The 288,358-nt window shown below is 37.9% G+C and overlaps 1 protein-coding gene, 1 long non-coding RNA gene, 2 other non-coding genes and 1 pseudogene across 7 annotated transcripts; 2 read left to right on the forward strand and 3 right to left on the reverse strand.

Moving 5' to 3' along the window:
- Positions 1–1,934: 1,934 nt before the first annotated feature.
- Positions 1,935–2,007, reverse strand: TRNAG-UCC (transfer RNA glycine (anticodon UCC)). The gene has a single exon. It is a non-coding gene; the product is annotated as a tRNA-Gly (tRNA).
- Positions 2,008–34,066: 32,059 nt separating this feature from the next.
- On the reverse strand, positions 34,067–238,815 carry CSRNP3 (cysteine and serine rich nuclear protein 3). 3 transcript variants are annotated; one of them, XM_005202483.5, is made up of 7 exons: positions 238,716–238,815; positions 224,324–224,494; positions 201,368–201,456; positions 121,421–121,591; positions 64,006–64,265; positions 46,784–47,080; positions 34,067–44,562 (listed from the first exon to the last, which is right to left on the reverse strand). In XM_005202483.5, exons 3-7 carry the CDS (start codon positions 201,378–201,380, stop codon positions 43,510–43,512), a joined length of 1,794 nt encoding a protein of 597 aa, XP_005202540.2. In that variant the 5' UTR covers positions 201,381–201,456; positions 224,324–224,494; positions 238,716–238,815; the 3' UTR covers positions 34,067–43,509. The 3 variants fall into 3 exon arrangements, with proteins under 3 accessions (XP_005202540.2, XP_005202541.2, XP_005202542.2); XM_005202484.5 differs by lacking the exons at positions 201,368–201,456; positions 224,324–224,494; positions 238,716–238,815 and adding an exon at positions 140,000–140,475; XM_005202485.5 differs by lacking the exons at positions 201,368–201,456; positions 224,324–224,494; positions 238,716–238,815 and adding an exon at positions 138,195–138,666.
- LOC132342961 (uncharacterized) lies at positions 44,374–54,120 on the forward strand. 2 transcript variants are annotated; one of them, XR_009491555.1, is made up of 3 exons: positions 44,374–44,466; positions 46,961–47,144; positions 53,945–54,120. It is a non-coding gene; the product is annotated as an uncharacterized lncRNA (long non-coding RNA). The 2 variants fall into 2 exon arrangements; XR_009491556.1 differs by having other exon boundaries at positions 46,961–47,116.
- LOC112443604 (U6 spliceosomal RNA) lies at positions 77,737–77,843 on the reverse strand. Its single transcript, XR_003031995.1, has one exon. It is a non-coding gene; the product is annotated as a U6 spliceosomal RNA (small nuclear RNA).
- On the forward strand, positions 147,878–148,638 carry LOC787863 (small ribosomal subunit protein eS4, X isoform-like; annotated as a pseudogene).
- Positions 238,816–288,358: the final 49,543 nt, after the last annotated feature.

A 288,358-nucleotide genomic window follows, 5' to 3' on the forward strand; every position in this document is an offset into this window, starting at 1 on the left:
TAGTTTATATATGTGGAGATTTTAGTAGATATAAAAAAAGTCAACAAAGCTGATGGTTGATAAATTCACAGTTGATAAGGAAAGGTAAGATGTTTGGGATGTTGCCAAGCTTCCAGAGCGACACGAATGATGGCAGCATCTCACTAAACTTATCCCTTAAGTGCATCAGTCACAGACACATACTTCTTTGAACATTAGCTATGAGAGTATTTTTTTCTGTTTAACAATTTCTTAATTTCAAGATATTCCTTTAGAATCTCAGCTATCCATTGTGTGCATTATTATGGGAGGTGTCTTGATTTTTTCCCAATGAAATTTTGAAAATGTCTTCCATTTTAAAACAACATTGTGAAAAACATTTTTCTTTGAAAGTGTGAAAGGAATCCAAGGTGTTTTTAAAAAGGTACTTTTAGTAAGTTTTTTTAAAGAAGAAGAAATAATTTCTACTTATTTGTAAAATTTTTATTATCTGGAAGGAGCATTATTCATTATTCTGTATTAGAGTGCTTTTATTATTTTATTTTTCCATTGAAGTTCTTAACTCTGGATGATTTTGGTAGAAAAGAAATTTGTTGAAAGGGTACTGAGTAGTTCATAGAATCATTTATAACACTGGAGAAAACTAGAAAAATGGGAACGATAAAGCAAAGCATATAGCTTCGAAGCTAACATGCTGTAGAAGGTTGCTGGTGAGAATAGTTTCCACTGTTACCAAACACCAAACGAATGGTTGCCCCTCTTAGTCACCTGGCATTGGCATTGCCCACTGCTGACATTGGCTACTAGACGACCCTCCTTCTACAGTTGTGAATGAATTCCCGGAGTTACTGCCAAAGCTGCCACTGGGGTAAATTCCCATTACCAGTATCCAGCAATGGAATTTATGAAAGTGGGATCTGGGTTTGGGGCTTCTGAAGAAGAAGGCTGACATTCACAGGAATAGGAAGGGAGTCCAGATGTCAAGGAGCTAAAAAAAATAATGACAAATCACTTTAGAACAAATCCTAGGATATGTAAACTATAACATGATTTATTTCCTTGCTATCTTTCGATTTAAAGAGTAAACAGCATATATTATGTATGAAAAGGTTTTCACTTAATCATATTGTGAGCATTTTCGCACTCCTCTTTTCCTTGCCTATAAATTAGGTCAAGGATATTATATATATATTTTTTATTTCTGTGTTATTAGAGTTAAGTAGGAGAAGGCAATGGCACCCAACTCCAGTACTCTTGCCTGGAAAATCCCATGGACGGAGGAGCCTGGTGGGCTGCAGTCCATGGGGTCGCTAGGAGTCAGACACGACTGAGCGACTTCACTTTAACTTTTCACTCTCCTGCATTGGAGAAGGAAATGGCAACCCACTCCAGTATTCTTGCCTGGAGAATCCCAGGGACGGGGAACCTGGTGGGCTGCCGTCTATGGGGTCGCACAGGGTCAGACACGACTGAAGCGACTTAGCAGCAGCAGCAGAGTTAAATAATTTGTTTTCTACCAGCAGTGTTTTTTAGTTTGTTTTATTAAGTTAATTTTTTATTGAGATACAATTTATATATAATAAAATTCAGGGAGCTTTTGTTGTTCATCATAACATTTTTGAGATTCATCCATGAAACTTTATGTATCTGTAGGTTTGCCTTTTAATTACCAAATAATATGCCATATATGAATACACCACACTTTGTTTATCCATCTTCCATTGATGGACATTTCAGTTGTTTTGACTTTTTGGCTGTTTTGAACAAGAGTACAATGGATATTCATGTACAAGTATTTCTATGAATGTGTGGTTTTACTTCTTTTAGATAGATACATAAGAATGGATTTATAGATTTGATGTACACTTAACTTTAAAAGATACTGTCAAGATACTGTTGTTTTTTATTTATTATTTTATTTATTTGGCCATGCTGTATGGCTTGCAGGATCTTAGTTCCCTGAGCAAGAATTGAACTCAGGCCCACTGCAGTGGAAGTGTAGAGTCCTAACCACTGGACCACCAGGGAAGTCCCCAAGTGGTTGTTTTTTAAATGGTTGTAATAGTTTTTATTCCCACAGGCAGTATATGAGAGCTCTTAGTGGCTCTGAGTCCTCACCAGCATTTAGTATTTGTAACCTTTATGATTGTAGGCATTCTAATGAATGTGGAAGGGTATCTTATGGTTTCAATTTTTATTTCTCTCATGAAGAGTTGTTTTGAACACCTTTTCATGTTCATGTTAGACAGTCATATATCTTTTTTGTAAAATGTTTGTCTTTTGAACATGTTTATTGGATAGATTTCTTTATTATTGATTTGTGGAAGATGTTCATGTATTATGAATAAAAATCCTTTGTTAGACATATGTATGGTAAATATTTTCCCCCAGTCTGAATTTGTTTTCTTAAAGATATGTTTTAATGTACAGAACTTCTTTTTATTGAAGTGTAATTTATCACACTTTATGTTTAGTGTTTTGTATGTTCTAAGAAATCTTTATCTGCTCCAAGGGTGTAAAATTGTATTTCCATTTCTTCTAGACACTTTATTGTCTTATCTTTAATTTTAGGTGAATAATTATCCTTGAAATACTTTTTATATATAGAGTGATGTACAAATTTGAGATTTATTTTTCATAAGGATATCTAGTTGTTCCAGTATCATCTATGAACTTTCTTTCCCCAAAGAATTGCACTGCTGTCCTTGTGTAGAAATCAGTGCCCTCTGTGTATGTATCTATTTCTGGGCTCTCTAGTCTGTTTTATCTAGATCTACATGCCTTTCCTTACGGCCATACTACACTATCTTGCCCCTTCATGGATCACAGGCTTGTCATGGCCAAGGGGCTTGTGTAACTCAATGAAGCTATGAGCCATGCCATGCAGGGCTACCCAAGACAGACAGATCATAGTGAAGAGTTCTGACAATATGTAGTCCGCTGGAGGAGGACATGGCCTTGAGAACCCCATGACAGTATGAAAAGGCAAAAAGATATGACAACAGAAGATGAGCCCCCCCAGATCAAAAGGTGTCTAACATGCTACTGGGAAAGAGCAGAGGGCAATTACTAATAGATCCAGGAAGAATGAAGCGGCTGGGCCAAAGTGGAAATGACGCTCGGTTGTGGATGTGTCTGATGGGAAAAGTAAATTCAGATGTTATAAAGAACAATATTGTAAGGCACCCTCGTGGCTCAGTGGTAAAGAATCCCCCTACCAATGCAGGGGACAAGGATTCGATCTCTGGTCCAGGAAGATCCTGGAAGCTGTGGAGCAATGAAGCTTATAGGCCAAAACTATTGCGCCTATGCTCTAGAGCTGCAACTACTGAGCCCCTGTGCCACAAACACTGAAGCCTGTGTGCCCTACAGCCCATGCTCTGCAGCAAGTGAAGCACAACAGAGAAGCCCTCACTCCTCACAATTAGAGAAAGCCCACACAGCAATGAAGACCCGGTATAGACAAACAAATTTTTCTTTCAAAGAACAATACTGCATAGGAACATGGAATGATAGGTCCATGAATCAAGGTAAATTGGACATGGTCAAGCAGATGATCAGATTGAACATCAACATCTGAGGGAACTAAAATGGACAGGAAAGGGTGAATTTAAATCAGATGACCATTATATTTACTACTGTGGACAAGAATCCCTTAGAAGAAATGGAGTAGCCTTCACAGTCAACAAGAGTCCGAAATACAGTACTTGGGTGCAACCTCAAAAGTGACAGAATGATCTTGGTTCGTTTACATGGCAAACCATTCAACGTCACAGTAATCCAACTCTATGCCCCAACCGCTGATGCTGAAGAAGCTGAAGTAGACTGGTTCAATAAAGACCTACAACACTTTATAGAAAGTGAAAGTCGCTTAGTCGTGTCCAACTCTTTGCAACCCCATGGACTATACAGTCCATGGAATTCTCTAGGCCAGAATACTGGAGTGGGTAGCTTTTCCCTTCTCCAGGGGATCTTCCCAACCCAGTGATCAAACCCAGACCTCCTGCATTGTAGGCAGATTCTTTACCAGCTGAGCCACAAGGGAAGCCCAGGAATACTGGAGTGGGTAGCCTATCCCTTCTCCAGAGGATCTTCCCGATCCAGGAATTGAACCAGGATCTCCTGCACTGCAGGCGGACTCTTTGCCAATTGAGCTATCAGGGAAGCACTACACTTTTTAGAACTAACACCCAGAAAAGATATCCTTTACATCATAGGCGACTGGAATGCAAAAGTAGGAAGTCAAGAGATGCCTGGAATAGTGGACAATTTGGCCTCGGAGTACGAAATGAACTAGTCAAGAGAACATGCTGGTTATAGCGAACACCCTTTTCCAACAACCCAAGGGACAGCTCTACACACAGACATCACTAGATGGTTGATACTGAAATGAGATTGCAGCCAAAGATGGAACACCTCTATTCAGTCAGCAGAAACAAGATCTGGAGTTCACTGTGGCTCAGATTATCAGCTTCTTATTGCACAATTCAGCCTCAAATTAAAGAAAATAGGCAAAACTGCTATGCCATTCAAAGTGAAAAAAGTGAAAGTGAGAATCACTCAGTGGTGTCTGACTCTTTCCCACCCCATGGACTGCAGCCCACCAGGCTCCTCTGTCCATGGAATTCTCCAGGCCAGAATACTGGAGTGGGTAACCTTTCCCTTCTCCAGGGGATCTTCCCAACGCAGGGATCAAACCTAGGCTTCCTGCATTGCAGGCAGATTATTTACCAACTGAGCCACAAGGGAAGCCCAGGAATACTGGAGTAGGTAGCCTAACCCTTCTCCAGCAGATCTTCCCAACCCAGCCATTCAGGTATGACCTAAATCAAATCCCTGATGATTATACAGTGGAGGAGACATATTAATAGATTCAAGGGATTAGATCTAGTAGACAGAGTGCCTAAAGAACTCTAGACAGAGGTTCATAACATTGTACAGGAGGCAGTGATCAAAATAATCCCCAAAATAAAGAAATGCAAGAGGGCAAAGTGGTTGTCTGAGGAGACTTTACAAGTAGCAGAGGAATGAAGAGAAGCAAAAGGCAAGGGAAAAAGGGAAAGACATACCCAACTGAATGCTGAGTTCCAGAAAATAGCAAGGAGAGATAAGAAGGCCTTCTTAAAGGCAAAGAAATAGAGGAAAACAATAGAATGGAAAGGACTAGAGATTTCTTCAAGAACATTGGAGATATCAAGGGAACATTTCATGCAAGGATGAGCACAATAAAGAAAAGAAATTGTAAGGACCTAACAGAAGCAGAAGAAATTAAGAAGTGGCAAGAAATCACAAAACTATACAAGAAAGATCTTAATGACATGGATAACCACAGTGGTATGGTTACTCACCTAAAACCAGCCGAGACTGTGAAGTCAAGTGGGCCTTAGGAAGCATTACTACGAACAAAACTAGTGGAGGTTACAGAATTGTGGCTGAACTATTTAAAATTCTAAAAAATGATGCAGTTAAAGTGTTGCACTCAATATGTCAGCAAATTTGGAAAACTGGAAAAAGTCAGTTTTCATTCCAGTGCCAAAGAAGGGCAATGCCAAGAAATGTTCAAACTATCATACAGTTGCACTCATTTCACATGCTAGCAAGGTTATGCTCAAAATCCTTCAAGCTAGGCTTTGGCAGTATATGAACTGAGGACTTCCAGATATACAAACTGAATTTGGAAAAGGCAGAGGAACCAGAGATCAAATTGCCAACATTCATTGGATAATAGAGAAAGCAAAGGAATTCCAGAAAAACATCTACTTCTGCTTCACTGACTACACTAAAGCCTTGGACTCTGGGAATCACAACAAACTATGGAAATTGCTTAGAGATGGGAATACCAGACCACCTTACCTGTCTCCTGAGAAACCTATGTGTGGGTCAAGAAACAACAGAACCAGACATGCAATATGGACTGGTTCAAAATTGGGAATGGAGTATGAAAAGGCTGTATGTTGTCACCCTGCTTATTTAAATTCTGTGCAGAGTTCATCATGCAAAATGCCAGGCTGGATTTCACTGGATTTCACTAACTGAAATCAAGATTCCTGGGAGAAATTTCAACCACCTCAGATACGCTGATGATACCACTCTAATGGCAGCAAGTGAAGAGGAACTAAAGAGCCTTTTGATGTAGGTAAAGAGGAGAGTAAAAAAGCTGACTTAACATTCAAAAAACGAAGATCATGGCATCTGGTCCCATCACTTCATGGCAAAATAGATGGGGAAACAATGGAAACAGTGACAAGAGTTTATTTTCTTGAGCTCCAAAATCACTGCAGACAGTGACTGCAGCCATGAAATTAAAAGACGCTTGCTCCTTGGAGGAAAAGCTGTAACAAACATAGACAGCATATTAAGAAGCAGAAACATCACTTTGCTGACAAAAGTCTGTATAGTCAAAGCTATTGTTTTTCCAGTAATCATGTGTGGATATAAGATTTGGACCATAAAGAAGGCTGAGCGCCAAAGAATTGGCGCTTTTGAATTGTGCTGGAGAAGACGGTTGAGAGTCCCTTGGACTGCAGGGAGATCAAACCAGTCAGTCCTAAATGAAATCAACCTTGAATATTCATTAGGAGGTCTGATGCTGAAACTCCAATACTTTGGCCACCTGATGTGAAGAGCCAACTCACTGGAAAAGACCCTGATGCTCGGAAAAATTGAGGGCAAGAAGAGAAGGGGACAACAGAGGATGAGATGATTGGATGGCATTACTGACTCGATGGACATGAGTCTGAGTAAACTCGGGGAGATTGTGAAGGACAGGGAAGCCTGGTGTGCTGCAATTCATGGAGCTGAAGAAACTAGTCTGTCACTGTTTCCAATTTTTCCCCATCTATTTGCCATGAAGTGATAGGACCAGATGCTGTGATCTTAGTTTTTTGAATGTTGAGTTTTCAGCCAGATTTTTCACTCTCCTCTTTTACCTTCATTAAGCTCTTTAGTTCCTCTTCCCTTCTGCCATTGTGTCATTTGCATACCTGAGGTTACTGATATTTCTCCCAACAATCTTGATTCCAGCTTGTGCTTCATTCAGCCTGGCGTTTTGCATGTACTCTGCATACAAATTAAATAAACAGGGTGACAGTACACAGCCTCGTTGTATTCCTTCCCCAATTTGGGACCAGTCTGTTGTTCCATGTCCAGTTCTAACTGTTTCTTCTTGAGCTGCATACAGTTTTCTCAGGAGCCAGGTAAGATGGTCTGGTATTCCCTTGTCTTTAAGTATTTCCCACAGTTTGCTATGATCCACACAATCAAGGGCTTTAGTGTAGTCAGTGAAGCAGAAGTCGATGTTTTTCTGGAATACTCTTGCTTTTCCTATGATCCAACGGATGTTGGCAATTTGGTCCCTGTTTCATCTGCCTTTTCTAAATCCAACTTGTACATCTGCAAGTTCTCGGTTCATGTTCTCTTGAAGTTATTCTCAGTGGTGGTGAGGGCTGAGAAAAAAGGACACTCATAAGTTGCTGGGAGTGACATAATCTTCCTGAATGGCATTTCAGCAGTGTGTTAATTGCCTTAAAATTGTGCAAACCCTTTGACTCAACAATTCTATTTCTAGAAATTTGTCCTGTAGTAAAAAAAAAAAAAAGTGTTTTTTAACTTTTACTTTAAGAATATTCATTAGGATTTTGTTTAGTGGAGGATTAGAAAATTATAAATGCTTATTTGAAGAAGATTGTTGTGAATAAATTTTTGTATATCTATACTATGAAATAGTATATTTATATATAAATTTATATATATCATGTAAAAAATAATGAAAAATATTTGCACTTTTAAAATCATGGCTAGACCCTTCACAAATCCAATCTCTACCCTGTTAAAAATGCCCACTTTTCTGAGTTTTGGGTTTATTTTCCTTTGTTTATTATAATTCTACTACATATGTTTATAATTTTAGTATACTATATATACAAATACAAACATTAAACATTACTGCTTTTGAAGTGAATTTATTTAGATGGGAAGTATATTTAGGATATACTGGATTTTTAAAAATCCAATTAGAAATCTGCATATTCAGAATAATCTCATTTTTTGTGGAAAAAAATCTGGGAGGATATACAACATTGTTACTAGGTTGTAACAATTCTGGGTGGTGGGGTAATATCTGATAATCTAGATATCTTACTTTTACTAACTTATTTTATGGATTAGTTAAATCAGTAAAGGTGCTTATTGCATAGAAAACTATGGTTAGAAAGGATTATTTAAAAGGTAGTGTCCATTGAGGAAACCAGAATTGAAAGAGACACATGTACCCCAGTGTTCATCGGAGCACTGTTTATAATAGCCAGGACATGGAAGCAACCTATATGTCCATCAGCAGACAAATGGATAAGAAAGCTATGGTACATATACACAATGGAATATTACTCAGCTATTAAAAAGAATGCATTTGAATCAGTTCTAATGAGGTGGATGAAACTGGAGCCTATTAAACACAGCGAAGTAAGTCAGAAAGAAAAACACCAATACAGTATATTAATGCATATATATGGAATTTAGAAAGATGGTAATGATGATCCCATATACAAGACAGCAAAAGAGACACAGCTGTAAAAAACAGACTGTTGGACTCTGTGGGAGAAGGCGAGAGTGGGATGATCTGAGAGAATAGCATTGAAACATGTATATTATTATATGTGAAATAGATCGCCAGTCCAGGTTTGATGCATGAGGTAGGGTGCTCAGAGCTGGTGCACTGGGATGACCCTGAGAGATGGGATGGGGAGGGAGGTGGGAGGGGGGTTCAGGATGGGGAACACATGTACACCCATGTCTGATTCATGTGAATGTATGGCAAAAACCCACAATATTGTAAAGTAATTAGCCTCCAATTAAAGAAATTAAAAAAAATAAATATATAAAAGTGTCATCCTTAGTGCATTTTTCACTTCTAATTATTAAAGTAAAAACAACTACTAGTTGTCTTAGGAAAAGTAGAAGATGATTAAATTATACTTTTATTTACTTAGTACAACACACTCATGTTCGGTTTAGGCACAAATGAAGGCAATAATATTTTTGTGACCTTTATTTCACTTGCATCACTGTGGAAAGGTTTCCTTACCCCTGTAAAAGACAGTAAGGAAATACCTGCATAAAATGTGAGAATGCAAAGAGAATTCACAGAAGCACTTTAACCAGAGAGACGCCCAATCCCCTATTCTTGATAAGGGCAGGGTAGTGAGACCATACATTCTGCCTTATATTTATCAAGTCTTGGTATCTGGTTTCAAAGAAATTTGTACACATCAGTAAGTTAGACATTAGGTGACTTATTAAAACGAGTAAGATATGATCTATTGCCTCAAGGAGTGTCCAGTTCAGCGAGGAAGTGGACCACTGATCAGCTGATTACAGTTAAGGTAGAAGTTGGGGATAGAGATGAGCACAGGGTGCAAAGAGAGGTAGAGGGGTGACCTTGTTCACAACAACGGGCATGTGGGTGTCAGGGAAGTTTTCTGGAAGATATTTCTGGGAGCTTTACTTTGAAGGGCCACCTAGATTTAGCCAGATTGACTGTCCTTCAGCTTCCTGCAGTAACCTGGCATTTACTCTTTGAATTAAGCATCTTTCACCCAGTCTTGAGAGCAGGAGGTGGGCCACAATGAACTTAGAAACAGAGAAGGCAGAGCTCATCCCCCTCCTGACTCTTTTTCTGCCAGACCTACTGGACTCACACCCCACATGCCCTAGCTTTGGCAGTCCCTCCCTCCCAGTCTATTTTGCTCTGCTTCCTGATTAGTGAGCTTTGTAAGTTCACAGGGAAACTGAAGGCATGCTATGACAGAGGTCCTCTTTAGCTCATTTTCTGCTGGCAGATATCCTGTATCAGAAGCAATATTGATCTTTTTCTTACACAGATAGGTTTGTGATTGTTACTGAGTTTTTAAAACCTAGAGTATGTGTTGTTAGAAATCACATTTAGTGAAAAATCTAAAGAATAGCAAGTCAATGACTGACATGAAAATCAGTCTTTACTGAGAATGTGGAAGTATGGGGCTGTGATTGGGAGGGAACACACAGGACTGTCTAAGGTCCATTCCATCAGTATTTCTTAAGGTGGGTGCTCAGGTGTTCATTCTTCTTGAAAATGAAGATTTATATTTCATACAGACTTCTGTATTTATGAAGCATTTTATAATTAAAAGAAAAAATAGTTAAGTAAAGAAGGAAGGAGGGTGAGTATGGTGAAGAGTTGGGGGTGGTGGTGGAGGTGAAATACACATCATGAGGAGGGTCCACTTTGTCCCTCAAATGGCCCTCTTGTCTCTCATCTGCCCTAAAGCATTAATGATAAATACTTATCTGTATAAGAGGCTTTGCTAAGCAAAATGCTCAGTGAATTGGATGTGGAACTTAGAATACTTCAGAAGGGCCTACCGGATATGAATGCTGTAGAGCCAAAGCATTGAACAAATGCAGCATAAAAGGATTTGCATTATGTTCCAACCACAGAGCAAGTGCATTTAATGGAGTTATAAGGGAACCATGGGAATTGTGTGTTTATATAAAGTAGAGTTCAAAGGGAGTTGCCAGGGTTTCAGTTGGGAAAGGGTTTGTGGAGGAGGCAGGATTGTTGGAGCCATTTAATAGAAGCAGGAGAGTTTGAACTGGAGGGAAGAAAATGTTTCAGGCTTTGAATTATTTGTGGTCCTGTTGCTGTTTTGACTATTAGGGGAGCAGGAACTGCCTGCATGGTGATCTCCCCAGGCCTGCAATGGATTGTCCAGGAATGCTCCACTGTGGCTTCCACTCCTCTCTGGCAGTCCTTTCCCCAAACCACAAAACCCAAATGAATGTGCTTTTCTTCTAAATAGGCATGACTTTGAATATGAAACCAAAATTTTTGGTTTGAGAAGAGTCAACATTTTGATGGCATTTATATTTCTGGTGTTTATTTTTCAAGTGCAGCAGTAAAGATAAACTATCCTCCTCCATCTGCGCTTACATCTTTCTATAGTTAGCCGAAAAGTGGTGCTCATCTTGTTTATCACCCATTTTTGTCTGCTTGGTGTTTACTTTTAGATCTCTTTCTCAACAATGGGAGCATGTCTGCTCCTTGGCATTCAGATTCATGTTGTGATGGGAGAAGAGAAAATGTTACCAAAGACCTTATGAGTCAGTGTTCCGGAACATGATTTCAGCATCCTCTAATCTAACTCTGTTTTCTGCTTCTTTCTTTATGCTCTTGTCCCTTTTCATCATCCTTCCTCCTCCCCCATGTCCCAAGGTCTTCTCGTTCTTCTACCCTCACTCTAGCAAAAGGCTTCATATTTAGGAAGACTGATCAAAGTTCCTCGAAGAGAAGGCTTGAGATAATATATCACTCCCACCCTGTTGTACATCACAGGAAATTTTGCCTATATTGACTAGAGGGTGAAGGACATACTTATATGTCCTTTGGAAGGAATGATGCTAAAGCTGAAACTCCAGTACTTTGGCCACCTCATGCGAAGAGTTGACTCATTGGAAAAGACTCTGATGCTGGGAGGGATTGGGGGCAAGAGGAGAAGGGGACGACAGAGGATGAGATGGCTGGATGGCATCACTGACTCAATGGACGTGAGTCTGAGTGAACTCCAGGAGTTGGTGATGGACAGGGAATCCTGGCGTGCTGCAATTCATGGGGTCGCAAAGAGTCGGACACGACTGAGCGACTGATCTGATCTGATAAAGAGTAGTTTAAATTACTGCTTCCCAGATGCTGCTAGTGGTAAAGAATCTGCCTGCCAATGAAGGAGACTCAAGAGATTATGGTTTGATCCTTGGGTTGGGAAGATCACCTGGAGGAGGCGATGGCAACCCACTTCAGTATTCTTGCCTGGAAAATTTCATGGATAGTGGAGCCTGGGAGTTTACAATCCATAGAGCCACAGAGTCAGACACGACTGAGCAGAGCACTGCTTACAGTTGGCCCTGATAAAGGAGTTAGTTTACTTGTTTTTGATAGAAATTTTATCCACTCATGGTAGAGGTATGATGGAATAATTTTTATATGCTCTATGTAGAAAATAACATTAAAATATCATCATAGGGCTATAGCATGCAGCTAAAACATGCAGGAAAATATAGAGGCATATTCACTAAAACTTATTTATTGATTTTATGACATGATATTGTCAGCTTTTAAAAATTGGTCTTATTTGTTGAGATTTAAATTCTCTCTATAGATATTTATCTTTGCACTCTATGTTCATAATTTTAAGTTTTATTTTCATAACAAGAAACCCCCAAATTGTAAAAGCTTCCGCCTTCACAATACTTGCATCTGCCCCTGATGCTCAGGGAAATGAACAATTGCAAATGTGAAAGCTGAACAGGTTAAGCTTTAATAAGGAAATTTATTTCCATATCCACATAGGAAGATGAAACATTGCTTCTCTTATGCTGTATTTATGATGTTTCTGATTCTGCTTTCTAACCCATCAAAAACATAAAAAATTGTTTCCTGCTATTGTGTACAACCATCTTTCCAAATAGTCAAATTCATGTTACACTTACTCTTTAGAGCACCAGCCACCCTAATTCTGAACTGTGCTTTTTGATTTACTGGAAACCAGCCCAGTGGGCATTGCCCTTGTGTACCCATTTTGATATAGTGCTTCCATGAACTGATATTTAATGAATATTTAATAGAGTGTGTTCAGCTAAATTAGGTCAGCAGCTAAGGTGGTAGGGGAGCGGTATTTTTTTTTTTTAAATGCTGGAGCAGCTTCAGATATCAAAGCACATTAGAAAACGGAGACCTTGACAGAGTAAACAATAGGGATTGCCCTCTTCCCTCCCCTCCCCTCCTCCCCACCTTTGCCAGAGGACTCAGGAGCTGCTTCAAATTCCTGAAACATCTAAGAGGTATTTCAGTCAGTAGAAGCTTGGGCCTAATGCTGATGTGAAAACACAGGGAGAGAGGAGTTATAACCCTTCAGCCTGAATGCTTTGGAGGGTGTGGGGACTCACCGAATTAGCAGAGTGGATACAAATTGTTGTAGAACATCGGAGGATTTAGTGGTGATTTGGCATTGGTTCTTCAACTTGCATTCAAACGGTTCAGGAGGAAAAATGAGAGATAAAGCAAAGATGATGAAAGTTCACACTGGGAAGACTAGATGAACGGTACATGGAAATTTTCTGTACCACTCTTGAAATTTTTTATATATCTGAAATTACGTAAAAATAAAAAGTTAAAAAATGACAGCTACAACAAACTAAAAACTGAAGAAGACAATAAAAAAGCACTATGGGTCACCATTTTCAGCCTACCTTTTTCCTTAGTATAATGAAAACACTGGCACAAACAATTTAAATAAAGGATTGGATCCATCTCTATGGCATACATTACAGAAAGCTGGGCACCACTGTTTTGGTAATAAATTATTTTAAATGCTACCACCCTGACAGAATTGGGACTCTGTGAATGAAAGGAATTTGAGTCTTTTAGGACTTGACAGAGGATTTCACATTTCAATCTACATAGATACTATAAGCCGTGTTACCCCTCAAGTTTTTTGAAAAGTGGGATAAAGTTAGAGGTCCTAAGCATTCCAGCCTGTTATCCTGATTTCATTGTTGTTATCATCATTTTTCACTGTTTTATATTCCCTAACTAGTTGTGTGTTATATATATATATATTATTTATATATATTATATATATATATATATATATATATATATATATATAAATAATATATATAATTTTATATAATATATATATATATATATAAATAATATATATAATTTTATATAAAATTATATTATACATATATAATATAAAACTGTTATGTAAAACAGGTGAATATTTTAACACTAGCCCCACCAAGGCTTCCCTGGTGGGGCTAGTGGTAAAGAATTCATCTGCCAATGCAGGAGACATAAGAGATATGGATTCGATCTCTGGGTGGGGAAGATACCCAGGAGTAGGAAATGGCAAACTGCTCCAGTACTCTTGCCAGGAGAATCTCATGGATAGATGAGCCTAGCGGGCTGCAGTTCATGGGGTCACAGAGTCAGACACGACTGAGTTTCTGAGGAGCATATATATATATGTGTAATTTGTCTTGGGTTATAGCCTTTATAAAACAAAGTAGGTGCCATTGATAAACTTAGCTGAAGGTTTTGCACTGTGCTAGAGGAACGAAAGTTCTGTTCACTAAGTGGAGGAGAGCTTTGACTGGGGTAAGGCCAGCCAGTCTGTTGTGTGGCTCTGAGGACAATACTGGCCAAAGAAGAGGGGTATAAAAAAGCAAAGAAAGATGCAAAACCACTTTCCTTATGGTGTCCCTGCATTCAGAAAAAGAAGAGGAAACACTTTCCCTTTGTTTCCTCTTTTTTCACCTCCTCTGCCTTCCTCCTTCCTTTTCTCCATGACCTTCTATTTCCAGAACTTCAGATAGGTCTCCTCTACTGTTCTTCTGCTGTGTTATTTTAAATAGACATTTAATATGCTACAAAATTTAAAAGTGTTAACAATTTTCACCATTTACTACATCTCCTAAAAGATATTTATGTGTTTCTAAGCAACTACTTTTGGAGAAGGAAATAGCAACCCACTCCAGTGTTCTTGCCTGGAGAATCCCAGGGACCGGGGAGCCTGGTGGGCTGCCGTCTATGGGGTCGCACGGAGTCGGACACGACTGAAGCAACTTAGCAGCAGCAGCAAGCAACTACTTTAGTGGTAACTTTAGGAACAAAGACTGTAAACTAAGAAATACATTGTGCAGTTTTACTTTTGAATTAAAACAACTTTTCAGTTTTGTACATACTCAGGTACAGCGATGAAGAGGAAACCTGACCTAGCTGGGATATTGGGACTCTTAAGTTTCATGTTCTAGTGAAACAGCTTTATCTATTCTTATTGAACTATAGTTGGTTTACAATATTATATTAGTTTCAAGTGTACAACATAGTGACTCAGTATTTTTATAGGTTACACTCCATTTATAAGTATTATAAAATATTGGCTGTATTCCCTGTGCTCTACAATGCACCCTTGTATCTTGTTTATTTTGTACCTCTTAATCCTCTAAGCCTATCTTGCCCCTCCCTCATCTCTCTTCTCACTGATAACTGCTAGTTTGTTCTCTATATCTGTAAATCTATTTTGTAATATTTATTCATTTGTTTTATTTTTTAAATTCTTCATATAAATGATATCATACAATATTTGTCTTTGGTAGTGCCTCAAAAAGATATATGTAGGTTATTAATGATCCAACAAGTCTACTCCTGGTTATATACCAAATAGAATTTAAAACATATTTTAACACACACACACACAAATTGGCTCACAAATGTTCATAGTAATATTTTTCTTATTAACTAAAAAATAGAAACAACCCAAATATCTATACACTGGTATGATATACCCATACAATGGAATGTTATTCAAACAAAAAGAAATGAGATCCTGATATATTCTACAACATGGATGAACCTTAAAACCATTAAACTTAGTGAGAGAAGCCAACCATAAAAGATCACTCATTGGATGCTCAATTTGCATGAAATAGACATATCCATAGAGAGAAAAAATTGATTAGTTGTTGCCAGGGGTTGGGGAAGTAGAGGGAGAATGGGGAGTGTCTATTAATGGTTAAAGGGTTTGTTTTGTGAGTAATGAAAATGTTCTGGAATTAAATAGTGGTGATTGTGGTACAGCTTTGTGAATATATTAAAAAAATAACTTTTAAATGGTACATTTTATGATATGTGAATTGTATCTCAAAATGAAACATGTTTTTAAAAGCTGTTACTCTACTGAGATGTAAACATTGAGGTTGCTATCTATTAATCAAGGAACTGAGAAGATTTTAATTATTGAACAAGGAAAATCCAGGGGCCTGACTTGGATTAAACATCTTTAGTTATATATTCCTGCCTCACTATTACTTTAGAGAGTATCCATCGCCCCAGAGCTAACTAGATCCTCATCTTGAGGAAGAAATAGACCAATGGCAGTCTTTATCATGATCCCTACAGAGCACCTGTATGGATTCCACAAGACTTAGAGGCCAACACTCATCTGATGCTGGACAGCTCAGGAAGGGGCAGGATTTGACCTTGATTGAGTCTTAACATTCAAGAATAAGGAAGAGGAAGTGAGAAATACAGGTGCCAAGACAGTGAAACAGCAAATACAGGGCTTCTTCGGGGGTGGGAAATGTGTCTTCTAGTTTGCTCGTCCATAGGAGTAAGGATATAGGAATACTGGTAAAATGCAGAAAAGGTTGTGTTAGATTGAGGAGTTACACCTTGAATGCCAGGTTTCAGAGACAGAATCAAGCTAAGAGAATTCCACTTGTGCCCTGGACTTTCTATAGGTCAATGAGTGAAGTTAGATAATTTACTTCACTCTTTGTGCTGAAGGTTATTTTTCTATAATGGGAGATACTGAAATTGATTTCTACAGTGTTTTATTTGGGTTAATTCTGTATTTGTTTCCTATTACTGCTATAACAAATTAGCACAAACTTAGTTGCTTAAAACAACATAAACTTGTTATTTTATAGTTCTAGAAGTCAGAAGTCTAAAATCAAGACATTACAGAGCAGCATTCCTTCTGGAGGTTTTAGGAGACAATTTGAGAAACTGTTTCCTTGCTTTTTCCAGCTTCTAGAGGTCATCTGCATTTCTTACCTCATGGTCATGCCTCTATTTTCAACGTGCCTCATTCCAACCCTTGGTCCCATTGCCACATCTCCTTTTTAAACTTTGACACTCTTACCTCTGTCTTATAGAGGTCCTTGTAGTTACATTAAACCCCCAAACCTGAGGCTTCTCTGGTGGCTCAGATGGTAAAGAATCTGCCTGAAATGCAGGAGACCTGGGTTTGATCCCTGGGTTGGTAAGATCCCCTGGAGAGGGCATGGCAACCCACTCCAGTATTCTTGCCTGGAGAATCTCCATGGACAGAGGAACCTGGTGGGCTCTCCATGGAGTCACAAAGAGTTGGACATGACTGAGCAACTTTCGCTTAAGATATACAGATTTCAAATGGGTTCCATTCTAGATCTTAAGGAGTGGGGTCCAGGAATATGCATTTTAAACAAACTTTTCCAAGTTTGAGAATCCCTACTACGAGAAAAGACATGTCACTCAAAATTTTTGTGGATAAGTACAGGAGTGAGATTTTAACATAAACTTGAGCTTTTTAAAATCATGTGAGAGTTAAGCTCTGTTAAGGGCTACTTAAGTATTGGTCTACATTTGCTCTTTTTTTTTTGTAACAGAAAATTCTGCAAATAATTTGGATCAAAAAATGGAAAACAAAAGCAAATAGTTCGGGTGTGAAAGTGAGGGAAACCTGTTTCTGTAATCTGTGAATCACCCTAATTACTAAACTCCTTTGCTCGTTGGGGGAATTCCGCTTTAACATACCTGCTTTTGATACTGAAAGCTCAGCTTCTCTGTGCACTGGTGCCGAGTCAGATCTTGGAATTTTGAGTGAACCAGAAAAGGATAGTCATATTGCTTTGCCAGCAAAGGCAACCACAATGGGCTAATGCCCTCAAGACTCTGTCCCCAACTTGGGGAAGATAGTGAGAAGTTTTCTAGTAATTGTTCAAAGACAACATGATCAGCTTGTTGACATTCTTCTGATGGGTTGGTAGTAAGTAGAAATCAATGTCATCAACCTTCACATCTAATTGGTCTGGAGTCTTTATACTTGTGGGCAGCATACCATCATTAATCATAAACTTCTCCCATCTGGCGGTGGTTTCAGTCTCTACAAAATAGCGCAAAGATTTGTTGTGTGTATCCACTGATGGGGAAACAGGACCTTGGCCCAAGGCTGCTCCTGACTGTTTCGCTCTGGTCTCACATCCTCTCCCTTCATTAGTTAACAACTGCTTGTATCTGCCCAGTGGAACTCAGAGAAGGCCATGGAGGCTGAATGAAGGTTGTTTCCTATAACCAAAGACATGGTGGACAAGAAAGGCCTTGTTCCAGGAGCCCCACTAGGCCCTGCATAGTACCACGTTCCCATGGCATAACCTGCCAGGAGAGAAGCCTTTTGAACCCTGATGCAAGGATTCAAAGTGACTGACTTAGGGCATCTTAGATGGGTCCAGCTCGGGAAGTATCTAATAGTTGCAGTCATTATAGTGGTGTTTATATACATATATATATATGTAAAAAATATTATCTATATAACATTTTATTTATTTATTTTTGCGTGTGCTGGGTCTTCATTGCTGTGCAGGCTTTTATCTAGTTGCCGTGAGTGGGGGCTATTCTCTAGTTGCAATGTGTGGGTTTCTTCATCGCTGTGGCTTTGGTTGTCGTGGAGCATGGGCTGTAAGGTGCACGGTTTTCAGTAGTTGTGGTTCCCGGGCTCTAGAGCACAGGCTCACACAGTTGCTTCAGGACACATGGGATCTTCCTGGACCAGGAATCAAATCCATGTTTCCTGCATTGGCAAACAAATTCTTTACCACTGAGTCACAAGGGAAGCCCCCATTCTAGTGTTTTTAAAACTGGAGTAGAGTTAAGAATTCTCTTTTTGCTTGTGTGCAAAGCTCATTCAATATGTTTAAACTTATGGCACTCACTTTAGTGATAATTAAGAGTTGGAAGAGAGTATAGAAACATTCTAATAATATTTAGTAGAAAGAGCTTGAGCTTTGGAGACAGACTTGGGTTGGAAGGACATTTGGTTTTTCCAATTACTTGCTGGGAAATCTTAACTACTTAACCCTTCTAAGCTTCAGTTTCCTCTTCTGTATATTATGCATAATAAATCTTGACTTGTGGACTTGTTAAAAGGAATAAACAAGACTTAAATAAAGTCTCTGTCATGTTAGTTCACACATAGTAAATATTATTATCTCCCTTTTTATACAGAGGAGAAATTCTTAGCAAAAACCCCTCTGTTGTGTGTCTTCCCTAAATAATACAGTTGACTAGCCTAAACTCTGAGGGTAGAACTGACGGCTTTTAGTTGGAACCTAGTTCTTTGCAGAATCACAGTAATGTGGCTAATATAGTAATTAGACACAGTAACAATTTTCCTGTTATAAAGGTGTGCTTCTAGCTGACTATTACCTGTAATGGCCCAAATCATCGTATTTCCTTTTACTCCTCTTTCTTTGGCTACATAATTAAATTTACAAGCAACGAGGAGGTCAGAACAGGGCAGGGCACAGCTTATGTGGCAGTAGCAATAAAATGCTTTAGAGCAGATAATTCGCTACTTCAAATGAGAAGGAGATGCTGAGGATGGTTTCTCTCTGGCCAGCTGTAGGTGGTACAACTCCATGGACTTAAATATGATTCTAGAACCACGCTGTTCAGTGTAATCGTACCTAGCGATATGGAGCTATTTAAAATAAAATTAAAATGAACTAAAATTAAGTAATTTTTAAAAACTTGGTGACTCAGTTGTACTGGTCACATTTCAAGTGCTGAGAAGTCACATGTGACCAGTGACCGCTGTATTGAATGGCATAGAGCATTTTCATCACCAGCATTGTGTTAGAGCACCTATATGTTAAGGTTGCTCAATTAAGAATTGTTAATTATTCAACTATATATTGGGGAAAAGGGTGGGTTGTGCTATGAGAATAAGCTGAGAGGAAGAGTACAGGAAGAAAGAGAAAATAGAGTTTGTCCTTCTGGATTGACATTTGGTAATTGACAGTTGAAGCGAGAATAAACCATCCCTTAGGACAGGAAGCAGAAACACCCTGGCTAAAGAGTTCATTATGCTTAAGTCTGAAAGGCTGGGGATGGTACGTCTGATACAAAGGTCTGGCAGTCAGTGCGCCTACTAGGCTCCCAGTGGGTTCCTGCTGGCAGCTGTCACCATGACAACGCTCAAGATGAAGGCTGGAGCCCTGAAAGTAGCTGCTCTCACTCGGTTGCCCCACACCTCACACTTACGCTGAGTGGCCTTAACCACAGTCTAATCAATCAATCACTGTGAAATCCCCAGAGAGCTCAATTTAAGTACAATTTATTGCAGTAAAAAGTAAGACTTGGAAAAAATTTCAGGCATTAAATCTAATCAGCAAATGTAATGTTCAGCCTCTTTCCGTTAAAAAATCAAAACATAAATTTCATGGTATGCTTGTTGCTGTATTTGATCCTTAGGTAAGAAGTGGTGTCCCTTTTCCTTGCATTAAGATGACATTTCTCATTCAGGCTAACTGTGGTAGTTATTGGTACTGTTCAGCGTTTGCTTTCTTTCCAAGCACCTAGTAGGATATCATAACCAAGCCCCTTTGTTTCTATGAAAGATTAAATTATCTTTGTTGGGAGTCAATTAAGATAATAGGAAGTAAAATGCAATTCTATTTCTGTCCATGTGATTTATTTTGGTCAATGCAATGGTCCTGGAACTGATATGTGACTTCCAGCCAGAAATCTTTAAGAATCAGTACATAATTAACCACCTTTTTCCTGCTGCCTGCAATGTTTCAGATGCTAGAAGGTTCCATGGCTCCATGGAACCTGCTGAGGGCAGCTTGGAGCAGAGTGCCCTCCCCCCCATTAAAGATGGACCTGAAGTGAGACCAGGTTTCAAACCAATGAGATTTAGAAGCTTGTTTGATGCTAAACATAAAATATTTTCAAATCTCTTGACTAAAACAGTGGATATGCAAAAATTTAAAAAAGAAGAGTGAAAAATCTAATAAGAATGAACAATTTCAATGTAAACTGTCCATCTCAAGAGTACCCAATCTATTACTGGTCAGTGTAAATGAAAAAAATCACTTTAATAGTGTGATTACTTCCATGCCAATATCATTTATCTTACCAGCAAAATTTATTAGTCTTGGTTTAAAGTAAAAAATTAGCCTTGCACTAGCAACTGAATTTCTCTATTCATACTCCTTGATGAAAAAATCCACACAAAGACATCTGATGATACCTATATATAGATGCTGCATGCTTAGTCGGTTCAGTCCTGTCCCACTCTTTGCGACCCCGTGGAGTGTAGACCACCAGGCTTCTCTGTCCATGGGATTCTCCAGGCAAGAATACTGGGGTGGGTTGCTATTTCCTCCTCCAGGATATATAGATACTGAATTAAAATTTTTAATTTAATATATAGATATTTAATTTTTAAAATAAAATACTCCAGTCCTTATGTTTAAATTAAAAAAAAAAAACACATACGCAGCCTATGGGAAAGGTAGGTGATATATAGTTAGTACATTATTTAACCTTTTGAAGATTATTTGGGGGGAAATCCTGGGGAATAATGTGGAAAACATATATTTTATTTTTACTATTTTAGACACAGTTGTTTAACTTTACCAGCTCATTCATGAACTAATGTAGTTGATTTTGAATGATTTATGGATGTTTCAAAATGCCAAATAGATTTTTAATGTGTTAATACTTGCCACAAAATTATAGTCCAAATAATAAAGCAAAAAAAAAAATTCAAGATTGTTTTGAACAATGACAGCCTCCTTATGGGGCTTCTCATGTGGTGCAGTGGTTAAGAATCCACCTGCAACGCAGGAGATGTGGGTTCCATTCTGGACTGGGAACATTCCCTGGAGGAAGAAATGGCAACTTACTTCCGCATGTTTGCCTGGAAAATCCCATGGACAGAGGAGCCTGGTGGGCTATAATCCATGGTATCGCAGAGGAGTCGGACATGACTTAGCGACTGAATAACAACAACAACCAAACCTCCTCATTTTAAGCATATAGTCTTCAAAAAATGCAACTCATTTATGTATATCAATTCTGTCGTGTGTGTGTACTTGTGTGTGCACCTCATCCATCACCTCAAATAGTTTTTAAAATTAGATGTAATTATCACTACAGATGGTGACTGCAGCCATGAAATTAAAAGACGCTTACTCCTTGGAAGGAAAGTTATGTCCAACCTAGATAGCATATTCAAAAGCAGACAAATATTACTTTGCCAACAAAGGTTCGTCTAGTGAAGGCTATGGTTTTTCCTGTGGTCAGGTATGGATGTGAGAGTTGGACTGTGAAGAAGGCTGAGCGCCGAAGAATTGATGCTTTTGAACTGTGGTGTTGGAGAAGACTCTTGAGAGTCCCTTGGACTGCAAGGAGATCCAACCAGTCCATTCTGAAGGAGATCAGCCCTGGGATTTCTTTGGAAGGAATGATGCTAAAGCTGAAACTCCAGTACTTTGGCCACCTCATGCGAAGGGTTGACTCATTGGAAAAGACTCTGATGCTGGGAGGGATTGGGGGCAGGAGGAGAAGGGGATGACAGAGGCTGGATGGCATCACCAATTCGATGGACGTGAGTCTGAGTGAACTCCGGGAGTTGGTGATGGACAGGGAGGCCTGGCATACTGCGATTCATGGGGTCGCAAAGAGTCGGACACGACTGAGTGACTGATCTGATCTGATCTGATAAAAGTTTAAAAATGAAAATCTTAAAAGCAATTGTATTCCTTTATAATCACAAATCCTAACATTGGACTCTAGATGTCCACTGGGGATCATTAATATAAAAAACAAAGAATGATCCTGATGTATTTTATAAATACCATGGCTGAAATTTCTCCTTTTATCTTGATCCTCAGAAAATAACTCTCCTTTATCAGAACTTTTTTTTTTTTAATGCAATTAACTTAGAAGTTAATGAGGATGCTTTGGCAGTGTGTGTGCTCCCTCTTCTCTTTAGAACAGGATCTAGGACGTTCTGCCTGTTGGCCAGTAAGGGGAGCCATCACAAAGTAATTACGAACACATTACATTTCCTCCTAGAATGAACGTTTGTGAGGATTTTTCTAATGTCCGTCTTGCTCTTCAGGGAATTTTCTAGGTCATCACTGACCACGCTTTGTGAGCTCCCAGGCTGTCATAGTGGGGGGCCATCAGATAGTAAATGCTGTAGAAATGCTCAGCTGCTGTGCTGTTTCTTTGGAATCCTTCTTTCCCCATGTCCCACGCTGTTAGAAAAAGCTTCTATTACCTAGGAACCAGGCCAAAGGCTCTGATCTGAGTCCTGCTGTTTTAATGCCTGCCCCTACTCAGGTCTCTTTATCAACTCCTCTCACTCTCCAATAATAAATGTAAATTGCATGTTTCTTTCAAGACCACCTACCCACGTCTTTCAGGAAAAGCCATTTGTCTCCATGCACCTGGAGCTAATTCTCACTTCTAGCATCTTATCCACTGAGCCAACCTCCTGCCCTGCTGCCTTCTCCCAGACTCCCCTCAATGTTATTTTACTTCTTCTGGAGGCCTGAGTGCATGTGTTTTCAGGTTGGCCCAGAATGAAAGAATTCAAGCACTGAATATTCCTGATATGGTATTTCTCCACATTTGTTTCTGATAACTCAAGAGACGAGGTACAGCGTTTGAGTGTGGCACCTAGCCAAACATAGATGTTTCAAGAAAAGTCAATAATGCATATTACAAACATGTTTTGGTGACCAAACACAGCCTCCCAGCTATAGGTCTCCCCTAGAAAAGTGAAGCAATTATCTCAATCAGTCAAGTGAAAAGGTCCATTTATGCTTCAATTCTCTGGCTAATTCAGGCAAAAGTAAAATTTTCATCTGAATGATCCCAGTAATTGGCTTGCTGCTCTGCTTTACTAGTGAAAGCTTGACAAAGAGGCAGAGGCTGTTCCATACTGACAGGGAGGTGCTGATCATAGGGAACTTGTGCAGAGAAAACGCTTATAAGAAAGCACATTAGCAGTGGAGACTTTGTCGAGAAATTTCAACAAAGGTAGCTCCTAATCATAGATTATTAGATGAACCTTAGAATTCAGTCTTTCTTTTCTTCCCTTGTCACCGGTTACCCCTCTTCCAGTGTTTCCTGACTAGAGCAAGCATACATCTAGACACAAATGAGGAAATCTATGTATTCTCCTTCCTCTCCCTTCTTCTTCACTCAGTCTTTGACATATATTTTGATGTAGTTGCCACCTGTCTGTTCTCATGGCCACTGTCTTAGTTCAGGTGAATGTTTGTACTTGGCTTGAGCATTTACTCATTTGATGGTGATTTTCTGAGGCTCTCCTCATATGCAACCATAATGCCAGTTACTGCAAATACCATGATGAGCAAGACCCGGGTCCATCGATCATGGCTACTCTTAATTGGTTTTCTGCTTCCTGTCTTGTACATCTCCCCTAATCCATTCTATTTTGCTGTCAGACTTACTTTTCTAAAACTCCAAGTGAAATAAAACTCACTACTGCTTTATAGCCAAAGTCCTAAGTATGACAAAGACCTTGATAAGCTGGTGTTGACTTTATGTTCATTCTCCCTTCTGCCACTCCCTTGTGGTCTTATGTTTGGTGAACTTGAACTTTGCACAGTTGCCTTGACTGGAAACACCCCTTCACTCCTTCATCTGGCTGACTTATACCTGCACTGCTTTATTACTTGGTTTTAATTATTACAATTACTTTCTGTATATTATGAAAACTTCTGCCTGGGTTTTAGGAAGCATAACTTCCCTGGTGGCTCAGATGGTAAAGCATCTGCCTACAACACGGGAGACCCGGGTTCGATCCCTGGGTTGGGAAGATCCCCTGGAGAAGGAAATGGCAACCCACTCCAGTGTTCTTGCCTGGAGAATCCCATGGATGGAGGAGCCTGATGGGCTACAGTCCATGGGGTCGAAAAGAGTCGGACACGACTGAGTGACTTCACTTTCACTTTCACTATGAACAAAGCTAGTGGAGGTGATGGTCCCATCACTCCATGGCAAATAGATAGGGAAACAATGGAAATAGTGACAGACTTTATTTTCTTGGGCTCCAAAATCACTGCAGATGGTGACTGCAGCCACGAAATGAAAAGACACTTGCTCCGTGGAAGAAAAGCTATGACCAACCTAGACAGCATATTAAAAAGTAGAGACGTTACTTTGCTGACAAAGGTCTGTCTAGTCAAAGCTGTGGTTTTTCCAGTAGTCATGTATGGATGTGAGAGTTGGACTGTAAAGAAAGTTGAGAGCCGAAGAATGGATGCTTTTGAACTGTGGTATTGGAGAAGACTCTCGAGAGTCCCTTGGACTGCAAGGAGATACAACCAGTCCATCCCAAAGGAAATCAGTCCTGAATATTCGTTGGAAGGACTGACGCTGAAGCTGACGCTCCAATACTTTTGTCACCTGATGCGAAGAACTGACTCATTGGGAAAGACCTTGATGCTGGGAAAGATTGAAAACAGGAGGAGAAGGGGATGACAGAGGATGAGATGTTTGGATGGCATCACCAACTTGATGGACATGAATTTGAGCAAGCTCCAGGAGTTGGTGATGGACAGGGAAGCCTGGTGTGCTGCAGTCCATGGGGTCACAAAGAGTCGGACACGACTGACAACTGAATTGAGACTTGGCAGTTAATTCCACAGGGGATGATTTCAAGAGTCCTTAGGTATCCGAAGAAAATTTCTATGTAGTGTAAACATCAGTTCTTTAAGCAGACTTCTTTCGTTATAGTTTTTTGTCTCTTTAGAATTCTGATCCTTCTTCTCTGAATACAGTTCAGGAAGTGGATGTTCTTAAACTGCAGTAACCAGAACTGAAGTCAGCACTTCACAGCGTGGGTGGGTATCAGGGTGGTGGTGTAGGGGGAGTGTTCATTTTTTAAATCTAAGTCCAACACTTTACGTTTAGCTCTTAATTGTTACACGTCTTCACTTCCTTCTTTTGAATCCTGAGTTTGTGATGGACACGGTAATGTCCCATTCCAATTCATGTCAGGCTGATGTTGTTTCTCTTTCAAGGAGGGCCTCCGTTACAGAGAGATGCCTTGCTTAAAAGCATGACCAATCCAGGGTACTCACATGCAATGATTGATCACGGTGGGCTTAAAGACCTGATGTCCTTGGTTCACTAGGGGACAATTCCCATGGGTCATATTGGCTCTGGGGCTCCCTGTGGGTTGTACGGAGTTCACATCACAGTTTCATTTATTCCTCTGTTTAATTCTTTCGGCCTCTTTGATTCTACAGGTATTAATACCTAATAAATATCTGCATGTCAACCCCCATTTTAGAGTCTGTTTCTCTAAAATCCAGTCTGATAAGAAATGGTTCAAAAAAAGTAGTCAATATGATGGGATTCTGGAGCTGCACTTGCCCTTCACTGATGGTATATGCACCACAGATGCCCAAGGTGGTAGTCCATTGGGGTTAGCGGAACTCAAACACAATGAAGGACAGGTAGTGGCACCTAACTGCTAAAAGCCAGAAGGTTGCACTTATCATAATGAATGTCAGAGTCAGAGTAGCAGGAAAGGGTCCTGACACAGAGAGCTATGGAAATGGCTCATAGATACTGGTGTATCTACTGACAAAATAGATGGGCAGCTTTTATACCATCACAAGAAATTAGGATAGATGACTAACAGCCTAAAGGCAATCACTCCGATAAAAAATCGTAATAGCTCTTGCCCATTTTCCAGACCTGAGTTAGTTTTCAGATTCAGGATGCACTGACCCAAGAAGGGGCTAAGTCCCTAGGAGGAGGAAGGACCCAACTGTATCATACAAGTCTATATGGTAATGGTCCCCCCAGTCCTCCTAAAATGGGACCTACAACCATTTACTTAGATGACTGTGCACCATGGAAAGAGGAATATCCCAACATTTAAGGACTGTTTGATGCTGCATTAGACTTGACTATATCTGGAGAGTTGAAGCCTCACCATGAGCCTCCTGTTTAAGAGGGGACCTGTAAGAACCAGAAAATAAACAGAGTCCTAGTCCAGGGCTGGCTTAAGTCCACTAGGTTTGTAGATCCACCAGTGGTCAGTTCCCCTGTCTCAGATCACATAATTGGGATTGGCATATTTGGTATACATGAAGTCCCTACACAGGACATTTGGCTATGGGATAAAGGCTATAATAGTGAGGAAGGCCAAGAGGAAATCTCTGAAACTGTTCCTTCCCCCTCCCTCTAATCAAAGTAAAATAAAATAAACAAGATTGCATTCTAGGGAGGATAGTGAAAATTAGTCTTATCCTTAATGTGTCCAGGGGTGGAGGTCCCATCACATCTTCACTTAAGTCACCTAAGTCCCCGTAGAATGCAGATAGATCTTGGAAAATGAGAATAGATCATTGCAGATTCAACCAAGCGGCTGCTGCAATTGCAGTTGCTATGTAAGATAGAAAGAACGTTTGCTAGAGAAGGCTAATGAACCTCAGGTATGTGAGTGAGGTCATTGATTTGGAAAATGTATTCCTTTCTCTTCCAACCAGAAAAGAGAAGTGAAATTGTTTGCATTCATGTGGATTGGGTGACAATATACATTTAGTTTTGTACTTTGTCATAATATAGTGCAAAGAGATATTGATTCTCTGGACATCTTGCAGTTAATACCACCCCATCTCTGATATTCTGCAAATCAGGCCAGGTGAGTAATAAATGGTCAGCATGCTGGAGACATTAGGTGCTCTAAAGGGCAGAGGATAAACCCTTTGAAGACTCAGGAGCCTGCCACATCAGCATAATCTTTGGGGATCCTGTGGTCTGGGGCATTCCAAGACATTTCCTTCACAGTAGAAATAAGTCATTGCTTCTCCTACCATGAGAAGGGAAGCATAGTACCCAGTAGGACTCTGGGTTCTGGAGGCAGCGTGTTGCACACCTGGGAATGCTGCTCTGACCATAAACTGGACAACGGGACAAACTGCCATCTCTGAGTGAACGCAGAGCACACAAGGTCTGTGTAGCAAGTCCGGGCTGCGGTGTCAAAGTGTGGCAGAAGCTATGACATCAGAGGTGATGGCAAAAGATGTGGTATGGAGGTTAGGGCAAGCACCTGTGGTATAATCACAAGCCAGGCCTGTGCATCAAGGCATGGCCATTTGTGGTGGTAATTTACATGCCTTTTGAAAAAAACTCAATATATTCCTGAGGCTTGGTAGAGACTAAATACCTGACTAGGGGATGCCAAGTGACCATGCCTTTGGAATCAGATCTCAGAAGTTGGGTTCCAACAAAGCCACTAAGTCTAAAGGTAAGGCAGGGCTACCAGTGATCCATGGTAAATTCGAAGCAGAAAGACTGGGGCTAAGCACAAACCAGACTGGAAGGTATAGGAAGCTGCATGAACAGGGAGCCCCATCTTCCATCTCTGTGCCAGCACCTCTCACTCAGCTCACCCTTCTACCATGTGGAGGATTCCTTATGTCCATTCCTTATGGAGGAGGAAAAAAACTTGAATTTTGTTTGGAAAGTAGATGCAATGTAAGTTCAAAACGCATGGCAGCTGTTCTTCAGCCTCACTCAAGGGTTCAGTTCATTTCAGTTCAATTGCTCAGTCGTGTCTGACTCTTTGTGACCCCGTGGACTGCAGCACACCAGGCATCCCTGTCCATCACCAACTCCCAGAGTTTACTCAAACTCATGCCCATTGAGTCGGTGATGCCATCCAACCATCTCATCCTCTATCATCCCCTTTTCCTCCCGCCTTCAATCTTTCCCAGCATCAGGGTCTTTTCAAATGAGTCAACACTTCGCATCAGGTAGCCAAAGTATTGGAGCTTCAGCTTCAACATCAGTCCTTCCAATAAATATTCAGGATTGATTTCCTTTAGGATGGACTAGTTGTATCTCCTTGCAGTCCAAGGGACTCTCAAGAGTCTTCTTCAACACCACAGTTCAAAAGCATCAATTCTTTGGCGCTCAGCTTTCTTTATAGTCCAACTCTCACATCCATGCATGACTACTGGAAAAACAATACCCTTGATTAGACAGACCTTTGTTGGCAAAGTAACGTCTCTGCTTTTTAACGTGCTGTCTAGGTTGGTCATAACTTTCCTTCCAAGGAGTGAGTGTCTTTTAATTTCATGGCTGCAGTCACCATCTGCTGTGATTTTGGAGACCAAAAAAAATAAAGTCTGCCACTGTTTCCACTGTTTCCCCATCTATTTGCCATGAAGTGATGGGACTGGATGACATGATCTTTGTTTTCTGAATGTTGAGCTTTAAGCCAACTTTTTCACTTTCCACTTTAACTTTCATCAGGAGGTTCCTTAGTTCTTCTTCACTTTCTGCCATAAGGGTGGTGTCACTTAAGGTTAGTTTTGAAAGATAGTGGCTGGGGAAGACATTTCATATGGGCAGAGCATCAGTGGTGTGCCTGGCTGTTCTGCTGTAGAAGGGAAAATGGCTCTGTTAAGATATATGGATCATGAACTGAAGTGCATGGCCTGGCTGATAAGTCAGGGCCCTGAGATGAGAGAGATCAGAAGATTAGGAAAAAGGAGGTCTGGGGTAGGATCATGCGGGTGGGCATATGAGAGTGGGCACACAGTGTGAGGATTATGGTGTTTCATGTTAACACTGACCAGACAGCATCCACGGCAGAAGGGCCATGAGACAGCACTATGGACCCATGCTGCCTATTACTTTGTCCACTGTGCACATGTGGCTTGTCCAAACTGAAACATGCTGTTGGTGAAAATACTGGACTTCAAAGATTTAGGAGTACAAAAAAGGAACGTAAAATGTTTTTTGTTGTTGTTGATTACATATTGAAATGTTTTTTAATATCAGGGTGAATAAAAGTATTTTGAAATATCTTTTTTTTTTTTTTTTACTATTTTCCATGCAGTTACTAGAAAACGTAAAGTTGTATGTGGAACTCACCCTTGTGGCTCACATTATGCTGATGTAGGCAGAAAAAGTTGGCCAGCTAACGGCAGTGAGCCTCAGCCATTGTCTACTTCAGTGCTGCCATGATAGGCCCGTGAATTGGGCAGCAGTGGGAGACAGGAAAGTTATGCTGGCCCCTTGAGCACAGCCTCCCATTTACCAAGGTAGATAAAGCCACCACTGCTGCCCAAACTGCAAAATGCCAGCAACAGAGACTCAATATGGTAAGCCCTCGATATGATGCTATTTTTCCAGAAGTCTAACCAGACACTTATTGGCAGATTAATTACATTGGACTTCCTACATCCTAGATGGATAAGAGGTTGTTTTTCATTGCTGCTATTGTTTGCTTCTAATTTAAATATATATATATATATATATTCCAAGTCTGATTTTGGTTTTCTTAGCTGCAAGGCTTACAGTATATTTAATCTGTTCATATGAGACCCCCTATCACACCATATCAGAACAGTGAGCTAACTTATAGAAAAGGAAGTGTGTAGTGGGGTTGTGATTATGAGCTTTCCCTGGCCATATTATGGACGCAGAAGCTGCCGACTGGACAGAGCGCTGACCAGCCTGCTAAAGGTGCAGCTGGAGAGCAAGTTTGGAGGTGAAATTCTGTAGGATGGGGTTACGTAGTCTATACACTGGATCTTTATATACTATTACATCTCCAGTAGAAAGAACACATGGGTCTAGGAACCTAGGCGTTTCTTCCATCGAGTGAAAGCAGAAGTGGCCCCACTTAATAGGACCCACTGGGGAAAACTCTGCATCTTGTTCCACAACTCTATAGGCTCTGCCAGGCTGGAGGTCCCAGTTCTCAAAGTGGGCACACTTTTATCAGGGGACTAAAGATTCCCATAGAATGTAAGCTGCTGCCTGGGCATTTGGGGCAGGGAGTTGCCATCTTAGTAGAAGTAATTGATCTTGATCATTAGGAAGAGATGGGTTTACTGTTATACAGTGGGAACAGGAAGAACTATCCATTAGGATGCCTCCTGGGCCTGGGTCTTACCACCAAGGAAGCCACTGAGATTAGCAGAAGTGGTTGCTGAAGCTGAGGAGAAAGTAGAACGTATAGAGAACGAGGGAGATGATGCGTATCAGGGTGGTTCTAAGACCATCCACAGTGGCAAAAGCTGTAGTTCATTCTACTAACCAAGCTCTTCTAAGTTTTCTTGAATCCCAGAGGGCCTGCTTCCTGAAACTTAAATGAAGAAGTGGGTCTGAGTTGTGGTCTGTGAAAGACACAGAGTTGTCACCTTTAAGAATTCCCCTCCAGGGTAGGGCTTCCCCAGCTTCTGAGAGTGCTCAGTAAACAGTTTCCAGCGTGCAGTTCTATTTTGGGGCATTTCTACTACAGAGGACCAACTTGCCCCAGAGCACTCCCTTCCCGGGAGACCACGTTCAGTGACTGATTGTGGGGTGGGTGTAAAGTTCCAACCATTTTCAGCCCCCAGGCTTGGAGAAGCCCTTTCTTGTCCAGAGCACCCAACTGGGGATGGCTGGCTGGGGCTTTGTTGGATCTGCTCTGTAGCTTGATCTCCTCCATACCTGTGTCCTCCTCAAGCTTCCACAAGCATTAGTTCCTAAGGAAAATCCTGGTTGCTAAACTGCATCTCAGCATTTCTGCTGGACAGCACAGCCTGCAACCCCAGGCTCTGCGAGGTTCAGTCCTCTTCCTTGTACCATTCTCATTCTCTCTCTTCAGTTACCTCTTTAAACACCCTTTCACTCTCAATCTCGCATCTTTATCTAAGTTCTAGATTTATATTTCCTTCTGTCCATTTGGTATTTTCACTGAGTATTCCAGCAACACTCCTTGTCCAAAATGAACACACCTCCTTGTAACACTAATTTCTGTTCATGAGGTATCTATTCACTTGAATTCTCCCCTGTTCACTTAAATTCTCCACCTGTAGTGTCTTGAGTTCATCATCTTTTTGCTGCTCTTAATCTCTCTCACCCAAGCAGGCTTTCAAATAACCAACCTTTTCTTTGCCATAATCGTCTGGATCCCTGTCCTTGCTTGTCTGGAGGGGACCTGTCTTGTTCATGCTGCCCCCTTGTAATCAAGCAAAATGTCCTAAACATAGTAGGCCCTTGACAATGATTTGATGAATGAGTAGTGACTTCAGTAGCTACAAGGAAGGTTTCTACTCTGGCATTCCCATCTTCCCAAACTGTCTGCATCCTGCAACCACTGTGTTCTCACACTGTTAAGCATCACTCTTACTTGGTTGAACCTCCTTTTCTAATACCTTCAAGATTTCCCTCCTTCCCTAAGGATAAAAGGAAGACTTTCCAGACTAGTCTTCAGAATTTTGCAATATCTGAATAGATTTTCCTCATCTGATTGCTCATTTGTTCCTCCAGGTATATCATTTGCTTTTAGCAGCGTCTTTCTACCCTGCACAGAAGGGGGTGACCTGGTCCTGACTCGGTCCCTCCTCAAGCCATCCCACATCTTGGAATCTGGATGTCCCCTACCTGTAAAATTTCTTCCTCCTGTTGAATCTGACACCATCTCCACCCTTTCAGACAGCCATCCTTCCTTCATCTGAACTCCTGCAAACGCACCACTCAAGATTTGTACTGAGCATATGTCAGTAAACATATTTTAAGCATCTACTATATTCTGGGTGTTAAGTTGGATGCCAAGGACATGGTGAGTAAAAAGACACGTTTTTGGTTCTCAGGGAGTCCTGTAGAGGGAGTAAATAGGTAATAAATTCAGTGAGACTTGAAGTGCTGTGCTGTTACTCAGTCATGTAGGCTGCCGACTCTTTGCAGCCCCAGGGACTGTAGCCTGCCAGGCTCTTCTGTCCATGGAATTTTCCAGGCAAAATACAGGAGTGGGTTTCCACTCCCTACTCCAGGGGATCTTTCCGACCCAGGGATGGAACCTGCATCTCCTGCGTCTCCTGCACTGGCAGGCAGATTCTTTACCACTAGCGCCCCCCGTAGCATCTGCATTTACCATGAAAGAGCAGGCCATCAAGGAGATTCAGAAAGGCAGCATGAAGTTTGAAGGGGCATTTGAGTTTTTGTTCAAAAAATAAGTACTCACTAGAATTGTGCTGTCAGGATGTAGTTGTGGGGTGTATATTCTGGGCAAAGGAGGAGGCAGAGAAAAAATAGTGTAGTAGAGTCAGACACACGGAGAAGGCAATGGCACCCTACTCCAGTACTCTTGCCTGGAAAATCCCATGGATGGAGGAGCCTGGTAGGCTGCAGTCCATGGGGTCGCAAAGAGTTGGACACGACTGAGAGACTTCACTTTCACTTTTCACTTTCATGCATTGGAGAAGGAAATGGCAACCCACTCCAGTGTTCTTGCCTGGAGAATCCCAGGGATGGGGGAGCCTGGTGGGCTGCCGTCTATGGGGTCACACAGAGTCGGACACAACTGAAGCGACTTAGCAGAGTCAGACACAATTGGGCAACTGAACAAAAACAGCAAAGGCAAAGTCTAAGCAGTCTGTCTGTGGGCAATGGAACAAACAGTCTGACAAGTAAAACAGCTAGAGAGATTTGCTGTACCCAGATCTTACATCACCTCGTGGGGACATTCCAAAAGTGAAAGTCGCTCAGTCATGTCCAACTCTGCGACCCCACGGACTATACAGTCCATGGAATTCTCCAGGTCAGAATACTGGAGTAGGTAGCTTTTTCCTTTCCCAGGGGATCTTCCCAACCAAGCGATCAAATCCAGGTCTCCTGCATTGCAGACAGATTTACCAGCTGAGCTATCAGGGAAACCCTGGGTACATTCCAAAGAGTTTGTGTTTTATCTTGTCAACAATGAGAAAGGAACTCCACAGATTTTTTAAGTAAGTGAGCAACATGATCAAATTTGTGTTCGGGGTGATCAATCACATATTATGATTTAACTTTCAAAAATATAGATCTAGTGTTCAAATGTAAGAAAAACAAGTTGTTTGAAGACAGTGACCTGTACATAATAGGAAATTAGGAAGGATCCATTTTCTTTTCTCTTCATTCTACTGCCAATGAAAAGAAGTTTGGTTACCTTGAGTCAGCATGATTAAACAGACAGGCATGTATGTGTACCTATGTGTACATATTCTAAATACCAAATCACACAGATTCTGCTTCCTGCAAAGCAAAACACAAATACTGCTAAACATGTGAATTGCAGGATACTACTTACAAAAGACTGCATTTGTCTTGGTAAAAGTATCCTCCCCAATTTCACTGGAATAGGAAGTTCCTTTCTGGCCCTCATATTTGTTTACATGTCATTACTTGATGAAAGGGTTGAATACAGCTGAGGAAGAAAAATGTTATTAAGCATCTCCACTTAGAGATCAATCACAGTAGAGTTAGCACATCTTTGAGTCATTTCACAGGAACTGGCTTCACACACAACTTTTCAGGAATGTATCTGTTATACCGAAGGAGGGAGGTATTCTTGTATGTGTGTGACCGCTTTGAAGGTAAGAACAAAAGATTTACACAAAATGCAACAGTAGATACAATTTAGAAACTGGTTTTACTCTGCTGCAAACAAATGGACAAGATATTTGTACAATATATAATAAAAAGTACAGCATAATACAAGTGCCACTAATAAAAGAAACTTAAGGATAAGACTTAAAAATGCTTATTTGTAATATATATATATATATATACACACTGCAATAAAAAGCCACAATAAATACACGAATTTCCATGTCATTCATAATAAATACTGAAAATATAAATACAGAAGACTACAGCTAATATGAATAAATTATTACAACATAAGGTCCAGGTTAAGTTCTGTTGACTATTACTGTAGCTTATTTCATATACCCTTTGGCATCTTTGATGTTATAACTTATACACAAGAGAAATCAATCTAGAAACTATGTGACATACAACATGATGTCTTAGTGTAAAGTGAAGGTATGTATGACTTGTAGTTTGATTTTCTTCCCGTCAACCTTTCTAAGTGATTATATTGAGCATAACAGTAATAAAGTATCTATTGAAATATTGTTGAAATTGAGTAAAGGTCATAATAAGAGTCAACAAAAAGATAAAACCAATCACAATATAGAAAATGTTATATGGTGAATTGATCCCACTGTGTTTAGATTACTTTTTTTTTTTTTGCCAGTGAAATCCAACAGATAAGAAACAAAAAAACCCCACAAATACTCTCAAAAGACTTCCCTTGTGTAAAGACTATTCCCAATGTCCGAATGGTTCAATGTAGACTGAAGGATAACACCCAAGTGCTTTGGATCATTTGATCTACCATTACATTCAGCTCACAAAGTTTCACCAGAATTTGCAAATGTACCAAATTTCTATGGCAGCTGGAAAGTGGACACACAGTTGATGTCTAAGACTATGATCAAGGTAAAGATACTGCAAAAGGTGACATTTGTCTATGCAACCAATTATACATACACATTTTAAATGGGGAGAATGCATTTTTGACTAATGTCAGATGACCTTTTCCTATCAAACTGTTATACCCTGTGACACTGAGGGAAACACATTGAAAGAACAAAGTGCCATTTTCTGCATTAACAGGCATTAACCAGTACATATGTATTAATAGTTCTATCTTAAGAGGCTATTACACCAGAAATGCAATAAACTAAAATGAAAGCAGATCAGCTTTACTAAGACACAATAAAGGCTGAGGTTCTTAGGAACAGAGTTGTAATCTACATTTTTTTTAAAAACTATTTCTGTACTGTAAATGTCTAGCATTTATTTTACATCAAACACTTTTGAAACATGTTTCACAAACTACGCCTCAGACTTATTTCCAAAGAGGTGTCTAGAATCAATTAAAACATGGGCCAAATGATTCAACATTCTTTACATAAGCAATATATAGGGTTTTTTTTTTTTTTTTTTAAAGCAAAAAAGGGTTATTTCCCCTAATGTTATTTATAGGGAGAAACCACATGGATGTGGCTGTCATTTCACAAGATCATCTGAGTTGGGGGAGTTAAGCAGCTGTACCTAGACTGGAAAAAATCCCGTACAGAGAGGAGAAATTGATTTCCAGGGTGCTCCTTATTTTCCTGCTAGTTCTAACTCCAAGCTGGAGGCAACTCTGAACAAACAGAAAAAGCTCTCTGCAGGCGGTGCTTGGATCAAGTGATGTAATCAGAAAAAAAATCACCACCCTCCTGGACTCCTCCTTCTGTTTTCAGGCCTTGTCAGGACAACACATTTTTAAATTATTGTGTGGAACCCTGAGAAGGCAAGCAGCCACTGTTTCCAGAACATGGGGACAAAGGCTGGGATCAAATGGTGGCTGAGTAATTTCTCTGGAGTCATTCTATCCCACACCAGACTCTCCATTGCCAGCCCATTCCCCAGAAAACGTGGGAAAAGTAGAGATTCTCCTTTGTCATTTTAGGGTATAGAAAGATGAATGCGAAAGTACCTATTTGGAAGCAAGAAGGGAGAAAATGCTCCCTTTTTGTAACTGTAACTTCTCAGAAAATTGAGCAGTTTAAAAGCGGAGTCACTTGATCCTAGTTCTGATATCTGTCACTGGGGATCTGAAACAGTCACTTTTCCTGATATAGCAGTGGCAAAACAAAAAAGAAGATAAAAACAAACCAAAAACTATAGCAATATTTGTCATGAGCAGGTCAAGTTACTGAACATTGTCCCAATATCCACATCTTTCTTTTTAAAACTCTGATTTCTTAGGAGTCTTAGGGAATCATCAAATGTAACAAACACCAAAGGTAAAGGAAACCCAACTTTCTGAGGCTCCCAGGACAATGGCCCAAATCACCACATCTGTTGCCAGGTGCCTAGTTCACAAAGACAGGCCAAGACATTTTCCTACTGTGAGAAAAGCCTAAGAGAACTGCATTGTGTTGCTAAGGAAACCATCTTCCCCAGAGATGTTAAGAATAGATGGGTATCTATCCTTTAGAGCATGCCTGAGTGACAGTCTTCCCTAGAGGTAGATGGATGAGTTAGATGACCTCTGGAGCCACAGGGCTATAAAATTTGAAGAATACAGAAGAATCTCAAACTTTCCATTATTCACACACAGCTGGCCATCTTAAGTATCTTTGAAAAGATGAAACTATGCTGAGATACCCGTTTGGCATGACTAGTGCCTAATGAATCAAGACAGACAGTAACCTGTGGCAGTGAACCTTATTTGGTTATGGTAAAGACGAAATGACTTTGCCAACTACTAAAATTTAACATCAATTATATTCAGAAATCATTTGGGTATCATTAAAACATTCAAGGATCAACACTAAATTAAAAATAAAACAACAGCTAACCTTGGGCAATTTATATTCTAGTTTTAGATATTTGGGTTTTTCCTCTTTAGAAGAATTCAGATAAGGATTTCATTTCATTTCTTCTTTCTCTTTCATGTTAAAGTATCTTTTCAAAATGGTATATAGATCTTTGGATTTTTTTTAAAGATAAGTGCTTTATTTATGGCTAAGGAGAAAAGCTTGGTGGCCAACATAAAAAGAAGGAACAAAACAAAATTGGATAAATTTTGCTACAAAGTTAGAAATTTCAATTTTATTTTGTATAGGTTCCCTACTTCGAGACAACAACAAACCATATTAGGAGTTCACACCCCTGACAAGGTCATTTCTGGTCCTACGCAACATGGCAGGAGATAAAGAGCTTAGGTGATAGAAGCTCCTAGACAATTTTTAAAGAGATATTTTCTAAGTCAATTTCCCTTCTAAAAATATTCATTAATAAATAACTTGCAATATCCTGCTACTCCAGATAAAAATATTGGGAGAAAGCCACAAGAGAAAGGAGAATATCTAACAAAGAAGTATTCCAAAATTACAACTGAAGTCATTCAAACAGGTCACATAAATTAATTTAGACAAAGGCTAGGCTAATTTCTATCATAAATTTGTCTTCTCCTAAACCCTTCTAATCAATATATATTAGCTTAAAAATATTTAAGCGGCCTCACACGGCACTAGAATGAGTCATTGAACTGAGCTGACTATCACCATGGTAATGAGTAATGCAAAGAAAGGAATGCCACCATTATGCTGAATACAAGCATTATCCAACATATCACCAGTATGCTGAATACAAGCATTATCCAACATAAATTCTACATTCTTGAAACTTCAGTTCTGCCAGAAGCTTCTATGAGATGAAATAAAATGACACACTAGAGTTGGCTTTTCTTGAATTATAAGCAAGTACAGAGTATCAAGTGGAAACAATTACCCTGTATAGTGATATATTTATCACAAGTGAAAGAAAGTAGTCAACAACCTGACTTAAATCTTTGAAATTCATTTTCCATGAATGTACTAAGTATCTGAATTTACTAAAATCACAGGCTATATGTTAGATTACAAAAACTGTATATAAAAATGAACTGGCTTAGGTTTTGAATCTGGTTGTAAAGACCTTCCTGCTTCCCATCATTCTGTCTGAATCACCACTGCCAGGATACAGAAATCAAGGCATTATTACACTTACTATCCAGACAGCGCAAAGTTAGACTAACCCCAGGGCTGCTTATCAAGTAAAACCCAGGTCACGTCAAGCTTTTCAATTTGAATTTCTGATAAGAAAGAAAAAACCCAAAATACTTGCATTGTTATAAAGGGAGGAATCTCCTGCTCCCTTTTGTAGGAGAGGGGTTGAAATAAAACCAGAAACAACTGTTTTAAATAATCACATTCAATATAAGATTTGGCAGGTGAAATATTAAAGAGCTCTTTCATTTCCATATTCATAACTTTTGACAAGAATCTATCAGTCTTTTTAATATAAAATGTGTTTACATCTTTAAAATAGTTTTTTTTTTATCATGCTGTAGCTCTGTATTTTTTTTTAAAAGCATCAAATTATTTTTAGATAGGAAGATGTAATTGATGGGAATAGTAGGTCACAGATGTGAACACCAACTGGGCTGTGAGGGTCCACATTGTAACTTCTAGGTTTTGGGTTGCCATTTATGAATCCAGTTTTTCTAGTAAAATAAAATTATAGTTTCTCAGCTCAGCTCAAACTTTGATTCTTAGGAGATACCATAACTTTTTAAGCTTATAGTCCATTCTCACCCCACCCAAAATTTCTATAATTCTAGTGAGTTTTCAAATTGCTGATATTCAGTTAAATTAAGTCAATTACATTCTTTAGTGCTACAGAAAACATCTGATGAGCTGTGCTACTTGCGCAGAGCTGTGGCAATCGGCTTAGGCATTTAAGTTACTCCAGCACAAGTTAGCAGATTTCAGAATGAATAATGTAATCAGTAGTTGCAAATTCAAGAGTGATTAAGGCTTTAGTTTTTGGTGTTGGTTATGGTAAGAATTCATAGCTTAGTTTTGAATTATAGTTGTCTTGCCTTTGAAAGCATGAAGCTAGTTCCCATTTAAGGTTGGTATTTTCTACATCGACTACAATAATAAACTCTGAACTATCTTGAGACAACAAGGAGCAGATGCCATTTGAAAGAAAGATTAAGTCTGTATTTGGAGAAATGGAAGTCTCGTGGCACCTTTTACAAGGTAGTGTCTTAACTTTGGAGGATGTCGATTTTCTACCTGCTAATTCAATGGTTTGTAATCCCTGGCTAGAAGTAAGGATGCCGAGTGACCTGTTTTCTACAAGCTGCAAGGCAATGCTGTTGGAACCAGGAACTCAAGCTTAGCTATTTTATAGGCTCTTTGTAAACAGAAATGAGTGATGGTGCTCTACATTGTGGCTTCAAAGGTTTCCTGAAAGGTTTCCTGGGTTATGTGTGAGTCAACCTGCCTTTGAAACTGTCTGGTAGGAGTGCTGGTATAACTTTAGTATAACTTACCTAGGTCTAACACCAAAGAAGCAATTATGTGAAAATCTCTTTTTCATTGGGTTAAGTTCTTCTAGTTGTGGCCAGATTTAATTCATAACTTTCAGATAGAGAGGGAAGTACGAGGATCCAGTGAGTTCTACTAATTTAGGCAAAGAAGTATCTTTTTTAGTTGCAGTTTTCATGTAATCAGACAAGAATTGATGTCATCTTTTCTAACATCACTTTATAAAGTCATAACTTAAAAGGACTGTAATGAGGTTTGATTATTTCATTCCACTTTTCATCATTATCATAATCCCTTAGAATTTGTAGTGTTTCCCCCTCTTTTTAACCACCTAGGACAGTTCCTCTAACATAGTAGATGTTCAATAAATATTTGTTAAAAGAAAGAATTGATAAACACATTGTAAATATGTTAAAACCAAAGGATTTTGACTTGTACAACAATCTCAGAAGTTTAACCAAAGAATCAGTGATATATCAGTTAATAAGAAATAAATCTTTCATTTCCTTGCTTAATGACAACCAAACCAGAATTCTGCCTAGAAATCATCTGTCAGAGGATACAATTTTAAAGAACATAATCATTTATAATCTCCTTTTTCCTTTGTTAATGTGTGACCAGTGTTTCTGTAATTTATTGTTTTTATTGGGGGAGGTATCGCTGGGCTATATATGATTATGAAGATTTTAATAATAAAATTAATTAGTAAATATTAGCTTCAAATTTTATATGTGATTGGCACTCTGGGAAAAATGCTGTTTCACCACAAAGAAAACACTGGCTTTCAGAAAGTAACCATATTCTTCAATTAACCAAAAGACAGAAGACAAATGGATTTTACTGATGTCTTAAATAATCAATGATCAAGAGAAGGGAAAAAAGTAAATCTCTTTGATTGATTTCTTTCTCCCAGAGGAAGCCTAGAATGACAAAGGAAATGCAAGCTACTCCAGCCACTTGACTTGCAAATCAATTTGGCCTGGATTATAACTGGGAATTAAACCCTAATAAAAGGTAGAGGGCTGGTGCTAAAACAACAGTGACTAAAGCACGAAGCTTTGCCATTGACAGTGAATGACTAAAAAGCCGTGTGTCAAAACAAGACTATAATTTGGCTAGCTAGACTACGGGGGTAATACAACAGCTGCAGGTCAGGTTACTGTGTCTCCGTGTAAAGATCTGAAGAATCCACTGGCTGCGTCCAGCTCTTGGTCCCCATTTAAAAATGCTTAGAAAAACTGTAGCCCTTCCTGGCATGTGGGCATTTTTTTGTTGAATAGATGATCTATTAATGGAAAGAAAAAAAAAGTCAAATGGCACACTGTGCTCTCTCAGCTTTTCTGGGAAAAAGTAACAATGAAATGATTCTACCATTAGTATCATTTACAACTTGAACCAGTATATTTAAACTATAGCTTTAAAAATCATCTTCATTTCCAGACCACATTTGTAGATCATAAAACCCAACCAAATGCTAGGGTAGGGAAAATTCAGTACTCCTTATTGGCCTAAAATCTGTCATTCTCTGATGTGTGGTATTACACCTACTGTGTGTGTTGAGGGAGGCATGTGCGCGAGTGTTTTCATAGGTAATCTGTGTATGTAGGCAATATTTAGGGGTTAGGTTATAAATATATATGAATGTTTGGCTGGAAGGTTAATCCTGTGTAGCAGTGACTTTTGACCCCAATTAGACAGATAGGGGAAAAGCTCTGTTTTTTGTTTGTTTTCCTGTTTCTAGATTAAGCATCTTTTTGGAAATGAAGCTACTAAACAGAGTCCCCGTCCAACATAAACAAGTAGGTGTCAACCTTCTTGTGAAAATAAAGCTGAACTGAATTAAATATCCATCCTTTCAGAATCTAGACTGGCATTCTACCCTTCAATTCTGCACAGAGACACCTCTGCCCCACTCTGCCGCACTGTGTTCCAAGCATACGCTGAGTGCTTCACATGTAAGTAACTATTTCAAAGGCTTGCAATGGTCTAATCAATATGGCACACAGGATTTTTCATGTGCTCAAATGAAGGAACAATAGTGTCTTGTCATTTTCTCTTTGGGCCTGTGCTCTTTAGATTGTATTGATAGGGGGAAAAATTTGGAGATCAAGCACTAAAAACTGTAATTTTACAGACAACATGAGATATGCTATCAAGATTTGAGCAAAACCCCAATCTGAATAGCCCAAAGGGCCTGTCATTCAAAAGGAGCATCCCTGCCCCCATTACTTCTACCTCCATAAAGACCAGCCCAAAGCTGCTTTAATATGAATACTAATGGTTCTAAGGTTGGGTTGGCTCATTGTGGGGGTAGAGTAGGGGCTGTAACCAACTGCACAGTGGAAGAGCTGCCAAGTAAACATGTTTTCCCCAAGTCAAGTCTTAGTAGAAACTCTTCCATTGGAGGACTTTCTCTAGACCAAACATTTTTAAATTCAGTGAAATAAAATAGTATTTTCTAAGGACTTGAGATCTACAATGTATTTATATCCATATTTCTAAACACCCAAGTCTAAGAGACAAAAAATAAGTAGTGATGCAGTCACTGAATAGCAAGGCATGTCCACATTTCAAAGAGGCATAAAATGTGAAATGACATAACAATAGAAGGTCAAAAATATGAAACAGATTTAGCATAGTCATATTGCATTGGAACTAAAAAGTTAGAACACACTATTTAGTTACCTAAACTAATTTACAGGAAAACAGGATCTTAGAAGTCCTCCGACGAACCAAGTGCAGATAATCTAAAGGTGGGGAGTGCATGTTTTATTTCTATCTGTCCCCTTTTATAAGAGAACATGAGGTAATTAGAAAGTATTCAATGCATTCTGGACTGTTCTGCTAATTGTCCCAGGCAAGAGAAATCAAAATGCTTCAGAAAAGTAAGGCCTAGTTGAGTATTTGGGTAGAGGCCCCCACTTCAGTCAGCTAGTCACTAAGTGTAAATTTCATTAAACACTCATTTTTGTAGAGACGGATTGATCACGCTGTAGAAAAAGGCTGGTTGCTGAGGCTGTGTCTCTTCCGTGTTTTCTCAGCCTCCTCTGCTTTGACCGAGTTAGGTCTTGAGAGTGGTGAAGGAAAACAGGTCATTTTTCCTTCATAAAGTATCATTGGATTGATTCCTCTATTTAATTCTATGAACCTTATAATAGTTACAGATTTTAAAAATGTTTTTTGTTTTTAATTTTTCATCTCAAAGAGTTCTTAGTCCCCACCCCTCACAAGGTACCATGAAGGGGCACTAAAGTGCATTTTGATGCAGGGGAGTAGAGTTTGAAGGTGCTGTCCAAGCTAAGAACCAAGATGATGCTGTGTTTAAAAAAGAAAGGCAATAATACCTTCTACCTCCATCTCTGGAGTCAGCTGAGGGAGGGCAATGAACTAGGCCCTCACCAGAGGATTGTCCTAACTCTTGACTTTAGAGAAAACTGTGTAAGGACCTGCACATACAGACTCATTTGTTTGTCCAAAATAGCAAAAATAGGCCTATTTCACCCTTAAGAAAGTATTTGCAAATCTGATCAGACATGATCATAAAAACGTGAATGGATTCCAGAGGCAATCCATGTGGGCATGCTCGGTGGTACTAACTATGCATCTTCAGCTGAAAAGAACATGCTGCAGTTCGTTTTCATCAGAACATGACTTCTAGCTACCATAAATAAAATACACGTGGGGCAATTAAATCTTTTTCTTACAATAATAACTTTTACATTAAAAAGTCACCGTCATCTTCAGATATATTGAAAATTAGGACTCTAAATCTCATTTCCCAGTCTCAGTTAACAATCTTGCACAGGCCCGATAATCCAAAACTTGGAGCTCTGATCTACACAGCTTGGCAGGTTTCACACAGTTTGACAGGTAGGCAACTGTGAGATATGCTTTTTTTTAAAATTAGCATTTTCTATCAAAACAGTCTGAAATCATTTAAAATCCTCATAGAGATTGCGTTTGTGCAATGGCACAGTCGCATAGCTAGAAAGGAGAAAACAAAATACAGTCTGGAAGCTTCACCACGGGCCAAGTTTTCTTGGTCCTCAGTTGAAACCACAACGAGCCCAGGAAATCCAATTAAATACAGTGCTTTAAATAGGAGAAGAGTTGGTCCTAGAATAACTTAAACTACTAAACAGGGACAGTCTCGACCACAGGCGATTTGATGCACTCTTCGTGCAATCTACTCTTTTCTGCAAGGCTCAAAGGATCTTCAGCAGGATGCTCTGAAATGTGACTGTCACCATTCATCGCAGAGACAAACCCTTCCTGGGAGGGGCCTTTCAAGTATGAGTGAAATTCCACTTGAGGATGACTGGACCTGTGTTCGGGATATAAGCTATTGCAGGGCACGCCGCCGTCATTTTCCGAAGAGGAGCAGCAAACGATGACGGAGGGGTTGGCCGCTGGATAGTGGGAGGCGCCGTACGCCTCCTCGGTTTGCCGGGCGTAGTCCACGAACTGCTCCGGGGTCATGGTGTAAGGCACCAGCGAGAGGGTACCGCTCTTGACAGTCTCTCTTTCCGGATAGTTCTCAGACATCTGGCTGGGAGTTCCTGGAATGTGGCTATCTATTTGGTAATAGAGGGTCGAAGAGTTGGCATAAAAAGGAGCGTTCTTCGCGTGGCTCTCGTGGACGGCGGTGCCATCGGAATAACAAAGGACGGAAGGAAGAGGAACCACCTCGGCCTGGGGACCCAGACCTTCCACGAAACTGTCTCCTTTCTCGTCGTCGTCCTCTTCCTCCTCCTCCTCCTCCTCTTCCTCCTCCTCTTCCTCGGACTCGCTGGGGGCCAGGCTCTGCGTGCTGGAGTCCGTGACTCCGCTGCAGAAACTGCTGCCATCCTCTTCCTCCTCCTCCTCTTCCTCCCCCTGGCAGTCTAACTCCTCGGCCGACTGCAGGTGCAGCACGGCAGCCTGCGGTTCCGTTTCAATCTCGAAATTGTCTGCGAGAGCATATTCGACGGAGTGAGCCACCGGGCCCATGGAACTACCGTGCGCACTTATCTCCCCGTGGCAGCCGTTCAGCGCGGGGATTTGCTGCTCTCGGTTTTTCTCCAGTTCGAGTTTCATTATTGTGTGCAAAAAGTGAGTCCGGACACGGATAGGATTAAATTCAATTCTACCTGCTGTGTTACTACATCCTTCTTTAGTGCAGCCACAGGGGAAAGACATTCGATCCACCTTGGGAGGAAGAACACAGATTAGGCCCCCTGGAACTCTTAACAAATCAAATCAAAATCCGGTACCTCACGGCAAACCTTTGGAATCTGGGATGACAAACCCACTTAGGCCAGAATAAATGACAATCAAACAGCAAACAGAAACAAAAGGGGAAGTGAAGGCTTAGGACAGAAGAGTTAAAACTGATTTTAAACCTATGCTCCATATAAAAATGAGTTGATGGTATGGTTTTAATCCGTTTATCCCTCCTGCGCTTTCTTTACTTCTGTTTCCATCCTCCCTTACCCCTTCTCTCCTGCCCATTAATTTCGGCCCCATTTTTTCCCCCCAGTGCTTCTGTCTTTTTCCTGAGCTCTTTTTTCAGCAGCAAGCCAGCTCACACGCCCAATTTTAAACAAATTTACTGCCCTCATACCCATCTGCTATTTTTAGTCTAAATAACATGACATTCCTCACACTAGCCATGAGTTTTTTCTTTTCTTATTATAAAATGAACTTCTCTGCCTGAGACACCATTTAGTCTCACGGAGCCTGATAATTCACTCGCATTGGTTCACTGTCTTTTTCTTTTGGGTCCTTGGTACTTGATGCACTGTGGGGGCTGCGAAAGGTACGCACATTCATGACTGTGACTGGTGGACTCTGGTTTAATTGCTGGCTCCCCCTCCCCTGCTCTCCCTTAGACTACAGGCTTCTCTAGAGAAGCTGCTTATTTAATCAATACCCCCGAACAATAATTGGAGTGATCGAGTGATTGGGTTCAGCAAAGGGTGTAAGCCCGAGGTCCTTACTCAGGTGATGAGTGGAATTCTGGGCATCCCAAGGAACGCCTAAGATACGCTTACTGTCTTAGACCCCATCTGTATGCAGACCAGAGTACAGGCAACCAGGAAGAACTTGCCTTTCTTGCTACCTTATGCAAGCTCAGGAATTTCCCATGTTACAGAGAAGAAAGCAGATTCGATCCCAGTCATCCTGGCCCCAACAAAAAGCAGTAGCAGATGTCAGAGCCAGAATCTAGAGCCACTTTGGAAGCAGTGATTTCCTTTTCTGTGAATCCACCTCAAGCAACTGCTCAACTGATGAGAACTGCCTTCTCCTTTTGTCTGCCTGAGGGCTTTAACTGAAAAAGTTGAATTTCTGCATAAAATACCACCCCCTATTTAATCACATAGCACCAATGCTGCAGATGGACAGGAACCTGAGAATCATCTAGTTCAGGGGTTGGTAAGCTTTTTTTTTGTACAAGGCCAGAGAATAATTTTAAGCTTTGTGAGTCATATAGTCTCTCCAGCAACTACTCAATTCTGCTGTAGAAATATGAAAGCAGTTATAGGAAATATGTAAACAAAAAAAGAAGAACATGGCTGTGTCTCCATAAGATTTTATTTACAAAAATCAGGTGGCAGGCCAGATTTGACCTGTGAATAATCATTCCCCAACCCCTGATCTAGTCTAGCCCATTCAGGTCAGAGGTGCAAAAACTGAACCCAGTAAGCTTACCTGACTTGCCAGTTTCACATAGTGGCAGAAAACAGAGCCAGAACTCAGTTTTCTGAAGTTCCAGTCTAATCATTATTCCACTAGTCTGCACCACTTTTAACCAATCATCATATTATAGCCCATGGATGGATTAGAGAATGCAAACTCAAATGGTGGGGATGACATGATCTCCTTGGCTGCTTGTTAGAAGCCAAAGTGAGCTCGTATAATAAATGAATCCAAGGGGAAACAATTTCAACTGATAATTGCAGTTTGGATTGCCTTTCACACATATATGTCATATATTGTGTATATATATATATATTAATGTGTATACATACACATTAATATATATATACACATACACATTTATATATTATGTATACTATGTATGTAATACATATAAATATTATATATACAAATAATATTATATAATATATAAATAGATATATGTGTGTATAGGTAATACACATACATAATATATAAAATATTATGTACACATATATTTACATAGATATGTACATATGCATGTTTATATAATATATATTATGTATAAGTATATATATTACATATACTCATGTCATTGAATTAGTATTTCTCTCTTCTTGAATCATGTGTCTTGCCTTGCTTCAGAGTTTTTTCCACGTGTGGGAAACTTCATTATATGTAACACAACTGCCTCTTTAGTGGGTAGTGTATAATGTCTTGCCTTTGGGTTCCCTGAAATCCCAATCCTTACCTGACACTTAATGCCTGCCAGGCTGCAGGTACATGTTTCTGGATCACAGAACACCCGGCAGTCACAACCACAGTCCTCTCGAGACAGGCGGATGGCCCTCAGCTCATGCTTTTCCTCCACATCAATCTTTTTAACTCCAGAGGCCCGCAGCAGTGCTCTTCGTTTTTTTGTTGGCAGGGGTTGAAGAAAGAAGTACTCATCCACCTCGGTATTGTCTAAATCAATATCATCATCAGAAATGTCATCCACTGTAAGAGTGCTCGCTTCTTCAGATTCCACGGTGCCATTCTTTGTCATCTAGAAATACAAAGCAGCAAATAAGAGACTTAGCAGGTTTGAAAATTCCCCACTTTTGTACTTGGTAAGAATGAAGTTATTATATAACACTATGTCCCTATAATCCATAAGTGTTTGTGGATAAGTGTGGGAGATTAAGAGGTCTACACTTCCACTTACAAATGATTCATATGGGATGAAAAAAAAACAAAACAAAACTGTGAGTCAAATCATTTCCTCTTACTTTTCTCTTTAGAGAAGTTACAGGAAGGTACATGAACATATCAAAATGATAGGCTTTTATATGGACACAAGACCTGTTAATTGGAACTCTTAACCTCCTAATCTAGGAGCTACAGTTGTTGGAGCTTTCAGCCAGCATGATGTGAAACAGGCCAAAGGTTACAGATGCCCATCAGTGAAAGCTATCTTTAGACTCAGTTCGTGATGGACACATTTGATGTTGGGATAAATGTGTCCTTGTTCAGAGGTGATAGCATCTTAGTGGAAGCTGCTGCCACCTAAATCAGCAAAACATGTCCTTGAAACAACAACTCTGCCTTTTGGGCTCCAGAGAAGCCATGTACTAGGAAATAAAGTTTTGCTGCCCTGTGCTGTTGGGATTACAAACATGGTTTCTGTACAGAATGTTCCATGAACAAGGCCTTGATACGAAGCAGTCAGTCAGGTCAGTGTGCTCTCAGTAAGACAAGAGCAGATGGCAGTGAGGCAGGCTCTTGCACACAGGTACCCAAACAAACTCCGCCCCCAAAGGAGTTCATAGGAGACAACCCACAGCAGTACCTTCCGCAATACAGCCCCTGGGCGGCTGGGTCTCATACTGTAACTGTTCTCTTCCGTGTATATTTCTTTCCTAAATTAATTTCATTCATCAGGAAACCCAGTCAGTATTTCACTTCTTACTGCTATATCACCACAGAACATGTTTTCTTCATAAAAAAGCATTTAGAAAGAGACACTTTCTCTGAATATGAGCAAAACATATATTCTGAGAAGCAGCACAGGAATAAATGCAGAAACTCAGTAAGGGACTATTCAAAGAAGTTCTAAATAGAACTTTTTTGATTCTTTAGCTTTTCAATGTATTACTTTATGGATTTCATTAACTGTAATCATTACTATGCCTTTTGATCTTAACAACAATTCAGTTATTACACAGTAAAAATACCCTGGTGACACCAGACATCATTTTGTCATCTTCATAGGAAAAAGTCTGACACTTAGAGAAGAATATTTATTACTGACCAAAAATCCCAAACTTGACAACTCTGAATGTATTGAAAAACAAATAAAAGGTTGATCTTTGCCCTCAGGTGGAGGAAACTACACAGTAGCAAGTATGTGTGTGTCTGTGTGTGTGTTGCAGAGTCCCTGAAATACATTCTCAAAAGCTGTTGATTTATTATATATATATTTATATATATTTATTTATTTTACTTCAGAGCTTAAATCTATGTTCTAACAAAGTTAGGCATTTCCTTTTATTGGGTTTTGTTTCTTGCTGTGATCTGTAATTTATTACCTTCCTTGAAATTTCTTTATAAATGCATTGGTTAAGCTGTTTTCACTTTTCTTTGATGTCCACTAATAGGATATTACTTTGTTTGGCTGCTATTAGCACTTTTGTTAATTCTTATTTGCCCACAGAAGCATCTTTCTATCTGTAAAGATTTGATTTTTGAAGGAATTCAAGTGTATAACTGCCTAACATATACTCAGTCCTCTGAGATAGGTAAATCTGCATTAACCAACAGGAGGGTTACCTTTCCTATTTTGTCATCTCTGTGGCATTTAAATTATGTTTTCATTAATTCTTGGCTTGTCTATGTGAACTTCATCGAAATTCTGACTCCGTAGCACATGCAGGGCACCCAGGATTCATTTCAGTACCTTCTTCCTACTTAATCTCCATGTTCTATAATATTTTTGCTCCCTTGTGAAGCTGGTAATATAACAAAAACAACAAAGAACTTCATTTCATATTAATAGAGCTTGATTTTTTAAAAAATAATGGTGGCTGTCATATAACACATGGAATCTAAAAATCAATAAAAATAAGTAAACATTTTAAAGACATGAAAATTTTTAGGACAACATGAATAACCCAACTGGCATCTAAGAATGAAAAAGAAACAACTGTATCTCAAATAAACTACAGATGATTCTTAATCCAATACCACATGATCCACTGATTCCATTCCTGAGCATTTCATTCCTGAGCATTTATCTGGAGAAAACTATAATTTGAAAACATACATGCATTCTTGTATACACTGCGTGATGCTGGTGTTCATTCACAGCAGCACTGTTTACAGTAGCAAAGACATGGAAGCAGCCTGAACGTCCATTGACAGAAAACGGATAAAGAAGATATGGTGTGTGTATATATACGTATGTATATATGTCTGTGTGATGAAATATTAAAACAAATGAAATGATCCCATTTGCAGCAACGTGAGTGGACCTAGAGATTATCATAACAAGGGAAGTAAGTCAGGCAGACAAAGATAAATATCTTATGGTATTGCTTACATGTGGAATCTAAAAAAAATGATAAAATGAACTTATCTACAAAACAGAAATAGACTCACAGACAGAAAAGAAATTTATGATTACCAAAGGGAAAGGAGAAAAGAAGGATAAGTTAGGAGTTTGGGAATAAAATATACACACTACTATACATTGTATAAAATAGATAACCAACAAGGTCGGTTGTTGGTTCCCTGTATAGCACAGGGAACTCAATATCTTGTAATAACCTATAATGGAAAAGATTCTGAGAAAGATATATATATATATATATATATACAAACACACACACACACACAAAACTGAATCACTTTGCTGTGTACCTGTCACTTAAATTACAATAAGTAGTTTCATTTTAAAATAAAAATTCAATTAAGAATCTAAAAATCCTTGATACAGAGTGCAAATTATTTTTACTCTTGTTCAAGAACATACAAGGGCTCTAATCAAGATTTTCAAAATCTCATATTATCACTGAAGTGGTCTGGCAAGGTTTTCTCCTCACCTATCCAATATCATCTCTGCCATTTCTAGTGAAGACTGGAACTATTCCAGTTCATCCTAGTTAACTGGCTTGTCTCCCCTCCTCACAGTATCTGGTTTGGTGTGTAACCACTGACAGGTACTATTTTCTCCGCTGTCCCCTCGGAAGTCTTTCTCCAACTCTCTCCTCCAGGATATGCCCAATTGCACCTTTAAAACTCAGGCCAAACCTACTGAGCTTAAATGCTCTTTTAAATTAGAGTATTGCATACATTATTTTCAAATGCATTTTCTACATTAGAGCAATGGAGAAATAAGTCAATGAGCATTTTATTTCTGTTCACTAACTCATGTTCATTTCACTTTCAAGATCTGGTACAACAAACTCTGGGGAGTCTTCCAAGATTTCCTCATCTGTTTCTGCTGACTCCTTTACCCCATGACCCATCTTCACAGGAATATTTATTCTGTAAAATTTTTTTCTCTTTGACATGAATGATACCTTTAAATGTCCTTTTCCTATCTTAAAACAGAATCCTTGAGTTTTCAGACATTAGTTCATCAAATGCAGCCTCCTTATTCTATGCATTCCTGAAGCTCAGATTATTAACAATTACATCTTCTCTAAGACATGCTTATAGAATCTAATCCCCTAACTTCTATTTTAGTATGCTTTTCCCTGTATAAAACAGATGGATTCCAAGTTTCCAGTGGTACCTAATGCAGTATGGGGACTATTAATATAATGTGGAATTAAACCACAATGTGTCTAAAAAGTTCCTTTGTTTATAAAATAAATGCATACAGAGTAACGAGCACATTCAAAAAAATGCTCTCTTTTGAAGTTGATTCCTTAAAAGACAATCTGTATCTTGGACCATTTCTGGCTCAGTGCTGTTTTCCCAAAGAATGCTGCCTTTTCAAGAGCTCAAAGAAGGCTTGCCAAAAAAATGTGATTTAAGGAGACCATCAAATGATACTGACCTTCAAACCTGTTTGTGTGTGTGTGTGTGCGTGTGTGTATGACAGAGAATGAGAGAGAGAGAGATTGGAGGTGGGGGTGAAAGAGAGGTGAGAGAATCAGATATGAGATAATAATAGCAATATGAATAACAATAGTTTTGAATCTGCATGTCACTGCTTCAAGCACTTTACCTGCATAAGCTCACTGAGCATCACAAAATATCTCATAAAGTAGGTATTAGCATTAGATTGTTTAACTGATGGGGAAACTGAGGCACAGGAATGCTAAATAACCTGTCCAAAATCATAGGCAGTGAGGTATGTACTATGTCAGAATCCTAAATATTTAACTCTGCAGCTTGTGTTCTTAACTGCTTTGGTAATTACTTAGATACACTCTTTTTATATATATATATATATTTTTTTTTTTTTTACAGAATAGTATAAATGTTTATTTTCTGTATGATTTACTTTGCTGTTCCTGTTTTTACAATATAGAAAAGTGTATTCTTTGAATAGCTCTAGTAAATATAAATTTTATCTTTCTACTTTGGGATGTAAATAGAGCTAAAAAATTATATACCCAACCCTCCCCAAATAGTCTTTTAAAATTGTTGAACTAATGTGGATATTAATCTTGTTCAGCAATTTGATGCAAATGCCTAAATACAAAAAGTTGTTTAGTAAGTACTACACAGGAAGGAAAAGGCTTAATACTTTAGATAGCTTCTTGAAAATCAGAAAAACTAGTAGCATTTGATTGCACCTTCAAATTTTTACAAGCAAAACATTCTCAAGCAATGCCATCATACATAATCTACAACTGTAATCCAAATTTCACAACCATATTATGCACACTGTATATAAATACACATCACAAAGGTGCAATTAGAATTAAACACAGAATATGTACAAAATGAACACAGTTTAGGTGTGGACCAAAAAGGTATTGTTATCTTTTGAAAAAATAACTTGATTAGATATTACTTTATCCTCTTACACTAATTTACATTTATACAAATTTTAATTAAACATACTAGAGTGAGGTGCTAAGGATGTCGGCACTATCTACATTTAAAGTTACTGCACTATGACTTTATAAATCCAGATTTCAAAAGGAAGATACTTAATAACGGAATCTTCTTTTGGATTACTTAATTTCTATTGCCTATATCTTGCATGTTCATATGAACATATATACACACTTAATACATACAACTATAGATTCCTTGTAGGAAATGTAATAATCATATACTACTAATTACTGAGCATTAAGGTACCTAATAAAATGTCTGAATTCCAACATGGTTTTTTCTCATCATAAAATCCAGAGTCCTATTATAATGGGCTGTTAAATTCATAAAGCTTTTGAATTCTGAATTATTGAAAATGATTTATGTTATTTTAGTAATTATATGAAAACACTCATACTGTAGGCTTACCAAATCACTGGCTAAAAATAACGCCATATTAAGCTTCCCTTATAAAAAGAAACCCCACTATAATTCTTTTTATATATTTAATATATATCCAGTAATCTTTTGTGCTTATTTTGCATTAGGCTCTAGGTGTGTTGGTGCACAAGATATGGGTCTTGAAATCAATGGATTAAAGAGAAGAGGAATCTAGTAATTTTTGAAGGTGGGAGGAGAAGGGGACAACACAGGATGAGATGGTTGGATGGCATCACCGACTCAATGGACATGAGTTTGAGTAAACTCCAAGAGTTGGTGATGGACAGGGAGGCCTGGCGTGCTGCAGTCCATGGGGTCACAAAGAGTCAGACACAACTGAGAGACTGAACTGAACTGAACCGATAACGATTTCCTAACTGAACTTGGACACAGGGCGTTGAGACTATGTAGAAGGGGCAACTGGTGGCTCAGATAGTAAAGAATCCACCTGCAATACAGGAGACTGGGGTTTGATCTCTGGGTTAGGAAGATTCCCTGGAGAAGGAAATGGCAACCCTCTTCAGTATTCTTGCCTGGGAAATCCCATGGACAGAGGATCCTTGTGGGCTACAGTCCCTGAGGTCACAAGAGTGATACAACTTAGTGACGAAACCAGCAGAAGCTGCATCTGGTGGTGGGGCCAGTGGTGGAGTGAGGAGGGTAGACGTCACATCTAAGCTTGAATCTGAAGACGGAGTAGCAGTTAGCTGAACAGGTGGAGGCAGAATGTCCCTGCTGAGCAACAATAGCTTTACAGGCCTGAGATGGGACAGAGCTTTCACTGGCCTACAAAATATCCAGACTGGATGAACTTGTGTGGCATCCCTTCCTGTCTTGGCCCATAAGCAAAAAACAAAAAGTAACTAAAGAGAACGTTTTCAGAAAGTAGCATCTCCCTTCCTCTGCCTTCGCCATCTTCAGGTGATAAGTAATGTCTTAACTCATAATTTGATTTAATGATCCTTATATTTATCTCATTTATGTGAATGTGTGCTTATCCTGTATTGGAAATATCTTGAGGAATGCTGTGTGTTTGTGTGTGTGTGTATTTGCTTTGTTCTAATGATGCTACTTAAGATAGGGCTTAGTTCTTGAGCCACTGTGTAAACTTGTCCAGACTCACTCTACAATTTAAAGGATTATAGCTTTTCTTAAACAGAATTGAAACTCCTTACTTTTGCAAATCTATCTGATATGTACTGATAAGTATGAATAAACTGTTTCCAAAGCCCAATAGAGTAAAAGTTTTGCCCATCTAAATATGTTTGAGGGATGGGACATGTTACACATTACTTCCAGAATCAGCAGAGTGATTCTTAGACTATCCTGAATCAAGGACCAGATGGGATGGGGGAGTGAGTGGGGTGGTGGATTGGTTGAGTGGGAGATTGTCAACTCAGTAGTCAATCTTTTTTTTTTTTTCTGTACCATGTAGTGAATATATTCCACTGTAAATTCCAACAAGATGAACTTTTTGATGAATCGAAGGCTTGAAGAAACTAACTTAATGTAAAATAATTATAGCGAGGGAAACTACTGAAAACGTGGATCGACCATAATGCTAAAAACAAAGCAAAATCCCACAAAAATAAAAACACTTCCTTTCAGTGGTTTAATGTGTTCTTAATAATAAAAACTCCTGGTTATTACAAAGTCATTAACACATGTATCAATGATAGTGGCAATAGAAATGTGAAAAAATGATTCAGTTCCACATACACTGATTGCTGCCTACAATAATGAGGATGATGTGGAGAATGACCCAAGCCATCATAGCTTGAAAACCAGGTGCTGAATTCTCTACTTTATATAAATTATCTCACCTGATTCGGAAACAATCTTAGGAAGTATTTTAACAGTTGAGAAAATTTGAGCATGAAGATAATTTGCCAAAGTCTAGCTACTTAGATAATTGGTGATTGCACTGAGAATCAAACTCAGGTTTGGTTTGACTCCAAAGCTTGAGCCAGGCTCACAAGACCAGTCTGGACTGAAAATTCTTAGAATAATATTAATAGAAAACCTGTATAGAAGAAAACAGAAGGATATGGTTACAGTTACACTCCAAGAGCTGATCTTAGTGCTGTGGGGCAGGAGGTAAGAGAACAGAAAAGCTTCCTTATAATTAGCTCATTCAGAAATTTAAAAAAAAATATATGATTCATACACAGAGAACAAGAGCTCAAAAAAGAATACAGGAAGCCAGCTGAAGATATGACATTCTCACCAGTTAGCATTTCCTTTGAGTAATCTATTTTGTGAGCTTGTGGAGGTGTTCTTTCTAATAGACATGCCAGCAAAAGAAGCTAGTCCAAGTGATAGCTACCACTGTTGAACTCATGTGTTACTTTTGATTTTCTCAGCTGACTTGTAACTCATTTACCCTGTACTATATGCTTAGTCACTCAGTTATGTCTGACTCCTGGGACCCCATGGACTGTTGCCCACCAGGCTCCTCTGTCCATGGGGATTCTCCAGGCAAGAATACTGGAGTTGGCATTCCCTTCTCTAGGGGATCTTCCCAACCCAGGGATCAAACCCAGGTCTCCCGCATTGCAGGCTGATTCTTTACCGTCTGAGCCATCATTGCTTACCCTGGGGGCATTTAATCAGCATAGTATGCTGCCTAATTTTGTAGTAATATTTTAGTTTTGGTGATTGGTTTTATGTATATCTCCCTCATTATAATAGGAATATGTTGAGAATAAGGACCACCAGTTACTAGTCTGCTGGGGAGATGACCCTGTAATAAATATGATAGAGTGTGGTAAGTGCAACAAAATGTATGAGCAAGTTATAGAAGCAGTGGAGAGGAGGAAATGACAAATAAAATGGGAGGCAGATACAAAGACACAAAGCAGAATCATTTACTTCCTATTCTGATTCCACAGTCTGTATCAAGAAGAAAAACCTTTAAACAAGAAATGGAAGAACAGATACATTAGGAAGAATTTCATGTAAAAAAAGAAGGTGGGAGATAGTGAAAGAGTGCTCAGCAGTTTTATGTAAGAATCCTTAGGCCTGGGCTATTCATGTTTTAAATCAATGAAAAATTTGAAAGTTACGACTGCTCTGCCTAGTATCTGCAAAGAGTCATGGGGAAAGGAATTAAAAGGTAATCAAAATGCAAGTGAATTATTATTTTTAAAAGTGCAAATTCTAGATAAAATTCCAAAAAAAGATGATTTAAAAAGATGGTCTCTATACAGGTGGGAACAGGGAACAGTAACTATAAGACTATTGCCTGGGCTCACTAGGGAGAGAATGTCCATGTGTCAAATTAAAGTCCATGCAGAATCTTAACCTATTAAACAAACAAAAGTGAGAAAGGTATCAACAGCCCTGACCCCATGAAACATAACTGGAAAACCAGTGATCTAGTCTTGAGATTCTCTGACAAAGTTTCTTACGTTCTGTACATGGAAGGATGGAATACCAGTTGATTAATAAGGATATGGTTGAATGCATGGATTTCAGTTAGTTGAAATGTTGAAAATATTTCAAAGAACAGAGATACTCAGCCTCTTTGCACCACCAATAAGGCGTGTGCTGCTTAGAGATCCTATTGGCAGTAGAGACTAGCCCAGGAAAGGAATCTCCATGAAGGTCACCTGGGGTGGTGACAAGGACCCTCTGACAGGGTATCATGAACTTGGCCCTGTCTTGTTAAATGTAGTTTTTAAATAATATCTTGGATGGACTAAAAGGCAGGTTAGCACATTTGTCAGATGACAAGATCAAGTTCATTCAAATAAAAAAACCCCAAATTTTATTGACTGCTCTGTGTACACCATATATAGTACTAAAAAAGATTCTTACCCAGGAGATGTTAAAAAGTTTTAATTTGCATGATGATGCAGACCTGATTTACCAGGCCTGATATGCATGTTTGCTTCCTTGTCTTTTTGTTGTTGTTGATTTACTTACCACCAGCATAATATGAACAAACAAACTGATTAAGATCCAAAAAGCTCCTGTACCTTTAGCATATAACTGTGGATAGAGTATCTACAGCTCAGTTAGCAGGTAATATAACATATCCTTATGTACTGCAACAATCCCATCTTGAATGCAATGTCCAGATCAAGTTCCATAGTTTTTAACTGGAGTATAATTGCTTTATAATGTGTTTGTTTCTGCTGTACAAAACATGAATCAGCTTTATGTATACACGTATCGCTTCTCTCATGAGCCTCACTCCCACCCCACCGCCAGGTTCCATATTTTGAGGTGGACATTAATAAACAGCACTATATTCAGAAGAAGTAACCAAGGCTATAAGGTGTCTGGAAAACAGAAGCATTAGAGAAAAGAACTAAGGATGTTTAAATCTATAGAACAGAGACACATGGAGCCCATATAACCTATTGTCAAATATTTGCATGTCCATCAAGACTGCTTTCCGGCGAAGGCAATGGCACCCCACTCCAGTGCTCTTGCCTGGAACATCACATGGATGGAGGAGCCTGGTAGGCGGCAGTCCATGGGGTCGCTAAGAGTCGGACATGACTGAGCGACTTCACTTTCACTTTTCACTTTCATGCATTGGAGAAGGCAATGGCAACCCACTCCAGTGTTCTTGCCTGGAGAATCCCAGGGACGGGGGAGCCTGGTGGGCTGCCGTCTATGGGGTTGCACAGAGTCGGACACGACTGAAGTGACTTAGCAGCAGCAGCAAGACTGCTTTCAAACACTTGGAGTTTGGAGAACAGGAACAAGATCTATTCTGTGTCTCTGGAGGCCAGAATTAGGGTCAGAAGGTAATATTAGATGATAGCAGGTTGATCAATATGAAGAGCTTTCTAACAATTATCACTACAAAATGGAATGGGCTTTCTTAAAAAGCAGTGTGTGTTTATATTATAGGACACGACTAAGCGACTGATCTGATCTGATCTGTATACATATATATATATTAATCTATATATATATATATATATGTTAATCCCAACCTCCTAATTTATCCCTCCCTTTCTTTCATCTTTTGTAACCAACTATACTTCGGTAAAGCATCTGCCTGCAATGCGGGAGACCTGGGTTTGATCCTGGGGTCAGGAAAATCGCCTGTAGAAGGAAATGGCAACCCACTCCAGTATTCTTGCCTGGGAAATCCCATGGACAGAGGAACCTGGTGGGCTACAGTCCATGGGATCACAAAGAGTCAGGCACGACTGAGCGACTTCACTTTCACTTTCACTATACTTCAATACATGTTTTTAAAAAAGCAATGTGTTGGGTTGCCAGAGATGTGTAATGAGAGGCTGGATATACATATCTGCATTTGTATACCCAAATACACATAGGATATATATTTGATGAAAGGAATTCCTGGTTACACGTTATGTGTTGAATAAATAGCCTGGGTGCTAATGTCTCTGGCAAACCAAACTAAAACATTCATATCACTTTGATGTTCAGTCAAATCTTACAGTGTAAGTCTTTGGTTCATTAGTTGTTAATTGTAGGTGGCAATTTGGAACCAGATTCATTATGTTCGGCTGTTTTGTCAGCTAATAAGAATTTCAACAACCTGAATTTACAATGAGTCCTTGGTTTACATATTACCCCAAAAGTCACCAGAAAAGAGGATAATATCAACAAATAGACATAAATTTTCCATACATTCCTTTATTCTTCCTTCTGGTTTAGACAGGCATTGTCTCTTTTAGCAGAGGCTAATAAGTGAAATGAATCCAAGAGTGTCCTGGTAAATATTTAATAACTATGTCTCTGAAAAAAAAGGGAGGGGTGTTTCTAATTTGTTGTCAAGTTTGCTGTGTTTGTCTAATGTTGTGTTTGTTTTGTGCTTGTCAAATCCCACAATATGACTATCCCCATCACTGGTGATTTCAAGATACAATGGGGGAAGAGATGAGTCCAATCCACTTTAGTGATGAATTTTTATAAGCTGACTCCAGAACACCACTGTGTGAACCCCACATATTAATGAGAAGAATCAGCTGAATGGATGTCTCCTGAACTAGAAGATCACTGTTTATTGCATAGGAAAACTGTAGAGATTGATTACATATGTTTAATTTTTCCACTTAAATAAAAATGCCAGCAGTTTTGAAGGAACCTATTCTTAAATGTATTGCATTTGCTCAGGGCTGAAGCCTAGCCTCTCAGGATGCACCACTTTGGTTAGCTGTATTTTCTCTGATCCTCTCAAAATATGCTGCACATATGACATGACAAGTATTTGGGAAGTCCATGTTTTCCATTTGGTGTTGGAGCAATGCATTCTGAAGTACTGGTCCTATATAAGCTTTTGCGTAATCTCTACAGAGGCTGACAAAGAAATTCTGTACGGAGTTTAAAAATACTAAGTGGAGTTTAAAAATACCAAGACCGGCACACTCTTGTCAGTAATGCCTAACGCAGCCCCCTCTCCTCATTCCGCAGGCACGGATCCCGGGATGAAGGAGTCACTCTGATCCATCTAGTAAGAACTGTCGTATGAGGAAATAGTTAAAAACCTATCCCTAAATTTGGAAACTATAGGTTAGAGATACTTGGCGTCAGCCATCTCTCACAAACCTCTAATGGCTTCTATCTCCTAGAGCATTTAGGAATTTTACTTGAAGGTTAGTTAAATTATAAGACTGTTAAGAGGAAACAAGAGGGCAGGGCTGGAAGACTGGGCATGCAGGTGGAGAATTATAATACTATACAGGTAATTACTAACTGAATAAAGCACAGTCATAAATCTAAGACTGGGTGAAGGAAATTTAGACAGAGACATTTTAAAGTTTGCTCATTAAAGGAAGAGTTACCATCTGGCAACTCTTTTTTTATGACGAAAGAGAGCAAACAACCAAGCATTCCTCAAGGAACACATGGTAACCCCACAATGTAGAAACAGCTTTGACCTTAGAAAGGAGAGGAAGAACGATCAGGGTTGGGAAAACATTGAGAAAAAGAATCCAGTGAAAGTTGTGAAAACTAAGTTACATTTCCTATACCATGGTAACAGAATCCAGAAAAATATAATCCAGGCGAATTCAATGCCAAGGTTCCTTTGAAACATAGAAGCAGCCGCCTAATGGATTTTACAGATACACGTGAAATGGGAATAAAGGCTAATGTAATTGTTCAACAGTGTGGTGCAGATGATGAAATCTAAGTACTTAATTTGGAAAAATGTGTAGTATTAAGATGACTGCAATGATTACTGTGAAGAGCATGACATGTCTGAATGGGCTTGACAGGGAAAAAGAGCTGTACTCTGTAATTTAGAAATCTAAAGCTAGTTATTTCTTCTAGAAACACGTACTTTATTCAATAAGCTTTCTCTATTAATTGTTTCTAGACAATGTTTGGAACAAACACCACCACCACCAATAAAGGCACAGTTGAACACCACCCCCCAAATAAAATTGGATTCGTTCTATAAATCTAACTATACATATTACTTCTCAATATATCAAACTCATAATTAGATTGAGAAGAATCACTAAGACATTTTATAATGAAAAACTAAATTTCTATCCTTATTTTGTTTCTGAAGTATTTTATTATAAAGAAACACAGAAACACATGTCTGTGTTCTTTTTACTAGTCTTAAGACTATCATATGGGCTTCCCTGGTAGTTCAGCTGGTAAAGAATCCACCTGCAATGCAAGAGATCCTGGTTTGATTCCTGGGTCGGGAAGTTCCCCTGGAGAAGGGATAGGCTACCCACTCCAGTATTCTTAGGCTTCCCTGGTGGCTCAGATGGTAAAGAATCTGCTTGCAATGTGGGATACCTGGGTTCAATCAGTTGGGAAGATCCCCTGGAAGAGGGCATGGCCACCACTCCAGTATTCTTGCCTAGAGAATCCCCATGGACAGAGGAGCCTGGCAGGCTACAGTCCATGGGGTTGCAAATAGTCTGACATGACTGAGCGACTAAGCACACAACGCAAGACCATCATACAGAGTAAAGTAAGTCAGAAAGAGAAAAACAAATACTGTATATTATCGCATATATGTGGAATCTAGAAAAATGGTATAGATGATCTTATTTGCAAGTAGAAATAGAGACACAGACTTAGAGAACAAATGTATGGAAACCAAGAGAGGAAGTGGGGATGGGATGAACTGGGAGATTGGGATTGACATATATACACTATTGATACTAAGTACAAAATATATAACTAATGACAACCTGTAGTATAGCTCAGGGAACTCTACTCACAGTGCTCTGTGGTGACCTAAATGGGAATGAAATCCAAAAAAGAGGAGACATGTGTATACACATAGCTGGTTCACTTTGCTGCACAGTTGAAATTAACACAACATTGTAAAGCAACTATACGCCAATAAAAATGAATTTTAAAAAAAGGCCGCATTGGAGGAGATGTCATTGTATAAACTGATTCACTGTTTACAACCTGAGACACCTTGGAAAGACACACAGGTAGAGTGGAAAGAAAAACATCTCCTTTATGTCCTGGAGCTTTTGTTTCTGAGGTAAGTACGAAGGAAATGACCCAGTACCAAGTCCACTGAGTTTCCTGGTATGTTTTATCTGGTTGCCATAGTGAAGGCTTTGGAAGAAGTTTGACACTGAAAGCTTTGCAAAGTGGTTTTTTTTTTTGTTTTTGGTCAGATGTTCCTTCTATCTCCTCCCTTAATGGGCAGTTCACTGTCACCCACAGAGGACCATCTCCAGGAAAAACCAAAGTGGCAAAGTTTGTCCTTAATAATCCTCCCTTTCTTCTTTCAGTCCCTCTCTCTGCTACTGACCCTCTCTAGCTGCTTTAGCCAAAAAATGGAATTAATTCAGTCACATTCTGTTGCTTATCCCAGACGTATATTTCAAAGAAAATGTCATATTGAAAGTGAAATCTCAAGTACCTGATTGAAATTGTTGGATCCGTAATGTTTTTGGATGGCTAATTTTAGATTTTGGATAGCTAAACCTTAGACAAACATAGTCAATGATATTTAAAAACTCATTAAAGTTAATATACATTTTCTTCCATTAATACCCCTCAGATTTTTTAGTCAATGAGTCCACATTGCTTTGATCTTTTATTAGTTTTCTGTGAAATGTGTTTCCCAGTTTCTGAATACTTTCAATAGGCTTAGATCAGATCACCTTAGAATCCCATTCATTATCTTTTTCGCTTGGCATTCATTTGAAAGGAGTGATGATATCCAAATGCCTTTTGTTTGTATCTTCACCAAAATGGAAAGTTGCATGTTTTCAGACAAACCAAGGCATGACACCCACTCGGAAGACTGCCTCTTCAACTTGTAACAGTAAGCAGAATGACAAAAGTAAATCAATAACAGAAGCCTGTTTTTGCTTCTTCTTCAGCTTGCTAAAAATAAAAGGGTAGAAGTAACTGAATACGAATTATAGTATCAGAATACATCACTGCCTGGTAAGGAGGAATGTTCCTGAAGGCATGTAGCTCCCCCAATAGTCATTGTGTGTGTGTGCTACAAAGGTCACCACAATAAATCTTCTGGTTCTCAGATAGAATTACAGTTCCCCACCTGTTAAAAACCACTACACACAGTACCAAACCCCAGACAGGGATGACTCCCAATAGGTACAGAGATTGTCTTTCCCAACACCTATGGGGGATAATCAATTAATTTTAGAATAGTAAGTAACAAGATAATAGTTTTCTATTGAGTGAGCCAGTTAACATCTTTGTGCTTCTTTATCTTCAGTTGTACACATGGTCTCATAATTTACCTATTCCAGTGGGTTTTTGTCAGGATTAAATTAAATAATGTTTATAAAATGCCTGGCAAGTAAAAAATCATTTAATGAATGGCAGCCATCACTATTGTTCCACCAATATTTTGAGCTTGGAGAATGACTTCATCTTTTGAGTAAGGGTTACCATTGGTTTGTAGTGAGTTAGAAAAGCAGAGAGTGTATTTCAGAAGCAAATCTGAGAATTATTATTAAATTAGGCTACATTCAAAGCTATCATGAAGAACAGCAACAATAGTGACTTGTTACCAAAAAAAATCTTAAGGGCCTTTCAATGAACTGTGTCAAAAATACCTCCAAAGGAGTTATGAGACTTGCTCTAGGCTAGGTTGTAACTAGCTTCGTTTAAGCAACTGTCTTCTTGCGCAGTTGGGAACAAAGCACATACACGAGGTGCAAAATACCTAAAAACAGGGGTTTTGAAACACACATCACACCTCTGCTATCTGACTTCATACTGGCAACTAAAGGTACAGGTAACACAGGTGTGCTTATGGTGTTTCTGCTACTTAGCCAGTGATCCTTTATGTTAAGCATCCTGGATTATGTAAGAAAAATCTTTGTCTTTCTTCCTTTGTCCTTAGATAATAATGGGAGGCCATTTACTACGAGCTGATAAGCTGATGGATCAATACAAATATAAAGAGTGTCTCTGATCGAGGAAAAGGTTTTCTGAGCTGTGTTTCTCTCCACTTAATCTCTAAGATGGCACAATGATAGTTATCTCTACCTGGATCCTTCCCTGACATCACTTTAATAACTCAAAAGCCTCTCAGAATCACCTGGATTCCTTGTCATATTCTTGTCATTGAGAAAGGTACTATCACCCACAACCCATTCAGTTTTGCAAGCCAGAAATTTAGGAGTCATTCTTGACAGTTCCCCACTTTCCTTCCAAATCCAACCCATCATCAAGGACTGTTGATTTTATTTCCTAAATTACTCCCTCTGTCCATCTCTCTTCATCTCCCCTACCATCAGTGTAATCTAACCTACCATCATCTCTCTCCTGGACTATTGTAATAGTTTCTTAACTGGTCTGACTCCATAAGCTCCCCCGACATGGCTACCCCTACCCCTAAACCATTCTCAAATCAGAGCATGAACCAGATCACATTATTCTGCCAACCGACCCCATGCCTAAAACTCCTATATGACTTCCGATAGCATTAGGATGAGGAGAAAAACAATGTCTTAATCAGACTGACAAAGCCCAACCCTACCCCCTTCATGATGCTCTACTCCTTCCATCTCTGCTCCAGGCTCACTAGCCTCTGTGTGCTCCCGGTGCTTCCTCCTGACACAAGGTAACTCAGTGTTCTCTGCTGCCTGAACCACTCTCACCAACCCTTTCTGGCTAGTTACCTGTTCAGATTTCAGTTCAATTGTCACTTTCTTAAGGAAACTCCTTGATATCTGGCCCCCATCAATTCTCGGGTACATACCTTCCTAGCACTTAGCAACTTCCCTTTATGGTACTTTATGAAGCTGTGATTTTGTCTACATGATTAATATTTTTCTTTTCTGTTAATATGTAAGTTCCAGGAAGAGTGAATAAATAAACGATGTCAGGGAAGTTTTCTGCCCTGTTTTCAGTGATGAGACTATACTCTTTTTCCTTTAAAAAAGCCTCAGCAGAGAGTCTGCTCGGAAAAATACCCATTTTAATCTGCGGATCTAAATATGAAAATGGGTTAATGCAACCAGATTGAGGTAAGGATTGGGGGTTTGGTAAAAAAAATAAATAAATAAAAGTGCACTTCTAAGGTTTTTTTACCTTTAGCTTTAGAGAGTTCAGTTTTTCCTCCCTGAGGTGTTCTCTCAGCATCTCACGGTGGAGCCTCTCCTGCTCTCTGGCAAATTCGCCCAGGGTGTACTGGCGCACGCTGTTGTGGCGGCTGGACATGCCCAGGGTGCTGCCGCCCTGGCTGGGCACACTCGTGAAGCCCTGCCTCCTGGTGAAGTAGTACACAGTAACGCAACTGAAATGCACATTCTTGGTCCTCAGCCGCTTCTCTCTTTTGAGGATGGAGGAAGCTGAAAAGGAAAGAAACAACTCAGAGAACAGCCCCACAGCAGTTTTCGGATGAGGTGACGAATTAGAAAATGCCACTTGATGATCTTAAATTTATGGTCAACCCTTTCTGGCTGGGAGACACTAAAAATGTTGTCACTCAGAATTGGCACAGACTCCGCATTCCTTGCTTAGATTTTCTCCTAGCTGTGGTGGAGTAGACTTTTAAGACCTCTATAATGGTAGTCCAAGAAAACATTTGGGCAAGTTGCCAGTAGTCTGTGAATCAGTGGCAGAATTTAGTTTCTCATTTCCCTTCACCTTTTAAGTTTTGCTTTTATGATTTTCACATGAGTTGTATTTTACTATAATCAGAAAAGACACATACTACAAACTCTTTGGCTCTCATTTGATATGGAGGGCACTTGGTGTGAAATAAATGTCTATTTTTAAATTTTAGAAAATTCCAAAATGCAATAAACATTTATAGAAAAAGGCTCAATGGCACTATTTAGGCATTTTTACAATCTAAATGTAACCAAGTTTTCATCTGATGAAAACACCAATAAGTAATATTATGGACAGTGGGACTTTAATCTAAGTATACATTGAGAATACAGAAAATGTCATGAGATATATCAAAACCTTTACTATTAGTTACAGAGACATCCAGATGCGCAGAGCACCATGGAAGGTTGAGATGAACTCTGTAGTTGAGAGGAACAGAGTTACACATTGACCTTTTGAAGTTGGAAGATGTGCCAGTCTGTTTATTTTGTTGTGAAGTAACCCAGTCTTATAGAATTTGAGTGATTTCTTTCAATGAAACAAAAAGAAACAATGAACCCTTCAGATGTTTTCTATCAGCTAACATTTATGGACTGTTCAAAGAACTATGCAAAGGACTATGCATGAGTTATCTCATTTTATTCTTATGACTGCTTGAGTTGGAATAATCCAAGCCTCCATTTTGAGGAAAACAATCCACAAAAGGTTAAATGACATGGCCAAGGTCATATAACTAGCAGTGAAAATGGGATTCATTATTCTAGAGCCCAGTCTTTTAGCCATCAGGCCACAGTAGAAAGCTGGGATCAAGCTAAGCAAGATGAACAAGGCTAAGATTTGGTGCCACACTGCTTCTGGGAGATGTCAACTGCTCCAGACTCCAAAGATGATTTTTATTTGTAAGACTGTATAAACAATGAAAGAAAAGTAACTACAGGAGCACTGGATTTATATAAAAATATGCTTCTAAGGGAATAGAATGAACTTCCAAGTTCAGTTGTCTCATTTTCTCCTTATAAAACCTTCAAGCCAAATAGAGACGTTGCTGTGATACATATCATTTTGAGGATTTATATATTCAATAAATATAAACCAGTAGTTTTCCCAGGCACTTTCTAAATGATTGGATATATTGGTGGAAAAGACATCTGTGATCCCTGCCCACATGGAGCTTTCATTTCCAGTGATGAGAAACTCAGAATAAATAGACTCAAACAGAGTAAAAGAAATAAGACATCTGGGCAAGAATTTAGCTATCTCAACTTTTCCTCCTCATTAGTGCTTTACTTCTCCAGAAGAGATTGCCAGGGAGCAAATGCTTCCAGCATGTATGTAGTTTTTCCATTTATTTTTTTCTAGTTATCTATGTACATGTTCACGGCAACATACTTGTACTCCTGGAAGTAGTGACAATTTTCAACTTAGATTTAAAAGCTCTGATCTGCTTCATAACTGTAGGTTTAAATCATCTCAAAACAAAGAAGAATTTGTCAAAATGTAAAAGATTTCACCATAAAAGGCAAAATTCAACCATGTGCCCAGTAATTTGCTACCTGATCCGACAACCTCATCCATCACCACCTTACAGCAGGCTAGAGCCTCTGCTTTTTGGGTGATAACCTTGAACTTATTTTGCTCTTCATATCATGAAGATGCAAATGATGCCCTGAAAATACTATCTTTCAAGGCCATAATTTACAAATAAAAATATTTTAATGTACTCATTTAAAATAATTATTATAAACACATCTGATAATTTTCTTACTTGTTTTTTAGATAATTCATAGTACTCTACATGAATTTCCTTTAGAAATTTTTATTGAAATTTTGTACCTACGTTTTTGGATTATAAAAGAATTCCACCTTTTGGATGAATCTACTGTACCATCCTTTCACAAAAAGCCATATTATGTTTTCCCCAGAAAACTGTTAAGAGATGATTTTCCAAGGCTTGGAAAAAGACAACAGTGGCAGAGAGTAGGAGCCCTTCATCTGGGCTCCTGGCATTTCTAACACTGTCACAGTGCACATGGACTTATGCTTTTTCCTATCCACTACAGCTTATAATTCAAACGTGCTTATACTTGTTTCAGCACTTGCATATTATAAGTAGCACTGTAGAAATATGATCAAAAAGCCTACAGAATACATTTTAAAGGAAGGCTTTGAGATGTAAGATTAGCCTTATGAGGAATATTTTAAATGTGGCTTTCCTAAACTTAGGAGGCACTCATGTCTCTCTCTTCTGATGATTGATCTGGAGCCCTAGAACAGGCCCTTGTGGGCTGTCTCTTGCCTCCAGAACCAATTTGACTAACAATCACAGAATGAAGTTATCAAAAAAGAGTCTGTGTTTTTCAAACCTGAGAAAAACAGATGAAATCCACTCAGCACATTTGCCATAGGGAATCTGAAACCTCGATGCTACACCTACCTAGTAATCTGTGCCCTTTACAGGATAATTGAACTCAATGTTGTGTCTCTACAGAGTTCAGGGTTCATTTTACTACTGTGAAGTCAAGAGCAAGAAAAAAAAAATGAAGGAGACAGTGGCATTCATTACTGCTTTGAAAAATAACTAGTCTGTTTTCATATGCAATGCTAATTTTTTGCTGCCTTCCAGCTCCTCTTCTTTTATCTCACTCAGTTACCATCCTGCAGCAGAGGTGTCTAAGTGCAGCAGTATTATTTGTTCCAACTAGGACACAGCTCTTGGGACCACCATTATGGCTAGCACATCAGGGTGTACTGGTATTGCTGTAAAATCATCACATATTATGGAGATAATATTGATCCTTGTAAATTAAAGGAATAAACAGCACAGAGTAACCAGCATTAGCTATCTGCAGAAGCTACCCATCTTTAAAATGCTTTTAAAAATGAATGAAGAAGAGAGTTGAGAAACTAATTCACGATGCCAGGGTGAGAAAGTAAGTAGATAAAATAAAATAAGTTATACCATACATTTATATAAAGAGTTCATGCTCAGAGTGGATTAAAAATGGAAGCCATTTGGGATTAGCAGATGCAAACTATTATATGTAGAATGAATAAACAACAAAAATCCTACTATATAGCAGAGGGAGCTATATTCAATATCCTGTGATAAACCATAATGCAAAATAATATGAAAAAGAATATATATATATTTTTATGTATAACTGAATCACTTTGTTGTATAGCAGAAATAAACACAGCATTGTAAATCAGCGATACTTCAATAGAATACACGTTTAAAAAATGGAAGCCAAAGCTAAGAGTTGTACAGTGTGTTTTCAGGGCCATCCAGGGGAGCCAGTGCTCCGAGGAGACACACATTCTGAATATTCTGATCCTATAGAGAAGATGAGTATATCAAGATATCAAAGCGGCCTCACATCAGGCTCTAAGAAAATGCAACCAACCTTGCTCCATTTCGACACGCATAAACCAACCTGTTCATTCACATTGGAATGTAACTTCAAAAGTCAACAAGACTATCTGATTGACTTGTCAATTCTATTTCTTGCTGAAAATAATCAAATTTGCTTTCAGGTTTATACTTCAGACATTTGTGAATGCGTGTGTCATTGCATCTGAGATTGCTCTCTCTGTATGCACAGAGACCATTGTGCGTCTGAGTCTGTAAATCTGAAGACAAGATTCTCGATTATTGATTCCACTCTAGCGCAATCATTCTGGGGCCAGTGCTTGAGGAGTGATTCAGTTACTCTTAATGCACATTTGGCTCTTTTAGTGTCAACAACTATCAGCAAAGTCCAGATATAGGTGGAAAGGCAGAGAGCAGTAAACAGAACTATGTATTTTGGCTCTGAAGTTGCCACACGGAGGTTGACAGTTTTTGGTCCAGTCTGATGTTAAACAAGGGGAAAACCGTGGAAAATATTAATTCTACTGTTTGGGTCTGATGAAGTTAATAGTATACTTCTTTCTCCTATGCAGTATGTTCAAAAGGAAAATACCAGATGATTTGTAAGTCAATATTGAGTTTACTTTTCTTCTTTGCGGGGTGGGGTGGGGTGGGAATTTAGTAGAAGCAAAGTGGGATTGTTGAAATTAGTTTATCTTGGTAAATCCCGGGTAATAAAAACTTGTTTTCTTAAATTATACAGGCCAAGTTAATCAGGGGCTCTGAAAGTATGTTGTTTCTCGCCTTTTGAAGAACAAATCAAGATCATATCAGTTATGAAGTCATGAAACCTAACTTTCAAACAAAAACCCCACTGTCATAAGAAAATATTTTGCATAGGAATTAACAATAACAGCTTAGATATTAAATCAACTTCCAATGGTTAAAGTTATTAAGATTTAAAAAAATATATGTCCTCAATCTTTCCAAGGGACTTCTACAAATCTCCTGTGATCATATTTTCACATTTTCTCCAGCTTGACGCAATTGTCAAGATCGGCCCCTCTTGATCCTGGTGTCACAAGCATGGTCTCAGATCTCAACCACAGGTAAGGAGTGAAATGGATCTAGCAACCAAACAATATAGGAATAGTTCCTTTGAAAATGAAGCCAGTTTGCTGTCAAAAGTAATTCTTCCTTGTTCTAATTGTTCCCTTTTATTCTTTAATGTCACATTCTCAAGTTTTTCAAATCTACTTACCACAGTTGTATTTTTGTGGTTTTTTTTGTTTGTTTGTTTTGTTATTTTGCTCAAGTAAGGTATTTAGGGAAATAGTAAATCTTTCAAGTGGAAACAATTCCAAAAGACTAATAAAAGGAAATGTCTTGAGGCATTGGGTAAATGAGAGGCAAATGAAAGTAAAGACTATTTGGGAGTATTTTCCTTCCAACTGTGAACAGAATTCAAATTACCTAAAGTATATAACACAAAGTGGTGGCCAAATCAATAGTATGTTATACTCAGGATGTTATTTTATATTCAGTGATGAAAGATACAGGGCTTCCTTGGTGGCTCAAACAGTAAAGAATCTGCCTGTGATACAGGAGACCCGGGTTCAATCCCCGGATTGGGCAGATCCCCTGAAGGAGGCATGGCAACCCACTCCAGTATTCTTACCTGGAGAATTACAAGGAAAGAGGAGCCTGGTGGGCTACAGTCCATGGGGTCACAAAAAATCAGACAGGACTGAGTGAGTAACACTTTCACTTCATGAAAGATATACCATGTGCAAAAATAATCATGAAAGAAAGACTTTTCCAAACACTGGATCTGTTAGAGACAATGTTGGGATATCCCCCATGTTTTGGAATTGAAGGGCTTTGCATTTCCCAAAAGGACATCAGAATGGAGACAAAGTCGGTAAATGTAAGAAAATGTCAGGACCCATCAAATTAGGGACTTTTTTACTATGCCCTTATTTCTATGAAAGCAGCATTCAAAAACAAAAATCAAGGAAGAGTAGCTCCCACTTGAAGTGATGCTTGAGATATCAAGTCCCAGTTTGTTTCTGGTTCCCTGTAGTATGAATGATAGCTCTAACCGCTTTTCAAACTGCAGCACATCTGTCTCTCCAGCCCCTAAATGCCATTCTTCCCCATCTCCAACCAACCAACCAATTTATGTACTAGCAACGCAGCAAACTGACTGGAGAATATAAAGTATGATAAACATACATAAGAACCAGTCAGCATTCTGATGTCAGTCCTTCTGTAGAGAAGAAATAGGTTTATAACTCACAGACAAGATTAGGTAGTTTAACCATTTACCCTAAGTATTTTCCATCCTAATAACAGGTTGAAAATATTCACAATGGATTACTCTGAAGACTAATAACGTCCTTGTGTATTGTGTATTGAAACTTCTGAGTGGAAATAACTCAAGATGAAACCCTTTTGTTTAAATCGTTAGTTTTACAAAAACAAAACAAAAGAAGAAACCCTCTCACATAAGACTATGTGATAATAAATTTTCTATCAAGACATGTACAAATACTGCATACGCATTTAAGCAAAAAATTTAACAAGAAAACAGAAATAATATCAAAAGTTGACCCTTCAGGCTGGACGACCAAGGCTTTGTTTTGGATAATGAGCATGCGCGTCACGTCGTCATCTATTCAGTCTGTCAGCTGCGTCCACACAAGCAAGCCAGAGATCCGCGTGCAGGGAGGCAGCTCTCTCCCCAGTCTCTTGACAGCTACAGCCCAGGCCGCTCAGCACACTGCAAGCTGAATTTGACATTACAGAGCGTGGTTTAATAGTGTAATCATCTACTTGTAATTCTCTGCTTGAAAAAAAATAAAGTTTACTGCCCAGGATTTTGATATATATTTAGAAAGCTGCAAATAAAAATTGAGAACTTCGACCTTCCAGCTTTGATGTCATAAATAATTATGATGATTAACTCACAAAGAGTGGTCATTTCTCAGAACTAGCTCTTTTTTATTCATACATTTGAATTTATTAAAAATGCCCTCTGCACTTTCCCCCTAATTCTTGTGAGTTACCTAAAAAAATAGGGAGGGGGTCATTTTATTCTCATTAGAACAAAAGGAATAAATGCTGTATTTTGAAGTTATAAATTTGAAATTAAAAAACTGAAAGAAATGAATAAGGACCTACTGTATAGCACAGGGAATGCTACTCAGTATTCTGTAATAACCTATACGGGGAAAAAATCTGAAAAAGACTTGATATATGTTTATAACTGATTCACTTTGCTGTACACCTGTAACTAGTACAACACTGTATCAACTATACTCCAATATAGTTTTTTTAATTTTTTTCAATTTTTTTTAAAAATTGAAAGAACAAAAATTTTAAAAAGAAATCATGTCCTCTCTTATCTTTAACCTTTATAGCTGACTTAGCACTAACCCTTTCACTGCTTACATTAGATTGATGCCCACTGAAAATGCAGTGTGACTTAGAAAGCCCTATCCATCAACATCAAATGCAATTAATACTGGGAATAGTGAACTGTTAAACTCAAACAAATTTAGATTAAACCATTGATTAAAATAGTACCATTAACTGAACAATCAACCAAGTTTCACTCTAATTTTCCTTTCTCATCAATTCATCCATCAAATTTATAGTACTAGGCATTATGAATCTTGGGATTCTAATTCTATATTTGATATGAAGTCTTCCTTCTGGTCTTTATATGATAAATAGTGTGTTTATATAACTATCACTTAAAGTTTATATATTAAAATCCTTTGGCAAGATATTTGAAAGACAATATAATATTAAAGTGTTTTGCTGAATTTAGACCCTGCATTCTGTTCAGTTCTGTCTCAAACAACTGAAAGTTCAGAAATTTTTTTCCCTGTTCTATATATTCAACTGGCCATCTGACTTTATTTCTAGTGAGAACAATTTCACAGAAACTGATCAATGTTATCACTACTTTTCTCTGTTAACAGTATGTATTTTCCTTTAGATAACATAATAATTTTCCAGAGAATCTAAGATTTCTACAGAGATATTAACATTTATATATGGAACATTGATTATTACTGAGGTCTTTGTCATCTCATTTTTAAAGAATGCTTCTTTATTGTAAGCATACCATATCACTAATGAACTGGAGAAAGTGTTATCCTATCCTCATACTTGGAAAATAATAAATTGTTAGATAATGTTAGATAATTCAAAATCTGAATTCTAAATTTGCTAATTTCCATTATACAGATTAAATTAAGGGGCACCTGCATTTTTCAGTCCCTCTGTTAGTATTTTCAGAATTATGTTTACCTCAGGAGTATTATCAGAAATATTACCTTTGTAAAAAACCTTAAGAATCACAGATGGAAAGCATTACATATGCAGACTACTATCGTGGTGATGCTGTTAAGCCAAACAAAAAGTGTGTTCCTTTTTTATCAGTGAGAAAATAAATACCACCTACTTCCCAGGCTGTTTCCTTAATCTCTCATATGTGCAATTAAACCCTAAAACTACATGCTTAAGAAATACATTTCACTGCTATTAAAGTAACAGCTATTTCCAAAATATATAAACTCTCATTTTATTAAAATCTCAACATGGATACCATCTTAGGACCATATCGTTTTTTCCTGGGAAAAAAAAGGTAGTCGTCACTAAACATAAATATTCGCAGCTCTGGCTGCAGTCCAAGTTGTAAGCACTTTCCTCTGCTGTCTCAGCAATTCTCCTGATGTCAAAGACACATTAAAATAAATGGGAACCATATGGCTCCGCAGCAGAATACCCGCGCTCTTACAACTGAGAGGGCAATGCAATTCATTACCACCATCTGAGAAATATTTGGGGGACATGGAATATCTCAATGCAAAATAAAGCTGCATGAGGCAGGCCATTTGATTAAAATGCTCACACAATGACAGAAGGAGATATTTGCTATTCTTTGGCTCCACGAACCTGTTTTGCTGCTTTTTACATTTTCTCAGTACCACCATGAGCCTCCGCTGTTAGAAGGATTAAACAGCACTTCCCACCTGCTCAACGACTTCCCCACACTCTATCTCATCTGGCCCAACAATGTAGCCCCATCAAGCCTAATATATCATGATAATCCAGGTCAGAGCATCACTGAACAACAATAACAACAAAATGAAACAAAATCCTCAAAAATAACAAGAGCAAAAAAAAAAAAAAAAAAATAACAAGAGCAACTAAGATCAAGTCATTCTGGAGAGGACTGGGTCAAAGGTAATGCACTTGAACTTTGCTATAAATGAGGAAATCTGGAAGCACATTTCTTTTTTATATCCTTAACCTAAAAAGCCTTTACTGTACTAACCCCAAACAAAAATCGAAATCATTAAAAAAAACATAAAAGGAAGAAATTCATCAATGCTGTATTACTGGCTCCATATGTCAGACATTCTAAATTTAAAAAAGAGATCTAGGGCTGCAGAGTTGGGATTAAAACGGAGTCTGGGAAGGCAGCTGGGAGTGGGGCAGCTGGGGTTACTGTGGTACCTTCTGTCTCCTGGCTGTCAACGAAAGATTTGGGAGGGTTGTAAACATCAAAAAGAAAGAAAGAAAAACAAAAGAAAAACTTCATGATTTTTCTACAAAAATAGTTGTTGGTTGATTGAGCATAGGCTTCAACTTCTCATAATCCTCTCATTGTCTGTTTTAACACTTTTAAAAGCTACAAATAAGGAAACTGCTTAAAGTATCATGTTTGGCATAAAATTACCACCCCATATCTACTATTAATAGAAAAATTAGTTGAGATTCAGCTCAAATGTCAACTTTAAGAAGCCTTTCATAGGATCCCTAATATGTGGTATGTGCCCTTTCTACACATTTCCAGAACACCCCTGACTTGGTATATAATATGAGTGTGTGTTTCTCCTCCGCTGCCTGGTAAACACCCAGTGGGCAAGGAGTTCATGTTGCTCCCTGCAGAACCCTCAGGGTGCAGCACACACCCAGGCACTGAAGACTCACTTGATAAATGTTTGTGTAACCAAATGAGATGAATGAATAACTGAGCTATGAGGTAAACATGTAAACATATACATTTCCTGAATACACTTTCCTTAATTTTAAATGATAAGATGGCATTTGACAGTTCTCCCCTAAAGCCTCGTGGTCAGTGTCTTCCTTCCTTCTTAGTTTCTAGTCACTTTATTTTTTGAAGGTATCTTTCAATAAAAAACATAATATACTGAAGGGAGGACACATTGCCTTCATGGCTTCAGGGTACACATAACCTTTGTATTACAAACCATTTGAAATATGCAATATTTTCCATTTCAATAGATCTGACATAAAAAAAAACCCCAACAAAAACCCTAGCACCATAATAAACTTCTAAATAATCCATTAATAATAAGCTGGTAAACCCATCTCTAAAAAGCAAGTAACTAGTAGGGGAGTTACCTGAACATCATAAAACAGTTTTGAAAGAGAAATCCTGCTGATAAAACATCACTAATTGGTACTGACCTCTAGCAAAAACAAGGCTGAAATTTGTGCCTTTAGCAGTTCACTAGTGATAGATCTACAAAACAATTCTGTCTCTTGGTATTTAAATTATTATCTTTGCCTTAGAGTCATGACTATCCTGTAAAAATAAAATCATATCACACAAGATTTATTAATTTCCTATGGAATTTTATGATATATAGCCATGTTCTAAGACATCTAATTTACCTCTTTTTTGTGGTTGGTAGAAATGAAAGTAAAAGCCATGGTTGTTGAGTTCCTGAGACAAACTGCAGAAGCAAGCAAGGAGAATTTTGAATTTTTACTGAAATACAAGAGCCAGGCAGAACTGATAGAATATAGGCAACTATGTAATTTGAGAGAAGGCAGCTATTTATCTTGTCTGGGACAATTTTACCCTGCAACTAAAGAGTTGTCCTCTTAATATTTCACAGATGGGGGCAAAAACATGAGTTTCTGGGTCAGAAACAAACTATTTCATTATTCACAGTACAAGAAGTAGAAAGAGCATCTTGTTTCTGTTGGTACTCCTTGTTCACCAGATTCTACAGGGGCAAGGTGGAGGAGCCAAATAGATGCTGCACACACAGTACGTTTGCATTATACCAAAAGCACAATGAGTTTGGGAATCCACTGTTTTTCTTAGCAAGCAGTAAACAAGCCTGTTGTTCATTGGGAAGGAGACATTACCTCATCCTTCAGGATGGTGGTGCTTTAGCTGCTAAGTCGTGTCCAACTCTTGCGACACCATGGACTATAGCCTACCAGGCTTCTCTGTCCATGGGATTTCTCAGGCAAGAATACTGGTGTGGGTTGCCATTTCCTACTCCAGAGAATCTTCCTGATCCAGAGATCAAACCCTAGTTGCTGCACTGAAGGCAGATTCTTTACCACTGAGCTACCAGGATCTCTTTGTAGCTCACAGATATCTCCCTTTGAAAACATCTTGCCAAAGGAGAGAATCAGCCCAAAGTTCTTGGGAATGTATCTGGCAGTTCCCAGGAGTGGACCCGGTTACGATTTGATATCACATCCAAATAGGAAAAGGAGTACGCCAAGGCTGTATATTGTCATCCTGCTTATTTAACTTCTATGCAGAGTACATCATGAGAAACGCTGGGCTGGAAGAAGCACAAGCTGGAATCAAGATTGCTGGGAGAAATATCAATAACTTCAGATATGCAGATGACACCACCCTTATGGCAGAAAGTGAAGAGGAACTAAAAAGCCTCTTGATGAAGGTGAAAGAAGAAAGTGAAAGAGTTGGCTTAAAGCTCAACATTCAGAAAACAAAGATCATGTCATCCAGTCCCATCACTTCATGGCAAATAGATGGGAAACAGTGGAAACAGTGTCAGACTTTATTTTTGGGGGCTCCAAAATCACTGCAAATGGTGACTGCAGCCATGAAATTAAAAGACGCTTACTCCTTGGAAGAAAAGTTATGACCAACCTAGATAGCATATTGAAAAACAGAGACATTAGTTTGCCAACAAATGTCCGTCTAAGTCAAGGCTATGGTTTTTCCAGTGGTCATGTATGGATGTGAGAGTTGGACTGTGAAGAAAGCTGAGTGCTGAAGAATTGATGCTTTTGAACTGTGGTGTTGAAGAAGACTCTTGAGAGTCCCTTGGACTGCAAGGAGATCCAACTAGTCCATCCTAAAGGCGATCAGCCCTGGGATTTCTTTGGAAGGAATGATGCTAAAGCAGAAACTCCAATACTTTGGCCACCTTGTGAGAAAAGTTGACTCATTGGAAAAGACTCTGATGCTGGGAGGGATTGAGGGCAGGAGGAAAAGGGGACGACAGAGGATGAGATGGTTGGATTGGCATCACCAACTCGATGGACATGAGTTTGAGTGAACTCCGGGAGTTGGTGATGGACAGGGAGGCCTGGCGTGCTGCGATTCATGGGGTCGCAGAGTCAGACACGACTGAGCAACTGAACTGAACCATGGGGCAAATAGGGGGATAAAGGTGTCCATTGGAATCCATGGGAAATTGGTTCCAGGACCCCCATGGAACCAAAGTCCATATTCAAGTCCCTTAAGTAAAGTAGTATAATATTTGCATATAACCTATGTACATCCTCCTGTATACTTTAAATGAGCTCAATATTTCTTATAATACCTTGCTGTTCAGTTGCTAAGTCGTGTTTGACTCTGCGACCCCATGGACTGCAGCATGCCAAGCTTCCCTGTCCTTCACTCTCTCGGAAGTTGCTCAAACTCGTGCCCATTGAGTCAGTGATGCCATCCAACCATCTCATCCTATGTTGTCCCCTTCTCATCCTGCCCTCAATCTTTCCCAGCATCACAATGTAAATGCTATGTAGATTATTGCAAATATAATGTAAATATTATGTAAATAGTTGCCAGAGCACAGCAAATTCATGTTTCTCTTTTTAAACTTTCTGGAGTTTTTTTCTGAATATTTTGAGATCATTTGTTGGTTGAATCTGCAGATGCAGAATCCACGAATATGGGGGGTCAACTGTGTGCATCCACATATACTCTCAGGTACCTCAGGATGCATAGAAACAGTCCCCCTTCTCGGGTCTATGTTTCCCCTTTTCTATGCTACTCATATGACATATGGGTTGTTACAGGAAATATTTTTCCAAAGCTAAATGTGACTTTGGGCTATGAAGGACAAACAAAGGCATAAAAAGGTTTCTTTTCCTTCTACATTTTAGGATTTTCTATTCTTTGGGATGGAAGAGAAAAAAATAAGCAGAATGTGTATACTGAGTTTCATAAAAGTAGGATTCAACCCCGTCTATCTTCAAGAGCATCACTTCTCAATGATTTCTATGTTTCTTTTACATCTGGAGTGAACTCAACCTTGGATCCTTGGTTCTCAGCATTCTCCACTAACCAGTTCCCTGACCTCCTCTCATGTATATATGGTCTTCAATGTCTCTAAGTCTAAGGTTTTCTTTTTAGTTAAAAAAATGTGGCGTATATATTACTGGGGTATAGTTTCTTTACAATGTTGTGTTAGCTTCTGCTGTACAGCAAAGTGAATCAGTTATATATATACATATATCCACTCTTCTTTGGATTTCTTTCCTATTTAGGTCACCACAGAACAGTGAGTAGAGTTTCCTGTGCTAAACTGTAGGTTCTCATTAGTTATCTATTTTATATGTTGTTGTCTGTTACTAAGTCCTATCTGATTCTGTGATCCTACGAACTGTAGTACGCCAGGCTTCCCTGTCCTTCACTATCTCCCCGAGTTTGCTCAAACTCATGTCCACTGAATCAGTCATGTCATCCAACCATCTCTCTGACACCCCCTTCCTCTCTTGCCCTCATTTCATACATAGTAGTGTACATATGTCAAAAAAGTCTGGAACACTTCACAAATTTGCATGTCATCCTCGAGCAAGGACCAGGCTAATCTTCTCTGGATTATTCCAATTTTAGTATAAGTGATGCTGAAGCCAGCACTCTAAATTCAAGTTTTAAGTGACTTTCACCAGCAAAGCATTTATCTCCAGCCCTTGCCAGGGACCAATTCGCTCACCAAAGGGAATTGGTGCTGGGAGATGGCATAAGGAAAAACGTGAGAAGCAGAATCAATTTGAGGTCGACCCTGCCTTGACCCCCCAGACTTCTGGTCTTTGATCAAGGATTCAGTAGGGATAACACAGGATGTTTTTTGAGTACTTGAATAATCTTGAGAGAGTTAAGGGACTATTATTGTTCCCAGATGGTAATGGATATAATTACTTTCCTTTGACAGAAGTTACCCTCTTTTCTACAGCAAGCCATTGAAACTGAGAAAGACTAGAAAAGGCCATAGGTAGCTTTGAGCAAAGAACTCTTCGGGGAGGAGAGGTCTGGGTACAAGAATCCAGCGGCAGCTTAGGGGCATTAGGAAAAGATAAACCAAGACTTGGTGAATCATTGCTGTGATCCAGTTTAAAGTTTCACGCAATCTATTACTACCAACCACTGCTACACATTTTGACAATCTATACATAAAGTAAGGATATTTGTACATAGGCCAGTTTTAATGGTAGAGGTGTGTAATCACAAAGTTTGAAAACTTACTAGTACACAAGTGGTGAAGCTGTAAAACTAGTAATGATAATTGGGTAATTTTTAAATGCTGCTTCTATTGATGAAGTTTTATTTGTGTGTTGACCACGTGCCAAGGCCTTTCTAAGTGCTTCATAGGTATTAATTCTTTGAATCTTCATACCAATACAAACATTGTTGGAATAGGTAGACTGTTCAATTTTATAAATGAAACTGAGGTCCAGAGAGGTGAAGCGATTTACCAAAACCTCACAGCTGGTAGCAGAGCAGCCTGATGTGAATGCAGACAGCATCAGTCCAAGGCTCAAGCTGTTAATCTTAACAATCTCCTGCCCATTCTTAGTTCTGGAATGGGCTAAGACTCTTTTTTCTCCCTTCTTATGTTCCATGACGTAAGTATGTTTGTCAGATCAGACTTTAGTCAAGGATTGGCATCCATAAAAATAAAGAGGGCTTATGCCAAGGTATGGGCTTCCCTAGTGGCTCAGCTGGTAAAGAATCCCCCTGCAATGGGGGAGACCTGGGTTCGATCTGTGGGTTGAGAAGATCCCCTGGAGAAAGGAAAGGCTACCCATTCCAGTATTCTGACCTGGAGAATTCCATGGACTGTATAGTCCATGAGGTCACAAAGAGTTGGACAGGTCTGGGCGACTTTCACTTTCATGTTCCATGAAAATCAGCTTTCAGGACTCAGAAAAAAAAAAAACACCTGGAATTATAGCAATGAAAATCTAACTGCATTATTAAGAAAACAGGAAGAGAGAAAGCAAGATGCTTTTGTTTTAGAAGCAGTTAGAAGCAACATAGGTAGTAAACTGTTGTAAGCCTCTGCTGTTTTATTACCAGAATGCTAGTGGCCTGGAGCTATAAATCGTAATGACACAGGTTTTAAAGTCAGACACACCAGTAGGCTCATTGCCAACTCAGGTCAGTGACTTAACCCCTGCTTCTTTATCTCAAATTTCCTAGGGCTGTTGTGACAGAGTAGAGGTTATAAACATGAACTCCGAAGATAAAACACTTAGTTCAAATCCTGGGTCTGCCATTTGCTTGTGGTGTGACCTTGGACAAGTTACTTACTCCCTCTATGACTCATGTACTAATATAAAATAGTTTTAATAATAAAACCCACTGTATAGTGTTGTTAACAAGGGTTAAACAAATTAATATTTGTTAAGCATTAAATAAAGCTTGGTGCATAGTAAGTACTATGCAAGTGTTTGTTAAATAAAAATAAAGAAATCAATAAATCATATAATTTGAATTGACATAAATCATTTATATAGAGCAGTAGAGTATGTGAAGTGGAGAGATCAATATGTGTTAACTATTCATTGGCAGGGACTAATCCCATATGACAAGTGTTTTACAATGAAAATGCTCTATTTTGTATTTTCAGCTCAGTTCAGTTGCCCAGTCGTATCCGACTCTTTCAGACCCCATGAATCGCAGCATGCCAGGCCTCCCTGTCCATCACCAACTCCCGGAGTTCACTCAAACTCATGTCCATCGAGTCGGTGATGCCATCCAACCATCTCATCCTCTGTCGTCCCCTTCTCCTCCTGCCCCCATTCCCTCCCAGCATCAGGGTCTTTTCAAATGAGTCAGCTCTTCGCATCAGGTGGCCAAAGTATTGGAGTTTCAGCTTCAACATCAGTCCTTCCAATGAACACCCAGGGCTGATCTCCTTTAGGATGGACTGGTTGGATCTCCTTGCAGTCCAAGGGACTCTCAAAAGTCTTCTCCAACACCACAGTTCAAAAGCATCAATTCTTCGGTGCTCAGCTTTCTTTATAGTCCAACTCTCACATCCATACGTGACCACTGGAAAAACCATAGCCTTGACTAGACAGAACTTTGTTGGCAAAGTAATGTCTCTGCTTTTTAATATGCTGTCTAGGTTGGTCATAACTTTCCTTCCAAGGAGTAAGCGTCTTTTAATTTCATGGCTGCAATCACCATCTGCAATATTTTGGACTTTAAATACTTTTTTTTTCATTTTTGGTACATTTTTGTCATTGAGTATCTGACATACATATACACCCAACATAGCTGACATATATATTTTGGGAATTACACAAGGTCCTAGGGTTGTAGCTGAATAAGAGACAAAAGGTACCCCAAGTGAGGTTTAGTCTAAGGAAGATATTTTAATCTTGATTTTATGTAGGAGAAAATAGAGGCCCAGAGTGGTTCTCATCCAAGGTCACAAGCTGGTCGATGAGACGCATGTTCTACTCTGTCTGGCTTCATGCTGGTGCCCTTCGCATTTCCCTGTTCTACACTTTCTCCTCAGGTGTCAGCATACATCCTTCATTACTCTCAGTTTTGCTCCTTCTGTGTTGTGGGTACTGCAAATCCTGTCTATACCTCAAAATTATAGGATTTAAGCAACAGTTTTCTTTTACCTTCAACAAGAATTGATTTACATTTACTTGTGTATTCTTTACCCACCCATATTTATCACCATTAACCTGGGGCCAGATCACAAAGATAATGAAGATATAGTGATTCCTCATTATTCATAGATTCTGGATTTGTGAATTCGCCTGGTGGCTCAGACGGTAAAGCATCTGTCTACAATGTGGGAGACCCAGGTTCAATCCCTGGGTTGGGAAGATCCCCTGGAGAAGGAAATGGCAATCCACTCCAGGACTCTTGCCTGGAAAATCCCATGGACAGAGAAGCCTGGTAGGCTACAGTCCATGGGGTTGCAAAGAGTCGGACACGACAACGACTTCACTTTCACTTTCTTCTTGTTGAAACTTATTTGTAACCTCCAGTCAATACTTATGGTACTTTCATGATCATTCACAGACATGCCCTGCTAAGTCACTTCAGTCGTGTCCAACTCTGTGCGACCCCACAGACGGCAGCCCCCGTCCCTGGGATTCTCCAGGCAAGAACACTGGAGTGGGTTGCCATTTCCTTTTCCAATGCATGAAAGTGAAAAGTGAAAGTGAAGTCGCTCAGTCGTGTCTGACTCTTAGCGACCCCATGGACTGCAGCCCACCAGGCTCCTCCATCCATGGGATTTTCCAGGCAAGAGTACCAGAGTGGGGTGCCATTGGCTTCTCCGACAGACATGCCCAGAGCAGTGCAAACTCTGAGTAGCCTCACGTTCTCAGCTGAGGCTGAACAAGCTGACTGCTTGAATCTGTTTCAGCTCTCCTATTGTAAACCAGCATCCTTCACATGGTATGTTTAGTGTCACAGGATATGCACTTTGGGGCTTTTTGTTGGTCAGTTTGCTGTTTGAAAATGGCCCCAAACATAATGCTGAAATGTCCGGTGTCCCTAAGTGCAAGGCTGTGATGTCATGCTAGATAAGCTTTGTATGGGCATGAATCACTGTGCTGTTGACTATGAGTTTAATGTTAATCAATCAAGAATAAAAATTAGGTAAGCTTCCCTGGTAGCTCAGATAGTAAAGAATCTGCCTGCAATGCAGGAAACTTTGGTTCAGTCCCTGGGTTGAGAAGATTCCCCCAGAGAAAGGAATGGCAACCCATTCTAGTATTCTTGGCTGGGAAAGAAAAGCCTGGTGGGTTACAGTCCATGGAGCCGCAGAATCGGACACAACTGAGCAACTAACATTGCCACTACTACCTTGAAACAGAAACACACTAAACAAAGTATGCATTGACCAGTGGATGAAAACATGACCACAGGCTCCCAGAAACCTGACCCTATATTTCCCAGGAGCAGAGGTTCAGTATTTGCTAATTTATTGTTTGCTGCAACTTTATAGAATATACAACTACTAGGAACAATGAGAATTAGCCGTACTTTTTCTCTGTTCACAGGCCATTTTCCAACAACTGACGGCTGAGCAAAGTTAATAGAAAAGTGACAAAAAGTGGTACGTAAACGATTAAAATATATAAAAAGTGTTCAAATTCACTAATAATCAAATAAGTAAAAATCAAAACAATAACAAAATACAATTTTTCCCATTTAATTAGCAAATAATGAAAAATTAGAATAATCTTAAATTGTGGCAATAGTACAAAGAGATGAGCATTTTTCTATACTACTGATTGGTATATAAATTATTACAACATTTTCAGAAGGCAAGTTCTCAATGTATATTCCAAGAACCTCAGAAAAGGTTCATCTTTTTTTTTTTTTCAATAAAAATAATTCTGGATCTAGGAACTGACCTTAAGGATATAGTAATCAGAAGTTTTAAAACGTATGTGTCCAAAATGTTCATTAAGTTATGTATAATAATGACAAACTGAAAACCACCTAAATAGTTGACACTGTAGAAATGGTTGCGTTAAAAACAGGCTTTGTCTATATGAAGGGATAGTTCTGTAGCCAATAAAATTAATAAGATTTTGCAGACATTTTAATAATACTGGAAAATGCCTGATACAATGTTCAGTATAAAAAATAGATTAGAAAACAAATGTTTACCAATATATAATAGCTATATAATAACACACAAAAGAAATACTGAGAAAATACATCACAATTGATCATCTTGGAGTGATAGTATTACAGTTTCACAAAATCCATTTCTTTACAGTTTTGAATTTTCCAACTTTTCTACAGTGAATGCCACAAAAAGCAGAAAACTTACAGACATAAATTCTCCGTTTTGTACTTCAAGATCATAGTATCTCTTTTGAATGTAAGACAATAAAACTGTTTAATGCATTCATGAAGTGGCATTACTATAAATGAGTCATCTTATACTCTAGCATTTATGACCATATGTTTCACATTTTCAAAATTCCATTAAACATAACTACAAGTCCTTATACATAGATTCCAGAGAGTATGTTTAAGACCTTAAACTACTTCAAAATAGTTATGAATGTGTCATTTCTTGTCTATCTCATCACAACCAGCTAAGTACTAATTCAGAGACAATGCGGATGAACCTAGAAATGTTAATAACTTCATCTCCATTAGCATGCCAGGTATACAATTGGTCTGTTCTTTCTTCACAGGACACCTTCACAATCACTGGACAGTCGTGTTTCTACCAATCTCTACCTAAAGATTCAGACAGGTTAAATCAGCCTCATTCTTGGTTCTGAAATCGAATTCCATTTCCTTGTCAGAACTGAAGTTTTCTTATCGAGAACCCTAGTCTCATTTAGTTTCCTCCTACTCAGAACTTGGTTTTACTCCTTCAATTCCAGCTACTTTATGAATAAGACTTGTTGAATCAACCAAGAATCAAAGCTCTATGACCTGCCTATTTCCTTGATCCCACACTATCTTCTGCCATACTTCTTTTCACCATATCAGCCATTTTAGCTAAAAGGAAATAAGTGGCCTAGATCAGAGCCATATGCCATGATACTATGAGTAGGATTGCTGGTTTTCTTACATAGGGGTCAACCCTACTGCCCAGTCCCTACTGCCCTCAATCCCAAGCCACTAGTCATAAACCAAATCTCTGTGTGCTCTGCTCCAGCATCGGTAAAAAGCAAAAGAATTTGTCGGTTATCAGTCAACTAATGCTTAATTCTCTAATTACTTAAAAAATAATACAAGAGTAGGAGAATTATCATGATGGAATTTTGGAATGGATGGGAAGAATATCCATAGAGTCTAAGTTTTGCTAGAATTCAAATATATGTGTAGTTATATATACAAATAACATAGAGGTATGTCTAAATAGTCATATATCCATTTATTTCAAGTATCTGGTTGATTGCTAATTTGGTTCTAGTGAAGCCAAGGTTGTACACAGTAACAGTAATTACCTCTCCTGTGTTGCACATCAATGCTATAAGTTATGAGAATTAAACGGGAGAGATGAACCTGAATAAGGCAAATACATCAGCGCTCCTGAAGCACCTCAAGGCATATGTCTATGATGGGAGTTAGAATAGTTTTCCTCATATAGTTAGAATAGCTTTCCTCATTTCAAATCTCTAAAAACAGATCATCCTCCTATGTTATTCACTCCTTCAAAGAGTTCCTCACAAATAAACACCTAATTTATGCACCCAATTATGCAGGCACACATTCATATTTATTCGTTCATTGAATAAACATATATTAAGCACCTATAACCCTGGCAATTTCTATGTGGCTTCCGCATAAATTGCCAATCTGCTGACATAATGAGTTTGCCACTGGCCCCAAGCTGATAAGATAAGGATGTTCATTTGACCCAATGGAAGACATTGTTTTTCTTAATGTTTGTAGGAACACTACTAAAACAGTGTCATGTGTTTACACAGATGTAGGAACTTGTTAGAACAAGAACCAGGTTTCTTTACTCTTTAGTCTGCCACTCCCATGCTGTGTTTGAATGTTTGAGAGCAGAAGCTGGAGGGAGCTAAAGGGCTTTGCATAATGAAAGGATGTGCCTTGCAGCTCTCAGGGGAGCAATTCAGGAGGCAAACGAAGTGCAGAGGAAGAATAGAGCTAGGGAGAGAGGCGAGGTTGCACTTTTTATCATGCAACGATTACCTATGACTCTGAAACAGATTTTCAATTCTGCAGAATCGGGTCATTCTCACGTGCAATCCTGCTGCACTTGCACTGGACTACGGCCACAGCTCCGAGATGACTTCTGCTATCTGACACAAAATCTAGACCAGTCCAGACTAGTTTCACCATTAGGTGAGATACTGGGTGTAGGCAGGATGATATTACCTCATATGTAAATAGTGTAACAAATAAGATTAGGGATTCAAAATAGCTATTTGTACTGCATGCATCAGCACTCTATGATGCCATGTTTCTACCTGCATACAAATCACGCACTCGCTCTTTCTTCCTTGCTGTCTTTCTTTCTGCTTCAACAAATGGCCAACCATTTTATTAAATGGCCAACCAACTTATTAAAGCAGACAATTATCCCAGACAGTGAACTCTCAGACATGCCTTGTGAATAAGGGTTACAGTTTCTGAAGACTTTGGAATTTAGTTTCCAATTAAAATTCTTTCTTTTCCAGGGAAAAAAGAGAGGCAGGGTTTTGTCAACCTGGATAAATCAAATTGCCCCGTGTGGTACTGGAATACATTTTTGATATATATATATGCGGAGAGAAAAAGAGTACGACTTTCTCCAAGTTCCGCCCACTCATCTCCACTGTGATCACAGTAAGTTTTTCAAACAGAAAGCTAGAGGATGAACCTCACTGGCGGCCGGAGGGCCCAGCTTCCTCGCACTGCTCTGGCAGCTCTCCCACTCATCAGACTCTCTGCTGCGGGGTTCTCAGTGTGGACAGTAATTCACAGAGGAGAGCAACTGGCTCCCTCTGCAGAGAACGCCCGGAAGGAACTCCAGGCGCCTTCTCCCCCAGCTGCAGGCTCTGCAGGGAAGGTTCTGCTCAGGACCGCACTGGCCAAGCCTACCAGTCTGCTGGGCCGGGAAGGCATCAGGCACCGCGAGCACGCTGGTGGACACCAAGATGAACAATCTGTCATTTCTTCCTAGACAAATTGACAATATAGCAAGGAACACAGAAGTACCTAAAATAGCAAGGCAACAGGCGCTAGAATGGCTTTCCTCTAGAGGTCGTGTTAGCTGTAGTTTTCCGACACAGCTGCTGCTGCTGCTGCTAAGTCGCTTCAGTCATGTCCGACTCTGTGCGACCCCATAGACGGCAGCCCACCAGGCTTCCCCATCCTTGGGATTCTCCAGGCAAGAACACTGGAGTGGGTTGCCATTTCCTTCTCCAATGCATGAAAGTGAAAAGTGAAAGTGTGTGCAATAATTATCGCCTAGCAGGTCAGTTTATCCATGTTGATGAGAGCAAGGAGCATGCTTCACGTCTTTATCTTTTCAGCCCCTAGCACAAGGCCTTGAACACTTCCTCGTGTAATCCAGGTCTCTGTTCACGTGCCTTTTGCTCAGAGAAGCCCATCCATCATTCTTCAATCCTTTACCTCCTTTGTTGTCAGAGTCCCTATCACTGCCTGATATTATACATTTGTCTGCTATCATTATGACCATCAGCATATAAACTGACAGGGCCTTATCAGTCTTTTCACCGCTGTATCTTCAGTGCTGGAACATTGCAGAATGGGTGTTCACTGCATATTTTATAAATAATATTTTACAACAAATAAATACTTGCAGAATGAATGGATTGCTTTAATATTATAAAATAAATAGGGAATGCTATGAAAACTCAATGGAGAAATTCATCTTGGCTACTGAAGGATCAGGAAAGGTTTTATGGAGCAGGGCCTTGGAAGTGTGGGTAAGATTTCAATGGTACTGAAAAGAACCCCAAGGTTGCCAGTGGCAGAACACATTTAGGGACCACAGAGTGGATGGTTGCAGATGAAGTTCTGTTTATACTATAGTTACTAGTTAAATTTAACAGATGTTTATTGAGCACCTGCTATATGCCAGGCACTATTTTTAGCACTCAAGAAATAAACACAGGAGTTAGACACAGTACAACACAGAACAGACCAGCTTGGTTTTAAACTCAGATTTTGTGATTAGGAGACTGGATTTTTAGTCTGTTCTCGGCAGGGTGTCTCAGAAAGCTTGTAAACTAGGGGATTGAAGTTATTAGGTGGAAAACAAAGAAAGGCATTAGCATGTTGAATAAAGCAAGACTAAAGAAGCTCCAATTATCAGAAGAGATTTCTTTCTTCTTGTAATTAAAAAGTAAATATTTCCCAGGCTGGTTCATAAGACATTCTAGAAAAATAACAAGATCAAAATACAATGAATGCCAGAATCTGAGGTTTCATGATAGACCACTGCATTCTTCCTTAAAGATAGAAACCCAAAACCTGCTGACTCTGGGAGGTTAACGATCTGTATTCCAATGTAGTTACAGGTGATTTAAGTGACAGAAACAATAAAAGACAGTGCTGGTTGCCTTTCTTTTAACAATATTATTACATTTTCAGCCCTCTGGAGTGAGCATCCCTACGTTTTAATCACTTGAAATGGTATTATCAGGTAATGACAGAGATGAAGGCTTTCAGAGACAAGGAATCAGCTTAACCATTCAGTGAGCATCTGGTTCACTCGGGTGGTCCTTTTGCTATGTTTAAGGTGACAGGAACATTTGCATTAAGCATGACATGAAAGAATGGTCAAATATCACAGACTGTATTAAAAAAAGAGAAAGAAAATAAACATGTTCACATTTATACCACAGTGCTCAGTGTTTTTCAGGTTTTATCTCATTAACTCTTGGCACAGTCCTACAAATGAAATAAAGGACTTCTACTCTGCAGATAGGAAATGGAAATTGACAGCTGCCTAAGTCGCTTTGTCCTTGTCGTTCAACTAGACTGGACAGTGTAAATTCTGATAAACACAGTAGCAAAATAAAAATGTAAGCGAATCATGAGGTATGCCACAACCATATTTATTGGGACTATCCCATGAGGAGACGTTCATTTAATCCAAGGTTTTTTTTTTTTTTTTTTTAATGAATCACAGTCAAAAGTATTCTACTGGAGAATTTCTTTAAACACAAATGGTTTCAATTTGTTGATTTCTAGATTTAGATTTGAAAAATGTAAATGTAAGACTCTCAAATCCCATTGCAGGGAGAGACTGTTGAAGAAAGAGAAAACAACATTTGGTTTTTCTTATTTCACTTTCTTTTTTCTTAATAGGATGTCAGGCTTGCGACATTGCTAAGAAAATACAAAGAACATTTTCTCACTAAATTCAGAATTAGTACCTAGGCAGTATTCTAAGCATTTATACAATGCTTAATGGTATTCTATTATTGCTCGTGTGAGGATGGTCATATTTCATTATTGTTTCTAGGTTTGACCACACTGCACAGAAATTGTGAAAATATTCCAAGCAATTCTCGAGTTGAAAGCTTTAAGTGCCAACAGTATTTGAACTCATCACTTTGAAATAGGTTCATGCATATTTTATTGCAGGGGTCAACAAACCTTTTTTCTATAAAGGGCCAGATAATAACATTTTGGTTTTGCAGGCCATTCTGTCTCCTGCAGCTATTCCACTCTGCCATTACAGTGCAAAGGTAGCCACAGACAATGTGTAATATGTAAATGGACAAGGATGGTTGTGCTCCAGTCAAACTCGACTTCCTAAAGTGGGTGCAGGAGAGGCTAGGCTTGCAACGACTGTAGTTTGCTGAACTCTGAATTATAAAATAGATTACTGCTATAAAATATCATTTAAGCAGAAGACATATTCTGATTGCCTGATTACTAGTTTGTGCAACTAATCTGTTTTCACTGCTGCCTCTTTTATTGGGTTGAGGTCTTTCAGAGCATGGAGTGCATCTGGCTTTCCCTTAATATCCCTGGTATATTAAGGGCAGGACAACTGGGTGGTTGCCAAGGGTTCCTTTTAGGGCATCCATAACGGGGTATTAGAATATCACAGGAATAAATAAAATGTATGTGCCAGTAAAGCTGGATTTCTAGAGACTGGCAACTTGTAAATTGGTCTCATTCCCACTAAAGTATATAAAAAAGCCTTCACTGTCACCACTTATCTTTGTTGAGGATACGCATGGCACACACCCCAGGCTGCTTCTTGCAAGGAAAGGAACAGCCATTTCCCTGCACACACAGTGCCCACCCCCACCCAGCTACTAAGTCAGTTGCCTGAAGTAGTAGTCATTGGGAGCTGAAATACTGGAAGTGCCTGATATATGGCATAACTACTGTTTACCAGGAACATGTGATTTATTTTATCATTTAAATTAAAAACCGTCTTCTATGCCTCCTCAGAAGTGATCTGGTTCAGAAAATTGCAATAGCGAGGCAATTACATTTAAGTTGTAAAGCTATATAATGTGTAGTGCAGGTAATAAATCTCTCATTTTAAACATAATGAAAAAGGTATACAAATAATTGAAAACCCTGGCCCTAGTAAGAGGATATGGAACAAACAATTCATCTCCCCAGGGCATCCACATGTTCCTGTGTGTCCCCGGGTAGGCTTTCAACAAATGTTTGTTGAATGAATGAGGGCAATAGGCCTTTGCTCCACCAGTTTTGAGGGACTGAAGGGCTGACATGGAACATGTTGAATATTAGCAATTTTATGATAAGAGATATAAAAGAATTTCTGATAACATTCCCACTGGAGGATAGCTGTGCAAGGTCAATGTCTCTTAAAATGGTGCTGAAATTCACCATGAGGGAGAGATATCCATGTCCAGGGTAAATATGAAGTTCTACCTTGTTTTTCATCTGGTATCTGGGAGGAAAAGAGATGCTGTGGAAGAGCAGTTTTGGGGAGGATCCTGGAGACCCAGGCTGGAGAAATTATTGGCGTCCAACTTAAGGGACAAAGCTCCATGACAGGTTCTCATGAGTGCCCAAAATGTGTCCACCACTTGCTACAGCTAGCGCCCTAGGGAGGATGTATGCTAACGGGAGAAAATACGGTGGATTTCAAAGTGATTAAGGAAAAGGCATTACAAATGGGCAAACCAAGAAAGGCAACAAAGCAGGGTGAATAACACTGGAGGAAAGGGAATCAGATTTAGCAGTAGAAGAAATAAAAATTGCAATGCTAAATGCCGTTTTAGAAGAAAGAGAAAAGACCAATCCAAAATATGTATGCATGATTAAGATTAATACATTGTTCACCAAAAACACTAGAATTTAATTTTTCAGGCAGAAAAGGAGACAAAAAGGAGCTTTAAAATATCTTTAAAAATCAAAGAACAAGCACCTCGGATGGTGCACCCCAGGTCTTATTTTAGTCTATATACAGATACGAAGATTAAGGTTTTGTACAGTCTGTTGAGATTCTTTGAAAGAAAGCTTGTTTTAAACAATCAAACCCACCTGACTACAAAAGAAAAAGCTGCAACCTTTCTTTTAAGTGGTTGAGAACTGAACCACAGGAAATCAGCTTAGACTCCTCTAGATCTGAGAGAAGGAAGAGTCTGCTGAATACAGCAGGCAGGGCGTCCAGGATTAAAAGAGGGAATCAATGAATAGTAGAGTGCAAAATGAAGATAAATAAAGATGAAAACTTTTAAATGGAATAAAGAGAGGGTGATCAAATAGGACTAATGCTCAGCTGATGCTTCACATTTTCATGAACCCAGTAATTTGACGGTTCTGGAATTTCATGTTTACTAATTTGGTTTCTGAATGAAACATAACTAGAGATAGCTTCACTTCTCACTTGGAGACTATATCATGGTATCTGGAGGAAGATTACACTCTGCCTCCGACTCTGCCCTCTCTCCTGACTTGCTGCTGCTGCTGCTAAGTCGCTTCAGTCGTGTCCGACTCTGTGCGACCCCATAGACTGCAGCCCACCAGGCTCCCCCGTCCCTGGGATTCTCCAGGCAAGAACACTGCAGTGGGTTGCCATTTCCTTCTCCAATCTCCTGACTTGACAGGTACCCAAATGACCTTATGATGCTTCAGCTATTTCACAGAGATGGATGGATCACATGCACCCTCCTGAATTCAAAGCATGTGGGAAAAAAATCATGGGCGCTTTTCCTATGTGAAAGAGGTGCATGAACTGGGGAATGAGAAAGCGCAGCTACGCCAAGTGAAGTGAATGTGGGAGAGTTCCAGGGTCATGGGATCCGCTGTTGTTGCACATTATTTAATGAGTCAGGAGGAGGCAAATGGTGAGCATACACAGTGGTCCTCTATCTATCCATGGGACCCGAAGCAGAAAGGAGGGAGGAACATCAGGAGAACAACTTGGCGAGAGCCTGAAGAAGCAGATCACCCCTCTGAGCAGGGTCATATGTGATCCATGAATATTTTCTCAAACTTAATGTGTATCACACTCTAATATGTATCCATACATCGAACAGGCTGAAGCTAAAAACGACCCATTCTCTTCTTCAAGAATTCCACAGTGGCTCCAAGAGAGGGCACCAAAAGCATGGTTTGCATGTGGTGTGATCAAGTACAATGTTAAGGGAGAAGAGGGCTTTCAAAATGGAGAGACTGTCAGTGCGTCCTTTTAGACGAGGGGGAAAGGCTATTTCTAGCAGATTGCCACAAATAGTTTCTCAGTAAAAGTGGACTATGCCTACTTCAAGGGTCCAGAATGAAAGAGAACTCAGGGAAGCTACCTGTGGCTACCATAGCACAGCAAGAGCAGCTAGTGCGAAAGGCCTTGCAGGCAGGGTGGCAGAGGATTTCAGGCGATGGAAAGCTCAGCTTGGAAGACACAGAAATCAAGAAAATGAAAAGGAAATGATTGCACCTGCTGAAGAGAGGAGATGGGTGGGCTTGTATCAGAGGAAGAGGTCTTCTCAGGCTCTGAGGAGAAGAATATTGAAGGGCAACATCCAGCCCAGTTAAATGGGTTCCACAATGTCTCAACACTGTCAAGTCCTGGGTGACAAGAAGAATCTTTAAGAGCATATCTGAGAAAACCAGGTAGTAGTAAAAGAGAAAAGTGTCACAGGAGCTGAGGGGTATTCAAAGGAAGCCATGAAGAACCTCTTCTCCAAAGTGCATGAAAGCATAAAGCCAGAATAAGCAACATGTATCACATCAGAAACAAGGAGGCCAGAGACGCCGTCTATTCAAAGGCAAGGGGAGTGCTGCTGGAGAAAGAAAGGAAGAAGCTGTTCATTGTGCTCCTGGGGAAGTGGGATGGGACTGGGGGTATGGGAAGCTAGAGGCAGGAGTAGGGATTTTCTATGGTTTGAGGATAAACATAAGTAACATTATCCTTGTGTTAAAAAGCTTGGCAGAATAAAGAGTTTCCACACTGGGAGAGATTGGTCCACCCTGGGGTGAAGCTACTTGGCCATTGGGTACAAAGAGGAGACAGCGAGGACAGTAAAAGGTGTTGGCAGCAGGCACATAGAAACTGTGCATCTTGGCAGTGAAGTAAAACAGGAAGTTTTAAGATGTGTGCAGCTCTCGCCGATGCTTTACACAAGGAACTATTGAGTGTTAGCAAGACACGAAAACTTTGAAGAAGAAAACACAATATTTATGCACCTGAAATACACCAGTCTGTATGCACTGTCAGGATTAATTTAATAGTTACAAGCTTTTGTGTTAGTTACTACTAAATCTTGCTTTTGGCCCTTTCCACTCTCCTGCCTAGAATATTCTTATCCCAGAATAACCACATTGCTCCCTCTGTGTATTGCTCCTTATTTATTACAGGTCTCCGCTTAAGTTTTACATTCTTGGAACAGTCTTGTCTTCCCCTCTTTTCTTTCACGCTCTCCTTTCCCCTATTTTATTTTTCTTTAAAGTGCTTACAAGATATGTATATTCATTATCTGCTTTCCCACTAACATATTAGTTCCTTGAGAGCAGGGTAACATCTATCTACCCGAGGCTGTGCCCTCAGAACCTAGAACTGTGGCCAGCATATAAAAAGTACTCCACAGGGACTTCCCCCATGGTCCAGTGGTTAGAATTTTGCCTTCCAGCGCAAGGAGTGCTGGTTCAATTCCTGGTTGGGGAGCTAAGATCTCACATGTTTCATGGACAATAAGCCAATGATTAAAATAAAAAAAAGCAACGTTGTAACAAATTCAATAAAGACTTCAAAAAATGGTCCACATCAAAAAATTCTTTTAAAAAAACGTGTTCCATAATATTTTTTTGAATGAAAGAACGGATCATTGGCCCCATATTACAAGTGAGAAAATGAACTCAGAAGTTTAGTAACTTGGCTAGGACACAAACAAATGATGGAGTCAGGATTTGAAACTGAATCCTTTGGACTGTCATGTTGTTTCAATTCCTCTGTGTGACCTCTTTAAAAGCAGAGCATGTACGTCTGAAGGGCAGTGTGACACAGTGTCGGAGTCCCAGCCAGACTGGGATTTCATTCCTGGCTCAGCCACTATTTAGCTTCCCACCTTCTTCAGGCTTTGTAACCTCTCTTGCCTGTTTCCTCTTTGTACAACGAGAATATCTACCTCGCTGGGATGTGGAGATTAACACGTATAACGTCTGGCACCTAAGCAATTCCTAGTGAATGGTAGGTGAGACTACTGGAGTGGACAGAATAAATAAAAGAATGAGGTGTTAGGAAGGAGGAGGAAATAGGAAAAGGCTGGGAAGGAAAGGTGAGAACTTCAGTGTGTTTGGCTTTCCTTGAGAGCTGTGGGATGGAAAGAAGCCTTCTTGGTTAAGAAGCAGAAACCAGGCAGCTTTTGTAAAGCTTTGTAAAGGAAATTTATGAGGCCCCAGTTTAGCAATGGAGGAGAGCAGCTGGCCAGCAATAGACTCTGTAGATACCACGGTACTTCAGAACGGTGAACCTTCATAAAGTTGCAGTGATACAGGATGAATAAGTTTAGACAGCTAATGTACAGCATGAAGACTCTACTTAATACTGTACTGTAGACCAGAACTTTGTTAAGAGAGGAGATTTTAGGTGCTCCAACCACACACACACACACACAAATGGTAACTATACGGGGAGATGGATATATTAACTAGCCTCACTAGAGTGATCATTTCACTGTGTATGTATATAATAAGACATCATGTTGTATACCTTCCATATATACAATTCTTATTTAAAAATTACAAAAAAGAAAGGGTATCTTGACCCTTTATGGGGAAAATGAAGAAAATCAAGGTGAAATTTTAAAAATATATCCTACATTGAGTGTATACTTTAAAATGTTGATTTTATGTGAATTTCAGCTCAATGGGAAAAAAATACAAGACGGAAAAAAAAAAACAACCAGGTGAACCCACAGAACATTTGTTGTAATTTAAATCCCTGAAAGTGAGGAAATTGTGAGCTTACATCAAAGGGGGAAAAAGGCTGCCTTTGGAGGCCGTTTTAGGAAGAAGAAAGGGCTGGCTTGACAGAAGCCCTCTGTGTGATTCTGCAGCGCAGGCAAGGAGGCTTTGTTCATGCCCTCAGGAGGTCTCACGGAACCAGGCTGGGGCGTAGATACGCAGAATCCCAACACAGTTCTGTGTTTTGATAAACCCTTTAGCTTCTGAATATATCGGGAAAAGTCTAAGGTAAATAAAATATTTAATAAAATGTCCTTATTAAAAAGACCAAATTATGTAAAACAAGGGCTATTTTCCTTCTGCTCTTTCCCCCTAAATTCCAGGATGACTTTTCTGAATTATCTTTAGGGCCCAACCCAGGATGAAAGAAGAAACAAAGCAACTGACTGGAGTAACAGTGCAGGCAGCTAGGACTCTTGTTATTGTTTGCAGGGACTGGGGGTGGGGTGGGGTGGTTGGCAAGAGAAAGCTCCAGGGAGGAACGGGAAAATGAGGCTGGTAGACTTCCTGTGGAGTCCAGGGAAATGCTAGACAAGGAGAACATAACTTTTGCAGAGAGGAGACAGTTACGGTCATTTCACTTGAGATTGCTCTAAAATTGAAAGGAAAGTGAAAGTGAAGTCGCTCAGTTGTGTCCGACTCTTTGTGACCCCATGGACTGTAGCCTATCAGGCTCCTCCGTCCATGGGGTTTTCCAGGCAAGAGTGCTGGAGTGGATTGCCATTTCCTTCTCCAGGGAATCTTCCCGACTCGGGAATCGAACCCAGGTCTCCCTCATTGCAGGCAGACGCTTTACCGTCTGAGCCAACAGGGAAGCCCAAAATAGAAAGGAAGGGTGTTAGAAAAAGTGATGGTAAGAGGCAAAAAGCCGAGGCAACAGCCACCTATAAGAGGAGTCTGAGGTTCAAAAGTGGGAACTGGAAGAGCGGGAGAGAGATTAATGACATCACACCATGATATCTGATAACTGAAGACTCTGCTGGGCAAGGACATCAAAGAACCAATAAACTAACTGTCATACAAAAGGCCTGGGTAAGACTCTTCAGAAAGGTGAGGAACAAGTGGATTTAAAGGCAGGAGGTCTGGGTTGGAGGAGGAGAAAATGGGATATTACAGGTTAATAGCATAGAGACTGGTAGTTCTTTTACCAATATTTTGACTATTTCTCTGCTAATGTCATTTCAAGCTAGTCACCCAGCCTCCCTGACAGTGAAATGGGGTGATGAAGTGTCTAGGTTCTAACCAGTGGGGATGTGTAAAAATCATATGGGCAATTTCTAGGTCTTGTGTTTAAAAGAGGTGTCTTTTTTCTTCATCATTCTTTTCTTATCCCCTACCCACGAGTGAGAATGGAACATGCTGGCAGGAGACGAGTCAACCTACAAATTGCATGTGAAATATCAAAGGTCAACAGGATAGAAGTAGCCTGAGTTCCCTCAACCAGGGAGCCGCCAAATGGGCTGCTGCTGCTGCTGCTAAGTCGCTTCAGTCGTGTCCGACTCTGTGCGACCCCATAGACGGCAGCCCACCAAGCCCTGCCGTCCCTGGGATTCTCCAGGCGAGAACACTGGAGTGGGTTGCCATTTCCTCCTCCAATGCATGAAAGTGAAAAATGATAGTGAAGTTGCTCAGTCGTGTCCGACTCTTAGCAACCCCTTGGACTGCAGCCTACCAGGCTCCTCCATCCATGGGATTTTCCAGGCAGTGGGCTGCTTAGGCTTAGACCTTTATGTTTAGGGTGAAACAAACTTTTATTTTCTTTAAGCTACATAATATCCTTAACCATAAGCTATATTCTATAGTGTAGCTAAAGTGGCTATTATTCTGTTACATCAGCCAAACTAATACATAGATACTAGAGAGAAGGCTTAAATATAAGCCTCTCTTTAACATACTATTTTTAAAATATATATTTGACTCTTACAAAAATATAGAGACCCAGAACTAACCCATCAAAAGGTCTATAAAGCCAGATATCAATTAAGGAGACTTAGCTGGATAATGATGTGGTGGAAAAATACATGTACGAAAGAAGAAAATGGGCTATTAGAATTAAAAATATTTATTTGCAAGGGAGAACCTTTTGAATTCAATTTGAGACACAGTCTCTTTTCTCACTGCCACAGTAACTTCTGAAATTATTGTTCAAAGTGGAAAATATGGCAGAACAAGTAAGATGCCTATTACAAAAGAAACATTTAAAAATAGAATAGAAAGACCAGAGCAAAGAGGGAACTTCTACCTGTCTTTCAAGATCCTCAGGAGTAGTGGAGGTGATGGAATTCCAGTTGAGCTATTTCAAATACTAAAAGATGATGCTGTTAAAGTGCTACGTTCAACATGCCAGCAAATTTGGAAAACTCAGCAGTGGCCACAAGACTGGAAAAAGGTCAGTTTTCATTCCAATCCCAAAGAAAGGCAATGCCAAACAATGCTCAAGCTGCACAATTGCACTCATCTCACACACTGGTAAGGTAATGCTCAAAATTCTCTAGGCCAGGCTTCAACAGTATGTGAACTGAGAACTTCCAGATGTTCAAGCTGGATTTAGATAAGGCAGAAGAACCAGAGATCAAAGCTGCCAACATCTGTTGGATCATCAAAAAAGCAAAAGAGTTCCAGAAAAACATCTACTTCTGCATTATTGACTATGCCAAAGCCTTTGACTGTGTGGATCACAATAAACTGTGGGAAATTCTTAAAGAGATGGGGATACCAGACCACCTGACTTGCCTCTTGAGAGATCTCTATGCAGGTCAAGAAGCAACAGTTAGAACTGGAAATGGAACAACAGACTGGTTCCAAATTGGGAAAGGAGTATGTCAAGGCTGTCTATTGTCAACCTGCTTATTTAACTTATATTCAGAGTACTTCATGAGAAACGCTGGGCTGGATGAAGCACAATCTGGAATCAAGATTGCCGGGAGAAATATTAATAATCTTAGCTTTGCAGATGACACCATCCTTATGGCAGAAAGTAAAGAGGAACTAAAAAGCCTCTTGATGAAAGTGAAAGAGGAGAGTGAAAAAGTTGGCTTAAAATTCAACATTCAGAAAACGAAGATCATGGCATCTGGTCCCATCACTTCATGGCAAATAGATGGGGAAACAGTGGAAACAGTGACAGACTCTATTTTGGGGGGCTCCAAAATTACTGCAGATGGTGATTGCAGCCATGAAATAAAAAGACGCTTACTCCTTGGAAGAAAAGTTATAACCAACCTAGACAGCATATTAAAAAGCAGAGATGTTACTTTGCCAACAAAGGTCTGTCTAGTCAAAGCTATGGTTTTTCTAGTAGTCATGTATGGATGTGAGAATTGGATTATAAAGAAACCTGAGCGCTGAAGAACTGATCTTTTGAACTGTGGTGTTGGAGAAGACTCTTGAGAGTCCCTTGGATTGCAAGGAGACCCAACCAGTCCATCCTAAGGAAATCAGACCTGAATATCCATTGGAAGGACTGATGTTGAAGCTGAAATTCTAATACTTTGGCCACCTGATGCGAAGAACTGACTCATTTGAAAAGACCCTGATGCTGGGAAAGATTGAAGGCGGGAGGAGAAGGGGATGACAGATGAGATGGTTGGATGGCATCACCAACTCAATGAGTGTCAGTTTGAGTAAACTCAGGGAGTTGGTGATGGACAGGGAGGCCTGGCATGCTCTGGTCCATGGAGTCGCAGAGTCAGACACGACTGAGTGACTGAACTGAACTGAACTGAGGAGTAGGGGAACATGTTAAATTATCTAACGAAAATTCTCTTTTTGGTAAAGTTGATGGCTCTAAGGTGAAAGTGAAAGTTGCTCAGTTGTGTCTGACTCTTGGCTACCCCATGGACTATACAGTCCATGGATATCTCCAGACCAGAATCCCTTCTCCAAGGGATCTTCCTAACCCAGGGATCGAACCCAGCTGTCCCGCATTGTTGGCAGATTCTTTACCAGCTGAGCCACAGGATGTCTCTAAAGAGAAAAATAAATATTCAAATCCTTTGTGGAAATAATAGCATACTTAGAAATATCAAATGGGAAGACAAAACAACGAGATGCAAGGAGGAAACAAGACTAAGGCTATACTTTATATCTCACAGGTACGAAGATGAAAATGTGTTTAGACTTTAATTAATCTATTTAAAAGATTAATTTTTTTCAATGGTACAAATCATTAAGAACAAGATAGAGAATTTGATAACATATATTAGTCTTTCTTTAACAAAGAAATACTATTATTTGCAGCTAAATAAAAACAAAGCAGTTCAAATATCCCCTCATCTGGATGATGTTCTTGGTCTATATTCTTTTAAACAGAAATATTCTGCTTCTGCACTGCTTCACACATCTTTCCCTACTTCTATGGAGTCATTTTATGCTCCATTGAAAACTGTTTGCATCTCCGTTTCCAATCACTAAAATTGGGAGTTCCTTGAGGGCCAAGTCATGTTTTATTTCTTTGTGTCTTCCATTCTTAGCATATCAAATGAAAAAATACTTGAGGACAATTTTGTCTGCTGGGAGGAAAGTGAGATGAAAAGCCAGAAAAGAAAGCCAAAGCTGGCATCAATGGTATTTCAAAAGAGGATTGAAGGAAGTGAGCAGAACACAAATAATAATATTTTGGTAAGACGCCTGCAGTAAAAGCTGCCAAGAACAGCTGTGGTTGGACAAGACTCAGCAAAGCACCCAGGACTACAATGATCCACAACTGCTTACCAAGGATGGTATTTGTTTAGTTTGGCTTCTGATTTCCAGCTTAAGATGTATCATAATGTGACCATATCTGTATGTTCTTTCAAACATCAGGGAAATAAAGTAAGAAAAGCAAGGTTACTATATGATGGTCATTACTCTCTTAAAGTATAAGTTTGAAGAAAGACAGACTAGAAAAAGACCCACTAAAGAACTGATCATTACATATATTATACTATATAAAATATATAATCTTATATAATATATAATTATCATATATATAAATCATTACATATTCCCTGGTAGCTTAGCTGGTAAAGAATCCGCCTGCAATGCAGGAGACCTTGGTTCAATTTCTGGGTCGGGAAGATCCGCTGGAGAAGGGATGGCTACCCACTCCAGTACTCCTGGGCTTCCCTTGTGGCTCAGCAGGTAAAGAATCTGCCTGCAATGCAGGAGACCTGGGTTCAATCCCTGGGTTGGGAAAATCTGCTGGAGAAGGAAACAGCTAACCACTCCAATATTCTGGCCTGGAGAATTCCATGGACTATATGGTCCAGGGGGTCGCAAAGAGTCAGACATGACTGAGCGACTTTCACATTATCTATTTATATATACATCACATACACATATGAAAGAGAAGATAAAATTAAGGGATGGTAAACAAAGCTTGAGGCCACTTAATCCATAGGTAACATTGACATTTTGTTGTAGAGAAGGAATTATAATGTAATATCTTTCAGATAAACTCCTTCTATGAAAATATATGAGCATCCACTGAATGAAAAGGCACTTTACAAATTCCAAAATGTAAGAAGATATCAGCCACAGAACTTCCCTGGCAGCCCAGTGGTTAACACTCTGTACAGCCAATGCAGGAGACACAGGTTTGCTCTCTGATCAGGGAACTAAGATCTACATGCTATACTATATGACCAAAATAAATAAATAATTTTAAAAAATACATCAGCTACCATATTTATGAGATACCAATACTACCCATGATGACCTTACATTACAAAATATAATGGAAAGTCAGTCACAATTTATCAAGAGTGTGCTTGCAGTATTTTACAAATTTGATGGTAATATTTAAGTAAAACCTTTTTCTGCTTTATTAAACTTATAAACAATTCTTAAACAAAATAAACATTTATGTAGAGTTGATCTGAATAGAGTACTCATTTGAAGTGACAGAGGCATCTAGGAGATACTAATAAGTCCTGAACTGTCTTCTTTATCAACCCCACTGGACTTGTCCTTATTTCTTAATAAATCATATTGGAGTATCCAGAACAATGGTTTTTCAATGTTTTCAAACTGAGGCTCCCTTTTAATATCAAAATCACCATCCCCCACATTAACTTTTAATTGGAAAATACACATAAAAAAGCTACTTTGGACTTGTAATTATTTTAAGTGAACATGTTTTATTTAACCACAATAGCATCTACATAGATTTCTAAAAAAAGAAAAGAAAATTTAAAATATTTATTCACTTTACAACATTCCATTCTTTTTTGTTTCTGTTTTTGAACAGTAGATGACCAGATATCTTAGATATTTTAGAATGTTTATATCGTTATAAGTTCTGTCTGGATCAAATTGATCATAAGAAAAACTAAAAATTTTAAGAGCTTGTATGCTTTATCCAACAACATTTATAGAAAACCACATAATAAGTAATTATTAACTACAAAGTGGCTTTAATTCTACTTAAAAAAACTTTGCAATTAAATAGTTTTGCTTAGGTAATACATGAAATCTCTAAAAATACAGAAGAAAAAGACTGCATGTCTTTTGAGTGCCCACTTCAGATATATGCACTTCATCTGAGAATTTTTGATTTCCAAACCTTACTGTTACTAAGCATCTATTCCTTCAATGAGAGTAGCAGGTTTAGTCTTATTAATAATCAAATGAATGAGTTCACTAGTATGCTTGAAAAAACTCTTTAGTTTTACTCAGAACTTCTAAGTCCTTCTGACTTAGGTGACTGTATAAGCAATTCAGTACCATTATCAGATTGAGCAAGTATAAGGGAACAGCACAGGTGGAAATTACCTATAGCAGGATATTTGACAGTAAACCAACTCTGGATACAAGACAAGAATTTCTGAGTCTCTAACACGTCTCTTTTTGATAGTGCTTTTCATTGTGTGTGTAAAACTTTTATCACTGATTTTGAAAAGACATGTTCTCACAATATTTACACCATTTCTTCATTTTGCTAGCAGCTACCAGGTACAATCTCCATATTGGGAAGATCCCCTAGAGGAGGGCATGGCAACCCACTCCAGTAATCTTGCCTGGAGAATCCTGTGGACAGAGGAGCCTGGTAGGCTACAATCTATAGGGTCGCACAGAGTCAGACACTACTGAAGCAACTTAGTACACACACTTGAGGTACTATATGGGGGAGAAATGACACGTGACCCCACTCACCGAGAAGCATTGTTTGCTTCCTAAGCTCACTCTTAATGTAATATAATAGTCTGTGGAAGCAAAGAGTCAATGTGATTCCACAGTTGCTATCTTTAGCATGTGTGAATCTGACTCTAAAAGGAGTTGGTTGTTTGGTCGCTCAGTTGTGTCCGATTCTTTTACCACCCATGGGCTGTAGCTGGCCAGGCTCTTCTGTCCATGGGATTCCCCAGGCAAGAATACTGGAGTCGGTAGCCATTTCCTTCTCCAGGGAATCTTCCCAACCCAGGGATGGAACCTGCATCTCCTGCATTGGCAGGTGGATTCTTTACCACTGAGCCATTAGGTAAGTAGGTAAAAAAAAAAAAAACCTTGCAATTTTTTTTACTTCACAACTCAGTAAATGGAAAATGAAGACACAGAAGAGGACACTCACATTCTTTTAGAAATAATTTTAGGTAAAATTATAAGTTAGGAGAGATTTGGCTTTTGTGCTCTTTTCCTGGATTTCATTGTAGCTCTTCTATAATTCAGACATGCAGGGCACTACTGGGGCCCCATGCACCTTCTATTAGAAACCAAGTCATTCACTACCTTGGCTGTGATTGACAACTTCATGGCTTTAAAGCCCTGATGTTAACCATCCCCAAAGAAATAATGCAAAGGATGGGTTTAAATGAAAAGGAATGTGTTCCTAACGTGTTACAGCACTTTTGAACAGCCTTCCAAAGTCACACCACATAAATAACAACATTCATAAGGGTAATCCAGCATAATCCTGCTATATAATTCTTTTTCCAAATTCTAACACATTGCCAAATCATTCTTTAAGTCAAACCCAAGTTTGGTTCTCCTAATAAACCCTTTATAATTAACCTCAGAGCATTTCCCAACCCTGTGAAGGCTATTATTTCTAGCACTCCATAATCCTTCCACATATATAATTTTCTCTGTGTGGGCCTGTAGAGAGGGGGAAAAGGTGAGTGGATAGCAAAGATGTCTTAATGCTGGCTTCACAATTATATGAAATGGTGTAATTTGTGTAAATGTCAATTTGTTTATTTCTTGGTTCATACTGTCTTTCTGCTAAATAACAAAGGTACCTAACTTTGTGAATTTAAGAGTCCAATTAAATGACAGTATTGTTTGGGTGTTAGTAAATATTCGCTAATGTTGATGACAATAAGCGCTGTGTTAATCAGGTAACACACTTCAATTTCTAAGAGGGGAAAAAAGACTCAGTTTTTCAAGCATCTACTTAAAGACAGCACAGCAAATGACCTGCTACCACTGTGCTAAAAAGTCACAGATGGAATATTTTTGTTGGTACAATCTGTGTACAAAGATCATTGAGGACCAAACACTTTGAACTGTGTTTTTCTGTTGCTGTGGCACATTTTCATGTACTTGCCCTCTACCTCATTTCTGTAGAATTGGAGAATAGACAGTGTAGCTATCTGATCAGAATTGGGGCTAGCCTGTGTCAATGGAGGAGAAGGAAGCTGAGGCAGTGGTTAGTCTGGAATTGTGCCTGATATTCACACTTGAATTGTAACTGAGCTAACTGACCACAAATCAGACAAAAGCTCATGGCATAAAAAGACTGGAAATGGTTGAGAAACATAAGAGAAAAGTTGATATTTTTTAAAATATTTAAGTATGTATAAATTATCACCCAAATTATTTTTTCATTTTATTATAATGAGTGCTGTTCCCCCACCAATTCTTAACAATTTTAAGAATTTGTAATGAGTCAATACTTATGATAATTAACAAAATACCATTTTATCAGTTAAGAAACACTAAAATTTTATACCCAGGGCATTCAAAAAAATAAAGGAAAAGTGTAGAAAAAGTTTAAGATGTGTAAAAACTGGTGGGTTTAACAACAATCACAGAGCTAAATCTAATAGTTATCAACTGGCTCTCCACAAAAATGTATTTATTTATATAAAGAATGCATAGACCCACTATTTACAAATAATAAAATATAAATATTCTTTATTATAATTCCATTTAATGAATTGATTCTCACAGAATTGATTATTAATTGAGTTTTGCCTAAGTTTTGTACCTATCACTAACTTCCGGCTGCAAATGATAGATGAGTGTAGTTAAGATATGAATACTGGCTGACATTTTCATTTAAGAAAATGGGTAAGAGGGTTTCCCAATTGGTGCTAGTGGTAAAGGATTCACCTGCCAATGCAGGAGACATGAGACATGGGTTCGATCCCTAGGTCAGGGAAGATCCCTGGAATAGGAAATGGCAACTCGCTTCAGTATTCTTGCCTAGAAAATTCCCTGGACAGAAGAGCCTGGAAAGCTACAGTCCACACAGCTGCAGAGAGTCAGACATGACTGAGCAACTGAGCATACACACATAGGTCAAAGGAAAATGAAATATCAAAAACATGCTGAAACTTCACTCATCCGTCAATGACATGAACGACTCCTCTGCTAAGTAGGATAAAATTTTTAAAGACCAGAAGAATATTTATTCAGCTTCTTGTGTATGCACACTGTAAAAGCTACAGAAATGATTTAATTTGCATTATTCACATTTTTCCATTGCTTTTCTACTGTACGATCTATAAAATAATAAATTGATAGCCCTGATGTGGGGGTATTTGCCAATTTCTGTGGAGCAAATAATCCCACCAGGGCTGGTAAGTTAATATAATTTTATATCAATATAATATTTATGGCAATAACTCAAAGTACACAATAAACATACAGCAAAAGCAAAAGAGCTCTGATGATAACCATCAAAATAGAGTCAAACAGTATTTTTAGAATTTCTCTGTTTTGATGATTATGATGTCATTTTTAAGATCATTTAAAAATCAAAATGGAATATTTATAGTTCAGGCATCCAAAATGAAGCCAAGTTACCGTCGTAGATGTGGTTTCAGACACCTTTCTTCATCACTAAGAACTTGAATTTTCTCTAGAACATATCAAACTCAAGGAAAACTCAAGCCACTTCAGACCCCAACCAATCCTTGCTTAACGAATTCTCTTACTGCTTACTAGCTCCAATCCTAATTATTGAAAACAATTTATGTAACCTTGCAGTTCTTTGCTTTCATCAGCCTCCACCATTTTGTAGTCAGGGAGACACAATTTCAAGGGCTTCTTAAATCTGTCGTCTCCCAGGTTTTGTCTTAACAAACCCCAAATAAATGCCTCTTTACTTCAATCAGGTCTGTTTCTGAAATTTTGGTTAAGAGTTACAACCAATATTTTCACCCATATGTCCTCAGACCTTTGGAAAAATGAATGAAGGTCATATAGTACTCTGACATACACTCTTTTATACATGCATAATTCTATTATTCAAGAATTCTAAGGTAATTGACTTTGCTACTCCATATAAAGCATAAAATTGAAAACTGGAGAACTAATTGAGTACCAAGAATAACCACAAAAATAAAGTTAAAAAAATCTTTGCATATGGCCAATATGCATTTAATACTTTGGCAAGCATTTTGTGGTTTTGTAAATATTACATAGACAATATAAAGGTAATCTTTATTAAAAGCAAAAATATATATATGTATATTATAAATGTTTTTACTTTTAAGGCAATACAAATAAAAGCTGTACAATGAAGTTTTTTGGATTAAGATTATATTTTATACTTAGAAAATTAAATTATTTCATTTCATATTTAGAAAATTAAATCACACCCATACAGTTTTCTGCAAAGATTAAAATCAAGCCTAGATTAAGAACTGTAAATCAGAGGAGAAAAAGTTTCATTGAGCAGATCATTTGATGCTTCCGTAGAAAGGTCCCTCTGTCCTTGGGATTCTCCAGGCAAGAATACTGGAGTGCGTTGCCATTTCCTCCTCTAGGAGATCTTCCCAACCCAGGGACTGAACCTGTGTCTTTTGTGTCTCCTGCACTGGCAGGCAGATTCTTCACCACTGAGCCACGGGGAGAAGCCATAGAAAAGTAAATGTGCATGGTTAAAAATTCAGGTGCTAGTGAAGTGACCAGGGTTTGAATGTGGTTCTGCCCTTACTAACAATAGGACCCAGGAAGACATTAGCCTCTGAATTCCAGTTCCTTCATGTGCAAAATTAGGATTAAAAGTAACAGCTGTTAAGTGTATCAATGCATGAAAAGTATAGCAGTAAATATAATTTTTTAAAAAAATCTCACATTTCTTTTACCATTTGAAAGGAAACCCACCCTTCTAGTGAGTTTGGAACAGATTTTGTCTCTTAATTGGAAACTTTAAGAGATGCTAACTAGAACACCAGAAAAAAATTTTTTTCTTTTTTAAAAAATTTATTTTTTAATTGAAGGATAATTGCTTTATAGTATTGTGTTGGTTTCTACCAACATGAATCAGCCATAGGTTTACCTCTCTCACTTGAACAGCAATTGTTTTTTTAATGCATATTCTTATTTATTACTTGTTTACTGTCTGTGCTGTGGGCCTGGGCCAAGCACAGGCCTCCACCCTGCGATGCTTTTCCTGCTTGTTACCCTTTTTCCTTTCTGGATCCCATATTCTGAGTATGTAAGTATACATTTTCAGCGCAACCAACTGCACTATCTTCTTTCTCGCTCCCTTCTTCCTCCCTCCTTCCCTGACTTTTAAACCTCAAGTTACTATCTATTTCTTCTAGTACACTGTCCTTGATAAATGTTATAGAAAACTGTCCGGAAATACCTGTGCCAACACCGTACCTCTCTGTGCTGGTATTTACACAAAAGTCACCCTTTATTGATGTTCTGATAGTGCCTAGAATTCAGGAGAGTAAGTCCAAAAGACATCGAACACCTGCTGTGACTCTTTCCCATAAATCCTGTGGTGGAGTGCACTCATAAAAGCTCTCACGGTTCCATTAAGATGGTCAAAGAGAGAACTCTGCAAACGGCTGATGCTAATGAGCCCATAGATACTTTTAAAGCCTGATGTGGTCAATCAAAGGGGAGGCAGCTGCCAAGACACCCTCTTCTCTGCAGCTCTGAAGCACTTCCTGCAGGGAGGTGGGCCTGGCTGCTGGTGCCACAATGCCCAGCCTTAGGCCTCAGTCATAACAATGTCAGCAACTCTTCCCTGCTCCTTTTACTCTAAGAAGAAAATACAACTCAGAAAAAAATTAAGGGGTTCAGCTTCAAAAAAACTTAAGAGGACAAAACTCTGATTATCTGTCCTGCATTTTAAATACAAAGAAAACAATAAGCCAATACACCTTATTTACTTTGAACCCAATCCATGTAATGAGTGTCAAATTAGCACCTCTCATTTGAAATGGAATCTATGTGCTATTTGATTAATTGGCAGTAGACTGTATATTTTCTGAATTGCATGAAGACAGTTAGGAAATGTTTTCAGAAGTCTGAGAAGTGATGCTAGAATGAGAAAGATTGTCAATGCTGTTTTCAACAAGAATTATGGGAAACAATATGATCTAATAATACAAAAGTACAGGATCCAGAGTCACGCTGACATAAAGACCAAAAGCTGGCCCCATTACATATTAGCTTTGTGATTTGGGGCAACTACTTAAAATCAGCATCATATACTTCATAGGTTATGCCAATTAAGTACAATAACATGTGTAAAGTGTAAGTGCAGTCCCCACTACAGATGTTTAATAAAAGCGCAATTAATGCCAGTTATTACTGCTGTAAGAATGGAGAGTAAACTCTGGAAATTCTTACTTCCATATCTGTTGTATTGAATCTCGTGATGTTCCCTAAATATTGTTCCCCTGCCTAGATCATGAGTATCAAACAGGTAGTAAACTGAACGTGGCCTCAAGAAGAATTTCACTGGACTAGATTTGCTGTTCTTATTGTTACCATTAAATCTAAAGTCTTTGGGGGAGGTATACTCTAGATCCACCACTCCTTCTCATCATACACTTGGCTCCTTTCTCATAGACCTACGACTTGCCTGGATCTGAAGATTTATCTGGATTTGCATCTCTGATCTAGATTTTTTCAGACTTCTATCCCACTCTACCAAAAACACAACTGTCATATGTCTCCTTCCTCTTGAAAGCTATTCTCTGCTCATGTAGTTTTCCAAAATAAGTATTAATAAAATTTGTGTTGTCTCTCATTAGAGCCATCATTATAATAACAGCTAACACTTCCTGGGCACTTAATAAAAATCAAGTACAATGAAAGCATTTTGCCTGTATTCACTCATGCAAGCCACAAAGTTCCAATGTAGATATATTTTTTACCAGTGTTTATAGATGAGGACGGCTTCCCAGTGGCTCAGGGGTAAAGAAACTGCCTGCCAATATAGGAGACACGGGAGATGCAGATTCGATCCCTGGGTCAGAAAGATAGATCCCCTTGGAGAATGAACTACTACTCTAGTATTCCTGCCCAGAGAATCCCATGCACAGAGGAACCTGGCAGACTACAGTCCATGGGGTCTCAAAGAGTCAGACATGACAGAGACTGAGCGTGCATGCACGCATAGATGAGAAAACCAAACGTTAGAGCTACTACATTGCTTGCTCCTGAGTAGACAATCTTTGAAGAGAATATAGGCAATCTGAGTCTAGACATTGTATTTTTAACTAACAGACAGACTAGAAGGCCATTTATTGTGGATTTTAATAGTCATTCTGAAGGAATCATCCCAAAGTGATTATATTAATGGTGGGAGTTTCAGTCATGTGGTAGAAGATATTTTAGGACAGAAAAGCCTCTTAAAATATACTCCCTAAAAGTGTGCACTTTGTGTTGACAAGTAGGGTTGACCTTACCAATTTAAAAACACAATTAGCACATAAATGAAACAAATGTAGATATTTACTTTTATAAATAACATTTCATGACATCAAATGACTATATATTTTATATTTTTAACATATTCCAAACAAATCGTCCCTTCTAATTCTTCATTCTTTTGTGGCTTTCTTTAGAGATTTTTAGTTAGAATACTCCTTTGTGGTAATGAGATATTTCAGAATGTTCACTTATACATTTCAGATGAAGACAGCATTGAAGATAATTTTTTAACACCATAATAAGTACATGAATATTCTATTTATTTTCTAACATTTCACTGTTAATAGGACAACATACATTAACTCTTTATCCAACCATCATCACTTATTTATACTCCGTCCTCATTAAACTGTCTTTTTTTATAGTTCTAATGTACTATGGGTTTCCCAGGTGGCACAGTGGTAAAGAATCCTGCCAATGCAAGAGACGCAGGTTCAGAAAGAGCTCCTGGAGAAGGAAATGGCAAACTACTCCAGTATTTTTGCCTGGGAAATCCCATGGACAGAGGAGCCTGGCAGGCTACAGTCCATGGGGTGGCAAAGAGTCAGACACGACTAATTGACTAAACAACAACAATAACGTACTATACTTTGAGTGCATTATCTATTTAATCAGGACATCCTAAAATGTCATCAATTAAAATAATTCACATGATTTTCTGTTCTTTATCTGTGAAACCTATAAACTAAAAATGCCAGATGGAATATTCTATGGGACTTGTATACATACATTAATGGTATACAAACATAAACACTGAAAACACTAAGATGTCCTCAAGCATGATACCATAAATAACTCAAGCTAAAAGACCGTCAGAGGTGTATTATATTTGGAGGGAAAAAGGATTACCTGAATCTTACATAATTTAAAATACCTTGAAAATCAATCTATTTCATTTTTTTTTTTCAAATAAACGATATAATCATGGTCAAAGCTACTTCTAACAGAACTAAAACTAGACTGAGGATCTTCTGGCTCCTCAGTTGTGACTTTTTCAATTACAACAAACTGAAGGAATTTGCAGTAGAGTCTCATTCTCGAAAATTCAACTGATGCAATCAGGAAAGCAACATCATAGCAAACCTAAATATTTTTCTTTCACAATAGCTCTCAAATACAAGCAGCTATTCACTGATAATCAAATAAAGAAACAATATTCCTTTTTAACACCACAAAGGAGACATAAAGGTTATGTGGGACTTACTGTATATACAGTGTAGTAGTGTATTTTATAAGTACAAGAAGCAAATTTTGATGAGTATTTTTCTAGATATCACTGTGCAGCCTGGAACATGACACCTGGGAAAGAGATGGCTCCCTACATTTTAGGACCCAGGCAATGAAGGTATGAGGTGTCAGGAAAAAATTTGATAACATCACTTGGCTATCATTGTGGACAAGAGAAAGGCACTAAATGAATACATTAAATTCAGTTCTACCTAATGAAGACACACAAGCTGGAAATATCAATAACCTCATATATGCAGATGACACCACCCTTATGGCAGAAAGTAAAGAGGAACTAAAAAGCCTCTTGATGAAAGTGAAAGAGGAGAGTGAAAAAGTTGGCTTAAAGCTCAGCATTCAGAAAACTAAGATCATGGCATCCAGTCCCATTACTTCATTGGAAATAGATGGGGAAACAGTGGAAACAGTGTCAGACTTTATTTTTTGGGGCTCCAAAATCACTGCAGATGGTGATTGCAGCCATGAAATTAAAAGACGCTTACTCCTTGGAAGGAAAGTTATGACCAACCTAGATAGCATATTCCAAAGCAGAGACATTACTTTGCCAACAAAGGTCCGTCTAGTCAAGGCTATGGTTTTTCCACTGGTCATGTATGGTTGTGAGAGCTGGACTGTGAAGAAAGCTGAGTGCTGAAGAACTGATGCTTTTAAACTGCAGTGTTGGAGAAGACTCTTGAGAGTCCCTTGGACTGCAAGGAAGTTCAACCAGTCCATCCTAAAGGAGATCAGTCCTGGGTGTTCTTTGGAAGGACTGATGTTGAAGCTGAAACTCCAATACTTTGGCCACCTCATGCAAAGAGTTGACTCATTGGAAAAGACTCTGATGCTGGGAGGGATTGGGGGCAGGAGGAGAAGGGGATGAAAGAGGATGAGATGGCTGGATGGCATCACCGACTCGATGGACATGAGTTTGGGTAGACTCCGGGAGTTGGTGATGGACAGGGAGGCCTGGCGTGTTGCGATTCATGGGGTCGCAAAGAGTCGGACATTACTGAGCAACTGAACTAAGAACTAACTACCAAATTTGGCCTGAAAGTTTCTAGTGGGCTGCAGGGCTCTACTGGTTTTTGTTATTCAGAATACAATGGTAAATAAAATACATATGTAATAGTAAACAAATATAAAACAGTTGCAAATTGTGGTATGTGCTATGAAAGGGAAAAAAGGTGCAGAGAAAGAAAATAATGGGGATGTGGAGAGTGGGTGATTCACAGATTTTTATCCCAAGTGAAAGATACATAAAACTTGTCAAAAATTGTAAAATATTTCAAAGTTACAGATGTAACATGTACTTATTACCTACATTTAATGGATATTAGTATTTAGCATATTAACTTTAGATTCCTCCTTTTGAAATATAAATGAAAATGAGAAAGTACAGTTAAAGCACCCACCATCCATTCTAAGACCCTTCCTTTCTGGACTTCCCTGGTGGCTCAGATGTAAAGCATCTGTCTACAATGTGGGAGACTTGGGTTCGAGCCCTGGGTTGGGAAGATCCCCTGGAGAAGGAAATGGCAATCCACTCCAGTACCATTGCTTGGAATGAAAAAGTACAGTTAAAGCACCCACCATCCATTCTTAGACCCTTCCTTTCTAGAGGTACAAATTTTCACATCCTTTTTGATCACCCCTTCCTATGTATATTTTTTGTTTCATAAAATAGATTGTTTTTCTGTGTGCGTTAATGATGTAAGCACTGTCTTGAAACTTGTAATTTTCACTGAACGGTACATATATATACATAAACCTGACTATTCAGTTCAATCTATTACCTATTTTGTCATTATATGAACAAAACACAGCTTATCCGACCCTATACTGATGGGCGCATGCATGCATGCGTGCCTGCTCAGTTGTGTCCGACTCTTTGCAACCCCATGGACTACAGCCCACCAGGCTCCTCTGTCCATGGTATTCTCCAGGCAAGAATACTGGGGTAGGTGCCATTTCCTTCTCCAGCGGTTTATCCAAACCAGGGATTGAACCTGCCTTGCTTGTGTCTCCTGCCCCAGCAGGCAGATTCTTTACCACTGAGCCACCTGGGAAGCCCATATTGATGGACAGTTAATGGTTAACTTTTCACTACCAGATTTCCTAGATGTCATGCTCACAGTGCATCTGACACTTACAGTACATTTTGAGAGCTCCTGCCTCAATATATGCTTATCAATAAATGATATTGTCAAACTTTAAAATTTTGCCATGTTGATAGTATGTCATGTGTGAAACAGTGTCTTCTTTCAACTTTAATTTCCCTAATTACTAACCACAAAATTGAACATCTATTCATAATTGTATTAGCGTTTTTCTGTGTATTATATATTTATATTCTATGTCTATTTTTTATTGGATTGGCTTTTATTTTTATAAGAGTTCCTTTCATATTGAAATAGTAATTCCTTGTCAGTTAATGAATTACAAATTTTTTTTTTCCCCTCTCTGTGCCCATTGTTTCACCTTTTTAATTGCATATTTGGTCATATAAACAAGCTTAATATATGCAAATATATATTTCCTTATGCTTTGTGTTACTCGCATCATACCTGACATAAAGATATTCTACATTTTTCTACAAGTTTTATAGTATTTGATTTTTTTTTTTTACATTTAGATATTTAGTTCATTACTGAACTGATTTAGTTCATTGGGAATTTATTTTCATATATGGTATGAGTCAGGGATCTAATTTTATATTTTTCAATGTGACTGGCCAGTTGTTCAAAGATATTCACTAGAACAGTCTCTGCTTTTCCATCTCATTTGCAATGTCTGCTCTGATGTAAACTAAGTTGCCATTTACAGGTTGCTGTTTCTAAGCTCTCCATTTGTTCCATGTGCAGGCCCATGTTCTTTAACCACTATAACACTTTCAGTACTGAGATATGTTAGGGTAAGCACATCCTCCCCTTTCCTTATTCTTTTTCAAAATTTTACTGGGTCATTTTTTAAGCCCTTGACCTTTCACAGAACGGAGAAGGCAATGGCACCCCACTCCAGTACTCTTGCCTGGAAACTCCCATGGACAGAGGAGCCTGGTAGGCTGCAGTCCATGGGGTCGCTAAGAATCGGACATGACTGAGCGACTTCACTTTCACTTTTCACTTTCATGCATTGGAGAAGGAAATAGCAACCCACTCCAGTGTTCTTGCCTGGAGAATCCCAGGGATGGCAGAGCCTGGTGGGCTACAGTCTATGGGGTCGCAAAGAGTCGGACACAACTGAAGCGACTTAGCAGTAGCAGCAGCAGCTTTCACAGAAATTTTAGGATAAATAGTACCTACATATTTTAATGTATTATGTAAAATTTTTAATTAAAAATATAAGGAGTAGCATACTTTTAAATCTCATTTCATCTAGCTCTCTTTTTTTTTTTTTCTTTTTTTGCTGGGTTATTGGAAAGCAACTCCAAGATAGTACCATTTTTCCTGTAAAAACTTGGATATATATCACTAACAGATGAAGACTTTGAATCAGCATGCTCTGGATGGGGTGATCAGAGACAGCTACCTCAAAGAGCAGATATTTAAGCTGGAACCTCAAATATCAAGAGTCAGTTATTGGAAGACTCTTCCAAGAAGGATCTTAGAGCAAGAAAGTTTGTTACATTCAAATAACTGAATCAAGATCAGTATGGCTGAAGTTTGGAGATGGAGGGAAGGCAGGAGAGGAGTTGGAAAGGAGAGCAAAGTCTCAGTCATAGATTTTTGGAGGCTGAGGTAATGAATACAACTGAAAGCAACTAAAGGACTCAAATAGGAAAGAGATGTGATCCAATACACTCCTGCATAAAGAAGAGGCTGATTTTCCTACAAGAGAGGAAGCTCAGAGCAGCTGGCAGGCTCCTGCAGCAGTCCAGAGGAGAGATGCAAGTCGTATGTACTGGGAGTACAACACATAAGGGGATCGGTGGACAGATTTGAGACCTATTATATAACATGTGACTCTAGGGGAAAGACAATAAGACCAAAACAGAATTTTTAAAAAAAATCTTAGGGCTGAAATAAACAGCTCAATATAGTAAGTCATCATTTATTAAGGCTACATGTGAGGTTCTGATTCTAAATTTAAACCAAACCAAACCACACTAAATGAACTGTACTTATATAATGTTAGTGGTATGAGTTGGTAATACCTTTTTTTCCCTAGCTGTTTCAAAGAATGGTGAAGGTGAAAGCATCTTGGATTCTCTCAAGTGTGTTATATTGCTACTGCCTAAATAGCTGCATAGCATCCAATTAAATAGTGATGTTTCTGCCTGGGAAAGCTGTATACAAGCAAATGAAACCAGAAAGGTGCATGTACATGCTGGGAATACATAATTACAGTGGGAACCTATTTAAAACCCAGTTCACCATTACACATATTTGGATATAATAACCAATAAATCAGGATCCTGATATATCACAATGACACCCATCCAAATCATAAATTACAGAGTTAGCCTGAAAATTGGTATTTATTTCCACTAATGTCCATATCATTATGAAGTCCTACAACAAATGCATCTTTTTTTCTTTATGTGATTTATTTGTACTAAAAAAGAAAACTCTTTACAAAGCTAAGTGCTATTTATCAAGGATTTATTAGCAATTGAACCAGCACCAGTCTTAGGGCTGAGACTATATGCTTAAGCCCTATACATCTCCAAAAAGATAAGGTATACACACAAATAACAATGGTGTAAAACAGAATACAATAATTTAAAGAAGGGCTGAAGAGCTATTAGACTGTAAGTTTCTACAGAACTGGATAGTGTCTCCTTTACTTTTGCATTTCCAGCTCCTAGTACTAGTGCTATGGCAAACAGTAAGTACTTAATAAGTGTTCATTCATTCACTTACACAAATATTTATTAAGAGGTTACTAGATACGAGACATACAAAGACCTAGCTCCTGCCTTTGCTGAGCTTACACTCATTCCTTTGAAACTCATTTTGAATGCCCTATTTAAAGACAGAAAGAAGGACATGCAGAAAAGGAAAAGAGGAAAGTAGGGTTCGTGGTGATGAGAAGGCAAGGTCATCTGTTCAATATGATGTCAGAGCTGGAGGGACTTGATGAGTCTGGTAAGTACTCTGTGCTTTGAGATGGAAGAGAAAACAACCCTAGGCACCTTAGGAGGAGGCCGTGTGGCAATAATGGGCAGCCAAGTTGAAAACACCCAGTTTTATCATTTTCTCCAAAACTTCTTAAAGTGTTCAGCTGTTTTGAATAAAAAGGAAATATGGAGTAAAGGATAGGGGAGGAAAATGGTTAAGAGTCCAGGCCTCACCGCACTCTCGGCAAAAAAAGCCAAAACAAAAGAGTGAATATAAAAGGTGCTCTGGAAAGATATGTAAAGATAAAAAGTGGGTATTATGTTGGGGAAAGGGATTCCCAGCTAGTGCTAGTGGTAAAGAGTCCACCTGGCAATGCAGGAGACATAAGAGATGTGAGTTTGATCCCTGGGTCAGGAAGATCCCCTGGAGAAGAGCATGGCAACCCATACCAGTATTCTTGCCTGTAGAATCCCATAGACAGAGAAGCCTGGTGGGCTATATAGTCCATGGGGGTCACAAAGAGTTGGACATGACTGAAACAACATAGCATGCATCCACATGTTGGGGAAAACAAGAGTATGAGATAAAAATATGGGTAGAGGGAGAAATGGAGTGGAAGGAGAAGGGGTATGGTCTGAGTTTAGAGCACTGAGATTTGATATTTCAACGATAGAGCTGTACTGGTTTGTCAAACTATCATGGGTAAAGCTGTGGACACAAGCAGCTATGAGGAGTGGAGAAAAATGATATGAATGGAATAGAAGACTCCAGAATAGAGGTGGTCAAGGAAACAAGAAGCTAATGGTTCAGTGAGCTATCACATGGCTATTCACATCATGGTGGGAAATACTGGGATGGAAAGAAGATAGAAAGCCATTGCCAAAGTGTTTGAAATACCAGGAGATTCAGGAAAGAGGATGAGTAGAATAAGAGACTTGGTAAAGTTTTCATAGAGAAAAAACATTTGATATGAGCCTTGTAGCGGGTACAGAACTTCGTAGTCAGAGATTGAGAAGCAGAGGAGAAGAACTTTCAGCCTGAGGGATGGGGAAAGTAAGGTCAGAGGAGGCAGCCATGGTTGACTATTTCTGATTCAATGCACTGGATTTCCCAGACCTCTCAGGCAAAATAATCTGAAAATAATTCCACTGTATATCAGTCAATGGCTTTTATAACACATTCAAGTGAGTATTAAATATTTTCCAAATGGACCACTAACTTGTATCTATTTCTTTCACTCAAACTACTTAAATTCCATATTTCCACTAAACTAAACACTTAATGACTTAACTGGTCCGTGGCTAGTGTCCAGATAGGGACATGACCTACTATGTAAATCTGCAACTGGTTCCAGATCTGATCTCACAATGCCAGGCTAACTGGTTCTTTTCTAGCACAAGGAGATGAAGGGAGTCAGGGTCTGGGAAGGTCTTAATTTAACAGCTTATCAGAGGTTCCTTGCCCTATGTTGCTTATCTTTTCCTACTTGGTTTCTGCTCTAACTTAAGACCAATTTTGATCCTTGTTCTTAGAACCATATTATCACAAGGTAGGAAGAAGCTTTTGAGGGTCACATGGTGCCTACTCCTGCTCAAAGACTTCCCTAAAACTTCGATCTTCACTTTCTGCCTTAACACACCTCCATTGTTTGAAAAATTATTGATTCAGGGATTGATTGCTATGTTTGTTTTTGCTATAGTAAGTTCTTAAGTTATTATCACAATGCTGAGTAGACACGACCTGTAATCTGAGCTGTATTTACCGCCGGTAGTCTATCATTTTGACATGTCTAAAAGCACCTACCACAGAGACTGAACATAAGATACACCATATCTGTCAAAACGGAATCTAAATGTTCGATGCATGTTAACTGCTTGGTAAAGAGAATAGATATGTTTTGGTTGTACTTCCACCACAAAGTTTCACGTCAAGATCTGATTTCCATTGATTTTTAATCTCTAATCCCACTATAAAATGTGCAGTCAGTGGGAGGAAATTGACATTGGAGGGAAACGGTGACTTGGATGCACATGGCAGCATATTCACGCCCTATGTATTCAGAGAGAAACTGAGGGAAGTAAGGAAGGAGGGAGGGAGGGCGGGAGACAAACACAGATTATAACTCAGCCATCGGATAAGTTAATATACCTCTGAATGTTAACTTCTACTTGTATAAAATGGGTACAATAATGGCTCCTAATCAAACAATGATTTTAGGCTACGCAGTGAACTCAAGAATGTGGAACTGTACATTAGAAACTCTTATCCTATGTAAGACATCCACCATCAGATTTCACATGCCATTTAGAATACCTATCATTTTGCCTTTTGATATTTCCACTTCCTAAATACTATATGTTTATTTGTAGAAAGACTGTGTTTCAGGAAAAATATGTGTTCCTTGGGGGAGGATGCTTTGTCGAACAGCTTCTCATTACTTGTGGGAAGTGCCAAGAACCCTGAAAGGGTAGGAAAAAATCATACCGGCTTCTCTGTGGCTCTCCCTGTGACAGAGCTCAAGTGCAGGCTGATTGGCTATAGAGCCGCAGGGATTTGATGAAACAAAGCGTTCCACAGCAATACAGAATCCAGCGGCTTCTATCTCAAGGGAAGTACAAGATATGACCTTGGTTGATCGCGGGCGAGTATGCTAGTTGCCTAGCAAAACTCCAAAGTCGAAGGAAAAAGGCATAATGTCTTTACTGATTTACATTTCGAAGCTTTTAATATCATAATGTGATGTGCTACAAACTGAATAGGCTTACAGAAAGCATGGAATAGCATGGAATTTTCTACTACCATAGATGCTGCCTCGTTCCACATGATTTGTATCAATTCCTATATTTGTAATGATAAAATGTTATGTTACACAATATGTTAGTGCTTATAAAGCACTGGGTGTACCTGACATTTTAAATTTGAAAGATGACCTCACAATGAGTGAGATTTAAATAACCATATCTTAAAAGATCTGTGTGAAGCTAAATTTGGTTTCCTAATACCACATAAATTTGATAGTAATCAAAAATCCTTCTTTACGGTAATTACTTTTATTTTGAAAGTAGAAAAATATATTAAAGAAATAAGATTCATCAATAATAATACATATTTCTATAAATAACTTCAGATCAGTACATACTTTAATCTAGCTGAAAAAATAAATAAAACATTTTACAAAAATTTGTGCCTCTATTTGGGGCTAGCAAATGATTTGAAATACATTTCAAGAAACAAGAAATCTTTTTAAATACTCTCACATGGGTTAACATGTTCAGATCTTTTATACAGCAAATATTAATAATCTAGGGAGAATTTTTGTTTTGTGATGTTTTGCCTTTTTTTCTCCCACTTTTTCTCCTTCCCCATAATGTTAATATGGTAAACTAAACAGACTATTAAATCAAAAGGGCACTTTTGATTAAATCAATCATTTAATTGTCTTTAAAAATGAAAAATCTCTGCCAGATTTCATTTAATACAAAGTTCAATTATCAAGTTTGAAAACTAACTATTGCCACCTACCACTGACAATAAATGATGAGTTGAAAATTTCAGTAACTTCTTGGGTACCACAAAATATGTCTATTTTATTCAACAGGAAAAATAACATCTGTTGGACATAACTCATAAAAACTCTTTACTAGCTAACTGAAGCATTGCATGATTTAGTGATCATGCCATTTGCTTACATAAACACAATCTAAACTACAGTTATTTTAGTTTAAATTTAAAACACTTTTTGTGAGATATATAAATATTAACTGAAATAAAAATTAACAAATATGAAATTAATCTATCATTCTAATACTTCAAAAAACCAAATTGCTTTCAGTTTTTAGAGTAATTTAATCATTGGAGAAGGAAATGGCAACCCACTCCAGTGTTCTTGCTTGGAGAATCCCAGGGATGGGGGAGCCTGGTGGGCTGCCATCTATGGGGTCGCACAGAGTCAGACATGACTGAAGCGACTTAGCAGCACTTAGCAGCATGATACAAAGACATTCCCTGGCAGTGTAGGTAAAATTGTGTGTTCTCCTTTTCTTAACACTACCTCATGTCTTCATGCTGTGCTGTGCTAAGTCACTTCAGTCGTGTCCGATTTTTTGCAACCCTGTGGAATGTAGCCAGCCAGGCTCCTCTGTCCGTCATACTCTCCAGGCAAGAATACTGGAGTGGGTTACCTGTGCCCTCTTCCAGGGGATCTTCCTGACCCAGGGATAGAAACTGCATCTTCTGCATGCCCGCAGATTCTTTACCGTTAGCACCACCTGGGAAGCCCCATGTCTTCATAATTATCATGAAAATACATTAACTGTATCAGCTACCATAAACGTAATGAATCATTTCCCCACTCCTAGACACATGACCTTCCTCTTCCCTGCCCCAATCCCCATTTTTTGGCATTGCCCTCAACCATCAACATTTTCAATTATGCATTTTCCCTGCATTTTTGATGTTTTCCCCTTTAGACAAATTATCTGAAGCATAGATGTATAGAGATGAATATCATTATGGCTCTTATATTTCCAATGTGCTTTATAAATTTCATTGCCATCAATAGCAATATGGATGTACATACAATTTGTACTGTGACCGTCACCAGCACTTAAGTACTGTACTACTATTTTTTATTGGAGAGAGGAACACTAATTTCATAGAGATGAAATTTCCATGATTTCATACAGTGAAGTCTCACTAGTACTACTTTACTCTGTGTTATTACTACTGTAATGCTTCAAAATATTTGCTAATTATATTTGCTATCATGTTGATTATCTTTGAAGGTATGTATCTTAATTTATATAAAAAATTTACATGTGTATTTTTGTACGCCATTAGACAATAATGCTTTGCCATACTAACTGCAAATTTCTTTCCAATATAGATTATTTTACTTTGGGCTTTTGGGGGGATCAGGTATGTTTAATACTTTTCTATTATTAAATATTTTAAGTATTTTGCAATGTGACTTTTTTATGTTACTTCAAAGCTCAGATAACAATCCTACCAAACATTTAGCAAATATGTAATTTCCCCCATGATATGAATTTTAAAAATCTTTGTCTACTTACTCCATCTGAAATGTATTTTGGTATAAGTTGTGAGATGGGTTTCTGAATTTTTCTATTTCAAACTCTAACACCAAAATCACTTATTAAATACTTCCTCCCTCACATTGTTTTATAATGCTCTATTCATATAACATATGTATATATAATATATAATTCTTATCTATACTACACTGAGATTTTCTCTATTTTCTTAGATCTAATACAGTACCAAAAATGTTAAACTATATAATTTTCTACGATTATTTGATATCTGGGGTAGCTTTTCAAGATTTATGGCTTCTTTTTAAAAATATCCCTTTATTCTCATTAGCTTATTTTTCCAAATAGATTTTATTATTCCATCACCTCTAAAAAAGTCTAGTTGAGGGTTTTATAAAGATTATACTTTTATATCCACAAATTAATGTGGAAAGATTTAATAGATTTACCTTTATATCCAGAAGCATAACCTGTCTCTTCATTAATTCAAGTACTTTTCTAACTCACAATAAATCGCATCATAAAGACATGTCCAATATTATATAATTAAAGGGCAGAATGAGATAATAGAAAAGGTGAAGACTATGGGATGGGACACATAAATATATAGATATATACATATATATGTATATATACACATACATGTATATATGTGTGTCTAGTCTTAAATCCTATGTGATCTTGGGCAAGATATTTAGCCTCTTTGAGCCTCAGTTATTTCCTCTGTAAACTGAAGGTAGTGGTTCTTCCAGGATGGCTGTAAAGGGTAGGAATAATGTCTATAAAGCTACTGGATCACAGCATGTGCCCAATAAATGTGAGCTATGAGAATAAATTTTAATATAACATGTGCTCAGTACTTGACATTTTACAAAGTTCTTTCATGTGTATTATCTCACTTGCTCTTTGATCTTCACAAAACCATCTTAGATAATGATGTTGTTGTTATTATCACTGTTAATATTAAGGCCAAACACATAACATACATCTTTAAAATCAAAACACAAGCTCATTTCACACTATCATGACATTTGTAAATATATCTGAAGATCAACCTACATCACACAATTACTTTGTCCCTGAATATTTGATGACATTTTTGTTATAATAATTGTAGATGTCCTCTCATTCTATTTTCTATGAGTTTTGCTTGCTTAAAGGAATGCTGTTGATTTTAGTATATGTGTCTCATGTTCAATAGTTTTATTGAGCTCCTTATTAACTCTTAAAAATATGATTAATTCTCTTGGTTTTCTCGGTAGTCACATTACCAAAATAAATTCTATATTATGTAATGACATATTAATAAAATCAGCTACTTAACTGAAAAATAAAAAACTAAAATTAGTTATTTGTCATCATATCACGATATATTAAAAGCTTCCTGTGGGAAACATAAACTCAAGATTATTTAGCTAGTAATACTTTCATTTAGCCTGTAGACTGTATTACCTTATGAAATTCCCTTGTCAGTCCTTCAAACCTCACAGTACCTTGCCTGACAGGAAGCTGTGATGCTACAGGGCAGTGGAAAAAGAGAAAGAATACAGCTTTTTTATTTTGTGGGCTTTAAATATTATTCTTAAGGATAAGAGAAGAAAGGGATGTGTAGAAAGAGGTATAAACAGTACTTGCACATTTGGGAGAGTTTTGCTGCTGTTTAATCTCTTAAATCATGGTTGGCTATGCGCTTTCTCAGTGAGCCCAGACTTTCCACTCCCAAATACATCTTCCCCATGTTGTTGTTGGTTTTTTTTTCTCCTAGAGTATCATTTCAGCTATGATGAGGATACATTTTTTGTGCCTAGACATGTCTTTCCGCATCCCAGAGTAGGGCATTTCCTTTGAAAAGTAATAATAATAAAAAGTCATTTTTCATTGAATCTGTTGGTTAACACTATCAAATAATCCACTAAACAAAGGAATCCACTGATGCCTCAAAAATCTTTCATTTTTCCTTAATCATGTCTTGCTTTTAGTTCAATTGTACAAGCAAAACAAAATTAGGAATAACAGTTAAAAAATCACCACAATGATACAATTGTTTTCACTGTAGAACCAAACAATCCGTCTCAGTCATGGCTTTTGTACTCACGGGGAAAATGATTAGAAGTGGATGGATTGACACTGTCCCCACTGTCAGCGCTTTCACTGCTGGAAACTTCATCATCTGATTCCCGCACAGAGGAGCAGGGCGAGGAGCCGTCAACTTCTTCAAACTTCCTCTTTAAAATTCCACTCATCGCTGCAGCGCTGTCACATGTACCTGTAACAGGAACGGGAGCAGCGGAGCATTGAAATATTTGACCGCTGGATGTGCAGCCAAGGTCTCTGGAGTCATTTTTATATGGCTTTTTATACATGAGCTGAGTTTTCCCTTGAAAGGATCACTAAGCAGTTTTTTAAAAAATATTTTCAGAAATGAAATTAGATTAAATATGAGCATCTGACCATTTGCTTACCAAAATGTAACAATTTTTTAGACATATTTCATTTTAATGCACTACCTCTATTCCTTTTTGTTGGCAAGTTGAGAAAATCCATTTAACTCTGTAAAATTCTGTAACAAAGATAAATGTTAATGTTCCCCAAAGTCCTAAACGATTACTGGAAGGAACACAGATAAGTATGCAAAAACTTCATACTCAAGTTTTAAAATGCAAGAAACCCAGTTAGCTGAGCACAACGAAGCATATGCAATCAGGTCTAAATTTTAGGTAGTTTCCGCTTAACTATTACAATAAAGTGAAACGCTTCCACATGATACCTGGTTGCTGAAGCTGTCGCTACAGTTTCAGAAACCTCCTGAGGATATTTACCAGGGATAGAGCACTAATTGGGTGGGAAGAGTGAAGAGTGGGAAGTGGAGGTAGTTTCTCCTAAATTCTTTCTCTAGGCTGAATGATGTGTCTTCTCTCCTTGAGCTGCCCTCTCTCCATCTTCATCATTTACCTTGACATATGCACAGGGCATAAACTTTCTGCCAATGTAAACATATTTCAGAAATAACTTATCTACATATTAGCTCAGATATAGGTGGATGGTCTAACATTGCTAAATTAAATTAACTAAGCTGAAGGTATTACTAGGTTGATTCCATTCATTCTATCTTCCATCTTATTTATGTCACCTGATTTTTAACTCCCATTTAAGTTCTTTGTTACATTATCTAGGTACTGGCTTCAGAAATTGCTGTAATTACCTCCTTCTCTATGCAAATCACACAGCGCACAGCCTGACCAGATCCCCGGAGCTGGGCCAGCTTTTCAAATTCTATTCGGATTAGCAGCATCAGAACCACCTAAGGGGGAAATCTCAGAAATGCAAACTCTAACTAATGCAAATTCTAAAGCCTCATTCCGGATCTACTGAATCAGAAACTCCCTTCGAGGTTAGGGCCTAGGACACTGCTCTCTGAAGCCCTCCAGGTGATTCTGACACATACTCAAATTGAGGGCCATTTGCCTAATTTCTAGTCTGTTCTCCAGTAGCTCCTTCCTTGAGTGTGGCCACACATCAGCCCCAGAGAGTTATATAACTCAGCACTCAATTCCTAATAAAATCTTCTGCGTCCATCACTGGTGTGACTTCTAGTAAAGTTAAGGACAGTATTAGATGTCTCTTAAGTATCATTAATTTCAATTTACTCTACTCATCTATTCATGTGTTTAGTAACCAGTAGGCATATGCTTGACTCCTTCGGTGGAGTAAGGGGATACAAAAAGGAGTAGAATGTGTTACCTGCTCCCAAGAAGCAAGCATTCACTATGCTGGGCTGCATGGAATTGAGAATACCTCCAAATTCATGTTCTATTGCCTTGTTTTACTAATTTATGTCTTTTCATGACTTATATTAACAATAGATAACTGATAGCAATAAGAAGATACTGCTCTGTCCACTCTTTTGAGAATAAAATCTCTACTCTGACTCTTCTTTTACCACTATTCAGATTGGCTTATTATTTTCTCTGTCTTAAAGAGTATGAAATGCATATAATGTTCATGCATATCTGAGCAGGGTGGAGGGGGAAAAAGATATTTTAAGTAAAGTTCCTGAAATAAAAGTAGGACAGGATATAAATTTGAAAATTGTTCACTTCAAATAAGATGCAAAGTAATTCATGAGGGAGAGAGACCAAGACACAAAGTAATACAAGATGGAAACCCATGTTTAAAAAGTACATTTTAAAATAAGATATTACAATGGTAACACTTAAAAACCATGTCCTTAAGCGCCACTTAACCATCTGATCTCCCCCAACTTCCTTGAGAAAGGCAGATTTCTTGACAATCAAGAACACCCAACTGGCCAAAGGAAACTACATTCCAGCATGGCAAAACGTGGTACTTGGCACTCTTCTCTTCCTTTCTCACTTCCTCAAGCATGAGAGGGGAAATGTTTGGAGGGATGCTAAGAGAATTCAAAAATCTCTTTTCCCATTGTTGTTACATTTGTACTGGCAAGACCTGAAGCAGTGGAGTTGAAGGCTGACTGCAATTTCTGTCTACATCTTTGGGACTGAAAGAGCCTAAGCTCTTCCCAGGTCAAAGGAAAAAAGGAACTGACTGCTTAAGATGGGATTAGTATCTATGCTGAAAATTAAACATTCAAATAATTACAGGTGGGTATAACTTTAACTTTGGGCTTCCCTGGTGGCTCAGATGATAAAGAATCTGCCTGCAATGCAGGAGACCCATTGAAAGCAAACAGTAGTGGATGGGAGAGAATAATTAGGAGGTGGTTGCCCTAGTCCAAGTGAGAAATGGTGATACCCTTGATTAATATGTGTTTCAGGGTTCGATCCCTGAGTCAGTAAGATCCCCTGGAGAAGGGCATGGCAACCCATTCCAGTATTCTTGCCTGGTGATCTCCCTGGACAGAGGAGTCTAGTGGGCCACAGTCCATGGGGTCACAAAGAGCGACTTACACTTTATAACTTTATAACTTCATTCATACCAGTGAAACTGGTTAAGTGCTAAACTGCTTGTGCAGCAACCAAGCATAACACCTGTCTAGTTTCACAGCCTTTAAAAAATATTATTTGAGTGTAACAAGATGTTATAACAAATTATGAGGGCCAAATGACCTATTGCTTACCAGCAGATAAACCTTGATCAAGACCTAATAGTGGAATGGTAAAAGGAGCATGTGGTTTTCTCCTACATCATCTATACTATCTCACTAGGAAGAAAAGAATACAAGAATTTAAAGGGAAGGCCTGTTAATAGAGGAGTTGTATATACTTGGTTTGCTTGTACCCTGTATTGTTTCTCTCAGAATTTGAGGACAACCATATGTAGGTAGCTAGGTATAAACACAGGTGAGCAGAATCAATGCTTGTCCTGTGGCTGCACAGCTCCTTAACTTGTCATATATTTTCTTCCTAAAGATGAGACATAATTAAACTTGGTAGGTACAAAGCCAGTGTAAAAGTGGTCAACATTTCAAATTGGTAAACAGCATTAAAGCTCGAAGAACAGAAGATAAACCTGGACAGGCATTAATTTACTCTAAATATGATAAGCTGAAAATTTGTCTCCTTAACAGCCATTTAAATACAGCTACCATTTTCCAATTCAAGAAACACATGTTAATCAACGGTATCACCATTTCTCACTTGGACTAGGACAACCACCTCCTAATTATTCTCTCTCATCCACCACTGTTAGCCTTCAATGGGTTTTCCAGGTTGGAAGCAGAACGATAAATTTAAAATGTAAATGTGATCATGTCCATAGCTTAAAATTCTTAAGTGGCTTTGGATTGCCTTAGGATAAAGTTCAAAATCCTCAAAATGGCTTATAAAGTCTTTAACAACATACTGTGGTTAACTTCACCTTTTTGGACCATTTGGCCTTGTTGCCAGTATTTCAGCTCTAAAAATAATTCACTTTCTCCAACCTGTCTTTTCTCTCTGGACTCTAAGCCCTTTGATGTATGCATGATTTCTTGCAATCTCCTTTTTAATTTCTTTTCCCATAGCACTTACCACCTTCTAAATCTATATTATTTATTTATGTACTTTTAGGTTTATTGATTATTTTTCATCCCCTGCTGGAAGACACAAAAGTGGGAATATTTGTTTTCTCTACAGATGTTCCAAGCATCTAGAACAATGCTTTATATCTAATAGGGGCTCAGTAAATATTTGTATGATGAATGAATGAAACTCTTCCATTTCCATAGTTTAATTATGTTGTCAGTGTCTATTTTCTCTGATAGACTAAAAGCTCCATAAAGCAGAATCATGTTCATCTCATTCACCATTCTATCTCTCCTAACAAAATATCTGGCATATTTGATTAGATGAGAATCAAAATGAGATGAAATTGACCTCAAAACGTCATACAATTTCTTTTTGCTTGCAAGCAACCCAAAAGCCAATTCTAGCTAACTTAAGCACAAAGACATCTGTTGGAAAAATACTGAACTAGTTGATGCAATCTAAGATACAGCTGAAATGCAAAATTGAGGAACAGCAGGAATAAGGACAGCTTCTAGATTACGGCTGTAGAAATTCCTTGATGTGTTTTTTTGGTGGTTTTTTTTTTTTTTTTTAACAGCACCACTGTTACCGGGTTTAAGTCTAGCAACTTCTGTGTCTCACAGTGTAAGCCTAATGTTCCAAGGCATGAGCAACCTTTAGCCCACTTTGGGTCAGGTGTCAGTCCTGTGACCATTATACTACAGGGCCAATGGGCAAGGAGCCACCCAATTAGGTATCGCTACAAAGAACCTCACCCAGAGGCTTCAATAAGCTCACCGCATTTCAAAGTCAATAGTCTCTCCTTGTCTAGCACTGATTTCTCTACTTTTTTCGTTTATTAATATATCCATGAATTCATCACTTGGCCAGCCTCTTGGTTTGGGATTCCTTTTTCCCTACACTCAAGTGCCCTTTCTATTGCCAAATTCAACTTTAAAATTCTAAAAAACATCTTATAATCTTGGGTATCTGTTATTCTTAATTAACATGTACTATTTATTTCATATTTGTATTAGATGTGAGAAGCCTCTGGACACGTTTAAAGAAAAAGTAGTTGAAAAGTAGAAATGTCTCCATCTCTACTCAAAAAGATACTGATAAACTATACCAGATTTTCTATGATTATAAGTACAATTATTTTATTTAATGTATTTCTGGAAAAAATGTCAGAAACCAGAAGGCTGGAGGGTGAAAATAAGTAAGACATTGGATAAAAATGTACATTTTAATGCCTTGGGAAGAATGATTGAAGCTAAATTTTGGGTATTTGTTGGAATCCTGTTCATGTTCCTCTCTTTCAACAGACTAAAAATTTCATAGCTTCTCTAGGTAACTCACTGAGTTCTTACTATCTCATTTATATTCATCTTATGTTTAATCCTTTTTTCTTATGACAGTCTGTCCCTATTTTTAATGTTTTGCTATGTATTATAAGGAAATGGCCACAGAAAATATGGCTTAAGAGCATCATCAATCTCTTAGTTCTGTACAGCAAGTTCTTTGATTTGGAGAAGATTCATTTTAGAGTTGCAAGATTTAGCAAATTAAAATAAAGGATACCCAGTTACATTTGAATTTTAGATTAAAAAAAAAACATTTGAGATATAAATTTACCTATTATTTGTTGCTCATCTGAAATTTAAATTTAACTGGGCATCCTGCTTTTCTTCTGACAACCCTAACTGGTGCTCTTGGCTCTTGGTGAAAAAGCAGAATGACTATGAAATCAAGAAAACATCTACATAAAAGATGCCACCTACCGACTGGAACTGGGGTGTCCCTGATAGTTCAGTTGGCGAAGAATCCTCCTGCAATGCAGGAGACCCTGATTTGATTACTGGGTCAGGAAGATCTGCTGGAAAAGGGACAGGCTACTCACTCCAGTACTGTTGGGCTTCCCTTATATCTCAGCTGGTAAAGAATCTGCTTACAATGTAGGAGACCTGAGTTCGATCCCTGCGTTAGGAAGATCCCCTGAAGAAGGGAACGGCTACCGACTCTGGTATTCTGGCCTGGAGAATTCTATGGACTGTATGGGGTCGCAAAGAGTTGGACACGACTGAGGAACTTTCACTTCACTTCACTTCACTAATGAACTACCACATATGAATATTCCTGTCCTTTATCAATCAGACAAAACCCAGTAAATGAAACATGTAAGGTCATTAGGGTAAATGACAAGTTCATCAAACAACTGAGAAAAAGATGAGGGGGGTGGGAGATAGTTAATAAGTTAAGGGCAAGTGTGCCCTATCACTGATGCTGGAAAAAATGCATTTAAAAGGAAGTAATTCTGGCATGGCAAGAATTTCTTTATATTGAAATGGGGAGATATTTTCAGTGAGATGCTGTTTCTTCCCTAGGCTGATGGTTCACTTGACCTGCAGGTCCTTAATTCCATGGAGGCTACTTAGACCAAGAGCTATACATGGTCCTCTCTCAGCAACAAAGAGGTGTGTCTAGAGCCCCTCTGCTCAGTTTTACCTGGGTGTATCCTTTGCATTGGTTGCTTGCTAGTTTTGTAGTTAATCAAAATGAGAGTAACCTTTAACCGCAAAGGTCATTAACAAAGACCCTTCTGCCTTGGTGATGTGGCATATATCAAAGGAGCATGTTAGCCTGCATTGTAACCTGACATGAAGGACATTTCTTCCTGGTTTATCAAAGAAGAAAATAATTTACTTTACATCCTCATCAAATTCTTCCAGCAAGCACAAAAAGCTAAGAAACCATAATAAAGTTCTTTCCCAACAACTCTGATAAGCTAAGCCTGTTCACTTTGGTCAGCAATGGGCCCAGAGCCCAGGAACTACCAATGTCAGGATTCAGTTGCACAGAAAAAGCAGCTTATTCTCCTTTACTGTTACGCAGAATGGAAAGCAATTTTGATGTTTCCTCTGGTTGCTTCACCAAATTCAAATGATGAGATGAGAAGCACTGCAAACAGGTTGATGAAAATACTGGTGTACGGCTCTTCTGTGACAGCAGGTGGGAAAAGCTTAGCTGGCAAAACCAAGATTATTCACAATGTCACACTTCATCAACTAGATTGTCTACAGGGCCAGAGAGAGGATGAAAAGGACGGTTGCTCAATTGATGGTGTGCAGGTTTTATTCCAGTACTTAAGAAAAGAGGGCTTGTCTGAAAATATCATACTGAGTATTTTCTGGTGGGATATCATTAGTTATCCAGATATGTTCCTAATTGCATGCATGCTAGTCACTCAGTCGTGTCTGACTGTTTGCGACCCCATGGACTATAGCCCACCAGGCTCTTCTGTCCACGGGATTCTCCAGGCAAGAATCCTGGAGTGGGTTGCCATGCCCTCCTCTAGGGTATCTTTCCAACCCAGGGATCAAATCTGGGTCTCCAACATTGCAGGTGGATTCTTTACCACTGAGCCACCAGAAAGCCCATCAGGATACAATTTTAAATGAGTTAGTTTAAATCAAAATCTTTTTCCTCCTCAGTTTTTTACAGCATGAATTTGAGTAATCTTTGTTCTGCCCTAACATTCACACTGCTACTGCCCTTACACTGTTACATGAATCAAACACTGACTATTGGCTGAAGTTGCTACTAAATAAGATAATTATAATCTTAAGAAGTTGGCATCAGACTTCAATGCCTTGACCACACCATGCCAAATGGTCTCAGAATGCTTATGCATTTCTTTTTAAAAAGGGGGGATATCTTCTTCCACAATACTAGGCCATATCTGCCTTAACCCATTTGGCAAGAAATTAACATAGCTGCTGCCAAGAAGATAGGGATTTGGCAATGAATTCACAAGGTAAAATTCTGCAAGGTGTTTCCATGGGGCACCACCAATGTGAAAAATGATACTGGTGGTTTGCCAATTCAAGGAGTGCAAGTTAGCCAAATACATTTCTCTTGTCCAGGTGTCTGCTTAAGCCAAAAGTGCTGGGAATGCTCTTGTCTAATGAATATTTTTGTTGGAGAAACAATTGGAGGGTTCCCCAATTATGTATGAATTCCTTATGCCAGAGTTAACTGTGACCTTGAGTTAAAGGTCTGAGTTACTTTATATATTTTGAATTTCGACAATTTTGTAGCTTGATGATTTGCAGTTTGAGAATTTAATTAAAGAAATGAATGCTTGCCCCTGAAACAAGTGCACACGTGCATATGCCATTTATCCATGGATTTCCTGGTTAAAAACTTCTGCTCTAGTGACTTAACGCCATTTCCTCAGCTTTGGTGGACATCCAGAACTTGAAAGAATAACTGATTGTGAACACATTAGTTTAAAGTATTCTAGAAGTCTGAGCATCTGTTGCCTCCTGTTCCTTTTACACTAGGGTCATCTCTCTCCTAAGGCCAGGTTCTTTCTCCCCTAGCTTCTTCTGCCATAGGTGCCAAAGAGTGAACTGCATCTCCTGTGGACATTCCTTACTGATTTCAAGGGTTCCTTTCTAAACAGTGTCTGTCTTTCCTAAGATGTAGTTTAGACTGCCTCATTCCTTTTATAATAATGTCAGTCACCATTTGATGAATATCTATTATGGGCCAGACACTTTGCACCTATCCTCTGTAATCTTTTCTCAAAACCTGCAGGTTAGTTTTAGCAAAGGAAACTGTGGTTTCAGAGATCTAGGTCATTGGTCCAGGAGACCTGAGCCAGACTTTCTCTGAAAAGTATTTCCTGACCAACATCACACTGGGTCTAGTGACCTCCCTACATTCACAGCACAGCACCTGGTTGATGCACTGAGCAGTATTTACTATACTGCATCAGAATTACTAGTTCACCTGACTGTTTCACATACTTGACTGTAAGGTTCTTCCTGGACTGAATATGTATTCCAGTGCCTGTTCAGTAAATGAATGGCCATCAATTTGGAACCTAATCCTGGATCAGCTACTAACAAGTGGCCTAATTTTAGGTAAGAGGATTACCTCCTCTGGGTCTCAGTTTCCACTTCTATAAAAATAAGGGGCAGGGCATACCTAGTAAGAACAGGCTCTGATGCAGTACAGTCCCCACAACCAAGGAGTACATGAGAAAAGCCTGGCCTCCATCAAAGGTGGGTGCCTCTAACTCAGCACTGTCCTGCCTCACTGTGTGCAAACTGCAGTGTCTAAGCTGATGCATGCCCTATTGGCAAAGAATGGAAGGCCGCTCCACTTACTAATGCTAAAGGGGTTCTACAGAACCCCAATAAGCTTGCCACACTACCTGTCATTGGGATTAGTGTCCATATAAGATAGCCAGAACTTGGTTTTCAATGCTTCGTAACCCTAAAAACGTCGTTCATTAGTTGTTATTTGGCAACACGATATAATAGAATACATGTGGACAGAAAGCCAAAGTTGTTCCCTAAAGTTAACTTTCAGGATGCACTTTCAGTTAGCAAGAGCAGAGAGACCCAACCAGGAACATGATAAGGCTTTTAAAACTGTTGAAAACTGATCAAGTGCCTGCTGTAAGCCTATTTTTCCTACCCCAGTGACAAAAGTACCAATGAAAATTTTATTTTATATGCTTCTATTAAGACTTAGTCTAATTTCTTGGATGACTGGCAAGGCTTCCCACATTAAGGGGAACAAAAAAACCACACAAATGTGAAAGAATTTAGAACTATTACTGCAGCACTGGAAGTTAACATTTTTTTCTCCTGAGCACTTAAGAAGTTTCTCTTCAGTCGTTTAGAAATGTTCTGACTAAATAGTAGAGTAGTCAGCATAGATCAAAAGATATTTGAGAGATATGACATCCTTTTCCTTCAGAAGAATCATGGGAATAGACTGAAGTGAAAGATCTTTTAAAAACACTTCCTTGTAAAGTACCCTAAAGTGGACATCATAATAAATATGGTCAAACTTCAGGACCATACCCATCTAGGCACTGGGATCCTGCCAAAGATACTGTGCAAAAAAAAAAAAAAAAAATTAAGAAGATTTGAAAAATTAGAATAAGTAGAAAAAGCACTTTACATGTTCTTTAAAATGATCACTACCTTAGGCGAGATATAGATTTTTTTACTATCAAAGGCAGATAGTAAATAGTTATTCAACCTGCAGCTGACATTGCATGAAGCAGCAATTAGTAAAAATAATTTAGAGAGTAAGATTAAATACCTGAATTTTCAAGTCTCAGAGAAGGTTCTCGGCATAAATTAAAATCATTTCACAATAGAAATAAATCACACCAAGCTCAAACAATCTTTTAAAACTTGGAAACCCACTATTGAGAAAAGTTTCATCATTCAAACTAGTTTCACAAAAGCAGCATCATGATATCCCCCACCTCCCACCACCAATTTATCCAACACCTGCTATTCATGTATAGTCATCACAGAGCATTTCTAGGTATGCTACTGTTAAAATAATTTGTAAGTTTCTTCTAGATTTCTTTTGAAAAACCTTGTGGCTAAATCAATTGATGCAGTATTTCTAGACTTCATTCTGATACAGAGGAAGTTTAAAACAGCAGTGAGTCCATGAATATTTTTTTCGTGATTTGAACAAATTAGCACTTTTAAGTCATGAGGCAGAACTGGAATCCTGCTCTACAACAGCATTGGATCAGCAAACGTTTCTTGGGCACCGAACATGAGCCATGCTCACTCTATAGCTGAAAGGTCCATATGTTAGGGGAAGGACACTGACGGAAACAGCCCACCCTGGCCAGGCACCATAGTAACCATTTGCATGAGTTGTTTTACGACAGGAGCTCCTGGTAAGGAACACGGAACTAATAAGCCACCACCAACCGCAGGAGTTCAGGAAAGGTCAAAAGGAAACACCACATATCCGACCTCCTCCCAGAATCCTTCTCTCCGGCATCCATTTTGGCTGAGCAAGGCGTGTACCACCAGGAAGGACTCTGAATCAGAATGACTGGCTAAAGACAACCCGGAAAGGAATCCCATCACCATAAAACCCGAGACTGCGAGACATGTGGCAGAGCTGTTCTCCTTGGTTCCCTTACCCTACTGCTCTCTGCCCGGGCGCCCTTTCCCAATAAAATCTCTTGCTTTGTCAGCACATGTGTCTCCTTGGACAATTCATTTCCGAGTGTTAGACAAGAGCCCAGTTTCAGGCCGTGAAAGAGGTCCCCATTCCTGCAACACATAGTCTATGGATAAAGCAGGAACTGTGGGTGGAAAATGAACAACTAATGCCTTAATTGTACAAAGTCAACATGGAAAAGAAAAAATGGTAGAGCAAAGCCTTAAAAATGAAAAATCTTAAAGTAACAAAGGATATAACACAAGAGAATTAAAAAAAAAACATATATTACCACATATGTGAGGATTCTGTGGCTATTATACTTACAGTTGGTGGACTATGAAACCACATATTTTGAATTTGATGACTATGGTGGCTGCCACCTCTACTTGTCCCATCTGAATATAAGGTATCAACTGCTCAGTACTTCCGAGGTATGACCTCTAAGAAACTCCTAGTGGGTTTCTATCTTTGGAAAACATGTCTTTTTCTCATCCATTGAAATCTTATCAAGAGTGTTGTAACTATAGACTTAAGCTGAACTTGTCATATGAGGACCAGAGAACCAACTCCTGTAGGCTGAAAAATATTACTAATTTATTACCATCAGTTCAGTTCAGTTCAGTTCAGTCACTCAGTCGTGTCCGACTCTTTGAGACCCCATGAATCGCAGCACTCCAGGCCTCCCTGTCCATCACCCAAACTCATGTCCATTGAGTCAGTGATGCCATCCAGCCATCTCATCCTCTGTCATCCCCTTCTCCTGCCCCCAATCCCTCCCAGCATCAGGGTCTTTTCCAATGAGCCAACTCTTTGCGTGAGGTGGCCAAAGTACTGGAGTTTCAGCTTCAGCATCAGTCCTTCCAATGAACACTCAGTACTGATCTTCTTTAGGATGGACTGGTTGGACCTCCTTGCAGTCCAAGGGACTCTCAACAGTCTTCTCCAACACCACAGTTCAAAAGCATCAATTCTTCGGCACTCAGCTTTCTTCACAGTCCAACTCTCACATCCATATATGACCACTGGAAAAACCATAGCCTTGACTAGATGGACCTTTGTTGGCAAAGTAATGTCTCTGCTTTTTAATATGCTATTACTATAGTTACCACTTATAATGCTCATATTCTATGCCAGGCATTTATCATGCCATTTTGTTTTCATAAAATCTCTTTGATGTGGATACAATTATCTCTACTTTGCAAATGAAGATGAGGCTTACAGTTTTCAAGTACTCTGTCTAGGACCACATGGATTGTAAATGGCAGACCATGCTTTAGAAGTGATGCCAGGGTTGGAACTTAAAGGTAAACTCCCAAACACTATGCTATTCAGTCTTTTCACGCTCCACAATATAGTGTGAACTCACACTCTTTAAAACTACATAATAAAAGCACTTACTTATCAAGAAAACAATATACAATATTTTCCTGATTTTTCAGTTGTTCATGAATTCCCCTAGATTTACAATGTTTTGTTGTATTAGAGAAATTACCCAGGCTTGTTAAAGTAGTTCTCAGGCATTTTTAAATGCTAGTGGGCAAAAGAAGACCATGATATAGAACTTATCCCCAGTACTTTGGACTATTCTAATTCTTACAGAATGAGAAGCAACATTTCTTCAGCTCTTCAAAAATCTTCGGAATGTAAGAGACCATCTATTAACGGGTATGATATTAACCACTGTATGTATCGTAACATATACACTATACTAGTGAATTTTGAAGAAATAGGGATTGATGGCTCTGTTGTCTTACTTTTCTTGTATATGATTGGGGGGAATATTAGGTGTACATACATGTATACATGCATGCACACACACAAATGACTAAATAATGCATTTCTAAATGAATATGTGCATTCATAAGCTTACACGGAGATGAGAGATTGCCTGAGTAATAATTAGCATGGTGGTAGAAGGTGGTGTACCTAAAAGTCCCAGGATTTAAGAATGAAATAGACCACAACTCCTGAAATTGGTAAGAATAGATACATGCACCAGTGTTTAGTCAAATGCCACCAAGATAATTGGTCTGTGTGTTTTCTTTGGTATACCTGTTAGAAATTCCTCATTTCCCTATCAGAAAAGGTAATTTCAAATCCCTGTTGGTGATTTAGTATGACAGATTCTCATTGTAGCAACAAAAATCAATTTCTCATTTATCTGGAGTTCCAACATGATTTTAAATATCCTAAATGTAAGAAAAACGAAGACAAATTCTATGTTTCTATGCTTAGTGTACTACATATCTGCATGTGTCAGAAGGTCAGCACATGGGGTAGTATAGAGGGATGTTTACCTCTCCCCACTTTGCCCACCAAAGTCTAAGCTATATAGAATTTAATGTAAAATAAAGTACATATACTTCATTTTTAATTACTTTCAGATAAGGAGTAATTATTAATTACTAAAATAATAAATATTAACAGGAGAAAAGAAAGAGTAAAATATAAAAGGCACATAAAGTATATAGAAAGTATATAAAGCTATATGCTAAAAAGTGTATAATAGCAACACTATTTAGTACTAGACTTTCCTGTAGCTCAGATGGTAAAGAATGTGCCTGCAATGCAGGAGACCCGGGTGCAATCCCTGTGTGGGGAAGATCCTCTGGAGAAGGGAATGGCAACCCACTCCAGTATTCTTGCCTGAAGAATCCCACGGACAGAGGAACCTGGTAGGCTACAGTCTGTGGGGTCGCAAAGAGTTGGACATGACTGAGCAACTAACACTATTTAGTATTGGGGTACACAGTTGAGGAACAGTGTTATCATTTGCTATAAGTCAGTGTAATGGTGAAAATAATGATTCTTTTGCCATAAAGAAGGACCTAAACTGATTTCCACTTTGCTCAACAAAGCAGAATGATATGTACCATATCTTACTTCCATGAAACCAATAACCATTAAAGAAAAGCTGGCCATTTAAGTTATAAACTTTACATATTTGGAAAATTGGTTAATTTAGTAGATTACTTTCCAACTGTCCTAGACAAAGTATTACTATAATGTTGCCATCTGTCTAATAATATGGAATAAAAATAAGACCTTTAAAACCATCTTACAATTTTATTATCCTTATACTCTTCAACAAAATGAATACAAGTCTATTTACATTTTAGAATAGGCAATAAAAATGCAATCATTTGCTTTGTTTCCTAAGAAATGCCAGGTTAAGATGAAAAAATGTGATTGTTTTGAATATTCAATTATTTTGAACATTTTCCATCTATATGTTGTAATTTTATTCTTCTTTCTTTTTCATACGCACCAGAAGTTCAGAAGAAGGACACATATATTGATAATCCAACCTAAAACCTACACACACAATTTTGAGACAACAACAGTTATTTGTAGATTTTAGATTATGTTCCATCCTGCTAGACTGAGTACAACATGTTTGCCCTAAAATCTTTTCCAAGCTTACAATATGGTCTCTAGTTTCAAATGATGACAAAGACAGATTGGTAATCAGAAAGCAGGAAATTAATTTTTGAAAAATCCTTAAAGATTTCTTTGAAGTCTGATATAATACCACCTCTTAAAGTACACTAAGTGTATATCCTTCAATGATTTGTTTTTACATTACTCTATTTACTCTTAACTTTCTAAATTTAATTTCATTTGCATTTATAGAAATGCATTTTTCTATATGCATTTAAGTATCCAGACCATGAACTTACTAGGTACCTGCTGCTGAGATTTGTATGGAAGCTGTATGGTTCAAGCAAATGCAAAAAAGACTTCAAAGTTTTGAGTGAATTTGCATAGAGACATAAATTCTCCAGGATATTCAAAGCCATAAATTTGCTGCAGGACATATATAGCTCTCTCGTGGCTCACGAAAGCACAACAATTCTCTTTATTTCACATTTGTCTATTACCACATTTTCTACAAGACTGTTCACAGGCGCTCCTTCTTTGCCCGCACTGTTTTTATTTCTATATTCAGAATGTGCTAACGGGTAGTAGCAGTTGCATTTACAAAGTTAATAGTGCTGGACAGGCTAAATGAACTTTAAACCTAGTTCTTTCCTCTTCCCTGTGCCCTGCCTGTAACACATGTAGAGGGTTGGTAGGTATAAACTCTGGGCATGACCTGAGCTAAAAGTAAAGAGGTTTGCTTTTCAAAATTGTTGGATAAAATATAGTTGACTGTAAGAAAGACTTTATTTGGCTGTTTGAAATACATGTATGCATGTAGTATGTATGCATACATATATAATATATATATCATATATATTATATATAACATATAAATATATAAAATATATGTAAATATGTATTTCAAAACAATTATATACCTATATATAAAACAAAAGTAACCAAATATATTCTTTGGACCAAAGGACAGCATTTTCCATTCAACATAAAAAGGAGCGATTGACTTAAAATATACCCCCTTAAGCTTCAGTCATTACTGAAAGTTACAAATGAGAGTTTAGAAGAAAATGGCAGTTTATTTCTTTTTACAAAACTCATACAAAATATGAGTATCTTTTCCTAATTTAATCTCAGGATCCTAGATAAATGTCAGAATGTCCCCACAGAGAGATAAAGGATGAGAATCTGGCCCTAAATGACTACTATGAAGTGATTTCATAAATATTTAAAATACTTGTCCTTCACTGTTTTAAATGGCCATTCTCTTGTTTTGGTCTGCCCCTCATGCTCCCCGTACCCCATTTTAAAATAACAGATATTAGTGCCAAACTACCAAATCTTGATAATCATTATAATAAAATTAATACCCCCCTTTTTAATGCAAAAGAAAGTAATTATCTAAACATGTGCTAGCTCTTTGTAGGTAAGGTTCATAAAATTCACTCAAAATATCTTAGGCAAATATGAAAGCATAAAGCAATTTCACGACAAAACATTATTTTGCCTCTTCCATCTTTCCAACTTATTTTCATACACATATAACTATAATGTAAACATATACATATCTGATGCAAATTACAATAACATTTTTCCCCATCAGCATTGTAACTGCTGAATTGATATATTTGAAAATTTTAATGACATAGATAGTCTGATCATGCTGCTTTAATTAAGTTTACTTAAAAATATGCTTTTTAAATAAAAAAGCAATATGAACAATAAAAGTGAGGACACATTTGTTTGGTTCAGGTCAGACTTTACTATGATGTAATCACACATTTTACGAAAGTGTGAAATTTAGTCCATGGAAAAAGACTTTTTTCCTGCCTGTGACATTTATGAGGTTCACTTCACAATCCAGACTTAACTGAAAGGAAAAGTCATAGGAAGCTGAACATGTTGAGTTCAAAATAGCATTATCTAAAAAGTCCCAAAGAAAATTAATAACAATTATGAAAATTAAAGTATTTAAAGGATGCAACCCCCAAATAAGAAATTATTTCTTTGATAACATGTTTAGTAATGAAATACAGAATGAAGACTCTCCAAAATGAACCCTCTCTTAAAAGGAAATGAAAATATAACTTATTGAAACTGTCCTTATGGTATCATGTGGGTTATGAACAAAAGAACTCCATTATTTAGTTCCAGATACCTCACAAGAATCTTAGGTTCTTATTTAAAACAAAATTCTTAAAAATGTGAAAATCCTCTAAAACTTTAAAGTCTTGACATTCAACTAGATGTTTCAACCCAGATACCTCCCTGCAATCAAAAACTTTCTCCAAAATGGAATTATTTAGAATCCTCAATCCAATTTTTTTCTCCCATGACATTATTCCATTGGAACAAAACACCCACGTTTCAAATTGAGACAACATTAAGAAGATTTAATAAACTAGTTAAGGGAAGCTGAAAATCGAGAACACCCTGCCGATTTCCACAATGAATTAAAATAGCCAATCCTCATCGGTGTCTTTTATAGAAATAAAATCAGGCGCATCACGAAATCTGTCACCGTACCTGCGTGCACTTTAAACGACTACGGCACACACGCTGTAAGATCTTCACTCTGAGACATAAAGCACACTTCATGTAACTGCTGCAAAACACTGCTGCAGAGGAGCCCAGTGCATTTTTTTCGGGCAACTGATCCAGCTTTCCACCAGCCCTGTGACCTTTGAACTCCCTTCTGCCCCCCCTCCTCTCGCTTCTGCAGTCAAAGCCTCGGAGCTGGTCTCATTTGCATAAGGCTCGGGCAGCCCTCCAGCAGCTGAAACGGAATGCTGGGTAAGGAATTGTGGAACTGCAGTTCTGCCAGAATACCTGAATCACCCGAGAACTGGAATCCGCGATAGGGGGTGGGCACCGACTGCGCCGGGCTGCCCGCATCACAGCCCCACCCCCAGCCCCCCTTGTCTATTAATGTATAAGTGTTTTTAACTCTTTGTTTTAGAGTCCTGCTTTCCCCTTCCCCACCAAAAAGAAGCTGTCAGCAGCGACTATGGTAACCAAGGAAACCCAAATAGTCAAATACTTCATTTAAATACATGTGGAAGGCCAATTTAAAATTTTCATTAACTCCTCTTGTTTTTGAAACATAGCTATTTTTCCCCCCTTGGAAGGCACAGTGCACGCATAATCAGGAACACAGGATATTTCTTTTTGTTGTGGTTTAAACAGCATCTTACAGGCATTGAGTACATGAAGTCACTGTGGTAATTCTATAAAATGTTAAATGCGCCCTAGTGCCTTAAGATCATCCTAAATGATGTCCGAGAAATTAATTGTAAAGAATTTAGGTCCCACGATGCCTTTAAAACAACACAGCAGTAAAAATGTGGAGCAAAGTTAAACTATGTGTTTTGATCTAAAGATTCATGCAGCAGTAACGCTTGTCTCTCTTTGGCAGAGATGTTCAGTGTTGTGCTATTATTTGCTAGAGTTATTTCTTCCCTTGTCTTCCTACACACAGCAGTCTCTCTATTTAAAACACAAACTCTCTTGCTCCTAAACCTAAGAAGTGATTATTTTCTAGGTACAGAAGGTCATGTATACATATTTTTATAAATACCCATGAAGGCACATATTCTTTTCTAAATGGTGAGTCAATGGAAGTATGCATCATCACATAATTAATCCATTCTTCTTTTTAAAATTAAGCTAATTTGTTTTCTCCTTTAATGAGTGAGTAATATTTAGGAAATAAAAGGTTTAATGCAATAAAGAAATATAACATGAAAAATAAAAGGCACACAACAGATTAATATAGATATATGCTATTTTATACTTAAATATAAAATGCATTGTTCTGGGAGATAGCAGTATTAACATTTCAAAATTTTCTTGGTTTTAAAATTTGTTATTTAAATAATTAACTATGTTAAATCTCTTGTAGTACACTGAAAGATATCAATAAATTTTGAATGCTATATCATCCAATTCATAAAACACAAACTATTGCAGTACAGAATTTTTTAATCCTGGAAAAATAAATGTGAAGATTTTTATTTGAGCTATTTGTTAGTATTCTGCCATATGTTATTTCTGCATTATAGAAGGTTAGAAATTACTGAATGATTTTTTTAACCCATAAATTTTTAAATAGGATAAATAACTTTTCAGTTTACTATAATCATATAAACATTTCTCTATCACATCTGACTACATCAGCCATTTAATTGAGTTGGGTCAATTCAAGTGCATCCTTCATATTACACACTGTAAATATCTTGCAAAGTTTTTAAGGCAAAATGCACATCAGCCCATCCTAATTTAAATCCAATCAAACACAAGGAAGTGTTGGAGTAATTTATAAAATCACTGACCTGTTCAAATAGCTGTAGTCTTAGTCCTTGCACTCTTTTTTCATTAGAATCCAAAATAAATTGATTAACATTTTCTAATGTGTGTCAGCATCACCGAAGGCACTGTTCTTCCTGGTTCAGCGGAATCTTCTGAAATTTGCCAGCCCTGTGTTTTATTGCTGGTACCGTATGCTTTATTGTTCATCGACAAGAGCTTCACTCTGCACAAAGACTCATTACCTACTGCTTGCTGCACGGCATCAGCCTCACTGAGGCTGCCTATATGTGATCACATGGGAGTTTTGTCTGAGAAAGCCAGGCATGCCACTGACTTCACTGTGTCTATGGATATTTTTATCAGCTGAGGTCTGCTAGGAGGAAGGAATAACAGATTAGGGAGCTGCTCTAAGTCATTAATGCAGCACAACTTATGGAAATCCCTTCACAAGATTTTTTTATTATTATTATAGAAAACATTTGAGCAGGAATTCAAAAGAAGTTCACTAGATTTCATTTTAATAGGAGGCTGGAAAATAATTTAAGGAAGGGGAACTAAGGAAAAAGCTGTTTCCCACCTTTTGCTTTCTGAAAGTACTTTTGTACAAATGTTATTAAAGAACCTTACTGAACTGAATGATTTGACAGTATGTTTAACCTTTAGATTGCTGGTGTTTCTTTTTCTTGGTTGTTTTCTAAAGGATAAGTCACTGTTTCCCTCAAAATCGCCTCAATGAAAATCTCAGTCACTAATAGATACGACATATGAATAAAAATAGAGATGTTCTAATTACTTTTGATAAAGTAGATGAGAGAGTGGGTGTCTTTTATTGATGTATATAAGTGAGGTAGATGATTAATTTATCTTCTCAAAAGATGACACATTCCTAGAAGAGCTGACTTAAAAGAACAATGAAGATTTCAATTTAAAGATCTAAAGGGCATGTGGTTCATATTAATTCTTAAAATCGCAGTAACTTATTTTAGACAGCTTACCTCAATAAAGCATATGGTTTACCTTATCTGATTTCAGTGTTAACAAGTAGTTTCAAAGCTGACTACTCAACATTTATAGTAAATTTTCTTCTATGTAAATATTGAATTAATACATGTACATATATACACATAGGTATAGTCAGATTATCTTTCCAAAGTATATTTTAAAATAATTACCTAAAATTATTTCTCAAAATTTGAAAATGGATAGTGGATTTCCAAATGAAAAAGCTATTTAATAATTGGAAGTTGATGAAAAAATAAACTTCTTATCTCTTTAATAATCTAAATTGAATTGGTAATTGAAAGCTTGTTTCTTGTTAATCTCAATGGAAATCTTAGGACAAATACATGCAATGTGCAACAAAGAGCACGAAGTAAAAGTCAGAAACACCATACATAAATATCAGAAAATAAGATTTTCTGTACAGTTAGATATATGGAACATTTTAATAATGCCTGTAAGTAATATAGTAATCCTAAAAATAGTAAATCTATATACCTGTTTAAACTTTTCATTAATGAGAAGTTATTTTTTGGAAATAATTATAACTTAAAATTTTTTTGTGTCAGCTGAAATTTTAAAAAATAATTTAAAGCCCAAATAGGCATGTGTGGCTAAATAGCCAGTCTCTAAATATGATGATTTAACATCATTCTTTATAATATTTTTTGTAGTGTTAACATTGATTTAGAATGTTTCATGACTTAAATAAATGTCTTTTCATGGATTTTTCTTAACCTTGAAAAAATATTCAGATATGTTTCAAATGCCACCATTTTAATGTATTTGTTCCAAAATGCTCATGTTCATTTCCCCCTGCAAACAAGAGATGCGCTAAAGCTAGAAAACCTTGGGGCATTAAAAGAAAAAGGAAAACAAGGGTTTCTGGCTTATAGTGTAATTCTGGGTTCTTAAAGATATGCATATTGTAGCTAATATCTTTGATGATGTCATCATGTTAATGTACAAGGAAATAAACAAAAGGCAGCCATTTTTCTGTTACTGCATCACTTCAAAAACAGTGAAATAAAATGGTCGCCAAATGGAAAAAAAGAATCAGCAGAAAACTAAGTTACTTTCAAATTTTGGGGAGAGGGAGGGGCAAAGGTTGTGAAGTTAAAAATAAAAATCTATATGTATGAATTTTGTATGAATGTATGTAAAGAAATAATTTATAATAAGAAAGAACTGTATAAATACAAGGGATATAGATATAGAAAGCAGTTTAAACAAATTATCAGTAAAATAATATCTCCAATGGAAAGACTATAGTCTGTAAACAATGTATTAAATGTAAAAGCTTATGAAATTCATTAATGTTGAAAAAGGTATTTAAAAATGGACAACAGAGTTGGAAAGATCTAGAAAAAAACAAAATGATCATGAAACAGTAATAAGCTTCCCAGGTCTACTATTGTCTTAAATGACCTTGGTGAATTATTCTATCATCTTATGCCTTATTTGTCAAGTCTGCAAAATAGGAACAGAAAAATCCTTGGAAAACATATCATGGAAATAAATAGCAATATTTTTATACTTCAGTTCTCTAAGTAAGTTTTAACCAAGCATTGTCAACTAATATTAGTAAAGTAAGGAGAAACAATGTAAAATTCTAATGAATAGTTGAGAATTTTTAAATGCATTTTCCTAATAGCAGAGATAAACAGTTCTAGTAAGTAGATAGGACTTTCTGAAACAAGAGGTGATTTTTCCCTAATACCTGCAGAAAATAAACTAGAAATGAATTTAGTAAGTAATTTGAATGAATCTCAAAATTGCCTCAGGATTAAAACAAATTACAAAATATACCCATCCTTGCAATCAAAATTCTGTTACTTGGTCAGGGACATGACAAGAGAATTGCAGCAGAGTTTCTGATTCTCACACAATGAACAGCAATGCCTCTGCTTATATAACAGGTTCATCAGCCAAGAGTTCTTTACATTCGAAATTACCAGAGAAACACAAGATCACAGCTTAAAGAAGGAAATTCCATCCAAGATTAAAAGAAAATTTTAATTTGCTTTGTATATGAAAAGCTGTGAATTCAAAAAAGATATGTCAATTCTTATTATTGACTCTTACTAGCTTGACTTCTCTCTAATGACAAAGAGGCATAATAGAATCATTTTGTTTGCCCCTTTTTTCTACAAAATAACTAAAGCTTGTCAGAAGTAATCCAGAATGTTTGCTATCCAATTCATTCAGTTACTTGGATATAGACACGCCAAGTGAATGGTCCCTTGAAAATTCTACTGCATGAAGAAAGATGAAGATTAACAGATACCATCACCTGCATTAACTAGAACCGTATTAATTGGCATGTACATACACACACACACACTGGCATATACCAGTATGTCATGTTAGATGTACCCTTGATAAGGCTGGATTTTCAAGTTACCTTCACCCTTCTTTATAGTACATTCAAAGAAGTCAATAAGTTGGCCACGTCAATGTCAAAATCCAGGACTAACTCAATTCAATTCAACAAACATTTGAGAGTTTACTATGTACTAAGCTTGAGAGAGTTGCTAGGGATATAAAAATGAAAAATACACCATACCCAAGAAGATTATAATCTATCTAGCTAAAAAATAAAAGTTGCTCAGCAAGTTATGGGAGGAGTAGTACAGCAGAGATATGTTTTCTAAAGTTTGACTATTTTATTGACTTAACAGGTATTTTAGGTACAATGAATATAATTTCTTTTCAATATTGTTTCATAAAATCAGAAAATCATTTATCAAATATCATATCTAGATGTCTATACCTATATATATAACATGTAATAGCTACATATTCCTGCGGTATCCTTCTCATCAAAAGGTTGAATTTCATTTCCCTTGTCTTCATTCTAAGTTAGCCTTAATGATTTGCTTAACCAATAGAGGCTGCACAAGTGATGTTTTGGAGATTCCAAGGTTAGGTCCTAAGAAACTATAAAGCTTCCACTCCAGCTCTTGGAGTCTCTTGAGCCTTCCAGGAGCCTTGACTTGCCATGTGAGAGGAATAACTACAGTAAGACTGTCACAAAGAAGCCAGATAGTAGCACTGTGATCAAATGATCTGAACTGAGCCCAGGATTCTGGCCATTCCTGATGCCTAACCCATAGGTAAAGCCATCGTGGAGCCTCCAAATCTACCTATCCACCAAAGGTGTATCGTGAAGTTACCCTAGTTGTTACTATGGGGCAAGAATTGCTGAGCTGACTTTTTCTCAAATTCTTGTCCTAAATAATTCAAAAGATGTAATAAAATGGTTGCTGTTTTAGGCACTAAGTGTTGTGGTAGTTACTCAGATATTGGTATCTAGAACCTATTTACATGTGTGGGACAGAGACAACATAATAAACATAAAAGTACAAGAAAGGGCAATCATATATATATGTATATATATATATACATACACACACACACACAAATACATATATATATATACACATACATGTTTCCCAAGGAGTGCTAGTGGTAAAGAATCCATCTACAATGCAGGAGACTTAAGAGACAGGAGTTCGATCCCTGGGTTGGGAAGAGCCCCTGAAAGAGGGCATGACAACGCACTCCATTATTCTTGCATGGAGAATCCCATGGACAGAGGAGCCTGGTGGGCTACAGTCTATAGGGTTACAAAGAGTTGGACACGACTGAAGTGAATTAGCATGCAAACATTCAGTGAAATGGATGAATTTAATGGATTCATTAAAAGAAAATACAATTTGGGAGGGTGGAGAAAAAAGCAAAAAAAAAAAAAAAGAGCGTGTCCAAGCCCATGAGGACTGAGTTATTTAAGACGATTGTATTGCAGGAATGGGATATCTGAACAGAGAAGAGATTGCTTCACTAGCCAGAAGAAAAGGGAATTCCCAGTAATGGTACTTTGGGAAAAACCCAGAAACAGGGGCAATAGCTTTACTATAAAAAGAGGAACTTTGAGGAAGTTTGGGTGGCAGGAGATTTAGGCATGTGCTGGGAGGCTAAAAGAGAAAAAAGGAAGTCTGGTGCCCCTGCTTGGAGTGTGATGAAGCTTGAAGTGCAGAGATTTTTGCAACGTAGGAGACACTGGGAAGTGACCAAGGCATAGAGAAGGAGGTATGGTTAAAGTGATGGATAAGGAAAGCAATGTTGGCAGGAGAGGAGCAAGGCTGCAGGCAGTCTTAGGAAGAGGAGATACGAAGAAACGATGAAACCCTGGCAACTGAGGAATGGAGAGAAAGGAATTCATCATAAAGAAAGCAGGAATTTTAAAGTGGTTGGATAAGCCAAGCTCTCTGATTTATTGCATTAAATTCAACAGTTCTGTGATTTAGTTACAAATTATATATGACCAGTAAAGAGCATCTAAGGAGCTTTGTTAGACAGATTTAGTAATTTCATGGGTAGTTTGATTTGTATTGGCCTCAGTTTGTCCACTTTCAAATATTGTGAAAATTGGTTTACATCAGATTTTGTTAACATTGTGTTTGGGAGCTTACAAAAGACTATAAAACAACAGGATCTTCCTTAAATAGATAGAGTACATAGAGGAGACCACTTATGTTTCTTTCTGCTATTTGATTCCTAACTTGGGAAAATAAAAATATGTCTTAATTCTACAAAGATTAAAAAGGTAGATACTTTTGGATAATTCAGACTAAGACAAAATATGCCCCTCCACACCCCAGGAAACTACACACCATCACCTATCAAAATATACAAGTCTACTAGAGCTATATTTTTCTGATTCTTCTATTTGGATACTAGACTACCAAAGTAGCAGATGTTAGGTTAAGCAGCCAGTGAACAGCCATGCAGAATGATGCAGGTTAAATGGTAGGTATTGCTATAATTGCTCTGCTGCATATACAATATGTACATAAATCATCTGAACATGGCTGCAAAGAAGTCTTTATGCAAAGTGACCCAGAGAAGAAAGTATCCAGGTTTCCTCCTACCCTTCATTTTCTTTATCAGCACAAAGGCATAGAAAACAGCATTTATCCAGAGAAAAGAGTAAATGAAGCAAACATCCTCTCTGAGAACACAAAGGATACATTTATTTCTTAGTGACCATCAACTTTGATTATAAAGATTTCTTTTTATGCTGAATTAGATGTCTAACATGGGACCAAAAATATGGAACTGGGCAGGTAAGAAAAGAAAAAGAAAAAAATAATAATTTAATAGGACCAGTGGCTTTTCCGTATCAATGGGAAGGTTATATCATAACTGGAAGAACTATCAGTGGTAAAGAATCTGCCTGCCAATACAAGGAGACACAGGACATGGGGGTTCAATCCCTGGGTCAGAAAGATCCCCCGGAGAAGGAAATGGCAACCCGCTCCGGTATTCTTGCCTGGGAAATCCCATGGACAGAGGAGCCTGGCAGGCTACAGTCTGTAGGGTCTCAAAGTCAGACATGACCAAGTGACTAAGCATGCACACAAAAGAGCTATGACACTGCTTTGGGGTTCAAGACACAGGAAGGAGTTTCTTATATTTTATTTCACTAACACAAGTCTATAGGTACTTGACTAGATTGAATCTACTCTGATTTATATGAAAGAAAGAAGAAAGAAAGTGAAGTCGCTCAGTTGTGCCTCTTTGCAACCCTATGGACAGTAGCCTGCACGAAGCTCCTCTCTCCAAGGGATTTTCAAGGCAAGAGTACTGGAGTGGGTTACCATTTCCTTCTCCAGGGAATCTTCCCAACCCAGGGATTGAACTCATGTCTCTTGCATTATAGACAGACAATTTACTGTCTGAACCACCAGGGAAGTCCCTGATTTATATGAGACACACAGAAACAGTTTTAGCATATTATTTACCTGAGTTCATTCATTCATTCACATATTCATTTTACATTCACTGATTACTATATGCTCAGAATCTGATTCAGTGCTCTGACAGGTTAAAGAGATGAATAAGTCACAGGCAGCAAGCTAAGTGGTTTTCCATCTAGAGGGAGGGACCTATATAAAGAAATAGATACAACATAATGGGATATATCCTCTAATTGAAAAATGTATAAGAACATAAAGACAGGAGTGAATACGCTATATAAAAATAGCTAATAGTTATCAAGTACTTAACTAAGACTGAAGTGTTTTATTTTACACATATAAATTGACTCTTAAAACAACTGCAACAAGCCTATGAGGTAAGTTACTTTTACCATCTCCATTTCATTGATGAGAAAACTAAGGAATAGGCTAGTTAAGTGACTTGTTAAGTGACTTGTCAGTTAAGTGACTGACAGAGTCAGTATCCAAACCCAGATAGTATAACTTTAATGCAGTGTGTCTCTACTGCTGTCATGTTACTTGAGATAGTCACAAGTGGGCTTCATAGAAGAGGTGATATGGAAGATGAATCTTAAGGGATGAGTAAGAGTTCTTCTGTGGAAAAGGAGAAGAGTATTCTGGGCAGAAGAGCTAAAATATATACAGAGTCTGAGGCATGACTAATGTATATGTGGAAGAAATTAAAAACTTTACTGTGAAAATGGTAAGTTTATTTGATCTTGATATGGGGTTGTGCATTTGTAATGCTGGCTTATTTGGAATTCAACTAAGAATCAGTTTGTACTCCTAGGGGATGTAAAAATTGCTCGACTACATCTATGTTTTGTTATTAGACGATTCAGAAGAATGAATTGGAGAGAGGGTCTGGAAAAAAAGGACACCAAATGAGACAGTTGAAATACCCAATATGAAAAGGTTACAAAGCTATGAATGAAGGCTGTAGCAGCCCTAGTTATGGAAAGGAAAGATATTAAGGAAGTAAGTCAGCAGATACTTAGGTGGGAATGAGGGGGAACCCTGAATCCAGGATTTTTTATTTGGGGCACAGCATGGATGATGATATTAGTAACCAATGTTAGAAATACAGAGGAAATCTTTTCATGCCTAGGGCAGCCATGACTTGTGGTGAAACGTGTAGCAGCTCCAGAGCATGGCATGCTGGATATACTGACTGGTGTGTTTGCTCCTTATTCAGCTACCAGTCCCCATAAGCTGAGGGAATGTTTCCCCCAAGTTATTTTCCTAAGGAACAGGCTTAAGTATGCCCCAACAAAGGATGAAGTAGAGAAGATCTGCATACAGAATTTCGTTAAGATTGATGGCAAGGTCCACATTGATACAACCTACCCTGCTGATTTTATGGATGTCATCAGCATTGACAAGACTGGAGAGAATTTTCCTCTGATCTATGATATCAGGGATTGCTTTGCTCTTCATCATATTACACCTGAGGAGGCCAAGTATCAGTTGTAGAAAGTAAGACAGATCTTCATGGGCACAAAAGGAATCCCTTATCTGGTGATCCATGATGCTCACACTATCTGTACCCTGAATTCCTCATCAAGGTAAATGACATCATTCAAATTGATTTGAAGACTGCAAATATTACTGATTTCATCAAATTTAACACTGGCAACCTGTGGAGGTACCAACTTGGGAAGAGTTGCTATGATCACCGACAGGGAGAGACATCATGGTTCTTTTGATGTAGCTCATGAAAAAGATGCTAATGGCAACAGCTTTGCCATCCAGCTCTCCAACAATTTCGTTATTGGCACAGGCAACAGAACATGGATCTCTCATCCTCGTGAAAGGGTATCTGCCTCAGCATTCCTGAGGAGAGAAACAAGAGATTGGCAGCCAAACAGAGCAGTGTATAAAATGATCTCTAGGTGACATGACTCTCAAAGTCTTTGTACTTAATTAAAGATATGGAGCCAGTCAGTGGTAAACACTGAATGCCTAAAATGCACCCAGAAAAAGTACAGGCCCTAAGAACACAAGGATTCCATTCTGAGTGTTCAGTGCCTGGCAGAGGAGTTCACAGACAAAATCAATTACCCAGATATACATTTCTCTCCATTCTCTCAGTGGCCTGATTAAAGGTAAAGAAAGCACAATCAACTTCACAATCAAACTTCAAATCTGGAATACCATTAATTGAACTTAACTGTGATACTCATATAAGGAAACTATATAAAAGTGTTCTATGCAGACTAAGATCATGGTCCAGATCACAAAATCTACCTCCATGCTTTATATTAATCATACAACATGAAGACATACAAAAAATAAATTAGATTTCTCCTTTAGGCAGGTGTTTTAATGAGCTTAATCCCGAGGCTTGCTATTAATGCTAGTGACTGACTTCTTTGAAATGAGGAATGCGTTTTCTTTCCTATTCATATAGTCAGCTTCCTGTTTAGTATTCATTATTCATATCTATTTTTATCAAAGAGCACTATTACATGAAACCATGATCCAAGCATGTTTGGCTCTAATTTTTAACTCTCCAGGGAAGGAAATTATACACCCTTATTGTACTGGTATATAATTGACTTTCTTGGTAGCTCAGACAGTAAAGAATCTGCCTACAATGCAGGAGACCTGGGTTCAATCCCTGGGTTGGGAAGATCCTCTGGAGAAGGGAATGGCATCTCACTCCAGTATTCTTGCCTGGAGAATTCCATGGACAAAGAAGCCTGACGGGTCCATGGGGTCGCCAAGAGTTGGACACGACTGAGAGACTAAAACACACACACACACACACACACACAATTGTGATATACACATGTGATCAGAGTATATATGTGTTCCTTTGTATTAGACAGTGGTGTTATTTAATTCGGGTTATCAGGCTAAAGCACTTTTCACACCTATCTTAATTTGGAACATCAACATGCCATTGAAGAAAAGCCATCAGTCTTGCAAATAAATAGTAAAAAAGACTTTTGATCACAGTCTCATTTAAACTCTGTCTAGATATTCTAAGAATTTCTTACCTTGGATTAAGAATAGAAAGAACTGTAAATACATTTTATCTGAATACTGTGACTCCTGAGGGATTCCTGGGTGACTCCTGATAACTTTAGCTGACAACCAGGGATACCACAGCTATTGCTACTCTTTTGAAGCTAAAGCAAGATTTTAATCTTTGCCTCTTTAATTGCTGATAGTTATCTACGTGTATGCTGTCACTTCAGTCATATTTAACTCTTTGCAACTCTTAGACGGTAGCCTGCCAGGCTCCTCTGTTCATGGGCTTCTCCAGGCAAAACTACTGGAGTGAGTTACCATGCCCACCTCCAGGGTATCTTCCTGACCCAGGGATCGAACCTGCATCAGCTGCATTGGCAGGCAGATTCTTCACACCCGAGCCACCTGGGAAGCCTGGTAGTGATTGACCGTTGTTGCTGCTGTTACTCAGTCACAAAGTCATGTCCTACTTTTGGCAACCCTTAGGACAGTAGCCCACCAGGTTCCTCTGTCTATGAGATTTCCCAGGCAAAAATACTGGAGTGGGTTGCCATTTGCTTCTCCAGGGGATCTTCCTAGACCAGGGATTGAACCTGCATCTCCTGCAGTGGCAAGCGGATTCTTTACCACTGAGTCACCTATGTGGGAAGCCCATATTTATCTGTGAAACACGGGAATTATGATGACTGAGACAAAATTGGGCATTATATTGCTACCATTTCCCAGCCATGCACAGTGAGGTGACTTTAATGTGGTCTACTGATGCTTATTACATTGTGTCTGTACAGTATCACTTTGACCAGGAAGCCTATGACTACATTATTTCACTTCCGCTTTATTTATTTATTTTTTCCCTTTGCTTTAATTTACTATATATTATAGCCACCCTGAAATCAGGTGGAAGCAATAAATTTAAGACTTAATAAACTACAAGTATTAAATTATTACTTATTACATATATGTAATTAATATTAATACTTATTACGTATTACATATTTATCAATGTCATAGAATGTCATATAGCCATTAAAGTCAGCATTATGACTATATAAAAATATAAATGTTTAAAAGATAATAACTAGTGAAGAAATTTACCAGAAATATAAACAAACATGATTACAACTAAAATGTATAAAGAAGACTGGTGAGGAATTAAAGGAATTTAGGGATTATGTACGAGTTTAAAACAATATACACATTGCAAGTTCAGTGTTTTAAGCATAGGATAGTTAGAAAAGTAGAATCAAAATCATAAAAAATAGTTATCTCTTGGACATCAAGTAATAAGTGATTTTGATTTTTGACTTTGGCTTTTTCTAAGTTTTATAAGTGTTCTGTTGCCTGTTACTGATACAATGAAAAATTAATGATATTATCATTTTTATATTAAAATTAATTATGTTAAATTAATTTAATTGTAGAAAAAGAATTTAAAATTAAGGCTATTGTTCAAACAATTTTAACTGCTGTGATTTTAAGCCTTCAGATATCAAGGAAATTGAACTCTGCCTCCACACTCCACCCTTGGGCTGGATTTGACACAATGCATCTGGTCTACCAGGTTTTTCAAAGATGTGATTTTTTTTCATTGATGAACAGATTCCTTTTCAACATTTTCTTCAAGCAACTACACACTGTGTGTGCTGTTTTTCGTGGCTCACCTTTGAGGTACTGCAAGAATGGTCACGTGTCCACTCCCAGGCCTTCTCTCAGGGGCAGTGAACCAGAATGGGTGACTAGAGGTGGCACAAGAAGTCTCAGTTCTGAATGAGCTGCTGAGCCTTACATTATGATACATTATTTTACTTGCCTGGAGGAGATGATTGTTGTTTCACATGCAGAAGAAGGTAAGGGCCCTAGAGTAAGAGATACATGTTTAAATTGGAAGAAGATGTTGGGATGAAAAATAAAAAATCTATAGCTGGGCATTATGTAGTTCTAGTTGAAACTCAACAGCAGAAAAATTGGAAAGCCTGGGGTAAAAGCATCTAATTGGGAAAATATTAATGTATTCATACAAAATATTCCTTATGCATGAGAGTTCTGGAAAACAAATGCCCAGCCATTTAACTCTGGCTTTCTTGCTATCCCAGAGAGACATGATGCTAGAACTTATGAACCTAATATCCCATCATCAGTTTTGTTACAGTTAATCATATACTGGAAAAGTATAACATACTTGGGGAGTTTCCCAGGCAACAATTTGAGGGGTGACTTTTAATCTGCAGTGACCCATAAATCTTTGGAGATAAATAGGAGACTCTGGAATAGAAGCCCATCCTCGGTCCACAGGCCAGTATTAACTGAGAGATGGTTCTCTGGCTCCTTATTCTCTCTTCTTTCCTTCATCAATCAACTCTTGCTCACCCTTTAAGACTTAGCTCAAAATTGCCTTCCCTTTAAAACCTATCTCCATATCCCTTGCGCACAGAAAGAAAAGGCCATTCCTTTCTCTCTCTTTCACATGTCTTCACTTATTACTCTACTATCCACCTTACAATATCATACTGTAGTAATGTGTTTGCATTTCTAGAAAGATAACAATAAAGTGGGATCTCAAAGATAAAGGCTCCACATTATTCACATTTATATCTTTAGTGCCTCCCACAAGACTTTCACGCTGGGGGATGCTCAATGCTGTTGAACAAGTTGTTGCAAAAGTGTTTTTAGAATATAGACATAAAATGTACATAAGATTTTAGATAGCTGTCTTTAGAATATTTGATAACACTGGTAACACACAGGTTGCTATTCAGAGGACAGAATTATTGTTTAATACCAGCTTCCAGTTTGTGTTTTCTGAGCTTGTCTCAATAGAAAACAGATGAAAAGCTGGAAAGATTGTGCACACTTCCTCCTCTCACCCATCACAACAGGGTTATGAGAATTGGATCGGACAGGATATCTTGCAATTTCTCTCTTCTAGTAGCTGTTCCACAGCTGATAACACATTTTCAGCCTTGTTAAAAATTTCTCCAATGGATAAAACTTCTTGGGCCTTTTCCTCAAGTACCAATCATCATTACTATCCCCTTTGCCAACAATTTTTCTCCCTTCCCTCCTTTTCTTCTAAATACAGAAGAGATATGCTTCAACTGTTGCTATGTCCAAGAGCGGGGCCTGTGATTTTGCTTGTACTTGTTTGCCTAATGTGATCTCTTTGAAGTCAGAGGTCAGTTTCTTTCAGAGTACGGACACTTGCACATCAAGAGGTATTCAGGCTTTGCTAATGGGCCTTAACAAACATGTCACATTTCAGCTCAACACGTCTGCCAATATGTAAGCCATTTCAAGAACACTTTTTCTGTCAACAGAAGCTTTCTGTCAATTCATGACATGTGTTAAATGAAAGTATGTTAGATAGACTAAAATGTCCACACAGTAATAGTACATACAGAAGAGCTTTGTATTTATATTCGTTCAGCATTAAGTTCACAAGACTCTAACGGTCATTAACATAAGAAATGCTTATTGAGACTTTGATTGATGATGAGAACCCCCTCCCCCATCAAACCTACAGCAGATGGGCCAGAAGGAAAAAGGGTTTACAAAGTAGAAATTTCTTACTCCGTTTTTGTTTATTGCAACTGTCTATTCTTTCCTCTTAAGGCAAGGGACATACTGTGCTGTAAAAAACAGTGAGATTTCAGTTTAGTTGTAGAGAATTTCATAGGACCAAAGAGATTATAAGGTGACCTGTATTGCAACAATTTTGTAAACGTTGCTGCTAAATTTATAGAAAAAATTACAATTTTATAATATTTGCAGAGAGAATAAAACCCAAAAGGTTTCAGTGAATATATTGCCAAAATTGAAATGACTTTTTACTGAATATCAAGAGCACAGAATAAACAGAAATATCATTATTAAATTGGAAAAGTAAGAAATCATTCTTGGAGAGAAAGAAAAAATATTTCAACCATTCTCCCTTTCTGAGTCCAATTTCATATGGCCTTTTGAGGGGGTTGTGCTGGGTAACTTGAATTTATTCAACCTTTTGATGGACTTGAATTTTCTCCTGAGATGTTTTAAACATTTCTTTCATCCTCAAGTAGCCATGCAAGAAAGAAGCACCACTTGTAACTTTATCCCATTTTACTGATGGGAAAAGTAAGACATAAATATTTCAAGGGACCATTTTCTTAGTTTAGACTAATGCTCTTTTCAGTTAAGCACTCTGGCTTTTTATTATTTAACTACAGAAATGTATTTGACAAGCAACAGTCCTTAGTAACTAATATAAGGAATTAAAGTCTTTCTTTTTATATGTTAGATAAATGGATAGTATTTAAAGGGATGCTTCCTGTTCCTAAATGCACTATATGAAAGTGGACAGCTAGAGCCAAATATAAAAATAATAGCATTTTTTGCTTCTCAAAAGTTTAAGCTTCAGTGAGCCAAATCATATCATAGACACCAGTGAAACAGTTTAGAGATTGAAGACAAATCACGAATGGAGTAGATCTGCAAGCCAAGCACATAACGGGAAAATGTCTGGTTTGCCATACGGACCTGAATTTCATATCTGATAAGTAGTTAGCCAAATTATACACAGACATTTTGAGCTTTGCTTTTAGATAGGACTTTATCACCTGATTACTGTATTGCTTTTCTTCTTGTCAAAAACAGAGTGATTTGAATAACTCAAGCTCAACTAGGGAGCCAGGCTTCTGGTTGTTTGGGTGGATACTGTCACTGGAGATGGAAGGTTGTGGGGCATGAATGGAATCATTTGGTGAGAACCACATGGCTTTAGGTTAGATAGAAAAGACAGTATGGAGCCTGGGTTGGCTATGGAATAACTTGATAGATGAAGATGCAGGAAAAGAGATGGGCACATAAGGATTATTCACACGTGTTACAAAAACTATGTTTGAAGTAAGTGCTAAAAAAGGGTCAAACTACCTTATTCTCTTATTTCAGAGACCTGTACCTTGGGGCATTTTCAAAAAATCTTTATAGAAGTCACTAAGCAACTTCTTCCATCCCTAGGAATATAGGTTTAATATTTTAAATTGATGTTCATATTAAAAATGAATTTTTAGGGATGAAGTCCATTGATCCCATCATTTAACAAGGAAGAAATTTCCAGATAATAGTCTTTGAGCTCTCTAAGACAAGAAATAGGACTTAACTATAACTTAATATATAACCTTTTGTTCCTGGAACAGGATGAATTAAAAATGATATTGGTTTTGAAAAGTATCACAGAGCGTAATTCCATAATATGGGATAAATAGGAGACTAGAAAGATGACTTAAAATGCAAATGTAATATTTTCTGATTTGTTCTTATAGATCTCTTAACTTAGCTGTATTCCCTTAAATTCTAACATGTCAAAGCTAAATGGTGACCATAGAACCTGATTTTGTTCATTAGTACAACTATTAATCCTATTATACATTCCTTTTCTTTACTTGTGAATAACTGGGACTCCTTCCAAAGAACAGTCCGCTAATAAGTTATGTTTCATTCATTTTTTTAAAAAAAATCTCAGCTTCCCAACATTTATCTTAGTTTAATGCATTTAAGTGTTGTTCAGTTAGAAAGCCTAAAATAAGATACTTAATAAAAAGCATGTTCACTTGACAATCATATCCTATTTCTCTTAGTCTTTATCTATGCTGAGTTTGATACCATTTAAAACAAGTGCTCTTAAAAGTGCACCTCTATCAGTAGAGATCAACAGTTAACAGAATATTTTTATTGCTGTTTCTGTCACCTTTATGCACTGTTTTGTTTTGGGTTTTTTTTTCTGGTACCAGAGTGATTTTTTGAGGAAAATGGCAAAGAACCAAAAATTGGTATTTTTTGAAAACTGATGTAGTTGGAAATACAAAATGAAAATTCCCATATTTGTAATCTCATATCCCAAATTAATTGATTAATATGCAAGAGGTTTTGATTTTTTTCTTTAGATATGCCCTCTCTTGCTCTGCCTCCCACACCCAAAGCTTCTGATATATCATTTTACTGTACGTTTGTCCTTTACTTTAGATCTAAAGTGTCCAGTTTAGAGGCAGCAGCCTATGAGTGTGAAAATGTGCCTAGTTACTATTGTGGTGCATGTATAGATATGTTTCTTTGTCATTGGGCACTATAATGCTATCATCAGTAATTCAGAGTATTATTTTCAACAATCTATGCCTTACTAGATGATTAATAATTAGGATGATCATGCCAAGAAAAGTATCATCATATATTGCCACATGTATAGCTCCCTTTGGAGATGGAAAACATTTATTGGGGGGCTAAAGAAGATTAGATCACTGAGTGCTTGCAAAATCAATCTTCACATTCACAATGGATTAATAGTTAAAGTCACTAACACTTCCACATACATGCTGTCACTTTTTAAAAATGTTGGTGCTTACTTATATTTGCTTATTAATTTGTTGTCTTGTAATTGACATGCAATATTGTGTAAGTTTAAAGTGTACAACATGATGGTTGGATATATTTATATATTGCCATATGATTACCACTGTCTTGCTGTTACTTTTTAAGTAAACAAGAGAGAGCTGATTGGGGTGAGTTTATGTATATTTATGTAAATATCCTTGTATGTGTATGTGTGTAAGTATATTTAAGTCACGATAAACATAAACCTTAAGCTAATCACTGTTCTTATGATTTCAGATGACTCTTCATTAGCAATTACAAATTTAATTTGTATGGGCCAGCAGTGTATTCGTATGAAGCAGGAGAAACTGTGACAGTGGCAGTGAATGAGTAGTATATACCCAAAGGTGTTAGAATTCAAACTCTTAAAACCTAACATGCTGGCTAAATAAAATAACTAAAGAGCTGCCATATATTCTACTTGATAATAATTTTCCCCCTTAACTTTTCAACTTTCCTATGGTTTCTATTTTCCTCTTACATTGTAGTAGCTTTTTAAAAATCTGTGTTAACACCTGATATTTGTATAGTATTTATTTTTAAAACCCTTTAGAGATATACAATACTATTCAGGCTGAAAGAAAAGGGAAAACAGGCCAATTTCAATAAGAACATTAACTCTCTTTGACTACATTGACTCCATTTAGTGAACTGGAAATGAACTGAATAAGAAGCCAGCTTCCATTATCTTTACACCTCTAAACATAACATCAAACTTTAATAAATGTGGGCTCAGATAGTAAGAGAATTAAATGCAAGGCCCTAAGGGCAGAGGTTTCTAGGAATGTGCTTATAATAGAGTTTCACCTGGGATTCAATTAAATATTTAGTGAGAGTGGCTGAAAGAAAGGTAGTGTGCTGAAAGCTGTGTGGGAGACAGAGATGAATACGACACAGTTTTTGTCCTCTAGAATGTCATGATCAATGGCAGCTAACACATTTCACCTCAAGTGTGGGGTGTATGTGGTGGTGAGGGGAGCTCCCTTCCCTTTCTCCTCCAGCCCCTACAAAACTGTTTATATTTGTACAATCCTATCACGCTTTCCCTGTTTCGTAGGACGAAGCATCTTTTTTCCTTTTCTTGTCCAATACCTCTGCATGTGCCCTTGATCCCATGTCCTCCCTCTCTCTTCTTAGGAATTGTGCTATAAATCAGTGGTCAACAAGCTTTTTTCTGTAATAGTGCAGATAATAAATATTTTAGGCTTTTTCAAGACATGTGGTCTTTGTTGCAACTCTTCAGCCCTGTTGTTGCAATGCTAATGCTGCTATAGACAGTATGTAGATAAATCAATGGGTCTGTGTTTCAATACAATTTTACATATGGACACGGAAATTTGAAATTTTTATGAGTCATGAAATGTTATTTTTCTTTTTTCCAATTATTAAAAAATGTTAGAACATTCTATGAGCAAATACAATAAGTAGCAGGTCAAACTTGACTCTCAACCAGTTTGCTGACCTCTGCTATGAATAATGGCCATTCTTCCATATCGTCAACCATTCTTTTCTACTTTCTTCCTTTTAGCCTATAATCACACTAAGGAGAATATAAAAAATATTTAGCAATGACTCTGGATACTGACTGATGACTCTAGATTCTGACCAATCAGAATAGGGAAATCTGCCTCTCATATATCTAATAGGAGCCATAAGCAACTAGTGAATAATTTTGATGTGTTTAGGACAAATACCAACCCAGAACACACCTCATTTCATTTGAAAAATGAAACAAAGCACATTTTGCACTGCCATCTTAATATTGGTCTACTCTTTTTATACTCAATATTTTTGAAAATTATTGTAATTTATCATCTCTCATCTATTCTTCAATAACACATCTGTTTCCATCATTCCTTTAAAACTGGCTTTTTCAAAAGAAACTTTCTCTTTTTAATTTTTCAGCCCTTTTTATGTGTTCAGTTTATGTCCCTTGCATTAAATTACCCTGCTGCTGCTGCTGCTAAGTTGCTTCAGTCGTATCCAACTCTGTGCGACCTCATAGATGGCAGCCACCAGGCTCCCCTGTCCCTGGGATTCTCCAGGCAAGAACACTGGAGTGGGTTGCCATTTCCTTCTCCAATGCATGAAAGTGAAAAGTGAAAGTGAAGTCACTCAGTCGTGTCCGACTCTTCATGACCCCATGGACTGCAGCCTACCAGGCTCCTCCACCCATGGGATTTTCCAGGCAAGAGTACTGGTAAATTCCCCTACGCATTTTCTACTTTTCCAACTTCTGATTCTTGGTTGCCATGGCAGATTCCTCTTTATCCAGCCCTCTTTTCTGCAACCATTCCCACCTGGTATTCCCCAGCATTCTCCACCCACTTCTCCCTGTTCCCTGTTCTTGCCTTGGCAGTCTGATCCACTCTTCAGTTCAGTTCAGTCGCTCAGTTGTGTCCAGCTCTTTGCGACCCCATGAATCGCAGCACGCCAGGCCTCCCTGTCCATCACCAACTCCCGGAGTTCACTCAGACTCACATCCATTGAGTCAGTGATGCCATCCAGCTATCTCATCCTCTGTCGTCCCCTTCTCCTCCTACCCCCAATCCCTCCCAGCATCAGAGTCTTTTCCAATGAGTCAACTCTTCGCCTGAGGTGGCCAAAGTACTGGAGTTTCAGCTTTAGCATCATTCCTTCCAAAGAAATCCCAGGGCTGATCTCCTTCAGAATGGACTGGTTGGAGCTCTTGCAGTCCAAGAGACTCTCAAGAGTCTTCTCCAACACCACAGTTCAAAAGCATCAATTCTTCGGCGCTCAGCCTTCTTCACAGTCCAACTCTCACATCCATACATGACCACAGGAAAAACCATGCCCTTGACTAGACGGACCTTTGTTGGCAAAGTAACGTCTCTGCTTTTTAATACGCTATCTAGGTTGGACATAACTTTCCTTCCAAGGAGTAAGCGTCTTTTAATTTCATGGCTGCAGTCACCATCTGCAGTGATTTTGGAGCCCAAAAAATAAAGTCTGACACTGTTTCCACTGTTTCCCCATCTATTTCCCATGAAGTGATGGGACCGGATGCCATGATCTTCTAAGATCCACTCTTAGGGTCTCATTTTCACTTTTTTGCAGATGACCTCTATGTCTATATCTCTGACCTTGACCTCTCTTTAGACTTCAGAGTCATTTCATCACTTGGATTTCCCTGAGGTGTCTCCAAAGTCACCGTGTCAGACAACAAACCTGTAGACATATTCCCACCAGATATGCTTCTGTCTCACATTCCGTATCTTAGTCCAGCAACGCCACCCCTGTTGCTGAAGCCAAGAAACTTAGAATCATTCTCAATGCTTTCCTGCCCTTACACCTAATTCCACTTAATTAAGCACTGACTTCTCCATCAAATGTTTCTTAACTCTGCCCCTCTAGCCACATCCCAACTATGGCTGCCTTTGCTCAGGCTTTCTCACTGAGCTGGACCGCTCTGCTGGTCTAGTCCCTGCTCTCCCTTCTTATACCTGCCATCAGGTAGGCCATCTCAAACACAGTGTAATCAAGGAAACCACCCTCTCCACTAACCTCCTGAGTGACTCACTATTAGGATACTTAGCATGGCCCCACAGCCCTCCACCATATAGATTCTGCTTCCTGCCTCAGGAAGCCTCTTATTTCCTATCAAATCCTATATGTTTTATTTCCACCCCACTAATAGGGGGATGGAAAAAAAAAACTAATAAAAAATAATAACATACACATATATAATGCCCTATTATATAATCCAATCCTATACCTCCATGTCTTTGAATATGTTATTTCTATCAAAAATACCTCCTGTTTTCTCCTCTGCCTAGTCCTACTTATTTATTCAGCCTCTGAATCCATAAGACTGCTCTAAGAGACTTTCCTCATTGTTTCCATTTTATTTTTCATTTTCTGTTGAAAGTATGATTACTCTTTTCTCTAACTATCTCAGCTTCACTATTACCAAACAGTATGGATAGTCATTGTCACTCGAGCTCCTACTCCAGTAACTGGTAAACAGGTCTAGGTGAAGACTACTTGGCAAGGCACAGGATTTAGAGTGTCTGGGTTCTGTTCCCAGCATCACAGCTTATTGCTCTATGGTTTGGGGTTTACGCTTTCTAAGCCTCATATTTAAAATGGAAACTCAAGTCATTCATGAAAAAAATACCTTTGGGACACAGATTATGTTTCAGGCATTTTTCTAGGCACAAAACAAATTCTCATCTTCAATGAACTTTCATTTTAGTAGACATAAGGGAAGGAGGGGAGAAAGAAAATAAATAGATAATAAGAAAATAACTAAAATATACACTCTAACATATGGAAAGTGCACAGGGCATAGGGAGTGAAGTGACAGGATGGGGGAGGAAGATGGGAAATTGCAGGCAGTGATTAGGAAAAGTCTCACTGAGAAGTGATGTTTGAGCAGAGACCTGAAGGAGGTGAGCCATGAAAGTATCTACAGTGAAGAGAATTCCAGGGAAAAAGAAATAGCAACTACAAAAGATCTGGCCTGTTCCATAAATAACAAGGAGGCAAGAATGCTGGAAAAGAGTGAGCAAGGGAAGGAGAGAGGAGGAGACAAGTTGTGGGGAAGGTGGTCACGGGATCAGAAGAGAGCACACAGTGCTATCATTTGTAGCCCTTTGTAAGGACTTTGAATGAAATAGTCACTTGGGGATCTTGAGCAGAAAAGCAGATGATATGAATAAGGTTAAAGATGACTCCGGTTGCCATGTTGAAAATATATCGTGGGAGAGGAAGGCAAGAAAGAGGGCCATTTCGGAGGCTGTTAGCAATGAAGCAGATGAAAAATGATGGAGGTTTGAATCAAGTGAAGATGATAAGACATGGTTTATTTTGGAGTAGCGTAAAAAAAAAGACTTACTGGATTTGGGGTGTGCGAAAAGAGAGGAGACAACCTTGACTCCAAGGATTGTCACCTGTACAATTATAAAGGGTGTTAGTGCTTTTACTGGGAGATCCTGCAAAAATTTCCCAAGGAATAAATAAGAATAGGAGTTTAGGTTAGATAAAAATAACTTTGAGTCGTCTATTATATATTTAAGTGAAGAAGTCAGATAGATAGTTCTGTCTATATATGAGCTGAATTTTATGGAAGGTCTTTAAGCTCAAGATTAACATTTTCCAGTGAACAAATTATATACAGAAAGCCTCTAGATTGTAGATAAAAAAGAGAGGCAGTCTGAGAACTGAGTCCTGTGCACCCTAGTATTTAGCTACTGGGGAAATGAGGAATAAGCAGCAAAGGAAACTGAGAAGAGTCGGCAAACATGGCAAAAAGAAAATTATGAGTGTAGCTTCCTGGGAGCAAAGTAAAGAAAGTAAAAAAATAAAATAAGACAGTGCACAAGAGGAAGTGATCAGCTTTCTCCAAAGCTACTGATGGGTCAGGTAAGTGGAAGACTGAGAATTGAATTTATTTTATTATATTTAGAAACTCAAAGGCCACTGTGACCTTGATAAGCAGCTTTGATGAAGTGGTAGGGGCAATGCGTGACCAGAGAGCATAAATAACTCTTTCAAGGAGTTTTGCTAAGTGCGTGGATAGTAATGAGGCATAGATGGAAGGTGATATGAAAGAAAAGAGATTTCACTTTTTAAGAAAAAAAAAGGCATACTTACATGCTGATAGAACTGATATAGTAGAGGGAGATATTGATGATATGGGAAAGAAGAGTAAATATCAGAGTAATTTCTTTGGATAGGCAACAAAGAATGAGATCTCATGTATACACTGAGTGTCTGGCCTTGGATAGCAACATGAATAGTTCATCCATAGTGACGAATATTAACGGAAGGTAGAGCTATGGAGGAGAGCCTGCACCATTTCTCTTCTGCTTCTATTTCTCAGTGAAGTAGTAAACAAGATCATAAGCTGATCACAAAGATGTCAGGAAGAGGTGTTAGAAATTTGTTATAAGAAGAGAAACAATGTCTTTCGACTCTAAGGAACTTAGTGAACCTGGAGAATATGATAGGATTAGTGACTACCAGCAAAGCTCAGTTTAAATTAGTGGTTATAAGTTTAAATAGAAATAAATCAATACAGTTGTACATTTTTCTCCAATCATGTTCAACTGGAAATAGGTCTGAAATAGGCAATGTTAGGTTGAACCTGGGGTCGGATCATACCAGGAATGTACTATAAAGTGGGAGAGATGGGCAAAAGGAGTTGAGGATAAATTTAAGGAAGTGATTATAATAATGGGCAATGTAATCTAGTTTATTACTGTGGTGTTGGAGAAAACCTTGTGAGTCCCTTGGACTGCAAGGAAATCCAACCAGTCCATCCTAAAGGAGATCAGTCCTGGGTGTTCATTAGAAAGACTGATGTTGAAGCTGAAACTCCAATACTTTGGCCACCTGATGCAAAGAGCTGACTCATTTGAAAAGACCCTGATGCTGGGAAAGATTGAGGGTAGGAGGAGAAGGGGATGACAGAGGGTGAAATGGTTGGAAGGCATCACTAACTCAATGGACATGGATTTGGGTGGACTCTGGGAGTTGGTGATGGGCAGGGAGGCCTGGCGTGCTGTGGTTCATGGGGTCGCAAAGAGTCGGACACGACTGAGCAACTGAACTAACTGAATCTAGTTTATTTGGGGAAGAAAGGAAGACATGAGTATAAAAGTGGTGAGATCCATTCCTGGTAAGTCCCTAAGAGGTTGAAGAATTACAAGATTCATATTACTAGAGGGAGAAAGCAAGTAAGACAGGAGGTAGTTAGAGAATGGTGATCACAGAAGAGTTCCAGGGAGATTGAGATCATGGAAGGGCTACAATTATTGGATATGAAAAGCTGTATGGTATATACATAGAAAGAAAGCAAAACATAAAGTTATTGGAGAAGGTAGTCAGAAACCTACCACTGGAAGGCTTATCTGCCTGGACATTGATATAACCAAGAATTAGATTATGAAGGTATGATGTTAGGGAGTGCAACAATAAGACACTAAAATTTTCAGGGAAGGAAGGGGTGATATGGGGTTTGTAGATAGCTGTATATAGAGATATTGATAGCTTGTACCTTTTAGGTTGCTGAGGATTAAAGAAGACATGCATATAAAGTGGTTTCCAGAGTACTAGTCCATAGTGAATTCAAAAAATATTGCTTATTATTATCCTATCAAATCCATAGCTGACAACTATGTTGCCAACACCAAAGCCTATCTCACCTTAACACTGGCTGATGGAGGATAAGTATTATACTAAAACAGATGGTTAGTTTTCTCTCTAGATTACTAATAGAGATGGCTGTAGGAGTCTGAAGGGAATGGGCTTAAGAGCACAGGAAGTAGAATTTCTGTGATGTGATGATTTTCGTAATATATTAATCAGAAATTCCATGAGGTCATAATTTACCTATTTGCATAAAAACTAATAGCTTTTTTCTCTTTTAATTAAATTTCCATTTGAGCCACTCTGCCCAACATGCTTCTAAGTGAAAATGTAGGGCAACAGAATGGGTCACAGATTTTGTCAGGACACTGGCCTTCCCAGCAACATGAGTTCTCAATATTTTGGAGAATAGTGTTCTTCATAAAATGTCTGTAAATAAGGATGTAGGCTCTTCTGTTGTTTATCATTACATCATGAAAATTAATAGGCTAGATTCTTCATTGAAAATAAATATGAAGTCTTTTTCACACTTTCTCTATTTACTGAATTTCTGTATGTCTTTGGCAACTCTTTAAAACCCTCTGAAGATTTCCTTCCATGTATCTGTCTCATTTGAGAACAAGTTGACATTACAGCCTAAAGTTGATTGGACTTCTGAACTTTTTTTTAGAGTAATCTACATATTTTTGTTTTGCTCCCAGATCCAGAATGATAGCCCAATATTTTATGACACATCCACAGAGCTTGCAAATCAGTGAACATTATTTTTACTTTGTTATGAAATGCTACCATTTAGATTCCTCTGGTAATGCAATTTTGTTCTGCTCCCAGCTTTCTATTTTAGCAATGAACAACCAGAATTAGAAAGAAATCATCATTATCCAGATCTGCAGGGGCTTTTGAAACTGATTTCTGCCATTGCTGGATACACATGAGTGTTTTTAATGTATAATTTCTCTATCTCTATTTGCAATTTAGCACTCAGGGACAACAGAGAAAGAGAAAGATGAGTGGTAGAGAGACAAACAGTGGGAGTCCCACTATTCACTTGGGTGTTGGGGGAGACTAAAAGATTGTGGGGAAAATAGATAAGCACTCTGGAAATAAGTTGTGAAGGATACTTCATTTTCTCTTAATGGGAACTTCTAAAATGTCTGTTTCAACATCTTTTTGTAGAGTCACACTGGGGTGGAGAGAACTCATAACAGTGTGTCTATCCTAGGGTTCTAGTGGAGATGAAATGACTAGGGATATTAGCCTGATCTAGCCAGTGTGAAACAAGAGCTTCAACACTCCGTAAGAGAATGACCTTGGAATTGCATTGAAAGCTCAGGCAGATTTGGAATCAAAGAATGAGAGCACAGGAGGGGACTGTGAAAGCTGTGTAGTTCTGGAAGCAGATCATAGAAAAAGGGTAAGAGAAAGTGGATCTAAAAGAGCAACTTCAGAGGTTAAAAAAAAAGTCTTTGGGATGTGAGGTGGAGAAAGCGAGATTATATGATAAAATTAAAAATGCAGAGAAACTCTGAGGAAAAGCTGATCATGACTGTTTCATCAAATAATTGTTCTTGTCAGAGGCCTGAATCCAGGCAGAATGACTGATGAGAAAACCTTAACCCCCTATGGAATGATGGTGGCCTCTTAAGACACAGCTAGTGAATGTGAGCTGGAGACAGAGAAACTAGGACAGCAAGGAATGGGGAAGATTCCGAAGAGCTGGGCCAGATTTTTGCAGTGAAAATGTTATCTCTATTAGCCTAAATATAGAAACTTAAAAGGATTTGTGCCCTGACAGTGTTCTAGAAAACAATAATGGGTGAATCTTCATTTCTCCTCAGCAGATGAAGCCTTTTCTGGCTTGCTCTGTTGTCAACAGGAAAGATGTAAGCACATTTTAGTTCACATTTATGTGTAACATAAAGCAAGTTAGAACAGCTAGAATTTATTTGTCCCAGGAAGACAATGACTCTCAGTGAATTCTAAACCATTGGCACTTAATTGAGCTGTTAATACCATTCCTACTCTATTCAAAATAAATTGTCCACTCTGTTCCCCTTGATTTTTCTTTTTCCCACAGGATCACATTATAATTCATCCACAGACTTACTGATGTATTGAATTCTCTCTAAAATAAGGCCTTACTTGCAATAATATTCTGCAACATCAAAATCACATTTTTCCTTCTTTCAGGCATCCAATTCTTTTTTCTTTTCCATTTTGTTCATGCACAACCAGTGATATTTGAAAATTTTGTTGATGTTTTATTAATGTCTTTTTTTGCCCTCAAATCACTAATAATCATCACCATGGCCTGGGAAGATCGTTTATCATTTTACCACATCTTTAATTCCTTCCTAAAGCTAGGGTTATTTAGCCAGCTCTTAGAATATTCAAGGTCCTACGCATACAATGACAATTAAATTGCTTAAAAACATGGTATACTTCCCACTCTAAAATGTTATGATTCTTTAGTGATGAGCAACAGACTGTAGGAAAACCTTTGGGCTGGACTAATGATTTATTTTCCTCTGTACATTTCCAAGGTCATTTTGATGATTATCTCTAGATGTCAATATAAATGTGGAAGGACACATCACCTACAGCATATGGACTTCAGAAAAACTGAAAGCTTCTTTAGGCAGCCATAACAATGAATCTTTATTGCACTCTAGAGCTGTGTGGCCTTGTAGGGGATTTTAATAGGTAGAAAAAATATGGTCTCTATCTTGTCATGCTAGATTCTGTCACATTTCCCATCCCTTCAATTCTTCCTAGTTTGAGTGCTGGTGAGGAGATGTATCTTTCAGCAATTTTGTGAAGATTTAAATAGAATAACATGGAAGGAAAATATAACAGTTCACTGAGAACAATAATATTACATGTAATTGAGAGCTATCAATCATATTTAAACTTAAATTACAGTTGAGTAACTAGCGGGTATTTCTTAAGCAAAGCAAAAAAACTGACTCTCTAGCATAGGAAACCCCAGAGCTTTCTATGCCAGAGGCCAAGCTCTGTATCAGCTTAGTTTCATAAGCAGACAGTTGCTATTAACTTGGATTAATTGACTATAAGTGTAAACTTTCAAACTGGTCCCTTAAGTTTAAATGTACATTTATTAACCTAACTTTCAACTTTTCCAAACAAATCTGTAGTTTATAGTTGTGAACCTTGGAAAAGCTATGTATTTTTACATTGAAAAATTGAGAAGTATTTCTGGTACTTTCCAGATTTAATAGGACTCTGAGATGAAGACTTCAGAAAAATGCAGTTTCTATTAGCTTAGACTATAAATAGAATCATCTTCACAATATGAAACACCAGCTCAAAATTATTCCTTCAGGCAATCTCAATATAACTAAGAGCAGATTAAATAGCCAGATTCAGAGAATTCAAGAATTCAAAAGTAGTTTCCCTTAAGTAAGTCATAAAACTCTTTACTAGTCTATGTATATTCAGTGTGTGTGTGTGTGTGTGTGTATCTCCTCAGTAAAAAAATATATATATATAAATATATATGTATATATAACCTCAGTAAAACAATTACCAAAAAAGTTGAAAGGATGGGAAAGTAAGTAATGGGAAAATATTTTTAAAAGTGAATTCTCTCTTTATTTACACTGGAATAGAAATTCCTAAAGGAGTAGTTTTGAAAAATACCATGAATATGTATTATATTAATTTTTGACATAATTCTGTCTAAATCTTCTATTTAAAGAGTATCTTGTCCATGATGGATTCTTCACAGAAATATTGAGATACCATGATTAAATATGATACTTTAATGTCACTTAAAAAAACAATGCTATTGGTAGTTTTTATGTGCTTGCTCATGTTTACACTTCTCAATCTTTAGAATACATAACCATCTCCAAACAATTTAGATGCCTTTTTCTTGAAAATAATAAATGTTAAGACTTAATATGAAGCTCTTATGTTTTATGTCACAATATTAAAGTCTTGTTTGCTGTCTTTGTGATAAGACACAAAGACTTTTGGTTATATATTTATAACTAAATATATATATATTTAAATTATAGCATGTGAAAATAACATTATTTCCTATGTAAATCTAGTTATAAGGTAGATATAGTTATATGGAATAGTTTGGATAATTCAAATTCAAGCATATTTATTGGGCAGTTTGCCATGTGTCAGGCAGTAATGTCATTTAATCCTCAGCATATCTTGGATGGAGAGGTCTATGTTACTAATCCCAGTTTACATCTGAGAAGGAGAGAGGTAGTTCTTAATGTCAGACTATTAATAAATAGCAGAAATGGGACTCTAATCATGTCTTCATAACCAAAGGCTGTGTTTTATTTGTGATACTTCAGGAAAAGCAAAGTTCTGTGATTAATTATTCCCAGTGCATACTTTGAAGGAATTTCCACTTCATTATTGCTTAAGTAGTCTTTCTCCGTGGATCTGAATTGGCTTTGCTGGTGGCTCAGAGAGGAAAGAATCTGCCTGCAGTGCAGGAGACCTGGGTTCGATTCCTTGGTTGGGAAGATCCCTTGGAGAAGGAAATGGCAACCCACTCCAGTGTTCTTGCCTGGAAAATCCCATGGACAGATGAGCTTGGAGGGCTATAGTCCATGAGGTCACAGAGAGTTGGACACGACTGAGAGACTAACACACACACACTCCGTGGGTCTGAATACCAAAATAATAAGGCAATTGTTGAGGAAATGATTTAGCAAACCAAAAAATTAGCTTGTGCAGCAGCAGGGCTGAGCATGAAGTTTTGAGTTCCATATCATACTTTTCTAGCCGTTTGTGTGCTTTACCCTGAGTGTGCATTATTTTCATAATAAAAATAAATTACAATTTAAAATACTTGCAGTTTAAAAACAGTATGCACTAATATCTTTTATTAATTTTGTAAACTGGCATGCTACAAAATAATATAAAGTATATATATCCACCTAAATGTTGATAGTGGTACCTCTGGATTGTTACTGTTAAGAGATTTTAACATTTTTCTTGTGTATTCTTAATAGTTTTTTTTTTTTAATAGTTTCCTGCACACCTGGATTTTATTTTTCTTATCATTATCATGACTTACTTTTATAGTAAAAAAATACACAAAAAGAAATATGCTTTTTATTTTGAAAATAATTATCTGCACATGTACTCTTATTTCCTGGGTAAAGTTTGACTACCCTTTGGACTATTTCAGTCAGATCTAAAAGCAAAAATCACTGAGAAACTGGGAGTATTTTGAATTCTATGCAGGTACTTAATAGAAAAAAGAAACACTGACTGTCAATATACATATGAAAAGATCCTCAACCTCTCTAATAATCAGGGAAATGCAAATTAAAACCCAGAGATACCAATAAAGCACACACACTGGATTGGCAGATTTCAAGACTGATGATATTCTATGTTGGCAAAGGGAGGGATGTGATAGCAGGCTTTCGCCTACTTCATTCCAGAGACAGTTTTTTGTTGTTGTTGTTCAGTAATTTGGCACTGTCAGAATTTTTCAATGTCCAACTCTTTTGACCAGCAATTCTACATCTAGGAGCATATTCTCTGGAAATACACAGGTGCTTTCTGTAGCACTATTTGTAACAGTGAAAAATTGAAAAGAATTTCAAACGTCTTTGAACGACAAAGGGGGATGACAGAGGATGATATGGTTAGATGGCATCCCTGGCTCAATGGACATGAGTTTTGGTAAACTCTGGGAGTTGGTGATGGACAGGGAGGCCTGGCGTGCTGCGGTTCATGGGGGTCGCAAAGAGTTGGACACAACTGGGAGACTGAACTGAACTGAAGTGATGGCAAAAACTACCACAATATTGTAATTAGCCTCCAATTAAAATAAATTAAAAAAAATAAAGTATATGAAGAAAAAAATACATTTTAATACAAGATAAAACTGCTAGAAAACAATTTTGAATTTATGGGGTGAAAAAATGCTTTAGGATGAATCTGATTCAAATAAAATGTTGCATTATCTTTTGGAGCAATATTTTTATGCAGAGCACCATCACTGCAAAGGACAAACTTATGTAGAAGAAAGCAGGAAGTCAGACAGACCCAGATTGAGCCCATGTCTTTCACTTCACCTTGTGATATCAGGGAAGATACTTAACATCTCTCAGCTTCAGGTTTCTCATCTCTAAAATGGGAGTATTTGTAATATCTTACTACATAGTATAAAACTCTACCACATTATTGGCATCCAATATATATTATTTTTATTTTGGTTTTGCTATCTAAAAATCAGTGCCTTGTGAAGGCACTCACCGTCTGCCTCCACAAGGATGAAGTCACTAGCCACTGCAACTGCTGACCTCCAGTATACCCTGAAAGGAGTTTGGGGTGGAGATCAGGAAGGAGGCACTTTGTGCTCTGAGGAAGATTGGCAGAACAGGCCTTCATATAGTCAGATATTTTCAGGAGAAGATTTTATGAGCCCAGATTCTTGCATTTCCTCATATCTAGAAGAGCACTAAAATCATTAACGGAGACATCTGCACCACGTGACTAGCAGCAAGCCTCTGCCAAAATGGGTGCCTGACTGCACGTACGCCCCTTCATATCCCCGCCATGTGTAACACTGACCTTCACCCTTCCTCTCTGGTGCAGACTCTCAGAGATGAGATGTCCCCTGAGCTATAGTCCTTATTTTGCCCTCAAATAAATCTTAACTCACAACTTTCATGTTGTGCTTTTTTTTTTTTCCCAGTCAACAGTTGAGAATTACATAGTATTTAGCAAATCACCCAAGATAGACTATTTTTCAAATACTGGATTTCATTTGAAATCACCAATTATAGGTTCCTGGATCCATTTATTTCTTGAGTGAGTATTATTAATAATATTCACTTCTTTAATTTAGAATGTAATAAAGGTATACACCTTAAAAGTATACAGTGCTATATGTCAACGGTCTCTCAATAAAACTGGGGAAAAAAGTAGTAAGGGTAAATTACACTAAGTGTAATAAATACAGAAAATAAAATGTCTCCTTCATCAGTCAGTTCAGTCACTCAATCGTGTCCGACTCTTTGCAACTCCATGGACTGCAGCATGCCAGGCCTCCCTGGCCATCACCAACTCCCAGAGTTTACTCAAACTCATGTCCATTGAGTCGGTGATGCCATCCAACCATCTCATCCTCTGTCATCCCCTTCTCTTCCTGCCTTCGATCTTTCCCAACATCAGGGTCTTTTCAAATGAGTCAGTTCTTCACATCAGGTGGCCAAAGTATTGGAGTTTCAGCTTCAACATCAGTCATTCCAATGAATATTCAGGACTGATTCCTTAAGGATGGACTGGTTGGATCTCCTTGCAGTCCAAGGGACACTCAAGAGTCTTCTAAAACACCAGAGTTCAAAAGCATAAATTCTTTGGCACTCAGCTTTCTTTATAGTCCAACTCTATGGAAAAACCATAGCTTTGACTAGATGGACCCTTGTTGGCAAAGTAATGTCTCTGCTTTTTAAAATGCTGTCTAACTTTTAGACAGCATAACTTTTCTTCCAAGGAGTAAGTGTCTTTTAATTTCATTGCTGCAGTCACCATCTGCAGTGATTTTGGAGCCCCCCCAAATAAAGTCTGTCACTGTTTCCAGTGTTTCTCCATTCATTTGCCATGAAGTGATGAGATCAGATGTCATGATCTTAGTTTTCTGAATGTTGAGCTTTAAGACAACTTCACTCTCCTCTTTCACTTTCATCAAGAGGCTCTTTAGTTCTTCTACACTTTCTGCCATAAGGGTGGTGTCGTCTGCATATCTGAGGTTATTGATATTTCTCCTGACAGACTTGACTCCAGGTTGTGATTTATCCAGCCCGGCATATCTCATAATGTATTCTGTATAAGTTAAATAAGCACAGTGACAAAGGTATAAGCAGGTATACAGACTTTACATACTCTTTTCCCTATTTGGAACCAGTCTGTTGTTCCATGTCCAGTTCTAACTGTTGCTTCCTAACCTGCATACAGATTTCTCAAGAGGCAGGTAGGTGGTCTGGTATTCCCATTTGTTTCAGAATTTTCCACAGTTTATTGTGATCCACACAGTCAAAGGCTTTGGCTTAGTCAATAAAGCAGAGTAGATGTTTTTCTGGAACTCTCCTGTTTTTTTGATGATCCAATGGATGTTGACAATTTGATCTCTGGTTCTTCTGCCTTTTCTAAATCCAGCTTGAACATCTGGAAGTTCATGGTTCATGTACTGTTGAAGGCTTAGAGAATTTTGAGCATTACTTTACTAGCATGTGAGATGAGTGCAATTGTGTGGTAGTCCGAGCGTTCTTTGGCATTGCCTTTCTTAGGGATTGGAATGAAAACTGACCTTTTCCAGTCCTGTGGTCACTGCTGAGTTTTCCAAATTTGCTGGCATGTTGAGTGTAGCACTTTCACAGCATCATCTTTCAGGACTTGAAATAGCTCAACTGGAATTCTTTCACCTCCACTAGCTTTGTTCATAGTGATGCTTCCTAAGGCCCACTTGACTTTGCATTCCAGGATGTCCAGCTCTAGGTTGGTGATCACACGATCGTTATTATCTGGGTCATGAAGATCTTTTTGTACAGCTTTTCTGTGTATTCTTGCCACCTTTTCTTAATATCTTCTGCTTCTGTTAGGTCCGTACCATTTCTGACATGCATGAAATGTTCCCTTGGTATCTCTAATTTTCCTGAAGAGATCTTTAGACTTTACCATTCTATTGTTTTCCTCTATTTCCTTGCATCGATCACTGAGGAAGGCTTTCTTATCTCTCCTTGCTATTCTTTGGAACTCTCTATTCAAATTGGTATATCTTTTCTTTTCTCTTTTGCCTTTCATTTCTCTTCTATTCACAGCTATTTGTAAGGCCTTCTCAGACAACCATTTTGCCTTTTTGCATGTGTTTTCCTTGGGGATGGTCTTGATCACTGCCCCCTGTACAATGTCATGAGCCTCTGTTCATAGTTCATTAGGCACTCTGTCTATCAGATGTAATCTCTTGAATCTGTTTTTCACTTCCACTGTATAATCCTAAGGATTTGATTTAGGTCATACCTGAATGGTCTAGTGGTTTTCCCCACTTTCTTTAATTTCAGTCTGAATTTGGCAATATGGAGTTCATGGTCTGTGCTGCAGTCAGCTCCCGGTGTTTTTTTTTTTTTTTTCTGACTGTATAGAACTTCTCCATCTTTGACTGCAAAGAATATAATCATTCTGATTTTGGTGTTGACCATCTGGTGATGTCCATGTGTAGAGTCTTCTCTTGTGTTGTTGGAAGAGGGTGTTTGTTATGACCAGTGCATTCTCTTGGCAAAACTCTATTGGCCTTTGCCCTGCTTCATTCTGTACTCCAAGGCCAAATTTGCTGTTACTCCAGGTATTTCTTGACTTCCTACTTTTGCATTCCAGGCCCCTATAATGAAAAGGACATCTATTTTGGGTGTTAGTTCTAGAAGGTCTTTTAGGTCTTCATAGAACCATTCAACTTCAGCTTCTTCAGCATTACTGGTCAGGGTATAGGCTTGGATTACTGTGATATTGAATCGTTTGCCTTGGAAATGAACAGAGATCATTCTGTCATTTTTGAGATTGCATCCAAGTTCTGCATTTCAGACTTTTTTGTTGACTATGATGGCTACTCCATTTGTTCTAAGGTATTCTTGCCCACAGTAGTAGATGAATGGTCATCTGAATTAAATTCACTCATTCTAGTCTCCTTCATATAATCCAGTCTCCTTCATATAATCAGTGAGTTAGAAAATATTTATTAAGCACCTCTTTAATGTGCCAGAACTCATCCTAGGTCCTAGGCACAATATAGAATAAATAAGATAGATATGGTTACTATCCTCATGGTCCCTGGTTAAAAATTAATGACTTAGAACTAAGTGACAATAAGCCCAGATACCTATCCACACGCCCCCCATCTCCGCTCTGAATCTTGGACTCTTTGTACTATTTATAATGACACTGTCATACAGTGCCAAAGCAGTATATTAGAATTTTCCCAACATGCTCACTTTCCTTATGCACTAGACTCTATCAAATCCTGCTTATTCAAGGACATTGTGTCAGCAATTCTTTCCTTTTCCTATGTTATTAATTTTTCACTGTCTACTGGATCCTTCTCACGTGAACAGGCTGTTGTCTCTTCCAGTTAAGAAAATGACAATCTTTTCCCAACACCATTTTCTATCCAGTTACTGCCCCCTCCTTCTTTACTCCCCTTTGTGGCAAAATGCATTGAAATAGTTAGGTACACATACATTAAATCTTCTCCACTCAGTCTCTCTTAAATCCACTTAAATGGGGCTTTAATTCCACTGGCCCACAAAAGCAGCTATTAAGGTCATCAGTGGTCTCCACATTGTTAAATGCAATGGGCAATTCTCGATCTGCCTTTCCTTGGCCCATCAGAAGCAACTGACACAACCCATCACTTCCTTCTCTTTGATGCACATTCTTGTGATCCATGATGGCACATCCTTTGTCTTTTCTCCTACTTCACTTTTTGGTCCTTCCCAGTCTCCTTTGCTGGTAGTCCTCTCTCCCCAACCTCTCAGTTAAATTGGAGAGGTTCAGGTCTGTATTTTTGGATCCTTTCTCTGTTTACATTGACTGCCTTTGTGAGCTCATGCTCACTTTCATGATTTTACATATCATCACTGAGTGCTGAGTGCTAAGTTGCTAGGATGAATCCAACTCTGTGTGACCCCAACCCTGTGTGACTGTAGCCCACCAAGCTCCTCTGTCCATGGGATTCTCTAGGCAAGAATACTGGAGTGGGTTTCTGTGCCCTCCTCCAGGGTATTTTCCCAGCCCAGGAATCGAACCCCTGTCTCTTACGTCTAACGGCATTGGCAGGCAGGTTCTTTACCACTAGTGCCACCGGGAAGCCATCACTCCCCTGTTGAAGCTGTATATTTGGTCCTAACTCTACGCCCCACTACCTAGCTGCATCCTCACTATCTCCACTGGGATGTATAATGGATATTTTAAACTTATTGTTCTCACCTGAACTTCTGATTCCCCCACTCAGTCCTGTCCTATGTGGCCATCTCCATCTCTACTCATCGTAGTTTGATCCCAGTTGCTCTGTTGTGTCTGTCCTCTCTCTTTTTCCAGCACTTCACAACCTGTCAATAGGTCCCATTGGAAATACCCACAGCACATCCAAAATTAGACCACTTCTTACATTTCCTACTGGCTACTGCTCTGTCCAACTCTTTTTCTTAGTCATTCTTCTTAATTATCCTAGCCATCCATGGCCTCACTGATGTCTTTGAAGTGGAGCCACTCCCTGCTGAAGGCCTCCATCCTGGCCAATTGCCCCTGATAGCCCTTGACTACCCCCTCCACTTCTCCACGTCCTTCAGTTCTTTCCTTCTCTCAGTAAAGTGTCTACCTTATTTAATACTACAAACTGCCCCCATTCCCCACTCTGTTCTTCAGATCTCACTTTCCTAGTTTTATTTTTCTTTTTCCTTCATCTCTTTTTAACCTACTATATGATAATCTGGATAGTTTACATATGCAGAATCTATAGTATTCTATATAAAGAGCATATAGGATACACATATATAACATATACACAGAACATAATGTTACATTAATTGCTCATTGTCTATCTTCTCTTTCTACGAAGTAAATCCTTATAAGGAAGTTATCCTTATCTCTTTTCTTTGTTGATGTGTTCAAGGCCCTAAAATAATGTCTTGCACATAAAATAGAAACTTAATCAATACTTATTGAATGAATTATTTAAAACCATTTATTTTATTGCAGCTTCAAAATAAGTTAAGTCTTACTATTTTAATTAACTTCTGCACTCATTAGAATATCAACACAATCCTGAATAAGAAGAAAATAATTGAGTTTGATGACTGAGAAATCTTCCCTTCTCCCTTTAGTAAATCAGCTTTTTAAAAATAGATAGAAAATAACATATCTGACCTTTTAAAGCTATAACTAAATGATAATGGAGATGTGGTAATAGTTACATATCCAGTTTCAAATTCTGATTAAAATATAATTTAAATATTCACAGGAGCTTACTTAAATAATTTCAACTAATTTATATTTCTATCTTTACTACTAAATGTACTTTTAAGTTGCAAGCTTTTTGCTACAGATATTTTCTTCTATTTTTAAAAAAGCAGACCAATTAGATAAAAATTCCAATAGTAGAAAGAATAACAAATATAAGAATCCAGGAAGACCTTAGAGACAAGGGCAGCTATAGCTCTGTAGTCCAGGGAGATGTTGGGGATAGTTAGGGAAGATGATTGAAACAACCTGGTCTAGTAAATGTAGGAAATCCCCAAACCTCAAATTAAACATGAGTCAGTTGATGTTTCAGCCAATCCAGGAAGCCAGATAACTGTCCTCAGCATGTTCAGGAGAAGACACAGCCATATAACATATTTCAACTACTAGTAAGAGCTAACTGATTGCTTGATTTGTTTCAGAGGAGTATGAGAATCTACTGCTGCTTACAAAAGCACAGATTCTTAATAAACTCAGAGAATATTATTCAGATTTACTTCTGGATACTCCATTAAGACTTGTCCCCAGAAATCTTGAAGATTATGAATATTCCTAAATAATCGTATCTATACCAACATAAACTTTACTACTAAGAGAGAATACTATGATCAGTTGAAATTACAATATGCAAGATAAATGTCCACTGAGTTGTCATTTCCAATCCAAAGTCTTAAAAAATTCATTTCCAAGAATTTCTGCAGAAAGAAGAACTATCATAAATGTATTTAAGCATTTAACTCTAAGGATCACTATGAATAATGGGAAAATATAAGCAATCTCATTGTTTAGAAAAGAGAATTTACCATATAATTGATATACCCATAGTATAATATTATTCAGTCATTAAAATTGTGAGGCCATGTATATCTGCTGATATGAAAAGAGATTCATAATATATTGACAACTGAAGTGAAGTGAAAGTCACTCAGTGGTGTCTGACTCTTTACGACCCCATGGATTGTAGCCCGCCAGTCTCCTCTGTCCACAGGATTTCCCAGGGAAGAATGCTGGAGTGGGTTACCATGTACTGCTCCAGGGTATCTTCCTGACCCAGGGATCGAACCCAGGTCTCCTGCACTGCAGGCAGATTCTTCACCCTCTGAACCATCAGAAAGTTAATATTACATAATGAAATGCTTGAGGGCTTCCCAGGTGGCACCAGTGGTAAAAAACCCACGTGCCAAATGCAGGAAATGTAAGAGTTGTAGGTTCAGTCCCTGGGTTGGGAAGATACCCTGGAGAAGGAAATGGCAACCCACTCTAGTATTCTTGCCTAGAGAATCCCATGGACAGAGGAGCCTAGTGGACTATGTCCTATTAGATTGCAAAGAGTCGGACGCAACTGAAACGACTTAGTGTATACACACACACACACACACACACGATGAAATGCTTGAATCTTTTGTTTAAGTAAACATGTAGATACTTACATGCATTTCACTATATATATTTCACAACATATATCTTACATATTTACGTATACATACATTCGCTAATATTGACAGGATCAACACCAAATGATAATAGTGAGTTTTAAGAGATTTACGAGTCCTAGGAAAGTATATACAAATATTTGTGTGTATGGGCCTTTTATTTTTCCCCCAGAAAGCTTTATCTAATTTTAAAAGGTTTGGTAGTCAACACTTTTACTTTCTCCACACAATTCACTTTCTCAGAACAGTCCCATCGGGGATACTCCGCATTCGGCAAACTAGTTTTCAAGAGGAAGGAGTAGAGTGTCATGAGTGCTGGGATGAAATTATAAAAAGGTATAGGAAGGAATAGGCAATTTGGAAAATACCTCTGAAAATTCTAATCACGGCTCGATGGCTGCAGTAGCTATGTTTGGAAACTACCAGCAAGGACATCGGAGTGGTGAACAGATTTCCAAGTTCTAGACTTGGCCAAGATTTTGGACAAATCACTAGACCATAGACCACACACCGTCTCAGGTTCCTCATTGGTAAGAAGCCAATTCTGCCATCTCCCTATGTGACCTTGCTTTCAGGACACTATATAAATGTTTTTAGAAATATAAAATCTGTAGAAGGAAATAATTGACTCTCTTCCTCACTATGCTGGCCAGTATGAGTTAAGTCCCCTAAACCTGGGGTAACTAGGGAGTTGTGACCTCATCAAGTGCACAGTGGAAGGAATGGAGACAATTGCTTGGGTTGTGTGCCACTTAGAGTAAGAGTTGCTGAGGGTATGAGATCTTCAGGGATACCATTAGTGTTCAGCGGGCATTGCACCTAGATTCAATTGCTTTTATAGGCATAGATGATCTAATTCACCTTCCTCTCCCATGGAGTGTGTCCCCTGGGCTGGGTACCCCGTAATGCTCTAGATGTGTGTGGAGAAGAATTTGTACTATAAAATGTTCAGAACACTTTGATAGGAGGTGCCGTCCATTATCTGGTAGTCAAACTTCCAATTTCAAGTCATTTTAAAGTAGTTAAACACAGAGGAGAGGGGCCTTAGGATAGTCAGTGTCCTATAGGACAACCTCTAGTAGTGCTCATGAGTCACTGAGAGCCTGCATTCTAGAAGCGATGTGAAAAGTCATCACGTTGAGAATAAGGCAAAAGGACTTTCCCTTTACGAACATCTCTAATCTCCAACAGGTAGGTTACACAATAAGTAAAAGAACTGATAACCTTTGTCACTGTCTAAAATATCCATTTGGTAGAGAGGATGTGATTACCTTGCAGGTAATCAGGTAGTGAAGTTCTAGAAAGGGATTGAGTCAAAATTTGAACAATGAACATTAACTGATCCTTCAGATAGATCAGTTAAAAAGATCAAGTAAAAAAGATTGATTGATGGAATATAGAATACAGACTCCAAATTCAAGACATCAGAGCAATACAAAGTGTTATAATGCAGCATTTTCTTTGGAAAGGCATGCTTTTCACAGAAAATCTTGCCACATAGAAATATTGGATTTTTAAAAATATATGCAAAATGTTCCTGTGATGTTATTTCTAGATGCATAAATTATACAAATTATCCAGCAACTGTGTTAAAGATAAATACAGAATGACTACCACACTATCAGCCACAGAAATGGATTGTCCTTTCCAGGCAGGCAGGCTAGGCAGCTAAGTTCTCTCTCTAATTTACCAGAATCCAGAGTTCAGGCTTTAGAGATTTAGACTAAGTAGGTACTTCAGAATTCAGCCAGAATCCTGTAGGGACAAGCTAGCAGGGATTCCTGTGGAAAAAAAAGAACTGGTGCAATAAAACTGGAAAGATCAATGAGATGTCTTGTGGAATAGAAGGAGAAAGTCCACATGTGTCTCCAGGGCTTAGTGAGCAGAGAATGATGAGGAGAAGCTGACTTCACAGTTAAGCACTGGAAGGAGATACAGACTGAGAATGCCTTGCCTAGCTGTAGAGCAAAGGACAAGTTCACAGGTATTAATTAAGTTTTCCATAGAATTAACAAAATTTTAAAAGCAAAAATAAAGACTTTCCAGGTATTGAGTAAAAGAATTCCAAATAGAGGATGAGATACATTTTATAAGCTCCTTTCTCAGAAAAAATATTAATATATCCAATATTGCTTACACTAGTGGAAATGTTAAACATTGGGCTACCACCTAAAATTAAAACACCACCAGTACACTGAATTTAACAATAAAGACAGGGAATAATTTGCCAAGGCAAGCCACTGAAGCAAATAATATAAACAAGTTCAACAGCCTATTCAATGCATTTTAGAGCAAAAAGAGAGAGAGAACTGGTTGCCTGCCAACACCTTGCCTCAGTGAGACAATGCAGTCTGCTCTCCAGGAATAGTAACAGGTTAGAGGTTTGGGTTGGAGAGTATTGTAATTTCATGTTGTTTTATTGGGGATGGACTACAGGTCAATTACTTCTGGCATTTCATCCTTTGGGTTTATTGGCAAATTACCAGCAACTCTGGAGATCTCTCCAGTTTAAGGATTAGGCATCACCTAGGGATTTATTCTGATTCCAAGTACTTCTAGCTTTAAGTCAAGAAATTGCCTTACAATTTACTGCAGAATAGTCATTAACAGACACCCTTAACCAAGAATCCGTCTCACGTGAAAACAAACAAAAAATCCCAAGCATGTATTAAATTAATTTTTAAAATTTATGCCATTTCTATATCAATAATCATTACTGTTATTTCTGATTTCTTTCTTATTGTTAACCATATCTCCAACAGGTAATCACTTGGATTGAAAATATAAATCCACATTCATTCAAGAAAAAAAGTTATACAAAGAAAGCTATGGAAAAAGAAATTATAAAATTATCATTAAAATGCAGTAATTAAATATCTTGTTATACATTTGCTGTACAAGTCACACTATAAGTTAGACTAAGAAACAAAACTTTTGTCTTCTTGGAGTCTTCAGATACCTAAAAGGATCTATGTAAAAATATTAAAAAATACACATAAATTTGGGGAAAATAACCAAATATTGGACAAATTGGTGAGGCTTTTATATCATGTAAGGTGAAATGTCACATAGGAGTGAGGGGAAAATTAGAAATGTACATGATAAGGAAGAAAACCAAATTGATTAACCATAAAAATTCAGTGTCCTAGTTGGGCGGGGTGAAGGAAAAAACAAATTATTGTCTATTCCTGTTTCTCTGTCAGGGAGACATGAGAGACCTAACATGAAGCCACAGAATAAAACAGTGCATACTGATGTGTCGATTTTACTGAAGAAACCTAGAGGAAACGCAGCAAGTAGTCAAAACACCCTATTGCATTATAATAAACATAAATACACCATGGAGTTGTATGCACAGAGTGTGTGAATTTTAAAGATAAAGGGCAAGATTCAAAGTTTAAGCCTGTCTTGGTTGCTTAAACATCACTTCACCTTCCCAACCTGATGTCCCGTGATAGTTCATACTTTCCAAAAATCTGTCATTAAAAATATTTCTTCACCAAATGTGGGAAAATTTGAAATATAGTTTGGGTTATTTTGAAGTAAGAAGTGATAGAAATTTACACATAACAATTTTTGCTATTTGAGAATTGGCTAGGGCAGATACCTAGCAATGGCAACAGATGCTAAATCCTTCAAAAATTAGGTGTATGTCCCTAAAATAGTATTCACAAATGTTATTGTCACATTCCAGAAAATATGTCAAGATCCGATGAAAGAGAAGGCATTTCATTATTCTTTAATGAAAGGTAGGGGAACAAATCAACTGAAGCAAGAGACTATTTCTATTCCTGGAGACAATGATGAAAAAATGGGAGAAATGTCAAGGCAAAATACTAAGAAGGATGTCACTGAAAATGTCAATGACTCATTTCAAAAACAATTCCACGAAAGGGCCCTTTAAGACCATATGAAAACACTGGAACACCAGACACATTTCCATCATCCCGAGTTATGGAGGAAGAGATGGAATGGAAGTGCAGGCAGTGGGTAAGTGGTGTAGAACACAGAGCTACCTACTTTCATGCATTGGAGAAGGAAATGGCAACCCACTCCAGTGTTCTTGCCTGGAGAATCCCTGCCGTCTATGGGGTCGCACAGAGTCGGACACGACTGAAGTGACTTAGCAGCAGCAGAGACAGGTAAGGCATTCTTCAAAGAAGCAAGATTACTAGGGAGAGGGATGAAGGTGCTGCAGGAAACTAGAATCTCAAGCCTTAAAATGGCTTGTCCCACTTTTCTCCTACTGTTTTGGGGGAAACAGCATAGTTAGAGGCAGGATAGTATATAATAATAAAAATAACAATAATGAAAGAAATTAACCAATGCACCACGGGAATCTCAAATAGGGAGAGCTTAATTAACTAGATTTCTCTCAGGGGTATTTGTATTTATAGACATTCCTATAGTGTAGAATGAAAGATTTCGCCCCTTTAAAGGCTTGTAGTCACTACTGAACTGCTGAGGAATCCTGCAGGAGCAGAGCTGGTTCTTGCTAATAATGCTAAAGATAAAAACTGGATTTGTCCTCCTCCTTTATGCATAAACATTCTGGCTTTGTTTTCCTTACTCTCCTCAGAAGCCAAAGGTGTAAACTCCACAGTTCCTTAAGACAGAAGCTATTTCTTCTTCACTTAGGATTCTCAGTGCCTGTGCACACGGTAGATAATACATGTTTCCTGAATTGAACAAATCAGAAAAAAAAATGGAAGGCAAACAGCAGTTCTAGGTCATAAATTTAATTAAGGTGAGGGAAGGAAACTCTAAGATCAATAAGAAGAGAAGAAAACAGAAAGGGGAGGATGGAGAAAAGGAAAAGCAAGAGAAAGAAGTAAGGAAACATTAAGAGGACACAGAAAAGGAAGTTTAGAGTGAGTAACATAATATTTCTTTGTGGTACCATAAATGAAAAATGAAAAAAATTATGAGCTCTTTGAGAGGTGGCGTTACATTCTGAAAACTGCTAATAATTCATAACAAGTGAGTATAAAATTAACGATAATTTTTTTCTCCCATGTACACTTATAATACTGACAAGAGATATTGATTGCAAAAGCTCAGCTACCCCTTATATAACAGTGATATGAAATTGCATATAAATATCATTCATTATGTCTAGGATTTAGTGATACTGTTATTCAGAAAATTTAAGGTTAGGTTTCTGGTGTAAAGGGCTTTTGGGTCCCCTTGTTGTTCGGGCTCTGAATATCTTTACCATGTGGAAACAAATCCTGAAAGCTCAGCATTCACAAAGTCAGGATCTGTAAATCCACTGGCATTCAGTAAGTTGCCTCCTTCCCCCTTGTCTGTCCCTTTGCCATAAACATGAAAAAAACAGGATGGCACCGAATGTGTCAGTAACAGTAGAGTTTGCTGTTTGCTATCCACTATCCTTCTCTCCTGACATTTGAAGACATTGTTTCATCTTCTATTCTGTGGTTCAGCTGGTAAAGAATCTGCCCGCAATGCGGGATACCTGAATTCAATCTCTGGGTTGGGAAGATCCCTGGAGAAGGGAAAGGCTACCCACTCCAGTATTCTGGCCTGGAGAATTCCATGGACTGTATAGTCCATAGGGTCACAAAGAGTCAGACACAACTGAGTGACTTTCACTTTCACTTTCTGGGCAGCAGAGACAATAAAGGGATGTGAAAAATAGAAATCAGGACTGCTGGGTTTTGTTCTTGTGGAGAATCCACTGACATAGAGAAAAGGAAAGGTAGAATTTCCTGCTTGATTGTTTGTTTTATAGATCACATTTTCAATTTCAGTTTGGAGACTACCATGCATCCAATACAATATGGAAACAATGGCTATAGCCACCACAACACACAGTCTTTTCACAGATCTTAATACATATTGACTTTTATTAATGCATATTATTTATTCATCTACTTAATTGAAAACACAATTTAAAATCTTGTTCTCCTGTGACACAGCATTAAATGTGTCCCATGACTGACAAATGAGAAAGAATTACATGTAGTGGATCATGATTAAGTATCACATTTGGGAGAATGAGTAGATTCTATCAGAATGTGTCTAAGCCAATGTCTCTGTGGCAGAGTGCTTAGCCGTTCAGTCACGTTAGACTTAGAGTGCATAGTCGTTCAGTCATGTTAGACTCTTTGTGACCCTTTGGACCGTAGTCTGCCAGGCTCCTCTGTCCATGGGTTGTTTTTAGGTAAGAATACTGGAGTGGGTTGTAGTTTCCTTCTTCAGGGATCTTCCTGATCCAGAGTTCGAATCCGCATCTCTTGTGTCTCCCATATTAAAGGCAGAGCACATTTCCATTGACTGTGTTGAATTGAAGGGTCTGACACATGTTTAACATCAAACACTCTAGAAATTCTATGGGAAACTTTGTAAAGGTGTGGTCAGTAAATATGCAGAATAATAGTTTTAAAGACAGTTATTATATATTTCACTTCTGACATAACCAATATTTTAACAATTAAGTATAGTTTTCATGTGGTCATTAGATATTGACATGTTATTAATGGGGGAATAAAGTGAAATCATGTTCAGCTGAAATTTATGGAGACATTGCAGAAAACTTAGTCAATTGATTCTTAAGGAATAAGTAAAAAGAATTCCTAGATTCACTTTGAAGAAATCTGTTTAATCATGATCAATAATAAAGAGATAACCAAGAGTAATTTGAGGTCAAATAAATCTACATTATAAAACTTTGAGTCTGCATGTCTTGGACTGATGTTAAAAAGCAGTAACAACAATAAAACTACTGTTTTGGTTTTTGTTCTGGTTACTGTTCAGAAAGCTACCAGAATATTTGACACCTTAAACTGACAAATGTGCAGAAAGGTTGTGTTGCCATATTTAATTAAAGTGAATTTTGGGAGTGTACTACTGCTGCACACATGTGTATTTTTAACCTGGAGTTGAAAACTAAACTATCTTTTCCATCTTTTGTGTTTAACCCAAGAAAATCCTTTTAAAGGGGAATCAGGAACCTATGGCTGAGTGAACTTCTGATTTTACATGCAAAATTTGTGTGTATTTTTTTGAGGAGAAGAGTCATAGTTTCATAGGAAACAGAAACTTTCAAATGTTATCAATTCTGGTGATGTCAAGAATGACTAAATATACCATTAAATCAACTTTATAAACATACTTCATTCTGTCAGCTTCTCCTGTGGGTTTTCTAACATCAGCCTCACCACACTTAATTCAATGCCTTTCATCTAGTGAGTTCTCAGTATGTTTGCCATTGATAATGATGCAATAGTCCAAGCCATGATCTCATTTTCCAGACTATGATCCTCTCTCTATTTTCAAGTTCCTCTCTAGGCCAGCCAGGTTTTAATTCTCTCTCATAAACCTGTCATTGTGATCAGGTCAGACATAAAATTTTCAAGGCTAGCACACAAATTCTTTCTCCCTTATGAAAACTTGCCTCATTCTTGATCCTATCCTTGATGACAAGAAGGTCATCTTGTATATCATCTGTCCATTTGTAGACCAAATGGGTCTATAAAGGGAGGGCATCTAAATTTTGCCAAGTTTATTTTACAACCCACTGCCTAGTTCATGATTAAGGCTGAGATGACAAATTTTTCATCTTAACCTCAGGAGGAATATGCTTTATTTTCCTTCCAAAACGGGTTTTACAGAATTTTAAAATGTGACTCGAAAAAATATCTAACACATTGAGAATAGACCTGGTCCACAACATAAAAGGAGTTATGAAGCTCCAACTAAGTTTTTCTTCTTTAGTCTATGAAAAATATGTAAAATATTCAAGTGTTTTTCTTCTTCCTAAGAATATGTTAGAGTCTAACACTTTTAACCTATATCTCTAACAATGCATTTTATTCATTTAAATAAGAAAACAAAAAAAGTAACAAAAATGTGGTAAACATAATCCAGTGAATGTTTATAATCTGGACCATATAATATATCTCTATTCTTAAATTATACCTAAGGCTTATACACGGGCTTCCCAGGTGTCTCAGTGAAAAGAATCTGCCTGCTAGTGCAGGAGCTGCAACACATGTGAGTTCAGTCCCTGGGTCAGGAAGGTCCCCTGGAGCAGGAAATGGCAACCTGCTCTTGTATTCTTCCCTGGAAAATTCCACTGACCGAGAAGCCTGGCAGGCTGCAGTCCATGGAGTCCCAAAAGTCAGACACGACTGAGCAACTGAGCACACACTCTGAATATAAATGTATGAAAATGGTTTCTTAACTAATTTTTTTATAGAAAATTTCAGTGTTTTGGATGTCTATAGTTTAGCTTTTTATTATGAGTTGTGTATGCTTGCTCTAATAACTTAAATATTATAGGAATATGGGTTTGCTGCTGCTACTGCCAAGTCGCTTCAGTTGTGTCCAACTCTGTGCGACCCCATAGACAGCAGCCCACCAGGCTCCCCCGTCCCTGGGATTCTCCAGGCAAGAACACTGGAGTGGGTTGCCATTTCCTTCTCCAATGCATGAAAGTGAAAAGTGAAAGTGAAGACGCTCAGTCGTGTCCGACTCTTAGCGACCCCATGGTCTGCAGCCCACCAGGCTCCTCCGTCCATGGGATTTTCCAGGCAAGAGTACTGGAGTTTAAAATACATGAAATCCATCATAATCCCACCCCAGAAAAGACAGTTACCATTACCAGTTTGGTACACATTAACACAATGCTCATGCATTATCATTTTAATAATATGAGAAAATTATTCATAGAAACATGGAAATATTTTGCCACTTTCTTTTTTCACTTAATATTTACTTAATATATTTCTATATTAAAATGCATTTGGGAGAATGGCATTGAAACATGTAAAATATCATGTATGAAACGAGATGCCAGTCCAGGTTCGATGCACGATACTGGATGCTTGGGGCTATAGCACTGCGACGACCCAGAGGGATGGTATGGGGAGGGAGGAGGGAGGTGGGTTCAGGATGGGGAACACATGTATACCTGTGGCGGATTCATTTTGATATTTGGCAAAAGTAATACAATTATGTAAAGTTTAAAAATAAAATAAAATTTAAAAAAAAAGGAAAAAAAATAAAATGCATTAGAATCACCTCATTCTTTTATTAAAGAGCTATGTAATATTTCATTATATATATTTACTATAATTTACTAATCCATTATTGACAGTTATTTGGAAGGTTTCCTATTTTTCACTCTTCATCAGTTTATCAGTGAACATCTTTTTATGCTCTTATATGAGTGTTTCTGCAGAATAACTTCAGTGAGATGGAAGATTCAAAGGAATTATTGTGTTAGTAAATATTGGCAAAGTACCCTCAAAAAACATTGTAAAGAATTGACATGTCTACTGATAGTAAATAAGAGAATCTGTTTTACATACTTGCTAATGTTTTTAAAATCATGCAATAAAAATTTTTTTGAAGCTGGGGTTACAAATCCAGATGACTTCAGGGCCACATAGATAACAAAACATGTTAATGTCTTATGCATAGAATAAGGAAATCGGAACAGTGGATACTCAGCAAATTAATTTTTTAAAAAGCCAACTATAATAGCCAAAAAAATATATCTTGGGTTTTCAGGCTTCCAGTTTTCAGCCTTTGTCTTAATGGAATATATTTGTTTTAATTCTTTAATTTTAAAGCATAGGTCTTTACTAAAGAGAGCAATACAATCTGTGATAAGATCATTTCACCACATACATTATCTTTATCGTATTTTCTTCCTTCATACATAACAGATACATTGAAAACAATACAAAACATAGTCATATTTTGCCCATTAATAAATACAAGTAAAAGTTTTTATCAACTAGGTGCAAAGCTTTCAAATTTAAATATGTTCATTTTAATATATTCACATATCAGTAATAGAGGGAAAGAAATGGAAACACTACTTGTTCTGAACATAAGCAATATTCTGCTAAGATTTATATTTGATTTAGTGAAACGTCCTTGGGAAGAAAAAAGAAATTCCATTATTCTAGCTTTATAAAAAGCAGAAGAGGAAAATTTTAGTTTCCTTTTGATAATGGTGGTTATCTTGTCGTCTGCGGGAAAGGGTGAAGGCCAGGGAAAAAATTGGTTCCACTTTCATTTTTCTAGTTCCACTGCATCAATAAACTTCTGGACGTTTCAGTACAGCACACAATGTGAGCATGAGGCAGCTTGGCCTCTGTTAGCACCTTGTTATGCCCTTTAACCTTATAGGGATGTCAAGTTGAGGTGGCTAAATAAGGGATTCCCATTGTTACAGGATGCATCAAAAAGTGAATTTCAAAGCAGAATGAGTTTCCCAGTCAGTCTCACATGAGGGTGATGCTGATTAAAAGGAGAGTTTGGAAATAACTCTTGTTATTATAATTCTACTTTTGTGTTTTTGACTGTTATTTAAGCTGTATTTCATTTTTTAGAAATCTGAAAAGTAGAATACCTAGAGATAAAATTGCATCTATTTTCCCAACACTTTCCATTTATATTTACCATCTCTGCTGGATGTAAAAGAAATTAGTTACATACTGTTGACAACTGGAAATCAAACCTATGTTGAAGACAATCCCTAAATGTTTATCTTCAAAATGTACCATATTATCCTGGTTTTAAAAATCATTTCAGAGAATAAAAAACTTTGAAACTAAGGGATTTTTTTAGGTGTTCTGAAATAAGTTCCATCTGTCAGTTTTTATTTTTTCTTAATATATGAGGCCAGGAGAGAAATACTGCAAACCATAGATCCATTTCTTTTGATTCTTAAAGGTAATCATGAGTGAGATAAAAATATCATTGTTTCAGGAATGTATGTCTTAGAGTAGGACAGAATTGTCAAAGAGTAACACAGATTTTTAGATGCTTATGTTTGGCTTGATGTTTAAAACCTAAAAAAAAAAAAAAAAAAGAAAATCAAACAACTAAATTGGATAGGCTCTAATTAAAATGAAGAAGAGGCAGGAAAACATAAAGCTATAATATTTTGTAAGAAAAAAAAAGTCCAAGGGGCCTCTTTATTCATCATATTCATAAAGTTTTTTTAAAACTAATTAGAAGAGAAAAATTCCTTTTTAACATCTGTTATTATATTTAAATATATACTTTAAATTCATCCTGAAACCAAAACCAAAACACAGCTTGTAAATTTTATTCATTCATTTGTGTACCCATTTGTTCTTATACAAACCATAATGACGACTTTCCTTAGATTTTCCTTACATTCTATGTCTGGAGTTTCAAATAACTAGAACTATGATTTTATTAAAATCAGGAGAGTAATTCACTATAAAGTAATCAAACATTTGAATGGAATTTTTCTCTCAGATTTAGACTTCTGGTCCTTCTATCAGTATTAAAACTAATTTACAGATATTCCAATGCATATATAAACTGAGTAGCTCCTTGAAAAGGGAGTTTTTAAAGGACTTTCACCGTCTGAGCTTACAGAATTGGAGTGTACAAACACAGTCTAGTGGGGCTTCCCTGGTGGCTCAGTGGTAAAAAAAAAACTGCCTATCAATACTGGAGATGCTGGTTTGATCCTTGGGTAAGGAAGATCCTCTGGAGAAGAAAATAGCAACTCACTCCAATATTCTTGTCTGGGAAATTCCATGGACAGAGGAGCCTAGCAGCTATAGTCCAGCGGATCACAAAAGAGTTGGACACGACTTAGTGACTCAAGAACAACAAAACACTCTATCCTTAAAATTTAATTTCCTTTGAAAAGGGATACTCTCTTTTATAAATTCTTGTAGATCTAGTCTAAGACAATGTTGCATTTTTACTGTATCTGGGAAACTACAAGCATGCGTCTGTTAAAACTTTGTATTTCTCATGATTTAAAACCACTTGCAATGATGAACATCACTTAAGTATAATTTTTTCCTCTACTGCTTTCTATTTGTCTGTCTCAGATTTCCTCTAACTCTCATACATGTCGTTTAGTAAACAAAAAAGAATTTTCCACCTTAATTTAAAATTTTAATCACTTCACAACTACCTTCATAAATGTGGGTAAGAGTTTGGTAAAATTTTACTTTCAGTTAAGATGAACAGAGTATCTATGCCCAAAATTTTGCCATATGCTATGGATAAGAAGGCATATTCCCTGTCCTTGCAAAGCTTCAGAACAATGGTCTTCAAGCATGGCAAACCATAGATTCCCACCAGCAGAAAAAAGAATTTCTGCATGAACTCTACTCTTATGAATATATATATATATATGCATTTATACATAATACAATGTATTATTGTACAAACATAGAAATTAGAAATGAAGAACAAATATAAATGGAGACAGTAATATTTTTGTTTCTCAAAAGACCTTGTTGCTCATTTCTAGGTTACATTCATTATACTTTGGAGCTCACTGGTTTTGAGAGGAGGATAACACAGTAAAAAGATAATTTTAAAAAAGCAGTTAATTATCTGATAGACAGTAAACATGAGGAGCTAGAATATGGAAAAAGCTCTGAACAAAAAAACCCTTTTCTGCTTGAGGAATCACTAGATCTAAGACTTTCAGTATAAAGAGGAGCTAGCAAAGCAATAAAAAAAGAGAAGAGGATGAACAGAAGAGTACTATAATCAGAACAAGCATCTACATCAAGGCACAAAGTTATAGAACCAAAGGGGTGAGTATAAGAGTTCAGGATGATGAAATGCAGAACCAAGGTTGAGCACAATCAGTGAAGATGCTGAAGAAGAATGCAAAAGGCAGGTTCTTGAGACAAGCGACTTGGATCACATCAGTGTAGGAGACATTGCTGAAGAAATGTAGGAGGGTGAAGGAAGACATTTGTTTTAGATTGAGTCTCCGGGGAGCCGTGTTGAGAGTGGATTTGAAGGGACACAAATGGAATCAGGAAAACTCATCAATTAGGCTGTCACCATATCCAGCTGAGAGATGAAAAGCAGCAGAATTGAAGTGGTGGTCATGACAGTGCAGCTCTCAGGAGGGGATGAGAAGAGCATGAAGAAAGACTCAGTCAAATTTGGTTGTAATTTTCTGGAAACACTGATGAGTGAGAAGCTTCCTGATTTTCATGACTGGCTATTCTTAAATGAGATGGTAAATACAGCAGCAGGAAAAGGTTTGAGACAGAAAGGAGATAAGCAAATTTTTAAAAATTAAGATTTACATATTAATGAGAGTTCCTTGGATTGCAAGGAGATCAACCAGTCCATTCTAAAGGAAATCAGTCCTGCATATTCATTGGAAGGACTGATGCTGACGCCGAAACTCCAATACTTTGGCCACCTGATGTGAAGAACTGATTCATTTAAAAGATCCTGATGCTGGGAAAGATAGAAAGCAGGAGGAGAAGGTGACAATAGAGGATGAGATGGCTGGATGGCATCACCGATTCGATGGACATGAGTTTGAGCAAGCTCCAGGAGTTGGTGATGGACAGGGAAGCCAGGTGTGCTGCAGTCCATAGAGTTGCAAAGAGTCGGACACAATTGAGTGACTGAACTGAAGATTTACATGATATTAACAGATAAACAGATAAAGAAGATGTGGTATATATATACAGTGGAATACTATGTCAAAAAAAGAATGAAATTTTGTCATTTACAACAACATGGATGAACTTGGAGGGCATTGCTGCTGCTACTGCTAAGTTGCTTCAGTCGTGTCCAACTCTGTGCCACCCCACAGACGGCGGCCCACCAGGCTTCCCCGTCCCTGGGATTCTCCAGGCAAGAACACTGGAGTGGGTTGCCATTTCCTTCTCCAATGCATGAAAGGGAAAAGTGAAAGTGAAGTCACTCAGTCGTGTCCGACTCTTCGCAACCCCATGGTCTGCAGCCTACCAGGCTCCTCCGTCCATGGGATTTTCCAGGCAAGAGTACTGCAGTGGGGTGCCATTGCCTTCTCCATGGACGGCATTACTCTAAGTGAAATAAATGAAAGAAAGACATACTGTATGATATCACTTATATTTAGAATCTAAAAAATAAAATAAACTAGTAAATATAACAAAAAAGAAGCAAACTCAGATATAGAAAGCAAACTAGCAGTTACCTGTGGGCAGAGGGAAGGAGGAAATGGAAATATAGGGAATGGGGATTAATAGATGTATTAATATTATGCATAAGATAAACAAGCTACAAGGATATTTGTATAGGGAACATAGCCAACATTTTATAAAAATTAAAATTGGAAAATATCATTAAGATTTGTGAATCATTATGTTGTACACAAATCTTACATAATATTATATAACTATATCTCAATAGAAAAAAACTATGAACATTTAGAAATGAAAAAATCAAAACCACTTGCCATTCTATCTTTGAAAAAAATCTGTATTTCAAATACTATTTATAATATTTAATTATTATAAAATAATTTAAAATATTTTAACTTCTCTGTCATTGATCTACTTTAATGCTCTTTTTATATATTATCTCCACTTTTTCATGTCTATTTTTCTCATCGAACATATTATGAGTATTTTTCATGTCATTAAAATTTTTTGTAAAAGAAATTTCAGTAGACGAATAATATTTTATCTTCTGGATGTACCACAATTTTTCAAGCAATTCTATTACAGAACATGTTTATTATTTTCAATGATTCAAATATTTATATATAATGCTATGATCTGGAAATTTATTGTTTGTTTAACATAATAAAGCATAAGCATATGGACCTTTAACATATTTTGCTACTAACATATTTCCATTGACAGTATATGTCAGTGAAACAGGTAATAAAAAATCTGTGCTAATTTGATAGACATAAAATTACAACACTTTATTTTCATTTCTTTGAGTACTGTTAAAGATGAAATTTTTTATATGTTTATCAGCTATTTATATTTCATTTTTATGCATGTTGTTCTTCCATTTTTTAGCCCATTTTTCTATTGGTATCTTATTGATGTTCATATTAATTTGTGAATTTCTTTAAATAATATGGCTAAATAATAAAGCTAACCCTTCACTGTCATCTATGAAATAATGTTTTAAGTAGTTGACTGTTTATCTTTTTATGTAGTTTATGATTTCCTACACCTCCATATTCTATTTTTTTTTAATTACCCAATTTTTGGTAATAATAAGATCTATTTTTCAGAAAATTTGGAGACTATTGAAAAACACCAAAAAAGCAATAAATTAAATCTACATCCAGCCACTCAGACAAAACCAACTTTCTATATGTGTGTATGTGCATACACCCATACACACATGCATTTATTTAGTCATCATTTCTTCCATGCATATTCATCATTTAAAAGCATAAATGGCATCATACTGCAAAAACTGTTTTATAGCCTACTTTTGACTTATTGGTATATTGCAGATAATTCTGCAATAATAAAATATGCTGTGCAAGCGTCTTTATTTTAACCATCTCAGGATATTACTTTAAATGGATATTAAATAATTAATTTATTTACTTCATTATTATCAGACTTGTAGATGTTTCTTATTTTCATTTTTTTAAGCATTATCTTAATAAACATTTTTGTATACATAGTTTTGTGTTCATAATTGATTATTTCATTAAGGTTTTTAAATATATGGAATTCCTAAGAAGATGCAAAGAATACAATTATCTGACACATAATGACAAATTACCTTCTAGAAAAGTTGAACCAATTTACTTGTCCATCCCTATATTATGACACAGTCCAATTCTCCACATCTTCACCAATAATAATCCACTTCTATATTTACAATGTGTCAGACTTTATATCTACTTAATTGATAGAATATCTGAACATTAAAAAATTTAAACAGTTTGCATAAATCCTCAGAGATAAGAATGAACTCAAAGTTCAGGCTGACCTTTAAATTGGTACTCTCTTTCCATATGCTACACTATCTTGAAAAGTTTTATATACTTATATGACCATTATTACACATCAAATGTTTCTGGTTACTTAAATTATTTTAATATATATATATTTTTAATTTAGAGGTGACTAGAACAATTTTGGAGAAGGAAATGGCAACCCACTCCAGTGTTCTTGCCTGGAGAATCCCAGGGATGGGGGAGCCTTGTGGGCTGGCATCTATGGGGTCACACAAAGTCGGACATGACTGAAGTGACTTAGCACCAGCAGCAGCAGAACAATTTTTGCAAAAAGTTCTCAGAAAGCCTTGCTGCAGGTTGAGTCTGCCCAGTTGTGTCCAACTCTTTGTAACCCTATGGACTGTAACCCAACAGGCTCCTCTGTCCATGGGATTTTCCAGGCAAAATATTGGAGTGGGTTGTCATTTCCTTCTTCTGGGAATCTTCCAGACCCAGGGACTGAACCTGTGTCTCCTGCATTGGCAGGCAGATTCTTTACCACTGAGCAACCTGGGAAGCCCCAGAAGGCCTTAGAAGTTATCTTAATGAAGTTTATATTTTCTTTTTTTTAATTTTATTTTATTTTTAAACTTTACAATATTGTATTAGTTTTGCCAAACATCCCTAATAACTCTATATTTTAATTATATTGACTATTTTATCTTATATATTCGGTGAATATGTTTTCAAGTGTTTTTTAATTTAAATTTAATTTGAGGCATTTAAAAATGCATATCAATGAACTTCCAATCAAAATTTCTGCAGGATTTTTTGTAGATATTGACAAACTGATTTTAAAATGCACAGTGCAAAGAAATTTTGAAAAAGAAGAGGACACACACTATCTGATCTCAAGACTTGCCACAGAGTATAGGAATCAAGACTGTGATAATGGGAAAAATTACAAATGCATACATCAGTGGGACAGAAATGAGAGGCCAGAAATAGACCCAGACAAATGTGACTGATTTTGATGAAGGTGTAGAGGCGATTTAATAGAGAAGAGAGAGTCTGTTTAAAAAATAAAACATCTGGATGTCTGTATGCAAAATATTGAACCTCAATCTCTTACCCTATATAAAAATTTACTCAAAATTGATCATACATCTAAATGTAAAACATGATGTTGTAAAACATTTTGAAGAAAAACAAGTGAAAATCTTTGTGACCTTGGGATAGGCAAAGAGCTCTTAGATACAACACCAGAATCGTAATTCAGAAAAGAAAAAATTAATACCTATAACTTCATCAAAGTTAAAACCTCTTATTCTTTGAAAACAAAGTCAAGAAAACAAAAACAACAAAAGGAGAAAATATATGCAAATGTCACATCTCCCAAAGGCTTTTTATACAGAACATTTATAAAGAACTCGCAAAAGCAAACAACAGAAAACAACTCAATAAAAAAAACTGACAAAAAAATATATACAAAGAATTCTTAAAACTCAACAATAAGAAAAAAGATTAAAAAATGAGTCAAAGACCTGAACAGACACCTCACCAAAGATATACAGATGGCAAATAAGCATATGAACAGATGTTCCACATCATATGTCATCAGGGAAATGTAAGTCTTAAAAGTGAGATACCACGAATGGCCCCAAATCCAAAACACTGACAACACCAAATGCTGAATAAGATGTGGAGCAATGGCAATTCTTTATTGCTGCTGGGAATGCAGAATGGTACAGATACCTTGAAAGACAGTTTGGTGGTTTCTCACAAAACTAAACATACTCTTACCACATGACTTAACAAATACACTTTTTGGTATTTATCCAGAAGGTTTGGAAACTTAAGTCCATGCAAAAATCTGCTATTGAATGTTACTAGACGTTTTATTCATAAGTACCAAAATTTAGAAGCAACCAAGACGTCCAACAATAGGGCAATGGATAAAGTGTGATACATCCAGACAATGAAATATTTTTTAGTACTAAAAATAAATGTGGCTTCTTAAGCCACAAAAAGACATGGAGGAAACTTAAGGGTATATTACTAAGTGAAAGAAGTCAATCTGAGAAGGTTATGGACTATACGATTGCAACTATATAACATTATGATAAAGGTAAAAACTATGGAGACAGTAAAAAGATTAGTGGTTGCCAGGGACTGAGGGTGGGGAGGAAAGAGAAATAGGTAGAGTACAAAGGATTAGGGGTGTAGTGAAAATACTTTGTATAGTATTACAATAATGGATACGTGTCATTATATATTTATCCAAACTCATACAATGTACTGCACCAAGAATGAAACTTAGTGTAAACTATGGACTTTGAGTGATTTTGATACGTTAATGCAGATTTATCAGTTACAACAAAGGTACCACTTTGTTAAGGGATGTTGGTAATGGGGGAAACTATGCATGTATCGGAGAAGGCCATGGCACCCCACTCCAGTACCCTTGCCTGGAAAATCCCATGGACGGAGGAGCCTGGAAGGCTGCCGTCCATGGGGTCGCTGAGGGTCAGACATGACTGAGCAACTTCACTTTCACTTTTCACTTTCATGCATTGGAGAAGGAAATGGCAACCCACTCCAGTGTTCTTGCCTGGAGAATCCCAGGGATGGGGGAGCCTGGTGGGCTGCTGTCTATGGGGTCACACAGAGTTGGACATGACTGAAGTGACTTAGCAGCATGCATGTATAGAGGTGGGAAATACGTAGAAACTCTCTGTACTTTCCTCTCAGTTTTACTATGATCCTAAAACTGTTCTAAATAATTAAGTCTTTTTTAAAAAATTGGACAAAACATTTGAATAAACACTGCACAAAAGTATATATAGATGGTGAACAAGCCCAAATAAAAATGATCAATATTATTATTTATTGCTGCTGCTGCTGCTAAGTCGCTTCAGTTGTGTCCGACTCTGTGCGACCCCAGAGACGGCAGCCCAACAGGCTCCCCCGTCCCTGGGATTCTCCAGTCAAGAACACTGGAGTGGGTTGCCATTTCCTTCTCCAGTGCATGAAAGTGAAAAGTGAAAGTGAAGTCACTCAGTCGTGTCCGACTCTTAGCGACCCCATGGACTGCAGCCCACCAGGCTCCTCCATCCATGAGATTTTCCAGGCAAGAGTACTGGAGTGGGGTGCCACTGCCTTCTCCTAAGGGCGTGCAAATTAATAAAAAACCACAATGACAATTAGAATGGCTAAAATAAAAATAAATAAAAATTGATAATACAAAATGCTGCTAAGTGTGTGAAGCAGTATGAATGCTCTTACATTGCGGATGGAAATGCAAGATGATACCAACCATTTAAAGCTTCCCAGGTGGCACTAGTGGTAAAGAACCCACCTGCCAATGTAGGAGCCATAAGAGATGCGGGTTTGACCTCTGGGTCAGGAAGATCCCTGGAGGAGGACATGGTAACCCACTCCAGCACTCTTGCCTGGAGAATCCCATGGACAGAGAAGCCTAGAGGGCTACTGTCCTCTGGGTTGCAAAGAGTTGGATGTGACTGAAGCTACTTAACACGCACTCATCAACCATTTTGGGATACATTTTTGCAGTGTCTTAGAAAGTTATAAACATACGTAACACATGACACATAATTCCACATAAGCCTTTACCCATGATAAATGAAAACTTAGGTTCTCACAAAAAATTCTAAACAAACGCTTCTAGTAGCTTTATTCGAAACAACAAAATCCAAACAACCCAAATGTCCTTTAAGGTATAAACAAACTATGATACATCCATACAATGGAATATTACTTAGCAATAATAAGGAACAAACTATAGAAATATACCACAGTATAAATCTATCTCAAATGCATTATAATTAAGGGAAAGAGGTTGGTTACAAAAGGCTACATTCTGTATGTTTCCATTGATATGACATTCTAGAAAAGGCAAAACTATAGTGAACTAAAACAGATCAGTTGCCAGAGATTGGGATGGGGAGGAGCCAACAAAGTGCAGCTCAAGGGAATTTTAGGAGTGATGACACCATTCTGTATCCTGATAGTGGGGAAGATTACATGACTTTATGCAATTGTCAAATCTCCTGTAACTATATACCAAGAAGAGTGAATTTTAGCTTGTAAATATAAAAATGAATAAATGATTTTTCATTTTTCTTTGCTTTCCTGCATTGCTTAAGTGCTTCCCTAAACCAAAGACACATAAATATCTGTGAGTTATCGAGCTTACTGAATGTTCAATAATAATTTTAAAATATTTAAAGTAATTTAAAATATTTTAAATCTTTATCTGCAGTTTAATATGGTAGGATGTATGCTGCTGCTGCTGCTCAGTCGCTTCAGTCCTATTCGACTCTGTGTGACTCTATGGACTGTAGCCCACCAGGCTCCTCTGTCCATGGAATTCTCTAGGCAAGGGTACTGGAGTGGGTTACCATGCCTTCCTCCAGGGGATCTTCCCAACCCAGGGATCAAACCCAAGTCCCCTGCATTGCAGGCAGATTCTTTACCACTGAGCCACCAGGGAAGCCCATATTATGTATAAGGTCACACTTTATTTTTCCCCAAGTAAAGAATTGTTCTAGTACCTTCTACTAAGTAAGCTATTGTCCCTCCTACTTTTCCCCATTCAAAATGCCTTCTTTATCAGACACTAACTGTATACGTGGGGTTGCTAATAGACTTCCATTGGAAGGCCTCCCCCATTGACAGATGATTATTTCTTTGTTGCATTTTATGATCATATGTATATAGTGTCTGTTTTTGAACTTTGTATTTCCATTGCTCTGATGATCTGTCTTCGTGTCTGTCCTTACCAGGCATTAATATTCTGTAGACATGTGTGTGTGTGATATGCAATTCTGTAGTTAAATCAAAGAACAGGGTTGGAGTCACTGCCACTTATGTCTTTAATAAACTCTTAAGTATGGCTTTGCTTGATCACAGATGGCCAGGAGGGTGGAGAAGCAGGAAGCTGAGGGTGGGTCTCTAGGGAGCACTATCCTCTGAGCAGGAGTAAAATACCAAGACTTGTTGCAGGCATGTTGTTTGGTTTCTACAATATTTATTGTTTTCAATGAGTTGATTTCACTCATTTATATTACTTCTGGCTGCCTATTGGTATTTGAGTTATGGTTCTGACTTTGGGAAAGAATACAGAAAGAAGAGCCCATGAAAGGAGAGTTTGTGAAAAGGTCTCCAAGGGATAAGTAGACCAAGAGGGAGGGGTGTCACAACAGCCCAGGAAATGAAGGAAGAAAAATGAAGTTAAAAGTGTCAAATACCCCTGAGAGAGCCAGTCAAGATAAGGGCAGCGGGTCATCTGAGCCTTTAGAGAGAGCGTGCTCTGTTAAATGGGGTTAGATATCAGATCGCACTGTGCTGAGCAGGGCCTGAGTCTTGGACGCTGGAGATAATGAATGTAGACCGCTGCTATGGAGAGCCTGAATGAGCTGGGGAGCAGAGAAATTGGATGGCAGCAGCGGTGAAATCCAGTGAAGGGGAGGTCAGTTTGCTTTTGTTTGTTGACTTACTTTTTTGGATAGAAGTTTGAAGAGCATGTATAGGTTGAAGAAAAAGGGTCAGCAAAGAAGAAAATATTGAAGGTAAAGGATATAAAAGAAATTAATGGTAAAAGCTTTAGCATCAGTGATAGGGAATAAAATCAAATCTGGGCTTTGCCTTGAATAGCAGGAAGGACTTCTGATCCCTTAAGATTGGAGGAAAGAAAGAATGATGTTAGATGTTGCTGTTTGGTGCTGGAGGGAATCACAAGGGTGCACAAGGAGCTTCTGTACAATGACCTCAATTTCCTTGTCAAAATAGGAGGTTCACTGAGAGTGAAGGGCAGGGATTGTATGGCTTAAGTTGGGCAATAAACTTTTGAAATGGTGGCTGACCACAGTTAGAGTGAGAGGATTAGTGAATGCTACTGAGGGACTAAACTCAGATTAGAAAACCATCTATCTGCAGAGTGGTATAATTCACTCCTATAGCGTTCATGGGCCTGAATTTAAGAAAAGAAATTTCTTATATGAATTCAGGTTTGTGTGTACAGTGTTCAAAGGACAGGCTGTAGAAATGTGGAGAGTAAGCTCCTGGTGTCCAAGCCAAAGTCCAAGTAAGGCTTGGGAAAATGGAAAGAGCCACGGATTCAAGAAAAACAAGAGTGAGAGAAAAAAGATTTATTCATTTGTAGCTTAAGACCTATGTGCTCTTGCTGCTAAGTCACTTCAGTTGTGTCCGACTCTGTGCGACCCTATGGACAGCAGCCCACCACGCTCCTCTGTCCACAGGATTTTCTAGGCAAGAATACTGGAGTAGTTTGCCATTTCCTTCTGTGACTCCCAATAAAAACTTATGTTTTAACCTTATTTTTTCCTTTCCCCTAATTTTCTAACTTATTTCATATTCACTCATTATTCTGTTAGACACATTTTAGATACAAGGACAGATGAAAGCAAATGAAACTAAAAACATATACAGATGGTTAGAAGTGAGTTTCACTTTAACAATGGTGGCTGGAATTTAAAGTGTCTCAGTTGAGCTTTGATTGAGAATAAGATGCTGTTGGTGGTTGGAAGGATTTCTGTTGATATGGGGTGGATGTTTATTGAGGTTGTGGAGGTTAGGATGTGATCAGTGATTCTCATGTTGGGATAATTTTTCCCAAGGGGTTATTGGGCAACGTCTGGAGACATTTTTCGTTTTCATGGCTTGAGGGGTGGAGTCCTACTTGTGGCTAATGCTGGAGATGCTGCACCTTAAGACATCAACTTTTTAGAAGCATTTTGTGAGAAGCATAGTGCTGTGCAATCCATCTCCAGCGGAGTTTAGACTCCCACTCCACTGCAAATCTCTTTACTTACCCAGCTATTTGCATATGGATTCCTTAGGGGTTTATAGCATTCAAACCTACATTACAAGCATTGAAAATCTACATGCCTTTCTAGGTCTTTGGGGAAATGATTTAATTCTCTGGTTAGCTTAATAAAGAAGTTGCCTGTACAGGAATAAGAAAAGCTAAGTGGGCAATGCTCACCTTTGTTCTTTTCATGTGTTTGCATAACTATTTTCTACAACATTAAATTTGCAGTTGTGGCAAAAAAGAGACTTTTCTTTCTTAGAATCTCATATTACTTACTTGTATTGTACTTGAAGAGCTTTAATAAAAGGTCATTTGAATGTGGGTTGTAATGGAGCATCACTCCCATTGGTATAAACACTCAGTATGGTTGGCTAATAAAAGCCATAATGTGAACTTATGAATAATCCCCAAATAATTCCCCCTGTGCTTTAGGATTCATTATTTGCCCTTTTAAATCTAGCCTGTCTTTTTAAATATGTGTTGCCTGCATTAATAATACAATTAATTTCCCAGTAACACATCAGTTGCACAGTTCTTGAGAACAAGAACCGTATCTTATTCATTTTGAAACAACCAAAGCTTCACTCAGCCCATTGTCTTGCATATGGTAAGTCCTAAATAAATTTTGAATGATGTATTCTTGGATGAGTGAGGAAAAGAAGATTCTGAAGGCAAACACGATCAAGGCAATCAAAATAAAAGATCATTCCAGAGAACAGAGTAGTTGTTACCAGAAAGGAAGGGGCTGGGAGGCAGTGAACAGGTAGGGGATGGGTAAGGAGGCTCAACTGTATGATTACAGATAGAAATTAAATTTTCTACAGTGAGCATGCTATGTTTTATATAGAAGCAGAAATACAATGTACATATCTAACTTATATAATGCTATGAATCAATGTTACCTCAATAAATGCACAAATAAAAATAAATAAGAATCATTAATATATTTCATTTAAAATTATTAATATTTGACACTGGGTCCCCATAATACAAAGTAGTCAGAAATTATCCACTTTCTCAAGTTATCCCATCAGAATGAACCATTTTTAACCTACATTGTAACTCAAATTTCCAAATGAATACTGTATGTTCATTTATTACTGTAATCTGTTTATTATTGAATTGTGGTGTTGAACTTGGTGTTGGAGAAGACTCTTGAGAGTCCCTTGGACAGCAAGGAGATCCAACCAGTCCATCCTAAAGGAAATCAGTCCTGAATATTCATTGGAAGAACTGATGCTGAAGCTGAAACTCCAATACATTAGCCAGCTGATGAGAAGAACTAACTCATTTGAAAAGACCCTGATGCTGGGAAAGATTGAAGGCAGAAAGAGAAGGGGATGACAGAGGAGGAGATGGTTAGATGGCATCACTAAATCAGTGGACATGAGTTGAGTCAACTCCAGAAGTTGGTGATGGATAGGGAGGCCTGGTGTGCTGCAGTCCATGGGGTCGCAAAGAGTGGGACATGACTGAGTGACTGAACTGAACTGAAGCTATTTAATAAGAGCAGGCTTATTTTGCATTGCTTTTCTAGATTTATGACTCTAAACAACTTGGAAAATTCCTCACATATCCTTTTGCTCATTCACACCAACTGTCATTTTATTGAGGTCACACTTTTTGACGAAAGTAAATTTTTTTTTACTGTACTTGGGAAAGTCAGGGAATGAGGTTCTAAGAATTTTAGAAGGATTGCTCTTTAGCGGTCCTAAACAATGTATGTATATGTGTGTATGCAGTAACATAAGATACAAAAGAAATTTAAAAATTTGCTAAATAGGTATACATTCCTTAACAAATTCAAAATAAAAATGTATAGGAATGCATAATGTTTATTTTTATCCTAACACTGTTACCCTTTAAAAAATTAAAGAAAACTTTAATAAAAAATGAATTCTATACTAAAAAAAAATTCTTGTAATTATCCCCAATTGAATAAAATGATATATGTTTAGTATAAATGAATTTCCTGAAATCTTAAAGAGATCATTTAAATATATGTATTTTATATAAGAGCATTTTTCCTTATTATCCAATTACACATTAGCAGTAACAGCATGGGGAACAGTGTTACAGTTACATCCCAGATCTGCATAACTATGAAAAGGATAATGTATACTAACCTTGAGATCTCATGAATGCCAGTATCTCCCTGAAGACGCTACGCCTCTGAAAACATCTTTTCAGTCTGTTGATATCGCCTTATTTTTTCCTTAAAAAAGAAAATATGCTTCAATATGTTATATAAGGTTATATTTTTAAGAAGTAAAGTTGACAACAAGGTGTAAATATAACACAGAGCGAAATCAATAGGATTCTTGGAATATAAAAACAAGGCATTAAATTTAGAACTGAATGATCATACTGTATATAAATTAGTGCAGAAAGAATATCCATCTTAAAAGAATATAGTACATTTCTAATCATTCATATGCTTTCATTCATTTGTTTACCTGTTATTCAATCACCAACTGTTACTAGGGACAAAAATATTAAAGGCACTTTATCTTAGCAATCAACATCACACTAAATTTAAATAACTTTCTAGTCTCCAGAGATTCATATCTTCAAGAAACAAAAATAAACAAGAAAACCAACCAAAATATTGTAGCTAGATAGTTGATGAAACTCACAATAAATATTTATTAGGATTAGTGAAATAATTTAAAGAGATGATAAAATCCTGGCAGTAATTAAAGGCTTTTATTTTTCCAGACTAAAATGCATCAAATATAATCACTTTTTCTAAAGGACTAACAAACTTTCCATTCTAATAAGTTAAGATAAATCATTAAATCCATATACAAATGTAAACTTTTTCCTTAAACACAACATAGAGAAACTTATGAACTGTGGTTCATTTGTTGTGTTTGCACAACAGCCAGGAATGAACTATCACTGATCATAGCCAATAACAAGAGCTAATGTAAAAGGGCTACGAATGGATAAAACTGCAAAAATCTTTGAGAAAAAAGTTGTCTTAGGAAAATTATGTCTCTAGGAGCCTCTTTCTCTGTTTAAACTTTACGTGTATCTTCATGGATATACATTTTAAATAGCTTTAGAATACACACAACAGTAGCATAGTGTTATCAAATTGTGGTTAGCATTACAGAGTTAATAGAGATAATTGAGTTCAGTTTGCTTCTGAGAAAGCCCAGATTCAGCAGAAGAATGAGAAATTTTGGAAAGATAGATTCAAAATTCAATTTTAAGACATTTAAATGTTAAGAATATTATGCATAACATGATGACATACTGAAGACCATTAAGGCAATAATTTACATCACCTTTGCACTTATTTTGAGGAATATTTCAGAAAATAACTGTCTTCTCTGTTATGATACATATCCTAGATTGCATGTCAAGCAACCGAGAACCAACGAGCAAGCATGCCAACAGAGCTCTACCTGTTTGTAATGTGTCCATTGAATACAGACTTTAAAAACTTATCTGAAATTAAAATCAAATACTAAAAATAAATTAGATGCTGAAATGAATCTGTCTATAAATGTCATTTATAATCTCAACTCTAATTTTCTTGTTAATGAAAATGAATCCCATATTATTTAAATGTCATTTTTATGTATTGAAGTATCATTAAGATTTTATCCTAAAAATAAATAAATTTTTGCTTCTATAAAAAAGTGGGGAAACTTAAATATAAAAACAAATCAAGAGGGAAAAAAAAGTGGAGAAACTGCTATCTAGTTCAGTTCTCCCTATCGTACAAACAGGAAGGCTACCATATATTTGTGATGTGTAGCTAACTCTAAAGGAAAAGACTGTGTTTTTTGACTACCAGTTGGAAAAATTGAAATTTAAAGCATAATTGCATTTTACAACCAAATAAATAAAAGACTTTCTGTAGTCATTTAAGGTAGTCTATAGAGTAAAGCAAAAATATTGGTGCAGAGTACATCATGAGAAATGCTGGGCTGGATGAAGTACAAGCTGGAATCAAGATTGCCGGGAGAAATATCAATAACCTCAGATATGCGGATGACACCACCCTTATGGCAGAAAGTGAAGAAGAACTAAAGAGCCACTCGATGAAAGTGAAAGAGGAGAGTGAAAAAGTTGGCTTAAAACTCAACATTCAGAAAACGAAGATCATGGAATCTGGTCCCATCACTTCATGGCAAGTAGATGGGGAAACAATGGAAACAGTGTCAGACTTTATTTTGGGAGGCTCCAAAATCACTGCAGATGGTAATTACAGCCATGAAATTAAAAGATGCTTACTTCTTGGAAGGAAAGTTATGACCAACCTAGATAGCATATTGAAAAGCAGAGACATTACTCTGCCAACAAAGGTCCATCAAGTCAAAACTATGGTTTTTCCAGTGGTCATGTATGGATGTGAGAGTTGGACTATAAAGAAAGCTGAGCGCCGAAGAATTGATGCTTTTAAACTGTGGTGTTGCAGAAGACTCCAGAGAGTCCCTTGGATTTCAAGGAGATCCAACCAGTCCATCCTAATGGAGACCAGTCCTGAGTGTTCATTGGAAGGACTGATGTTGAAGCTGAAGCTTCAATACTTTGGCTACCTGATGCGAAGAACTGACTCATTTGAATAGACCCTGATGTTGGAAAAGATTGAAGGTGGGAGGAGAAGGGGACAACAGAGGATGGAATGGTTGGATGGCATCACTGACTCAGTGAACATGGGTTTGAGTCAACTCCAGGAGTTGGTGATGGCCAGCGAGGCCTGGCATGCTGCTGTCCATGGGAGTTGAAAAGAGTCGGACATGACTGAGCGACTGAACTGAACCGAAGTGAAAATTACATACCTGTAATTAACCTATAATTCAGACTTGAGGCTAAGGAACCCTCCGTGATGGGAAAAAAAAAAAAAAAAATGGACTCAAACTCTGATCTGTTTGAAGGTTAAGGATGTAAAAGTAAATTTGGTGGGCAGGATTGATCCTAACTCAGGTCAGTCAAGTTCCTGAGAGGAAGTCATCACAAAAGTAAAATAATTTTAGAAGAATAAGGCATATTCAATGCCATGTTCCAAGACCTGGAGATATGAGAATCAACACCAGTTCTGGGCACAGTGTGCAGTGGCTGAATCTGGAAACAATTCCAGTTCAGCACCTTGGCTCTCTGGATGTGACTAGGAGACACTGGCTGTGTGAGACTGTGTGAAGAAGTGTGTCTCCACAAGTGAGAAAGAATGTCAAGAGGGGTGGAGCTAGGATCCATCAATCAATAGCACTCACTTGAGACCCAGGCAATGTGTAGAGGAATACCACCTAGATGATATAACCCAGGAAGATGCAGAGGCTGCTGGTCTTCCTTTGGAAGCCCTGTAGGCACATCTACATTCCTACATCTATGGGAACTGCCACTTTCCTGAAATCCTATGTCTATGATGTAATCATGCCTTAAGTAGGATCCCCCCTAGCGTAGCCTGTTATACTTTTCGTGAATGAGATTGCAATCCCATGGGCAGCCTTAAGAATGACAAGTGACATCTGGGACTGATTTGTGGATACATATAACTATCTCAGGAACTATGAAAAATATTCAAGGAGGGTGGCATTGATGGAATGGAGCATGTATACTAATATAAATGTTGTGTTCATCTAAAAAACCTCAGTTTCTGCTTATGAGTTCCATGAAAAACAAACTGACATAAACCTACATTATTATTTTAAAACGTGCACCTAATACTTACAGTTCACATCTGGTCTTTCCTCATACCTGGGGTTCAGTTGAGAAATTCCCTGAGAACCGTTTTTTATTTACAGAAAGTTTTGCAATATTGCAGGGGGAAGGTGAATACCACCTCTTCTAGTTCTAGGCCCACACACATTACTGTAAATCAGCCTAAGATCCCAGAAGCCATTCGGAGTGGCAAGCGAGGGTCAAAGAACTCTCCCATGTTTGTCAACATTTTCTCTAAATGGTACCTTTAGCAGGTCAGTGATGCACCAAGCTCTTGATGGCATGTTTTAATCAATAGCCATGCTAGACTTCACTGAGGTCATTGAAGGTCACATCTCAGTGGTAGCCTTGACTGAGCTATAAGATCAGTTTGTGTTGTTTTTAGTGGGTGATTCAGTGCTTAGATAGGATGAGATATAACTTGCTTATAACACTCTTTTAACTTGCTCCCATCCTTAAAATATTTATTTTTCTTGCAATTGTGTGGGGATTTTTCAAACTAAGCTTGTTCCTCCAAGGATCACGGAGTTTGAGATCCTCAAGTTGATCACGTCTACATATCTAGGAGCCTGGCTTATATCACAGTTTCAATATGTCAAAAGGAAATATTCTATGAACACAAGTGAAGAAATGTGAATTGTCTTTTCTGTGCTTCTAAGGTGATAATACAACTTGTAAGTTTGGTGCAACAGTTTAGTTACATTTGCAACTGCATCTCAAAACACAGTATTGTGTATTTAATATGCCTGCAACCAGCAAAAGCATCTTTCACTCTGAAGGACAACTTCCTGGACAAAGGAATCTAGCAGGAAACACCAATCTGTCATGTACAGTTTGGCCCTCTTTTTTAAAGACAATAAAACACCAATGAAAATCACATTGATTCTATTTAGATTTATTTTTTTAAGTAACAATACCACTTCGATTTTGTACCTACATGCACCTGCTAAAGTACAATTATCAAAATACATGTAGCCTTAATCCATTTTTCCTAACATGTGCTGAACTATATAGTGAACAGTATCATATGACCAAAGAACTTTCTAAGATTATAATAGTACTTAGTCATTCTATTTCAGTAAAAGTGGGCAAGAGTTACTGAAACAAATTAAATCAGTCCTAGTTAGGATATTTATATATCAGGTTCACCATGGGATTCTTCCACTCAATCAGCTGTGCTCTCAAGTGTACAAAACAAATCTCTGAAATAGTTCAGATAGATCTCTATTTAAAGAATGGGGAAAGACATAACTATAATTACTAGGAATTTGCAAGAGCTAAAATAAAATTTGGGTGAAAATTTAGGTAAAAATTAAAAACCCAAAGAAGTAGATAAATTCCAAGAAAATTGTAAGTTAGCAAGACTGACCCAAGAACAGGTGCAAACTTGACTTGACAGATTATTATAAAAGAGATTGAAAATATTTTCAGATTCCACCATCGCAAGAGCAGATAGCATCAATAGGGTGCAGGGAAGCCTTAAAGAATCTTTACAGTAAAAGTCTCCAATAAATCATACACTTCATCAACAAGAAAGTTTCTTGACCTCTACATATTTTTTTCTCATCCCACTCACATTCACATTTCCCCACTTACTGAATTTAGGGTCCATTATTCATCATTGTGGTCTCTCCCTCACATATACACTCACCATGATGGCCTTTTTCCTTTCTTCTTCAAATAAATGTGACAAAAACGGCTAGTTGAACTCATCTCTCTTCCTACTATGAACATATTTTCAGCCTCTCATAGCTGAACAGATGATAATGACTAGAGAAAATGTAGGCTCTTGCAAGTGGGTCCACAGTAGCTGTGTCTGACAATCTTGTTACATTTCCCTTACTAATTCATGCTTCAACTCTATACCACAAAAGGCATCTTTACTTCTTTTCAACTGTCCAACATTTCTTCCCATCTTTTCCAACTCAGTTTATGATATTGCTTCTAAGAAAATTGAAAAAAACCCTATTCAGTTTCCCCTTCTTACCACAATATTGTGTATACTCCTAACACTTATACACACGGAGTCAACCTTCAGTCCTGTTATGATGGAGAAACTGTTCTTTCTCCCACCTAAGGTGATTTCCTTCTCTTAAGCTTTGGATTTCACTTCCTCTCACCAGTGCTAGGTCTTTGCCACTTTAATAATCCCCTTTCTCTTCTGCATCATCATTTCCCCCTCTTTTTACTGGATTGTTTCCATTTGTCTGTGAATATGCTGTAATGTCTCCAAACTTAAAAATAAAGTCCCATTCCATCAGTTTCCCCATCTCACTATCACCTATTTCTCTACTCCATTTGTAGCAACTTCCCAGAGGAAGGTATTTTCTGTTTCTCAGATGTAATTTTACATTGAACTCCCCCAAATTAGGCTTAATTTTCGCAGTTCCACTGAAATAACATTTATAAAGGTTATCAGTGATCTTGAATATTACCAAATCCAATGGTAAATTGTCAGTCATTTTTTTCCCTTAATATCTCAAGAGAGCTTGACTCAGATATCCTGTATTGACCTCTTCCTTTACCTGGTTTGTAGGATACCACACATAAGGTAGGATTTTCTCCTCATTTGCTGCCCTTTCTTAACTTCTCTGTCTGATTTCTTCCATTATACCTAACCTCTAAAGCCTCTTGTGAATTGAACTTTGAGACTTTTCTATGTGACTCATAGCAAAGCAGATCTGGTCCTGTGTCTTTAAATGCTACTATTTATTCGTGAATCCCAAATGTAGATATGTAGCCTGAACCTCTTCTCTGAGCTTTAGATTCTTATACTCACTGTCTACTCTATAGGTCCACTTACATGGCTAATAGGCTTTTCAAATTTAACATATTAAAAATAGTAATAATAACAAAAGAAAGATAGAAGGAAGGAAGGGAGTAGGAAGGAAGGAAATTGAGAAGGAAGGTAACATACTCCAGGCTTCCTCCCCTTCCTCCAGTCTTTCCCATTTCACTAAGTTGCATCACCATTTACCCAATGACTGGTATTAAAAAACTTCTTTGAGAAATGGCTAATTCTAGGACTGGGGCAGGTAAATATCAGATGAACCTGAAGGATCTTACAGTGATGAAAAGTAAGAAAGGGAAGGAAAAAAAGAGGCACAATCATGTCAGAAGGACATAAGAACTGACCCAAAAGAACTCTCAGTGGTCAACGTTGGAATAATTTAAGCAAGAAAAATTAATGACAGTATTAGATTATAACCCAAAGAATAAAATAAATATCTATGAGTCAATACTGATATAAATAAATGACTGAATCAATGAATAGAGGAGAAGGAACAAATCTCCCTTACATTAAACAAATTATGTGATATATTTATGACTTCACATAAAAATGCATATGTGTCTGCATAATAAAAATTATTCAACAAAACCAATTTTGAAGCACAGAACGGTTTTTAGATATTGGGTCCACATTTTTTTTTTCAAGCAGAAACCAACTTTTAAATATAAAATTAATTGAAGGGCTCTTAAATTTACAGAGAAAACAGAGAAAGGCAGCTAGAATTGATCAGATTCCCAGGAAGTGCTTAAATTCTTACAGATGGTCCTAGGAACACAGTTAAATTACAGACTATGTTAGTCAGTGTACTTTCATGCTCAGTTGCAGAAAATAGAAATCAAACCTAAAAAAAGAAAAGCAGCATCCACTGACAGGAATGAAAGAGGAAGATCTTTACAGCATTTGTTCCCTCCACTTTCAGTTAATGAAGCAGTCTACAGTATCTACTTTAATTATTTAGATTCTCTCTCATGGAAACCATGCAGGGTTACTATTCTGCAGGGTAGGAATGCCAAAATAAAGTCTCGAAGGCTTGCTTGCACTGCCCTGATAACTTCCATTATCTCAAAAGAAATGAGAAAAAAAAAAACCCCACCAATTTGTTACATAAGAATGTGTCCTTATCTTCTCTGCCACCATAAAATGTAAGAAGCCTCACCAATATTTCCCTGTAGAAAGTGCCCAGAACCTAGTTAGTACTTAATGTTTTTACATACTTTTTCCATATTTCAGAAGCAATGCATGTAGTAGCAGACAGATCTTGGGGATATATAATTATGTAATTAATCTGTCCCCAAATCGGTCTGCTTGTAACATGAAGGAGCACATCCTGCTAATGTCAGGTATAATGTAAGGATGAAGAAAAGAGGGATGCAGTCTAGATATTATATTAGAAAATTTTGTTACAGATCTATCTGTTGCTACACTTCATGATAAATGACTTAATAATAAAGTAATTTTACCATAAAGTGAACAATGAATGAAACTTGGGTGGAGATATTTACTAATAAGAGTAGACAAATGAAGATTCAGTGCAGTTCAAGAAAAGTATTAGTGGCACGACATCGTTAGAAAAAGTGCTTAGGTTCTGGAGTACCAAAGAACAGAGGTTGCCATCATTTTTATGTTTTCATCTTTCTTACTTCTGTGACTTTGGGCACATCAGTTTACTTAACATCAGTTTCTTCATCTATTAAATGGGCATATGAACTTCAATTTTGCATTTTGTAGTGAAATCAGTGGTCTCAGGTGGCATTGGTATTAAAGAACCTACGTGCCAGTGCAGGAAATGTAAGAGATGTGGGTTCAATCCCGAGGTCAGCAAAATTCCCTGGAGGAGGGCATGGCAACCCACTCCAATATTCTTGCCTAGAGAATCCCATGGATAGAGGAACCTGGCAGACTACATTCCAACAGGGTTGCAAAGAGTCAGACATGACTGAAGTGACTTAGCACGCATGCACACACTCAGGGAAGTCAGTAGACAAGCAATCCGGAAATGCAATTTTCAGAGAAAGGACAGAGAATGAATACAAACGAGTACCTAGTTGACACACTATGAAGACACGAGCTATTTCACCACCTAAACTACTGGAGCCAGGGGTGGAAGAGACAGCTTCTTGTCTTCAAGAATATAGTGCTAGGAAGCTATGTATGTCTACATGTAGGCAGATATCTTTCATAGATCTTAAGGGAAACTCATAACCCCATATGCAGTGGGAGAAAGTAAGGCCCTCCTATAGTGAGAACAGAGCCAAGTCATGGGGGTGGGAGAATGCACTGAGGTTGTTATTTGAGCCCTAGAACCATTTTTGCCTGCTATGATCTCACCCATGTCTCTCTCAGTTACATGAACTAAGATATCTCTTTTTTGTTTAAGCCAGATTGCATAGAGCTTTTTTCACAAGCAATAAAAAGTCCTGACTAACATAACCATGACTATTAACTGAATATTTTAAAGAAGTGCTAGGACAAATGCCAAGTATTACCAGTAAGAAATGCAATTAAAAAACGGATATAGTTATTTATTACCAGTAAGAGAAATTAAGTGACAGTGATTGTGTTGATAGGTCCTCAGTGAACATCATATCTTAAATTAGAGAATTTAAATATCAAAATAAAAAAAGAAGGAAAGAAATCTAAAAAAGGAAATTTCTTCCAGCTTTTTAAGATAGAAGAACTAGTTGATTTCTTTGATTTGTGCCTGGTAAGCAGACTACAAAAAAATGCAGATCAATACCAGATGGAGGCTATCAAAACAAAAAATGGCCACAAAGAAACAAAAATGTATTTAAAATTAATCTGCAGCTACAATATGTGGGCTTCTAAACAGAGCAGTTTCATTTCCTTTTATCGTACCCCAATGTTGAAGACTTTTTAAATAAAGTGGATGATTCATCCTTTAACTCATTTGCAGAACAGATAAAGGAGACTCAACAAACCATTATATCTATTTATTTGTATTAAAAATTAATATTTCTAGCTTTTCCTTCTTTCACATTAAGCAATATCTATACTTTATCTTTTTACTACTCCCCTGATTTAACTGATTTAATCACTTTGTCCTCATGAAAGTGAAAGTCAGTCAATCGTGTCCGACTCTGCAACCCCATAAAATACAGTCCATGGAATGCTCCAGGCCAGAATACTGGAGTGGGTAGCCTTTCCCTTCTCCAGGGGATCTTCCTAACCCAGGGATCGAAGCTAGGTCTCCCACATTGCAGGCAGATTCTTTACCAGATGAGCCACCAGGGAAGCCCTAAGTGGAAAATAGCATACAGCTTTTTTGCACCATTTTTATATTATTACCATCTGTGTGTGTGTAAATTTCAAATTTATTTTTGAAATATTTAATTTAGTTTTTTAGCCTTGACCAATGTCTCCTTGTTTCCTCCATCTTCCAGCTCTGGCAACCACAACCCTATTCTGTTTCTATGAGTTTTCTGTTTTTTAAATATCACATATAAGTGAGATTATACAGTATTTGTCTTTCTCTATCTGACTTATTTCACTTAGCATTAATGCCCCAAATTCCATCCATGTTGTCACAAATGGCAGGATTTTCTCCTTTGTATGGCTAAATAATATTCCACTGTACACACACACACACATATATATATTTGTTGCTAAGTCACTTCAGTCGTGTCCGACTCTGTGCGACCCCATAGACGGCAGCGTACCAGGCTCCCCCGTCCCTGGGATTCTCCAGGCAAGAACACTGGAGTGGGTTGCCATTTCCTTCTCCAATGCATGAAAGTGAAAAGTGAAAGTGAAGTCACTCAGTTGTGTCCGACTCTTCGCAACCGCATGGACTGCAGCCTACCAGGCTCCTCCGTCCATGGGATTTTCCAGGCAAGAGTACTGGAGTGGGGTGCCATCGCCTTCTGCATATATATATATATATATACACATACACCATAACTTCTTTATTCATCCATCCATTAATGGACACAGGTTGACTATTACAAATAATGCTGCAGTGAACATAAAGGGTGTAATATTTCTTTTTAAGATATGACTTTATTTCCTTCGGGCATTTACCCAGAAGTGGCAATATGGTTTTAATTTTTTGACGAACCTCATATTGTTTTCCATAGGTTCCTGGAAACCTATGGAAAACAATTTACATTCCTAAATATACCAATTTACATTCCAATGTAATGTAAATTACACTGGACTGTACCAGTTTACATTCCTACCAGTAGTGTACAAGGGTTTCTTTTCTCCACATTCCCCCCAACATTTTCTATCTCTTGTCTTTTTGATATCAGCTATTCTAACAAGTGTGAGGGGATTTCTCATTGTCATTTTGATTTGCGTTTCCTTGATGATTACTGAAGTTGAGTAATGAGTACTTTTCATGAACTTGTTGGTCCTTGTATGTCTAGAAAAATTCTATTCCATCCTTTGCCCATTTTTTTAATGGATCATTTATTATTCAGTTTCATGAGTTTCTTATATATTTTGGGTAGTAACTCCTTATCAGATATATTATTTGCAAATACTTTCTCCATTCCATAGATTGCTTTTCATTTCGTTGATCATTTTATTTGCTGTGCAGAGCTTTTTAGTTTGGTATAGTATTACTTGTTGATTTTTATTTATGTTGCCTATGCTTTTAGTGTCATATTCAAAAAATTCATTGCCAAGATGAACATCAGAGAGATTTTCCCATATGTTTTCCTTTAGGAGTTTTGCAGTTTCACCTTACATTTAAACCTTAGATCCATTTCAAGTTAATTTTTGTGAGTGGTATATGACAGGGGTCCAGTATCTTTATTGTTATGTGAATACACAGTTTTTTCAGTATCATTTATTTAAAAGACTATCCTTTCTTAATTGAGTGTTTTTGACTCCCTTGTAAAATATTAGTTGGCCAAACACGCCTGAGTTTATCTTAGGGGTGTTTAATCTGTTCCCTTGTTCTGTGTTTTTACCCTAGTATCTTAGTGCTTTAACTAGTATGGTTTTGTAATATAGTTTGAAATCAGGAAAAGTGATGCTTTCAGCTTTGTTTTCTTTCAATGGAACATTTTTAAGTGGATTTTTAAAATAACCTTGAACATTTTTAAGGACCTCTTGTGTTCATGCATGTTAAGTTGCTTCAGTCATGTCTGACTCTTTGCGACTGCACCGACTGTAGCTCACCAGGCTCTTCTGTCCACGGGATTCTCCAGGCAAGAATACTGAAGTGAGTTGCCATGTCCTCTGCACTCGCAGCTGGATTCTTTACCACTAGCCCCACCTGGGAAGCACATTTTATTTAAAGTAGACTCAAAGGTGGGCTTCCATGATAGCTCAGTTGGTAAAGAATCTGCCTGCAATGCAGGAGACTCTGGCTTGATTCTTGGGTTGGGAAGATCTGCTGAAGAAGGGATAGGCTACCCACTCCAGTTTCCTTGGGCTTCCTTTGTGGCTCAGCTGGTAAAGAATCTGCCTGTAATGTGGGAGACCTGGCTTTGATCCCTGGGTTGGGAAGATCCTCTGGAGAAGGAAAAGGCTACCTACTCCAGTATTCTGACCTAGAGAATGCCATGGACTGTATAGTCCTTGGGGTCACAAAGAGTCGGACACCACTAAGTGACTTTCACTTTCATACACAAGGCAACAATGATTTTAATATTAAGAAAAATATTTTTTAGCTCATCGTATTAGAAGTTTGGATAAAAATAGGATTATTTTTCAAAGTCTCTAATAGGTATAAAAATATTTTTAAAACTTAGAGACTCAGCAAAAAAATGCACTGCAAGAAGAAATGCACAAAACTCTTCTGTGGGTAGAATGGCAGTTAAATATGGAAAGATATCTGGTATTCCTGGAATGGAATTGTAAAGATGTCAATTTGCTTTGTGGCTCAAATTAACCTATAAATGTAACGTAACTCCAATGGCATAACATGTAATGTAACTCCGATGCCATGGTTTGTTTTGTAGTTTGACAATATTCTTATAAAATTCAAATAATAATATGTGAGAATAACTAATATGCAGAGTATATAATGAGAAATGCTGGACTGGATGAAGCACAAGGTGGAATCAAGATTGACGGGAGAAATATCAATAATCTCAGATATGCAGATGACACCACACTTACGGCAGAAAGCGAAGAACTAAAGAGCCTCTTGATAAAAGTGAAAGAAGAGAGTGAAAAAGTTGGCTTAAAACTCAACATTCAGAAAACTAAGATCATGGCATCTGGTCCCATCACTTCATGGCAACTAGATGGGGAAACAGTGGAAAGAGTGGCTGACTTTATTTTTTTAGGCTCCAAAATCACTGCAGATGGTGTCTGCAGCCATGAAATTAACAGATGCTTGCTCCTTAGAAGAAAAGTTATGACCAAGCTAGATAGCATATTAAAAAACAAAGACACTACTTTGCTAACAAAGGTCCATCTATTCAAAGCTATGGTTTTTCCAGTGGTCATGTATGGATATGAGAGTTGGACTATAAAGAAAGAAAGCACCGAAGAATTGATGCTTTGAACTGTGGTGTTGGAGAAGACTCTTGAGAGTCCCTTGGACTGCAAGGAGATCCAACCAGTCCATTCTAAAGGAAATCAGTCCTGAATACTCTGGAAGGACTGATGCTGAAACTGAAACTCCAAAACTTTGGCCACTTGATGCAGGAGAAGAAGGGGATGAAAGAGGATGAGATGGTTGGATGGCATCACTGACTCAATGGACACAAGTCTAAGTAAACTCTGGTAGTTGTTGACAGACAGGGAGGCCTGGCGTGCTGCAGTCCACTGAGTTGCAGAGTTGGACATGACTGAGTGACTGAACTGAACTGAACTGAACTGAACTAATAGAGTTCTTAAAGAGTATAATAATATACTGTGTTTCTGTTTATAGTAGTGAGTTATGGAAAACTGGGAACTCTTATGTGAGATAAAATTTACTACAGAATCAGTATTGTTGGTTTAGGCATAGCCATCTAGATGATGAAATAGAAAATTACAGACACTGATCCTACTGTATATTAGAATTTGGCTCAAGAGGAGGACAGAACTTCAAATAGCAAATATTATATTACTCAATATATGATTTTAGAAACACTGAAAAAAATTGTCTATTTTATACAGTATGCCATCACAATTTTCAATTGATCCAATGATCTAAATTTTTAATAGAAATCTATAAACGTTTTAGAGGAGGTTATTTGTATGCAATTAATCTTGGGAGCTGAGATCTGCCTAAACATTTCTTAAAAGCCAAATCCATGAGTATATTTGCCCACATAACATAGTTCTGTGGCAAACATAAACAGAGTTGAAAGATCAGTGACAAAATAGGAAGGATCTTATCACATAAATGTTAATGTAATAATATTTAATATAAAATAATGAAAGAAAAAATCATGATAAAAAAAGAACTAAAGTAGACCACTTAAACACACAAAAAAGGGTAAATAAATACATAAATAATTTGCTTTCTACTATTCAGAGAAATTCAAGTGAAAGCATTAAGGAAATATCAGTCTTTACCTACCAAATTGGCCAGGTATATATGCACAGAAAGAGAAAAAAAATGCCTAGTTAGTTTGGTAACTGACTAGGGGGATTACTTTAGTTACTAGAAGTGAGCACACGAATTGGTAAAGCTTTCTGGAGGGCAATTAAAATGATACCTTTGAACTATGATTTCTATCTTAGGGAAAAAATTACAAGCATGTTATAGCAGCAGTAATTGTATTAGTGAAAAATTCTAGAAAGCTATTATAATGAATGGAGACACTAAGTCTTAAACTAAAATATATTAATATAAATTGAGAAAATATATAGATATCGTGAAATGTTGAGAAATATATAGATAATTTAAATTACCCATGCCACTATTCAGAGAAAAACTTAAGATTTTCTGTTTCTATAGAAAAATACAATGGACATGAACTTGGGCAAACTTCGGGAGATGGTGACGGACAGAAAGGCCTGGTGTGCTGGAGTCCTTGGAATTGCAAAGTGTCAGACAAGACTGGGTGACTGAACAACAGCAACAATAGAAAATATGTGTTTCCCTTTCTGTTTCTAGATCTTATTGCTTTCATACCTCATGTGTAATATTTTACAAATGGGATGAATCTGCAAAATAATTTTGCAATTAATGTGAAGTATTTATTAATTTGAATATATTTTTATGTCAATGGATAATACATTTGTTCAATTCTTTTTAGTGGCCACATGGTAATCTATTGTATAGGTGTTCCATATATTATTTAAACAATTGCATAGTATATTTCTTTATAATTTTTCACTGTAGGGAAAATATTGCAAAAAGTAAAGCTAAATTTTTTAATATTTAAGTAATAAACTTTAAATATATTTAATAAAAATATTTGTGTTCTCATCTTAAAATATTGAATTCTGATATTGATATTAATAAATTTAAAACTATGTAGGAAGTTTGGAAAGTGATTTCATTTACACTGACAATATTATATGCATAGTTGGAGACTTCATGAACATCTGATATAAAAACATTTTTCATATGGGTCTGTACCCATTGAAGAAGACCCTAAATTGTATCCAGCAATCTTAATCATTGGGTTAGCATAAAAGGTCACTCGGGTTTTCCTGTAATATCTTATGGAATAACCTGAATGAACTTTTTGGTCAACCCAATAATTTCTATACAGTTAGCCTGTTTTAGTTCACTCATTTCACATTTAAGATGACAGAAATCATTTGATCAATTAAGACATGTACGTTTTAGAAAAAGTCATGAACATACCAAACAAAAATAAATTTATTTAGGACCGTGTATTAAAAGAATCAAAATAATTGGGGAATTACTTGGTGACCTAGTGGTTAGGACTGGGTGCATTCACTGCTGTGACAGGGGTTTGGTCCTTAATTGGGGAGTTAAGATCTCATAAACCACTGAGTGTGGTCAAACAAACCAAAAAAAAGGAGCCTCTGGAAAATAAATTCTATAATGAAACTCAAAATAATAATAATGATAATAATTATTTGAAACATCTAGTACAATGCTTGGCAAATGACAATGCTTAATAAAGCTTGCTATTATGATTATTAACATTAAGTAATATGGGGGACATATGGTTGTGAGAGCTGGACTGTCAAGAAGGTAGAATGCCAAAGACTTGATGCCCTTGAAATGCGGTGCTACAGAAGACTCCTGAAAGTCCCTTGGACAGCAAGGAGATCAAACCAGTCAATCTTTAGGGAGATAAACCCTGAATATTCACTGAAAGGACTGATAGTGAAGTTGAAGTTCCAGTATTCTAGTCTTCTGATGTGAACAAATGACTCATTGGAAAAGTCCCTGATGCTGGGAAAGATAGGGAGCAGAAGGAGTAGAGGGCATCAGAAGATGAGATGGCTGGAAGGCATCGCCAATGTCATGAGCATGAACTTGGGCAAACTCCAGGAGATGGTGTGGGACAGGGAAGCCCAGCGTGCTGAAGTCCGTGAGCTCACAAAGAGTTGGACATGACTGGGCAACTGAACAGCAACAACAACAATGTGGGGGAAATAAAAGACACAGTTCTTGACATCAAGGAACTTAAAATATTGCAATTATAAATTCCAACAGTTTCCATATTCTAGCTGCAAAACTAGCGAATGCTAAAAAAAGTAAGAGTTGCTCTGCTGAAAATAACAATTCTTATTTAGGTCGTTACCCTGAATTTCATTCATTCTTTAATTTATCATCAAAATATCTCATTTTGAGAGGACTTTTTAAATATATATGCTTCTTTGTTAGTATCTGTAAATTTTAGTTAAGTTTACTCCTTGGTTTGCTTTTGCAGTTCCTCTAGCTTTATGCATATATATTTTTTAAAATCTAGGCCAAATACATGATATATGTTTTATGCAGCCACGATCTTAGCATAGTATTTTAGTGCTGATTAATGACCATCATAATAGTTAGATTGATCTTCAATTCCGTTAGTAAGTAAAAAGTTCTAAAAGTGAGTGTGTGTATGTGTGTGTGTGTCTAGAATTATGAATGTATATATCTGAAATATGTACTACTCTAAGCCAACATAATGGTTGCCATAGAAACAGCAAACAGCAAAAACTCACAGCTGACATAGCAAGAAGATAAGGGGCAACACTTTTGGAGAAATTGTGAAATACAACAGGCGAAAAAGTTAGAAAAATTAACTGTGTTTAAAATTAATAGTATTTATTTCTTCCAAACAAGTTTCCTCAAAGATGGAATTAAATACCCCAAATGCTGGCACTGTTAAGATTCAAAGTATATACATTTTTTTTAATGTAGAAAACTGTAGGCATTAGTGCAAATTTTAAAATGAAATATGTTAAGTAGTCTTCATGAATAAAGTAATTTATTAATATTATTTAAAACTAAAATATGTACAATTTTTATATCTACTAACATTATCATTGAGCATAAAAATATATACTACTGAATGCATTTCAGCCTCCAAACATCACAATTAGTGGGACCCACTATTGTAATTCAGCCAGAAATATCTAGTGCTTTTAGTATTTGGTGAAGCAGTCTTTACCAGCTTTCACAGTGCTTTGATAATCATTTTGATAGAATTTGTTTTTAGGTTTTTATTTCTATTTTTTGTCATGCTAAGACCACTGCAGATATCCATGAAGGATCTTAAAATGATTTAATAGTTCATTATATAAATCAAATTTCATAATATTTCATGCAGATTTCTAGAGTTATAAATTACATAAATCTTTATTACCACTCCATTATTATAATAGTTGTGAGATGAGATAAAACCAAATGCAAAAAATTGAGTGTCCATTTCAATTTTATCCAACTACAAATACCTCCCTACCTGAAAATTAAACACCATTCAAAGAAAATGCCTTTCTAGTTTTTAAGTATTGATCCTTGGTTGAAAATAAAATATTTATGTTTTGCTATATTTATTATGATTGCCCTTTCTTCATTATGCTTAAAAACTGTAATTTTAACCTTAATCTAATCCTCAATAGAATTCAGTAAATTTCAGACATTTATTATTATAGTTCATGCCAGATCACTGCAGCTGAACACATAAAACATATGGTACAACAATTCTGTGGCCCGAACACATTCCCAGTTTATTTCCAAATGGTTCAGACAAAAAAGAAGCAACATTAAAAAAAAAGAAGCAACATTTTCAAACTACAAACAAGTTCTTTCCAGAGTGAAATGGTTAAATATCGCAGCCAGTTCAGAAATAGCAACTGGCTTTTTTTTTTTTTTTTTTTAAGCAGAACCAGGTTTAATTCTTTTTTGCATTCACACACAAATATACTTCCCTCGAGCTGTCAGAAAGCATCACCTTGCTTGATTTGCATGATGAATTTTAAAATCTTTTGAGAAACACAAGGACATTTGCTTCAGGCACTATGATTTTATCATCACCATCATAAACAGCAAGTAGAATGCCAGTCAACCTCTGGTGATCCAACCAAAGCCAAAAGGTCTTAAGACTTTGAATGGTTAGTAGAACCATTGTTAATAGAATGGTTAGTAGAATTTTAATCACCTAAATTCATGTGGATCCATTTTTCAAGTCACAATATTTCGCAGTTCGGTAACCATCTCTTTATTGCCCATGATCACTCTGGATGACCCCAAAATCAAAGTATGATTCTTATCAAGAAGCTTAAAAACTCAAATACTGTAAGAAATATTTGTAAACAAATTATATTGTCAGACAAAAATATTATGATCAGTAATGTAAAGGTGGTGTCTTTACTATTTAATTCAACTCTAATTCTCATACTGTTCGTGAAATACCACTACAATATCAATTGCATCTATAGATATCCTGAGTAAAAAAGAGATGTGAGAAAATGGAAGATTTTTCTATAGTTTTCTATTTTGGATTTCATGCTAATAGGGTCTTATCCCTTGAATGACGTGAGAAATAGTACATTAACACCACCAGAATTATCTTTATAATGAGCTTCTGTAATACCTAACTGAGAGTTAAAACCACAAGTGATGTGCTGTTTTCCTAGATTTACTATGATATAGACATATAAAATTTCATTTGAAACTTGGTCTAATTGTGTTTTTATATTTAAAGTCAAATTTAAGTTTTTCAGGGCTTAAAACAAGCAAATATGAAAGCCAGTTCTTTACCTAACCAGTAAAACAATATAATTACTGCCTTTAGTCAGAAGATGTGACTGAGTCTCATTGAAATGCAAGGTAAGAGGGTTTTTGAAGTCTTGAATTATTGAACAAGTAATGTAGGGTCCTGGAGTTCAAGGGATGGAAGGGTATCATTATCTTTTTTTTCTTCAGGGAATCAAGGATGACCATTCACCCTTCTGGCAAAAATGGAATGCACAGGGTTCTATTTCTAAGTAAATCAAAGAAATTTCTATTTGTTAGCTGCTGTTGAAGATGCACACTGCAAACTGCATCTCACCTACTTTCATCGTAATATTTTCACATTATCACAAGCAGCATTATGTCACCAAGACAAACCAATTTCATTCATGTAAACATAAAACATGTTTGCTCTAAGATATTTCCATCATTGTCAGGGACACACAAAGTCTCAACAGTCTGCCCTGTCACAGAAAGAGGAAGAGGAATTGTTCATTCACACTCAAATTGAATTCTCTGTCCAGTATTTCTTTAGGCTCATTGAATTTATTCATAAACTCATCCCTGGTATTGTATTACAGCCAGGAAATCATACTTTCTATAAAAGCCAACTTAAAAAAAAAGGCAACAGAAGATGAGGTGCCAATTACCTTCACCAAAAGATGTGCTCATTCTGTTTCTAAGAGGAGATGGCACAAAAGATAAAGCATGTCTTTGACTTGATGATTTGGGTCCTCTACTTAAATAGTGACGAAACAGACCTGTTAGAGAGCGGCACAGTCTAGAGAAAGGCCGACCCTCTAGGGATCTACAATAAAGTTCTCTACCACTATCTCACATCTGGATTCTTGTCAAGTTAATCTCCCTTGGCTGTGGTCTCCGTATCTGTAAAATAAGGGCGTCTATCTAGATGTTCTCAAAGGCTCTACTAGTTCTAAAATTCTTTGAATTCAAAATGAGGGTTGTCAGTACTAATTTTTTTTTGTCTTACTCATATAAAAGATCATTGGATCCTCTAAAAAAATTAAAATGGAATTTCTTCCTCAATTGTCCAATTTTATAAAATAATCTCCAGTTTTATACTGGAGATCAGGCTGAGAATAACCCACAGAAAACAAGAAATCCCCCCATTACTGTTACATTTCCATCTATTCTTTTTGGCCCCTCCTCCCCACTGTTTATCCCAAATCAGAGTTTTGATCACACATTCAATCACAAGTTGTTCAATGATTCCTATCTCTGTTTTCTTACAGAGGAGTATCAGTAAATATTTCCCTCAAAACCCTTGAAAATTTGCAACAAAGATGCTGAAAAAGCTAATCAAACGTTGCGGCTGCTTTCTTTACTAGCCTGCCATCTCTGTACACAGAAGATGTCTCCTTCTCCACAGACTTGTGCCATGGTGATGAAACAGAAAAGTTGTGACCAGATAGCAAAGTAGTTATCAAATAGTTTATTTCATCAAAATAAAACCACTCTCCACTCAAACTTTTACCCTCCAGGGAACTGTTCAGGTGCTCATAACTAGTGCCTGACCTATAATTTTTCAAACCCCTCTAAACCACCAGAACATCACTTTCATCTGGAAAGTATCTTGAACTGCAATTGTAAGAGCGGATGGTGTTTAAATGAACATTATAGGTACTTTGTGAACTCACAAGCTATAGAAATCAATAGGCACCTTGCATAGAGAAGGCCTGAAATTGATTTTTCCAGGAGAGAGTCAATTTGTAACTTTAGGAGAAGCACAGACACCAGGGAGGGGGTTTAAGCATGCTGCAGGCTTAAAAAAAAAAAGTGTGAAAAATGCACTGCACTAGAGGAGGAGAATCTCAAAGAAAGAGGGTCTAGGTTGGTGGTGTTTTTCAGAAATGGCTAAAGGGGAATGAGTTGAGAAATACTAGGAGACCCTGCCATTCTCTGGGACTTGCAGAATGAGCGCTCTCAAGGGACACACAGAAGGTATTTAATAGAGTGTTCTGAGGGTCTTGAATTTAAAGGCATACTGTTGCTTTTTGAAGGACAAGGGCATCCAGTGGACTCTTTCTCTCCAGTTTTAAAAAATTTGTCTGAAATTATAAAAATAATGTATTTTGTTCTTGAAACTGGCCAAGAGAGTAGATCTTACATTCTCACTACCACCAAAAAAGAAAAAAAGTAATTATGTGAGATGATGAAAATGTTTTTAGTTTGACCGTGGTAATCATTTCACAATGCATATGTGTATTAAAATATCATGTTGTGTACATTGCTGCTGTTGCTGCTAAGTTGCTTCAGTCGTGTCTGATTCTGTGTAACCCCATAGATGGCAGCCCACCAAGCTCTTCCGTCCCTGGGATTGTCCAAGCGAGAACACTGGAGTGGGTTGCCATTTCCTTCTCCAATGCGTGAAAGTGAAAAGTGAAAGTGAAGTCGCTCAGCCGTGTCCAACTCTTTGCGTCGCCATGGACTGTAGCCTGCCAGGCTCCTCTGTCCATGGGATTCTCCAGGCAGAGTACTGGAGCGGGGTGCCATTGCCTTCTCCAGTTGTGCACATTAAATATATATAATTTTTATTTATCAAGAAAGTATAAAAATTGTCTAAAAATTAATCTGTTCACTCAATATAGGAGTCTAAGCATCATTTGCCTCACTGGTGGCTCAGACGGTAAAGAATCTGCCTGCAATGCAGGAGACCTGGGTTCGATCTCTGAGCAGGGAAGATCCCCTGGAAAAGGAAATGGTAACCCACTCCAGTATTCTTGCCTGGAAAATCCCATGGACAGAGGAGCCTGGTAGGCTACAGTCCATGGGGTCACAAATTGGACAAAACTGAGTGACTTCACTTTAACTTTCAAGCATCATTCAGTGTTCAGTGCTCTTCCAGGCACCATGGATGACAGGGAGGTACTGATAAATTTCAGACAAAATGTATCCCCCCAATAAATCTAACTTCCCTTTGTAACCAGAGAATCTTATTCTGCAAACAGCTATTGTTTTCTCCCTTTGCCTGAGTGTTCCTTTATCTTCTCCCTACTGTTTTATACTTTGTACAAGTTCATTAGAACTAAGTTCTACTTTAGTCAAGAGATAAATAATACAGAGGCTAAACATTATTATAAAGTTTTACCTATTTTTATTCTAAATCTTTCTAACAGTGATGATGGAGAATTCATGAAAACCAAATGATTTTTTGAATTCTTGGAGGTTGGGGAGAGGAAGTTTAAAGATGGAATTAGAGGGGTCACATTGTATAAATGTCAGTGTGTGGAGAAGGAAATGGCAACCCACTCCAGTACTCTCGCCTGGAAAATCCCATGGACGGAGGAGCCTGGTGGGCTACAGTCCTTGGGGACACAAAGAGTCGGACATGACCGAGTGACTTCCCTTTCTTTCTTTCTTTGGTGAGCTAAAAAAAAAAAAACCCAAACACAAATGCCCTACAAAAATAATTCTAGGAAATACTATTGTGGAAAAGAAAAAACTTCTCTTTTGTATTGGATAATTTTTACTTTTATTTAAGGAATGTACCTTTAAAAAGAAATTTATACCAGTCAGGGTGAACTTAAGGGGCTTTTACTGACGTTTTTGAGTTTTTCTTTGAATGATACTAATTCTTCTAAAAAATAATTTTAAAATCACATGGTGTTGAATGGACATGGATACGTTAGAAAAGATTTGCCTGTTTCAAAGTCTTCATATGAGCATCTGTCATAAAGAATGCAACTTAAAATGGCTACAACCTCAAGTCTGAATGTATCACACTAAATTAAATGATGCTGTTCACATTAACAGCATAGGAGAAGTATATATGTACGTATGTATGCTCAGTGACTCAGTCATGTCTGACTCTTTGCAACCCCATGGACCGTAGCCTGCCAGACTCCTCTGTTCGTGGGATTTTCCAGGTAAGAATACTGGAGTGGGTTGCTATTTCCTTCTCAAGGGGATCTTCCTGACTCAGGAATCAAACCCATGTCTCCTGTGTCTCCTGCATTAGCAGGCAGATTCTTTACTGCTGAACCACTTGGGAAGCCCATATATGTGTAGAAAGCTACATTTACTGTAGTGCATGAATCTGGCCTTTGGTTTGAGGTTAACCAGTGTTCAAACAATTACAGAATCTTAGGGTTTCCAAGGCTTTCATTTCGGAGTAGCATTCTTTTAAAAACAAACATCATTTTCTCACCCTGGAAGTGAATGTTTTGTACTCAGTACTGCAAATATTCCACAACTCATTAACCAGTATTAGACGTTCAAAAGAGCTCAAGTGATTTAGATTTCAAAAGGATGGCTCTGCTTCAGAAAGCTGAAGACACACAGGAAATTATTTTCACTTGCTATTTGCTTACCTTGGTTTGGACTCATTTCTGCCTCTCATACTCACTCTGCAGAGATAAACAGGAGTAGACTACTGAGAGTTAATGAACCCAAATGGTATCATGTTTTACAAATTAAGTCTGTTTTGATAAACAGCTGAGGGGCAAATATAAGCCAATGGATACAGATAAAAATTCCAAGAATCGACTATACAACACAGTTTAGAGTACAATCTGAAATACAGCCTCAGACACTCACCAGTAAAATGGTTAGAAGTGGATGGATTGACGCTATCAACACTGGCAGCACTGGCACAGCTAAAAACTTCATCGTTGGATTCCTGCACAGAGGAGCAGGGGAAGGAGCCATCAATTTCCTCCAACTTCCCCTTGAAAATTCCACTCATCGCTGCAGCACTGTCGCATGTAACTGTAACGAGCATGGGAACAACAGAGTACTGAAACATCTGACCACTGATTGCACAATCTAGGTCTCCAAGTCGTTCTTTGGAGGTGGCGGGGAGGGCTGTAATTTTTTGAACCACATCTGCCAGACTATCATATCCATGCAGAAATAATTCTTTCCATAATGTTCGAAAGTATTTCTACCCTGATTCATTGCTATTTGTATTCTCATTCTGACAAGAGTATTTTATAAGAAAAAGTCAAAATTAAAAATGTGAAATCAGAGGGCTGCATAAGGAAATATGGTTCAGCGTTTTGAAACGTCAAAACAGGAGTCAAATACATTTATTTGATTTGTTCTAGTAAATCGTGTTCTGTCATTGACAGAGCCAAGGTTCAGAACGAAATAGATCACTCACTTGCATGCTGTCATACCCAGAGCATACTGATTAGGGCATGTCTATCTTGCTTGGGATTTCTTTTTTTCTCAGGTACAAAGGTGTCTACTTTCCTGGGGCCCTTTGTCCGTCAAAAATCAAATTGGTTGCTAGGAACGGCTGTACCTACAGAATTTAAATGCCTTATCGTGTTTCCAGTCAGTTCAGCAGAGCTACAGGGAATTCTGGAATCCTGTACCATGGAGGCTGGCTGAATAAATTTTATACAGGCTAAATCACAGTCCCTAAATCTTTTGCTGGATAAAATATTAATTTGAGCCTCTTCATTCTTTGTATCAACATGGTCACTGAAAGCCAGTGTGAGGTAGCCTGATACATTTTTTTTAAATTGTTAATATCAATTTAAATGAGTCATTAGACCTCTGAGAGTAATAATTTCCTCATAGCCATAAAGTAACTCTGATGATAATCAGTGGTTGCAAACACAAATTCTTACAATGGCAGTTAATTTCAATGAGTAAAGAGGATCAGATATAATAAAATCATCTCAGTCCTCTCATTTTTTCTCCTGTTATTTGTAACAAAGGTATCAAGAAATACTTCTCTACCCTAAGAAAAATGATAGCGTAGGAACCATAATAAATGATCTCACAACCAAAGAGACCATGGGTAGTAAACAGCGTAAACTGTGGAAAACTGGAGATGCACACACAGGCCAAGGTGGGAAGCCACTACTTAGGTCCAGGTCATTTCACCTCCATGTTCTCCCAATATAACCCACTCTAAAATCTGGCCAATGCCCCATTCACATTCAGAAGCAATCGTTTACACTGTTAGCTTTCACATGTCCCATCTCCTTATTAATTTTGTTTATAAAATTAAAATTAAGGAGCGATTCTTATGTTACCTTGTAATGTAAAGCCCATCTTAGATTGGCTCTATAAGATAGACAAATAACGCTTTAGATCTGTGGCTTAGAAGGATTAACAGAATAAGTATTCAAAACATTCTCTTCCATACTAGCCCAACACAATACCTGAAATGCCTTTGCTAGAGACACATAAGTTGGGAGAACAAACTTATTTTACAAAGATGCTTGCATAAAACACGCTACCAAGGAGAGGTGGTATCTTAAGCCATCAAACCTCAGCATGGCAATCCTATCTGTAACAAGGAACAAATCAAAATAGACTTTCTTAAAAAGTCTGGCTACTTTCATTTGCCTCTCAGTGACCTCATGGAGTCTCAATGTTGGTACCTCATGTCAATTTTGGTAGCTATACTTCTGTGGGGGAGTATTTGCTCCAAGTCCTTCCACTGACTAGCTTCCTCTGTTTCTATATTTTCTGCTTTCTAGTATTCTTAACTGCATACAGTTTTATTTCTGAGATAACATCTTCTATTTTATTTTGAAAACCTCAACACTAAACACCAATTCTCTTGTTCTTTTAATATATTCCAGTTCAGATTGTTGAGTAAGGGAATCTGAGTGTGTTCATTCAGATATTTATGCCATTCTAATAGAAAAGAAATCTGTTTGTTTTCCATACTTCAAGGGGCCATTTATTATTTATTCAATAAACATTTCTTGAGCTTCTACCATGTACCAGTGACTATTTTTGATGCTGCTGCTAAGTTGCTTCAGTCGTGTCCGACTCTGTGCGACCCCATAGACGGCAGCCTATCAGGAGCCTCGATCCCTGGGATTCCCCAGGCAAGAACTCTGGAGTGGGTTGCCATTTCCTTCTCCAATGCATGAAAGTGAAAAGTGAAAGTGAAGTCGTTCAGTTGTGTCTGACTCTTCGAGACCCCATGGACTGCAGCCTACCAGGCTCCTCTGTCCATGGGATTTTCCAGGCAAGAGTACTGGAGTGGGTCGCCATTGCCTTCTCCATTTTAGATGCTAGAGAATGCTAAAGTAATCACACAGGGAAAAAAATCATTCCTCTAACAGTGCTCCCCTACTCAGTGTTGTTGGGGAAAGGGTAAATAAACAGATAAGTAAATTACGTATGATATATGTTCTGTGGAGTTAAATACTATGAAGAAAGTTAAGCGGTCAAGAGATATAGCGATCAGAAATTTGGCTGTTAAAGAACACTGCATTTTGAATTAATTGGTGAGCTCATGTTAGAGTAAGGAAAGTAAGGGAGCCAGTCAGTCTGACATTTGGGTAAAGAGCAGATCAAGCTATAGGAGGCAGGTGCCCAAGGTCCTGGTCTGGGCATAGGAGGCAATGAGTTTAGACAAGTGTTGGGGGCTAAATTGTGTAGAGACTGTCAAAACTTTGGATGTTACTCTACATGAGCTAGAGGGCTTAAGTAGTGGAGTGATAAGATCTCACTTATACTTTAAAAGGACCACTCATTCACCTATTGTTTCATTTTTTTTAAAAGAGGGCTTATGATAAAGGAGTGGGCTTTCCTGGTAGCTCAGTTGGTAAAGAATATGCCTGCAATGCAGGAGACCCCAGTTCAGTTCCTGGGTGGGGAAGATCCGCTGGAGAAGGGATAGGCTACCCACTCCAGTATTCTTAGGGGCTTCCTTGGTGGCTCAGCTGGTAAAAAATCTGCCTGCGATGCGGGAGACCTGGGTTCAATCCCTGGGTTGGGAAGATCCCCTGGTGAAGGGAAAGGCTACCCACTCCAGTATTCTGGCCTAGAAAACTCATAGACTGTATATCCATGGGGTCACAAAGAGTCGGGCATGACTGAGCGACTTTCACTTTCACTTCACTTATGATAAAGGAAAGGTAGATTTGATGGGGAAATGGAAAAGTGTAGAATTAAGGAGGACTTAGCAGCTCAGATGAATAGTTCAAATCAGAACCTGATAAGTCAGAGGGCTTGAGATTTCTTCTGGGGGAAAAGAATTTAGAAAGAGGTTAGAAGGGTGAGGAAGGTCAAAGTGCTTCCCAAAGCAATGTGGTTACTTAATTTTACCTACAATCACCTCTGGTGTCTAAATCTAACAAATATTTGACGATAATGGGAGCCACCTTACCTGTTAGGTTTCAAATAGGACCAATTCTGATATATCTGAGCACTTTGTGATACTGCTTTGGCAAATAAAATTAACAATGAAAATGTAAGCTTTCTTTCATTATTCTAAAGGAATACTTTTAATTTGGTAGAGAAGAGGCATTATATGGAAGGTGACCATTATCAAAGATTTACCTATTGATGGGAAAATGGAGGCAAAGAGTTAATAACTATTTTATCCACCACCTTCCCCAAAGTTACTCATTCAAGATTTTTTTCAACATAAAATCCATAATTACTACTTGTTACTGCAAGGGTTATAGGACTCTGGCTTGGAGCTGACCCTTTCTGAAGGCCATTGGTTGGAGAATCATTCTTATCTGTAAGCAAATTATGGAGATTTTAAAAGAACTGCAGAAAACCTCCTAAAAACGGAGAGCTGTTGACAGATTTTTAAAAATGTTGATGTACTCTTGTTTATTAGTTATAGGAAACTATTTGGAAGATTTTCTTTAATTGGTATGAAATCAATGTAAATAATTTGTGTGAATTTGCTCACATTTTTACTTTTAGTTCTAGTGACCTTGAAGAAAGTTGAATAGTCATTAAGGAGAAAATGAACCATGTAATTACATAGCTCAGTAAATACAAAGAAAGGGTGGGAAAAAATGTCTCAAAGCAAAAGAAATACTTGGAGAGAGAGAAGAAAAGAGATTCATCCTACTTTGTGCTTGCCAATTTGATTCTGCTATAGTGTGCTCCAGTTGTAGTACCAAAATTGCAATGTTACAATTATTTCCATGGCAACAGACACTGAGCTCATGCAGGAGAAGTTAAATTGTGAGAGAAATTAAGATGCTACCCCCATTCAGATGTCTGCAGTAATAGGTGGGAAGGAAGAACAGAATTATTATAAATATCCTTGATTGAATTTGTCCCAGCCACATAGCCCGGGGAGAGCAATTCTAAACAATATTAAGTCACCCTATAACTCAGAATGCTCTTTTGAAAGTACATGGCTGGAAGAAACTGTTAGCAGAGAGGAGTATGAATGACTTAATTTATATTTTCTAGTACCTAAACAATTACAATATTTGTTAGAAGTCAAAGGTTTTAGAATTCTAATTCAGGGTCCCCTAACAAGGTCATATGTGTCCTAGGTCCAAAAAAAAAAAAAAAAATGGAGTTAAATTAGGTTTTCTTTACCTAACTTAGAGGAATGCAGTATTGTTACTGATCCTACATCCAACAATTCCTTTTACAGAGGTATATATTTCCTTAATACTTTTCCTAATATGAAAACAGTTAAAATTTTGTTTGTCAGTCAAACATGAGTCATATTTTAATTAAAATATTCAAAACAGTAGCTGAATGCTTTTATACAAAACTAGACACTCAAATCGGAGAAGGCAATGGCACCCCACTCCAGTACTCTTGCCTGGAAAATCCCATGGACGGAGGAGCCTGGTGGGCTGCAGTCCATGGGGTCGCTAAGAGTCGGACACAACTGAAGTGACTTAGTAGCAGCAGCAGCAGCAGACACTCAAATACACTGTCTAGGTGTGTCATAGCTTTTCTTCCAAGGAGCAAGTGTCTTTTAATTTCATTGCTGCACGGTCCACAGTGATTTTGGATTCCAAGAAAATAAAATTTGTCACTGTTTCCACTTTTTCCTAGATAGTGTATTAAAAAGCAGAGACATCACTTTTCTGACAAAGGTCCATATAGTCAAAGCTATGGCTTTTCCAGGAATCATGTATGGATGTGAAAGTTGGACCATAAAGAAGACTGAGTGCTAGAGAATTGATGCTTTTGAATTGTGGAGAAGACTCTTCAGAGTCCCTTGGACAGTAAGGAGGTCAAACCAGTCAATTTTAAAGGAAATCAGTCCTGAATATTCATTGAAAGGACTGATGCTGTAGCTGGAGCTCCAATACTTTGACCACCTGATGTGAAGAGCCGATTCATTGGAAAAAGACCGTGATGCTGGGAAAGATTGAAGGCAGAAGGAGAAGAGGGTGGCAGAGGACGAGATGTTAGATAGCATCCCTGATGCAATGGACATGAGTTTGAGCAAACTCCAGCAGATGGTGAAGGACAGGGAAGCCTGATGTACTACAGTTCATTGGATCACAGAGTTGGACAAGACTCAGCACCTGAACAGCAACAATGCTGGATTCTAAGGTGGTGGACAAGATTCCCCACCCTCTAGTGGGCATTCTTTATATAACCCCAGGGTTGTGAATAGGGTGAAATATCACTCTTTCCACATCATATGGCAAAGGAAATTTGCATATGTAACGGAAGTCCCAAATCAGTGACCTAGTAGATTATCTAGGTGGGCCTGACTTAATCACATAAAATTGAGATTCTCTCTGGTTGACTTTGAAGATGGCAGGGGTCATGTAACAAGAACTATGTGCAGCCTCTAGATGCTAAGAGTGGCTCTAGCCACAGCAAAGGAGGAAGCAGGGACCCTATAAGCACAAGGAACTGAATTCTGCCAATGAGCTTTGAAGTAGATTTTCCCCCAGAGTGATCAGATAAGAATTCAACTGAGCTGACCCTGCGTTCAGCCTTATGAGACATTAGGCTTAGAATTTAGCCACACTCTGTCAGGCTTCTGATCTACAGCACTATATGCTAAAAGCAGGCATTGTTTTAAATTGTTGAGTTTGTGGTAATTCGTTCTGAGGCAATAGAAAAGTAAGACAACATGTATTAACTTTTTTAACTTTGTTGTATACATATGAGGTAAGTGTTATTATTGGTAAGCATTGTTATTAATATCATTTTCAGATTAAAAACTAAAGTACACAGAGGTTAGATAATGAACCAAGGTCATAACTAGTCTTACAGGCAGCATTCCAACCCAGGTGTTTTGGCTCTTGAAATCATATTTTAATCATTACACTCTTCTTTGATTCTTAATGGTATCTTACTGCTTAAATCGTTTTTGCAATTTCACTAGCTCATACAGTACTAATTTAGCCAGCTGATATCCAATGAGTTAATTGCAACTAATATGGAAAAAAAGGAAGAAAAAAGGAATTTTTTAATCCCCTAATGAGGAATAGTATTTAGGAAGCCATTAAAAACCCTGGGGATTACTTTGCCCTTTCCATTCTGTTTGTTAACAGAAAAGGATGACTAGCAATAACAACTGAAATTGCATACCATTCGTGATTATGCCTTAAATTCTGTGGTGAAAAATGTACTATGTGGATCTATCAATCTTTACAATATTATCCAGGTAGATTACTGAATTTCACAGAAAGGGAAACTGAGGCTCAGATAGCTTAAGTAACTTGCCTACATTTACACAGGCAGTAAGATAGCATGTCTGGGAACTGAATTATTATCTATATAATGGCAAAGTTTACTATGCATTCCATCAATCATTATGCTATACTATCTAAAGAACTAAAGGTTAGCCACGGTTATCACTACAATACCCAATTTGCACTAGATGATGCACTTCTAGAAGCAGATGTGCTGACTGGCTGACTGAATCCTCCATTCAGGGGACATGTACGTATGCCACTTAGCAACAAATGCAAAAATGCAATGTACACCACAGTACAGTCCCCACACACATGAGTATATTTGAAGATATATTAGCTATTGTCAGTCTTCTTTCTCTACAGTCTCCCCAGACAATACATCGTGTAATTTTTTTTTTTAAACTGGAAGTTCTATTCTACCTTGCTATGGTAGACTGGGACTTTCAATTGTCCTGTATTATTGCTTACCTTTGCCTTGGGACATACTGCTGCTGCTGCTGCTAAGTCACCTCAGTCGTGTCCAACTCTGTGCGACCCCATAGACAGCAGCCCACCAGGCTCCCCCATCCCTGGGATTCTCCAGGCAAGAACACTGGAGTGGGTTGCCATTTCCTTCTCCAATGCATGAAAGTGAAAAGTGAAAGTGAAGTCGCTCAGTCATGTCCGACTCTTCGTGACTCCATGGACTGTAGCCCACCAGGCTCCTCTGTCCATGGGATTTTCCGGGCAAGAGTACTGGAGTGGGGTGCCATTGCCTTCTCCGTGAGACACACTGAACCCCAGTAAAATGGGTATGTGAACTCTCAGCACACACCCTTGGTTTCTCTGTAGCCGATTCAGCATTGTCACCTGCCAAACATGATGACTTAAAAGTGTTCACCAGAATACAAGAAAAATGGCAGAAAGTGGATCTGAAGCAGAAGAAAAATATTGCTGAATGATTTAACCTTTAATCAGTGTTGCTGAATAACTTCAAATCAAGAAAGTGAGTATTAAACAAGAGTATATATATTATAGATTGATAAAATGCATATTACTGTATTTTCTTACACAAACACTAAGATTCGTGTTAATATAAAATTATAATTAATTACATTAATATATAATTAGTCCATTGATTTAATATATCATGGTGTGTGTGTGTGTGTGAACAGCACGGTGCAGAGAGGCAGGGTGAGTGAGGACTGTGCACAGATGTGATTCCCTGCTAAAGTCAGAGAGAGCTCAAATGGAGTTTGCACAATAAAAAGTCTGTGATACAAACTTTTTTGTGGCTTAATGACATTTATGTAACACAAACACTGTCACACTGAAGGGTGTTGACAAAGAAAGGGATGATCTTGGCATGTAATGAGTGTCTGTCATTGAAAAGGTACAGGAAAGGGGTAAGATGACTCTCTGACAAGATCATTCACATATTTACTCTGAAAGCAAAACAATTTTGGTACAGTTTTGATACATCAAGCATATCAGGTATTATGATAGATGTTGATGACATAAGACAAAGGAAACCTCCTGCCACAGAATTATAACTGAGATAGTTGTTAAAGGTTATAGAGAAGTCAGAGAAGTGACTGGAAGGACCACGCTAAAAAGCCATGGCAGGGAGTTCAAGACAGGCCTGAGGTGGTCTTGAGACTGCTCTTGGTGGTCCTGCCCGTAGTGCGTGATGACCTCTGAATACAGAAGCTTATAATGGAGTCCCTAAACTCAGATTTCCATTTGACCCTCAGTTCTTGAGAACCTCAGTGGGCAGGTTGGGACAGTCCACTCAGGGCCCTGTACTGATCCAGACATCACAGTGGCCAAACAATCTAAGGTGTAAGTTTTATGAGCTATTAGAAAGGAATTTTAAGACAGCAAAGCAAGAATTTTTTTAAACGACTTTTGAGAATCTTTCTCAATCTTTCTGCCTTAATATGCTGACAACATCAAAACCAGTTTTACCTGGGTAATGACTGATGAAAAATATTGATTTTCCATGGCTAGCCTAAGCTGACATAGAAAAGGAAATGAAAATCTTTGTAAATACAGTCAGGAGTCCTGTTTAACAAGTTGCTTGTTTCATTTACTAAATATATTGTGATAGATCCACAAGATGACAGCAGCTAACTGAATCAACACTTACTAGAAAACAAAACTAGAATGCAGTTTTGACCCTGAGAGCAAACTCACAGAAAGTCGAGGAGATTATGACAATAAGTCAAAGTGACCAGGATGACAGGAAACCCAAAGCAAGTCTAAATGGGGAGTTCCGTGCAACTCTTAAATTCCTGTGTTTTTGCACATTAGGGAGCATCTGGTACATCATGTTTCTTCGCCCTCTTCCAAAGTCTTCCCAACTCTTCTTTTCATTTATCCAGTATTTAATGCATTATAACCTATACTTAATACAAACATAGTGTTTGGCTGTTCTTGTTTTGCGTAGTTCTCAGTTTCCCACTACAATATCATTGTGAGAATCCTTCTCTGTGCCTTACTTTCTTCACAGGCAAAGTAAGCAGTCCAGGAAGGAATTATCTCTAAGGCCATCTCCACACTTCTAGAATGATGGAAGACTAAAATATTTAAAGGGAATAATGAAAATTAAATGAGTGCTTGCCAAAGGACTTATATAGTCATTATTGTTTAAAGATACAAAATTTTACATAAGAACTAATATTGTTACAAATGTGCATGTGAGTCAGGAGAAATGTATTTATGGGAATGTGTTGTGTGCACTAACTTTTGTTGTATTGGAAGATGATGTGTTAAGCCCTTGATCTAACTAAAGTACACAGACTCTCTGGCAATAAATCACATGTCTACTATCTATCTTTTTGGCCATGAGACTAAAATGAATGAATGGTAAAATTGAACTCCCACTAAGTAATTTTCTTGGTGAAGTGTCATCCTTAGAATTAGCATTGCCATTTATCAAGGTCATCATAATCTTCCATTAAATGCTTGAAAAGTTATATTGAATCTCTATTCTCAGAGTATGTACATTCAGCGATTTTCAGGTCAAACTATTTAGTCTATTTGTCATCCACTGAGATCTAAACAGTTGACTAAGAAATAGAATAAGTTGCCCAACTGATACACTGAGATATGTAAAACATCCAAATGTGATCAGTACCTTGATAAGCAAATCCATTCCTTTGCGCTTTGATTCACAAAATGGTAACTAAAGAATAATAATGCTGCTTTGAATCAACACCCTTTCTATACTGATATAAACCTTATACTATACTATCAGGTAGTAGATATATACCAAGTCAAAAAGTAATTCTGATCAAGAATATTTTTGAGTTAGGCCTGTGAGGTGCTGTGCTTAGTCACTCAATCATGTTCGACTCCTTGCGAGCCCAATGACCAGTAGTCTGCCAGGCTCCTCTGTCCATGGAGATTTTCCCAAGAAAAGTGAGTGGGTTGCCATTCCCTCCTCCAGGGGATCTTCCCAACCCAGGGATCAAACCCAGTGGGTGGATTCTTTACTGTTTGAGCCACCAGGGAAATCTGAGAATACTGGAGTGGGTAGCCTATCCCTTCTACAGGGGATCTTCCTGACCCAGAAATTGAACCGGGGTCTCCTGCATTGCAGAGTTGTGCTACCAGGGAAGCCCGAATCATGGCCTACCAGAGTACAAACACTAACGTGGTTTTTCATTTGCTTGAATTACTTGAAGCACCTAGCACAGTTTGAACAGTGAAACCTGACCTGAGCTCCCTTATCTTAGTGGAATTCCATTTCTCCTAAATCCCACCTTTCCGTTTTCAGCAGTGTAGGGTTATTTGCCAAGGCAGCATATTCTCATTATAGATATAAAGTTGCCTACCTATATTATAGGGGTAACTATTAATATTTCATATTCCTGAATACATTTCGTGAGACTTAAGAGACCTATGTAAACTCACCTATGAATCTGGCAAGCTACTTTAAGCAAATAGAAAGCATAAAGCAGTAAAGAATCACTATTAACAAACTGTACTTAGAAATTATCTGTAGCTAAAGTCCATGCAATGCATTCTTTTCGGGAACTTGAAACATACTTGATAATTTTGAATGTGCCTGAAATGAGTTATTTGCACAGGTTGCATAATTCATTTACTAGTCTATCTGATTTGTTAGCATGCTCTTTAATGTCATCTGTGTTTATGATGAAAGTGCTGCCATTGAAGTGCTTTGTGTGTGTTAATTGATAAAAACTAAGTACTTCCCATTATCCTAACTCTTTTTGAAAAATAACATAGTGACATACCAAATTAATTTAACTTTAAATAATGTATTGCCTACATATTAAATATATTAAAACATGGTTTAAGCTTGTAGTACTTTATTTGCTCCATTGCTAACAATTAATCTAATAGACTAAGGTTAATATTATTAAAATAAGATATTATATGTCAAAAGCATTTGAACAAGTGGTGAAAGGGAAGATAGAATTAGGACTCTCATCTGATTTATAATAAAATGCATCCTCCTGCAATGTAGAAGACACAGGAGGCACAGCTTTGATCCCTGGGTCAGGAAGATCCCCTGGAGAAGGAAATGGCTACCTGCTCCAGTATTATTGCCTGGGAAATCCCATGGACAGAGAAGCCTGGCGGGCTACAGTCCATAGGGTCCCAAAGAGTCAGACATGACTGAGCCCACATGCTTCTAATGAGCCAGGAAATATATAGCAGCTTTATGCTGAATTTTCCCTTTCACCAAATAGCTGAGATAAAAAAATCATAATGATAATGTTTTAATTTAAAAAATTGCCTAGGGTAAAATACGATGATTGTTGTGATTTTTATTTCTTTTCTTTTTTTTTTAATTTTTATTTTTTTAAATTTATTTATTTTAATTAGAGGCTAATTTACAATATTGTATTGGTTTTGCCATACATCAACATGAATCCACCATGGGTGTACATGTGATTTTTATTTCTTATAAAGAAAAGCCACATAAAAATTTCATGTCCAAAAAATAGCAAAAGGTTTCAAATAAAACAAAAAGTATGTATATTTATAATAATTCCTATTAAACTTCAAATATATTACCTTAATACTACTGAAAAACAGTTATTAGGTTGTTGAAATATGTGATTTTTTATATATGTTAGATATATTACAAAGGTAAGGAAATGACTACATTAATCAAAGATGGTCTGGACATTAAGTTAAAAGACATTTTTAATCTCATATGTCAAAATACGTATTTAATCCTTTTCACGATCCATAGACTGAACATATATCTCAAGCTTTTCTCGTTTTATGATTGAAATGACTGATACATTAAAAAATGCTTCTTAATTTATTGTCTTGCTCAGTATCCTACTAACTGCTACAAATATAAAGAGAAAAAAGAAAGAAAGTATTCTGCCCAGGAGACAAAGTTGGATATAGTGGTCTCTATTAAAAACCTACATTTGAATCTTTATGTTTGCACTAAAGGAAAAGCAAATGATCTTCCTTTGGCATCACTCACTCAGCAGCCTTACACTGGGTTTCATGTGTCTTGTTTCATTCTTCACTTAGACAGGAACCCCTAACTGTTTTCTTTCACACTTTTTTTTCTCTCTTGCCTCCACTCCAGTGTGTGCATGCACACACGCACACATACACACACACACATTCTTTTTCACGTAGTCTCTGCAGGAAAAGCTACCATAGTTATCTCATGCAGACGGCTGCCCATGGAGGATAGAAAAGTCTGACTGAGAAAGGGTTTAACTACTTTTCATCCAAAATATGAGAGCCATTAAGCAAATTATAAAAAGCAGCAACAATATACTCTGGTTTTATTCAGAACCTTTCCCTTAGCGATTATTAAAAGGATGATATTTTTAGCCAAAGAAAGCAAAATGCATCTGCAGCAGCTGGTTTCCAAGGAAACAGAATAATTTAAAACCATGTGGAACTCTGCTCTCTAATTTTCATCAATTCCCCTTCATTCTTAGAGGTAGATTTACTTGGAATTTATAATTTTCAAAAAAATGTAGCTGCCGTAACTTATTTTCTTTAACACATTTCAGGAGATGAATATCTGATGCTACATATCACCTTAAATTCCAATCTAAGGGGTGTATTAATTTCTACCATCATTTTGTTTTGAAAAACAAGATCAGAAGAATCCATAATTAGAAACATGGCAATATTTTAACATCATTAAATTTTTGAAATCCAAAAATAGCTCAAAATAAATTATGCAAGAGTATTTGCTTGGGTCAATATGACATTTAAGTGTGTAAACATATTATTAACTATGCTTGGCACATTTAGATAATTAAAGATAGTTCTCCATTCATTTAGATAATCATTTCATTCAGTAGTTTTTCTTCCCCTCTTTTTTCAATTTTGCAAAAATTGCTATGTTTTTGTATGTTCTTCAAAGGTAAAATCCATTTCTCAACAAAAACAGAAAGCAAACACAACACCAAAAAAAAAAAAATCCAAAAACATTGTATACATCCATTCCTATTAGTTTGTGAATCATTCAAAAGAAGCATTTTAAAAATATATGAACAAGTCATCATTGACTTTTATTAATATAATCAACAAGTATTAATTGATGGTCAGTGTGTTCAAATCAGTAATAACCTTAAAAGGAACTCCATTTTAATGAGGTTTCCCAACCTAGATTGACCTATATTTACAAATTAAAATCATTATAAAATTAAATGTACTTGGAGTAGATTATTTTTCATATGTCTCTGTTATAAGTATGTCATTTAAGTCTATACATTTATCCTAAGGATACATAAAAGACAACATTAAGAGACAGAAGGAACTGGTAAAGTAAAATCTCAATTTTTGAACCGTTAAAAATATTGCCCTAGGGGTATTACCAACCATATAAATGCTGTGATGGAATTCTTATATAGATACATTTGATTAATAAAACTACCAATGAAACTTTTCTAATAAGATGCTATTTTTTATAGCAATGTTTAATTCTTCAAAAACAGGTTTATGGACTTTGAAAATGAAAACAGCTCCATGCATGTTGATAAAGATAATTACTTAATTATCATGTGAGCTTACAATTCACTAAATAAAATGATATAACTACTCAATAACATGTTCTTTATCAAGAGGAGTGAGCTAAATAAAATGCATAAAAATCATTCATGCTAAATTATTGTTCAAAGAGTCTACAACCTGCAATAATTATTTTCCTAAGCCATTTCTTGTGTTGTAAATATTAAACACCACATGAAATTTTATACTGTATATTTAGAGAAAGCTCCATTTTCTCAGGACCTGTGGAATTTACCGAGCTTTCCTCAGTCTTCCTTCGATTCACAATAACATACACTTGAATAAAAACGAACAATAAAAGACACTCGATGACTCATTTTATCTATTAATTTTGCTCCAGTAACACTTGCTAGAAAGTTATCCAGGATAAAACATGCCTCTGGTGTTTTTATCAGCTAAGGATTTTATAGGGAGAAAGAGCAGCTCATCGCAAGCTTCCTCAAGTAATATGAGGGACACACTTTCAAGGAAATGTCTTATGGAATAATTTCTAGATCATAAAATTGTCTCAGTAAGAATTGAGAAGCATTCTCTTTTGAAGAAAAAGAACGTTTTCCCTTCTCTTTTGCTCTTACCTGTAAATATGGTTTCTGTACTTCGGCTCCGTCAGAACAGACTGAAGAGTTCACGCCTCCCTCTTCTATCCATCAGGCAGCAGCCAACCAATAACAAAAGCCAGATCCTGGCATTCTCCGGCTCATGCTCCCTGTCTGCTTTCATCCCTGTTCCCTCCCACCCCCACTCTTTTAGAGGACAAATCCTTGCAGCTGGGAGAGAGGCAGGGAGTGGGAAAAAAGGAATATGGAGAGGAAAGGAATAAAGAGATGAAAGATATTTCAAAGAACAGTTGCAAACTATGGAAAATATCTGCAGGTGAACTCGACTGAAGTAAAAATGTCTTGCTTTAGCTTTAGGAAAATAGGGCTGGTTAATCAATGCCTTACCCATCTGAAATCAAAGTGAAACACTCATGGTGGAGCTTAGGGACATTGCCTATTTTTCAGTTCCCAGTGGAAAAAAAAATGATCTTCTCATTGTACGTTTTGATATGTAGATAGAAGAGGTTGAGGCTGAACATCAAGATAACATTACGCACATTTAGTTTGCAAAGAGATAAAATGAATCAAGACCCTTTACATTGATGTATAATACTATTTGCATTTCAACCTTTGTTGGGCACTGTTTTCACTTAAAAACAGCTTCTGAGCCTAGTCACAATGAAAAAGATGTTTAATCCCAAACATTAGAATATTTAAATATTTCAAAGTTATGTGGTTTGCTTTACTTCATATTTCTTAAATGCTGGCATCAATTTCTCTAGGTGAATAACGGAACTTGTTAAAGACTAAAAAGGACTCAGCCATTTTGTTGCCATGTTTCGAAGTGACTAATTGAATTCCAATATTATTCTATTAACCTTGGGCAAAATCATTTTACTTCTGAAGTAAGAAGCATAACATATATATAAGGACATTTGAAGAAAATATCATCAGACTTCTCTAAGGCAATAAAGCAAATTTGTCCATAGCTTAAAGGAAGTTTGTCTAGAACTGACAAAGAATTTAAACTATATACAGCTTGAACTCTTAACTTACAAAATATCATACAAATCATGCCTCTTTATGATAAAAAGTGCTATTAATTGAGCTTTCACTAGTGAAGGTCTGAAAATTTTCCATGGGGAGACATAAATTAAACAACGAATGTTATCTCAACCATAGAGATGTGCACTTTCTACCTGAGATATTTAAAGGCTTTGCCATTCAATTTCTTAAATTAGTAATATGTCCTCATGGAAATAAGGCCAAAGAGAGAAAAATAGAGAAGTGACAAGAAAATATTTTTTAACTCCAAGAACAACTGGAATGAAAACGAGTCACTGGTATTCCTGGTAGTCCAGAATATAACTATGGGAAGGTTTTAGGGGTGTCAATCCGGTTAGGTGGGGAGTGACTGTCACTGAAATTGACTTTAGATAGAATTGCACTGGTTATTTGGGTTAGATTTGGGTTAGATTTGGGAGGCTCTGTTAGAGATAAAGGGAAGCTTAAATTATCTCTGATTCCCATTTCAAGTCCTTTCCTGTGAAAGATGCTTTCAGAGCTTCTGTGTAGGAATAACTGGAGGAATCCCTCGGATAGTATTTAACTTGGAGGCTGGGGTCCATCTGCAAGAGAATCATTGCAGGAACATTTATGAAAAATTCAGATCTTCAAGTCACAGGCCAGACTTCAGGAATCAGCATTTGGGGAGTTTTTGGCCTAGCATTTTTAGCAAGTTCTCCCAGGTGATATTTATGCCAACAATGCTGTAGGTCATTGATTCAGTAGATGTGCATTTTTTTGGAAACAACTCTTACCGGAATTTTTGTTCTTGTTAGATTATAGCCCTATTATGTCAGGGAGAGGGGAGAAAAAGAGGTTTTGGAGACAATGGCACCCCACTCCGTACTCTTTTGCCTGGAAAATCCCATGGATGGGGAGCGTGGCAGGCTTTAGTCCATGGGGTCGCTAAGAGTCGGACATGACTGAGCGACTTCACTTTCACTTTTCACTTTCGTGCATTGGAGAAGGAAATGGCAACCCACTTCAGTGTTCTTGCCTGGAGAATCCCAGGGACAGGGGAGCCTGGTGGGTTGCTGTCTATGGGGTCGCATAGAGTCGGACACAACTGAAGCAACTTAGCAGCAGCAGCAGCAGCAGCATAACAGATTCAGCTTTGACATTTTGAAGTTTTTAATAATCCAGGTTGAATTATTATGTAGTCAGTTGAAATCATGATGAGGTCTGGGGTGTAGATTTAATATAGACATCATCTAGGGTTTAACTAGAGCAATGAGAGTGCATGAGTGTCCTTAGACAGTGCTTCTCAGAACTGTGGTCCAAGAAACCCATTTATCAGAATTTAAAATGCATCAGAGTTATGCCACTGTTATAACAAGCAACTATGCATTTTCATCACCCTCAAAAAGAAACCTCATGCTCATTAGCAACTACTCTCATCACTTTCCAACCCCTAGTTCTAGGCAGCCATTAATCTATTTTCTATTTCTCTCTCTCTATAAATTGCCTATTTTAGATATTTTATATAACAAAATCAGACAGTATATAGCCTTTGTGTCTGGTTTCTTTCACTTAGCATAGTGTTTTCAAAGTTAATGTCTGTTGTAGCATGTATCAGTACTTCATTCCTTTTTATTGCTAAATACCATTCCGTATCACATTTTGTTTGTTCATTTGTTAGTTGGTGGACATTTGAGTTGTTTCAATTCCTGGTTGTTGTGATTATGCCACAATGAATACACAAGTTTGTATACAAATTTATGTATGGACATATATTTTTATTTCTCTTAGGTATATGTCTAGGAGTGGAATCACCAGGTCATATGATAAGTCTACGTATAACTCTAAAAATATAATTAAAAATGCACACTAACAGACTACTCCATACCTACTAAATCAGAATCTCTGAAGTGGGGCTTAGGAAACTCCATTTTAATGCATTTCCCAGCTACCTTTCCTGTTATACTAAAGTTTGAAAACTCTCACTCTGGAAAGAGAAGTAGATTGAGAATGACACTCTGGGCATTGAAGAACAACCAGAGGTAGTGGAATGAAGCAAAGATGCTTGGAGAAGGGGAACAGGAACAGTCATCCTGGAGGGAAACCAAGATGATGATGGAGCAAAATCCAAAAGAATAAAGAATTTCAAGACTATGTCTTATCAAGGCTCTGACAAGTCTGGTTCCTTGCTGTACATAGTGCAGTCCACTGAGGTCAGCTTAGGCATCCTCTGGATCTTGTGATGATGCAGAATCTCAGATCCATCCCAATAAACTGAATCATAATCTGCATTTTAACAAGATCCCCAGGTGAGAAATATGCACATTTAAATTTTACTATTTTTTTCATGAAAATATTTTTGACATATAGCACTGTGTAAATTTATGACATCAGATCAGATCAGTCGCTCAGTCGTGTCTGACTCTTTGCGACCCCATGAATCACAGCACACCAGGCCTCCCTGTCCATCACCAACTCCCGGAGTTCACTCAGATTCACATCCATCGAGTCAGTGATGCCATCCAGCCATCTCATCCTCTGTCATCCCCTTCTCCTCCTGCCCCCAATCCCTCCCAGCATCAGAGTCTTTTCCAATGAGTCAGCTCTTTGCATGAGGTGGCCAAAGTACTGGAGTTTCAGCTTTAGCATCATTCCTTCCAAAGAAATCCCAGGGTTGATCTCCTTCAGAATGGACTGGTTGGATCTCCTTGCAGTCCAAGGGACTCTCAAGAGTCTTCTCCAACACCACAGTTCAAAAGCATCAATTCTTCGGCGCTCAGCCTTCTTCACAGTCCAACTCTCACATCCATACGTGACCACAGGAAAAACCATAGCCTTGACTAGATGGACCTTTGTTGGCAAAGTAATGTCTCTGCTTTTCAATATGCTATCTAGGTTGGTCATAACTTTTCTTCCAAGGATTAAGTGTCTTTTATATTCATGGCTGCAGTCACCATCTGCAGTGATTTTGGAGCCCCAAAAAATAAAGTCTGACACTGTTTCCACTGTCTCCCCATCTATTTCCCATGAAGTGATGGAACCAGATGCCATGATCTTCGTCTTCTAAATGTTGAGCTTTAAGCCAACTTTTTCACTCTCTTCTTTCACTTTCATCAAGAGGCTTTTTAGTTCTTCTTCACTTTCTGCCATAAGGGTGGTGTCATCTGCATATCTGAGGTTACTGATATTTCTCCCAGCAATCTTGATTCCAGCTTGTGCTTCTTCCAGCTCAGCATTCTCATGACGTACTCTGCATAGAAGTTAAATAAGCAGGGTGACAATATACAGCCTTGACGTACTCCTTTTCCTATTTGGAACCAGTCTGTTGTTCCATGTCCAGTTCTAACTGTTGCTTCCTGACCTGCATATAGGTTTCTCAAGAGGCAGGTCAGGTGGTCTGGTATTCCCATCTATTTCAGAATTTCCCACAGGTTATTGTGATCCACACAGTCAAAGGCTTAGGCATAGTCAATAAAGCAGAAATAGATGTTTTTCTGGAACTCTCTTGCTTTTGCCATGATCCAGCGGATGTTGGCAGTTTAATCTCTGGTTCCTCTGCCTTTCCTAAAACCAGCTTGAACATCTGAAAGTTCACGGTTCACGTATTGCTGAAGCCTGGCTTGGAGAATTTTGAGCATTACTTTACTAGCGTGTGAGGCTCTTAAGGTGTGGTAGTCCAAATGCATCCACAATTATGTAGTTTAGAAGTAAGAAGACCCCTCCAAGGAACCAGATGGTCAAAGATAAAAGATTTTCAATGTATTAATGTAAGCTGGAGGATCAGTAGAACTATTTCATATCTCTGGTCTCAGAAGCATGAAAGTGAAAGTGAAGTTGCTCAGTCGTGTCCGACTCTTTGCGACCCCATGGACTGTAGCCTACCAGGCTTCTCTGTCCATGAGATTTTCCAGGCAAGAAAACTGGAGTGGGTTACCATTTCCTTCTCCAAGGGATTAAAAATATAGAAAATCATTTTTTCATTCCAATCTTCACTATGGATTTCATTAAAGGATTCTTAAATTGTCTTTTGAAATTGAGATTCAGAAGCATCAAATCAAAAGGTAATAAAGAATACTAAGACTACTCTAGAGGTAGATGAGCCACAGAAAAGAATGGATCAGCAAGACTTGTTGGCAACTACCCAAATGCTTATAAGAACTCAAGGGTAAAATTTGGTGCAACTGGCCAAAGTATTTTACATGTTGTTATAAATTACCTTGGTGCCAGGAGACTATCAGTGTGACTTCTACCCATGTGAGAACACCATGATAATCATCAAAGAGTAAGAGATGTTCAAAGGTATTTAATTAAAAAAACAGATGAAACTAGCTTCATTAGTTAATTGTGAGATATTAACAATATACTTCTGAAAGCATGAATTCATAAATATTTATTGAGATTTTTATATGAAAATTATTGTTGTTCGTATTAAAGTACAACAGTAAAGAAGGTCATATCTCTGACTTTATGGAGCTCCCATGCTAATAGAGGTTAATTATAATCTTATCTATATACATTTATGGTCTACACTATAGAACAGGAGTGCTGAATTAGGCAGTGTGTAGAGACCCAAATTAAATAGCAGATATACTTCCTGTCCTTGAGATGTATCCCAGGAGAATGTGTAACAAAGAGGAGGATCATAGATTATAGCAATAACTGGAATAACTAAGGGAGCAAAGATGACAACATATTTTAGTGAGGAAAAAATGTGCCTTGTGATCTCTTTGTTAAAGAGCTTTAAGAGTCTACATTTTTATATGGGTGTTAATTAAAAAAATATTTCCCAGAATACCACAAAATATAGAAGATTGTGAAATATGATGTATCAAAAATAAGGAATTTACTGAGTGATAAGATGCTCTGGATAAAAATAAAATTGGCAAAATGGTTTCCTCAGGAATTTATGCTTAAGACAACTACAAATAGGGTTGTTAGTTTTACAATAATTGATATTAATAAAATGTTTTGAAAAACAGTAAAATAATTTATGTTCTGATTCTACTTATATTTCCTGGAGAGTTACATTAAAAACAAAACTAAAAAAAAATTATAGGTCAGCATTAATGAATAATAAAGTAGTGGGTGATTTTCATTAGGGTTAAATATAAAGTTATTTAATTTAAATGTGATGATTTTTGAACACCAGCTGTAACTCAGGAGGGGACATATCATTTTGGTTTATGTCACCCAAAATGCCCACAAACCTACCTGTTTTCTAGAAGTATAATAAATAAGAAAATTTTAAAAGAAAAGTGTATTCATATAAAATTTCAGTTTTTCTATCTACACTTGAAATGCCACAGTAATTTCTGGTTACCACATATCAAGAAAGAAACAAACAGAAAATATATGGAGAAAGGCAAGTTCAATGATCATTGGAATTAACAGGTTTCAAGTGAGTTTAACCATGAGATTGGAAAAAGAACATAATCCAAGTTCTTAAAATGTTGATGATTGTGGATAATGTAAAGAGAACTTTATTTACCAAATTATAAGGCATCTAGAACACTTGAGAGGGGAATCATTTCATGATCAATAAAAGCAATTAATTGTTTCCACTTGCTCTTCTCCCAAACAGTCCACATTTTAATTACCCAACATGTATGAGAAATTCAGTGATTTAGACTGGACTGGTTTCAAAATAATTTGAGGTTTAAATTTTCAGATTTGAAAAATGTACTAGAAGTGCATTTTATTTAATATTTAAATATGCAGAGCATAGCACAGTGATTGGCAAATAATGTGTTCAGTAAACATGGGAAAGTATAAATCCATAGCAAGAGAGGAATGAAGTTGGGAGAAAATGTTGAGAGAAAAAGAAGAAAACAAAAAGAAATGAGAGAAAGAGAGACAGCATATGCAAATCATGATAAATAATGATAAATTGATCTTGTCATTGTTGGTTATCCTCTAGAATTATATAGAGTAAGAATTTCAAACTCTGTGAGCAAAGCCAACTTCTAGAATAAAGAGGTAAAATAAAGATCCTAGAAATAAACAAAAAGTAGCAACCTTGTGAACCAGACCTGAGACCATTGTTTTCTTTGGGATTCATCTTTCTAATTGTTCTTTGTCCAGGATGTTCTGGACAGAAGAATAAAAGTAGAGGAAAGCAAAATATTGCCAAACTCCTTAATAGGAAGCAATTTGGCAGGTAATAGTAAGAGAGAGCCCAACTAACATGGAAATATGCAATACATCTTTAAGTTCCCTGCTGATTTTTTGGTTAGCTATCAGAGCCAAGAATTTGAAAGGATGCTTGCATTTACGGCTGGTGAAGACTACAGAGAAAGTCTTTACTAAAGTGTGAGTTGGCTTTCCCCCAAACATTACATTACCCTTGAATGGAAAATTGATCGGATGACATATGGTGATAACATCTGCCACCCATGGATAAAGCCGTAGTGCCATGTGGGTGGTAATGGAAGCTGTAATAGTGAGGGTGGAGAATTTAATGACAGTATGTAACACTGACGAAAGTAACAGCAATCTGAAAGAAAGGAACAATTGCTGTAAATCTTAGTGAAGTGTCCTAAAGGATGATGCATCCTGTTCTTCCATAGTCATCTCAGAGGGAATGATGGAAATGAAAGATGCTTTGTCATTTTATTACCTCCAACTTGATCTCTGTTATAACCCTCTGGGAGGCATTTCTCCCAGATAGCATTTGGGTAGGCACTCTTTTCTTATCGGTACATAGATATTTATTACTAATCTGGCATGGTCATAGCAAGAAATCATAGCACATCAGGGTTATTTATATAAAAGACAAAAATGAGGGTCAACACATTACTTTTAAAGGTTTCTTTTATAAAATGTTTGTGTGGGAAAAAATCACATAATAAAAAACATACTATTTTAACCATACTTAACTGTGCTAAAGGCTTCTTTAAAATGTATTATTTAAATATAAATTTCCTGGAAGCAAAAGAAAACAAGTAGCAGAATAATTCCTAGTGTTTCATAAATTAACTATGTTTATTTGTTTTGTCCCTCTCATACAGGTAGCTCAGCTGGTAAAGAAATCACCTGCAATGCAGGAGACCCTGGTTTGACTCCTGGGTCAGTGAGGTCCACTGGAGAAGGAATAGGGTACCCACTCCAGTATTCTTGGGCTTCCCTGGTGGCTCAGCTGGTAAAGAATCCGCCTGCAATGTGGGAGACCTGGGAAGATCTCCTGGAGAAGGGAAAGGCTACCCACTCCGGTATTCTGGCCTGGAGAATTCCATGGACTGTATAGTCCATGAGGGTCACAAAGAGTCAGACACGACTGAGCAACTTTCACTTTCACTTTCCTCATACAGGAAGAAAAGGTGTAGTACCTGCAGCTGCACATTGCAAACAGAAGAGTTTTGTTTGTAAAATAGCAAAAAGAACAAGGAAAATCTTGCCATGGTTATATGATAATGTGATGTTGGGCCAAAGTTTCCCATGGAATTCAAATATTTGAATTGGTAGCAGGTGCTCTGAGAGACTTGGCCAGTAAAATATTATCAGGTGAACTTTCTGTTTCTCAAAATGGCCTTAATATCCTAATGCTGTTTTTAAAAGTATTCTTGATTAGTTCAACGTTTCCTTACATTTCAAAGAACAACTTTCGGGTTTCCTCTTTCCTCAAGTAAAACAAAGCAGCAGCTGGTTCACCATGCAGCTCTGAACACTCAGCGGATGCTAAACTGACTCCTTCAGTTCAGTTCAGTTCAGTCGCTCAGTCGTGTCCGACTCTTTGCAACCCCATGAATCGCAGCATGCCAGGCCTCCCTGTCCATCACCAACTCCCGGAGTTCACCCAGACTCACATCCATCGAGTCAGTGATGCCATCCAGCCATCTCATCCTCTGTCATCCCTTTCTCCTCCTGCCCCCAATCCCTCCCAGCATCAGAGTCTTTTCTTTTCTTTTTTTTTTATTCAATTTTAATTAAAAAAAAATTATACATGTGTTCCCCATCCTGAACCCTCCTCCCTCCTCCCTCCCCATACCATCCCTCTGGGTCGTCCCAGTGCACCAGCCCCAAGCATCCAGCATCGTGCATTGAACCTGGACTGGCATCTCGTTTCATACATGACATTTCACATGTTTCAATGCCATTCTCCCAAATCTTCCCACCCTCTCCCTCTCCCACAGAGTCCATAAGCCTGTTCTATACATCAGTGTCTCTTTTGCTGTCTCGTATACAGGGTTATCGTTACCATCTTTCTAAATTCCATATATATGCGTTAGTATACTGTATTGATGTTTGTCCTTCTGGCTTACTTCACTCTGTATAATAGGCTCCAGTTTCATCCACCTCATTAGAACTGATTCAAATGTATTCTTTTTAATGGCTGAGTAATACTCCATTGTGTATATGTACCACAGCTTTCTTATCCATTCATCTGCTGATGGGCATCTAGGTTGTTTCCATGTCCTGGCTATTATAAACAGTGCTGCGATGAACATTGGGGTACACGTGTCTCTTTCCCTTCTGGTTTCCTCAGTGTGTATGCCCAGCAGTGGGATTGCTGGATCATAAGGCAGTTCTATTTCCAGTTTTTTAAGGAATCTCCACACTGTTCTCCATAGTGGCTATACTAGTTTGCATTCCCACCAACAGTGTAAGAGGGTTCCCTTTTCTCCACACCCTCTCCAGCATTTATTATTTGTAGACTTTTGGATCACAGCCATTCTGACTGGTATGAAATGGTATCTCATAGTGGTTTTGATTTGCATTTCTCTGATAATGAGTGATGTTGAGCATCTTTTCATGTGTTTGTTCGCCATCTGTATGTCTTCTTTGGAGAAATGTCTATTTAGATCTTTGGCCCATTTTTTGATTGGGTCATTTATTTTTCTAGAGTTGAGCTGTAGGAGTTGCTTGTATATTTTTGAGATTAGTTGTTTGTCGGTTGCTTCATTTGCTATTATTTTCTCCCATTCTGAAGGCTGTCTTTTCACCTTGCTAATAGTTTCCTTTGATGTACAGAAGCTTTTAAGTTTAATTAGGTCCCATTTGTTTATTTTTGCTTTTATTTCCAATATTCTCCAATGAGTCAACTCTTCACGTGAGGTGGCCAAAGTACTGCAGTTTCAGCTTTAGCATCAGGCCTTCCAATGAACACCCAGGACTGATCTCCTTTAGGATGGACTGGTTGGATCTCCTTGCCGTCCAAGGGACTCTCAAGAGTCTTCTCCAACACCACAGTTCAAAAGCATCAGTTCTTCCAGGCTCAGCCTTCTTCACAGTCCAACTCTCACATCCATACATGACCACAGGAAAAACCATAGCCTTGACTAGACGAAACTTTGTTGGCAAAGTAATGTCTCTGCTTTTGAATATGCTGTCTAGGTTAGTCATAACTGTCCTTCCAAGGAGTAAGCGTCTTTTAATTTCATGGCTGCAGTCACCATCTGCAGTGATTTTGGAGCCCCCCAAAATAAAGTCTGACACTGTTTCCACTGTTTCCCCATCTATTCCCCATGAAGTGATGGGACCCCATGCCATGATCTTCGTTCTCTGAATGTTGAGCTTTAAGCCAGCTTTTTCACTCTCCTCTTTCACTTTCATCAAGAGGCTTTTTAGTTCCTCTTCACTTTCTGCCATAAGGGCAATCAAATAGAGCAGAATGGCATGCCAGGGCCACTTTTTTTCATCCAGTTTAAAATTTTTCATCTACTTTAAACCAACCCAACTAAAATCACTGCATTTACTTACCACTCACATAGAGTTCTAAAATGTTTTCATTCCCTTAATTTTTCTCCCGGTCTCCATGGGAGCAAAAATGACATCAAGATTTTAAGTTCTGATCGTGGCTCAGATGGTAAAGAATCTGCCGGCAGTACAAGAGACCCAGGTTTGATCCCTGGGTTGGGAAGGTCCTCTGGAGAAGGGAATGGCAACCCATTCCAGAATTCTTGCCTGGAGAATTCCAGAGACAGAGGAAACTGATGGGCTACAGTCCATGGGGTCACAACACTGAACAACAAAGGCTTTCACTTTTCACTTTTGCTCACCAAAGAGGATGCTGTCATGTTGAGACAGGAGGGAATGGCAGGGCACAACCATTAAGAGAATGACACAGCCATGGAGAAAAGCAGGACATGGGCAAAACAGGTTAGAACTGACTGGCCTCAAGATGGCGGAAGGCTCAACTTCCCATAAGACCTTGAGCCTTCTGTGCTCATTGTAATATAATACAGCATATCTAAATGACACACTCACAGGCACTGGGACAGTTCAGAGGCTGACCATAAAAGGCCAAAAAGTGAGTGGTGGAACAATTCCTGGAAATTCCCACTCCTCCAAAATAGACTATTCTTTCCACTCATTAGCATGTGAAAATACCTAGCCCATAAAAACTAACCACTTCAAATTTATGCACTCTCTCCTTCTAAGACAGACCACATTCTGCTACGGAAAGTGTATCTGCCTAAATAAAATTGCTTTCACCTTACTACAGGTTGCTGTTGAATTCTTTCCTACACAAAGCGAGAGACCTTGCTTGGCAGCTCCTCCTAGGAAATCTCCTGAGATGGCACCCCCTTCTCCTCCAATAACATGATTAATATTATTGTTGTTATTGTTATTTTTGCTGCTGCTGCTAAGTCACTTCAGTCGTGTCCGACTCTGTGCGACCCCATAGACGGCAGCCCACCAGGCTCCCCCGTTCCTGGGATTCTCCAGGCAAGAACACTGGAGTGGGTTTCCATTGCCTTCTCTATTGTGTGAAAGTGAAAAGTGAAAGTGAAGTCGCTCAGTGGCGTCCGACTTGTAGCGACCCCATGGACTGCAGCCTACCAGGTTCCTCCATCCATGGGATTTTCTAGGCAAGAGTACTGGAGTGGCTTGCCATTATTGATTGATAAAAATCAGTCTGCAGTTGTGAACTCATCTGAAGCAAAGGATTAAGAATAAACATAAGCTTGCATTTGTGCTCAGTCGTTCAGTTGTTCGGTCATATTCCACTCTTTTCGACCCATTGGACTGTAGTCTGCCAGGCTCCTCTGTCTGGGATTTTCCAGGCAAGAATACTGGAATAGGTTGGCATTTCCTTCTCCAGGGGATCTGCCTGATCCAGGGATCAAAACATGAGCTTAGAAAAAGATAAAAATGAGTAGGTAATGTTTTATGATATTTTTCTCATCTAAGTGAAGCAAATAGTAATTGATCATTCAGAGGCATATATAATTAGCTTTAAAATGTCTCAGCATCCAACCTTTGTTTTCTGAATTTCTCAGGAAAAAAGTGAGGCACATGCACTCACTTCAAGAGGAATAACAGAAGTTAAAAATGTTTGAAGTTTTATCAGATAAAAGAATTAGATATACCAGTGAAATGGTAGAGAAAACAGGAATAAAGGTTAACTGTTGTCTCATTGTGAAGATAAAAACACACCTTAAAATTATGGCAACAGGGTATAGGTAAGCAGAGTCATAGGTCTTTATAAGTCTCCTGGCCCCCTACCTACATGGATCCCAGGCAAACCTCTTGGCCCTCTTTTTCTTTTTTGTAGTTGTTTTATTTTTATTTTTTAAATTGGAATCCTCTTGTTTTGCCATACTATCTGGTTCAAACAACTATGAAAAGAAATCTTTATCCTATCTCCAACCTCTAGGTCTCCCTTCGGGTTACCCTAATGACTGCATATTGAATATGGGCATTTTATAGATCCTTAGTTCTAGATTCTTTCCTTTTACTATTCCCCTCACTTCCACCAGGAGGTTCCTGATACTATAAATCTGCCCATAGTTTTATGAGACAATACTCCTCATTTCTCTTTATTAATGTTTCTATCTGTGCACCTTCTTCCAACCAAAACAGGATCTTGGGTTGGAAATTCTGAGAGTTCCTCTGGAAAACCTGATTAAGAAAATCTTTTTTCCTCAGTCTGCCAAGGCACACATTTTATGAGCTTCCTAGATAATTGGGCCTGAGAAATAACTTTTTTGGCAAAGAGTAAATTGGTCTCAGGCCAATACTGGGTCTCTAGGAAAGATTGCTTAAAAAGGAAATTCCAGGAGAGTTATAATGTGGGAGTGGCCAGTGACCAAACAGGCATGTTTTCCTTTTAAATGCCATTACTAGCATTGAAAAATATGTATTTTTCTGCAGATGAAAACACAGTTATGTCATGACTTCCTCCCATTTTAAGGCTCAGGCTCAGATTATGGAAGGAGGAAAAAACTCCATTTTCATGAGATGTTGCCCAGTGTATTCCATCCTCTACTTTAAATTCTGATGTGTGAAACAAACATGCATAGCCAGATAGCTCCCTAGTCACCACGCAGGTGCAGCTGCCGAACATAGCATGATTAAAACGAGTTTTGACACCAGCCATTTGTGCTTGAAGAAGTGTCTGATTTTTTACTTTCTCACGTGGTTTCCCACTCCTGTTGCAAGCGGGGGCTTTTATATAACACCCATTTTGGGTCAAATGACATCCATTTTTGGGAACCCACCAACACAAATGTTAATGATATGCAGATCTGGCCTTTCCTAAGATGGCATTGCATCAGCCAAACTTCATTTCCTGGGGAGGTTGCTAAGACAATTCATAACTCTTGCCAAATTTCATTAATGTGCTGAGTAGACCCAACGTTATCATATGGGTGTTTGTCAGAAGCCAAATCTCTGTACATGCATATTGATCATCTCCTTTTGGTGTATTTTTCCTGACTACTAATTTCCATAAAAATAGAAAGTTTGAGGAGTCTCGACAATGTGTGTTCCCTTTCAACAATATCCATCACAATATTTTTATGTACTTTCTCACATGAAAGCCAAATAGCTCTGCAGTCTCAAGAGATAGTCTCGCATTTTAATGCAGACTCCGGTTCCTCTGTTGGTCTTGGGTTCTCTGTTTTTATAGGTCATAAAATCCACCTTTGTGAAAAGCAGATTTTTTCTCCAAAGTTGGCAAACTGGACACTTCCACCTCCATGTCTCACAAGGTGCATATCTATCCTGGCTGATCATTTGCCGTGGCTTTCACTTGATTTCTGGAATTCGAAGTTCATTGTAACTTTGTAATTATGGAATATTCTCTCATTTCCCTGCATTTATACATTTTATTTCCCCTGCTCTCTTCCACTGAAAAGCATGGCAATAATCTACTTAGTCGTAGAGCCTCAGACAAGACACTGCCTGGTCTGCAGCCTTTCCTGTTTCTTTCAGGGAGATTGGGGCAGTCTTTTTTCCCTTTGCCCATCATCTCCATTATAGAAATGTGCATTTTGTGATAATGGTTTCTTTCCTGCCTGACTCATGTATTATGAGATAATGGTTTGTTTCATGCATGTGGGCATACATGACTCTCAAATATTTTTTAAACTTTAACCCATTTTGGGTGAGGGGGACCTTTTGTTAAAACACGGCACCCCACTCCAGTACTCTTGCCTGGAAAATCCCATGGACAGAGGAGCCTGGTGGGCTGCAGTCCATGGAGTCGCTAAGAGTCGGACACAACTGAGCGACTTCACTTTCACTTTTCACTTTTCACTTTCATGCATTGGAGAAGGAAATGGCAACCCACTCCAGTGTTCTTGCCTGGAGAATCCCAGGGACGGGGGAGCCTGGTGGGCTGCTGTCTATGGGGTCGCACAGAGTTGGACACGACTGAGGTGACTTAGCAGCAAACTCTACTTATATCTAAATTCCAATATGGAAAATAAAAGTACCTGATTACAGCAATAAAGTACCTCCTTATAAGAAGACTTGGAATACGGAATTATGTACACATTTTCTGTGGATAGGCATCACTGTTTTTGTTATGGACTGAAAGTTTGTTGTTGTTCAGTTGCTAAGTCATGTCCTACTCTTTGTGACCCCATGGACTGTAGCACGCCAGGATTCCCTGTCTTTCACCATCTCCCAGAGTTTGCTCAAACTCATGTCCATTGTGTTGATGATGCAATCCAACCATCTTATCCTCTGTCTATCCCTTTTCCTCCTGCCCTCAATCTTCCCAGCGTCAGGGTCTTTTCCATGGAGTCTACTCTTCACGTCACCTACCCAGAGCAGACAATCAGCTTAAAGATTTACTGAGCATGGCTCTGCCCAGAAGAACAAGACCCAGTTTTGCCCACAGCCAGTCCCTCCCATCAGGAAGCAAGAACTACAATCCCACAGCCTCCAGAATGAAAACCACAATCACAGAAAACTGACCAAAATGATCACATGAATCACAGCCTTGTTGTGGTGAAGGTGTGTGGTCCACTGGAGAAGAGAAGGGCAAACCACCTCAGTATTCTTGCCTCAAGAAGTCCACGAACAGTATGAAATTTCGTGTCTCCCCCAAATTCATATGTTGAAGTTTTAACCATTTAATTCAGGAGGTGGGGGCTTTGGAAAGTGATTAGATTATGAGGGTGAAGTCTTCATGAATGGGAATATTTCCCTAATTAAAGACTTCAGACAGCATCTTGTTCCTTCCACTGGGAAGCAGGAGCTCAGCAGAACCGGAATCTGCTTGCTCCTTGATCTCCGACTTCCTAGCCTCTAGAAGTGTGAGAGATAAACTTCTTTTGTTTATAAGCCACCCTGTGTTATACCAGCCTGAATGTACTAATACTTAAACTATAACCTGTATTAATCTTCAGGTAATATTGTAAAAATTATAGGCCAAAAATATTGATGCAAACACTGGACATTCCAGATGGATGGGGTTAAGCCCAAAATTTTATGACCCACTAAATATGTAATGCTGCTGCTGCTGCTGCTGCTGCTGCTGCTGCTAAGTCGCTTCAGTTGTGTCCCACTCTGTGCAACCCCAGAGACAGCAACCCACCAGGTTCCTCTGTCCCTGGGATTCTTCAGGCAAGAACACTGGAGTGGGTTGCCATTTCCAAATATGTAATGAAGATAAACTAAAAGTAATTCAAATTCAAAAGTAACAAATAACTTGAAATAAAAATCTCAGACCAAAGACATAACAAAATATTCTTCGCAAAAATTGAAGAAATTTCAAATATGTCTTTGTGTTTTTGTGCAGTAGATTTGCAAATCTGCCAAGGTTTTTGAGGTAAATAGAACTTTGGGAGATTTAAAGTCACTGAATGGATTCTCAAAGCTCCCAGGAAAAGGACAAACATTCCTACCATTGCCTATGGTCTACTACAATCTGGTCTCTGATACTTCACAGATTTCATCAAATTTCATGCGGATTTCTCCTTAATAGAGGTTCTCAGCCATTTGAATTTCCTTTAGTTCCCTCTGCCTCACAGCCTCATCCTCTGTCTATGAATACTTTATTTAACCTCTAACCCCTTTTCCATTACATGCACCAATTTAAAGCTTGTTTATACTTCAGAAAGCACCCAAGAAAAGGGCATGAAATTTGATGAAATCTGTGAAGTATCAGAGACCAGATTGTGGTGGACCATAGACAATGTTAGGAATGCTTGTCCTTTTCCTGGGCGCTTTGAGAATCCATTCAGTGATTTTAACTTTTTGAGTTGTTTTCTCTTACCCTGTCAGTTTATGTCTTGTTTCCCATGGTAGTTTTGTTCTAATGTCTCATATTTGCACTTCTGAGTACTAATTGCTATTTGTGTTTACATATCTGTGTAGTGATTTAGTTAATATCTGTCTCCTCAATTAGATCGTAAGCTCCATGAGGTGAGGGAAGGTTTTTGATGTACTCATCATTCAATCCCCAACATTCGGTACAACTTAATTAAAGCATGGGATCCAGATCCAAACCCTGATTCCAGTCCTGGATCTAGAATGAAAACCTCCCAAGTTTTAGTTTCTTCTTTGATATTATGGAGTTAGAAATAACACCTTCTTTATGGAATTGTTTTGTGTGTGTTTAAAGAGACAATATTTATATTTATAATATATATACATATGCATATTTACATAGCGGCTTTCCTGGTAGCTCATTCAGTAAAGAATCTGCCACAGTGCAGGAGGAAGATTCCCTGGAGAAGGAAAATGGCAAACCACTCCAGTATCCTTGTCTGGAAAATCCCATGGACAGAGGAGCCTGGTAGGCTGCAGTCCATGGGGTCGCCAAGAGTCAGACACGACTGAGTGACTTCACTTTCACTTTTCACTTTCCTGCATTGGAGAAGGAAATGGCAACCCACTCCAGTGTTCTTGCCTGAAGAATCCCAGGGACGGGGGAGCCTGGTGGGCTGCCATCTCTGGGGTCGCACAGAGTTGGACACGACTGAAGCGACTTAGCAGCAGCAGCAGCAGAGTCCAGTACATATTATTTCACTGCTGACTCAAGTTTATGAATAGTTAATAATAGGAACCCCTGGTAATTTAGTTTTGAGTTTGAAATCCAACCCATGGACATTTCTATCATTCTTCTACCAGATGGAAGGAAACAGATTAGTATGGAGCTTAGCTCTGGAAGCTTCTTAAAGGTCAGAGACTTTTATGCATCCTTAGGTCTTCACTGTTTAGCACTTGCCAGATGTGTAAAAAAGTGTTCCAAAATATAATTGATAAATAACACTACTTCATGTCGATTTATATTTGGGTCTAAGACCAAATGTATGGTGTTATTTCTGTCAATTTATCTCAGTTTATAGGAAATGGGAGATTTGTTCAATGAGGATAGGTTGGTGAAAGGGGTTATTTTATTACAACTTCAATAAACTTTAAAACAAAGTCTTCCTAAATTTTGAAATGATGAAATAGAGTCTAAATGCTTACACTCTTTTCTGTCAAAGTTCACAAAAAGGCAGAAACTAGCAAACCTCATGAGCCAGACACAATGGGTAACAAACTGAATATAAGGCATACATTGAATAGAATGCTTAGTCTGAATACAGATTTCCTTTTTCCAAAAGTGAGAATAAACACTCCTAATAGAAAGAATTTAATAGCAGAAATGCTACTCTTAGTCACACAAGTAGTATCTGGCGCATATTAAGCACTCCACGAATCTCCTCTGAGGAAAGGAACAGAATGTGTTTATTTTGACCTCTCTTTTAAAATGTTTAGGTCTTCATGTTGCAGCAGAAGCAAAACAGTAACACAGCTTGAGCAAGTACAGCCCTAAAGAGTAAAACAGCATGAGCACGACAATTTGCACAGTACCAAGGTAAAAGCAGACACCGATAGTGCAGAAAGCATAGATGAAAGTCGCCGCCTACTAACTTCTGGAAATATTCAAACAAGCCCACCTAGGGAAAAAGGAAAGAAAAAAAGAAAGAAAGGAATAAAATGTCTGGTATTAGAAGTGCAAGGCTTGCAAATAAAGATTAACTAATTCCCACCTAGCTGGGGTTTTTTTATTATTATTTTATAGGGTGGAGAAATAAAGACATGAATTTTGTATATATATAAAAATCATGTACATGTACACACATACACCAAGCACATATATTTGTTCTTGAGCTGAGTCAAGATCACTGGTTTTATCTTTCTTTTAAATTTATTTTATTTGCCATGCTGTGCAGCATATGAGATCTCAGTTCCCTGACTAAGAATCAAACCCGTGCCTCCTGCATTGGAAAGTGTTAGTTGCTCAGTTGTGTCCGAGTCTTTGCAGAAATGTACTCTTAGTCACACAAGTAGTATCTGGTGCATCTTAAGCACTCCACGAATCTCATGGACTTTGCTACCCCATGGACTACAGCCCGCCAGGCTCCTCTGTGCCTGGGGTTATTCCGGCAGGAATACTGGAGTGGGTTGCCATTTCCTTCTCCACTGCATTGGAAGGGCAGGGTCTTAACCCCTAGACCACCAGGGAAACCCCAGAGGTGTTTTCTGTTTAGTAATAATTCTTAGAAAGAAACCGTTTTGATAAAGGTAATATGAAGGATTGATAAAGCATTCCTTGACAATATCCTTGTGTGTGTGTGTGTGTGTGTGTGTGTGTGTATCCTAGTGAGAAGGGATAGAATTTTTCTTGCTTTATTCCTTCACTTGCTGGGTAGGTTTGTAGGTGCAAACAAATCTATGAGGTTTGAACAGATTATCTAAACAGCTTTGTCAAAGAAAAGTAACCACTTTCTTTATTACTTAACTATTATGGAAAGGATGTAGAGAGTAAACTGTCAGAGTACCATATCATTATTTTCTTTCAAAAGCCAGTGTATTCCATAAGCACATGGTGAATATCAACAGAAACTGAAGTGATATGTTCATAATCCAACAGGATTTATTGCATTTTGGACTTTGTTAGTTTGCCAGATAGGAAAGAATTAAAGAGAGAGGAAACAAAATCAGAGGAAGACAAAAATTGTAAGAATGTGTAGTGCTTAGAATAAACAACTGAAAAGCATATTGATAAAAACCATATGGAAATAACAGCAGGAAGTATGGTTTACTCATAATTGTTCAGTTCAATAAAATATGTTTAAGCATTTTACAGAGTTAAACATGTATTATTTACTCATGCATTCAACTGACTTGAAAAATCATGGATTATATTTCTGAAAAGGGGAAAGTTTCATTTACAAAACGGAAAATTAACTCCATGCTTTTAGGCACCAGGGACTTTAAAAGCGTGATCTCATTTAATTACAGTGATGCATCAAGGTGGATATCATGACTCTAGGTCACAGGCGGAAAAATGAGATCAGAGAAATTAATAAATTGAAGAAAGTGAAGAGGAACTAAAAAGCCTCTTGATGAAAGTGAAAGAGGAGAGTGAAAAAGTTGGCTTAAAGCTCAACATTCAGAAAACTAAGATCATGGCATCTGGTTCCATCACTTCATGGAAAATAGATGGGGAAACAGTGGAAACAGTGTCAGACTTTATTTTTTGGGGCTCCAAAATCACTGCAGATGGTAATTGCAGCCATGAAATTAAAAGACACTTATTCCTTGGAAGGAAAGTTATGACCAACCTAGACAGCATATTCAAAAGCAGAGACATTACTTGCCAACAAAGATTCGTCTAGTCAAGGCTATGGTTTTTCCTGTGGTCATGTATGGATGTGAGAGTTGGACTGTGAAGAAGGCTGAGCGCCGAAGAATTGATGCTTTTGAACTGTGGTGTTGGAGAAGACTCTTGAGAGTCCCTTGGATGGCAAGGAGATCCAACCAGTCCATTCTGAAGGAGATCAGTCCTGGGTGTTCTTTGGAAGGCCTGATGCTAAAGTTGAAACTCCAATACTTTGGCCACCTCATGCGAAGAGTTGGCTCATTGGAAAAGACTCTGATGCTGGGAGGGACTGGGGGCAGGAGAAGAAGAGGACGACAGAAGATGAGATGGCTGGATGGCATCACCGACTTGATGGACATGAGTTTGAGTAAACTCTGGGAATTGGTGATGAACAGGGAGGCCTGGTGTGCTGCCATTCAGGGGTCGCAAAGAATCAGACACGACTGAGCGACTGAACTGAACTGAACGCAATAAGGAATAATAACACAGAAATATCTGGTCTCAAGAATGTATCACTAACATCTTTGAAAACCTTGAACTCTACAGTCTCTCGTCAGTAAATGACATACACTCAGTATTTTGCACACAATAGGTGTCCACAGATCCCTCCAGCTTTAATCACAGATAAGAAACCTGTGCCGTTTCAGGCTTCATAGACGTGAATATTCATATCAAAGAACTAAGTCTCCCACTAAGTTTCTCTTCCTAAGGAAGTTTTTCTTCCTTAGAATTGAAAGCTTAGTGGTAAACACAGATATTCATATCAAGTACTTGGTTAAAGGTGGCTACAGTAAGATTTTTTTATTTAATTTGAAGTAGGAGATAGATGGGGCCCTGGGCCAGGTAGATGATGATTGTCAAATGGAACAAAACTTCAGTTTTGTCCTCAATCGGGCAAGAATGATTCTTTTTTCCCTTCTTCCATTGAAATGGAGGGAATAGTAATGGGGTGGGGGAGGTGAGGAATTTGTTGCAGCAAAAACAGAAATGCATGAACAGCCTTTGGCACATACTAGCCAAACAGGCCTACAAGAGTTAAACAACTTGGTTATTCTTTAGCCATTACTATTAATACTAACAAACACTGGTAGCTGGACTAGGCCTTTACAAAGCTAATTACTCTCTCTCACAAAGCTAATTCTTCTCCCCCTAGCATTATGCATTTCAGAAAGAAGGTCACTGATAATTTCAGGGACACAAGATTCTGCTGCTGAGTTGCCTGGTGCCAGCTGTGGTTATTCTGAAACTGCAGAAGAAAAAAAATGCAATCTTTCATGAGGATATAAAACCTTCCCCTATTCCCAAGAGACAGGGGCACATTTCTTGAGGTGCTAGCCAGCTCTGTTTCTCTTTTGCTTGGCAAAAATAATAAAGCTACTCTTTATTTCCTCCAAACTGTCTCCATATGTCTGTTTAACATCAGTGAACAGGGAGTCAAGATTTTGGCAACAAAGTTTGAACAATCATTTCAAAGGAAAATGCTAAAATTGTTTAAGGAAGATTTGGTAATGTCATACCCATTAAAATAAAACATGAGAAAAATATAATAGGCTCATATCTTTTCCCAACATATTAGTATCTCAAGCCCATAGTATCAGTGTTTAATAATATGTTTGATAAAGTTTGATAAAACTTATTAATAAATAATAGAACACTATTATGTCATTTAAGTGACTATATATACATAGTAAAAGTGTATTTACTGATATGAAAAGAATTCATAATATGTACTTTATAAGCCAATTTTTTAGTGCATGTGTGTGTATATGCATACAGAGAATCCTCCTGCCAATGCAGGAGACATGGATTTGATCTTCATCTGGGAAGATTCTGGGAGAAGGAAATAGTAACCCTTTCCAGTATTCTTGCCTGGAAAATCCCATGGACAGAGGAGCATGGCAGTCTATAGTCCATGGAGTCACAAAGAGTCAGACACAATTTAGTGACTGAACAGCAACAACAGCAACAACATCAAATGTTTGTAATTTTATTTGTGAAGGCAAGGTCATGTCACATAGATTTCCCCCCTTTTTCTTTTGCTTTTTTGCATTTAAACTTTTCTACATAGTAAATATACACTATCTACAATTACATAATAGATTAGCATAGTACATAATTGCTTAAATGTCAAAACTTCATGGACATTAAAAATCCTCTGGTTAAAGCCAAAGGTTCCTTTTATGACTTTGAATCATTTTCAACACACAGATATCCCATTAAGTTGGAGGAGAAATAAGAGGTTTCTGCCAGGAAACCGAAGGCACCTTCCTGCTAGTGTGTTCTGTTAAAAAAGAAAAACATCAATCCTGGCACAAGTGTGGGGTGACATCTAGTGAAGCGTTGTTGCAGACAATTGCCGGGTTATGTCCTCAGGGCTCCCTCTCCTGCCTCCTTTCTTTCAGTACACAGTCCTCAATAATTGTTCTTTTACAAAGCATGCATGTTTCCCCAATATAAAGAAGAAAATCTAGAGTCATGCATTTAGGAGAGTCCACATTTTGTGGAACTTGGCGAGAGCTGTTCAGTTTGCCATGTAAATAACACACACTCTTTTCTGTGGAAAACAATGGTAGAGCTTCAGACTTTGGATCATGATATATCTAGCTTTTCATCTGTTAGTAGTTAATAAGATGACTCTAATTTTCTAAGGCTTCCCAGGTGGTGCTAGTGGTAAAGAATATGCCTGCCAATGCAGAAGACACAAGAGACACAGGTTTGATCTGCAGGACAAGAAGATCCGCTGGAGGAGGAAATGGCACCACACTCCAGTATTCTTGCTTGGAAAATTGCGTGGACAGAGAAACCTGGCAGGCTACAGTCCATGAGACCACAAAGAGTTGGATATGACAGAGCAACTGAACACACAGGTACTTGCTAAGGCTTAGGACAGGCAGGAAGTCAGTAAAGCCAGTGTCTGCAGTCAATCAACAGGTCACAGACCAACTCACCCCCCACCAACAATCTGGAGTTTTGGAGAACAGACAACTATCCCCATGGAGGGCCAACAGAGGCAAAATCAAATGCCTTGGTCCTTGGGTTCAAGACAAACAAGTTAGTGATCAGTACTGAAGCTCAAGACTGGACTAGCATGACCGGTAACTTAACGCTAGGCTATATATTAGTGAAATGGAAACTGTGGTATAAAGTCAGGATTGCTCCTAAAGAACTGGGTAGACAGTGGCCAAGTGCCCTTGGCAATGGGGAAAAATACTGCAGGCAGAACTTGGTATTATATGAAATAGTCCTCTGTAATGTTCTTACATAATCATCTGCTAACTTAACACCTTAATTTAAGAGTTACCAAGATCTGATTTAAAGACTTGCCATGGGATAAATTATTAAATGCAAGTTTGGGATCATATCTCTCTTCCGAGTTTTAGAGAAAACTAAACCATAAGCAGAGATTTAAGCACAGGATATTGTGTGGCATCATACTCATACTCGGAGAAGGCAATGGCACCCCACTCCAGTACTCTTGCCTGGAAAATCCCATGGACGGAGGAGCCTAGAAGGCTGCAGTCCATGGGGTCGCTGAGGGTCGGACATGACTGAGCGACTTCACTTTCACTTTTCACTTTCATGCATTGGAGAAGGAAATGGCAACCCACTCCAGTGTGATTGCCTTGAGAATCCCAGGGACAGGGGAGCCTAGTGGGCTGCCGTCTATGGGGTCACACAGAGTCGGACACGACTGAAGCAACTTAGCGTCAGCATACTCGTACTAAAAAAAAAATGAGATCCACTAAACTACAAAATTTAGAGGGTAGAATGCGGATGGGAAGTGATGAAAATGCAAATAGTTGGAGTCACATGACAAAACTTGCTACTCATCTTTAAAAAGCATTATCACATGTTATCAATATTTGCCCTAAAACATGGGGTTGGGGGCTTCCCTGGTGGCTAAGTGGTAAAAAATATCTGCCTACCAATGCAGGAGACATGGGTTTGATCCCTGGTCCAGTAATATCCCACATGCCACAGAGTGAGTAAGTCCATGTGCCAAAACTGCCTGAGCCCATGTGCTGCAGCTACTGAAACCCACTTGCCCTAGAGCCCATGCTCTGCAACAAGAGAGGCCACTGCAATGAGAAGCCCGCACATCGCAACTGGAAAGCAGCTCCTCCACGCATAGCCCCAATAAAACTACAGAAAAGCCCATGGTGCAACTGATGACCTAGCTCAGCCAAAAACAAAACAAATAATTTTTTAAGAAGCCATGAGGTTGGCTGAAGATTCTATATTACTCTGGAAATTCAGATTCTAGTCAATAAATATCAAAAGAGTAGAATAAACAGCTTTCATACTGGAATAAAAATAAAGGCAGTAAAGCATTATACTCAAAATCTGGAGATTAAACAAAATTGCCTCAGATCAAGTTGAAGGTACCAGTATGTACCCATTAAACTAGAAAAAGCAATAAAGAGCCATCAGTGACAGGTTAGGGTATAAAAGGGTACACTTATATATTTTAAATGACATTGTAAATTGGTTCAAATTTTCTGTAGAGCCATTTGTGACAAAAGCTATACAATACTTTCTTTTCTTTGACCTAGTAATTGCACTTTAGTAAATATACTCCCAGAAAATAATCTAAAAGAAAACAAATAATTTGTTCCAAGTTGTTCATATGAAGCAATTTATGAAAAGGAAACTTTGAAAATACTCAAAAGTCCAACAATAAGTGATTGTCCAAGGAAAATGTTTAATATCATGGAACACTATTAATAGCCTGCCTGTTAAGCTGTATGAACTACCTTAAAATAGGCCCATCTTTATAGTAAGTAAGTAAATGAAATAAGAAGAAAATATACATGTGAAATTTTGTTAAAATCATACAAACATAAATTAATGTGCATGAAGGCTATTGTAAGAGACTTAAGTGAGAGAAGGGAGTGAATTCATTTTTCTTGATATATTGAGGACTTCTGCATTTCCATAATTCCAAGATATTTACATAATTCATATATTTTAATCTCAGATCAGTCTTATGACACAGATATTATTTATATAATTTCTATTCAAGAAATCTATTTGAGTAGTTTGTCCACAGTCATACTGATGGACAAGTGACAAAGTGGGATTTGAACTCTGTCTGGGATTCCAAATGCCATAGCTTTTCAGTGTTTCATGTAGAACACATTTCCTGAAGTTCTTTTTAAGACACACTAACCTCATCACATGACCCTCCAAGATAGATCGATTGGCTGAATACATTTGAAAAACATGCTAAAATATATCCTCTTGATATTAATTGGCATAATTTTTTGGAGTTTTAGAGCAATTAAGCCAGTTTACATTTAATTAAAACAGCATTTCCCAATCCTGTGAATTCTGTGTGTCTGTATGTGTGCGGTTGTATTTACACGAATACATGAGTGAACAGGGCACCTGCTAATAAACCATAGAACTGTAGGTCTGCAGAACACAGTTTGGGAAATACTGATTTAAAGTCTTGTGTTCACTAGATACATTCTTTTGAAGTTAAGTATTAAAATTTAAAATATTAAAATTTATAAAAGTTGATTATCTCTACTGTGTAAACCTCTAACTATAGGCTCTCAGAGGATTAAATGTAAATTAGGGAATTATTCAGAGCTTCAGTGGAAATAAACATGTATCCATATTTTCTTCCTGCCGCAAAGTGATAAGTAGCAACTCTAAATACTGGCACAGAAAATTACCAAAGACTCCCAGAGGTTGCTGCTGCTGCTGCTGTTAAGTCGCTTCAGTCGTGTCCAACTCTGTGTGACCCCATAGACGGCAGCCCATCAGGCTTTCCCGTTCCTGGGATTCTCCAGGCAAGAACACTGGAGTGGGTTGCCATTTTCTTCTCCAATGCATGAAAGTGAAAAGTAAAAGGGAAGTCGCTCAGTCGTGTCCGACTCTAGCGACCCCATGGACTGCAGCCTACCAGGCTCCTCCGTCCATGGGATTTTCTAGGCAAAAGTACTGGAGTGGGGTGCCACTGCCTTCTCTGCTCCCAGAGGTTAGTTACCCTTATAGAAGCAAATTCATGGCCATTTGTCCTGGTTATCCTGTAGATCAGGATAATAAGAATTTTGATGTTCTGAAGGTCTAATATTATTAATAACTGTCCAAATGGACATTTAGGAAGAAGTAGAAGGTGAGGATTCTGAATCCATAAGGTGGCACATACCAGAAACAAACCTGACCCAGCACCTTGGGAGATGACTGAAATAAACAAACACTAAGAGCTGTAACCCTCCGAGGTCAAGTTTAGTCAGGAATGAAGTTCTCAGCACTGAGCATGATTGAGAGGGCTGATGTTTTCCCCAAACCCAACACTTCAAGGTGTGTGCCAGTGGCCATTCTAGAGCATTCAGCCTCCCTCTCTGTACCTGACCTATGTTAAAATTTGCTTTGACAACCAGCCAGCTCTTAAACTAAACCATCACAGATGTCACAGATAGATGGCTGGCTTGGGTATTTGTTTAATTCCATAATCTCCATCAGCCTTTCATGGCTCTGCAACTTCTTGTATTGCAAATAAATATATGCTTTAGGTAAAACTAGTGATTTGTTATGGAAATATAGCTTTAAGACAGGTTTCAAAGGATTATTCTCCTCCCTGCCAGCCAGAGTTCAGCCTCCCATGTAGAGTTCAGCCTCCCATGCACAACTCTGGTGCTATCTATGGAACGCTCTTATATTTTCTAATAGGTGGACTCTAAAGATGATGCTGTGAAAGTGCTGCACTCAATATGCCGGCAAATTTGGAAAACTCAGCAGTGGCCACAGGACTGGAAAAGGTCAGTTTTCATTCCAATCCCAAAGAAAGACAATGCCAAAAAATGTTCACACTACCGCACAATTGTATTCATCTCACGCGCTAACAATGTAATGCTCAAAATTCTCCAAGCCAGGCTTCAACAGTATGTTAACCATGAACTTCACGATGTTCAAGCTGGATTTAGAAAAGACAGAGGAAACAGAGATCAAATTGCCAACATCTGATGGATCATCAAAAAGCAAGAGAGTCTCAGAAAAACATCTGCTTTATTGACTAGGCCAAAGCCTTTGATTGTGTAGATCATAACAAACTGTGGAAAATTCTTCAAGAGATAGGAATACCAGACCACCTAACTTGCCTCCAGAGAAATCTGTATGAAGGTCAAGAAGCAACAGTTAGAACTGGACATGGAACAACAGACTGCTTCCAAATACGGAAAGGAATACGTCAAGGCTGTATATTGTCACCCTGCTATTTAACTTCTATGCAGAGTACATCATGAGAAACGCTGGGCTGGAAGAAGCACAAACTGGAATCAAGATTACCAGGAGCAATATCAATAACCTCAGATATGCAGATGACACTACCCTTATGGCAGAAAGTGAAGAAGAACTGAAGAGCCTCTTGATGAAAGTGAAAGAGGAGAGTGAAAAAGTTGGCTTAAAGCTCAACATTCAGAAAACTAATGGCATCTGGTCCCATCACTTCATGTGAAATAGATGGGGAACCAGTGGAAACAGTGTTAGACTTTATTTTTATGGGCTCCAAAATCAATGAAGATGGTGCCTACAGCCATGAAATTAAAAGACACCTGCTCCTTGGAAGGAAGGTTATGATCAACCTAGACAGCATATTAAAAAGCAGAGACATTACTTTGCCAACAAAGGTCCGTCTAGTCAAGGCTATTGTTTTTCCAGCAGTCATGTATGGATGTGAGAGTTGGACTGTGAAGAAAGCTGAGTGCCGAAGAATTGATGCTTTTGAACTGTGGTGTTGGAGAAGACTCTTGAGAGTCCCTTGGACTGCAAGGAGATTCAACCAGTCCATCCCAAAGGAAATCAGTCCTGCATATTCATTGGAAGGACTAACACTGAAGCTGAAACTCCAGTACTTTGGCCACCTGATGCGAAGAACTGCCTCATTTGAAAAGACCCTGATGCTGGGAAACATTGAAAGCAGGGGGAGAAGGGGACGACAGAGGATGAGATGGTTGGATGGCATCATCGACTCAATGGACGTGAGTTTGAGTAGGCTCTGGGAGTTGGTGATAGACAGGAAAGTCTCGCATGCTACAGCTCATGGGGTTGCAAAGAGTTGGACACGACTGAGCGACTGAACTGAATTGAACTGCGACCATGACCGTGAGCATGCCCCAAAAGTGGTGCTTCCTTCTGTCAGTGTGCTAATCTCCTCTACTGCTTTGGGTCCCCAGAGAAGTGAAGGGACTTTAGACAAAAGCCACATAATCTGAAAACTGTTGTGCTGGTCAGGGAAATAGACACTGATAAGGAATTGTGAACTGATCAGCCTCGGCACTTATGATGCAATTATTAAACCACGGTTCACTCTTGGCTCACTCTTGGCTCACTCTTCAGTACCCAGCACATCACTATGGGACTGAGATGGACATGTCACTCACATATCACTCCTGTCTAGTTACTGATGTAGGATGTTAGAGGATGCAGGGCAAGCACAGCTATGTGCACTTAGAGGAGTATTCACCCTACTTCTGGACATTTTGTTATTTCCAACATGTCTCAGTATCACTACACAGAAGTGGACTGGGATAGAATATCTGTGTGCCCACCTCCCAGATCAATTCAATCAGAACTGTTTGTTGGGAACTGGTTTTTGTTTTTGTTTTTTAAGTTTCTCAGATGATCTGGGCTGAGGACAACTGATATAGAGGGTCATTTTTATTTACTATTTCAAGTGTGCCTTGTTAGGTATTTTGTGATTTAGGCATTTCTTAATCTTTGCAGCCATACTCTCACTTTCAGATTTCAGCCATTTCTGGTCTTGTGTGGTTTGTGAGACAAACACAATGTGTGATGAGCCAGTATAACATAAAATCTTTTCAATGGTGAAAATTTTATCTAAAGAAATAGAAACTTTAATTTTCATAAGGAAGATCTGGATGAGTTTGCCGATGATCTATTGAAAATTCCTTGAGCCATTAGGGAAAAAATACTTTAAATGCAGAAAACAAAATGTGATGTAATAATGTAAATGCAGGGAAAGAGATTATTCTTGCAATTTCGGTACATAATTTTCTTTCTCTAAATTACAAATCCTAAATCCTGATGCATCCATCAAAATAATAATCTAGTAATAGAAAAGATACCAATTTCCTTGCATTACTGAAACTTTAACTGATATTCAGAGACTGCTATGTTATTCTGCACAAAAGAACTTGGAGTTATTAAAAAATTCAGAGAACACAAATTAAACGTTATTATTCTACTTGCCTCTCAGATGTTGGACTACTTACCTACTCAAACAAAGCTTCATTGGCACTTTCTAATCACAAAATAAATGCCTTCTGGCTTCCATCAGAGATATAGAACAGTTTCCAGACGCTTCATCTCTGCAGAGTACATGCTTACATACTTCCTTCCTGACTTGTTAAGAAAATATTTATATCAAGCCACCAACATTTATGGTTGAGGTACTGGAATTTTTGTTTAAGATCTGGGATGGTCTTAGGCAAGTTTTTATATTTGTCTGAATTTTATTTTCCTCAGCTATAAAATGAGAGTTTGGTCTAACCACATTTTGAGAACTGGTAGCTCATGGACTAATTTTGGCCTGAGGATATGTTTTATTGGACAAAGAGTACCTTTTTTGGTTTATTGTTTGGCTACACCTCATGGCATGGGAGATCTTAGTTTCTCCATCAGGGACTGAACTACGGCCCCTTCAGTGGAAGCTCAGAGTCTTAACCGCTGGACCACCAGGGAAGTCTTGGAACAAGAGTACTTTTTTGTGTGTGCATCAGTTGCCAGCATTTAAAAGATGGGATGTTACTGGGCAGCTATGTGTAAAAGAAAGAAACTAGAAAATTTTCTCATACCATATACAAATACAAACTCAAAACAGACTAAAGACTGAAATATAAGACCTGGAACATAAAACTCTGATTAAAAAAATAGACAGTAAACTCTTTGAAATCAGTTTTAGCAATATTTTTTTTTTATCTCTCTCTGCAACCAAGGCAAGAAAAGCAAAAATAAACAAAGGGGAACTAATTAAAGTTTAGAGCTTTTCCACAGTGAAGGAAGCCATCAACAAAATGGAAAGGGAATTTCCTCCATTTCTACTCAATGGAAAAAGATATTTACAAATGATATGTCTGATAATGGGTTAATGTCCAAAATATATATAAAGAACACATATAACTCAATATCAAACAATAAGCTACCCAATTAAAACATAGAGGACCTGAATAAGTATTTTTACAAAGAAGACAAACAGATGTCCAATAGGCACATGAAGAGATGCTCAATATCACTAAACATTCAGTCAGTTCAGTTCAGTCACTCAGTCGTGTCCGACTCTTTGTGACCCCATGAATCACAGCATGCCAGGCCTCCCTGTCCATCATCAATTTCCGGAGTTTACCCAAACTCATGTCCATCGAGTCGGTAATGCCATCCAGCCATCTCATCCTCTGTCGTCCCCTTCTCCTCCTGCCCCCAATCCCTCCCAACATCAGAGTCTTTTCCAATGAGTCAGTTCTTCACATCAGGTGGCCAAAGTATTGAAGTTTCAGCTTTAGCATCATGAGAAACCTTGGGCTGGAAGAAGCGCGAGCTGGGATCAAGATTGCCAGGAGAAATATCAATAACCTCGGATATGCAGATGACACCACCATTATGGCAAAAAGTGAAGAAGAACTAAAGAGCCTCTTGATGAAGGTGAAAGAGGAGAGTGAAAAAGTTGGCTTAAAGCTCACCATTCAGAAAACTAAGATCATGGCATCTGATTCCATCACTTAATGGCAAATAGATGGGGAAACAGTGGAAACAGTGTCAGATTTTATTTTTAGGGGCTCCAAAATCACTGCCGATGGTAATTGCAGCCATGAAATTAAAAGATGCTTACTTCTTGGAAGGAAAGTTATGACCAACCTAGATAGCATATTCAAAAGCAGAGACATTACTTTGCCAACAAACGTTTGTATAGTCAAGGCTGTGATTTTTCCAGTGGTCATGTATGGATATGAGAGTTGGACTGTGAAGAAAGCTGAGCACTGAAGAATTGATGCTTTTGAACTGTGGTGTTGCAGAAGACTTTTGAGAGTCCCTTGGACAGCAAGGAGATCCAACCAGTCCATCCTAAAGGAGATCAGTCCTGGGTGTTCATTGGAAGGCCTGATGCTGATGCTGAAACTCCAATACTTTGGCCACCTCATGCAAAGAGTTGACTCCCTGGAAACGACCCTGATGCTGGGAGGGATTGGGGGCAGGAGGAGAAGGGGACAACAGAGGATGAGATGGCTGACAGCATCACCGACTTGATGCACATGAGTTTGGGTGACCTCCAAGAGTTGGTGATGGACAGGGAGGCCTGGTGTGCTGTAATTCATGGGGTCGCAAAGAGACAGACATGACTGAGCGACTGAACTGAACTGACTGAGTGTTTGTCTTATGTATTCAGATGCTGCTATGTTGGGTGCATAGATATTTACAGTTGTTATATCTTCCTCTTGGATTGAACTCTTAGTCATTATGTAGTGTCCTTTCTTTTCTCTTATAATCATCTTTATTTTAACGTCTGTTTTGTCTGATATGAGGATTGCTACTCCAGCTTTCTTTTGCCTCCCATTTGCATGGAATCTATTTTTCCATCCTCTCACTTTCAGTCTACATGCGTCTCTAGGTCTGAAGTGGGTTTCTTGTAGACTGCATATATATGTGTCTTGTGTTTGTATCCATTCAGCCAGTCTGTGTCTTTTGGTTAGATTAGGTAAACCATTTACATTTAAGGTAATTATTGATATATATGTTCCTATTGCCATTTTCTTAATTGTTTAGGGTTGATTTTGTAGGTCTTTTTCTTCTCTTGTATTTCTTGACTATATAAATCCTTTTAACATTTGTTGTAAAACTGGTTTGGTGGTACTGAATTCTCTTAACTTCTGCTTGTCTGAAAAGCTTTTTATTTCTCCATCAATTTTGAATGAGATCCTTGCCGGATACAGTAATCTTGTTTGTAGATTATTCTCTTTCAGTACTTTCAGTGCCATTCCCCTCTGGCCTGGAGAGTTTCTGCTAAAAGATCAGCTATTAAATGTATTTATAATAGCCAAAATATGGAAGGAAGTTAAGTGTCCATCAATAAATAAATGGATAAAGAAGATGTGATGTGTGTGTGTGTGTGTGTGTATATATATATAATAGAATATTAATCCACCTTTAAAAATATGAAATCTTGCCATTTGTGACCACATGGATGGACCTGGAATGTATTAGGCTTAGTGAAATAAGTCAGAATGAGAAAGAAAAATACTATATGTTTTCAATATATGTGAAATCTGAAAAACAAAACAAAGAACAAATATAATAAAACAGAAACAGACTCACAGATACAGGGAATAAACTAGGGGTTATCATAGGGGAAAGGGGTGGGGGAGGGACAAAATATATGAAGGGGATTAAGGGGTACAAACACTCAATTATAAAATAAATAAGCAACAGGGACATAATATATGGCTCAGGATTATAGTCAGTATTTTATAAAAACCTTGTGTGGCATATAATCTACAGAAATATCAAATCACTATGATGTACCCCTGGAACTAATATAATCTTGTAGGTCAGCATAACTTCAATTATTTTAAGTTTAAAAAATAAAATTAAAATTGAGATGTTTATGTAAAAATCCAGTTTTGAATTTTCTTGAAGGAATTGGCAGAGCTGGCCTACATGCTCTCTTGGCAATAACTACCTGCAGCTGAGTCTGCACTGCCTCCTTCAGGTGGGGCTTGTACTCTTCAAGACATCACAGTCCTCAGAGTGCCCACTTCATCCACTACCCAGATCCAGGGGCACTGGAGATGGTAACCTTATAGTCTCTTAGGTCCCTTTCAGCTCTGAAATCCTGTGATTCTCCTTTTCCTAAAAGACCAACACATAGAGCAGGAGACAATGAGAGAAGGATGAAAAGAAATAGAACAGAATGAGCAGAAAGAGGACTCTATCCAATTCCTGATTGAGTATTGATATATAATTCTCTTGGACAAGTGGACTTCATCACTTCAAAATTTTATTTTATTTATTCATTTATTTTTTTGCTGTACCCAGAAATTTTATCTATTTATTTATTTTTTCTTTTTATTTTAATTGGAGGCTAATTACATTACAATATTGTAGTGGTTTATTGACATGAATCAGCCATGGGTGTACATTGTCCTCCATCCTGAACCCCCCTTCCCACCTCCTTCCCCATCCCATCCCTCAGGGTCATCCCAGTGCACCAGCCATGAGTACCCTGTCTCATGCATCAAACTTGGACTGGTGATCTGTTTCACATACGATAATACACATGTTGCAATGCTATTCTCTCAAATCATCCCACCCTCGCCTTCTCCCACAGAGTCCAAAGGACTCTTCTATACATCTGTGTCTCTTTTGCTGTCTCACATATAGGGTCATTGTTACCACCTTTCTAAATTCCATATATATGTGTTAGTATACTGTATTGGTGTTTTTCTTTCTGGTTTACTTCACTTTGTATAATAGGCTCCAGTTTCATCCACCTCATTAGAACTGATTCAAATGTATTCTTTTTAATGGCTGAGTAATATTCCATTGTATATATGTACCACAGCTTTCTTATCCATTCATCTGCTGATGGACATCTAGGTTGCTTCCATGTCCTGGCTATTATAAATAGTGCTGTGATGAACATTGGGGTACACATGTCTCTTTCAATTGTTTCCTCGGTGTGTATACCCACCAGTGGGATTGCTGGGTCATATGGTAGTTCTATTTCCAGTTGTTTAAGGAATCTCTCACACTGTTCTACATAGTGGCTGTACTAGTTTACATTCCCACCAACAGTGTAAGAGGGTTCCCTTTTCTCCACATCCTCTTCAACATTTATTGCTTGTAGACTTTTGGATGGAAGCCATTTTGACTGGCGTGAGATGGTACCTCATTGTGGTTTTGATTTGCATTTCTCTAATAATGAGTGATGTTGAGCATCTTTTCATGTGTTTGTTTGCCATCTGTATGTCTTCTTTGGAGAAATGTCTGTTTAGTTCTTTGGCCCATTTTTTGATTTCGTTTATTTTTCTGGAATTGAGCTGTAGGAGTTGCTTGTATATTTTTAAGATTAATTCTTTGTCAGTTGCTTCATTTGCTATTATTTTCTCCCATTCTGAAGGCTGTCTTTTCACTTTGATTATAGTTTCCTTCGTTGTGCAAAAGCTTCTAAGTTTAATTAGGTCCCATTTCTTTATTTCTGTTTTTATCTCCATTACTCTGGAAGGTGGGTCATAGAGGATCCTGCTGTGATTTATGTCAGAGAGTGTTTTGCCTATGTTTTACTCTTAGAGTTTTATAGTTTCTCATCTTATGTTTAGATCTTTAATCCATTCTGAGTTTATTTTTGTGTGTGGTGTTAGAAAGTGTTCTAGTTTCATTCTTTTGTGAGTGGTTGACCAGTTTTCCCAGCACCACTTGTTAGAGAGATTGTCTTTTTTCCATTGTATATTCTTGCCTCCTTTGTCAAAGATAAGGTGTCCATAGGTGAATGGATTTATCTCTGGGCTTTCTCTTTTGTTCCATTGATCTATGACTGACCGACTGATCTGATCTGATCTGATCTATATTTCTGTCTTTGTGCCAGTACCATACTGTCTTGATGACTGTAGGTTTGTAGTAGAGCCTGAAGTCAGGCAGGTTGATTCCTCCAGTTCCATTCTTCTTTCTAAGATTGCTTTGGCTATTTGAGGTTTTTTGTATTTCCATATAAACTGTGAAATTATTTGTTTTACTTGTGTGAAAAAACCGTTGGTAGCTTGACAGAGATTGCATTGAATCTATAGATTGCTTTGGGTAGTATACTCATTTTCAGTATATTGATTCTTTCAATCCATGAACATGGTATATTTCTCCATCTATTTGTGTCCTCTTTGATTTCTTTCAACAGTGTTTTATAGTTTTCTATATATAGGTCTTTTGTTTCTTTAGGTAGATTTATTCCTAGTATTTTGTTCTTTTTGTTGCAATGGTGAATGAAATTGTTTCCTTAATTTCTCTTTCTGTTTTTTCATTGTTAGTATATAGGAATGCAAGGGATTTCTCTGTGTTAATTTTATATCCTGAAACTCTACTATATTCATTGATTAGCTTTAGTAATTTTCTGGTGGAGTCTTTAGGGTTTTCTATGTAGAGGATCATGTCATCTGCAGTGAGAGTTTTACTTCTTTTCCAATCTGGATTCCTTTTATTTCTTTTTCTTCTCTGATTGCTGTGGCTAATACTTCCAAAACTATGTTGAATAGCAGTGGTGAGAGTGGGCACCCTTGACTTGTTCCTGACTTTAGGGGAAATGCTTTCAATTTTTCACCATTGAGGATAATGTTTGCTGTGGGTTTGTCATATATAGCTTTTATTATATTGAGATATTTTCCTTCTATGCCTGCTTTCTGGAGAGTTTTTATCATAAATGGATGTTGAATTTTGTGAAAGGTTTTCTCTGCATCTATTGAGATAATCATATGGTTTTTATCTTTCAATCTGTTAATGTGGTGTATTACATTGATTGATTTGTGGATATTAAAGAATCCTTGCATCTCTGGGATAAAGCCCTCTTGGTCATGATGTATGGTCTTTTTAATATGTCGTTGGATTGTTTGCTAGGATTTTGTTAAGGATTTTTACATCTATGTTCATCAGTCAAATTGGCCTGTAGTTTTCTTTTTTTTGTGGCATCTTTGTCTGGTTTTGGTATTAGGGTGATGGTGGCCTCATAGAATGAGTTTGGAAGTTTACCTTCCTCTGCAATTTTCTGGAAGAGTTTGAGTAGGATTGAGTTGGATAGGTGTTAGCTATTCTCTAAATTTTTGGTAGAATTCAGCTATGAAGCCATCTGGTCCTGGGCTTTTGTTTGGTGGAAGATTTCTGATTACACTTTCGATTTCCATGGTTGCGATGGGTCTGTTAAGATTTTCTATTTCTTCCTGGTTCAGTTTTGGAAAGTTATACTTTTCTAAGAATTTGTCCATTCCTTCCAAGTTGTCCATTTTATTGGCATATAGTTGCTGATAGTAGTTCCTTATGATCCTTTGTATTTCTGTGTTGTCTGTTGTGATTTCTCCATTTTCATTTCTGATTTTGTTGATTTGATTCTTCTCCCTTTGTTTCTTGATGAGTCTGGCTAATGGTTTGTCTATTTTGTTTATCTTCTCAAAGAACCAGCTTTTAGCTTTGTTGATTTTTGCTATGGTCTCTTTTGTTTCTTTTGCATTTATTTCTGCCCTAATTTTTAGGATTTCTTTCCTTCTATTAACCCTGGGGCTCTTCATTTCTTCCTTTTCTAGTTGCTTTAGGTGTAGAGTTAGGTTGTTTATTTGATCTTTTTCTTGTTTCTTAAGTTAAGCCTATATTGCTATGAACTTTCCCCTTAGCACTGCTTTTACAGTGTCCCATAGGCTTTGGGTTGTTGTGTTTTCATTTTCATACGTTTCTATGCGTATTTTTATTTCTTTTTTGATTTCTTCTGTGATTTGTTGGTTATTCAGAAGCGTGCTCTTTTAGCCTCCAGATGTTGGAATTTTTAATAGTTTTTTTTTCCTGTAGTTGACATCTAATCTTACTGCATTGTGATCAGAAAATATGCTTGGAATGATTTCAGTGTTTTTGAATTTACTAAGGCTAGATTTATGGCTCAGAATGTGATCTATCCTGGAGAAGGTCCTGTGTGCACTTGAGAAAAAGGTAAAATTTATTGTTTTGGGGTGAAATGTCCTATAGATATCAATTTGGTCTAACTCATCCATTGTATCATTTAAAGTTTGTGTTTCCTTGCTAATTTTCTGTTTATTTGATCTATCCATAGGTGTGAGTGGAGTATGAAAGTCTCCCACTATTATTGTGTTATTGTTAATATCCCCTTTCATACTTGTTAGCATTTGCCTTACATATTGTTGTGTTCCTATGTTGGGTGCATATATATTTATAATAGTTATATCTTCTTCTTGGATTGATCCTTTGATCATTATGTAGTGTCCTTCTTTGTCTGTTTTCACCTTTATTTCAAAGCCTATTTTATCTGATATGAGTACTGCTATTCCTGCTTTCTTTTGGTCTACATTTGTGTGAAATATCTTTTTCCAGCCCTTCACTTTGATCTGTATGAGTCCTTTGTTTTGAGGTGGGTCTCTTGTAGACAGCATATATAGGGGTCTTGTTTTTTTATCCATCCAGCCAGTCTTTGTCTTTTGGTTGGGGCATTCAACCCATTTATGTTTAAGGTAATTATTGATTAATATGATTCTGTTGTCATTAACTTTGTTGTTTTGGGTTCGAGTTTATACACCCTTTCTGTGTTTCCTGTCTAGGGAAGATCCTTTAGTATTTGTTGAAGAGTTGGTTTGGTGGTGCTGAATTCTCTCAGCTTTTGCTTGTCTGTAAAGCTTTTGCTTTCTCCTTCATATTTGAATGAAATCCTTGCTGGGTACAGTAATCCGGGTTGTAGTTTTTCTCTTTCATCACTTTAAGTATGTCCTGCCATTCCCTTCTGGCCTGAAGAGTTTCTATTCAAAGATCAGCAGCTGTTATCCTTATGGGGATCCCCTTGTGGGTTATTTGTTATTTTTCCCTTGCTGCTTTTAATATTTGTTCTTTGTGTTTGATCTTTGTTAATTTGATTAATATGTGTCTTGGGTTGTTTCACCTTGGGTTTATTCTGTTTGGGACTCTGGCTTTCTTGGACTTGGTTGACTATTTTCTTCCCCATTTTAGGCAAGTTTTCAACTATTATCTCCTCAAGTATTGTCTCATGGCCTTTCTATTTGTCTTTTTCTTCTGGGACTCCTATGATTCAAATGTTGGGGCATTTGACATTGTCCCAGAGGTCTCTGAGGTGGTTCTCATTTCTTTTAATTCTTTTTTCTTTTTTCCTCTCTTCTTCATTTATTTCCACCATTCTATCTTCTACGTCACTTATCCTATCTTCTGCATCAGTTATTCTACTATTGGTTCCCTCCAGAGTGTTTTTGATCTCATTAATTGCATTATTCATTATTGATTGACTCTTTTGTTTCTTGTAAATCCTTGTTAAACTTTTCTTGTGCCTTCTCAATCCTTGTCTCCAGGCTATTTATCTGTAACTCCATTTTGTTTTCAAGATTTTGGATCATTTTTACTATCATTATTCTGAATTGTTTTTCAGGTAGACTCCCTATCTCCTCCTCTTTTGTTTGGTTTGGTGGGCATTTATCATGTTCCTTTACCTACTGAGTATTTCTCTGACTTTTCATCTTGTTTAGATTGCTGTGTTTGGGATGGCTTTTCTGTATTCTGGCAGTTTGTGGTTCCTCTTTATTGTGGAGGTTCCTCCCTGTGGATGGGGTTGGATGAGTGGCTTGTCAAGGTTTCCTGGTTAGGGAAGCTTGTGTCAGTGTTCTGGTGTGTGGAGCTGGATTTCTTCTCTCTGAAGTTCAATGAAGTGTCCAGTAGTGAGTTTTGAGATGTCTGTGGGTTTGGTGTGACTTTGGCCAGCCTGTATATTAAAGCTCAGGGCTAAGTTCCTGTGTTGTTGAAGAATTTGTGTGATATGACTTGCTCTGGAACTTGTTGGCTCTTGGGTGGTGCTTGGTTTTAGTGTAGGTATAGAGGCTTTTGGATGAGCTCTTATTGATTAATGTTCCCTCTAGTCAGGAGTTCTCTGGTGTTCTCAGGTTTTGGACTTAAGCCTCCTGCCTCTGGTTTTCCGTCTTATTCTTACAGTAGCCTCAAGACTTCTCCATCAATACAGCATCAATGATAAAACATCTAGGTTAATGGAGAAAAGATTCTGCATGATGAGGGACACCCAGAAAGGTTCGCTGAGTTACATGGAGAAGAGAAGAGGGAGGAGGGAGATAGAGGTGACCAGGAGGAGAAGAGGGTGAATCAAAAGGGGAGAGAGCAATCTAGCCAGTAATCAAATCCCTACGTGCTCTCCACAGCCTGGAAACACCCAGAGAGGTTCACGGAGTTACATAGAGAAGAGACGAGAAGAGGGAGGAAGGAGATAGAAGTGACCAGGAGAAGAAGAGAGGGAGTCAAAAGGAGAGAGACAGATCTAGCCAGTAATCAGTTCCCTAAGTGTTCTCCACAGCCCGGAATACCCAAAGAGATTCACAGAGTTGGGTAGAGAAAAGAGAGGGGAGGTAGGAGATAGAAGTGACCTAGGGGAGAAAAAGGAGAGTCAAAAGGGGGAGAGAGCAATCAAGCCAGTAATCACACTCCTAAGTAAAAATGGGTACTGAAGATTGGATTCTTAAAGGTACAAAATTGATAACAAATACCAAAAAGCAAGACTAAATTCTAGAGTAGAGGTTAGACTCTCAAAAATACAATATTAAAAAAAAATCACAAAAATTATAAAAAATATATATGAAGTTTGCTTTAAAAATAGGGTCTTTTTTTTTTTTTTGCAAGGTAATAGTAGGTTATAAAAGTGAAAATTAAAGGAGTAATAGAGGACTTAAAATTTAAAAAAATTTTAAAAAATGATAATAGTAAAAATATATCTAGGAATTTCCCTGGTGCTGTTGCAGGCAGTGTGGGGTCAGTTCAGTTTCAGATAGTTCCTTGTTCCAGCTTATACTTGGCAAGATCCATAGGCCCCTTCCAATGTAGTCAGTGCTAGCTACAAGGTTTTAATCTGTTGCACCTGTCACTTCCAAAGCGGTTCCCTCTGTTTATTTTGGCTTCTTCTGTTTGCAAGTCTCTTCAGTGTCTAATTTCTGCCCTGACACAAGGGGGCAAAGGTGGTCACTTATTTAGGTTCACTTGTTCAGTCGTGCTGTGGGGAGGGAGGAACACTGCAAACAAATATCACTGGCGTGTGTGGGGAGTGCTCGCAGTGTCTCGGCCACACTGGGTTTGCCCCCGCTCACCGCATGCATGTTTTCCCAGTCTATGCTGCTCAGGCTCCAGGTTGCTCTGCAGGGGAACTGTCTAAAGTGGGCCCTGGGTTGCCTGTACTTCCCAGGTCTAAGCCGCTCAGGTTCAGGTTCTCAGGTATTCCACAAAGGTGCAGACTCAGTTGGGTCTGCGTTTTTTGCCCTTTCCAGGTCTGAGCAGCTCAGGAGACCAGGTGCTTGGCAAGGGCACACTCCCCAGGTGCCGTGTGTCTTGTCGCCTCCCCAGTCCCAGCTGCTCGGTTTCCGGGTGCTCAGTGGGAGCGCCCTTTCAGGTGAGCCATGTGCCTCTTCTGGGGAGTTGATCTCTGGCTGCGACCCTCCCAGCGGATGTTAACCGTCCAGGATCCCAGGAAGACTTGGTTAGCACCTAGGAGGCTGCTCGCAGTTTGGTAGTGGATGCCATCTCTGGGGCCGAGATTGCCCCTTTCAGGCTCTGGCCATTGCTTGCCCGCCTCCCTGCCTCCAGCAAAGGATGGGCCAGTCCGCTGCTGGCTAGCTCTCCTCTGATATTTGTTCAATCCTTTTTTCTGTGAACAGGCTAGCAGTGCCTTAGGTTAGGGCTTTTCGCGGGAAATTTCTCTCTCTCTCTTCCTTTCGCTCTCTCTCTCTCTGGCTATCCCACAGTTTGGGTTGCTATTTCACATTAGCTCCCTCACATTGCCCTCAGGGTATTCAGGCCTGGTCCTTATCCTATGCAATGCAGCCTGCGCCTCCATCGTTTGGGCTATTTCTCTGCTGGGAGTTGCCGTTAGGCACGTAATCTGTGGGGTTTATTTATTTATTTATTTTTCCTCCTGGTTATGTTGCCCTCTGAGATTCCAAAACTCCCCACAGACCCACTGGTGAGAGGACTTCCTGGTGTTTGGAAACTTCTCTTTTAGTACTCCCTTCCAGGATGGGTCTCTGTCCCTAATTCTTTTGTCTCTCTTTTTATCTTTTATATTTTGTCCTACCTCCTTTCAAAGACAATGGGCTGCCTTTCTGGGTGCCTGGTGTCCTCTGCCAGCATTCAGAAGTCGTTTTGTGTAATTTGCTCAGCGTTCAAGAGTTCTTTTGATGAATTTGTGAGGGAGAAAGTGGTCTCCCTGTCCTATTCCTCTGCCATCTTAGGATCGCACCCACACTTCAAAATTGTAAATAATAATTTCAGAGGCAGTGGAGGATGAGAAAAACCTAGGAATATCACTCTTGTATTTACCCAGTGATGCAGAGCTGAGAGAACTGTCAAGGCAGAAAGGTAACTACTGAATTTCACTTTTGCTTTATTTTAAAATGTAGATTAGTTTTTTTTCATATTACAAAAATTTATTAACTTTAGAATCTGGAAAATTCAGAAATGTAGAAAGCAATACATGATTAATATTTGCTCAATTGAAATATACAGGAAGATAAAATATTTTATTTTAATTGATTAATCAAGAATTTGTTGTGCACCTATGTTTATGTTAGGCATTACAAGGGATACAAAGACAAACCAAAGAAATAATATTGAACTTTAGGTAGCATATAATCTACAAGTAAGAAACAATAAAAGTACATACACCCCTTATGCAGTACAATAAGATGCAACTGGTAAAAGGAAAATACCAAATAGAATTAATTCAAGGTGTATAATTCAGCAAAAGTTGCAATGAAAGAATATAAAGAATTTTTATTTTCTTGGAGAAAGAAAAATGAAAATATTTTCAAATTTTCATTTAGTTATAGCAAATTAAAAAATAATCAATTAAAATGGAACAATTGCATATCAATATGATGCGTATTTGTTGTTTAGTCACTAAGTCATGTCCAATTCTTTGGGACTCCATGGACTATAGCTCACCAGGCTCCTTTGCCCACGGGATTTCTCAGGCAAGAATACTGAAGTGAATTGCCAGTAAATTGTCATTTCCCTCTCCGGTGCTTCTTCCCAATGCAGAGATTGAACCTGAAGCTCCTGAATTGGCAGGCAGATTCTTTACCCCTGAGCCACCAGCGAAGCCCCGTGGTGCATATACCTGATTATATTTAATCAAAACTATTCCAAAGCAATAAATTTAAAATATTGCAAAAACAAGTAGAAAATGGAGCCCTCTCTACTTACTTTTGTAGTAGAAGAAATGCCGTTAGATTTTACAGCTTCCTAGATGAACATTTTACTTTGACCCTGACTTCATGGGACCTAGAACGGAAAGTAATAATTTAGAATACCTCTTTTGAAAGATTTCCCTTCTCATCTAGGTCATAAATTAACCAGAATATGATTTCAGTATGTTATGAGTATTTGAGAGAAAAATGGTAATGCCCTGACATACACTGGTAGGAAAAAAAAAACAAAACAGACAGACCAAAAAAAAAACAAAACTTGTTCCTGATTTAATTTAAAAATGATAATTGGTTCATTTTTCAAAGGGCCTTAATTCTGAAAACATTTTACCATAGCATTTTTGTGTATGTAAAACCTAATGATGCCCTAGATAACAAGTTTCCAAATAAAATTACCAACAATTAGATATTACATACATTGCTTTCAAGTCTACAGTGTTATTAAATTATCACTGCTTTGCAAATTAATACTTGCTTTCCTTTTTGTAAAGTGACCAAGGGGAAAATAGGTTCAAAATGAGTGCAAAACCATGACTATGAATCACCAAAATTTGTGGCTCTTTTCCCCTGGAATCATCTTCTCCTCCATGAAAAATATGGTTTATAAGAATAATAAAACATTTTCCCCAGCTTTTTATAGTTTTAAAGACTGATATGCTTACCAAAGGATCTCTATTTGTTTAGAAAATTTAGTGGAAATAGCATACTGTCCACTGGATAAAGCATGTTTAATAAATGTGATCCTGCAAATTTACTGCTGATTTATCAAACTACAGTTGTCAACTTATTCAATTCCTTTAGTGGATCAGCATTTCCATTACTGAGAAAAAAGGTATACCTCTGAGCTGTATACTATTCTCTGCAGACAGAAAACTGTGGTTGTCATGGCAACTGCAAACTGTGCAGAGTCTGTCATGACCCAGTAACAGTATAATGGAAAACATCTGCTGGGAAATCACAGACGGACTGGCACAAGGTCTTTGGGAGGAAGTATTTGTGAGAATTTAACCTTAAAATATTTCCTCAATTCTAGTCTCAGATTCCCCCAATACAAATATTTAAAAAGGTTCTATCCTTGCCAATATCTGCAGCACATAACTTAAAGGAAACACAGAGAGAAGTTTTTTTTCATTGTCAACAGCACAACTTTTAATAAATTAAGTTAGTTTTTAAATATGAAATTATTAAAAAACCTTTTCTCCCCACAAAAATGGGACAGGTAATTTTCACAATTTGACCTCAACCAGCAGCATTCAACATCAGTGTGCATCAGAATTATCTTCAGGTCTCCTTATAGCACAAAGTGCTCAGCCCCGTCCCAAAGTTTCTGATTCAGTGAGTGGGGTGGGATCTGAGAACCTGTATTTCTAAAGTTTCCAAGTGATGCTGTTGCTGCTGGCCCAAGATCCTTATTTTGAGAACCACAGATCTAAGCTAAGAATCTCAAAGAATTCTTAAAACCTTGCTAGCCATGGAATCGTGTGAAGAATAAGAAAAGTGTCAGTTTTTATTTAAAAAGTTCACTTCAATGATGGAGACTGCAGTGGTTTTCATACCGGTTCCTGCCTGAGAAATCGCTTTAAAAATACAAAAGTCCGGGTCCTATTCCTAGAGATTTTAGTTGCTTTTGGATGGAATCCAGTTTCTGAATATTTTTAACAAGCATCCCAAGTTAATTCTGATATACGCCTATTTCTCTACTTTGCTTGGGAATCACTGATTCAAGACAAGTTGTCATTTTGTAGTGTATAGCTGTAAAGCTTGTTTTTAAATCTCCCATCATTGCCCCAGTAGGTCTGGATGGGACTCAGGAATTGAAATTTTATCAAGAATCACCAGGACTTGGTGAAGGGGATGAACAACATCATTCTTCAAAGTGAGCTGTTCAAGACATCTATTTGAGATGGGGAAAGAAGAAACTAAAAATATTTTATTTTAATGTGAAAACTAAGAAAGGCATTAGGTTTTTCTCATACTCTGGCCCTCAAAATGAACCCATCAGCCTGGCCAGTCATGAGTCACCTACTGTGGAAGGAAAGGTGGATCTTTAGCATGGAGAGGTTGATAGCAACATTCTCATCAGTTAACATTATTATAACACAAAGCAGTTCACTGAGACTCATTTAGGTGAACATATGGATTTTTTTCCCCCTGATTTTCACTGACCTAGGTCTTCAGAAAATGGACTAGTGGCTTAAAAGGAATTGAGATTGATTGAAGACATTGTGAGTAATGCAACCACAAGTACGCCATCTGAAAATGACATTGCTGACACATTTCCTACTCTTAATGCAATTTATTTCCCAACCTAATTAAGAGGAATAATCTACTAAGATCCAAGAAGTTGATCAATAAAAAGAACTCTTTTTCTGAAATAAATGCAGGCTGTGGAAAGAGCATTTTGAAAATGGATGTTTCTATCATTACATAATTTTGTTGCTAAAAATCTGCATACTTAAAAACACGGAAAATGAATTTTCTACCCTGAAAATCTTCAAAAGTGACTCAGTGGGTTTTGAACCATTATTTAAAGATATAATTAACATTTGATTAGTTTATAAGAAAAACTGACAGACTTTAGGGGAAGATTAAAGCTTGCTTGAATTTCAACAAAAATCTTTAATGGACAATATAGAGAAATGAGTAGGATGATTTCATATGCAAAGTAAAAAAAAAAAGATATTTTTTCCATTTGTATCTCCATCTTTTTTTTTTTTTTGGTCAGCTAAGATGGGTCACTAAACCCAAATATCTAAGCAAACTGAACTTAAACTCATATCTGCAAATTCCTACATTATAAGGCATTAGGCTGAAATATTTTTTATAAATAAAAAAGCATATGAAATATTGGTTTTGTCCCCATATCATACTATATATTGTTTATCTTCAAAGAAAAATAGTTTTGTTATTCTTTATATTAAAATAGTTATTAAAATATTTGTGGATTTCTCAGTTCAATTTTTAAAAACTTCTATTGCATCCTTTGTAATTTAAGGAATATATAAATAAATTTATTTATGGCATAAGTAAATATCCATGTGCTGAGGATATTTGTTTGAAAATACTGACTTTCAGAAGCTGGATTAGAGAGAGTATTTTTCTTAGAAATCTGTTAATAAATAAGAAATTATTTCTTTTCTCACCTGTGGATTAGAAATATGTGCCAATAGATGGTAACAAAGTGAATATTAGTTATTTGAGTATTATAAGCATTGTCTTAATGCTACCTCTTATAGATGTTAAAAACTTTGGCAATTATTAATTAGTGGGTCCAAAGTAGCTGACATTTATTATTCTTTTTGTAGCTAAATAGTGTTTAGTGTCAAAGAAAAGTTTTGGCATCACAGTTGAGTGAATAGTCATCAGGATCTTGAAACTGAAAATTTGTGAAATAAAATGAATATTTTAACTAAATTATATTAACCATTTGGGAAACTGGTGACAGATTCATCAATGAAAAACAAATGCCATTTGCTTTTCTACAATAGACTGAATAGACTTAGAGCAATGAACATGATAAATACTTTTTAAATGGTTACAAAAATTACACACACATGATCACCCCAAATGGAATGCACAATCTAGTTGGAGAGAGAAGACAAAAAAGTGTACCCCATGTGTCTTTTTACCTGAGGGGAAAGAATATCATATGACTGGGTCTTTAACAGTCCGTCTACACCAGTGGAACATGCACACTGTGGGTACTGAGGAAAGTTCTCGCCACTTTGTGCGTGCAGGCTCAGTTGCTTTAGTCATGTTGGACTCTTTGCAACCTCATGGACTGTAGCCCGCCAGGTTCCTCTGTCCATGGGATTCTCCAGGCAGGAATCCTGGAGTGGCTTGTCATGCCCTCCTCCAGGGGATCTACCCAACCCAGGGACTGAATCCAGGTCTCCTGTGCCTCCTGCACTGCAGGCGGATTCTTTACCACTGAGCCACCAGGGAAGCCCTCTCACCACTTCAAATAATAGCACAGGCAGCAAGGAAATGCTGTGAGAGTGTTTATGTCATAATGAAAAGAGTGGAACTCTAGCACCACCTCTAGATAAGCTTATTTGTTTTCTACTGCTGTGTAACAGTTTACCAATGATTTAATAGCTTAAAACAAGCTCCACTTATTATCTCAGTGGCTATAGGTCCAAAGTCCTGGCAGCATATTACTGTATTCTCTGCTCAATCAAGCTGTCTGTAGAGCTGGAGTCTCATCCAAGTTCCAGAAATCTCTTCTTGCAATTTGGTAGAATTTGTTTCCTTGTAGAACTCATAGTGACTCATCCTTCAAGGTCAGAAGAATGGCTTTCTTAGAGGCCATCTCTAAAGGGCTCACTTTGATTAGATCAAATCCAGGAACAATCATCTCCATTGTTTACTAATTTTAGTTAAATGTGAGATATGACATAGAAAATAAAATTTCTTATAATGAAAAACATTGTGGAAAAGAAATTTTATTTAAAAAAACTTTTTGTTCCATTGGCAGAGACATATAGGTATAGAAAAATTGCATTTCTAAACTATTCTCTGCAAAGTCTTGTGAGTTCTTTGTTGTTTAATCACAAAGTCAAGTCCAACTCTTTGCGACCCTGTGGACTATAGCCCACTAGGCTCCTCTGTCCATGGAACTCTCCAGGCAAGAGTACTGGAATGGGTTGCCATTTCCTTCTCCAGGGATCTTCCCAACCCAGTGATCAAACCCATGTCACAGGATATTATATTCAATATCTTGTGATAACCCATAATGGAAAAGAATATTAAAAAAAAAAAAGAATGTCTGTATAACTGAGTCACTTTGCTCTACGGTGGAGATTGGCATGACACTGTAAATCAACTACACTTCAATTTTTAAAAATACAATTAAAAAATACTTAGTGGATGATATAGTATCCTGTGTGACAATGGTTAGAGAGACAGTCTCTGCAATCATGTAGAAATGTGTATGATAAAATGCACTAAATATAAGATTTAACATAATATAGCATAACTGCCAAATGATAAGTCCATGTTATTTGAGTGGTAATTGAATTTATATAAATGTCACATCTTTTATGATAATGTATTGTAATAATAATCTTTGCATTGTTCTACCATGAATGGCAAATGGTAAAACTTTCCAAATCCCTTGATGCTTTAACTTTCCAACCTATCTTCATCTTTCAAATACACTTGTTAGATATTAAAGATTAAGAATGCAGTATTAGTGGTGGGCTTCCCTGGTGGCTCAGGGGTAAAGAATCCACCTGCCAGTGCAGGAGACACAAAAGATGTGGGTTCAATCCCTGGGTCAGGAAGATCCCCTGAAAAAGGAAACAGCAGCCCACTCTAGTATTCTTGCCTGGCGAATCCCATAGACAGAGGAGCCTGGCAGGCTACAGTCCATGGGGTCCCAAAAGAGTTGGACAGAACCGAGCAACTGAACAGCAAGAACATTGTTAGTGAAGGGGCTTTCCTGGTGGCTCAGACAGTAAAGTGTCTGCCTGCTATGCAGGTGACCTGGGTTCGATCCCTGGCTTGGGAAGATGCCCTGGAGAAGGAAATGGCGACCCACTCCAATACTCTTGCCTGGAAAATTCAACGGACAGAGGAGCCTTGTAGGCAACAGTCCATGGGGTTGCAAAGATTTGGACACAACTAAGCGACTTCAAAAAGAGTTGGACAGAACTGAGCAACTGAACAACAAGAACATTATTAGTAGTGATATTCAAAGAGGAAACAGACAGGACAGGCTCCATCTTGAAAGCAGGACTCCACCTTGGGCCAGACATATATCTCTCTATATAGATATATGCCCAGTATCTATGGAAACGACATACCAACTGCAAAACCAGACTCCCCAGATGGAAGAGCCCCAGGGCTCATACCTAGACTCTCCATCGACTAAAAGAGTACCCTAATTATCTATGTAACTGGGGTATGACCACAGGTCTATTGATAATTGTCCACTGTTAACTACCTAGGCTTAAGGCATATGAATCACAGGTTAACTTTGATTGTATCTTTCTTTTCCTTTGTTCAGGCTAGTTCAGGGAATTCGGGGAGGTGGGTTTGGGCACAAACACTTAAGGTATATAAGGTTTTCACAAAAACTGGTCAGGGTTCTTGGCTAAGAGAAGACTCTGCCTTGGGACTGCTGGTATAATAAACTGTGCTCCACTATTTGCATTATCCTTCTGAGTGAGTTTGTTTCTCGGAATGTGTGGCTACAACAATACCAGGTGTGGAATTATGCTTTGCAGTAGGAAAGAAATATAACATTGTTGTTGAGTCACTAAGTCACGTCCAACTCTGCAATCCTGTGGACTGTAGCCCACCAAGTTCCTCAGTTCATGGAATTTTCCATGCAAGAATATTGGACTGAGTTGCCATTTCCTACTCCAGGGGATCTTCCCCACCAGGGATCAAATTTGAGTCTTACATGTCTCCTGCATTGGGGGAAGATTCTTTACCACTACACCACCTGGGAAGCCCTTTTAATACTAATTTACAGTGCCTCAAATTTGATAAGATTAAACATTGCCTGCAAACCAAAATCTTTTCCTTTACCCTCTTAAATGAAGTGTATGGGGCCTCCAATTAAACTGACAAGTGACAAATTAGCAAGAAAAAAAGACTTAATTACATATGTACACAAGGAAATTCACAAAGAAATGCGACTCAAGGAGGGGAGTTTGGAGCTTACACCCATTTTAACAGGGGACTGGGTGGGGCAGAGTGACACTTGTGGGAGAACAAATGAGTCCTTGAAAATGAAAGTGAAAGTGAAGTCGCTCAGTCGTGCCCAACTCTTTGCAACCCTGTGGACTGTAGCCTAAAAGGCTCCTCTGTGAAAAGGGATTAAAAGGGCCACTTAAGGAAAAACAGTTTTAAGAGATAAATGGGCTTTAGGATAATAAATGGGAGATAGGAGTGTGTCCGCTTGGGTGTGATACTGACTTCTGTTCTCCAAAAAGAGATTAGCATAACTCCTAGGGAGGTGATTTGTGACAATGGGGTTCTTCCATTTGTGACAATGGAGGCTCTGCTTTTAGGCAGAGGAATTTCAGGAACTCAAAGGTCTTCAGATCAAAATAAATTTTTACACCACCGTGGTTTATTCTGGATCCCTATAAACCAACAAGCTACGAATATATGAAAAAAAAAGACAGAAAGCTTTCATTGCGAAAAGTCAACATCTAAGCCTTCTTAGATTGTATCAGATTCTCACTGAAGTTCATATTTTTGTTTAGTGTAATGTGTTAGAACCACAAGTCAACAGTTTAATAAGCTTAGGGAAAACACCTTTTTTTTTTAAAGACACTTCCCAATTGCTGAATCACAGATCACAGACAGGTGAGCAGAAATAAAAATAATTAAGAGTAAATCAGTGGTTTATCATACTCTTTAAAGATCAGAGACTTTAGAATGTTTTTCTGAACTCATGAGTTTATCACCAATGGTGATTCAGTAGTTTTGTTTTAATTATTTGCCCAAGGCTGAATCTGAGCAGAGTAATCTGGATTCTAACAGGGAAGCAGATTTCTTCCAGAGTGTACACAAGATTAAAGTAAAATTTCTTCAAATATAGATGTTCTCAGGTTAACCAATCACCCCTAAAAACATCTTCCCTCTGCACTTTTGATTCTTCCTCATCTTCCTAGGATCATTTTCTTATCTTCATGGGCCTTCCTTCCTCTGTAGAAGGATGGGGATGAAGTAAGATTTGTTTACTTTCCAAAAATATTTCTACTACCCACTGGCAGAAATTTAGCATCACAAAGCACTCATGGATCAAACATAGGGGAGCAGCTGCTTGAAGACAAGAAAAATGAGAGAAATGGATGAAGGTGATTTTTAAGTTAGATCAGTGCTTTTCA

The sequence above is a fragment of the Bos taurus genome, chromosome 2 (assembly GCF_002263795.3).
Source record: "Bos taurus isolate L1 Dominette 01449 registration number 42190680 breed Hereford chromosome 2, ARS-UCD2.0, whole genome shotgun sequence".
Taxonomy (NCBI): domain Eukaryota; kingdom Metazoa; phylum Chordata; class Mammalia; order Artiodactyla; family Bovidae; genus Bos; species Bos taurus.

Bases quoted from the DNA above. Each gene is read 5' to 3' on its own strand.
- CSRNP3 (XM_005202483.5), bottom strand. The intron at 47,081-64,005 runs GTAAAAAAACCT...TTGTATTTCTAG, and splicing joins TGAACTCTCTAAAGCTAAAG to ATGACAAAGAATGGCACCGT. The intron at 44,563-46,783 runs GTAAGGATTGGG...CTTCCTCCCAAG, and splicing joins TGGCAGGCATTAAGTGTCAG to GTGGATCGAATGTCTTTCCC.